At 40.7% G+C, this 288,358-nt stretch overlaps 1 protein-coding gene and 1 long non-coding RNA gene across 2 annotated transcripts; one reads left to right on the top strand and one right to left on the bottom strand.

The window, feature by feature from the left end:
* Positions 1-71,073: 71,073 nt before the first annotated feature.
* Positions 71,074-73,367, top strand: LOC138108112 (uncharacterized). Its single transcript, XR_011149864.1, has 2 exons — positions 71,074-71,187; positions 73,239-73,367. It is a non-coding gene; the product is annotated as an uncharacterized lncRNA (long non-coding RNA).
* Positions 73,368-93,910: 20,543 nt separating this feature from the next.
* DISC1 (DISC1 scaffold protein) lies at positions 93,911-285,642 on the bottom strand. Its single transcript, XM_069010268.1, is given in 15 exon segments — positions 93,911-96,479; positions 96,481-96,579; positions 104,618-104,734; positions 114,242-114,286; positions 120,609-120,852; positions 140,200-140,260; positions 193,290-193,478; positions 204,300-204,402; positions 208,857-208,911; positions 221,328-221,563; positions 225,842-225,971; positions 229,254-229,404; positions 262,518-262,587; positions 265,954-266,933; positions 285,560-285,642. Coding segments are annotated over 15 exon segments (2,598 nt in total). The 5' UTR covers positions 285,636-285,642; the 3' UTR covers positions 93,911-96,437.
* Between the last annotated feature and the right edge of the window lie 2,716 nt (positions 285,643-288,358).

Genomic DNA, 288,358 nt, shown 5'->3' with positions numbered 1-288,358 from the left:
AGCACTGCAAAAGCCGGCCAGCAAGGATGATATTCCTTGTCAATGCAAATGCAAAAACACCACGTCTGAAGTGAATGGTGCTATACTCCTGTGTGTTTCTATAATGAAGCCAGACTGCTGTTCAAAATACAAACTTGTCCTGGAGCTCTTTTAGCTGTTCATCCCTAGAATATGAATCTGGACATTTCCTGGACAGTGTAGCCCAGCAGAGCCTGGCAGCTGCACTTGATGAAGCAGTGAAATAGTTGAATCAAACACATTCAAATCTATGTAATAAAAAAATGTTCCATCTCATCTTTTTCCCATGCTGAAAGCTATGCACTTACCTTTTTTTAATAGTTTTTCATGCCTTTAATAAAAATAACCATTCAAAAAAATTAGCAAACCTGGAGAATTGCTTTGGAAAACACTGTAATTGATATTCAGAAGTCAATTTTCATAGTTTATTATCAAAACTGGTATGATGGAATTATCTTCTGTGGTCAGTCAGGGACTGGCAGGTTTTCATATTATTTTTTCCTTCTAAAAAGATAGAGCTTTGAGCTTGAATTCAGTGTAGTACTCCAGATAATTGTTGGATTAGATAGCCATTCCATCCAATAAACATGCAGAAATTGTAATTGGTATTTTATAATTAAAGTCCAAACTGAGAAGAAATAGTAATAATTAGTGGGGAAAGTACATAATAAGATCAGAAATTACATTATAGCTGAGAGATTTCCTTTAGGCAAAGGAAACATATTACCCTCAAGATTTCTTAAAGCAAAATCAGTATTTTGCTTTTTTGGGAAGTGGTTTTTGTGGTGTTTTTTCTTTTGAAACACACTTCAGATTCCAGTAACCACTAAAGGGATGATGCATTTGTCTGAGGAAGAGTTAATAGTCTCATTTGTACTGTCTTATTCCCAAATGTCCCAAATAGGAGCTAGTCATTCTCACTGCTAAGTGTTGTGCAAATACAAAGCAGGAGAGAACATCTGTCCCTCTGGGCTTCCCAGACAACCTGATATTTCAAAACACAGAGCAGGCTGTGAGTGCTAATAAGAATTTTTCATCTTCTACCTCTAAAGGTTTTATTTTCCTCCCTTTCCCTCATTAAAAAACCCTGGCAAACATCCAGACAGGTGACCAGAGAGGATCTGTAGCATGGACTGCAATGCCTGGCCTGGTGCAGGGCAGTACAGCATTCTCAAACCAGTGGATGCTTGGGCAGTCTGTTCTGGGCTTGGACATTTTGGTGTCCCCCCAGGTCATCTCACGCATCTGGAGTTCTTGCAAACATGTTTCTGCAAATGTCTCCATGAACCATGAGAAAACACATAATGTCAAACTGTTTTCACCACCGGCTCTTGACATCTTTCTGCTGTGGGAATGAGTTCCAGGCAGCAAATACTCCTCACTTCCATCCTCTGTCTGTCTGAGCCTTCCGTAGCACGTGACAAGTCCAAGGAGAGATACAAAAAGGCTTACACTGGCAGCTATGTATTGCCTTGGGAAAATGTCATTTCCACTTTGCAGGGCTCCTCAGACACTTGCTGGTGCCATTCATTCATGTTTACTCCCTGTTCTGTGATACAGCAAAAGGAAAATATGGCTTAAGAGCTCTCTCAAGAACACTTCTCAGCAATGGCCTCCCCTCATTCTTCTGTTCTCTTTTATTTAATTTAAGACATCCAGAGTAGTAACAAAGAAATTAAAAGTTGAGAAGAATGTAGTACTAGAAAACTATTATATTAAAGCTTTAAAAAATTGCTTCTTAGCTCTGATATTTTTGAAGGCTGTTTTGTCATTTCTCCTCTTCCTCACACCCTGCAATTATCCTTAAGAAGCCCTTCCAGACATGTTTCTTTCCATCACTGGATATTTAAGGTCCAAATAAATTTTGTTCTGTTGATTGAGGAAATTCTATGCTTTCCTGGCACTCATGACTTTGGGCTCACCACCAATCCAGTGCAAATACAATCCACTTCACCATTTACTTCCCCTAATTTATCAAAGTTTGCCATTTTGAAATAATAACAGCAACGTATTTAGAAAACTACTTGGAGGCTTTTTTTTTTAGCCTATCCACTTACAGAGACTGATTAAATGTAATCAAATTAGAGCAACATTACCAGCTAATGTAACAATAATTTTCATATTATCTAGGAACAACGTAGGATTATGAGTCACACACAGTCTAAGGCCAAACTGTAAAAAATGTGGTCATCCTGCTACACTACACTATACCACTGAAGTATCTGACAGTCTCCCTAATAGTACTGCAATCTCTGTACATTTCTAAATATAAGAAATTGTCAGACACATAGCAACAGTCTGCAAAAAACCTTTTCAGCTGTCCTTCTCTGAACTGAGTTTAACTCAAACAGATTCCTCTTCCCCCATATTTTCTCTTCATATTCCTTTCAGTCATATTTCTTGCGTTTTTGCAGTACTCCTCCATGACATTTTTCTTCATTTCTACTGCTCCTCATCAGTGCATACTTTTCAATATCTGTGTTAACAATTTGGATGACAAGTGGGACATATCTCTATTATCTTAACACTTTCTAGTTTCATATCCTACACTTTTGAGCCTTACTGTTAGTTTCTGGGTGTTGTGCCCACCAGTGCTGTTCTCTAGCTTAATTTAGGCTACAGATTTCCTATTTCTTTAGACAAAGGTTCCCCGGTCACATATACCCAGTTCTAGTTTCTGCATTTCACAGGTTCTCTCTCCTCTGCTCTCCCTTCCGACTTCTGCCTTCAGGTCATGCTGATCTCCAATTAGTTTTCAATTTAAATAGACATGTGAGTAGTCATAGTTTGCCCATTCAATATCCACATAGGCAGGTATAGACAATAAGGGTGGGATTTCCCAGCCATGTTCACAAGCAGGCACCTGCATTTGGTCTATTGTTATAGCCAGTGGTAATTAAGTCAAAACAACCATCAGAGCTTGGAGAATGATTCAGTTCATCCTAAAATAGCCATCTAAATATTTATTCAGTTGATTCAGTATAGACATAGGTCATCATTTTAGATGCTCTGTCACACCCAACATAGCACCCACTGGCTGTCCCAGAAGGCTGTGCATCCCCCAAGGTTCTTGCACCTCATGTGCCTCAATGTCTTGTGTGCAATTGGGCTGGATCCCAATTGAGCTGAATTGTGTCCTTAGTGGCTGGTTGGCTGAGTCACCTGCTGGCATCTCTGCCTGTGAGAACTAGGGCTCAGCTGCCCACGCTTCGCAACCTGTGCCATTTTGGGTGTTTCTGTTTGACTCACATTTACATGAAAGTCTGCAGATTGTGTCCCATACACGGAGGTCTGAGATACCTTTCAGTCACCCAGATGCTTATGTTCAGCTCTCTGAACCTCTGCCACAGCTCCCCTCTGACTCCAGCACAGTGACTCTGCCCACCAGAGAGATTTGTCCCATGGTCCCCATATCAGCTGAGGCATCCACTGCACTCCATCACTTCAGTCCCCTGAGTTAGTCACCCCAGGCCCCTCAGTAGCCACAGTCAGTCACCCCATCAGCTGTCAAAAGTGGATCAACCACACAAGGTAGATTAACCATGTACCAACATCTCTGTGCAAAGAATTTCAAACTTCAGATGCTTCAAATATTTTGCAGTGAAAACAGAAAGGTAATTTAATATGTAAGTGGTTAATAATGTTCTTGTGCCAGAGCTGAAATTTATCAAGAAAGTTCTACAGATATATGCTAATTATTTTGGGTCCCTATCTGCCTTCTCTTATTTTCTGATTCAAATAATGCAATAATCTAATTAGGGAGAAGAAATAATGCTAGGTGAGGTGACCATGGCGCACTGAAAATAATCAGTAATTTGTGGTCTAATAAAAGTATTCAAAAAATGGTCTTCACTGAAATAAACACATGAAAACTATCAAGAATATTCGGAAATAAGGAAATATTTTTATATGTAAATTCTGTACTGAAGTATTGAGGACAGAGCTGACTTTATCTGATCATTCATTCACAGCGAATAATCTCACTGCCTCTACTGACTGAACATCTCTGCATGGTCAACAAGGACAGACAAAAGGGAAAAGCAAAAGAAATGTATGTTCATTCAAATATCAGCTAAGAAAAAATGCTAAGATGTTGAGTTCTCCTTGAGAATATGAAACAAATATTCAAAGATGCCCAGTATCAGTAAGGGAGAAAATACAAGTACGTGCATTTATTGCAGCTTTGCAGTACAAGAAACTTAACCAAAAACGAAAGTATACTTCTGATGCCAGGCAAGAGCCAAACTCCATTCTGTTAACACTTCCATCAGCAGGCTAGAAATTTTATGATGCAAAACTGGGCTTTTCTCTTTGAAATACCCAGGCACTGAATGCTGCTGAGGTCACAGTAACGTGTAACTGACAGCAGGATAAATTCCTCTGTCAAATTTTAATCTGATTTAAATTGATATTTCAGAGACCAGGTACCGCAATCCTTATTTTTAAAAATGCCCTTAAAGCTTTAATCCTTCCCTCAATTACAGCATTTTAAACTGGCTTCATAGTGGTTATTTTGGATTTACATTAGCACAAGTGAGATTAGAATCGAACCCAGAGGCAGTTCACATTCCATGCAGTTCTCAACAGCTGAAAGACAAGGGTTGAAGCACACTGTCAAGTGAAATAACTTGGATTTTCATCTTACATACCTTAAATTATTAAATATTTTGAATGTATGTCCCTTTGTGTTTGTTCACCTAACTAAATAAAACATTAGTTTCCATCCAGAGCATATTATTTAATTTTCACTCTTCTTAGTTAAAAAATCCCAGAAAAAAACAAAAAATAAAATCCACTGAAAAAACCCTTTAATTTCTTGATAGCTTGATCTAAGGTGTTTCTTTATGTTATTTACAGATATTACTGCCTAGTACTTTAAAAGGATAAGAAACCCGTTGAAAATAGGAAAGAAAAGTGAACATAATGGTTTGTGTAGAGGTCATAGGACAAAGAAATTGTAAGGTTATGAAGAATGTCATGGTATATTGAGGGTTCTCATGGGAATTAATCAAGTAACAGAAAGCCTGTAAAATGCCATTGAATCTTTCTTCCCATTTCATTGTGGGATCAATTATTTCTCTGTGCTCTCTGTGTTTCTTTCTTCTGTTCTTCAAAACCTCTTCCATGTCAAGTATTCTAGAGGTGCTTTTCTTTCACAGTATGTTTTTGTTTGCCTGTGGCATTTGGCCTTTGAGATTATCTAATCCCACCACAGCATTCACTTAAATGTTTAGTTAGCATTACACTTGCCACTTTATATACTGGCTGAACTATTTTTCTCCAGAGAACTGCAAAATAGAAATAAACCCCATTATCTGTTTTCCATCTCAATTAATCTGAATTAAGTGTCTTAATTCAGGATTGGAAAACTGCCTAGGTTACCAAGACTGTCTTTATTAGGTTGCCCACCACAAAAATCCAAGGTTTCTTCGAGGTGTTCCATACAGTTTCCCACAAGCTCCTCCCAGAGAAACTGATGCATTAGGGTGGAGACAAGGGGTCTGTGCAGTGGGTGGGCACTGGCTGCCTGGCCACACCCAGAGGGGGTGGTGAATCCTTTTCAAACTGGAAACTGTCATAAGTGGGGTCCCCAGGGATGGATGTTGGGCCCGGGGCTGTTCAATACCTTCCTGAGTGATCTGGGTGATGGGACCAATCTCCCCTGATGGAGTTTGCCAGCGATACCAAACTGAGTGGTGAAGTGGACACTTGGGAAGGGAGAGCCAGCCTGCAGGAAGACTTGCATAGGCTGGAAGAGTGGGCTAACAAGAACCTTATCAAGTTCAACAAGGACAAGTGTCATGTCTTGCACATGGGAAAATAGAATCCAGGAGTGCAGCACAGGCTGGGATCTGCCTGGCAGCTCTGTGGAAAGGGACCTGGGGTCCCAGTGGACAGCAAGCTCAGTATGAACCTGTGCTGCTGTGGCAAAGAAAGGCAGTGGGATGTTGGGCTGCATCAACAAGGACATAAACAGCAGAGAGAAGGAAACCTTTATTCCACTTTATTCAGCGCTTGTCAGGCCACACCTGGAATACCGTGTTCAGTTTTGGTCACTGCTATGCATAAAAGGTGTGGACAGACTGGAGAAGGTCCAATGATGCTCAAAGGACTGGGAAGCTATCCATGGAAGGAAGTGACGAGAAAACTGTGTTTCTTCATCCTTGGGGCTTAAGGGAGACCTTATCAGTGTATTAAATACTGTTCCTGCATTTAAAGGGTGGCTATGAAGAAGTTGGATGCTCTCTTTTTGCAAGGAGTCACATGGAAGACACAAAGGGTAATGGGTACAAGTTATTCCTGGGGAGATTCTGACTGGACATGAGGAAAATATTTCACAATAAGAATAATCAACTGTTGGAATAACCTCCTCAGGGAAGTGGCAGATTCCCCAACATTGGACACTGTTAAGATTTCTCCAGATGAGGTGCTGGCCTGTGTTGTCTAGGCTGTGCATCTGCAAAGAAAGGTTCTACCAGATGATCCTTGAGGTCCTTTCCAACATGGTATTCTATAATTCCACGGTTCTATGAAAATCATCAAGTAAGTCAATCCAGCTGTTTCACGAGTGAGGCTCACTCTTGCAATACAAAGGATCGGAGTCTCATATATTCCAGCTATCAGAATTATGGCTCTAAACTAGTCCATACTCAACTGAAAGTGATAGGAAGCTCCTGACGTGACTTAGCCTCCCTGAAACCTGAGGCAGCAGGATGACTGCCATCCATGCACTATATGGGAGGATTGTTTCCCCATCATACTTCAGACAGAGTGTACCCGTCAAACATGTGTACAAACATGTGCAGTGACATGCAGAACACCTGAGGCACCCTGCCAGGCCTCCAACGCTGCCACAGTGTGCAGCTCTCCCACAGGCTCCCTTCTGTGTCGTGCCTGTCTGGCCAAGAAGGGTGTCACAGGTATCCCAGGACATTTGAAGGAGTCCAGAAATCTGTGTTTCAATGCTGGAATCACTCCTTCAATATTTAGATGCCTAAGCATTGTTCAGTATCTGGAATCCCTGTTGAATCAAGTCTCCAGTTAGTCCTTGATGGCTTGGGGCTGCCAGAGCGTGGTGGGGAAAGCTGGACTCTCCGAGGAAGTCAAGAGCAGTGTCAACAGACACCAGTCCACCATTGTCAGAAAAATGCAGTGAGTCTTGCACTATATCATTTTTTCCAGATGCTAAGTTTGCTGCTTTTATTTCTTTCTAATACTGTGGCTCTCCCTTTCCTTTGATGCTGGCCATACTTTTGAACGGCCACTGTCTTAGATTGAAACAGCCTGACACCTTCCTGTGTTGACTGGCAGCATTTCTCTGCCAAGCCTTTGTATGGTGCACGGCAGAGGAGGCAGAGCTGAGACTCTACATGCAAATGTGGTCATGGTGTTTTTAAAGTATCAGCCTCCAAACTCAGCAGAAGAATTGAGTCTCTCTGTTGTTTGGGTCAGGCACTGATATTGCACCTCCTGCTTAGTCTTCATGCCCATTACCAGGCAGGGTGACCTATCTGCTGTGCATCTATTTTATACATGCTTCCTGCATTTATTGTATGGCTCCTTGCCTTCCTTTTATTGTAAGGAGTATTTGTGGAAGCAACACATGTTCCGGGAAGAATCAGGTCTTAAATTACTATTTCCTTGAGGCAGAAAAAAAATCTGGAAAGACATTAAATGACTAAGAAAAAAACACTAACAAAAAATTATTGATTGTATGAGTCTCAGTCTCTTGACTCACCAACATGTTTCTCTGGGGTTTATGCTTGTAGAAATATGTTGAGTTTGACAGATGTATTCTGTAAAAGAAGAGTAATGCAGTGATGGATCATGCCCTTGACTTACCAGCTATTCAGTCTAAATCCTGCTGTTCAGGATTTACCATTTTATGTATGTCTTGCTAAATGGAAAATTTGCTACCATGATGATGTTCAAAGAGTAGTCTTTGCTTTCCCTATTAATTGGCTATGCTAGTGTATTGGCAGTTGTCCCAGAGACACCGATAAAATAGAATACATATAACATGTATCATAAAGCTTGCCTGGTATAAATAAAAAGGTCATGACTATTTTCCCCGTTGCTCATCTCTATGTTTTGTATTTCCTTTCTCAATATTGTGCTGTTCCTTGTTTCCTGTAGTGATATTTTTGCTAGACGTAGTAAAGGGTAATTTAGGAAGCTATTTAAAAGATTTCAGAATATATAGCTGAAGCAGAAAAGTGTCCTGAAAAGACCCATGGAACCAGACAAAATGTCATTCATTCACACATTTTGTGTAACATAAGCTAAGTGTCAATGAAATATAGTGGACATTTTGATTTGAAAATCCAGGAATATTTATGCTTCAGAAAAGAGAAAATGCCTTACTTTCAGAGTGACAAAAGGAACTGTTTCAGATCTAATCTTCCTGTCTTATCAGTGACCTTCAGCTTCCTCTTTACTGTACTGCCTAAGGTAATGAAAATGCCAAAGAAACATGAGGGTAATTCCTATGTTCCCAGAACTTCGTTTGTTCATTAATTGAGATGTGTTTCCTTAAGTTCATTGGGTTATTTCTAGGAAAGTCATCTCAGCTACTTGTGCAGAACAGTTACTCAGCTAAGCCTGAAACTCAGTGGTTCATAAAGGCAGCCCCTCTCCAGCCTACTGGATACTGAGAATCCTCTTCTGGGTCACATAGCAGTCCCTACACATGGTACAGGGCTGATACCTGCTGGCAGTTTCCTATCAAGTAGCTATTGCCTTTGAAACTGATCTGCATACAGCATAAAGGAAATTACCTTTTCTGCACAAATGGAAAAGTTTTTGCTTGATTTCTGTTGGAAACAGAGTGTTTCTTCCTTTAACCAAGAAAAAAGTTGCACACTATGAACATTACATAGATACACTAAGCCTTCTTACATATGTACAGCTTACACATCATTTCATCCTGCTGTGTAATTATCTGGTTACAGTCTTAAAGGTCTTTTCCAACTTTAATGATTCTGTGATTCTATGAGCCTGAAGTGAACCTGAATAAACTACTGCCTTACCAAAGCCCACAATCAGGGTGCTGGATATTCACTCAGAAGAGGAGCAGCCTTACGATCTCAGCTTGTGTAATTGACACTGCCTGCCTTTTTTAGCCTCTTCCTGCTTGCACTGACAGGCTTTCACCTACTGTTTCTGAATACCTTGTGAGAATAGTTTCCATTCCTGGCTATTACTGAGCTACCTTCCTTCTCATTCTGCTGGGCCTTGGACAAAGATTTCCCAGGAGCAGGCTGGAAGATGTGACTTCATCAGGACACAGAAAACCCGGCTTGAAATTGCTTCCTCATTTACTCCAGATGGTCATTCTGAAACACAGGGTGTGGTGTGTTGCCTTCTCCATCTTTTCTCCTTTCTCTGGTGGTAAAGGGAAACACGATCCTATTTCCTTCCTTCATCTTCCAAATCCTACTTTCCTACTGCAGTACCCCAGGCTGGCAGTGTCCTTCACCATCCCAGAGCTGGTGCTGTGACACACCACTCTGGGGAGCAGGGTAAAGGCATGTGTGAAGGAAGGAGGTGAATCTTCAAACCAAATAAATTCATAACCACCTACCTACAACCTTACAACCAGCTGGGCACCTCCCAGGCTAAAGATCGTCAGTCAGCTGAGAAGGGAGCAGTTTGGGTCTTTATTAAACAGGGCTTTTTAAAGTCCAGGGAGAGTGAGCAATGCCAAGCCTTCCACCTAAACTTTGCCCTGAAGTTTTTTCTGCTCCCATCACAAAAACTTATGTTCCATGCACAATAAGTAAAACAAATTTTGAATCAAATTTGGACATATTTTTCTACACATTTCATTAATTAGTACCAGGAAAAAGGAAGTCTGAGTATTTCACACTATGCTGACCTGATGTACTTTCTTTCTCTATGTATGTTATTTGAACCCATCCTCTGTTGTCTTGTGAGCTGTTGATGATTATATCTAAAACTTTATCTTTTAAACACAGCATGAAACTAATTACTGTCACCCATGTCTCTAGGCACCTTGGCTGCAGCCCTGATTATTCTTAGCTCTAGATCAAGAAAACCCACTGACCCCTTATTTTATAAATTCTTCTTTTACAGATTTTCTCTGCACTGTCTGTACTTCAGACACATCTTTTAGACAAGGAAATACAGTCAATGACAGTTCTTTGACCTAAGCACTAGCCTCCATTTCCAACTTTCCCAAAATTCTTTGTAACCAAACCTGCATAGAAACTCTGTCCTTGAAGCAGCTATATCAGAAGCAATGCCAGTGACCTCAAAAAATTACCTGAGAATGAACCTGATGTCAGTAAAGAAAGGGTCTTCTGTCTCTTTTTTGGAGATTCATTTTTGCTGCCAGACTAAACCTTCAACCTTCCTTTTTGGGTACTTTAACTTATTATTTATTTGGTGTCCTAAGCCCTTTAAATCCTGTCTAGTTAAATCTGAGTTATTAAGATCTTGTGAAGAACGTGAGAAGTACCAGAAGGTGGTTCAAAAGGTAAACAGTGCAACTTGTTTGGAAGGAGTAGAGTGAAGATGATCCCAGGGACGACACAGCTGGCAGTTCAGCTACAGCAACAACAAGTCAGCTACTAGTCTGTACGCCCTTGTAAGAAAGAAAAGAAGAGAAGAGAAGAGAAGAGAAGAGAAGAGAAGAGAAGAGAAGAGAAGAGAAGAGAAGAGAAGAGAAGAGAAGAGAAGAGAAGAGAAGAGAAGAGAAGAGAAGAGAAGAGAAGAACACAACAACAAAACAAAAAAAATTCCCATGACAACGAAAAACAAACAAAAAACCCCCAAAAAATGGAAAAAAACCCCAAACCACCAAATAAACAAACAAACAAACAAAAGGAAAATAGGGGAAAACACATGTGTAACTGGTGTACATTTGTCCAGGGGAAATTGTGTTAAACTCACTTAATTTCCTTCTGAAACAGAATTTCAGGCTTTGCAGAAAAAAGCAAAGCATTGTTACTTACATCTCAGCTTAGAAAAGCTTTTGCAATACCCTACTCAGATTCTCATAAGGAAATTGGAGGAAAATGGTACAGGAGGGATAAAAAATAAGATTGCAAATTTCCACTGAGCCAGAAATGAGTGAATAAACCAAAGAAGGTAGGGAAAGTTTACCAACAAGCAAACTTTATGGGGCTCCCTCCTCCTCCTTTCATTTTCTCTTTTTATTTTATTTTTCTTTCTGTTTCCTCCATCCCATCTTGCAGAAGTTGATGGCAGCTTCAGTCCTCTTCCAGCTCAGTGACAGTATACCAGCCCAGAGGTGCTGAAGATAACTATTACTTTCAAGAGCTGAAGGACGTGAGAGAGATTTGAGTGCAAGTTATGGCTACATCTGACAGGTATTGTCACCCTGAGGGGATTACCAAAAGACATTTAATTTTCACTTACCAACATCAGCCTTACCCTACAGGGAAACATGTGAGCCCACCTCAAAACCCACTGTTTAATTGCTTTGAGTTATCCATCCTGTGTTGCCTTTCAGCTCCAGTCTCTGAGGGTGCTCCTACCTCACACATGCATTCAGAGGCCCAAATGTTATGTACAGCAGCAAAGCACAATGCCAGAGTGACTTGTCTTCTGGTCAGAAGGGGCCATGGGACTCTGGCTTCCTTTTTCCCAGCTGCAGTGATCTCCACTGCTTTCGGCTGTGGGAAAAAACACCGAGGCAGAGACACCTACCCAGGACATGGACAAGTGTCTGTTTGGAGGAGCACAGCACTGCCACCCCTCTGTACATCATGGGTCACCCAAGAACCCCTTGCCACTTCCCCTCCACCACAGCCTGGGAGTACGGGACTGGAGGGCATGCACTGCTCTACTGCACATCAGGAAGGAGGGGAGGATTGGCCCCTCTGAAAGCATTCTCTTTTTTCACAAATGTTCTGCTTTGGAAATGGATTTTTTCTCCTTTGGGACAGTCATCAGAACCAGAGCAGGAACAGCTGGCAGAAAAGACAAACAGAGCCACCACACTTCACATGTTTCCAACAAAGCCCTGCTGTGACTTGATCCACAAGACTCTAGGAAGCTGTGGTAGCACCCTGACACAAGCTGACATACATGTTACTCCATAGAAAACTGTTTGCATCTTTTCTGACAAAATATTTAGTACTCCCATTCTCCCGAGTTTCAGCACAGGAAACTTGGCATAAATTTACTTCTTCTCTGGAGAAGGCATGAACCACCTAACTAAACTGCACTTCACACCACACTATAAAAAATAACAAAAAAACCCAAGCCAAACCAAAAAAACCCACATAAAACTTGCCAAAGCATATTTAAATCTGCCTTTATTTTCCATCTCTGCTATTTCCTAGGGATGAAATAATGCTTTTAATACCCTGGGTGCAGACAGTTCTGGACTGTGTGAGTCCCAGAGATGCTCAGGGAACAGTTGCATGAACATGTTGAGTCCAAGGACCCTCTAGAATAAGTGAGACCAAGGACCCCCTAGAGTAAGCAGCCAGGCCACAGGTTTGATTCATTGATTTGTTATATAGATCAAAGAGAAGCTAATTGTGTGACACTGTGCAGGATGTATCATCATTACCATTATTCATGTTTGGTGTGCCAGTGTCTAAAGACCAGCCATGGATGAATCCTTGTACAAGATTAGCTGACACCCCCTGGATCATGGAAGATACAGTTCAATAGCCAGAGAAAGGGTTGGGAAAAACATCTAACACACAACATTCATGCATAGTGATCTCAGAGTGCTTTGTTTTATTTCTGTCTTTCTGTGTGTAGGTTAAATAAGCATGGGTGTGATAAATGGAAAAGTGAATGCAGAATAGATGAGAAAGAGCAGATAAGACAAGAACAAAAGGGATAAAATACACATTTAAAGAACTTAATTTCTCTTTTACCTCGAGACCCTGAGTTTTCACCAAGCCTGGAATCCAGTCCACATGTTTCCACACACATTCTCTAGTCACAGCCCAATCCACCTGGGCAGGGCTTGAGGAAGTTGCTGCATGAGAAATGCAGGTTATATGTCGGTTTGCAGGTTTATAAATTGTTCTGCCTGTTTAGCTCTTTCATCCAGGCATGGGAACACAGCTCCCAGTTTGATTTCTATTACTGGCAGGTATCCATCCTCCAGTCCCATCTGTTATCCTTAGCCTGCCTGACACACACAGCAGACTCTGTCCTGAGGGCAGGCTGACAAGGGACTGGTGCACACTTGTGTTTCCTACCAGTGAACTGAAATGTATATACCAGCATTTTCTGCAGATGAGAAATGCCAGAGTACCCAAATGTCAGGAAGAGATTTGACGTCAGTATTTCTAAAAGTCAATACTCCGCAGACAAGATAGCAACACCATTTGGACCTTTTTTTGTAATCCTACTCTTAATCCTGACTCCAAAACAGGTCTCCTATCATCATGGTTAGGAACTGTTGGGGAATTTCCAAATTCTCTTTTCTGCCATCCGGGAGTGTTCAGTGAGTTTCCTCCTTTCTACTTTTTGGGTGCAAATGACATGAGAGAAATACACAGGGGTATTTATCAACTTTGAGTTTCACCAGTTTTCAGCTTCCATCTTCTTGGACAATTCAGTTTCTCATGGCCCTTCCTTTCACATCAAATACCAGTACCATTTACATGGTGATTTGTTTGTGTTGAAGATTTATTTCTGATCCTCAGATTGTTTGTGAAGAGGTCTCATGCTGTCTTTACCATTGCACAGGCAACTGTGTCTTGAAGTGCTGAAAGTGATCTGGAGAAGTCACCCCAGCTGGTGAAAGCACTTCTACTGAGATCTGAGAAATGAGACATTTGACTCTTGCAATAGTATAAGGGCAGTATTAGAAAGTCTGAAAAAACAACTGAAAATAGACGAACAAGACCAAAATTACGTCTTTCTTCAACTGAGTTCTGAACAAGACACTGAAAGTGTAGTGTGGAGGAAACTGAATGGATGAGGCAATATCCAAATATAATATCCAGTGATATGACACTAACTGAATAAAGGTATTGTAATATTTTCATGTACTAAATATATGGACATTTATCCAATTAAACAATGTAAAGTAGATGTGTGATAGAAGATTGTGACGGAGGAGAACACAATATGAAATGTAAAGATGAAACATATATATATGTATATATGTATGTACGTGTATATATATACACACACACATAAAGGAAGGCTTCTTTGAACATATGTTGCTGGACAGCCAGACCCCACCCTGTGCTGCTTGATCACTGGCACAAAGTACACTGTAGCTTTTCCCCATTTTGTGCTGGTATGGAAACCCATACCCAATGAACCTGGTGTGCAGCTGAACTGTCCAGTGTTTGGTGACCAAATCCTAGGTTAAGATTAGTGTCTCTGAAACAGCTGACTGTGACAAGGAGGGAACATTTCCAGCACAGAGCTCTGACCAAGGGGAACCCTGTAGTGCCAGCACGTTCCCGACTCTCACGCTCTGGAAAAGGCTGCCCAGAGCCCAAAAGCTGTCAGACCTGTGAGCCAAAGCCTTTCAAGAACCCCCAGATTTCATTTCCACCCTCCTAACTGTGTGTATGGTCAGCTCCATAGATGCTGTGTTGCTTGCCCTCACAAGCAGACTCCGACTTTCTCTATTTAAACCAGCTGAACTGTTTTCCAAACTGCATGAACACAGCAGAGCAGCAGACCTGCATGCAGCTTTCAGTAAGGCTACAGCTAAATGACACTGTATAGCCAGGTTTTTTTGCCATTCTCAGTACAACAGTGACAGGTTTTCACTCCCATACTCACTGTGTGGCAGTTTCTTTTAAAGTACTGATCTACCATAAAGATACCAGTCTAGTTAAAGTAACATGTATGAAAATCAAGCAGTTTTCCTAGTGAGATCTGGTGTCTGATAGCAGCTCTGAACAGCACAGTTCCCCTCTGTGGCTGACTAGCAGGGCAGTATCCCTGGGTGCCACAAAAAATTTGCACCGTTCATTGTATTAATCATTTTTCTGCAGGCCGTGGCTCCTTCCACACCTTTTCACTTGTCATACAGGAAGATATATGGCTCTTGCTCGTTATTGCTTTGTGTCTTCCAAATTCATGCATGGATCCTGTTGCACACCACTTGCAAGCTGTTGTCTATTAAAGCAGTGGAACACAGGTGTTTCTTCTGTCTCTGTGCCAGCATAGGCAAGGGAACCTTGCAGCGATGGAGCCCATCTCATGCTCCACTGCATTTTTGCTCATAAGCTCTTTGGGTTTTGTATGGCCTCCATGGACATGTGCAAACAAGCTTGCTGATTAGAGGAAAAAATCCCCCATCCTCTGAATGAGTTCTCTAAGGTAATCAGAGCAGGTCAGAGAAGCATTAAAAACATCCTGTGATTATGCATTTCTGTAGAGTGGCTGGTGAACAATCACAGAGGAAGGAGTCAATGACTCCATGTCTTCTGAAGGTGCCTCCAGAAAGGTCTGCCAAATGAGTAATAACTGAAGAAGAACAAGATATCCACAGAAACACGAGGCAGAAACACCCATGTGACTCTGTCGCCCCCACCCTTTGCAGGTCATTGGATTCAGTAAGTTTTCAAGGTTAGAGCTCTTCTTTTCTTTGCCAGGGGGAAATCCTCTCCTTTCTGAGGGAAATATGTGGCAGAGGTTCAGGATGACATCTGTGGGATTTAATGTGCTTTGTCTTTCTCATGGGATCCCTAAAGCCCAGACCAGTGATTGTCTTGAGAAAACCATCAGAATCTGCAGTGCTGCATCAAAAAGGCCAATTAAACAGGGTAGTGGGAAGGAAGAGAGAACATGATGGGGAAAAAGAATGTTGAGAAGGATGCAAGATGAAATGGATTACCTTACTGACAGATTTTAGGAGTTCCAGCCCAAATGTCACATTTTATGCACTCTCAACAAGATATGCTACAGGGGAGGAAATCCAGCTCTAATGGCTGATAGATATTTTCTATGGTTTCACAAGGTATTTTGCCTCTGTTGGTCTGGTTTTTATACAACAGCCTGTCTAATGAAGTAGTTCTGCAGCTCTTTTCAACAGTTTTGAAGTACAGCATGTGTTGATTATCTCAGTTGAACAGATCTGAGTTCATTTATAAGTTGCTTTGTTTTGCCATTTCTTTTCACTTCTTTGTTCCTCCCTTCTCTGTCTAAAGCACACAAATTGTTTGTAGAGGGAAAAACATATAAACAGTGTGATTCAGTACAATAAAGAACAGCTTGTTAAAAATGTGCTTTTGGTGTATGTGGAACACAAGCTTTTCCTCTTTCTATCACGCCGTGGTACAGAATGCATTAGCTGAGGTTGCTGTGGGAGTTTCATTTTAAAACCCTGTTTTCTTCTTCCCATACAAGCCTGAAAATATCTTTTTGGTTGAAATCATGTGTGTTTTTCTTTAAGCCAAAGACAATGTTTAACAAAAGTTTGAATCAAACTCATGCACCTTTTAGTTTTATGGAACTTATGAAACATCAGAAACAGATCTTTCTGAAATGATTAGCTGTGTCACGGAAAATCTCTTTATTCTTTTTATTCCCTTTCTTCTTTTTATCCAGCTCAAAGGAAGACAATGAGAGCTTTTCTATCTTTCCACTAAAACAGAATCAAACCCCATACCTTCAGCTGAAAAATTGCGTGTGACTCATTCGTATGAGCCAGGCCAACCTGTTGTTGCCATTAAAGTTGGCTTTAACTCACAAAGAGTTGAAGCGACTGAACATCTGTTTAGTACACACACAGTCACAAGCATTCACTGAGCATCAACCTATATATCTGGAGCTGCACATTGACATAAATACATCCCATGAATGTTAATTATGAGGCAGTGTTTCATTCTGAAGATCTATCAGTGCATAAGCTTCCTTAAAAGAGTACAACTCTCTAAGCATCGAGACTGATGTGTTTGAGCCTGCTCCTATGGCTTCACTTGCCCGGGCAAGCTGGAGAGGCAAGAATACTTTGAATAAAAAATTCAAAGCTGACATGCTTTGAATAACAAATAAATAATGTCATGCAGGTAGGGATGCAGTTCTGACTAGGAGTCACCCAGCCACTGGGAATGGTTTGCATGAAGGGGAGAGGCACAGCACTGAGGCCGAGGGCGGATCGTGGAGCTAGGGAGGGACGTGGGCCCTGGAGCATACACCAGCCCTTACATCTCCCATCGCCCTGACACTGACCATGCCGTAATTATGCCTCCCCTGCTGGGAGAGAATTTTAGAGTCTTTGCCAGGAGTCTGAGAGATGAACGGGGCTATCAGCCTTCTCTGCTTTCAGATAGTTGTTTATTAAGTCTTATCAGAGAAATAGAGCCACTTAACATGACCCAGACATAGCACAGAGCAGAGAATGCAGGAGAATGCCCAATTATCAAGATTACACAGCCTTTTTAAAGGTAAATTAACCAATGGTCACTAAAAGCATACATTACTTTTACTTTTCCACCAATGTATAATAAATCATCTAGTCACGTAGACAGGAATTGCAGAATTCTTTATCCAATCATCCCAAACTACTTCTACTGCAGAATATGGAGTAGTAGAAGAACAAGAAGAAGGTCTGGAGAACAACAACAATTCTCCATTTTGAAGTTTTTTGCTTTTATCTATTTACTACATTAACAAACCCAGATCTTCTAAATTTTTCACCCTGTGACAATCTTACATAATATTCTATCACCTAGTTCACACCAGTGTAGATTCTAATTCTTTCCAGAGGGTAGGCAGTTTTCTCCAAGGACAAAGGTCAAAACCAGTGTTGTCCAGGGGGATAGAACCCTTCAAAACAGGCAGAGAAATATTCTCTGCACTCTGGGTTCCTACATCTCCCTGTGCCCCAGGTGTTCTTGCTTCCCAGGCAGCAGGATGAAGAGCAAGGTGTTTGCCTTGAGTCACAGGGATGGGGTGTGGAGAGTGAGGGTGGATGGACGGAGGTGGATGGGGCAGCGGATGGAGTGGCCTCAGAGGCTGTGCTGCGGTCATGGCACTACCTGTGCATGTGGGTGCGGTGCTGCCTCCTCGCCGTGCCTGTCCCCTCTTCCCTGCAGGGGCTGCATCTGGCCCACAGGCAGGGCTGGTGACACAGGCTCTGGGGAGCTGCCCTTCAGTGAAGAGAAACATTTCGTCTGGACCCCTGACGGCAGGAGCCAGCAGGGCTGGTGGCTGCAGCTGGAGAGAGTGGGGCTGCAGTCAGGATCTTGCCAGGCAGATTGGCTGGGTTGGGGAGAAGGGAGAGGCGAGCAAGGCTCCCTTTGCTGGAGAGTGGGGATCACAGGTTTTCTTCGCAGGGAAGAAGACAGATTACATGTCAGATCTGGAGAAGGTGGCTAGAGGCTGGGATATAGAGCATCAGGGTAGGCCAGAGCAGGCAGCAGATGCCAGGAGCTGAACGCATACAGAGAAAGGGGAACGTGAACTAAAAATATTACAAACCACTGGTACAGAGAAAGTATTTTAGGGTCTTCTGTTCTTTCTTTTTATAGTAAAAAGGAAAAAGAGGACAGACTCTGGAAATAACAGCCCACATATTCTCTGACAAAAGAACCCATTTCTGGCCACAGGCTAATGAAACGTGGAGATACTGGTGCAGGAGCTCCTGAAAGTCAGGGATACCACAGGATTTGAACACAGACTATATTTTTGCACAGCAGTCAAGGTGGGGTTCATGGGAAAGTTCTGGCCCGTTAAGGAGCAGACTTTTCAGAGATTTCAGAGAAAAGCTTGCTGTCATGAGATTTTCATCTAAATTTGCAGATGTAAGAGGCTGAGGTGTTTTATAGATACTTTTTGAAAGAATATCTGATGTTTGGATGCCTATGTATATGTAGCATCGTTCAGCTGGCTCTTCACTCTTCTCTGGCAGAATCACTGGGATGAGGAACAGCTTTTGCTGCTGTGTGGACTTGAGGAAAGCAAATGCGATCAGATTCATCAAGCTGCTCCCTTAGCACGGCATGAACTTTAGCTCTAGAGTTTCTGAGAACAGAATTGATCAGCCAAGTCTCTTGAGGATAGAAACCCTTAAGTAATTAGGAAGATGGCATTATTCAGAAGCCTTTGCTTTTAGTACCCTTTGCTGAACAGTTGGGTCTGGGTAATTATAGTCCCTGGGGGATAGGTTTCAGTGACTGACAGTCTCCAGTGATGCTTTGGCCCTCATCCTTCCAGCTGCACAGAGAAGTGAAACTGCACACAGAAGCAGTTTTTGTTTGAATTTGCAGCAGCAGGCATTTGTGTGTGTGTGTGTGCACATGTGTATGCCTGTGGGTTTATTCAGGTTTATCAGTTCCAAATATAAGACATAGGTTGTGTGCACATTTCCCTTATGTCAGCACCAATACCATTTTTGGAGTCTACGAGTAATTAATGTACCATGATTTTTTAACTCCTTTTTTACTGATAAGCTGCTCTGAAGTCTCACCAAGTCAAGTGAAAAATCCACTAATCTATATGTACCATATATGCACTAACCTATATGTATGGAATACAGACCAAAGAGTAGACTTTTATTTACCTGTTTAATGGAAAGAAAAATGTTTGCCTAAATTAATGGACATATGAAATTATGCAAGACTCCTGCATATGAGAAAATCTTCAATTTTTTAGCAATTATGTCATTCTCAGCACATCATGTATAGCTAGAAATAAGTATGAAGGGTTCTTCTGCTCTGCAGTTTACTACAAAGAATTTTCATTTAGGGCAGAAGCAGCTAGGCTTCCTGTTTTGACTAGTCCAAAGTATCTCTGTATGTCTGGAAATTTCCCCATTCTTTTTCTGTGAAAAACCTTTGAGTTTCCACATATCTTCTGTTGAGTTATTTGGTGTTCTTTTTCTTTTTAATTCACAGTGAATTTTTAATTTCTTGGGTTACAAATATCTTTCTGATGTAAGATATTACCCATCAGGTTACTGATGTGAATATCTAACCAGAACAGCAAATTAAGTGAGAGGATTGTTTGGATTAGAAGCTGTTCATTAGACTTTCTTTTCTCATGTTAAACTAGCATCTGTGGATTTTTTATTTAAGATTTTATAATATCCTTAACAGAGCAGGGTAATTTCTTACCATGAAGATGGACAGATTGCAATTAAATGTGAGCTGCGTCAGGAGCCATTTTGAGACTCTTTATTTTAGGCTAAACTATCTGATTAAACAGTCATCAAAGTGAGAAACAAGGACTTGGACTCATAAAGCAAAAGCCAAAAATGCCTCAGAAATTAAGTCTGTGGAGAGGTGGATATTTGCTTCTGTAGGTGCCTCACAGACTTTTGTTATGTGTGGACTTGGCACAGGGATGCATCAGGCAGAGGTAGCTCTGATCAAACAAGCCCTGGGAAAAATCCAGCCACATGAGTAAGTTATATTAGCTTAGCAAAGCAACTGGCTGTGAGGGCAGTGTGGCATTGGATGAATGCACCCCAAAGATGCACCCCACAACAGCATGGAGATAGGGAAAGTGAGGCTTGGCATTTTAAGGGAATGGAAAATTTGATCTGAAGAAGAGTAGGTAAAGTGAAATACTCCTTCCTCAGTTAGAGTAAAGGGCAGCAGCCACACATCCAGCCTTTCACAGGTACCAGCATTTCAGTCCATACACAGGGATTTTTTACATTTCTCTCTCTCCATGATCTCTATACCTCACGTGGCCAGCCTTCCCTTCACTGCTCTGTGGAACACAAACTCTTCACACCCAAGACCATTTTGTGAGATTAACAGCCATCAGTACTGCCCAGTCAAACACCTCCTGGCTCCCTGCAGCACCTTCTGATCATGTAGCATAGGAAAGATGTATTATCCCAGGGAATTGCATATGCTGACTGCTCAGCTTCCCACAATACCATTTTCTCTGCATCCATTTATCCCTTAATTGGTGTGATGCCACATGAAAGCCCATGCTCTCCCACATTTTCTCTCCTCATTGAAGATGTTCCCAGTGTATTTACGTCCTTCTTACAAACACAGCACAGAAATGCTTTTTTGCATTTGCTCTGCTGGAATGGTATAATCATGAACAAGGGGTGCTGGTTTGAAGCCAGGGCAACAGAGCAGCAGGAATGGATGCTGTAGACTTTGGGCTCACAAACATGTGCTCAGTAGCCTTTAGGCTCACAAACATGACAGTTATTTGAACCTGATGGTTTCTGACTTTCTGAGACCATCAAACTCTAAGTTCATATTATGATGCAGGTCTAGCTAAAGACATTTTGTATGCATATGAAAAGTCTTCATGACGTTGTGTGTGGTGATGCACATTGTGGTGCTCGGGGACATGACTGTGGTCATTAGAACCACCAGGAAAGAAAAAGGACATCAGGAAAGGGGAAACAAAAGTTAACAGAAGGCACTGTGTGGGCAGAGGATAGAAACATATAATCACTGACGTTGGAAAAGACCTTTAAGATCAAGTCCAACTGTTATTTGAGCACTGCCAAGACCACTACTAAATCATGTCCCTAAGCACCACATCTACACATCTTTTAAATACCTCCAGGGATGGTGACTCCACCACTTCCCTGGGCAGTCTGTTCCAATGTTTGACTATCCTTTCAGTGAAGAAAATGTTCCTAACATCCAACTTAAACATCCCCTGGTACAGCTTGAGCCATTTCCTCTTGTCTTGTCACTTGTTACCTGGGAGACGACATTGACCTCTACCTTGCTTTGATGCCTTGAAGTGGCTACCTAAAAACAAAGACCAGACAAAAAAAAAGAGAATAAAAGTACGTATTTATTTGAAGGCCTTCAAAGGTACACCCCGAGCAGTCAAAAAGATTGCACCCAAGATGGACACTGGGTCACGGGTTCTTCACACTAAGATTGGTCATTTGCATATCAGGGTTAATTCTCCAATTATAACTTCAGTTAATGATGTAATTACCCCAAGTTTACCCCTCCTCTTCAGAGGCTTTAAGTTTACACATTTTGGGGCCTGGGACAACAAGGTGTCTTTGAAGAGCAAACCTAGAGAGGCTCTGTTATGTCTAACCAGCATCAGAGAACAGCAGCTAACAGGCCACAAGAAACTTCAGAGTTACACACTAGGCAGTACAGGATTTGAAAAATATAAAAGTTAAAACCTGCAGTACAGGATTTGAAAAATATAAAAGTTAAAACCTAAGGCATCAGCTTCCCTGGACTTGCTCCAGCACCTCGGTGTCTGTCTTGTAGTGAGGGACCCAAAACTGTACACAGGATTTCAGACGTGATCTCGCCAGTGCCAGGAGAATGCTCCCTTTCCTGGTCCTGCTGGCCACACAATTGCTTACACAAGTCAGGATGCCATAAGCAGAAAAGATCAGATCTATCTCCATGCCAGCACTTTTCTGTAGGTCAGGAGAAAAGAGAAAATATTTCTTCAGCTGCCAGGCCCTGCCTGAGTTTGTTAGCTGCTCGGATTGGTGTGAGGCACAGAGGCAAGTGCTCAAGCCTGCTCCTGTTCCAAGAAATCTTCCACTGCTGAGAAGACCCATGCCTACACAATGCATAAGCTTTGAGGAAGCCCAGTAGATCTCCCTGATGAGTAATATTGTTGATTTGCCTGTACAGATGCTAGCAAACACCTTAAAACCTCACTGGGGGACCTCTTGTTGCCTCACTGTCTGGTTTAAGAGGTTTCCCACTTGCACATAAATTTGGTTGTTTGCTTTTAGTTTTCTGTAACCATCCTTTCAGCTCATTACATGTCTACAACTAACAGCCAACACTAGACCAGTGAAAGTTAACCTCTTAATTATTTTGTACATCTTGTTGGGAATGTAATTCCCTGAAGGAATTCGACTTTCCCTTTTAGAATACTGAGGTTGAAATGCAGAAATTCTCCTCTGAAATATTCCAAGTCTCACATGACTCCTATTGATAGTACCTTTGACCTAACCCACCAAAAAAAAGTTATTTATCCCACCGAATAGACAGTTTCTCTTGCCTATGTGAAAAGACTTAGCAGTGCTGGTCAAAATTGAAGCAGCTGCCTTAGCTTTTTCTCATGGCTCAGTCACCAGAGGTGGAACAAGACCATTTAGGTGCACTCTCAGAAGAAACAGCCACACTGCACAAAAAGCAGAGGTCTTTAGTTTATAGAGGCATGCAGTAGAAAAAGCAGGACCAGACACTCTCCAGCCAAAGTGGGCAATCTTTTTTTACTTACCACAAGATGGACCAAAAATTTATCCCATGACACTAATTCTACTATTGAATTGTGGTGTCTACATCTTCTAGTAAGAAGTGGATTAAAATGTAGAAGATCAATAAATATAGTGATTTCAAGTGACCTGAAAACCTAGGTAGAGTGCAAAGCATTTTGAATGACAAAAACCTATATATTGAAACAAATATATGGGAAAAAAAATCCTAGGAGTTTAGTGTTACTAAATGGACTTTAAGTATTGCTGCTGTCTTTGCAGTAAATGACAGAAACTATGAAATTAATTTAAAAGACAGTATTTTCCCTGTCTGGATTAAAGCTGTACTATCTCTGTCAACTTGCCTCATCATCTTTTTGAGAAGCAAAGACATCCTTGCTAATCGAACCCTCAAGGAGTAAGTTTCCAAGAACTACATACACAATTATCTCAAGCATGTTGTACTGCACATCCTAACCCCCAGCCAACTCATCTGCATATCTAAATGCCATTTTCTGTCCCTCCTGTATAAAATCAGTCCTGGCCAGACAGACACAGGAGCGGAAGGGTGCTGTTAAAGTGACTTCTCTGAGCCCAGCCATACGAGAACAGCTGCTGGCATGGGTGCTGGTGGAGGAGAGGAAGTAGCGACGCTGGCCTTCAAGCCACAGAAGGAACTTGATTTTGCGGATGGTGATCTGGGCCATTATGCCACTCTTTGGTCATGGTCCTGGAGCTCTTTGAGGACCCGTGTGGAGCAGATGCAAGACCACAGGTTTGCTGAGATATATGCAGGCACTGGTGCAAGCTGGAGGCATGGGGAAGGAACAGAGCTGTGGTCCAGCACTAGGGCAGTGGTTCTGCTTTGAGCCATCAGGGTGTGGGGGATCCCGATGCTAGGGCAATTGCATTGCCACACACTGGAGGCAATTGCAACAGCTGTGAGCAGCACCACACAGCTAAAGTTTAGCTGTTCTAACCCCTCTTTTCTAGAAGCTCAGTGCTATAGGTGCTCTCCCATCACTGTCCCTCTCACGCCTCGCCTGGGCATTGTTTACACAGTACCTGGCATTTTACTGGAGAATCCTGTCAGCTCATGCTCCCTCCCGTGTGTGCTGCTGGTGCTCTGCAGCCAGCCATGCTTTCACCTCCTCAAAACACAAGCCCATCTCCTGCCATCACCAGTCCCCAGGTGAGTCTATTAGAGCCAAAGTCTGTATCTTTGGAGGGTCCTCCTGTCCCATAATGACTATGGGAGCAGTGGCTCTCTTGTCTGCATCATGCCTCACAAATGCTGTTCTTTTTCTCTTCAGAAAAAAAGAATATGTTTTTCTCTTCCTCCATTGTTTCTGCTACTCTTTATTCACTTACTCTGTGTTTGGAGGAGAAGACAGCAGAGGAATACAACTGCATTTGAAAGGCTATGCAGTGTTATGAACTAGGTCCAAAACATGCAAGAAAAGCCCTCTTCATGTCCCATCATTTCATGAAACCTCCACCAATTCTCATTCAGATATTTTATTAGGTTTTTAAGTACTTCTCATTTTAGTCTTTTAGCCTGGTACAAAGACCTTTAGCACCACTTAACTAGAAAAAAAGTGAATCAGTCTCTGGGGGAATCATCTTTCTCTGTCTTGTTCCTCCTATCTCTTGGAGTTTGTATACGACAAAATAGTCTCCCTTGCTATGCTTAAGATTCCACACACTAAAACCCCTCCATCATGTTCCAGATAGAAGAAAGGACTCTGAGTGGTAAGTTTTAAACTTAAATACTCTATGAAGCACAGGTAAAGCTGCCAGTGTTTGCTGCTATATGGAATTGCAATTAACTGTGTTTGTGCATATGTATTTTCAGTGTTGTACTTATGTAAAGCTTCAGCTGAAAAGTTTTGCTCTTCTTTTTGTCAATTTTCAAGTCTATTCTAGCATCTAAACTGATGAAAACCCTAATTTGAGTCAAATAAGATGGACTCGATCTGGGATGAAAATTATTAACACCATATATACTTTCATCTCTTCAGGGACAAACAGAGTTTTCATTTACGTTAGCATCAGTCCAGCCAAATGAAGAAAGACTTTTTAAAAGTTTATATTTCTGCTTCTCTCTGTTCTGAGTCTTGTTATCATTCTTGTGGTCCAGACCTCAGGGAAGCACAAAGTCCCTTCACCTTTTCCAGTGCTGTCAGTCACTCGTCATTACTACTTTTCTGCACAAACTGTTACAGATTCTGGACTTTGCTATAAAGGTACCTTATTGGATGTTGTGCACAAAAGGCACTGTACACATCACCAGTGAGTCCATTAGCAGGCACATTTGACCATTAACTTCATAAAACCCTCTAAAAGAGAAGTGCATAGTATTTAAATTGTGTAACAATAGAGTAGTTCCAGCAAGAGATGGCTGTCATTTGGCCTTGTATCTGTACAAGCCTGTATACACCACCAGCTCTGGCTGCTGAAGTGAGTAGTGATAAAAGATTTATTTTGAGACAGTACATTACCTTGAATAGCATCACAGTCCTGGGTACCAGTCACAAATGAATAATGGAAGTGCTTTCTTCTGCCAACAGCCTGTATATTTGTCTATTGCATCTCCTGCCAACAAGTTTCTGAACTACTGTTTGTGAATCTAGGGCGTGAATTTACATAGAGTATGAATAGGTATTATTTACTATGGCTTGTTTTGCAGATGCAATATATTTTTACACTTTTATTTCTTAAACCATATTTCTCAGAAACCAAAAAGCAAGCAAGCAGTCTTTCATTTGATTTTTAAGCTGATGAATGCAAAGCGACAAAACTGATCAGTCTTCAACTCCACAGTAAATCCTCTTTTGACTTTAGAATTTAATACCCTTACACAAGTGGTTTGTCCCTTTTGTATGCAAGCTTGCACACAAGAATTACTGCTTCACAAAGATGACATTTACAGGTTTGTGGCAGAAAACTTTTGTTTCAATCTTTTATCACCCAATCTATGCACTGAATGAAGATCAAAAGGTAGGTGATGGTTTAAGTGAAGACCAGACCTAGTTACTCTGAGGTGCTGTAGGAGTTGAACCCCCACCACCACTATTGACCAGTGTTTGTACAGTGTCTGCATCATCTGCCACATAACCAGGATGTAGCTGCATGATGGAGACTGGGGCTGCATCCCTTCATGAGACCTGAATCCTGAGCAGAGGGGAAGAGATTAAGACCAACCAAACCTTGGCCTGTTTCCCATCTCTTTCTGAAGAGACTTATGCCTTGAAGAAAGAAGGGAAAAGTGAATCTTACTTGAGGGGATGGACTTTGGCAAGGCCGAAGAACAGGTTTGGGAACCCACTGTGTGCCCATGCCCCATCCTGTGCAGTCTGCACAAGAGCTGCCTGTCCTTGATAATTGAGACAGACAGAGACAGGATTTTTAGAAATGAGTCTGACATATCACATTCCCTTGGCGATGGCCAGTGCCAAGTCACATTGACTTCTGATGTTTCCCTCCCAGTCTGGACCTTATCCCAAGGTCAACTCAAGAGGAAGGGACCATGCTCCTCACTTCTCCTACCCTGAGGAGCTGATCTCTATTTATGCTTTTTTGTGAAATTACTTCCTCCCTAATTATTGCTGTCCTCTTGGAAGGATGGCATCTTTATGTCAATTGAAAGTTACTGTTATTGGAATCCCCATATTGTTTGAGTTCCTGCACATATTGCTGGCTATCAATTTGCTGACTTCAACTCTGACTTCCAAACCTTCAACACTGCCTTTCTGCTTCCTTTCCCTTGCCCATCAGCATCTAGTTTTTGGTCCACCCAAAAGTGAGGTTTTTTTCACTCACCCTCTGTCCCTTTCCTAAAGTCCACTCTGAGACCGCACCATTTTCACTCCTCCAACCTAATCCGCAGACAGGCCAGAGGCAGATCTAGAGGAAAGACCACAGGGATGGAGTGAGGAAGTGGCTGTCACTGAGTAAAAATCTTACCCTGCATGATCAGGCAGTGCTGTTGTCTGGTGAGGAGAAGATGCATGAATTTTTTTTAAATCTCATCCTAACCAAGGCTGCCTGCAGCACACAAGTCTTGTCTCCCCTCCAAAGCTTTTCTCACAAATGGAGAGCTGGTAGCTCAGGGATCATGAGACGTCTGCTTTATTTGCCTAAATCTGCATAGCTTTCCAGGCTTCTGTGCAGCTGTATTGTGTCACTCATGTCCCTTGGGGTTTTTTTTCTGTATGAATTTTGATTACACATAAATCAGCACAGTATTTGAAGGAAAAATTGTAATGAAAAACCCAACAAAACAGAGCATCAGTGAAGTTGACTGCACTGCCATAAATTTCAGAATCAAATTTTACAGGACAGCAGATTTGCGCAAGTCTCTTACTCCAGTTAGATTTCCAGTTTCAGTGAGTACTGTCAGCTGAAAAGAAATGTGTTAACAGTTCAGCAAATGCTGAATCACAGTGGACACCGTATAACTAGCCTATGTCGTTTCAACGTACAGAAATTGGCTGCTGTCATTTTCCTTGTAGTGACAGGTGACAGAGTAACATCAAGACACAAGTATAACAAAGTCTAACTGAGAAGAACACAGGCTTAGGAAGTGTTAGATTTGAGGAGGGATTTATAAAAGTGCTGCAGCAAATGCTTGCACAATCTTCATTCAGTCACTGTGCAGAGAGAAGAGCATGTCGCTGAGTATAGCAATGGCTCAGACTGCACAGCCGTGCCTGATGGCACAGAACAACCCAGCCTGCAGGCCAGTGCTGTGGATTTGTCTCCAGGTGCCTTTATATTTGAACTGCATATCTATGCTCCATATTGAAGAGCAAATGAGATGAACAGTTTCTGTTCAGACCGTCTTCCTTAGGTCTCTGATCTAAACTCAAACCCCACTCACTGGCAACAGAAGAAAGTTAATGTTTGATGTCTCTATTTGCCCTGTGTAAAAAATGAGACAAAGTGCTTTTCCTTCTGTGAAGACACTGCTTGTGTCAGAGGAGCCCTGTTATGCTGTGGCAGCATGATCTGGCCTATCCCTGTTCCTGGAGGAGAATGAGATGCCTGCACCATCTGCGCTAGAGAGGCTGACTCACTCAGGCACAGGGGGGCCAAGGACTGCTGCAGCACATCTCACAGGTCATGACACCATGTAAGGCCAGTCGCATCCTAAACTACACTTTAAACCAGCTCATCCTTTGGTCTTCCTATTTAGGAAAGCCTACCACAGAATTTAACTGCTCTGATTCCATAAAAACTTTCTTGACTCCCAACTAAATATATTCCTGACTGAGAAATACTTGATGTGATCTGTAGGTGATGGTCAGGCTCATGTGGTTCCCCTGCCCTCTTCTTGCCCTTACCCTGCCAGATGCAGAGTTCTGGGCTAGGGGCACCTTGTGCAAAATGCCAGGGATTTCTGGGAGAGAGCTGATAGCCAAGCTGTGATGCCCTGCAACAGGACTTCCCACAGATGTCTGGAGAAAGGTTTTTTTTGCTACGACTCAGCTGGTGAGAGGGGGCTGCTGGATCCCTGCCTCTCCCTGCCCAGCCCAGCCCAGCCATGAGGTCCTGCAGGGCAGCAGGGAGGTAGCAGGAACACCCTGTGGGTTGGGAGAGCCTGTGACACATTCTGGAGAGGACAAGGGAAAACGCTTCGCACCCTTATCATCTTTGCACATTTGTCCGGGGATCTGGCTATAAAGACACAGATCTGTGTATCTGTTAACACATCTGGAGAGAAGAAAAAGATACATTAAATTCCCGTTAAACTGACAAAACAGCAGACAGTCTGCATCTGCTGAGAGTCTGAAACAAAACCTGAAGCTACTCTATCCTCTATGCAAACCGTAAAACCTTGGGCAGGATCCTGATCCCCCCTCCCAGTTTTACCTGGGGCTGCCATTGGGAAGCTCAGTTGTGCTGCTGCCACTGGTTTACTTAAACGCAGTGGAGATCTGCATGAGATCCAGAGTATTTTTAAAGGCTTAAAATAGGCCACAGCTTGGCCAGAAATCTAAATAAAAATCTGTTTCCAAGGTTTTGGCCAGCAGCTCCAGCCGTCACAGTGGCGGGCTGGAAAGATGGGCACACAGCTGTGCACGGCTTCCCACGCCCAGGGCTGGACCATTTTAATTGGGGAAGTGTGCAGGAAAATGCAGGGCCAAGAACCCGTAAAGAAAGAGGAAGGCCTGAAAATTCTGGGAGAGTGTGTGGGTTTGCATTTACAAAAGCGAAGCAGTGGGCTGCTGAACCATCCTGGCCCTGTTGTTAATCAAGGGAAGCATCCCAAGAAAACAACCCCACAGTGACAGACACTGTAGAATTATTTTATTTGCCACAGGGACATCCCATTTAAAACATATAAATAGAGTGAATGATGTGCAATTCCTGCCTAAGTTACACACTTTGGCTTTTGCGTCTCCTTCCCAATGTTGTACTCATAACTGAGCTCACTGTTGGCAGCAATTAAGTTTTGCCCACTTCCCAGAGTGGTGAATTTGGTCTGTTTATTGCTCTTGTCCTCTCCCAGATGCCTCCCTTAAGCCGTCTCCTTCAGGCAAATGGTCCAAGCTTCAGTATCATACTGGCTGACTTCAGCTAGAGGGAATGACTGAAAGCAATGTCATGATATGGGAGGGACCAAATTCTGAGCAACTTGTTTTGGTTTGCTGTTAGCTCTGGTTAGCTGCTACATTTCAGACCTAGCAGAGGTGCTACATGCTAGAAACCCTTTATAATCTTTCCCAGCCATGCTATTTAGTCTAATAAAAGACAGTCAGTGGGGCAAAGTCGCAGAATTACAGATAGTGCCGAGCTACCCAACTCTCACCACTCCTAAATGTGTCCTTGCTGTGCAAGGAGGAGGCACGAGTGCACAAAACAGAGGTGCTTATTTGTGAAGGCAGCTCTAAACAAAAGCCCTGTCTCACCCATGTCCTTGCACTACCATGGTTATAGAAAGCTCTTACTGATGTATTTCAGTCATGTCATCCATTTGCCATTATTTGGGCGTAGAAGGAGAGGACTCATGTTTCCACTGCATGCCTGCACCATTAGAAATAGGTGCATGCATATTTGTGGAAATTTCCAAGGGCAATACACAAGGTGTTTCCTCTTCTCTTTCATAACAAACGTATCTCTGGCAGCTCCCAGCCACAAAGATCAGTGTGAGAATCAAAACAGATAATTTTTAACTACTATATCCTTTTCTTTTAATATTCTCAATAAAAGCAAAAAATAATCATAAAAAAATCTTCAATAGGATGTAAGCAATCCTTATAGCATATAAGAAGACACATTTAAAAGTGCAGAACTGCTACAATTTATCTGCTTGTACAGGAAGAATCCTTGAAAAGCAGTAAAAGTCTGTAAAATGAGCTCTAGTGTTGAAAAGTAGATCAGTTCAAAACCTATGATTTATTTCCTGGAGAATTTCATCCACATTGGTCCAAATATTCAGAGGCATGCACATGCATGTATCTAAATGCTTTTGTTAATATAATGTTTTTATGACTGAGTGTTTTTCTACAGAAGGATTCTGGACTGCTCCACCAAAAAGCTCTTTGCTAATCAAAGGAAATTGCGAAGATCCCCAACTGTATGAAATGTGTTTGCAACAATCCTTTATTATTAACTCCTGATGGTGCATCTGTTTCATTCTATTCAATAAAGTCTTTTATAGATTTTGATTCTTCTCTCTTGCAACAGGCTAACAACGCTTCTTGCTGTCGGCTTTGGATGTGCACCCTTTTGTTCCCATGTCCTTCTATGTGCTGTTGCTGCTTCTATCTAGTGATTGCTCTTCTTCCTAGCACTTTGGTGAGGATCAAACAACCTATTTAGTTTTTCTTAACTTAGTTCTTGACTTTGTTTGTGCCCTTAGAAATATCTCTAGTAGCTCCCTTTACACAAGGGCCCATTTTCATAAGACCTGTGAAGACCAGTGGGGTTTACAGCAGTCACACCTCACACCTCAGACATATATCTGATTGCCTTCCATCTTTTCTTTAACATGACACTTCTTCTCAGCCTTCCATCACTTTGCACCATCTATTCCCTTTTCTGTTTTCACATTATTACCTTTTCATTAGCTTTTAGAACTTCTCAGGAACCAACAAAATAATTTTTACCAGCTGTGTAGCACCTTTGAAGGCCTCTGTGTTAACCTGTTTGAAAAGAACTTCATCTCCATCCCTGAAAACTCTGAAACATCTAAGGGCTGTGCACTTACCAATGGGTCTTCCTCCAGGAGGGCAAACTCCCTGCAGAAAATCCCATGCTTTCTGCTTTGCTGCTAAAGTTATGAACCTGTTACTTGGGGAGAAAAATGTGGCCGCACTGAATGCATAAGGGCAGATCTTGCTGATATGGAACAGTTCCCACTCAATCCATCCCTCTTTAATATTGTGAGACAGTCTTTTCAACAGGGCAGAAGTGTCTAAGCCTCACATATATCTAAATAAGGGTATTTGTCCTGAATTCTCTTATTGTGCCGTCTGGTTTGTCACTAATTCTGGGTACTTGACTGGGTCTCTTAGCCAGACCAACCATAGTGTTCCTTTCCTCATCTGGGCTTTGCCCAGGCATTCTATGCAGGCTTTTGGCATAGACACAGGCCTGCTGAGCTATCAGCTTTCAACATAATCATGAATCGTAACTGTAATTGAAGGGGCCATTCGTACCCCGAATGGAAGGAAAGGCTGTTGGCACGAGAAAGATTAGCTCATATTTACCCCGTCCACAGACAGCTACATCACTTCAATGATGCTCAGTATCTCCACTGAAGAAGGTTATGTGCAAATCAAAGAAACCATTTACAAAGCATTTATAAAACTGTTCCAAGAGATTGTTATAAATCTTGTCTTTTGCCTAGACAGAGCTGTGCTGGAGATGATTCAGGCCAATTTTACAGAAATGTCTGTCAAGATCACAGCCAAAGTGGCTGTTAAAAACCACTTTTGGCAAACTCCATTCCCTGCTTCTGAACTCCAGTCTCCCAGAGGCAGTGCTGCTACCCTTTGCCAGCACAACTGCTTCTTCCTAGGTCACCACTACAACTCTGCTCTGGAAGTCTCTGGGTCAACTGCATCAAAGAAGTGGGAGATCGTTTTGTCAGGTTACTGTGCTGCGGCCCCTCTCCTGCTCCCACCCTAGTTCTTCCAGGTGCCCTTGGCCCCAGAAAGGGTTGTTCATGTTCTAGCACTGCATTTTGCATCCAGGAGAGCAGTGAAATCACTCCTTCCAGCAACCTGGAAGAAGTAGTCATGCCTGCACGTTATAAAAAAAACCCAAATATATATTTTCCAGTATTAACAACACTGACATCAAGTTTTGTGCCATCTTATAAGCTCTTCTCCTTGGTCTTTGTTTTTTCTTTACCTTTGTTTGATGATGTGTTTTATTCCCTGAACCCCAGATTGCCTCAAGAAACTTCTTCTCAGTAATTCTTCTGAGAGTCCTCAATGTCATTCACAAGTGACCTTCCAGAAGTCAGAAACAGGCTCAAATACAGTCATTGACTCATGTTTTGTAATGAGTCCAGTAATTCATGCTCTTAATTCTTCCTCAATTCTCTTCACTCTTTCTTCAGTGCTCCAGAGCAATGTTAAAATCCAATTGCCTTGCAGGTGCTGTGCATAGACATGCTGCCAACAACTTGTGATTGGACCTTGGGGAAGATGGAGATCACAGGCCCACAGGATTCACCATCACTAGGGAGGCTCACTAGAGGGCCAAGCAGTTCTGACAATGTGAGAAATGGCTGAGATTGCCAAACAATGTAATTGTGCTGGGGAACTGTGTAGACATGGATGAAAAATGAACCGCACAATTTGTCTTCTGCATATCTCTAGGAGCACTCCTGTCTTTCTGCAGCATTAGAAGCCATCCCTCCAAGTTCAGACAGAGGAGACCAAGGGCAGGATGTTTCTGGGGGTGTAATCTCAGACCCTCATGTAACCTGCATTTTATATTTGTTGTGACTGCTCTCAAAACATGTTTGTTTTTCAAGTACATTCCATTCAAGCAGCTTTCTGAAAATTAAAATGTATACACAGAGTTTTCAGCTTACCGTAGCAAACTCCTCTTGCACAGAGAGGTTGCAGCTCTGTGTCTGTGCATGCCCATCTGTGCCTCTCCCATGTAAAATCATCCCTCCAGCCCTGACCCCATCAGCAGCACCATGCAATCTTTTCTGTGTATTTTCACAAAGAAGCAGTGCCTCAGTATATCTGTGAGCAGCTGGTGAATCTGGGTAAAAATGCATGGTAAAAATGTTTGTGTTTTATGAGACCACAAAGAAGCCTTAAGGAATAAGCTTGCAGGAATTTTTGCTGATGTCGCTTGTTTTATTGCTTCCTAATTGGAAGGAGGCCTTGTTATCAGCATTTATGTCCAATTGCACAGATTTCTCACCTGCTGTGAGGGAGCTACAGCTCTTTATATTTTAAGTCAAACCTGCTAATACTATTATTTTTTGAGGACAGTCGACAAAAATATCAGAGCTGCCTGAGGTTAATATGATGGTAGCTCCCCTCAGCTTCAGCCTCCAGCTATAAGAAGCTTTGTAGTTACTCAGGGAAAATCTCCCAGTTCTTGGGAGTTTAAACTCTAGTTTAAGTGGATGTGAAAGAGAACAGACTTATGCCACTAAGGGTTATTTCAACAACAGTGATGGTTTCAAGAATAAAGTCCTGTTTTCACTTCCCAAACCCTTCTGAGAATCTCTTCTGAAACCCCACGTTACTATCTGAGATGCAGTTGTGAAGGACTTTGGAGGCACTAGCCAGCACACACCAATATCAATAACTGAGACTGACAAAAACGTGATTTTCTTTCCAGACATTCCCTGACATTTTCAGCAGGATACAGTGAGACCAGGATCCCTTCAAAGTGAGGCTGGGTGGAGCACAGTCAAAAAAATGAGTCCCTGCCCTGGAGGACGGGTGGATTTCTGAGCACAAGGCAAAAAGGAATGAGAATCAGTGATTCATCGCATTTCTTTGGAACTACTCAACTTTATTAGGAATGGCCCATCATAAGGAATGAAAGAAGAAGCTGTTTTTTGATATGGAAAGGATAAAAACAAGGAAAATTATATTCTCAGCAACTGAAACAAAGAGAAAGTGGAAACTATTGTTTAAATGGTATCTTCTCAAAAACCTTTGTTTAATTTAACATTAATGCATTAATCAGCCTCTTTCTTTAGTGGATTGTCCTCAGTAAATTTATCATCTTTTCCCTGAAGCATCCAGGAGCATGCTGTATTTACATATTCAATGCTTATACATAAAATGGGAAATATGTGTTTACTAACCCATTACATTCCACTTGCAGAGTGAGGGTAATTCTTTTCTCAGTTATCAGGTTGATTGCAGATTTTTTGGCTTAATTGAGTGCATGCGTGCTGTCTACATGTGTGATGGCAGAGCCTCCAAATAGAATGTGAAATAGGGAAGTGGCTGGAATTCACTGAAGATCTCCTATTCACATGCTTCCGTCTGAGACAGGTGTATCTGGAGGCAGTTATTTTGAGCTTAAGTTAATGCTGACCTCAGCTGAAATAGTTTGCCCTCTTGCTCTTCCTCTGATACAGAGTCAAGAGGGAGTTGTCTGACTGCTGAGTGTGATTGTACACATCTGTCAACAGAATTGGAGATATGAATGCAAAATGTAGCACTTGGGAGCGTTGTGTGGGTTTCCAACACTCCCTGAAGGACACAAGGACCATAAACCAGTGAATGGATTACAATAAAGCATAAATAGAGCATTTTTATCTGTGACAGATGTAATCCTGCTCCAGCAATGCTTATGTTACTTAAAGGAACAAGGTCACTATCTAGGACCAGCTCTCTGAATTTCGAATGAGGAAAGAAGTCACAAGCTTTCTTTCCATGCAAATATTTGTGAGGCTCCTTTGGAAGTGGTTTGGCAGCTTTGTTTGGAAGGGACCTGGCCATTACCTCTTGCAGGGCATGCCCTCCCCATGAGCACAATGTCACAGAAGGGACCGCAGGCTTTCATGCATGTTGCCACCCCAAGCAGGGGAAGCCCTGCTTCGCTGCCCTGCTTCTCCACTTGAAACCTGCAGCACCACAAGGCAGCCAGGTAGCAAGAGAGTTATGAGAAATAATATCCCAAAGCCAAGAAGCAGGTGTGAGACACGCTTCTCACTTGCACAGACGTATGCTACAAATGTTGCAACCTTTTCTGCATAATATCTTAATGTATAGACATTAGGCAGGACAGAGTGGAGAGTGCACATATGGAAAACGTCTCTTATTTGGAGACAGGAGCAAGTACTTTCCCTTTAATGCTGGCATGTGCAAGAAAATACTGATATGCCAATTCCAAACTGCCAATCACAACCTGATGAAGAGGCAATCTTGAAGACGGCAGAAATTTTAGCAGGCTTTAGGTTAGAAACAATTTTCAGATTAATTATTCCCAAAAAGTGGCACAGCTGGATTCTGAATGACTGCATCTGGATTTCAGTGCACTGGTAAGTCTTACTGGTAAGTCTTTCAGGGGAAATAAACTGAAAATGGAAGACTGGAAGTTTGGGCTGTGCAACACGTAACAAAAACATATGGCAGTGGGGTAGCTCACTCGTTTGGACAGCCTCCAATGTACTCACAGCTTTTGAGTCAGGAGGAAAATGTTCATGTTGAGTAGCTGGGCAAAAGTAGCTGAGTGGAATATTCATATCAATAAATGGCCATATTCTAACATCTTTGTGGCGCTGGATTATTTTAATTTTCTCTAAAAGTAGACCCTGATGAACTCCAGTGAACTCTAAGATCTTCTAGACTCTTTAGCCAGCCAAGAGGCAATCAGGCACTGACTTGCCATGGCATACAAAATCACAGAGCAACTGATGGATGGTGTTTAAGGAACCTTACATTGTATTACCAGGAAAAACTGGTAGAATTCAGGCAGGACAAAATAATTCCATTGCAGAAAAGACAAATTGAAAGAACCATATTGATAAAAGTCTGGTTATCTGTAGATTTTTGAGAGATTCAGGCATTGAGATTCGGAATGACGCATCTATTAGTATTGAAGTGAGATTAGTAAGTTTAAAATTTTGACGGAAATTTTTTAAAAAGAAACAAATACCATGAGCACTTTCAATGTAATCTGTGAAGTAACTTTTCATGGGAAGTTTCATTTCTCGAAACATTGAAAAACTAGGCAAAAACTGTTGCAGAAAATGGGCATACATTGTCATAGAGAGAAATTAGATGAACTGCATGGCACAACAGTCATTTTTCCAGCTCTGTCTCCATTTATCTTTAGCTACAGAGACGTATCATACTGGTGTAACAATCCAGTAATTTTGTAGACTTGATCTTTTGACACAGACACTTAAATATACCTCCACAGATTCCTCTCTTTCTTTCAGCCATTGCAGCTTAGATTTTTATACGGGTCACAGCATGTGCTGCTATTCTCTTCCCAGCGGGGGAGATGATCGGTGACTTCCAGGTCAAATAAATTCAGCAGGGTCCAGCAGCAAAAATAACGTACTGACGCAAATCCCTGCACGTTTATTCAGCTGCCATTGAGCCCATGCTCAGGCTCTGTCCCATTGCTTTACTGCCCTTTCCAGATATGTGCCTGCCAGGACAAGAAATGGGCACTGGAGCAACACAGCCTCCAGATGTCACATTTCTCCCCCTTTACTTAGCCTTTCACTTCCACTGGTCAGATCCCAGATGTGAAGTCTTGCGCTTTCCCTCAGTGGTACCCAGAGAAGCAGAGAAGATATTACCAAGGAACCACATAGCTTTGTCACTCTCCAAGGGAGCCAATGGAGCCAGAGGTATATGGTTCCTTCCCTTTGCATATTGCAGAGTAAGGACAACTTCCAAAATAGGAGGTTTCTTCCCTCATGTCTATTTATTAAAGATTAGGTTTGTGCGGCATGAGCTATGATTTATGCATTTTCATGGAGGTATTACTTTTACTGACTGTGAAGTTTTGATGCAATGAAAGAGGTAAACCGTGCCATACTCGTCAACTGCACATGCTGCTTCCCAGTGTATCTTTAGCAAGTGACATCTTAGTGGCTTGTAGGACAAGGAATTTGTGAAGGATTGTTCCTTCAAGGGCAGCTCCCAGGTAGGCAGTAAAGGAAGGTGTGACACATATTGGTTGTGAGGAACAGTCTCCCTGTCCCCTTCCACCCATCCAGAGCAAAGTACACTCATGCATCTGCTCATACAAGCCAGCCTATACCTTGTTTCTCTCTGCTGTGAGTGTCAATGCACTGAAGTCATCCCATAACTTGCTGTCATTTATAACCCTGGTGCCTCTTTCCAGCTCCTGCCAGGGAGGGAAGGCTCACTGGACTTGCCACAGTTTGTTAATGGCACAAAGCGTTTGATTTGCTCCAAGCACGAGGGCATATTCAGTACAGCCAAGACAAGCTGCAAAATTCTTCTGGTTTTTTCCATGACCTGTCATCACCTGCCTTCTAGCCAAGATGTGGTTTGGAAGAATCAGTGGGTAAACAGCATGTGGAACAAATTATATTGGGAAAGAGCAGAAATCCAAAGCAGTGCTGCACGCCATGCTGGCTCTTGTGCAGGGATCTTCTTGCTGGTCTCTGCGGGCAGTTGGGGAACAAGCAATGTTTCTTTTATTAACATTACCCTGTGCTCTTCTGTTTTATCTCTTAACTGTACCTGCTAGTAAGAAGTGATGATTTTAATACACACGGCATGAAATCGGGTTTTGCAGTGGGAATAAAAATTCACCTCTCAGAAGGAAAACTCCAAGCCCATGCCAGATCTCCTTTAGTTTGTTTTCTTTTTGTTGCCATGTGGTTATGTAGGTAACACAGTTGCATGTAACACAGTAGTGATCAAACTGTCACAGACAGCTTTAAAATAAAATATTTTTTCTTCTGAATGATTAAATTTCTGTATTTTATTTTATGAGCAATGAAAGTGGTTTTTTTAGTTTGGATAGTTAAGAGAGAGCTGGTTTCTTTCTAGTTCCTGTATGCCAGAGAAAAGAGCTGAGTTTGATTTCAAACAATGTGGAACATTTTGGTTCAGAATTATAGCATTAGAATTTAAACTAACAGTTTTGTTAAACGCTATACATTAAGATCATAATCTAATCTGTAAAATCCACTTTAAAACTCACTTAAGCTAGTTAAACTGCTCATCAGTGGCAGTATGACAGGAAAGAGGAAAATAATAAAATCATCTGTGCCTGATTTCCCTTGCCCCTGTGCAAGGAATCAAAGCCATGAAGTTTCCCATCACCACCTCACTATCAGGTAGCACTTCCTTCTCCCTGCCAGACACATCACAGCAGGGAAAGGGTCCCAACCTTCCCTCTGTGCCTCACTCCATAGCAGGGAGGGAACTCTGCTGAGATAGATTGTCAGGGATCAAGTTGATGCCAGGGTGGGTGGGAGAGATGGGATGGAGAACCTCTGTAGGCCAGGATAGGGGTCTTGGAGAGAGGCACCCAGCTCCATGCTGCATATGTCACTCTGGAGAACAGGGCTGGTGGGCAGGAGGTGTAGTCCTAGCCATGCATCCAAAGGGTGCATGTGGGGGATCAAGGGAAGAACATCTGGTGCAAAAGGAAGGAAGGGGAATGGAAAGAGAGCTCTTTCCCACCATTGCTCAGGTGCTGTGCTTCCTGATTCTTATTTTTTGCAAGACTGCTGGGGCCAAATCCTGAATGTTTTTCTGCAGAGAAGAGATGGGAGCTGTCTGTGCTTGACTATCTGTTCCCCCCACCCTGAGCTTGCAGTGTCCTCAACATGTGCTCATTTACACAGGAAGTCAATTAAGTTGCTTAGGAAAGGTGAAAATGCTCAGCTAAGATGAAGTGCTGGTCTTTCTCGAGATTCAGCTTCTTCCTCGCCTGGTTAGAATCACAGTGGGAGAGTGACTTCCTCAGCCATGCTCAGTGGTATGTCTGCAATTGTTTCTTAACCTCTCTCTACCTCCAGGACCCTGAGACCAACTAATATTGGATCCCTGGGGAGGACTTGCTCTGTGCAGCTGTCCTTTTAACCTTTTAATGCTCTTCCAGTTTAAGCAGTTTGTGGCAAGACCCAGACTTAAATTGCAGAAAGCAGATGTCACAAATGGCTTTTCAATATGCTCTAGTGATGCCTGGAGCTGCTGACAAGACCTGTAAGGGTGAGTTTAAAAAGAAGATTTTAGTTTGGACAAGCTTTAAACTGCTTTCCCCTAGTTCAGCATCTGGTCTCACATGAGTGATGAACTGACGAGTACAAAGAAAAAAGGAAAGTTCTTTCCTAAAGAATAGGTTCATGGCCAGTGAAACTCTTTGCTAAAAGATAAAAGTAAATGTTATAAAGATACAGACAAGTCTGAAGAAGAGATGAAGCCTCCTTCTATGGCAATTTTCAAAGAGAAGTTAAGAGAAAATGTGAAGCAGGGCAGCTGGCAGATACAGATTATTGCTGTATCCCTCCTAAGCAGTCCATGGAGGCGACTGCCAGATATGGGTATCTGGGTAAGACGAATGCTCCCTCCAGTTGGTTGTGACAATTCCTGTCTCCTGAGGGATCTTTGATGGCTCAGCCAGGAGAGAAGGAGCCTTCAGAATGCCATCTGGAAAAGGCACTGCCCCTGCAGCACTACCATCACCAAAACCAACAAACAAGACACACTTAGGAAAAAATGTGCCTCTTTGGTGCTCGACAGCAGAGTGGCAGAGAATGCAATGGAAAAATCCTCCCTCCTGTACTGTGCCACATGCCTTGCAAGCATTGCCACAAAAATTCTCCATCAAATCCTCCGGGCTTTAATGCAAGGAAGAAATGTGACAAAAATGCTTGGAGGCAATTACATATGTTTTGTTTATTACTTTCTTTATAAGTGTGTCCATCTCAGTGTTAATGTCTGTGATTGATTATTCAGGTTGTATTCCTCTTTTAATTATGGGAATGTCTGAATTTTATTTTACAAGGAAGGTTTTTCTTTCTTCCTCTCCCTATTCTCCTCTTTCCACCCAAATTTTTGGAGATGCATGCAGCTAGTGACCAGATGTTTCTATTGTGCTTATTAAATTTCATATTTTATTTTTATATTTTTAGATTGACATTTATATAAATATTGATATTTGATATAAATTTGGTAGGCATGATCCTAGGGCAGAAGTCTTGTTATTTGCCTTTTTTTTTCCTGAATAGCACAAATCTTGTTGCAGACCAGTCCAGACTAGGAATATCTTGCTGACAGATCTGTATGCGAAGACATAAGTTTTTCCCTGCCAGCTGCTGCTGATTCACTGAAGCTGTGTTTGTGTCACCAGATCCCAGCTTGTACTAAACACAATGGAGAAGTGAGGATGGGGGACAAAATTACCAGTCTGCCACTTCCTGGTGTTGGCATGGTCTCTGCCACCTTGGGAGAAACAGCATCACAACACGTGTGACTCAAGAATTTGGGGCCTGCTGAAGGGATTATACTTAACAATTTTGGGTAATGCAGATCTAGGACTCAGAGAAGGACACAAAGTTATACATCTGTCCATTACCAGCAGAAAGAGGCAAACCCTCTCCACAGACATACATTCCCCCAGTCTCCAGAGGGAAGACTCGGTTGCCTATCTTCTTGGTTTTGTAGGGGGACCCAGCTCACACTGCACTTTCCCACATGAGCCCCTGGGGCAGGGGAGGACACCCTGACACCTGCACCCTGCTCAGCAGCTCACAACTGCACCCAGGCACCGCCACCTCAGGGGCCAGAAAGCATGGCAAATTTGAAAGCATACAGCTCACACGTGGGGTTCAGAGCAGAGGGAAAGCTGGGGATAAAAGGAGATGAAGTGAGAATACCTCCACATTTGGGCAGGCTACCAAGCAGGGGAAAGGAGCTGCAGGCTAGCAAAGGGATCTGGGCGACAAAGTGCATAAATGCGTTGGCACAAGCAAAATAGGTCTCCTTTTCCCTGACAAAACCAGACGTCTATCCCAACAGGATATAGTTCTGTACCTTCTTCCTGACTGATGCTCTAAGGCTGCTTGTTTATTTATCTTTTAAATTCAAAATCTCTAGGATAAACACAAGGTAGCCCACAACACTGTGTTTATCATCGCCTCTCCTGTGAGCAGATTTCTTAATTGTCTCGAGTGATGGCTGTATATTGCACTAACACTCCTAGTCCCCATGAGACCTCACGCTTGCCTGGCTTTCCTGCAGGGGTTTGCTCAGAGCAGATGGTTTTGGTCTCAAAGGCTGCATTTTTTTCTAGCAGGAGGAACAGTTATGGCCCAGCAGCTGAGCAGTCCCCAAGGCAGGTGTGGGACTGTCTCTGGAAAGAGCCTTCTGGCAGGAGTGGGAATGGATCATAGCTGGGGCTTCTGCCTAGCAAGAGAGCAGAGGTCCACAAGACAGAACAAAGCACAGCAGGCTGAGCACAGCTCATTCCCGCAGTAACACATCTGAACCTTCAGTTTATTTTAAACAATATTTTGCAATAACAAAAAAACCTTGATGAGTTCTCACTCCATCTGAGCACTTCACCTTCCTATCTTTCACAGCAGCACTAGCTAATCAGGCAATTTTTATGTGTAACAATGAACAACCCTTTCCCGGAATGATTTTCTGTGCTCCTGGTGCACTTTGCTTTGTTATATTGGACAGCACTCAGAGACACAATTATACCCACTCTGCAAATGAGGAAGATGAGATACAAAAAAGTTATGTGACCAGGTCAAGACACAATCACATTCACAGAAATAGGTAAGAAAATCCTGACAGCTGTATAAGGTCGCTTGTTCTTTTTTCGTGACACCAAGAGTAGCTCATTCCCTAGCACACTGAATGGGGTAGGGACATTTATTACTGGTATAGTTTGTTTTCTGTACTTATTTCTTATAAAATGAGCACTAACAGAGGTCCACTAGTCTTGAGAAGGCACTGTGTAAATAATTATTTAGCCTATTATCAATGGTTATGGTCATGTGGGCACATACATATTTGTACATCTGACATGAACTCTGCATATGGAAACGACTTTGTGAACACACAAAGCAACTGCTTTTGAAGTGTCATATTTTAAGCCCTTTTTTAAAAAAGCAAATGTCAAAGGAATGCCTCCTCAAGCCCCTAAAAAATTAAAGTGTACGTATTTGGACTAATCTCTTGCCAAAATTTGTTTTTAATTGGCTTTTTTTATATTTAATTACCATATATAAATGCAGAAATACAAGTCAAACCACAAAAATCCCCCTATTTTACTTCACACTCAAAATAAGTTACAGTAAAATCATCAAATGCATGTATTTTTTAACAAATTTGGAAGCCCTCTGTCTTGAGCAGGGATAGTTACATTTTTGCCTTGAGACCACTCTGCAACAAAGCTATTTCCCCAAAAACCTCCTATTCTTAGACTAGGGGAAAAGCTCAGTGAGACTTTCTGTCTTAAAAATAGTAACAATATGTGCTCAGTAAAGCAGCAGGAATGACCACAATGGTTTCCAACAAAATGGTCTGACTTGTATGTGGCAAAGTATTTCCACCAACATTTTGGAGACAAAGTTCTGGGAATGAGTTTGACCTCCAAATACACAAACTCCAGACTTGAAATGCCTTTGGATGCTTACCGTTTCAATGTTCCTGAGACCCATTTCAGGAATTCTAAAAACACCTCATCCTCTTTGGCACACTGGGAATTAGAGGTGCTTTCTGAAGGTTGAGCTGGCAACATCTCAGAAATCAGCTGCCTGCTGATGGGTTGCCACATCTGATCAATTGATTCTGAATTTTTTAAGTCCTTTTAATGATGAAGCTCTTACCCACTTGATCCTGTCACTGTCTACAACATACCCTACCACTAACTTTAATGGCCTTTGAAGTGACCCAAAGGAGGGGGTTCTGGACCTTAGTACAAGCCTGCCCTCAAGGATGGAAAGACACAGCCTGCCTGTGAGCACATTAGAGGTTTAACACTTTGGTGGCCTGAAGGCAAATCTTGCTATGGAAGGTGCCATCCCATGGCTCTGTTGTAAAGGATATATGGAGTGGAGGGCAGTGGGATGCCTATGATGATTAAACCAGTGTCCTGAGAATCAAGAAAGTACAAAATTGTGAGACAGGGGCTTTAAAGAGGAGTGATACAAGGCAACCTAGATCTACACAAGTCAGCAGCCACCAAAGATGCTGTTAAGTGGCTCATCTCTGACTCCTCTTCAGACCTATTCCTTTCTGTTCAGCGGTCACAGTGAAAGCCTTATACAAACATGGGCTTTAAACTTGTTGTGATAAACAGTGGTCACACGCAGCTGTCCTGTCAGGAAGAGAAAAACTCCACAGTTAGAGGCAGCAGTCGGCACCAAGGCTGGTGGAGCGTGCCACATACAGATGGAAGGGAGTGGCCTTGGTAGCATTCTTGCCTTGGAGTGGTGGTTTAGCCTCCTGCCTGACACATGGATATAAAAATAGGCAGCCTTTCCTCAGGGCCTCACTAGCAGTGGACTAAAACCTGCTCCAAGCCCCAGTGTATTTGGTTTTTTTTCCCGAGGCTTTAAAGGTTTGTTAGTTGTCACATTATGCTGTGTAAGAAGCGTAGTCCTCCAGCAACAGGACAAAAACATCCTGGGTGACAGATAAGCAAGCTTGCCTGCTCCATCCTCCCCATCCTTTCTGGACAGATGAGTGTGTCTCTAAACCTGTCTCACTCTTACCATGCATGCAGTAGTCTGCAGGAAGAGAAAGCTTATCTTCTTGCTCTGTAGTGTCTCCACTGAAATTAGTGGAAATGAGTTTGAGCCATGGGGTCTGACAAAGGTTGCAGCAGGTCCTTTCCATTACTTCCAAGGTGCAGATTCCCAGAGTGTAACACAGCACTGTGAATGGTGAGCAGAATCTCCTCAGGGTGGGGGTCCTTGGAGGAATTACTTGCAGCCACGCTGTCCAGCTGTTCTCTGCCATCTGTGAATTAATGTGACATCTCACCATTTCCAGCTCTTATTTTTCATCCACAGTCTTGCAATAGCTGATAATTTAATGAGAGTAAAGCTGTGGAAACAAAATGTTACCTGGAGAGTTGAGAACTTCTTTTTAGTTGCTTCTTTTTTTTTCCAACAAACACATTTCTGATTTTCACAAGAAAATAAACAAAAAACAAACCGCAATCAAAAATGGCATTTGAAAAGAATGCAACCTTTTGTCTGGATTTGTGGATTGTGAAGCCTGTCTGATTGTATGGGGGAGAGAATGGCAGTTGTAGAATCAGGAAGAATGCAGTTAGACACAAAAAACAGCTCAGACTTCCTGGGAGGACTGCAGGGATTTTGAGAAATAAGTCCATTTCACATTGATTGCCCTCGCACAGTGGTTTTATTTAATGCTACAGCTACGTCTGTTGATCCAGTGGCTATCTTGTCTGGCTAACTGCCTAATCTCAACCTAGCAAATGTTGATTTGTGGAGTCATACCAGCAGATGGATACCTTTGTTTCAGTAAATATTTCTTACAGTGTTTGTAGTGTGAATGAAGGGATGCTGAAGGAATCCAGAAAGCCAGAGATTTCAAAGACTTTGCAGGTTACTTGTGGAATAGATGTACCACAAATCTGACGGAAGCTGGTGTGTTACCCACTGTAGCCGCTGCAGGGGCCTATCTGCCGAGGTGCCCCACGGGCAGATTGTGCTGCTGAGCTGCTGGACATCTGTGTTGCATCAAGAGGGACAAAGAAAAAGTGGTACAGAGCAGACAGGTTGCCCAAATTATCTGCTCCGTTTGACCTTTGACATTCGATCAAAACCAGTTTGCTTAGACATGATTTTTTTTATGGGAGTCTGGCTGGACATATTTATTCATTGCCCTGCACCCACCATGCATTTCTTCAAGAGCTATGCAAAAAAGGCATCAGTGAATAGATAAAGATATATATACAGGCAAATGAGAACTGATTATAATTGCTTTGGTATATTTTTTCACTCTTCAGACTTGTAAAAAAAAGGATTTTGAAAAAAACAAGAGAAATAAATCAAGATGTGAAGGGGAATTGAAATCTCATAGTGGAAGCTATCAGCATCAGCCTTAGCTCAAGCAAAATGCACCATAACAACAGCCAGAGAGACAGAGAAGACAAGAGCTGGAATGCTCCCCTCTTTGCACCCAAGAGCATTCCAGATCCAAGACTCTAGTTCCTCAGTAACGGGTGCACCACACCCCTAGGACCATCAGTACAGGAGATGGCATCATTTCGTACAACAATAAAAGTCTTGTGGCTCGGAAACCCCATTTCCAGAAAGATAAAGACAATTTCTGGGTGTGGTGTGTATGATCTTAATTCCAGTTAAGGTATATATGGGGTGTGAACGTTGCTCTTTCAATAGAAAAGCAGAAGTAATCATAGCTAAGGCTAAAGCACTGATATTCTCACTACACAGCAGTCATGGTCCATAGACACACTGGGTATCGCCAGCTAAATCCATGTAGATCGGCACATCCATGAAGCAGACAGCTACAAGGCTGGATCCCAAAAGCAGGATAAGCTGTTGGGAGCTCCCCTGGTCAATAGAGGCATGAGCACCTTTGTGGCATGTGGCTCCCACGCTGAGTGTGCCTCAGTTCAGCGTATCCCAGCCACTCACAGGGAAGAGCAGGCTCCCTGTGGCTGCACAGGCCATACCTGTCATGTGTGACAGACTGGTGGAAGGTGATTTCTAAACAGCAGAAATTGTTCATAGACCAGACACTGTTTCTAAATCACTTTTCTGCTTATAAGCAGGTCACATGGGTTCCACCTCAGCATGCCCTCCCTCTAAGAGCCTGGGAGGCTTATTTCAGAGAGACTGATGATGGTTCTTGCAAGTGGCTGAACTTGCCATACTACACCCACGAGCTGGCCATGACCCTTTATTTTGTTGGAACTGAGGCAGGTTCCTTCCTCCACCTGTCCTTGCTGAGAACAACCTCGAGGTGTCGAGGTACCACAGTCAGGCTGTGTTCGTCATTCCCTAATGCAGCTGACACCGTGATACATTTTCTGTCACACAAAATTTAGAGGCACATTAACCTGCTTGACAGGAACAGTGAGTCACAAACAGCTCCTGAGTAGAAATGTCCTCGCTGTGGAAAATGTTTCAGGATTTTTTAGGCTGCAGTTCGATATACTTACTGATTATATTCATAGTCTCACCGATATTCCCTGCCCCCCCCCCCAAAAAAAAAAAAAAACATAAAATACATAACCTTCCTAGGAACACAACTGATTTTGTTGCCAGAATTTTCTAGACATTTCTGTCTTCTTTAAGCAACCAAAAGCAAAATCAGCCTTGAGACACTCTCTTCATGCCCACTATTTAGCTAGTAATTTCAGAATTGTTTGGTCTACATCATGAGGCCTGGTAGTGGCCAGTACATCTGCTCCAGAGTCAAATCAAGAGTTAAGAAAAAATTACCTTTATCTGGCTGTACTTGCATATGCCTGTGTGTCCTGCAGTTTCCAGTGCTGCTGGCACTGGACTTGGATATGTTGCCACCCGTAGCTGTGGAGGGGCCTGGCTTGGCAGCTTTGCTCTTTGCAGCTTGGCAGAGCAAGGGGGCAGAGGACGTGGTGCCCTGGGGTCCTGACTGTGGCACAGTGCAGGGACTCCTGCCAAGGACTGGCTCTTTGCCAGCTGGTGCACTAGTGAGACATCACCACTCAGCTGATTTCTGACAGGCTTCCCTAGAGACAGGTCACTTCCTTCAAGCCCTGAGAGGAGCCTTGGAGTGATTTGAGCATACCAGGCAGCTTGGGAAGAGCAATTGGTACTGGTTATCTTTAGTCATTTGCTTTAGAGGAGTCATTCCTAGCTGGTGGTGATGGCTATTGTCAGAGATGTTTGAAATCAGAGTCAATAGAGTCACTGGTATCTTTAAATTGAAACTGACCATAGTTGGAAAGAAATCTTTCTCCAAAATCTCATGTTTCCTGGTTCAGTTTCATCTTCTAGCCAGTAGTGTAGCCAATCCACATTAATCACTTCTTCCTTTCTCTTGCTCTCTCTCATTCTATGTACTTGTATGGCTCTTGTCACACTCATATCTAAATGCCTCTCCCTCAAAGGAATTTAAGAGTAAAAATAACTATCTCCTTTCCCAGGCTGGAAAATGCCTCCAGTTTACAGTTTCCTAAAAGAGCACTGCACATACTTTATCCCAAAGAACTCTTTTCTTTGACATGTGTATGTGACAGGAAAGTTACATCAAACAACAGTTGCAGGTAAAGAGAATAGGGAGAAATCCTAGGACCTGGGTCTGGTCTGAGACATAGAATAGGAATGTGATCTCTGTTATGTTTGTGTAATCTTTAATTACACCACAAATTATGCTAATGAAATAAATATTTACCTGCAGTAGTGCACCTGCTTAATTCAAGTGCAGGATGTTTTGGAATGCATTAGCTAATGCTGTAGGCCACTATGACGGTGTAAAATGCTATGTCTGTGCTAAGTAGTGGTAGTAGTAGTAGTAGTAGTGGCAGCATTAAAGATGAGTTGAATAATGTAGTAAGGATGCTGCAGAGCAAATAAAAAGAAATAGTTTCTTCTAGTTTTTTGGGGGAACAAGCACAGAATGATTAGTGCCTCCTATAAAGAACTAGCAAACCACTAACTGATGTAGGGAGATAAGTATTTATTTCTTGGCAAAAAACCTTTTTATAGATAGCCCCATCCATTAGATACTTCCAATTAAATTGAACAACACATTTGTTTTTACAGATTTTTTACTACTTGTTACTGATGCTAACAATTTCTATGGAAAGAATTGTCAATCCTAAGTACTTGAAAGTAGTGCCGCTGTAAAGGAAGGTATTTCTCTATAAAGCCTGGTAAGGTCTTGAACAGAAAGATCTGGAGACATTTGCAACTACACCTCCAATGCAAGTAAGTGCACTTTGATCAATTTATACCACCACTTTTCTATCTTTACAGTCATTTCTACCTTGTCCCCCCAGATTCTTGGGGAATAATGCAGGACTCGATGATGTACCCATGTGTGATCCCATGTATCCCAAATGAAAACCTTCCATTGGCATCAGAAGCATATACAGGGTGGGGATGGGGGGGGGGGGGGGAGGGATGAACACAGGACACAATGAGAAGTTAGTCTGTGTAGCCAGTATTTTGTACTAGCAATGACACATTCTTCAGAGGAAGGTGCAAAGGACTGTACATCGAGTGTTTAAAACAGTGTATTCAGAGTGGCTGAAGACAGAGGCCTCTAGCTTGGATTTTTACTGACTGCAGCAAGTGATGAGAAGTTAACAGCCCAATTAACAAATGCTTTTCATCACCCATGTATAAAAAGAGCCAAAAATCCTTAGAGTACTTGTTTAGAGTAAAACATGGGTGGACTATGACACACTATTTTATCTATAATGGAAATCCTATTTGGAAGAACATGCTTTGTGTATATGACCATTTGCTAAGAGAAAGCATACAGCATATGGAAGAAGAATTTTCCTTAGGTTTCTCTGATATGTAGATGCCTGCTTATTGGAAACATACGCTGTTTCTAAGGCGGCCAAATCCCCAGGTGATTCAAATTTGAAGGATGCAACTGGAGCTGACTGATGTGCGTAAGAGTGCATCTGAAATGAAAGAGCTCATCCTGGAGAGCTTTGCCAGGTATTCCTTTCAGGGAAGGCAGGGAAGAACACGCATTATTCTCCGGGAGTGCACAGCAAGCTCACCAAAATTGAATTAAACCTCTGAAAGCAATCTTTAGCCTGTTATATCTAAGTGGCTGAACCCTGTGTGAGGTTACATACAAAAAGAAGTTATTTTGCATCAGCAAAGCAGATCAGATTTTCATATTTTACTCTTTGTTGTGACCTCGGCTATGCATAAAATGACAGCAGGTGAGAACTCATTGGGGCTTGCTCCTTAGGGAGAAATGAAAGGAAGTGTGTGATAAAACTCTTGATTCCGCCATAATGTGGGAGAAGACCCTCACAACCTGCACTCCCCCATTCCTGCGCATTGTGCCTGTGGGCCAAAGCTCTCCTAACCCCTTCCCCTCCTTAGATCACTTTTAAAATTAACACAGTGCAAGGCATTTTCAGACTGGGCTTGAGCCTTAGTTAATGTTGGTTCAGGGTCCTTGATAAAGTGAGGTTTTGCTATTTGTTACTGAGCTGGCTTGATGCAATAAATAACAGGACTTTATCAAAGAGTGAGGTATAGTCTGGAAACTCTCCTCTGGACTTGTCTACCTGAGACCATTAGCATTTCAGTCCCAGGAGATGGATCCGCAGTCCTTCATGGAGCTGTTGACCTGAAGAAATCAGGATAAAGCGAAGCAGGCCCAAAGTACAAGGACAGCTAGGGTGGCATGGAATTATTAGTATACTTATTCCTCAGCATCTGCATTTACTAAGGCTCTTACTACCATGCATCTCTCAGACAATTTTGCCCCTCTCCCAGCTCCAGTCACTCGCTGTATAACCCAGGCTTGCTAAGAGGACCCTGGCAGCCAGTTCAGGCACCAGCTCTTGTGGTGGGACTTCACTCCACATTGAACCCCTGGGAATTGCTTCTTTTATATATTTTCGTGTCACAAGTATCCTGTGCATCTGATCCTGTACCAGCAATTAAACCAAACTCATCAATGAGATCAGAAATCATTTTGCTTCAGCATGAATACATGTTTGTTAGTATTTCTATGTATAAGTATTCATTAAATGCATTCTGACTTGGCTTCATACAATCAAACTTGCTAGTTAATAAAAACTGACTCCCCCCAAACCTTATACTTCCTTAATTTAGGAATGCTCTGGTTTTCTTTAGGGGGTGGGGTGCTTGCTGACACCCACGGTCTCTCATTTTGGGTGAACTTCTAAAAAACACACTATATAAACTGAAGTTGACAGAAGTGCGGAAGAAAAAAAAAAAGGGGAAAAAAAGGTACCACAAACAAAACACTTTCTTCTCGACAAAGAAATAAATTCACACTAGGAATTAACTCCAGCAAAACTAAATCAGTTTGAATTCATGCCTTTGGTTATGCCACTGTAAGTTTTCCATGTAGACAACCCCATATAGGGAAGTTACATTTTACATTATAATGAGGTTGCAATGTGCTAATCCCCTTGGACTGAAGCAATTATCACCTGACTGCTAGGTGTTAAATGCTGCATTACAAGGGGATTATTTTCTCTTTTGTTCTGACTGAGGCCTGGTCTACCCACAAATTCACACTGGTTAAACTGATTCAGGAGGGAGTTCCCGTTTTGCCGCCTCTGAATCAGTTATGTATTACATTAATAAAACTGGACTCAATGACAATTCCCTTGATATGCAGTAATTCAATGTGGTAGAATGATTATTTCTCTGCTACCTGGCCATTTACCATTATTCTCTAGGGTCCGTTATTTGATTTTATTCATAGCACCTTTTATTTCATAGTTGGACATTTACTCTTCCACAGCCTAGTTTTGAACCATGCATTGTAACACAGCTAAGTAATATAAATGAGGCAAGTTTGGGAATTTTCAGTCCCTGAAATGACACACAAGTGTTGGTGCCACAAAAAGTAGGTCAGCAATTGGCCTTTTTTTTCCCTTTTTTACTCAGAGCAATAAAATAGTGCCAGGGGACAGCTGGCTGTCAAAGGTGCAGTCTTTTGAACAAGCTATAAACATCTAGGTCCCACGTCAATCTTCACAGCAGTAATGAAAGGTTGTTGCCTTGAGTTCCAGTTATATTACAGTTTACATGTCTCAGTTTCCTCATAAGTTACTTGTGTGAAGCACTGATCACAAACTTTCTGTGCAGACATGCATCCAGCTTAGAGGCATCCCTCCACCACTTCAGAGCAGATTGTGGTTTAGCGATGGTGAGCGAGCTGTACCCGTGCACACACCGCACACCAACACACATTGCTCCTCACCTGCAGTCTCACTGAGCACAGAAGAGGAGAGAAACACCCACTCCAGTGCGTGCTTCAGATCTTGTATCCTGAGCTGGCCCTTTGCTGTTCACTTCAAAGCTGAAAGATGTGTCTTGGCATGAGCCACTGCTCCCCATCCTGCTGGGTGTGTTCATAATGCTGCTGGGCACAGCCCAGACCCACCACGGCTCTTGAATGCATCTCCTCCTACCTTTCTCTCCACACTTCCTCGAGGTTGCATGACAGACACTTTTTCTGTAGTCAGGCAATCCATGACTGTATACGGTTGTATTGGACTTGCCCAACTTTTTGAGAACATAGTCTTATTTGGATGAAAGACACCATATACCACCAATGTTCCCATCATTTGTTAGTTGTAATGTATCCAAAGACTCCTTGAAGGCCAATTATACTCTGCCTATTGTTTCAAGGACTTGGAAAAATTTATGTGAAGTATCTCAAATAAAAATAGAATTTTTGTGGCTGTGCAAATGCTCTGCATGAGTCTAAGTCCTGCAAACATTGTCAAGAAGAAAGTTAATGCCAGAAATTGTAAAGATGGTAAAACCATCTTGAAACCCACTTCTTTTCTTATTGGTAAGCCTAGACCCACACTTAGTGCAATCATTCTAAGACCAGCACTTTTAAAAATAATGTCTGACTTCAAATAAGTCTGTAATAATAAGTAATAAGTAATAAGTAATAAGTAATAAGTAATAAGTAATAAGTAATAAGTAATAAGTCAGTGTTTACCTCACAGATTCACACTGGTTTCACGGTGCTTACAACCCAGGGATGCTACAAGTGCTGTTTTTGCTCACTGGATAAACAAAATAGCAAGGTTCACCAAGACTTCCTGATCTGCTCTTTTATGTGGTGATGCAAATCAAAGGCCAGCCCAATTTAGGCAGCAGATTAAGATGCATTTGCAGTTGTTTTGTACCACAGGAGTATGGCAAGCTTCTGGCACTGGCTTGTCTATCATCCTGAGCCATGGCACTATAAAATCAGGCACATGGGATCCCCAAACAAGCCCCAATACATCACAGTAAGTGTTTATCTGTGGTAGGTATCTGTGAGCATGCAGCAGCAAGACAGCCTTGGCCCCTGGCAGAGTCTCCGGCTGCTGCTTCTGTGGAGAAGGAGTTGACAGCACTGAAAAGAGAAGGGTTACTCAGTTACCTTTGTAAGCCCACCCCCTTCCCTCCCCCCCCCCAACTCCTGTGATGGAAGTCCTTCAGTCTCCCTCTCTTTGGAGGACACAAGTAGTCCATACTCTGCCCCTAGGGAGAAAGCTGAGCCACCTCTGGCACAAGGAGAAGAGCAAAGGGAAACAGCCTATCTAAAGTAGCTGAAGTTAGTGAAGGCATGTGGCAGCATAAAACCAAAAACCAGCAATCCATCTTGATATTTCTTTCACCTGCACACTTCACTACCACTGTTATTTAATTAGGAGCTGACCCTCTGCAGGTTTCTCACTTACAAAATAAGAAGGAACTACAACTATTTTTTCCACAGATGTCTTGCTACTTGAGTCTCATCTGGTCTAAATCTAGTAGGAAACCAAAACTGGAAGTGTCAGCACTGCTGAAGGACTTTTTTCTTCTGCTGATTAATGAGGGGAAATGAAACCCTGATGAGGTCCCTGCCTTTCATCTCCCAATAAAGCCCAGAGTTCTATATATCATGTGTGGATTCCCTGAATTGCTGCCCACTGGTGCCACTTTAATGAGGAATGTGTTAGTGATGGTCATCTTTGGCAACCAAGCACTTACCAACATTCTTAACTACAACAGATGGGAAAGAAGGAGGAGGATGGAGTGGGAAAGTCATAGAATAAGCTGTGATGGAGGCAGGAGGGAACAGCATCTCTAAGTGATTCACACCCCACTAGTTCAGGTCTTTCCTGGTTTCCCTTCTGCCTGCCCTACCTGTGCCACCACCCAGAGAAACAAGGCTGCTGCTGGTGCTCCTGCCAGGTAGAGAAGGTAAGAGTATATGAGGCAGTGACTGTTGTTGGGGCAGTCATTGCCCTCATCCTGCCTATTTCTTCAGTGGCAGAAAGAGTAATAAGACTTTTTGTAGATCCCCACTCACCTGGGAAACCTTTGGCCAGTGTTGACTCTGCTCCCTCCCTAAGTTCCCTGCTTCCCTCATGCCTTAAAGCTGCTCCTTAGCTGACTGGTGAACATTTCCAGAGCCATTTCTTCTGTCTGTGGGCTATAACTAAGTGCTTTTTCCTCTGGTTAAGAGCAGGGCAGATCTTTAGCATACTCCTTTGCTAACAGTCCCTTCAGGTGACTGGAATTCCTGGTCAAATATTGATAAAGTCATGGCAGTCTGTACATGACACGATCTCCCCAAAGTCATCCTTTTCAAAATGTTCTTTTTCTGTCTGGAATGCGGCACTCATCCTCTGATTTGCAGGGACAGTCTTTTAACTTCAGTTCTCGTAAACTTCATGCAGACTCGTGAGCCTCTGACACAGAGACAGGCCATCATGCCTGAAATTGGGACTGAACAGCTGACAGCACCCCAAAGGAAGGGAGTAGGTGTCCATGGAAATGTGACTGTAAGTGTGCAATGAGCCTTACTCCAGGCATGTGAGAGCACTGCTGCAGAAATCCTTGAATCCACGAGTTCTGTCTCTGCAATGGAGCCTCAGACACTGAGGAGTAGGAGCTGATCATCAGCTCATACTAAAAGGTATTTGAACCTCCTGAGTTTATTTATTGCTCAGGGAAACCTTGTCCTTGCCCTTTTTCCTTCAAAACTTGTAACGATTAAGTGTTCTGTGACTGTGAACTTTCATCTTTTCAGGGTCATAAACTCCCTGTGCTGTTGCAACATTATTGAAAGAAGCAGTTTTCCTTGCTCATGTCACCTCTTTTGCACTTAGGTCTGGGTGGGGTGGCTCTTACTTGGACAGCCAGGTAAATGATACAGCACTAAAACAAGGAGATCACATTTATCCGTTGAGGTAGAAAATGATCTGTTTTCAGACTGACGATGCTTTTTTTTTTTTCAGTATTGACTGTTACAAAACAAGGCATGCTGTGGGAGATACCATAAGTGCAGCTCATATAAATATCTCATTATAGTAATGAAATTTCCTTCAGCCAGACAGCAAAGAAGGATTAAATCCTTGGCTGCAGGTGCCCCAAATATAAGTTGAATGAACAACTGGTTTGCACTTAATTTCAAAAGCCTATCACACATTGCAGTAGGCCTGAATTCAGATCTCTTTCCTCATTATTATTCCTCCTGAAGTATCACCCAGATGCCTACATCTAGAGCCATTTTGCATAAGACAGCTGCCAGTCAGAAGGACATAGGTATTCTCTAAGGATCCCATTTCTCAGGGGTATCCACTCTTTTGCAGTTCTTACAGGAGCCATGGACTTCCCAATTTTTGCCAGAGGACCTGGGAGCTCTGTTGTGGCCACCAGTCCTTATCTTCTCAGGCTCTGATTCAATAGTGCCTGTTCTGCACCACTGGGCCACAGGTGGATCTGCTCTAAGATTAAAATCAGAGCAGCCCAGAGAACGATTGTGAAAATGACAGGTGTTAATGGCACTGTTATCACCTTCTCTGGAACTTGCAAGGTTCAGGTGTGCTCTCCTTCAGACATGCCTGTAGGTTTTCTTTTGTGCCTGTCTCCCATGAGGTCTTTCTTTCCTGGTAAACCCCAAGAAAGCAACTCCTGGAGGAGGTCAGCACAGCTTCTGTGATCCTGATCTGCCTTGTCTTCCAGAAAAGACTGTGCTGGGAAGCAGAATACCCATACCAGGCCCCTTGCTCTTTAGGTGACAAAACTTTGGCTGAGGAACATATGACATATGTCACTTGATTCTGGGTAAATTCAACTATTAGATGAAATTTAAGGGAAAAGTATTTGCAACGATCCAATAGACACAGACAGATAAAGTAATAAAAATCTTGCTGTTTAAATAGTATTTATTGCTAAAAATCCTTTGTGGATCTCATATTTATGTGGATTTTTCATATTTATTTTTTCTTATGTTAGGCACCAGAATCTCCTTTTACTGACATAAAGCGGAGTTTCTTTGTCAGAGAGAGCTGTCACCACCTCTGTCTCTCCTGTCACTCTCCGTTTACCCAAGGGAGGGAAGGGTAGAGAGCAAAAGCTAAAACTGTTTTCTATCCCATCCTAAGCTTGGATACCCCAGTTTTCACACAGCTTACTTAAGAAAACTGTCTTCTAAACATCTGTGATTACTTTCTGGACTCCACATGGCATCATATGAGTTACCTTACCTCATCTTCCCTCTTTTTCTCAAGATCTTTCAGTTAAGAGTTTTGATCTACACTTTAATCCTAGCTCTGGAATGCTTGTCTTTGTCACCATCTTATGCAGACAAACAAACCACTGTGCCTGTGTAATTCTTCTCACTAACTTACAAACATTGGTTTTTTGGTGACTATCTTATTAAAAAAATGCAGATCATGTTGAGCAATACCAAACACTACTCTCTACATTTTTTCACAGACGTTTTTGATAGATGTTATCACAGATACTACGTGAAAAACCATCTCAGCTCATGCCACATGCAGGAAACAAGCAGCCATCTCACTGTCTGCAAATGGATTTTTGAACAAGATGTTGCATCTGACATTGCATTAATGCAAGAACTGATTAGTATGTGAATAAGAGTTACTAACAAGACGGCAGAAATTAAAATCTATTCATACTTTTGAAAGAGTGAGATGTGTAGGCACTGCACTCCTCCATTCTGTGCTCTGACACCTTCTCTCTTTCTCTTGAATAATCTAATAATAACTGAAATTTCCACTCCAAAAAGCCCTCTGCATTAATCATTTGGTCTGTCAAGATCTCAGCTCAATTATTGTCAGTCTGTATCTCTGCAACTAGGAAATTACATTAAAAGTTACTTCAAAGTGATGTCAGAGTGCAAGAGCTGAATGGAGAGGGGGTAGCTGGGCTTCACTCTGTATCAGCAAAGCGTCCTCTCTAGGACAGTGCTGAGCTGGTATGCAGCACTATTTCCAAGGGAAAAAAAAATAATGCAATCAATTTGCTTCACGTTTTGCCTTGTCTCAAAAATTATTGAGTCATTAATCTTAGCAATGTCATGGTGTTGTCATTCACTGAATTCAATTAAGCCAGAGCACACTATTAGAAATCTGTGTATTCTTCACATCCAGTAAAATGGCCCTCTTGACCGTAATGAGTGGAGCTCCCCATGTTGAATTAGGGGGAATTTAAAGGAAAGGAGCTAATGAAGATGAATAGGGTAAACTCCTTCAGAATACTGCATCTTGTACACACCTAACCCTGACACTACTGGGGCAAATTCTTATATAGGCAGAGGCCTTAAATGGAAATGCAAGCTCCCAAGCTTCTTTTCAGGGCCCCTAGCTCTTGTGCTCTTCCATTCTCTAATTCCCTTTTTCACTGAGGTAGTGCACAGTTTCTGGACCAAGAGTTCAGGGGCTTTCATGCTCCAGGGTATGCTGCTGCCTTCCTCAGAAAGCTGGGCTGTGACATGACTTTGTGCCCTTGGGTCACAACAACCACTGCTGAAACAGCGCAGTATTGGAACGCAGAGAAGTGCTCACCAAAGGAGCTGAGCAGGGAAGCTCTGAAGGAAAACTAGCAAGTCTGGAGAGAAATTGGAAAAAACAACATATGTCAAGAGGTTAATTGAGCTGAAGCTAATTTACACTGCATGAGCAAGCAGAAGTTTCTGCGATGCCAGACAAGAGTCGGATTAACGTGGGAATATCAATGAAACTGCAGTACATTAGATCAATAGATTATTGGGGGGGGGTGGAATATAAATCTGATCATGGCTAAGGGAACTGCCGGAACAAAAAGGAGGAATAGCAAACTTGGTTTTGTCCAGCAGGTTGATATTACATCACTGGGAATACTACAAAAGGTGGCATGCAGGCTCTGCTGAAGGGAAAGAATTGCTGCTGACCATTAGGGAATGGTCAGGGGGATCGTGGTGTTACCTCTATTTCACACAAGAGCATGGTGCTAGGAATCCCAGACTGCCATTGATGGATCTTGGGCCACCTTATGACACAGGCTGCAGGTTATTAGTGATAACAAATGTTAGTTTGACTCCCTAAGGATATACAGGTGGAAGATAACAGGGTAATTACATGAGGTAATTAGTCTTGCCTGTCAGCAGAACTAGTCAGCTACAGCAATGGTGATAGCATAATGACAATAGGGCTTCTGGCTTTGGAGCTGGTGTAGATGGGTGTCTGTGATCCGCCTGCCATTCTGCAGCACTCGTGCTATCTCATGCACCAAACTCAGCCTTAAATCCAGCCCTTAGGCTTGGGTGTGCTATATGCAAAATGTGTGCTGGATACTACATGAGGCACTTTCGGAGCTGTTTCCTAAAATCACCGATACGAAGCAGTATCACCACATGTACTGGCTGTACTGTAGTGTCATGGGGCTGTGTAGAGTCACTGGTAGGCAGTGGAGATGCACATGCTGAAAGAGGGTTCTGACGCTGACCCTGAAGACTTTCCTTCAAAAGAAACAGAAGTGGAGGAAGGGACAGAGCACACAGATACGAACACAGGGCATATCACGAACATGCATACATGGGATACAGTCAATTACTACAAAGCGATTCAACTCAAGCTGTGGTGTTAATGCACCTAAACTACGGGGTGTAGAGTGTGTTAAATCCTCAGGTGAGTAGACTCTTCCAGATACGTGTTATGTTTTCAGAGCACATTCTATTTAGAGAATGACTTTATTCCCAGAGGAGGGCATCTGCATAGGAGCTGAGTGCACCTGAACTTCTGTTTATTAACTTTGTACCATTAACTGACTTGTTTTCACTATCCTGAATGCACTTGTGAAGCACCAAAGGTTGTATCCCTGCAGCTCTAATCTTTGCCAATAAGACCCACCTGTCTTTGATGTTACAGTCCAAAGAGATGAGGGGAAGTTATTGCTCACACTTGTGCTGCTGTGAGCAAGAGGTATGACTTCAGAGTTGCAAAGGCAGTAGTGGTGTTGTCACAAACTGGCCGGGTTCTGTGTTGAAAAAGGACTACCAAGATTTGTGGAGCTTTGCTCTATCCTTGATCAGGTGTAATCATTGGAGGGGTACTCAAGAATCAAAGTATGCATCTTCATCTCAGGCCATTCCCTGGGTTCCCAGGCCAGACACAGCTTCTTTCGGAGAGCAGATTAGGTTCCGGTCTAGCCTGGTGCAGTAACTCAGTGCATGATTTATGTATTCAAAGTGTTTCAAGAGGCCTTTTTAAGATTTTGGGTACTGATTATTGTTCTTACAGTAAACAGTTGAAGTGGGTTAACACCTTACAATTCCCCATCATTTGATTAATGATCCTTTTTTAGAGATAATTCCTTCATCAGAAGAGAATAATTCACAACACAAAATGTAGGGATATTAAAAGAATAGGTGATGATAGTCTGGGGACAATAAAAATGGTCTTTATTCTTGTAACTGTGTCATAATTTTGAGTAGGTTTTTTAAGTATTTGAGATACTAAGTCCTGTGTATTGATGGTTTTATCACCTTACACAGTTTTTCTGCATTCTGCTCTTGTTCTGTCATTGTTAAAATATCTCTGACTAGGAAAACAACTAAAAGAAAAAAGCAATACACTGGCATATCTTAAAAATGAACATTTTTATTTTACATATTTGCACCTTCCCTTGTGCTTCTGATAGGTTCTCAGTTTGCAGCACATTATTACTATTTTTGTAAAATTTCTGACACTGTTTACTATTATTGAAGTAGCCTTTGAGTTCTCACAGTGTAGAGCAGGAAACAGCTTTTATCTGTGGGTGTGTATAACCATTTTAGTCCGTTAGCTAATTTAATTTGACTATTAAGGTGTTAATAGGGGGGGGTTAAGGGGGTTCCACAGCTGGAACAGGCCCATGGCTCCAGGCTGGCTGTGGCCCGGCCTGGCCTGGCCCAAGCAGGGCCTGGCTGGGCCCGCTGGCCCCCGCACGGGGCCTGCAGCCACCTGTGCCAGCGCCGGAAACGAGAGAGAGCTTGGGGGGGGAGTTTGTCTATTCTTAAGTGTGGATCACAGAGGCGGTCACAACTTTAAGTGGCTTAAAGAATTGTCCATATTCAAACTGGCCAGCTGATAGGTTCTGTCAGGTCCCAGAGGAAGCTGTAAGCACCCCTTAGCAAGGATATCCCTTCCGGGACTATGCTTGCTAACCTATGACAATGGGATGGGATGGGAGGGAAGGGAAAGTGGATATGGTAGAGGTGGGAAGACTGGGGAAGAGAAAGAAGCCTCATGTGCTGCAGAAATCAGCAGTTGCAGAATGAACTAGGTGTTGAACAGGAAATTGAAAGCTTATAACAAGGTTAAAGCAAGTGATCATTTTTCTAAAAAATCCAAATCTGTCATTACAACCATCGAAGAGATCCTGTGTCATGTTTGACGTGCTACTTAAACCAAACCTAGTATTAGTGATCACTGATCCTGTATTTCTTTTCCTATTTTTGCTGCCTGACATGGGATGCTGTAGCTCTCCCAGCTGCAGAGGCTGACAATGGACAATGTTAGCGTGTGTTTCATGCTCTAAATTGTCAGATATGCCCACATCATCCCACCCTCTTCACTTCTACAAGGTGCTGCAATCAGTGCTACCTTTTGACCTTATCCTTTCTATGCCTCAGCTGTGAAACAGGATCAGACAGCTTCCACCCCTCATAGCGCTGCTGTGGTGCAGAGTCACGCACAAATACAGGTGTGAATGAGCCTACAGGGAGCCCAGTGGCCCGTGGGACATACCACAGGGCCAGCTGGAAGCAGTGTCAGAGGATGCTGCATTGTCTCAGCCACAGAGCGAAGGAAGAGGGGTGTTATGGGGCTCACCAGGAAGGCTGTAATGGGAAAAGCAGCTTGGGAATGTTGGACCAACATTCAAGAAGGGTTCAAAGACTGTAGTGCTTATCTGGCAGCCAGTCAGACCAGAAACCCACAGCTCTCTGAGAAAGTTTTGTATCATGAGCAGAAAAGTAGATTTCATTTGCAGAAGGCTGCACTGGAAACAGAGACTATTGAATATCTGCCCATCAAGGGAGCATAGTCCACCATGCACAGCCACTGCAATAGGCTCTAAGATAAGAAAAGAGATGTGGGCAAGGTGATCTCAGACATGATGCATTCCCAATTACCTAAGTTTTGAGCATATCATTTGATAACCTTAATAACACTTTTCATTGCTGCTTTTCCCTGTAATGACTGGCATCTGGGAAATTTTTAGCACCTGACTAGGACAAAAGCAGAATATATTCAGCCTCACTCTGCAGGGCTCTTGAAAATACAAAGAGTTCAGACAAACAATGCCTGAATTGAACTCAATTAGTCACTTATCACCTTTAGGATGGAACGAGATTAAAAGTACCAGTATTGCTGAATTCCATGTTAAATGATTTAATCTCCTAAAGAAATTCTTCTTATTAATGACACTGCAACAGGCTTTAAGGTGAAAAGAGTGCTGATGGAAAATGGAGTTTAAAGCTGACATCTCTGGGGACAAAGCAAAAACCAGTCCGAAGCGTTGTCTGACGGAAAAGCAGACATTTCTCTCCAGATCCTTTTCTCCTGTGACCTTTGGCATCTGGTATTAGAAATGAAATTTCTTCAGAAAGTTGCAACTGTCTCACAGTAGAAAGAAAGGGACTGGTAGGTGGGAAACCTCTGCTGTGCAGCTAAGGTAACACTGTAAATCAGGATAATTTCAGAAAAAAAGATAGTGGTTAGGTCAAAGAATTTGGGATCTTCTTCAGACATTTTGTCTCTGCACAGCATAGGATGGCCAGCTAACTAGTCTTTGTGGTATCTGTATGTATGGCTCCTACTAAGTGCAGAAAAAGGAAACAAGAAGACCAGTCAATGTAGCAGCACTATGACTATCTTTCAACATATTTATTATAGGCAACAAAAACTGAAAACCCACCATAAAAAAAAAAAAAGTCAGGTTGAAGAAAAATTGCCCTGTGTGCTATCACAAAGCAAACAAAACAAAGCCCGGCAGTGAGGTAAAGAAGGCACTCATCTTAACCTGGTATGTGGACAGGGAGAGAAAAACAGTCTGCCACTGTACATCCTGCAACAGGGGCGCCAGCCCTCTATCAAGTAGCTTCCCAGGAGCCAAGAAGGACCATGGCAAGGCATGTATAAGAAGCCCCCAGATTTGTAGGTGAGTGGAGTTATTTCTAATTGCCTCTCTGGAACATGTAGCTGTTGCAGTTGGGCAGTTGTGGGTTCCTTTCCTCCCATTCTAAGGGCTTCAGTTCCAGCCAGTCATAAAATGAGAACAATCCAGCATCACTTTTTTATTGGTTTGGACCATTGTGCTGGGTTCAGCTGAGATAATTTTCTTCCCAGTAGCTGGTACAGTGCTGTATTTTGTATTCAGTATGAGAATAGTGTTAATAACACACGGATGATTTAGTTGTAGCTCAGTACTGCTTACCCCTGAAAGTAAGTAGTGCTTACTGAAAAGTCAAGGACTTTTCAGTTTCCAATGCTCTGCCAGCCAGCGGGTGCACAAGAAGCTGGCAGGAAGCACAGCCAGGACAGCTGACCTAAACTGGCCAAAGGGATACTCCACACCACAGAAAATCGTGCTCAGTAAATAAACTCTGCAGGAGTTGGCCAGGAGGGGCCCATCACTGCTTTGACCCATCAGTCTGTGGGTAGTGAGCAATTGTATTGTGCATCACTTGCCTGTCTTGGGTTTTATTCCTCTCTTTTTGTTGTCTACCTTTAAATTGCTATTATTATTTTTATTAATCTAATTTAATTTCATTTGATTTCAATTACTAAGCTGTTCTTATCTCATTTTTCATTTTCTTTCTGACTCTACTACCCATCCCACCAGTCTGGGGGTAGGGGAGTGAGCAGACAGCTGCATGGTACTTGGTTGCCAGCTGGGGTGAAACCACACAACCCTTTATACCTAGAATTTGTGAATAACAGGGAAAACCAGGGATGCTACCATGTAAAACAAAGTAGTCAAAACACTCTGCTCATCCATCCAACCCTGGGAAAAAAAAATTAATATAATGGCATTTAGTGAAGAGGCAGCACAGTCGTAAATGAAGGGACTTTTTTAAGGCAGTGATTGAAAATAACCAGTTCACAAGGGAAATAGGCGGGACCAAACACATCAGGCACACAAACCTAGTAACACTAATTGAGGTTATGTTCCTAGGAGGAAGAGTGTGACTAATAGAGATGGCGTGCAATTTTTTTCAAACAACAGCAAATTGTTAAAAGGCCTTTAAATGGAGTGATGCAGCACAAGTGATCCCATCTCTTACTTGTTTCCTGGCAAACTGAATTAAGTTTAATAGATACGAAAGGCTGCAAGCAGATACATGATCTTCCTCTATGGTTATGTAAACAGATTTTGATTTTGCAGTAACCTATGCACTTCAGCAGAGAGTAAGCAAAACTCAGCTCTGATTCCAGTTGCAAAGAAAGGGAAAAAAATGCAAATTTGATGAGGAATAATAGAATGGTCTGGGTTGGAAAGGACTTAAAGGTATCTAGTTCCAACCCCACTGCCATAGGCAACGACACCTTCCACTAGACCAGGTTGCTCAGAGACCTGTCCAACCTGGCCTTGGACATTTCCAGGGATGGGGCATCCACAGCTTTTTCTGGGCAGCCTGTTCCTGGGCCTCATCAACCTCACAGAAAAGGATTTCTTCCTCATATACAATCCAAACCTACTCTCTTCCCATTTAAAGCCATTCCTCTTGTCCTGTCACTACATGCCTTTGTATAAAGTCCCTCTCCATTTTTCTTGTAAGCCCATTTGAGGTACTATGAGGCCACAATAAGGTCACCCCAGATGTTTCTCTTCTTCGGGTTGAACAACCCCAAACCCCCAATTGGAGAGGTGCTCCAGCCCTCCAATCCTCTTCCTGGCTCTCCTTTGGAGTCACTCCAACAGGTCAATGTCCTTCTTTTTGGGGGTATCAGAGCTGGACACAAGTACTCCCAAGTGGTGTCCCACAAGAGCAGAGAAGAGAGGGAGAATCACCTCCCTTGATCTGCTGGTCACGCTGCTTTTGATGCAGCCTTCCAGGCCACAAGTGTGATTTTGTTGGGTTATGTTGAGCTTCTCATCCATCAACACCCCCAAGTTCTTCTTGTCAGGGCTGCTCTCAATGCATTCTCCACCCAGCCTGTATTTGTGCTTGGGATTGCCCCGGTCCAGGTGCAGAACCTTGTACTTGGCATTGTTGAACTTTCATGAGGTTTTCATGAGCCCACATCTCAAGCCTGTTGTGGTCTGTCTGGATGGATCCCCTCCCTCCACCATGCTGACCCTAACACACAGCCTGGTGTCATCAGCAAACTGCTGAGGGAGCACTCTATCCTATCTGCTCCATGATCTTGCCACACACGGAGGTGAGGCTGACCTACAGGTAGCTCCCTGGGTCTTCCTTATTTTCTTTTTTAAAAGGGTTGTATTTCTCATTTTCCAGGGGAAATGTTTTCCTTATTAGCCCCCTTTGAAACACAGAAGTTTGAGCTGTTACCAAAGAAGATGATTCCACTGTCTCCAGCTGACCTCTCAGCTTTCTAAAGGTTGCAGATCTGGCTGGGAGGTTTGCAGCCCATGAATTCCTTTCAAACTGTCCTTGAAGCTCCAAATAAAAGCAAAAGCAGCAGCCATACAGCGCTTCCCCTGCCTTTGTATGTGCTCCTCTATTAGTATGGGCAAAGTACAAATAGTGGAAATCAAAGAAATTAATTTAGTTTTTCAAGTCAGTGGAAATCTGCTGGTAGCCTGTGTGAGGTCTCATGTCAGGAAGTTTTACCATCTCCAAAGCTGGGGCACAGGAGATTTTTTTCTTTCTGAGGGGAGTATTTTTAGTGAGGCTGAGTCAGAATGTGACGTGTCTTAAAAAAAATTAGATGGAAAAGTGGAAAGAAGTTCTTGTATTAGTTACTAACACATTTGTTTCCCCTGTTAAAGATGTATGACTGCCCAGACTGGCACTTGCATATTAGCAATACTTGCAAGGTACATCCAGGAGCAGAAGTTAGCCTTCTGGAGATCAGGCCATATCAGTGTCCCAGTCTCCGACCGCCTTTCAATAAACTGCCAGCAAAGCTCTGTGTGTCCTGAGGGTAAATTTTCCCTCTGCAGATTCTTCAGGAAAACTTCTCCTGTTTATGCTGTCATTCAAAGACATCAAGCCAGAAAGACCTAGGCTTCCTCCATAAATTATCAGCACAATTTAAATTTCTTTCTTAGAAAAACAAAGCCAAGAGTCTGTTTCAATCTTAAATGCTGCTCACTCTCATATCTCTATTCAGTGCACTGGCTCCGAACTTGTAAATAGCTATTCCACAGAGTCATATCAGAGAGAGATTTGAATGTTTCCATTTTTTTCTCAGCTAACTTCTAACAAAATGTCCTAAAGTCACAGGCCATAGAACTTATGATTAATGTGTACAAATAGGCTGCCTCAATGCCATAAAGAAACTAAAATCAATTACTGAGCAACTAAATTAACACTTCAGCTCATAGATAAATATGTAAATGCAATTCTTGATTAACACAGGAACTTCAACATCTTTCCCCAATGTCCATAACAACCACCAACACCGGCAATGCTGCTGTGCCTTGCTTCTGCAGTGACCATTTGTGACCTGGCTGGGGCAAGATTCACAGCAGAAAAGAACTCACAACGGACAAATAAACAAAGGCTTTCTCTCTCCTTAACAGCCTTGGAGAGGAGAAGGGAAGCTGGTGACAGGCTTGCTGCTGTCATGAGTGAGCATAATGTAAATACCTTGACAGGCAGAATCTGAGATTTTGACAGATGTAATACAGCTGCAAAGCCAGTAATAACTGAGTGTTAAACCCCCGTAGAGAGGGCACAGCCCATCTCTGCTGGCATTCTCCTTATCCTCTCTCCCCCACCCTGCCTTTGTAAGATCTTCTTTGTGGTTTTTAGCTTTTTCTTCCACCTCCTTTCCCCTTTCTTCCTTTTGTGCTTTCCCCCCATCCCCCTCTCCCTCTTGGGAGCCGGCAGTTTGGGCCCTGTGATTCTTCACGGTTCATTGGGTTTGCTTTGCAAGGCTTCATTCCTCCACATCAAACAAAGATTGCGAGGAGGAGAGCAGAGGCTATAGAAAGGAGGTTACATCAGGCATGTTGTAGACAGCACTGAAATGTGTTTGTAACCTTGCCAGATGGATGGACAGCCCCTGCACAGCAGGGACTCTTGAAAGCAGATTCGAAGTCATACATACCAGAGGGTGGGGAGGGGGACAGAGAGGCGGGATGTCAAATTTCCATATATTTCCATGAGCTTGCTGTCATTTCTGCCTAGCATGTCACTAGCAGCATATTACAAGGCTTTTCTGCAATAGTCCTGCCTATTAAAAGAGTATCCTGACCTAGTTGCTTCATTTCCCCCCCAAAAATCAAACACATGCTGCAGAAAGATCACAGACGCTGCCTGGAGCTGGTGGGAAGCATTTCCTGTCATGGTTTGCTTGTTTGTGCTTGTTGCAGTTGCTGTTCTAAGCCATGCAAAACATTTAAGCGACTATAAACAGGGATATCCCCGTCACTCTTTGAGCTTATTGAGTTGATTCAACACCATGCAGATACAAAAGAATATATTGTAAACAGGCAGCTGCTTGTCGTGCTGGTAAGTCATAGAGGTGCTACAGCCCATATTGCTCCAGTGCCTGTGGCCCCAGCCCTGGCCGGATACCCACAGGGCCAGACGCCATCGAGAGGTCCATGGGGAAGAGCATGGACCAGGGAGCTCCCATTGTAAGCACATCTGAACAAGTGGCATCGTTACAAATAGCAAATAAGAGCATTCAGCATGGTTTATAAAAGGGGCTTTCAGCACTGGCCAGTCCTTGGTACTTCTGTCAGAGCCCCAGGGAAGAAGCAGCCTCACAGATACCTCCTTCCAAATGTGGTCTATCTTGAACATGGTGGGCAACACAAGCCCAGCCTTGCATCCCACCACACCACCACCGTCAGCTTTGCTCTGTTGAAAACCAAAGGGATACCACTGCCCAGGGAGCCCGGAGGGTGGGGGCTTCAAAGCAGGTTTACTCTAAGCATGCATTCTTCAATGTTTCAAAATGTGCAGTTGTGACTGAATCCCACGTGGACAGATGGACTACTTTGCAGGCTGCACTGAAGGCTGAGCAATGCCCTGCCTGCCCCAGTAGCTGGGGCTTGTAAGGGACGATCAGAAATCTCCTCTCCCTTCTGCCAGTTCCATGATACCAACCCCCACAGAGAAGACTGCTCTCTTCTGTCCTGAGAAGCCAATGCCAGCAACACTTCCTCACACCACAGCAACTCACAGGTCCTTCTCTGGCCTTTGAGGATGGTGGTTAGGGAACAAGTTTTTCTAATTTGCATCCCCCAGAACAATATATGTGTCCTGAATCACATCTGCCAACCTTGGACTCTACAAGTTCTTATGTCAACTGAGCCCTCCTGAGCTGTGATGCCAAGAGGGAGATGGTTTAGCTGGTTAGTTGAAGTGCTCCCAGTACTCAGAAAGGCTAGGACAGATTCTCAGCCACCAAATGCTGCCCTTAACTGCAGAGATGCATTGGGAGAATTCATTTTCTCAGTGTTTGTGCCCAAGAAGGGCAAGACATTTTTTGAGGAATTCCTGTCTTAGAAGGTTTGACTGGTTTTTCATTATCCAGAAGTGTAATATTATGTCTATCTAGTATTCACTTTAAAATCAAGTCTAATTCAGTGCACTTAATTTATCTACTTACACAAATGTGCTGGTTTTGGCTGGGGTGGAGTCAATTTTCTTCACAGTGGCTGGTATGGGGCTGTGTTTAGGATTTGTGCTGAACACAGGGTTGATAATATAGAGCTGTTTTTGTTATTGCAGAACAGGGCTTACACAGGACCAAGGCCTTTTCTGCTTTTCATACTGCCATGCTGGGGAGGAAGTCAGGGATGCATGGGAGTCTGGGAGGACGCACAGCTGGGACAGGTGACCCCAGTTGACAAAAGGGATGGTCCAGACCATATGTCATCACGCTCAGTATATAAAGTGGGGAAAGAATAAGAAGGGGGGGGACATTTGGATTAATGGTGTTTCCTCAAATAACCATTACATGTGATGGGGCCCAGCTCTCCTGGAGATGGCTGAACTGCCTGCTTATGGGAAGCAGTGACTTAATTCCTTGTTTTGCTTTTCTTGTGTGCCTGGCTTTTTCTTTTCCAATTAAGCAGTTTTTATTTCAACCCATGAGTTTTTTAGCTTTTACCCTTTCTGTTCTCTCCCTTATCTCACTGGTGGAGGAGTGAGAGAGCAGCTGCATGGGGCTTGGTGGCTGGCTGGAGTTAAACCACAACAAAAAGCTAACCTACTTTTGAGAGAACTTTTCCTGTATTTGTCTTCTGCCAGTGACAACTATGAGTGCATGTGTGTGTCTGAGTTTAGCCAAAGTCAGCCAATTCTTTAGTGGGAAAAAAAATAATCTTGTTCCTTCTTATTCCACTGTCTACCTTCCTGCTCCCACTGCCATTCCCCACTCCAGTGCCTGAAGGCCATAAAATTTTCACCAAATTCATGGAATCCTCAAAAGTTTACAAGACGGGCCTGCAGACAACAGGTCTTGTGGCTTGAGAGGGGTCAGCTAGGCCTCCACCCATTTTTCCATGCCACAGACTCCGGCGTGCTCTGGCACATAGCAAGCTGCTTAGCTGCCACACCACTTCAAGGGGCTTAAAATAGGACCTTCCCTCAGAAGCAAAGGCAGCGGCTGAGAATGAGCAAGAGCATCAGAATGAGCCTGGTTTTGCTTTTACACACAGTGGCTTTCCACTGCTTTTCTAAAGGCTCTTGTCTCCGTGGCATTCTGTAAAACAAGGAGTATTGGGCCCCTCAAATGACTTCAGATGCTGCTGAAACATTTGTCACCGAATGTTAAAGCTGTTGTTTAATCACTTTACGCACAGCCAGATTCCTCCTTTTGCTTATAGAACTTCTGCAGTCTGGTATGTGTTTTCAGGCAAGATCAAGCTGTTTTCCAGCAAAAAGGTCTTTTCAAATCTGCAGTCATGTCTTATTTGAACTCCAGCTGGGCTCCTTTCTGAGTGCAACTTGTCATGGCCTACAACACGTCTCTTTCTGTAGCTCTTGTTTTACCGTTGGCATTTGAAGCTGACTCTGAACTCCTGCCATTCTGTGCCCACACCACCTCCTGGTAGGAAGTGCTGGGAAATGGGGGCCACGACCACGCCATGCTTGGTTTGTTGCAATGCAAAAAATACATCGGGATGCTACGTTCCATTGTGTTATGTTATGCTGTGCTATGCTGTGTTATGTTACATTATGTTATAAAGCAGAACACTGCAGCCATCTGTGCACAGCTACAGCCAGAAACTGTACGATGCCATGCATGATAGACAACTGGCTTGCCCAAATATCTGGTGAATACTTGACAGTCTGCTAGGACTAGTTACTGTCTAACCACTGTTTCCTACCCCCGCTCACTGGTTAAATGCCAGTAATAAGTTAACATTTCTGGGAATTACAATTTTTGAGATTTTTAATTCACAGCTCTACATTGTCTGACTTTGCAAGCTAAATGACCAGTCCAGGATCTCTCTTAATCTACTGTCATGAGTGTGACAGGCCTAATCTTTTTTTCTGGGTTTTATGTAGGTTTAATTTTTGTTGTTTTTTTTTTTCCTTTGTCACTTAAAACAAGAAAATTCAATGAAAAAATCTGCCTAGTAAAGGTTAATAATCTTTCAGTGATAGCTTAAATGATCTTTTTTCTTCCTCCTAAGTTCTAAATAATTTTAAAAACCCCTTCCCCTTACCCCAGTGGGTATCAAGCATAGAAGTAAATTTTCATTGATGCTTACAATAAATGCTGTCTAGGAAATGTCAGTTCTTTCTGCCTAGGAAATGACAGTTCTTCCCAGGATGGCTTTAGAGTGTTCAGATCAAGCGAAAGTAGACAGGAAAGCCCAGGTACATCCCAAAATTTAATGTAGCATTGCCAACAGACAATCTATTTTTGGGGGCTGTGCACAGCCCATTTTCACTGCATGCAGACATAGTTTGCAAAAAGCTATTCAGTCATTGATCTACTATTGCCCTGTTTGGCTGTATTCACAAAGCAGAATAAAACTGAAAAAAAAATCGGCATACAAACAACTTAGACACTGATGCAGTAACAGGATGTGTAGGATGACTGCTAACTGTAGGTAATTTCAGAGCTCACAGATAGTACAGTCTCTTAATTTACATATGGCTACTACCCAGCAATAGTGCTAAGTGTGGATGGACAGAAACGGATGTAAAAGAAAAAGAAATTTGAAAAGTTTACATGACGTTTGGCAGTGTCAGCTGACCAAAGGGACCCAGCAGAGCAGGTCACAGTCAGGTCAGGCAGCAGAAGGGGCTGCCCAGCACACAGCCACTCACCTCAGCCAGGGGTGACCATGCAGGGAGCAACATCTCCTTCCATCCACTGGCAAATCCATGCCTCATAGGAGAGGACTTTTTTCCCCCAAATTTCAGTTAATCCTGCTTGAAAAAAAAATCATGGAGTCTACCAATGTGTTCTGATTTGTTACACATACAGACAAACCGGTCACTGGAGAGGGAAACTAAACAGATTCCAAAGCCCTAGATCTGGAAGATCTCAGCTCCTACTGAAATCACTGGGATTTAGGCACCTGTTTCTTCTTGGAGGTGATGAACCAAAGTACATCCTACATCTCCCACAGTTCAAAGAATTCCAAAACAGGAACAGGGCTGTAAAGCTTAATTTCTAAAAGCAGCAGTGTACCCTGTCAAAAAACTCGTGTTATATTTCATTTGGTTGCTGCTCCAGAAATACTCTCAGCAGCTGTTGCAGCATCTTGGTTGGGATTCCTCTCACCTAACTTTAGTCTTCCCAAGTGAGGCCTCCCATCTGAATTTGATCCCTTGGCCTCCCCCGCAGCCAGGCAGCTCCTCCAGATGGTGATTCAGAACTCAAAAAATTTAGTAAGGGGAATTTCTGTGGCTTCGTAGTTGAATCTGTTTCAAACAATCAACTGGTTTATAAAATCCTGCCCTGAGAAAACACCCTTTACCCCATTAAAAATCACTCCATTTTGTTACATGGAGCATGAGACCATGTAAAATAAGTGTGAAATAAAACAACTTTGTTTACTATTTGAGATTTCAACTGCTCAAAGGCTGTGAACCAGCAGGAAGCTGGCTGGCAATGGCCCACAAGAGCAGGGTGCTGAGCTCCTAGGGATTCCCAGGGACCCAAGAACAGAAAATAACTAATGTTGTGTCTTCATTTTTGTCTCCAAGAATTAGGAGGAGCAGGGCAGGATGCTTTTATTTCAACAGCATCACTATTTTTGAATTGAGGGTGACAAAACCTGTAGTATCACACTAGCTAGAGCTGGAGTCTTTGGCATTACAGTAAAAAGGCCTTTCCTGGGCACAGGGAAGAAAAGGAGGAGAGGGGGAAGTGCTCTCTGGAGCCCATGGCACCCTCCCAGCACTGCAGAAGCAGTTCTGGGGCAGCCCATCAGAGCCAAGACAGCTCCCAGGGAGGCTAAAGAAATACAGCCACTTCTCCGAGGAGCACTGGTGAAGCCCTCTGTGCTACAGCTTTGCCACATTAGCAAGCTTTGCTTAACAGCAGCTTATCCCTCCAGGTAAAATACACACCTCCCAAAACACTGAGCTCCTTCAACTCTGGGTAAAAAGCAGTGTCTAGAACATGCAAAATTGAATTCTTTGTCATGCAGAGACATTGAAAAAAAGTGATTAGGACAAGAACCAAGACTTTTAGTAGTGTGGTAGACTAAGCTATTAACCTGGGCTGCTACTGTTGTCACTGTTTGTAGGGATGGGATATTTCTGCTCATTCAGGCCACCTGAAGGAGGTAATTTAATTTACCAGTGTGGTAGTCAAAGCTGCAATTAATCCTCTGACTTGCAAATGTGGTGAATGTTCATCAGCTGTCTCTAGTGATAAGGTGCTTCTGCATGGCACTAGGGGATAAGGTCAGTCTTGCTGGGAAGTGTGGTGGGTTCTGATTGACTTTGGGTGCCTGCTGTAGATGCTGAGAGGTATAAGTGCAGTTTTCTGGATTGAGCTTCACGGATCTCTGCACAAAATTACTGGTGAGTGTTTATTTCTACCTGCTAAACCCTTGTGCAGCAGCTTGGCTACAATTAGCAGAACAGAGCATGGTAAAAGCTAGCTGCTGAAAGTGTTTGTGTCCTTTCTAATTGTATCTGAGAATTCCTTTAGCTGTCTGATTGGTAAAGTCCTTTGAAAAGTGTTATTTTCAGATGAGGCAGTTGTATTTTTGCATGTTGAAGCTCTGGTGCTCTGATATTTAAGTTTGCAGCAGAGTTAAATGTGAGAGTAGTCTTTTTCTGGTCAGACTTTTCTTGATTATTGAGGTCTGGGCACCCATCCTTTTTTCCTTGGAGGGACTGGTGCCAGCTATGCTGAAATAAGTCTGTTGGAAGAGATGTTCTTGCTTTGGCCTGAGGTGACTTCTCATTTCCCCTCTGAAAAGAGAATTGCTCCTTTTGAGCAGTTTTTTAATTTCAGCTTTTAGATCTCTTTCATGTGAAGAGGCTGTGTCCTCTTGGGACATGGCATTTCCCTTTCCTCAAACCCTAGCTCCTACAGCCCCTCTAGCTGATGCTGCTTCCAGAAACCAGCTTTGTCTCTGTGGTTGAAGAGGGGTCTCAATCTGTTTCTAAGAAAGTGAAATGCCCCCTCATTCTTGGGAGTCTGCCTGTGTAAATCGTGTGAGCCCCTGTGTATTGGCCCAGGGCCATGAGGCAGAGGGGTATTTCCAAAAAGACTGTAAACTAGGGAAGGGGAGGCATAGAGCTGCTGGGGTGTGACCACTATCACAGCTGTGCTGTGCATATCTCAGCTTTGTGCTGTGGCCTCTACTCTGTTGGCAATTGAATTGAAATCAAAACATAACTCTATTGCTCTGATGCTCTGGCTGCTGAATAGCAGCATTGTGAATAAATCAGTGTTACTTCACAGAATTGCTTTAATGTGGCAGAATTGCAGCAATCAGGGTATAAAGTTAGATTTAAGAGTATCTGGTAAAGAACCTGATTGGCATTCAAAGGAAAACTGCTTTTGTTCACTCTTTCTGTGAGTGGGGGGTAAGCACCATCCAGAAGAATTAGCAGAGCCTGATGGCCAGGCTAACTCCTCGTTCCTGCTCTGCCCCTGATTTTCACCCTGTAGTCTTTATTGAGACAGTTGTGCTTCATGCCACTTTTTTTCTAGCTTTAAGAACACTTATTACTTTGGTTCTTAGGTCTGTGTGAGACTGCTCATTTCACTGTAAAAAGAGCTACATGGGCAGTAAAGTACCTTGCCCTACTCAATGCCAAACTAGCTGTGTTAAAGGACAGGAAATGGAGTTGCTCCACGGCCAGAACTCTGGGTGATAATTGGAAGGATGCAGTGGGATTTTTAACAGTCCCTCAAGATAACCATGTCTTGTCTTCTACAATGATAAATTAAGCCCAAATCAGTATTGCTGCTATTGATATCTCCTCTGTGTTGATCTTGGGTGCATCCCACTATCTTTGCTGTTGTTCCCATAACACTTCTGCTGCAGCCTTTAACCAGACCATGCTCTACAATCCTTGAACAAAAGAATTAGCCTACCTCTCTCTACCAGAGAGGGGCTAAGGAGAAAAAAAGATTGGTCTATTTTAAAAATAAAAACCCCTCAGGAGGTTGTTGTTACTGGCTGGCTTGTGAGGGAAATGTGTACTCTAGGTGTGTCAGGTTGGGGTGGGCGGGGGGGGGGATGCTGGCTCTCCTGGCTTCTAGAAGTGATAATGGGCAACAGGTGAACATTTGCTGATCCTGATCCTCAAGGGGCTGCATAGCAAAATTTCTGTCTTCAAACTACCCTAGCCATGCAAATGGTGACCAGGAAGGTTGATTAGAGGGGTACCTGAATTTGGTTTTAAATACCAGGTTATCTTCTAGGTATTCTGTTTAAAACACTAGTTTTTCAGGCAAGTTGAGTGTCTGTGATATTAATGTAATTGAATTGGTCAGATTTTGGAACCTCTGGAAACTTTCACTATAATGCCATGGATCTGTGACTTTTTTTCCCCCCCTCCCTTTGCTAAACCCTTAATTTTTTTTTTCTCTCTTCTTGCTCTCTTTCTTTTAGGCACAGAGACTTTCCATGTAGCATGAACTGGCAGAGTGAAAGAAGTCAAGGCTCAGTCATGGTATTGCGGGCACTCATATTTTAGTGAACTCTAGTAAATAGCCCTGTGAATAAATAACAAAAATACAATTTGTTTTTTTCAACTTCTTTAAAGACGGCAGAAAAAACAAACCTCAGCTTGCCCATTTGAAAATGGTTTTTTTTCTGCTAGGCGTATGCTAATTAGGATTTTGCAGACTCTGTCAAGAGTTATTCTAGTTTTATGCAGAACTGCCTTTAACTTCTCTAAAGTCACATTAGCATTGTCGGTCAAAAATAATGTCTCTGGCTAGATATGTCCCCTCAAAAATCATACAATGTCACTTCTTTATTGTTTTAAGGTAGAGATAATAGATATCTGAGAGAACTTGATTTATACATTCATTAACAGACATGGATGAACTAACACTTATTTTAATTTTTAGTGGTTTCTTAGTTGAATCTATGGAAGTCGTATTGATGCCTTTTCCTGGTCTTAAAATCAAGAGTCAAACACGGTTAGAGGGGAAAAAGGGATTTTACCTTGGCATTTATTTTAAGGATCCTTAGGTGCACCACATCCAGGTGGAATGTGCCAAAATGTACCCTGCCGAATATGCCCCAAAAGATTTGGTATAACATTATAGGTTTTACTAATTAGCATATCTATCAAAGATTCCCCAGTGAGAGGCTCAAGTGAGCCCCCCTCCCCAAGGAACCTTCCCCTGGATGGTTCTATCTTAGTTTACAGAATGTGTTCTGGAGAGGACCTTGGGGTCTGGTGCACACTGATCCCCTAACTACGAAGCTTCTAAAATGTTTAGTCTCTTAGCTTGACAAACAAGTCCAAGAATGTAGGGAAAAAGCATTAGGAATACAGAAGTTGTAAAAAGGTATAACAGGGGTATAAAAGAAAAGGCAAAAAATCTTCATGGCATCAGTACAAAAGAAACTTTCTGTGTCAGCATGTGGAAATTTATTTCAGTTTTGTGATGGAAAGTATAGCCTGTGGTTTGAGATCTTGCTGTGGTATGTTGGCACTAATCTGATTCAATCTAGATCAGACAAAATGAATCTATTGTTTCTGATCCTTAGGACAAATCTGTTGCCACTTATAACTGCCTATATGACAATTTCAGTGTAAAAGGCCTTTATGCTTCACAGCCTGGTTAAAGACACTGAAAATAGATTTTTTTTTTTCCCCCATTCATGAGCTAAGGAATTAAATCTGTTCTTAGGATCTGGCTATCCATAACACTAAGGTATTTCTTTCTCTGCCCAAAGTTAACCTGTTTGTACTGGAACATTGTATGCTTTGAAATATGCACTGTTGTCTTCAGTGCTATTCCCAAGAAAAAAGACAAAGGTCTAAGACAAAAGTGGCAATTACTGGAGTAACTGTATAGGACCATGTACAGAATTGCTTGCACCAGGATATTCCTGACATTCCCCTCAGGTGAGTAAAGAAGGGGGATGGAGAGAGCCCACAGGGAAGTAAAGTTCTGCCTTATCAGACTTCCTGTACAACTACAAAGCAGTATGACAAATAGTTTCCAGAGATCTTCTAGGTCAGCAATTTTGGAAGTCTTTCCAAAGCACCTTGGCTGTAATAGTAGCTGTACAACTTGGGTGTCTGCCTTTGCTGTTTCAAAAGCTCTTGCCTATCAGTACAACCATTTCCCTATGCAAAGCTGCCAAACTGGTTTGGTCCTGCCTGCAGAGTTCACCTATCCCAGCTTAGGAGGCCAGGAATGAGCTGGAAGAATCCCTGAATTTGTATGGTGTGAAATTCCCTCTCAAGTTTCATAAGCAAGATGAATGCATTTGGACTGAAATACAGTGGGAATAACAGGCCAGGGCACTTTCTTACCCGGCTTTGATAAGTTATTTCCACAGAAGCTGCAAGGTATTTTGCATATGTCTGGTGATCTCTCACCCTTTGCTTGTAAATGGTGTCCTGGATAACAATCTGGAGTTGTCTGCCAACACCATGGAAAGCTCTTTGGTTTTTGTTTTGGCAGTTTCCGTGGCTCTGATTTACTTACACGAAGTACTCTGTGCACTTCCCTATCCCAACTCCATAGCAGAGATCAGGCTCCAGGCAAGTTTGCCATCCTGCAAAGAATTTCATGTCTTCCAAAACTCCTGAAAATATCATTAGTGAGGTATCAGCAGCCTGAAGGCCCATGAGATTATTAGGGACATAAAGCAAGACTAAATGATCTGGGGAGATCAAGAATTAGAACCTGATCTCCAAGGAAGGTGTGACACTTGGGATGGTCCTGTGCAGGGCCAGGAGTTGAACTCAGATCTTTGTGGACCCCTTCCAACTCTGCATATTCTGTGTAATTGCTTGTCTACTAGCTATGGTGAAAAACACAGGTGGTTTCTTAATTGATGGGGCTTTTGTTACTTTGTTTTGCTTTCCTTTCCTTGCGTAAGAAGACTAACAAAGCATGATTTCCTCACTAGGGGTGCCAAAGGAAAGTTTCTTTTAATAGGATAAGAAAAATATTTCCTGCACAGCTCTAATGGTAATATTCTGTAAGTACTGACAGTATTTCAGGTAAGGAGTGTCTCTGGGAAGATGGGAAACTTCCAGGAAGAAAAATATCCCCCTAAAAACATCTGCTTCCAGTGTTTTCTGGCTCCTGTTCAAGCACAGAATTAGCCAAAGATGGTCCCACATTTACATCCACCCTCTGCTCTTGCACGATCCAAGGGGAGGCAGAAGGTGCACAGGAAGGGAGGGCTTTGTTGTTCATATTGTGGTTAGTCAGGCTTGAAAGGCGGCTCAGCCTCAATCTGAGCTGAACTTTGTTTTGGCTGATAGCTCTTATTCTGTCAGCACCAATTCCCCCATCCAAGTTCACCAAAGCAGTTTGTAGGAGCTCACACCTGGGTGCCCTTGTCAGTGGGGAAGGGAAAGCCATCAGCTCCCTCAAACATAAGAATTTTGCTCTCTCTGCTGGGTGAGAGCAGCAAGTACCAGCAGGGCAGAAAGCTTTATGGAAGGGCAGTGAGTAACAGGCAGCAGCAGGGATGACTTGGCACTTGGAACATGTCCCTGCCACTGTCCCACCCTCCTCTGTAGCTTCTCAACAAGCTGTTCTGCTGCTTGCTTCTCCTGCACTTCCTGGGGGCAGCCAGCTGCAGCACAGGCCGGGGCAGGGTGTGCTCTGGCTCCTGCTGAATTCCTCCAGTCAGGAAGGGAACAGTCCTGGAGAAGTCTGCGCATACAGATTGGTTCCAGCAGGCACTGGCATTCAGTAAACCTGCAAACAAATCCTGTGCCTCAGTGCTTAGCTGCTGGGGTTCCTACTTCATAGAAAGCCCTGTTGCTTACAGTATTACTCCAAGGAAATGGTGGGTTTGTTGCTGGGTTTGGTTTTTCCCCTCACTTGGAGTTTAGCCTTGCTAGCTTCCCCCCAACATAGCAATTCCTAGTGCATAGCAAAGATGGGTACAGAACACAGCATTTGTCAGTAAAAAGAGCAATTGTAGCCTTTACTGAACCAAGCTGAAGCATTAGATGACAGATTAAAGTCTTTAAAGCTAGGCCAATTCACATCTGTATTAACAGTGAAATTTGAAATGCTGTCTGCTGCCTCTCTGTACAAATTGTCAGATGCACACACATTGCAAATGGCAGTACTACTGGTGATGTACATTTTAGTCTTGATTTTTGGTTGTGTATTTATTCTTGCTCACGATGAGCTGCTCTGCAGTCATAAGAGCACAGGCATATGCACAGGGTCACCTCTTGGCCTGCTAGTTCTGTCAAAGGATGATGAAGCCTCTCTCCTCCATACCTTTCAGAGTTTTCTACCTTTTTCTACTGTGAAGTACTGGGTGAGAACGAAACCCCAAGTTGTGCAAGGTTGTGCTGGGGAAACAGCCAGGAAAAGCAAGTGTGTGGAGGAAGCATTTAGAGAGCAGAGGTTTTTAACTGTGGGATCTGAGATTCTTCACGTGCTAAAGGGGCAGTATAATTCTCTCTATATAATAGAGGAATTCTCTGTATATAATAGAGGAAAACCCATGAGAGCTATCCTAGACCCTTTGCTTAATGTTTGGGATTTCCTGCCCAGAATTGTTCATTTATTTCAGGCTTAAGTAAATGAAAAAAACATCAGCTCTATTGGGGTCCTGTAACCACAGCCTTGAGCAAATTGTGGTGCTCCAGAGCAGCAATTCCTATTGGTGAAAACAGAACCTTGGACAAAAGCAGAGGGAAGGGCATGTCCTGCCTCAGCAGCCAGGCATGCTGAGCTCTGGGCCCAAACCCAGCTGAGAATGGGATTACAGCAAAGGGATCCTAGCAGGTGGGTTATTAAGGTGAGCTAGTGTAACTCCCCAGAGCACCAGCTTGTTTGCTGTGAGGTCAGGTTTTGGAGGCAGCTTTTCCTGCCCATGGGTTTGGCCTCATAGCCCCAGTCTCCAGAGGACTGCTGCATGCCACCACAGCCCTTTGGCAAGTGAGCACTCCAGTCTGAGTTTTTTGCTCCTTTTCCCCTGCCCTTCACTAGTTACTTTCCTGCCTTCAAGGCTCCACAGACACCTCCCAGTGATGATGGCACATTGATGCACAAAACAGTGTCCCCATCGTGGAAAGGGAAATCTCATCTCTCTGGCACACAATGCTGGATGAATTATTTCCCAGCTGAAGTATGTTTGCAGGGTGTGCTTGGGTGCTCCTTTGAGCTAGTGGCAAAGGAAACCAAACAGGAGGTGCTAACAAAGGAGGAAGGGCCTGTCTGCAGCAGGAAGCTTTGAGAAGTAAGAATTTAAGGTATGAAAAGTTGTTGACTTGCTGTAGCTCACGTCAATCTCTGGCAATCCTGTGTTTATAGATCTTGCATCCTCTTCCTGTTTACATCACATTCTTCTGAGCTTTGCACCATGTATGTGAAAGAATCTTCAAAAGTGGACACCCTTTCTGAAATAGATGCTTTAAGCTATGAACTCTTTTAAGAGAAAAAAATCTTCACACAACTCTATTCTTGAGGGGTTTCTGGTGAGCAATTTCAAAACCATTGTTCCTTCATGACTTACAAGTGCTGCTCTGTGGCAGTAAAAATGTGTAGTACAATAAAATTGTTCATATGCTACCTTAGGTTTGAAATGGTAGAGAAAAGTATAAAAGTTCAAAATAACAGCATGCCAAAGTAGGGACTTAACCACCCAATCTCCTTAGGAAGATGTAAAGCCATGGCTTTTGAATGGACATGGGTCCTTTGAAGTTCTGTACCTAGCTTTCCTTGTAGGAAGAGCCAAGTTCAATTTCTCATCTGGACAGTGTATGGAATTTAACATAGAGGTCTTGTGTCAGCTTTGGGATTGAAGATCCATCTTGTACCCAGTTGTGAAAGACTTTGAAAGCCTGCAGCCTTAGGTGCTGTGACAACTGGCTGAAAGTACACCGTGAACTTGTGAGGCGAGGCAGCAGATGCTGAGCACACGATCTGCGTGCAGCAAGGGGGCTGCAACACACCAAGGGAAATTAATTTGTTGCAGATGCTCTGTGAGTGAGCCAATGAAGGATGGCCAAGAGGGCCATATTGCCTCTGACCTGTGTGCTACAGATGCTCATTTTTTTCCCCCCTCACCAGCTGTATTTTCAGTGTATGTGACGGATGAGAGCTCTCACTTGAAACCTTTTACTGTTATGTATGGTAAAGAATTGGGTATCCCCTGCATCCTTTCTGCTCTCCCTTCTCTATCTGCCCCGATGTCAGTAAGAGTAAAACAGACTGTGCCATGTTTGAGAGCTGAATATAGCAGCTAAATAAGGGAGAAGCTTGTTGGAGTCCTTAAAGCTGTATAGCAAGCATGTACTTTGCTAATCTTAGATGGGCTTTTATGCCAGCATTTCAAAAAGAGCTCTGAAAGATCCCTTTTCACCATAACTACAATAAGAGAAAATATAGGGGATGATTCTTGAGCCAACTTTTGAGATGGAACGAAAGCCTGTAATTGAAGTTCTTCTCCAGGTGCCTCAAGGAGGTGCAACAATACCTGGGAAATCAAACTGAAAGAACTCAGTCAGATTAAAAGGTTGAAGGCAGTTGCAGGATTTTACCTTCTCTAATTCACTGAGTATCTTCTATGAAATAGTTCTTTCAAATGAAGATGTTTCCAGTGTAACACTGGAAGGTCAAAAGCAGGACCTTGCACTCTTCTTGACTTTGCTTGTTCCCAAGCCTTCCAGGGGATGGCTCTTCGTAGGCCTGCCAAGACATTTTCTGCTTTGCAGTCATTTTGTTCAACCCTTCACAGCCGACCTCCTGAGTCTCAATCCAAGCTGTTGCTGAATGGAACAAACTTGACTCAAAGGATCCCCACCTTCACCAGTCATTGCACCTGCAGCTTCCTTAGAAACCAGTGGGAAGCCTGAGCACTCCTCTCCTTGGAAAGACAGTAGAGCCTCTTTGGCTCCTGTAAGACAAACAGAAGGAGAAAATACAGGAGAAACACAGCTATTATATCCCTATTGGGATAGAATCTCAAATGCTAGTGAGATGCAGCTCTTCAGGGAAGTCTAATCACAGGTTTTTACTGCTGTTTGGGAGGGGCACAGTGCTTTTTCTATTCTATCTGTGGAGTCCCACAAATAAGAGATAAGCAAAGTCTTTACTCCAGTGCCCTGGTTATGCTGTTAAGTTTGGCAGCCAGGGGTGCAGACAGTAAGGAACTGCCATGGAGGACAGGGACAGTCCCACTTTTTCACTTGAAATACTATTTCAGATCTGTGGGTTTCTGTTGTTGTCCTTGCACAATGTGGGAGGTGATAGCAGCCCAGAGTATCAGTGTACACTCTGGTCTTACGGGTCTGTAAATGCTGCCTGCTTCACTGGGCTGTCAGACAGAAATGTTAAGTTCATTACCATGGGAAACTACAGTCTTTTGGCTTAAACTGAGCTATATGGGAGTCCTAACCTAGCTACATTGGAGAAAGCAAATATTTTTCAGGTGCTGGAAGACACCAAATGGAGGTGAGCCTTGAACTTGGAAAGGAGCAACTCATCAGAGACCATGAGCATTTTCTGTTTGGTTTGCTCTGAATGGCCAGAGGACAGATAACTGATGAGCCAGTACTCAGATGTGGTCCTTGCTGATAATGCAGCATCAGCTGTCTGGAACCCCATTGCTCAGTGAAGTTGGGCAGGCTGTTTGGTTTCTGTCCCAAATACATGTGTTCTCAACAGGAAGAAAAATCGGAGCTGATACTAATTGCCACGGCAGAGGCCACCTGCATGCCTCTGGGGAGGGGAGGGTGAGCAGGCCCTGAGCACATGGGCTGGGAGAGGACTGGCCCTGAGCAGGGAATGCTGTCTGTGCTGCTAACTGGGCTGAATGCGGAGGACAAGTCAGTCTGGTACTGATTTTGCTTTAATGGCCATTGAGGCTTGCTGGGAGAGATGATTCATCATGTGAGAGGTGAAGCTCTGGCTCCAGACTGGGGATGCTAGTAGAGACTGAGAAGGGATAAACTCTCACCAGCTGGGAGCATATCATAGAATCATGAAATATCCTGAATTGGAAGGGACCCACTTATCCAACTCTTGGCCCTGCACAGGACAACCATGACATGGTTGTTGAAGTTAAAACCTTTCTGCCTGCAGAAAGTGTCATCTGTTCAGAAAAAGTTTTGTTCTTGTCCAGCATGTCTTGAGCCCTGTTCTGAGCTAAGATTTTAGGGCTACTGGCATCTGAGCAACAGGGCTGCTGCTCTGGTTCAGGTGCTAGCACAGCTCCCCCACATCTGAGCTGTGAATCTGTGCTGTAGGAACACATTGAATCTGATACTCTGATAGATAATAAAGCCAGTTGTTCCTGGCTCCCTACTTATTTTTTCAGGTGAAGTGCACTGGAAGTGAGGCCTCCATTACATGGAGAGGAAGGTGGGAATGATACCTGCATTTACATCTGTTGGAGTATGGGAAGAGCTTTGCAGCTGAGGAGTTTACCTATTACCAGTGAATGCATGGCATTTCTTCTGCATGGGCAACAGTGCCTCTCCTCCTAAAAGACACCTGGGAAAATAAGTGACTCATTTCTCATCAGGCTACAAGAATTTTGAAACCCCTCTCTGGGGTTCCTTCTACACTCTTCTGGGTGCCTCTTAATTTCCTGTAACAGTCCTAATCTACTTCCCATAGGTACCCATGGGAGCTTTGCTATTGACCTCAACTGGAAAAAGGATTGTTTCTCTCCCTCATTACGACTGCTATTAACTGTCATAGTTCTTGTCTGTCTCCATCCCAGGGGCCATTAATGTAATAGGTCAGAGAAAGTGAGCTCTGCCTCTGCCCCTCAAAAGTGTCCCCAGAGTGGGGATGGAGAGTGCTGTCTGTGTGAGAGGGAGCTGCTCTAGCTCCCCATCCACTGTGGAGTGCTGAGACCTGGGGCTGTCAGAAAGGGCGTTTGCCAGCATTTGCACCCCCACACGACATCTGGGAGAGTGGTACGGGTGACAAGCTGCCCTGACAGCTGCTTTTTAATTGCCTGTTCCTGAAGCAGCCTCTGGGCTGAACCAGCACTCAACAGCTTGTTACCTGTGTGTCCTCCATAGGTTTCCTGCAGAGCTGCTGGGTAAGAGAGGTGCTGAATTGACCTTGGAGCTTGCTGTCATCCTCTGCATTCCCAGAGTAACTAGGCACCAGAGCTAGGGTGAGCTGCCAATTTAATCAGTGCTCTTCCTCCCACAGTAGCGTCACAGAGCACTGTGATCTTTCTCTCCAGCACTGGGAATATCCACATATAAGGCCAGGCCTCAAGTGGAGGAACTGGAAGCAGATTTTGTGGAAAAAAATACAGGGATAGTGGAGTCCCATGAGTGTTCTTGGGGCAGGTCACAAGTCCAACAAGAAGGATGCTGGGTTAGCTACGGCACCCAAAAACCCTACCTAAAACCCTGCCTAAGTTTTAGCTACCTAAAGTAGATGCATGTAAGGCCAGAGGCAGGTGTAGAGCAGGCTTGTCCAGGTCTTGGACTGGCCACTGGAATGTGTCTCAGGTCATGGTGCCTTCCAGAGAGATCCCTTCCTTCTTGAAAAGCAGCCCCTTTGCTCAGTGACTGTAGAAGACAAGGGTGATGCTCATTCATCTGTGCTTGCTCTCATGTTTGCAGTGCCTTGGGCCAGCCCTTGCACAAGGCATTTGAGATGGGAGGGCATGGCAAAGAGCTGGTCCTTCTGGCATGGGCCAGCTACAAACACCTGTGTTGCAGCAACAGTCTCAATGTCTGGGTCTTGCCAGGTATATCCACACATGGCACTCAGCCTGAGACCAGCACAGTATCTGTGCTAAGTCTGGGACAGACCTGCAGTTAAAATCTGACTGATGTCACAGATCTCATTTCCTGATGTCTGTCCTGAATGTTTTCTTGTCCCCATACAGACTAAAAGGGATGTGGAAGAAGAGATAAGAAAAATAAGCTGCTGTGGTAGGCAACACAGTCTTCAATCCTGAGAGATCAAAAGCATCAAACTTCAGTCTGGAAAAAGATGTGGTGATGTGGTTTTGGGGAGAAAAGAAAATCAGAAAATGAGATTAGAGGAGTACTCATAGTTCTGCACACGGCCAGTATGCAGAGCCTGCTAAGAGCCATAGAGATCTGTAATTACATTTGTATGGATTATACTAATCCATGAATTTGTAGCCCATGGGACCTGGGCTAGAGAAATACAGAATTATCAGGTAGTGCTTTGTGATGTGCTAGTACATGTCTTGTGGCTTTTTTTCTTAACCCCAGGAGGACCTTTCTAGTAAGGTGTTGCTGCCCTCCCACAGTCTGGGTTCTGGTTGACAGTGATAATTTGTCTTTTCGGGAGTGTAGCTTCAATTGTACATTTAGGAGGCAGGAAAACTTTACCACCCTTTGAACTTGCTTTAAGGCACAGCATAATCAGGGATTTATTTATATGTAGTTCAGGAATTTGCTTATGTGTTCTTATTTTCTTACTATGGTGTTGGTCACGCAGATGCAAGCAATCTTAAAATCACTGATCACACTTTACATTGCTCACCTTTGGGATTAAACTCACCCCAGCTTCATCTGTTTGACTTCTAACATTCCTCATTCTCTGTCTTAACACTGAGATTTCAGGGTCCCAGCCGCCACAGGTGATGGCTCAGCTCAGGCTGCTCACTGGCATTTCACTGTTTGAATCCCAGCTCTCCCTCTTGGCTTTGGTAATTGCACAGATATCTCTGACAGTAACAATTTATTTAGAATTTTTTTAACTTGCTAATGTCTCTGCTGGGACAGAGGGAACAGTTTCATAAGCTCACTGAAGAGTAATATTCTCTAAAGAGGTTGGTGAGGAGTGTGGCTACTTACATATCCACCTGCAGCAAGGAGGTTGTGACTCACTTGTAACACCTTACACATTATTACATGAACTGAAAGAGAAATTTTAAAATCATCAGCATCATGGGATCGGGGCACGGGTTAAAGTAACTGACCCTTTCACTAAGCTGTTAAGCATCCTTCATGCCTCCTGAAACTGAGGATGCTGGAGGGTGTTGTGAGGTGAACATCTAACATATCTGGTACTGAACGCTTCAGGTTTAATGGAGAGCAGCAATGGGACAACCTCAGCTGGTAACACCAGCTCAGTGTTTGACTGGACTATGTTTTGTGTTAGAGTTCGTGTTGCTACTGTCTGCAGCCCACTAGTGAAGGTCACTTTTCTGTGGGTTCTGCAACCGTTATTTGTTGGACCTTGGATCTAGTCAAAGTGTTTTCTTTAAAGATGTACAAAAACAGGCAAGGCTGATGAGTTGTGCCAGGGAGTAACTCTGAAGAGTCTTTCTGAGCAATCACATGTTTCTAGGAATTCACACTGGGGGAAAAACCACATAAAGTGCATCTTCCATTTACTGGGGGCAGGGAAATAGCAATATAGTAATGGAGGGGCAGCAGGGCTCACAAGTGCCATTTGGGAAGTGTTAAAGCAGCAGTAAATGAATTTCTGAACTTCAGTGTGCTTGTGAACTGCTAACCTGATGTGACTGCTTCCTGGCACATAAAGCACTTTAAAACATGCTTCAGCATGCGATGCTGCCATCTGCTATGAGATGGTGGCATCTTCATGGTGGCTTATAACAAGAGGGTTTCTCTCAGCACACTTCATGTGTTCCTCTGTAAAACATGGATGGTTTCAGTACCCTGCCCAGACTCTTATTTCAGACCAAAGTGTCCAGGAGCTGATCCAGAGCATGGCCAGCCTTAGTCCCAGACACTAGTGGCTGTAAATTGCCATTAAGTTGGGGGGCACTGGGATTCAGTACTTCTGGCAAGAGATATGGGAGGATGGAAGAGACAGATGTACCTAGACTGGTTCACATGTCAGACACCCAGCACAGGTGTGCAGTGACAGCCCTGACCTCCTGGATTTAAAACACCCATGGCTGGACCTAGTTCAAAGTGTGTGGACTGATGGGTGTTAGAGAGGAATAGCAGCCTTTGGCTTCCTCCAAGATAGTCAGTATTCCTTATCCTGACAAAATTTAGAAAAAAGAATAAAACATATTTAAAAAAATAGAACTTGTTCTCTGTCTTAGTCACATAGTGCATCTGCTCTGGGCAGAAGGTACTGTTTGTTCCTCAATATTATTTGCCTGCTGCTCATCAGAGAGTCAAGAGAGGTTCTAAAACTTCTAATGAAGTCTCCAAGCTGGAAATAGAGAAGAAAGCAATATGGCCCTGAGGGTGGGGAGTGGGGGAAGGTGAGGAGAAATATCATGTTGTGTTTGAGATTTAAAACTCAGTCACATTTGCAGAGTAAGCTGATATCTGTGATTCCAAATGGCACGTGAGATGCTGCTTTGCCAGCACTCCTGGGGATGTGCAACCTGTTCCCTGGTTCAGTGGGGCTCAATAAAGCTGTTATTCCTTGTCTGCAGACTATTTGGCACCACCAGCTGTGGCATGGCTATGGTCGAAATGGGCTCCTAGAATCACAGAGCTATTTCAAAACTGGCTAAGCATTATCTGGCACAGATATGGATGTGCCAGAGCTTTCATACAAAACACGTCTGGTGTGTTAAAGTATGACTTGGCTCCGCAGAATATTAGAGATTCACTGGTGGAGTGAATTCTGAGGCTGATGTGGACTTCTCCCTGGTCCTACTGTAACCCTTTGCATCTGCTGCTGCAGAGCATCCTGTCACTTTGTGCACAGCCACTCTTTGGCATCGTGGGGAAGTGCAGTGCAGTGAGGCTGCCCAGCCACACTCAGAAGCTTCCCTGGCACAAAAACTACAGCATTTATGTTAAGTAAGAAAATGTAGACCTACTTTTACCAGCTAATTACTGTGTCAGAATCAGTTAATTAGCCCATGTCATGATGAAAACAGGGTCTTTTTATGTGCAGATAGGGATTAGTAGTATCAAAGGGCTGTGAGGTAGGGAAGGAGGAAGTGGCCCTGTGGATTGGATATTGTGCCCTCCAAAGAGGGAACTGCAGTCTGCCAACCAGTCCTGATTATCTTGCCCTTATCTAGACAATGTCTTCCCTGACTGCTGCATGAAATGTGGTACATCTGTCTATGAACCGAGGTTTACTAATCACTTCAGTCACTTCTCTTGGTTTTGGTGGGTCATGGGTGAGACAGTCCCTCCCTCCCTCCCCCTCTCAGTGTGAAGCTGATGAGACACAGTGGTGGGAGTGGCAAACTCCTTATTCCTGCCCCTGAGTGGGTGGCATGGAGGGTGTCTCTGCTGCCTTGGACTGGGCCGCTTCTTGGCAAGAGTATGCTACTCATTTTATCAACTAGGAGAGAGAATAAGAAGGAACTGAAAAAGGTGCCTCCAATGTGGGGTGCAGGATAGAAACGAGCAGTAGGTGGAGGAAACCCTTTGAGCAGGAGGTCCCTGTGCAGAGCAGGTAAATGGTGGGGAACCACTGTTTTTTGGATTCTCTCCACCCTTGGACACAGGTTTTTATATTGGTTAATGAACCTGGGAGAAGGTTTCAGCTGGGGGCAAAACGTTCATGACACTGTTTTGGATGAAAGATTAAATAAATAAAAAAAAACTAAGGTAGAATTTTTCTTAGTGAGTCCAGTTATATCATTGCTGCTACCTTGAAATGCTGAAGTCCCTGAGCTGAAGGATCCAGGTTTTTACTTTACTGCTGCAATGCCTACCTTCTGGTGCAGTTTCTGTGTCAAATGTCATCACTCCTGTTACTTTATGGGTACAAAAGAGATGAACTAAGAGAGGACCATTTTATACCAGTTTCAAAGGGTAAAGGCACATGAGGATCCTAAGCAGAGTTCAGATGCTGTGGTTGCAAACACTGAAACTCTATCTTCTTGTCACCTGAGGCCAAGCTTCCCTTAAGCAGCTCAGGTGATACTCCAAAAGTAATTTGTAAACTGCTTCTTGGGCTTAAACCTTATTGTTTGGGCCAGAGCTGCTCGTAAAGGTGCAATTCAGAAGTGAAATGCACTTACTGGTTGCTATTACAAGAATCCAGTGTCAGTGTCTGTCTAACCTTGGGTTTCTCTAGCATTTTAATAGCAGAATGCTGGAGCCATGTCAGTGGTGTGCCTCTTGCCTGCATTTTTTTCCTGGTATCGCTTTGTGACTCTCCTTGGGGAACTCCACATGATCCTGCACAGTTTAATGCTCCCTCCAGCAAAACCTCTTAAAGGATTACTTTGACTTGTGATTAGAAGTGGCAGGGAACACTTGGCAGATCTGAAACTCGACAAAGTAGTGCAGTTGGCTGTCTGGGATTATTTTTTTGTCCCCTCTTATCACAGAATGAGTGGGGTTGGAAGGGACCTCTGGAGATCTTCTAGTCATCCCCCTCCTCACCCTTCCTCAGATTCAACTATCACTTATGTTTTAAAGTTGTCAGATTGCAAATGATGCCAGGAAGGGCAGGTGGGGTTTGGTTCAAGACCCAGTATTTAGCCTAGGAGATGGTGGGAATGCTTATATTAAAGTGCAGGAGAAGCTCTCCTGTTGACAACTGTCCATATAAATTCTTGTACTGTGTCCTTTGCTAGAGAAGGTCTCTATCTGCAAGGGGAAACCTGAAGAAGGAGGCAAGGTCTTCAGAGGGCATCAGGAGGTGGAAAGAGCAGCTGAAAATCAGTATCAGACCCTTGGGGGAGTAGTTGAGGCTGGAGAAAGGGGAGCTGCTCGCTGGACTCATCCATGTGAGGGGCTCCTGCTGAAACTCATTCCTTTCCAGATGCAGAACAACACTGTTCTTCTATGTGGGGGTAGTTAAAGTTGTGAAGTCTTACTTCTGTCCCCCAAATTGCACGAGAGAAGTTGTTCCACCTCTTTGTGACTCTTTATGTAACTTCTTGGCCACTGGCTGGGAGTTGCTGGGGCAGTTTATTCAATCTGTGTGAGAATTAAGCAGCATTTAGTGGCCCACTGATATTTACAAGAGCGTACGGTTGAAATCCTGTCACCAAGTCATAAGGAAAGGCTTGATCTCTAGTGGGTGCTGACTGTTGCAGGCTGTGTAGTCACCCACATTCTGCCTTTTCCTATGCCAAACGCTTCATGGAGGATGTCTCACAAGCTTTATTTCCTCTGCATCAATCCAGGGTTATGCAAAGCCCTGACTAACTGCAGAGGACCATGTTGCCTTTTCAATTACCCCAAGCCTCCCTGAAGCACTGTAGGCATTTTCAAGATCAACCTGGTTTCCAAAGGCAGAGACATACATGAAAAAAGGGTCTGAACATTCTGTTCCAGATGCACAGTGCATCCTTGCCTAGGGGGTTCCCACAGACAGGCCAGGAGATCTGACTGTTTGCTGGTGAGTGGTGGGTTCACCAAAACCAGAGAGGCACGTGGGTTTCATCCTAGCATTAGCAAAGCAAGAATCACCAGAAAGCTCATCTGGACAGACTTGGCAGCATGCAGTGTTTTAAGTATAAGGGCATTGGTAAAATTTACTGGAGACTCAGGTTTACATTCTCAAATCACTGATGTGCTTAAAAGCCCTGAAGGACCAGGACCTGTGCTCTTTCATCTACCTTCAGCACTGGGCAGCACTGCTAATTGCTAATTTGGGGATAGTTTGGAGTCACCTATCAGGTATGAGAGGTTCAGCTCTCCTGTTTCTCTAAAGCCTTTAACAATCACTAACTGAGCTGCACAGTAATCACCCAGGACTGATGTGTTAACTCCAGCTGAGGCTGGTACAGTGCTGAAAGCCCGTGCTCACACAGCCCAGCTTTGGTAGGGTCAGATGGAGATCCAGGCTATCCTTGACTTTTGAATCAGCTTTTGTTTTATGTCCAGGCGGATGAGTTTGCTTTGCCCCTGCAAAGATGGGAAGGAAGGTGTGTGAATGTACCACCGTAGCTGATGATCCCCTGTGGGATCCTGAGCTTCCTAGTTCAGGCTGTGTGGTGCTGACAGGGTCCTGTAGCTCTTCCTGTGATTCTGTGACGAGATTAACTCCTCTGGGAGAGCTGCTGGGGCAAGCCCCTGCCTGCCCAAAACATACTTTTTGCCTCCTACTTCAACCAGTTTAACTAAACTTTCTTGCCTCTCTGGTGGTGTTCTACCAGTGCTTTTTGCAGTGGTGGGGAGAAGATTAGTAGATACTTTGGGTGTGGGGTTAGAGACAAACAGCTCTGCTCTCTGCCTGGCTGGCCTCAACCTCTCAAGAAGCAGATGTGTACAAGGCTAGGTTTAAAACAGCTTTCTTTGACCTGAGCCCTGGGGATCCTCAATCCCTGACAAGCATGCCTGCCTCCCCTGAGCATCGGGCTTCGGGCAGGCTGTGACCCAAAGCAGTGAGGGTAAAGCATCTGGGCTCCGTTTATTCCCTTGGATGGAGGATGTGTGCGAGGAGGGGGGGGTGTGTGCCTGTGCACATGTGCAGAGTGCAGGGGTGAGCACTGCCACCACCACTCGTGTCCCAGAGCTGATGTGCCAGCCCATGGCAGAGGCAGGATGCTGTGCAGGGAGATCAAAGAGGAAAGCTGAAATGAAAAGATGAGTACCAGCAGTGGGGAAAAAGCCTTGAACTCCAGCATGAATTTTGTTCCTTTCTTTCAAATCAGTGCACCACTCAGGACATGCACAAACCATATGTTAAAGGTGTTAGAGGGATGAATGTGGAGCACACGTGTTTGCCTGAGCCTTTACCTCAGAGTGGACTGACTGGAGAAAAAGATAAGTACCCTGGGAGCTCCTGACCATGAGACATCAGACACTGCTTAGGTGTCTATAGAGGACTGTCTGTGCACAGGAATTGGCAATATTTTCTTCTACTGATTCAACATCTAGAGCTAAATAACACTGGGTTCCCACAACCCAGTGACCATTAACAGTTTGAGGTGAAACTGAAAGTTTACTAATATCTCTTGCAAAAGAGAAGCAGGTTCTGTTACCAATTTATGGGGAAAGTGAATAAAGAAATCCCTAGAAGATTTTTCTGCTGACCTCAGTATATCTTCTGGGAAGAACTTCGTAAAGCCCAAGAACTAAGGCTGCAGAACAGGAGACATTAACCACGTGATTTATTTCTCTTTCAGAACACAGTGTTGCTCATTTGTTTTTTTGTTTGGTTGGGGTTGTTTTTTTTTTTTCTTTTTATTCCCCCACAAGTGTAGACCAAATCAGTACTACATTTCTAATTCAGGATATTAAAAACCCCCACCTACAGAAGGAAATAAAGCTGGTCATGCCTTTTGTTCCCATGTCATAACCAGGGAGTATTACCGTGCTGGAAGAGCTGCTCTGTGTTGCTGCCTTCAGTTCACAAGACTCGAGAAGAGTTCCATGGACAACTGGGTGTTTGGTACAGCTGTAGCATGTATTCATTCAAGGAATTTGGGGTACTTCATGAGAAGACAGAGAAGAATCATTTTGCATCAGGAATAATGGAGAGAGACTGGCTTCACTTGCTACAGTTCATTATAGAAAATCAGCAATGACAAATCACGCATGCCTGTGAGAGGCAGGGTGTTCTTTTCACCTCTTCTCTCTCATTTAACAAAATCAAGCAGCACTACATGGATCAGCACTCTGAGCCAAGACAAGCAGTGCCTGATGGCTTGGTGCCGGTTGGGTTTCTTTGGGTTTTCCTCTCTTGCAGAGGATGATGAGCAGTGCTGCAAGCGTCTGTGCCATCTCTCAAGCTGGAGTGCTGTCCAAGTGCTGTGGCAGTGCCTCTGCTTCCCGGCCACCAAGTCTGGTGGCCTGTCCTCCTTGCTACTGCACCATGACATGTGTCCCTAACTCCCTAGCCCATTTAATCTGTGGGCACCTGGGAGGGAAGAAATTTGGCTCATAACCCTAGGCTTCTCCCTGGTCAGGCTGTGAAGCATTTTGTAATAGCTTCACTCTTTGCTTCCTGGCAAAGATTTACAAGAAGGCCTTCCCTAGCATTTGCTTTCACTTGCCCTTTTGAGCTAAGGTCAAGATCAGAGAGTAGGTAAAATAGGCTTTCCCAATTTGCTGACACCCAGCTGTTCTGTCCTCCAACTCTGCCTCTGAGCTGAACAACAGCTCATGAAAGCATTTCTTCTTTCTGTGCCTCTGTTTTTTTTTTTCTTAAGCTAGTAAGGAAAATGCATATATTTAAGGTAAAGCACTGTGGCTGTTCCTCAGTTCTACAGGTATCATGCAGGCTGTATAAAATTGAATTGTGTCAATTCAATGGCACAGTGGTGCCAATGTCAATGAGTCAAGTGCATTACATCTGGGATGCAGAAGGGCTTTAGTCACAATTTCTGGGGGAAAAAATCTCAATGGATAATTACGCTCCCTGCTAAAAATTTTCTTTTTTCCTTTTTTTTCTCTTTTCTGTTTGGTTTTTTTTTGGTTGTGTTTTTTTTTTTTTTTTTTTGGTTGTTTGTTTTTTTTTGTGATTTCTGCTACATGAAACAACCAGTAGGCATTGCAAATCTTTCTCCATGTAAATATTAAAGGACATGAGTGGGTCACACTTTGGGCTTTAGTTGGCAGGCTATCTGTGCTGAACTTTGCTGGTCTTCCTTACAACTTAATTTAGTTTGTCCTAATCTCCAAAGGGCTTCTTGTTCCTCTTTTCCTGAAATCTTGCTTGTTTTTAATTTGTGGGGGCACAGCCAAGTTGTTAGTGCTCATAAAGTCTTGTCAGTGCTGTGTACAGATGCAATGCCATGTTCTTGCTCTTCAGAGTTTCTCATCTCAGGGAGGAAAATAGCCTGGTCAACCATTCAGCTGCTGCTCCAGGAGCTCATGTTAGTGAAACTAAAGGAGTAAACTGTGATGCAGTCCTGAAGAAGTTCTATCTGTAGAGCTGTGCCTGGCTCTCTGCTGCTGCTCCTGAGCCTTGCCCTGGAGCTGCTGCTACAGGGAATCCTGAGAACTCTAGGTTTGTGATTGAGCTGATAGACAAAATCTTAAGCCTACTTGACAAGAAAACAGAGAGGTCTTTCCTTTGGTGTTTCAAAGTCATTGTCAGAGAAGTAATAAATTCAAGGTCATTTTCTTCTGGTAAATTGGGTCATCAGTGTGGAATGGTTTCTTAATTTTCCATTTCTCCAGTGAGATCTATCATGTGTCTACTACCTGTGCTTTAATATTCTCTCTCTCTCTTGCTACTTAATAAGCACCCATACAGGAATACTATTATAAACTATTTGTTCAACTTTGCAGGTGATTACAAGAACAAATAGTCTAGTGTTGTATTGACATTGTGTGTCCTTGACAATGCTCCAACAACCCCTTCCCAAAGATACTGTTCTTCCAGATAAGGCAACAGGGAAAGTGTGACTGAATATTGAATATGCAGAACTCAAACATTTCCTTACTCACTCAATCCCAGATGTTCTTCTCCCAGCTCTCATATCCAAGTCTTCATTAGAAATTTGAGAGAAATGCTTTGCTGTGGCTGCTGGCTTGGCTGCTTTTCAGGTTCAGGCAGAATCTCCTTTATTCACAGGCCCTTTTTTCTTCTTTTTTTTTAATACTTCTCCAGAAACTTGTATTATCATCTTTAGCAGTGCAGAAAAATATCCAATATTTTAGAGCTTCTTTGTAGCATGTTAATCTCTGAGACTAAAAACCAAAATCTCTTGGTCCCAGTCTCATTTTCAATAGGATAGTAAACTAAGAGGATACATGAGGATTATTCTAATCTCACCCTGGAGCTCTCTCCAGCACTACTGCCTATCTGGGACCCATTATTGAACTGCCTTCTCCAGTGCTCTAGAAAACAGGCACTTATCTTGATTTAACAACTAATGATAGCAAAAGCCTGAGCTGTCATGCTTTAGAAATAATGGATTAGCTAATTGATTGTGAAAAGAAATATTAGGCCGGAGCTGAACACCCTTTGGAGTGCTCTCCTTTCCTTGCTTCCACCTTTAGTCCCTTGAGAGTATGTTTGTACACTAGTGGGGGGGGAGAGGGGGAGGTGTTCAACACAATCAACTACTCCCCCTACAAACCACATGCAGGAGACTGCTGGAAGTGAGCTGCTTTTCCTCATCTTGCAGCTCTCCTGGAGCAGTCCATTGTGTGTGCTCTGGAAGAGCAAGGGAGCTGGTGAAGGGTGTGAAGCACAAAATTTGATGAGGAGTGACTGAGGGAGCTGGGGATGTTTAACCTGGAGAAAAGGAAGCTCGGGGTACCTTATCACTCCTTAAAACTGCCTCAAAGGAGGGCGCAGCCAGGTGGGAGTTGGTCTCTTCTCCCAGGTAACGAGTGACAGGACAAGAGGAAATGCCCTCAAATGCACTCTAAGTGCCAGGGGAGGTTAATGTTGGATATTAGGAAAAAATTCTTCACTGAAAGGACTGTCAAGCATTGGATCAGGCTACCCAGGGAGGTGGTTGCATCACCAGTGCTGGAGATATTTAAAAGATGTGTAGATGTGGCACTTAGGGATGTGGTTTAGTGGTGGACTTGCTTGGCAGCGTTGGGTTACTGGCTGGGCTCAGTCTCAAGGTCTTAATCTAAATTATTTTATTATTCCATTGCTGTGGCAGAAGACAAACACACAAAGCCTTATTTGTCTATGTAGTCTTCAAACCTTTTGGGTCTGGGCTCTTGGCTAGGGACAGCACATGACCTGGGCAGAAAAGGAACTTCTTTCTGGAGATCTTCATTGTTTGCAGGTGGTGGGAGACCAGTCCACCCAGAAGTGAGAATTCTAGCAAGGATGTATGAAACTGGTGGTTGGGACACCATACACACTCTCCTACCTCTCATCATGGCAATGAACATGTGTAAGAATATAACTTTGACCTCATATACTGCTGTAGTCAATGCACAGTCACACTAATCTCCCTTCAGCCCTGATCCATGGGTGAGGAATCGAGGGAGGGCAGGCAGGATTCAGTTGCACAGCAAGACTGAGTCAAGCTGGGACCCAAGTGCAGGTTTTACCTGTCTGTACAGCTCACTGTGTGATACTTATTTCTCCCTCTCATACCGAAAACAGCTACATGTCAGACTCCAGTCTTGAGTATGTCTTTAGACTGCTTCCAAAAGGCACAACAGACTCCCCCAAGCAGACGAATTACTGCTGTCAACAGCACAATAATAGTCACACACATGGTTTCTTTCTCCTTTTCTCTCCTCTACTCTCCATGATGAAATTTCTAAAATGTTGTACACTGCACAGAATGCAAACAGACATTGGGTTAGTTAAAAACATATTTCTCTTTATTTGAAAGTTTTCTATTCACAGATAAAAGGTAGTCAATACATTGCATAGTATACCTTTTGTTTAAAGTATGTTTATTATCAATTGTGTCTGAGAAAAGGGATGGTTACTGGCTCTAACTCCCCACAACAAACAGTGAAGTTAATGGAGTAATAAATTAAAGGAGTAGTAGTAGCCCACGTTACATATAAAATAGATGTTAACAGATACAAATGGAACATGAATGATTCAGTTTCCTTCTCCTTAGAAATTCAGTGTCTTATTAGAGTGGTTGCCTAAGTTGAGTTTTTATTAAAATGCCGTGGTGCTCTGAAGCTTTGAAACACAAAAGCCACATAATTTTTTTAATTGAATGGGAATGTCTTCAAGAAACCTCACTAGTGGGAATGAGGGTGCTGTTCTCCTGCCCATGTGATGGTTGGGTCCTATTCCTATTGTTGAGCCCTTGCTGCTGCAAGGAGGCAGACTTGATGCTTCAGCTGTAGCTGATGCTGGCTCTAAGGCACTTCTAGGGCCTAACAACTGTTCACATTGCAGGCACTAAGTATTCAAAGGACAAAACTCCACAGGGTGGGAGAGTGGGGTGTCATGCAACCTTAGTTTAGTGTACTGGCCATCATCTCTGGGCCTGTCCTCATGGTCCTATATAAATGCTCATTGCTGGCAATGCAGTACTGGGCTCTCTGGGGTATTGAACCAAAAGAAACAGTTTTAAGAGAAGTATCTTGTCAGTGTGCTCTCCTTCCTGTTTACCTGAACTCATGTGGGTTTCCATGAGTTCTTTCTAGCAGGCAGGTTTTCCCATGGAGTTGGTCCTGTGTGTGGGCCGAATGTCAGGGTGCCACCTGCACTTGTCTCCTGCCTTGAGCTGGAGGCAAACACCTTGTTCATCTGTTATGGGGCACTTCAGAAAGTGCCAGAGCTATGGTGGGGAGGTAGGTATTGAACAGGGACACGGAGAGAGAAACTTGTCAAGCAGAACAGCGAGAGTTCTCCATCAGGGAACCAAGTACCAGAGTCTATGCAAGCTGGAGCTCCAGGAGTCTTTACCACAATGTGAATGCTGGCCCATATATTACTCAATGAGAAAAGTCAACCATGTTCTGAATTACAGGGTTGTAATTCAACCCTGAGGATCTGATGACTACAGAAACCACCTGAGCTCTGCTGCCCTGGTTTGACAACCATATGCCCCTGGAGGCAATTTTAATCCTGTTGTATGTCTCAGTTGCCTGGCACTTTTTCCCTCCCTCCTTCTGTACTTAACACTGAGGTAGAAGTTTCAACTAGCATCAAAACACACAAAAAATGAACAGAATCTGAGTGGGAAAGTAGTCCAATGACCTTCAAAATTTGCAAAAACACAAGGTGGCTATAAATGAGTAACTTAAGTAGAAGAGTAATTCTAAAAATGTCAGAAAAACAGTATCAAAAAAGTACAGTACTGAGTTGCAAGACATTTTCTATTGTATTTTTTAAAATTCAGAGGTTTGGTTTTTTTTAAAATTCACCCTCTGCAAAAAATGGCAGGAACAGAATTTTTAATGGTATCAGAGATATACTGGTATCAAAGTACACATGGATTTTTGAAGACATTAACTCCTTTGAACAATTATCCAGTTGGCTTCAGTTGAGTATTGCTTTTATTTCCTATAAAAATACAGGTTTAAGTAGGTGTGTGTGTATATATCGACATATGTGTCTTGCAAAAAAACCTGCATTCCTTCTGAAGCTTGCAAGGAAGATCAAAGTAATGGTAGTAATCTTTACAAGGAGACTTAAATGAGTTATTGTTCATACTATATTTCAATATATGCAACACAAGTCACCAGCAAAGGATTTTTTTTTTTTTTGCCTTACAACCCCTGTAATACTAAAGAAAGTTTATATTAATACCTAAATAAATTGAGTTAAACTACTGCTATAGGGGCTGCTGTTAGTTACCTCCACTGTACTTAATACCACAGAGCAAATGAGGTCCAAATTTCAGTAGAAAGAACATGGTTAGCTTGAATTTCACCCGATTGATTTAATTATTGGCAGCAATGTGAAAATACATTCAGTGTAAGAAAGCTGTTAAAGCCAAAGGAAAAAAAAATCTTATTATTCTTAGAGCTATTTTCCAAGAAATACTAGATGTTTCAGCTTTAATGCTGCATTTTAAAATCAAGAAAAAAAAAATCCACAAGTAGAGGAAGACAGTGTTTATGAGCCTTCAAGGAGAACACTTCACTGACATTAAAGGCAACTTTGCAGACTCACTTGAAATGTATCAATTTGTAATCTACACATTTACAGGAGCTGCTCTGCTCTGAAAGCTGTTTCCCAATCTGTGCCAAAACGTGAGGCTGCGTAGCATACTTCTGATGATAGACCTCCAGGCTCTGTTTCTCCATAATTGATTTAGTTATTAGTTATGCAGGGGAGAGAAGAGATCCCTGAGGCTTAGTAAAACAGTATTCAGTTACTAAAAGCAGCCCTTTGTGAATTAATGTCATCCTACCAGCTCTTTCTGCTCATTATTCCTTCAAGTCTTGTTTTCCTGGACACCAGCTGTCACAGAGGAAGTCTCCAGCCTTTTCTTCTCCTGCCTCCTTGGCTGACTGAAGTTGCACCAGCACGGTCTGGAGTGTCTCCTTCACCACCTGGATCTCCCTCTGCAGAGACTGTGCAAGCTTTATTAAGGAATAATCTATAGGTGATTGGCAGTCCCTTTTCTCTTTCCAAGTTATTAAGTACATTCTTGTTCTGCTGTTCACAACAGATGGCCATGGCTATCTAATTGTAGCTTAAACTTCTTCCAAATTGTTTGGATTAAATATTAATACATTTCTCACACTTGCTAGCAAAAGAAAAATGCAGGCAAACTCAAGTTCTCAAGTAGCATTATTTAGCAGTTTAAAAAAGGGAGGGGATGGGGGATACTGCTTGGATACTGTTCTCATGGGAAGGAAGGAAATAAAAAATACTGTACCATTGAGCAGCAGCAATGTTCCCTGTGAGTTCCCTGATGGATGGAGGGTGGACTTTTGCACCAGAGACACAGACCTGGGTGGATCAGATCCCAGGTGAAGGCAAGAGGGCAGCAGGAGGAGTCTGCCACACAACACCAAGTGACCACAGCTTGTGCGGCGTTAGTGAGCTCAACAACGTGTGTTATGCAAGGTGGGGTGGGACCCAAGGTAAGGAGCAAAATTAGCTTATAGCAGAGAAAGTGTTTCTGCTACACTTACCTCCAGAAGGCTTTCATGTTAGCTGAATTATCATTATAATTACAGTGCAGAACACACAAATATTAAGCTATATGAGATTCCACAGGGAATGCTTTGAACAAGTTGAAAAGCAAAGAGGGCAGTAACAAGGTTGTACTTTTGTGCATTAAAAGGAAGAAGGCCACCTGAAAAGTATCCAATAATTAGAATAGAATGCCTCATTTGGTTAAGAAAGAGTTTTCCACATTTTATTTTCCTCTGTCTAGTTCAGGGTTTCTGCAATGAATTCAGGAAGAAACTGATGGCTAATGATTCAGCCTCTGAAAGAGACCTTCCATTTCCCTCTTTCTGCAGCTGCCCAATAACAAGAGGGAGGGTGTCAGGTGGTGACAAGGGGTGCAGCAGGGAGCAGACTGGCAGATGAAGGTAGGGCATTCACAGAGATAGTAGCAGCTGCTGACGTGCACAAGCCTGTTAAGTGGCTGGGCTTCCTTGGCAGTACAGCTTTTTGTGCTATGACTGGCCCCTCATGGGAACAAGTTTGTACTATCAATATATTGGCCTTTCTGCTGATAATCTTAAATCAACACTATCCATTCTTGGAAGAAGTGCAAGGATGGGGTGTAGCTCAGTGAGACAACCAATTTTATCCTCTCTTCTATAGCTTACACTATGTGAAGAAGAAAGCAAGCAGAGGCAAGTCAGAGCCTCTGAAATGCTAAACCAATGACCAAGTCTGTGCACAAGCCCTAGGGCCCATCCCATCCCCACTGAGGCCTCCTGGACAGGTATGGTAAAGGACAAAGACCCCAAAAGACAGGAGTTGGTTCATTTCTAAAAGTATGTCATCAAATTATGCCAGAACCTCACTTCAAGGAAAGTGAAACAGGATGACATTGAAACAACTCAGTTTCAAAAGTACAACACACAGAAAGGATAACACACAAGGACAGGCTTTGTCCTTTGCAGAACTCATACACTAGGAAATGTTGTTTTACTTAACCCCAATGTCAACACAATGTCAAGAAAAAAAGCCTCAGGTTATGTGACTGTAAAAAATAAACTGCTACTTTTGAAAAATTGTGACTGGACCATGGTAAAGCTATACAAACCACAGCTCTTTCAGGCAGCCATTATTATGCCTTTGAAAAGTCTTGGCTGCTTTTGATTCTGTTATCAATTCCTCAAAACATCATCTTTGTGTATTTAGATGCATTTACTACGATGTTCTGCCCTTAATATCTTCATGCTTACTTCTAATTTCTGGACAGCTCTGTTAATCTAAAGGGCTTCTGTCTCTAATTACGAGTAGTAGCAGCACACACAAAGCTTCTCCTATCCCAGGATCACAATGTAATGTACAAGGACAAATTAATTATGCTTTGCATCTTCTCTGAAGTAAGAAATATTATTATCCTCTTCTAAGTCCTGGATTCTCCACCCCTCTGCAACTTAATCATGAGGCTCTGCTGAAAACCTAAGTAGTAAACATAAATTCTGCAGTCCATGAACACCATGAAACTTCTGAAGTTTTATTCATCCTGATGCATAGTCTCTGACTACATACTGTTACTTGTAATATTCCAAGCAATTACAAAATTCTTTTCAGGTAGAGAGAAAAAGCAAAACTGAAATGTTTCAGTGACAGTGGATGAGAAATCTTATAGGATGGAAGAAAATGAGGAAGACAGGAAACAAACTGTTAACCAACAGAAAGACGGAGCAACAAAAAAGATGACTGCATAGTCTAACATCAGCAAGTTCCAATAACCTCATAATTAACACCACAAGCATATGTAGACAAGTAACTGTCAAACGAGCCTTTATGGCTAAGAAAAATATATGGTATATGGCTGAGCATGGCATCTCTATCCATGCACAGAGGTTATATCTGGATAAACAGCTTCACCCATTTTAAAAATGCAAATAAACAGTTCTGCATGGGTCCACATGAAAATGTGTCCTTCATGCTTAAACTCTCTATCTAGTGCTGCCAATATGGAGCCAGTATCCAAGGCAGTAGTGAAAACAAGCTCCAACTGGGAATATTTTCTGGTCCTGCTGTCTTCCTCTGAAAACTGAGAAAATCTCCCCAATGTCAAATAAGCTGTAAATTAGGGTACTTGGGAACAGCTTCACACAAATGCAACCCATATTCAACAATGCTGCAGCTCTAACATTGTCTTGCTTGAAGCTTTTCACCTGACTTTTTCTCTTTGAAAAACATGAGCATCAGGACAGAAGCCATGATTTGCAAGCAGATAAAAAGCAGGTCTAGTTACTGTAGAGACTTAATTTTTGGAAAAAATGGGGTCATTTTGCTCAAATACAGCTTCTGATCTCTCAGCATGGATGTTTAGGGAAAAGACAAAAAAAGTAGATATTATCAATCAGTTGCCTACCTATAAGAAAGGTTAGAAAACAGGAGTACATATTGTAAGATAAAAGGACATTGGAAGGGCAATGAAGGACTACTATTACTCTGAGATAAGAGCCAATGGGATATTGGAAAGTAACTGCATTTTTTGGACATCTGAAGAAGAAATTAGTTCTTGATAACAGAAATAATCAGAAAGAAGTGTCTGGTTTTGGTTGTTTGGTGTGGTTTTTTGTTTTGTTTTGTTTTTAACCTGGTTAACTAACTATTCTGCTTGTTTCCAAAAGCTAAACTCCACAGAGCTCGCAGACAAGCTCAGCTCGATGTCCCACCACCAAACTGCAAGTGTCACTCCTAATCCCAGGCACCAGCACCCATGGAGGGGCTAAGCCAGCTGGAAAGCAGCTCTGCAGAAAAGGACCTTGAGGTCATGGTGGGCAATAAACTGAATATACACGAGCACTGCATCTTGAGGCTAAGGTGCCCAACAGCCTCCCAGGCTGGATTAACAAAAACACTGCCAGCAGGTGGATGGAGACGATCCTTCCACCCTAATCAGCACTGGTGAGGTACCATCTGGATGTTGTGGGCTCCACAGTAAAAGAGAAGGACTTACTGGAATGACTCCAGCACAGGACCGGTTTAATGGACTTCAGTATCCATCACACAAGGAGATGCTGAGAGACCTGGCACTCTTCAACCTGAAGAAAAGAAGGCTCACAGGATACTACCACTGTGTATAAATAGCTGAAAGGCAGGAATGCAGAAGAGGGAGCCAGACTCTTCTGACTTTTTTTGTCCACTGACAGAACAAGGAGTAACAGGGAGAAATTCCAAAATAGGAAATTGAATCTGAATACATGAAAACATTTTTTATAGTTTGAGGGTGGTCAAACACTGGACTATGTTGCACAAAAAGGTTGTGGAGACTCCATCCTTGGGGATATTCAAAACTTGACTGGACAACATCCTGGACAACCTCCTCTAGGTGACCCTGCTTGAGCAGGGAGTCGGACCAGATGATCTCGAAAAGGTCACTTCCAACTAAACCATTCTGTGATTGTGTGTGCTACATGCCAAAGGACCAGTGAAGAGCCAAGACAATTCAGTAGGTATTTTGAATGACCTGGGTTTTGGCCTTTTTGAAGAGCACTCTTTGGAGCAAGGGAAAGACACTAAGCAAGTCCCTGCTATTTCTGTATGAAGCCTGTGTGGTGCCACAGCAAGAGAGCAAAATGGCCTTTGGAAATCCATCACTCCTTACAAAATACAGAGGTATTTGCAGTAGTGCAACCAATTAGAATTTTCCCATTTACCCCCTTGATTACTGTCTCCCTCCTTCACATCCGTGAATATTTCTATAAACTAACATAATACCCCTCCCATACAAAACCCAAAATACTCCCCCAAAAACTACTAAAAAAAACCTGCAACAGAATGACTGCTACATATTGAAAAATTGAATACTTCAGTGGTCTGAATATCACTTGTTCCAGCAGAAAATGGAAGGCAAAGAAGCTGCAGCACCTGGATGGAAATACACTGACCTATCTCCATCACAGCATAAAACTATACAAAGTGGAACCATGTTCTCTGTGTGACATGCAGTAGGAAGGGCTCACCCTCCTGTCATCTAAAATAAAATCAAAGAGGGTGCCATTGCCACCTCTGAACTTGGAGGATCCCAAAATCTTCTAAAGGTTCACCCAGAGTGAGATTCCTCCCTGAGCTACAGCCAGGGCTAAATTTTACGTGATTCTGTTGAAAACCTACTCTGGTGTAAAGCAAGACTTGTATGGGAGCCTGCAGCAGGATAAAGGTGAAGGGTTAGCAACATGATCTGCAATGTTTAATAATTGTTTAGGCATAAAATTCTGCTTTTGAAATAACTGATTAAAATGCCCATTTTAGGGCAAGAAAAGAAGATTGTTTTTATCATAATACTCCAGCCAGGTTTTCTTCCAACAAAGCATTTCCACCAAGAGGAACTATTACATGCATTCAAATTGTCTTTCAAAATGTAACTACTAATTAAGAACAAAAATGACTGTGAAATTGCAATATAGGCTCCATTTAATTTTAGTGGGAATTCCAGGCCTTTACTATCAGGAAAGTAACACCTCTCATCAGCTCTGCAGACACCAGAACGAGTCACTTCTCATCCTTTGGTTTTTCCAATTAATGATGTGGACTGTTTTCATACACTCATTAATGATCAACCATAATTGAGTATCTTGTAGGTTTATTTGTTTATACTCCATAGAATTTAGCAAATATCTCATAGTGCTACAGAGAACTCTTAACATCCAGTCTCATGCCCCTATTGTTTGATGCTTTTTATATAGAAGTGCAGTTTAATGGTTTTTGTGAAAGATTTCTACAATAAATTAGAATTGCAAGTGGGTCTGTGCCTATATTCAGGGCCAAGAAGTATCACTGGATTTCTCCTTTGTTCAGGTCGTGCTGGCACTTACGACGAGCAGCATGGTTGATTTAAGTGTGCTATGCCATCAAAACATAGAATGAAAAACAATGACATCTGGGTTTTTTCTTCTAATACAAACTTAATTATTAATCAAAGCTATGACACACACTAAACATTGGCAAATGGCTCGAGAGCATCAGGAATTTATTTTTCTCAGTGGTGTCTTTAGAAGTCTTTTAATAATCAGACCACAGGACTAATTTACATCTGTGCAGCCCCCAGTTAGATTTTTGACCTAATACATTTTGTAACATTTATGAATAAGGCAGTTTTTTGGGGAAGAAGATGAGAAGGATGAAAGTAAGCAGTGAATGGACTGGGAAAAATTTATCCTGTTTTCATTACTATTTCAGGTTTTTGAGCTCCTGCTCTCAGAGTTCTACAGATTTTTAACAAAGACTGCATGATTGTCCAGTACCTGTGATAGGAAATTGTTTTATCTAAAATCAAATAAATTATCATGCAAACAACAGATCCATCTATTAAATAAATTCTTCAACTGAGGCTAATTGTTGTCTCCTATCTTAGTGCTAGTTCCTGCAATACAGGCAAGTTACCAATGAGTGAAAGCTAATTTTATAGGCACTGAGCAGTCTTTATTTAAAAAAAAAAAAACAATCTACAGGTCTGTAGCACTGTGGTAGCTATTTTTCTCATTCCTTTTTGAAGTACAGCACAGTGATTACACGTACCAGATGGTAACATTTTATGCACATTGATCTGGACTACCTCTGAAATAGCAACTGAATGTTAATGAGGGGTAGCTGAATTGCTGAACTGCTTCTTTGTATGTCCCTATGTTTTAAACATGGTTTCTTATTTTGTGACTGATGGTCTTGCTAGGACCAGGATATCACACAGTGTGCATTTCTGTATTTAGGTAACATGAGCTGAAGTTCACTGATAGAGGAAGTCTGATCTCTATCAGAAAACTGTGGCTTTAAATGAGACTAATCTACAACTCTTCTGAAATTTCCAAGTATTAGTTTTATTTTTTTAACTAACTCTTGCAGTTTCAACAGCTATGAAGAAATAGGCATGCTCCACAGAACATACAAACACTACTATTTCACATACTTGTAGTGTATTATCTTCTGGAACCAAAAATGCAGTTTTCTGGCTTATTTTACCTTACCTAATAAACTATAACTATGATCAGACCTGACTGATCTGTTTGAATATTAACTTAAGTCCCCTGCAAAGAACCTGTAACTCCAACCCTCAGTGTTCTTCTATAAGGGCCACTGAGAAAAGCTCATTTGAGAGTAAATATACGCGAGGGAGAAAGGAGTTGGATGCTCTGCGCACACACACCCCCAAGACACATCCATACAGCTCTGAAAAGAATGCACTGGGGAAACAACTGCAACCAAGCATGAACACTGCAAATATAATGAAAAGAATGTTGAATAATCTTTCTGTATATTGTGTGTATATTGAAATGCTTAGAAAAGAAAGATTTGAAGTAGTGACCAATTACTGACTGGATTTCTCTCCTCTGATGCAAATCCCCTTCCCTCAGCACCATTCTCCCCTCCCTCTGTCCCTCACCTTTCATTCTTCTGTTACCTTTAAATAAACCAAGTTTCTAGAATAGGAAACTTGCAATGATTTGCAATAGATGCCAAATTACTTAGAACACAGTGGTATTTCCATACACTATTTATCCTTCTTTCTCTAAACTATCCCCTGCAGGGCTGTCCACCTTGGCTTAACAGGAACTGAATCCTTTCTAGCACCATCATTACCTCAACTCACCTTCAGATATCTCCAAGGGCTCCTCTGCTGATCTCTGTCCCTTGAACATACTTGCCTTTCTTCATGATCCTCTCGACTGCCACCTCTTCTCTACTAAAACCTAAGCAGCTCAGTACTCTCATCTTCATCAGCTTCACTGGTTCTTACTTTCTTTACCCTTTCTTACAAGAACAAAATCTATTTTATGAAAAGTTCTTCCTATGAAAGTTACAAATGAAACAAAACTTTGTGCTCTTAAATTTTGAAAAATGGCCAAGGAATGCCTCATAAAGGTTAAGCAATCTTCAGAAAAACTGACAGATTAAGAACAGAAAGAGATAAGGGTGCATAAGACAGTATCTCGTCTGGTTACTTGCATTGGAGTGTTAGAGGCAGATTAAAATGTGTAGGATGCCACATGATGCATCTGTTGCCCATTTTCTTTAAAAAGAAAAGACCCCAAACTACAGGTGACAATATGCACAGTCTGAATCAATAATGTAGCACTTAATTCAGCTAAATCATGTTGGGAAATGCAGGTGCATGGACACCTGTATCCATGCAGCTATTGGTGTGCTATGTATTTAATTATATGAGCATTACAAACAAAAGGATTTTAACAGTAAAATAAGGGCTTTTCAGTGCCCAGTCTTAATTTACAAAGAACTAACTTCTGTTTAAAGCAATTAAAGCTGGATCAGACCACAGTGAAAATGCACTATAGGAAAACTTACTACACAAAAATGCCCATTTCAGCAAGACAATCAATACTCCCATTCTTAATGTATCTAATCTACACTAAGAACTAGCATTCCATGTGAATCTGAAAGGCAAGTATTTCATGTGCATACTTACACAGATTGATATGTATCTATAGTTATAGCGAAAAGGATATGAATAACTCCTTCATCAACTCTGCAGGCGGAACTTTGCAATTGATCTTCCAGATGCACCAATTTCTCACTTATTGCTTCACATTTTTCTCCCAACTCTGCAGAAAATATGAAGAACTCCTACAGAAAGTTGAAAAAGAAAAGAAAGCACGTTTGCTGCTGACTGCACTTTTCTACATCAAATTTGCATCAAATTAAAGGGAAAATAAAATATTAGTAAGGGGATATGATACTTTGCAGTGCAAAGACATTGCCTAAAAGCAAATTCCCATTAGAGAGACAAAAAGCTGTTTCTGTATAATAAATTGGTGATTAATATGAAATGGAATGAGTTTGTGGTCTCAGTCTTCTTCCCAGCAGAAAAAAGTCATGATCTCACTTTCAGCAGATGATTAAAGGGGTGTGAAGACTGAACTGCTCTCCTTCTTCCCTGTTGTCTCAACACAGCAGGGGAGGGAAATCTCAAGCTAACCAACCCATTAAGGTACCCAAATTTCAAGTTGGTCATATAAATATGATTTACACTTTTAGGTCATGTAAATATTTCAAGCAGCATCATTTTGGTAACTCTTATACACATAAAATATATTTTTGAAGAAAAATATGTCTAGAGTACTTGGGGACTTTGCTCAAGCAATCAAAGAAAATGCATCATTTTGACATTACAAGATGAAATTATACTTTTTTTACTAAGTTATCATTAAACAAGACTAAATTTTCAAAAATAATGCTTCTCTATTTAGAACTTACACAGGCAAATACTTTTCTATTTTAAACTGAGTATTTTAAACCAGCTTCAAAGTCCTTCTCATAAGTTTTTTCAGATACACTCCACAAGGGTAATTGCTATATTTTATATTTTGCATTGAGTAGTACTTTGAGAATTGACCCAAATAAGCAGCAAATATGAGAAGAGGAAAAGAAAAAAATCAATTTGTGCAGCTCTGGGACAAGCCTTTCCTCTCCCTCCCACGGCACCATACTGATGTCTACAGTAATGACAGGAGTTATTTGTAAGAAATTATTATGGTGCCAAGATGAACTTCTGCTGGAACCATGTTAAAAAAAAGAAATAGTAATTCATCAGCTGGAATCCAGAAAACTGGATCGTCTCTAGACCTAGTCTGTGCACTCATCAATAAAGCCAGCTTCTAATGTGGCCATATACTACGTGCAGAAAGTTTTTCTCCTCAAAGGAGAAAAATACTTGGGGGTGTTTGCACTTATCTGTTGCTGTAACACCAGACATCAGTGGTTGTTCAAGAGAAATCAAACCTTCAATCAAAGGCCTTTCAGAGAAATCATGTTAACACTTGTTGGAATGCTGCCCATTGTGAAACAATCTGAGTTTTGGTGAACACATTTACCAGATCTGCATTGTGTGCTATCCTTTCACTTTGCATCACACAGTGCATACGTGGAGTTGAATGCCAGAAGAGCTCTGTGTGCTGGCACATCCTCTGTTATGGAACAGAGCTTTACCTTTCTGCTTTCCTTGGGCCCTTCCCAGACATGGCTATCCATCAGATCCCACTAGGACCAGCTGCAGCTCAGCCCCTGGATGGGTGGGTTGGTTAAGAGGTTATGTTGCAAACCCCTGCAGCTTAGACACAGAGGAGCACAACGTCCAAGTCCCGGGCTCTGCGCACAGAACCAGAGCTGCCACTTCCAGGCATTACCAAACCTGAGAATCGACAGCAGCACTCCACAGAATGCATGGCTGTGAAAAAGACCCACTGTTTTTAAAGCGAGAACATGGGAGGAGAAAGCAAACATTCTCCTTGCAGAAACTAGGAATGTCTTTTTCTCAAGATCAGGGACAGAAGATGAAGAAAAGTCTTCCATCCAGCTACTAAATTATTATTCAGCATACCAGCAGGACTCCATATGCTGTTATGGGTGGGATAACCCAGGCTATTTGTATCAATAGAAAGCTCTTAGGGAATCATTCTGTGACACACATGCAATAACAGATGACAGTCATCCAAAAGAACTTAGGCTAAACAAGTCAGTAAACTGAAAAAAAACCCCAAGTACTCTGAAAGCACATCTAAAATTATGACCATGTAGAGGAAGCTCCACCTTTGAACACTGATTTTTCTCTAACAGTTAATTACACATAAGAAAATCAGTCTTCCCATAACCCTCATTTCAAACAGAAGAACAACAAGCAAAGAACGCTCAGCGCTGCACAATCAGTGGACAGTTAATTTAGGAAGAATAGCTTTTAATTCCTGCACAAACTCTTAAGTAGCACTCTGACAAACAAAAGCTGCAAGTGAAGTATTCAAACCAGATGCTTTCTACAGACTGTGTACTTCAACAAAATGAATTAGTCCTGTACAGATCTTACAGACACATAAAAAGCACATTCTTGCTCTTATAACATCAAGATACTGAATATTTTTAGTCTGATCCAGGTACTGCCTTTATCAAAAATTATTACTTCATGAGATTTTGGATCACATTCATGCTTGCCAAGCAGGATGACACTTCTAACTCTGATTTGAAATCACCAGTTACTACAGACAGACAAATTTTTAGAAGTATGTGTTACAGTACACTCCTGAATACCTGTGCCATTAAGTATATTTAAATATAAACAAATGTTCAAAGGTATGCATTACAGTAAGGTACCCCTTTCTCTTTTACGGTACCATTATGGCAGGAACATTTATGCAGGTAATTGGTCACACAATTAGCTCTATCATTAGTTGCTGTATGAGAAGATCCATTTTCTCCACTTTAAAACTGCCCCCACATTTCCTACCTCATACATGCAAATTCAATGAATTCACTGAGCAGCTATAAAAAGTACACTGGCTGGATTTGCCTAGCTCTGCTGTGAAAATCCACAGTGGAAGACTTTTCCCTATTCACAGTGTCAGTGAATGTACAGGACAAAATGGGCCTTTTAGACTTAACCCCTCACTGAACTTCAGGTGAGTCAAAAGATGCTGGAGGCAGCATTTAGATACCTGGGTGATAAAACAAGCTCCGTGTTGCGAGCATGGCCTCACTCTAACGTGCACAGATCCTTAAAACCCAGAATAAAATTTCACTACAGCCTGAAATCCATAGTGAATGAAGCTGGATGATTACACTTACTGGTGCACTGCTACATAATCTGATGTCATGTTTGACATTTTATTTTCCCTTTTAAAATAAAATTTTACAGCCAAGTAAAGAAAGGTTCCAGGAAAGACAGAAGGAAGGAACCCAGCAAACAAGCCCCCAAGACTGTAGGGTTTCAGGTGAATGCTTGTTCTGCAGCAAAGGCATCTCACTGTGGGAGTACAGTGCTTTGCATCAGTACTAATCTGTATTTTGGAGTACTAAGCCTTGGGGAGTAGCTTCCACCCCACTGCAGTTCCAGTAAAGGCCTTTATTGATGTATTGGTCTTGCACTAAACATGCTCAGAAATAAGAGACTAAAATTTTTAACCCACTGGCTTTAATTCCCTTGTCAACTGTATACTTAGATTCTCAGTTAAAGTAATATGTCCGTTCTACCGCATATGAAAAAGTGCAGAGTATTCTTCCTGAATGATCACTTTTTGGTACATAATGAATCATCAAAAAATGATTTTACTTTGGAAATTAAGACAAAGGAACAATAAATACTACAAAAATGTAACCAGTTGTAACAACAACATAGGAAGACAGGGAAATCTAAAAGAGTAAAAGTCAGATCAAACTTGCTTAGGTATTGAAACCAATTTAATCATAACTAAATGGCTACGGTTGCACTGCAGAGTAACGAAAATAACTCTGTAAGATCAGGGTTATATTTAATTAGTTTTTAACTCCTAGTAATGCAGCTTATTTTCTCTTTATTGCAGCCATAATAGTGTATGGATAAACTATTTCTTGCACCTACATAACCCAGCTGCCTTTGTAGTTGAAATGAGAAGCTCCTCCAATACCTTAGACAAGCATCAACTCTCAGGAACTTACTTGTAGGTGTCATGTGAAAAACGCAGGAGAACCATCATATAAATTATGATTATCCAGAACTTATATGATTAAATAAATAAATATGAAAATGGAAATGGAAGAAACATACAGTGCTCTCAAAAATACATAAGAATAATTCCAAATATTCAATCAATTCCACAGCTTCTGCCTCCAAACTCTTCTTTAAAAAATGTTTGATAGCCCAGAGAAGTAGATAGAAAAGATTTCTATTAGGGCCTTTCATGCCTGGTAACATCACTGGTAGCATTTTTATTTCACATTTGTCTATGTAGGCAGGAAAACCCCTGTCAGTGATACACAAACTATTCAGAACAGCTCCTGGTTGGAAACTGGCACTTTACACTGATCAACAATATCTCTGAGAGGAAAGTGGACTCTGCCTCAAGCTCAACTTATTAATAAAATACAACTCATCCAAGCTTGTAGGTTATGTCAATGCTACAAGATGCTGTAGGTCTTAAGACTTTGCTTATTTTTGCTCTAATGGCATTTTTAGGAAGCAGCTGGGAGAGATTGCAGGAGTCAGGAGAGAGCTGAAATGCAATATTGCTTTATGGATTTTTCTGTGAACAGGGAATGTAGCTGGCTGATATTTTTTTTCCCCTCTAAACCCTTAAGGAGGTGAAAACAGCACAAATATGGGTATGATTTACTCTTAAGGTGCAATTCTTCTGCCTTCTCAGAAAAAGTAGAAATTCTCATTCTTTCCCAAAGATGTAAAAGTCCAATGCAAGAAATGGTAAGAACAGACAAGGTTCCAGATGATCCACTGCTGTAACATCAGCATATTGCATCAAGAGCAAAGGGAATGGTTTTCACTTTAGTCTTATGCATTTTGTTTTACCTTTTTACCAGTAATTATAGTCACTTATGAGCAACAGCTCCTTGACAGCATTACTTGACGAAAATGTTTGATCAGCTTTGCCAGTGCAAACACCTTCTGTGCTCTTCAATCTAGTTCAACAATTTTATACAGAAGAATTGGTATTGTAGTAGCTAGATTATTTTAATTCTGTTAGGGATTAGAGTCTATATTAGAGTCTTTGGTGGTTGTGCTGAGAAGGAGGATTCCCAGCTATATCCTTAAAATTCATTCTTCCTACAGAGGAACTTTTGTAAAAGGGCATTGCCTTACTTCCAAGCAGCAATATCATAATCCCAATAAAATAGAAGCTTTAGGAGACCTTCTGCAGAGTCAAAGCCAGATTTCTTTCACTGCACTAAACATTCTCTCCCCCATAATAGTTAAAATAACTCAAAATAACATAAATAACAACTACAAAAAGTTGCCCGTACAGGCAGATACTTCATGTTATGGTACAAGCTTTAGAACAGTGATCTACATTTGGCAGAAGTGCTGCATGTTTACCCTCGATCTTTGCAGAAGTTAATGGCAATTGTCAGCACTAGAAACTCCAGAATGTTAGGCCAGGACATATCTTAAATAATTACTAGAAACAAAATGCAACCATCCGTGTTTGTCCTGCTTGAGCAGATGCTTCACTCACAGGCAGGCTAAGCACACATGCCCTCAGATAAATGAGCTGCATGGCCATGAGGTGCCCAAGGTGCAGGGCAGGAACAAACAACAATTTATTCCTGCTCTGCATCCCAGATTTCCTGCCCCATATGCATTGTCCCAGGCAGCTGTTGTAGATGAGGAAGGCCACTGAGAACAATGCATGTTACTCAACACCATTATGGCAAGGCTGCCCAGGAAGCAGCCAGGGACCACCAGAGCCTGCTCTGTAACTTGCAGTGTGACCAAGCCTGCTGGGACTGTCCTCAGCTGGTGTCTGCACACAGGGCTCCTAGCAGCTGACACAAGATCTGGTGGTTCTGGTTGCAGGGCACAGGCTGCTCCAGGGCTAAACCACCCTTGCACTGAGCAGGTTTTCCTCCTGCTCCAAATCAAGATGGTTGCATTTCATTTTACCCTTACATAGCACACAACAATAACTAACAGTTCTCCTATTTATTTATTCATTCTCCTTCAACTACATGTTTTATGTGGTTGAAGACTTTGACTTTCAACCAGACTAGGATTTCTAAACATTTTATTTCTATTCCTTTCCTTCTTTTCCTCACTGTGTTCCTGTCTTCTACAGAGGGAGGTGTCCAGACCAGAGCCATAGTCCTCTGGAGGCTCTGGCTTTCTCAGCTAAGCACAGTAATTATTTCTGTCTTACAACTGACATTCCCAGTAATGAGCTGCAAATGGCATTTGCCCTTTCTTCCAACACAATGAAGGTAATGAATCCCACTATATTTGTAGTCCACTATAAACCTAGATTCTTCTTCTGCAGTATTGTCAACTTAGCTGCTATTTACCATCTGTATACATAAATCCGACTCTTTTTCTGCCTCAAATGTAATTTGCACCTGTCTTTCAACATATCCCTTCTTATTGATTTCAGACTATTCTTTCAATCTATCAAGACCATTTGGAACTCTAATCCTAATTGAAATTATGTTGACTGGCACATAAACTCCTGGCCTACCTCCTTTTTAAAGGCAAACACAAAGTCTGCCTTTTACTGATCCCTTGGGACTTCCAGCTTCCTCTAGGAGTTTTCAAAGGAGCTTGTTAATGGTTTGGAGATTGTTTTTCTTGGCTCCTATGTGCTCAGAAGAAATTTCATCAGTCTAGCCTGACTTGAGTACATCTCATTTGCCTTTGGATCTTTTACTGCATTTGTCTCTTGTTACCTTGTAGTGAATACTAGGAGCATTACATAACTGGACATAGCTTATAATCTTTAGAAAGACCAAAAGCACAGAGAGTAAGGAGGAAAAACATTTATTTTCTCATTCACCTTTGGTATTAGAAAACACACATGGTTTCTTTCACCTTTCCCTTACATCCATCTTATCCCTGAACTCCCTTGCCATTTCACATGTCTTTTGCTTAATGCAGCTTAGTGTGCTCGGGGGTCTTGCTGCTTCACACTTATGCTGTGCAGTACCATTTTAAGCTCATTCTTAGAAACACTTTTGTCCTGTCCTTTTCAAAACTTCTGAGCCACTGAAAAACTGCTGACATAGGTATGTAGTCTGTGACTGTGTTTGCACTTCTCTGCACCAAAAGAAGATGGTGCTGTACTATAAACCTGATGTTATCTGGATAGTACCAAAGAACATCTGCTGATTCCTTCTCCTAGAGAGTTTGTCCCACAGAAACCCCCCTATTGTCTCCCTGGTTTTGTTTAGATGAGCTTTTCTTTTGTGCAGGTAGCTATCTAACTTTCATCAGAAGAGGGATCAAGGTTGTTTCCCAATTACTTTTCCTCTTATCACCTTCCACTTACAGACTGCTTGTTCCATCAGTGTGGTTATATATATTTAGGAGACTTAAGCACTACAACACACTCCCCCACTTTCTCATATGCAACAATTTAGGCATAAAGCCTTCCAGCCAGCTGTGACCTACCTCTTTCCCACCATCACAGCTTTTCCCACACTCCCTTTGCTAGCACTGATCCCCTTCCCTTCTCCACATGGGAGTGTTAAATGACTCATCAGAATTACAGTCCAATGTTGGCAATTCTTCCCTTCATGTATCTTCCATTACAGCTACAGAGGAGTGTCCCTGGAAAAGCATCTATGCAGGAATAGAGCTTTTCACTGCCTTCCAGCACCCTGCTGTGGCCTGACAGCAGTCTTCCTATTCTCATCCATAGTAGATTGAAGACCTTCCCTAATTGCAGACTTCCTAAAATGAGAGCACACTACTGCACTGGCTCATTTAATTACACTGGGACAATTCCAGCTCCTGCTGTGGGAGGATGAGGCTATTTACTAACTTACCAATAAAAATGCACAGTGGGTCAGGACTTGGAAAAAGAAACCGAAGTACCAAACTGTTTTCCCGTGTCCACACCCTGCTGTGCAAGGAGTCAGCATAGCTGGGTTGCATTTATAGGTGGTTCCTAGCATTGTTCATTCCCATCTCTGCTCCCAAGTCACTAAGATGTAACAGTCTGGAATGACTAACTGGGTGCTCTCCTGCAGGCAGCAGGGAGACTGACCAGTGTGAATTAGGGGACCAGAGCATCAAAGGTACATTTAGGCAAAACCTTGACATTGTACAAGCTGCTGACATTTTCACATAACTTCAAGGAGAGCTCTCTACAAGTCACCATCAATCCAGCCATGGCAGTGTGGTAGAGCCTGGCTTTCTCGCATATTTCCAGTTCTTTTATTTCTATCGTTGCTTTATATTCTCTTTATGCACTTTTGTCCCCCGCCCCCCCTTAAAAATTCAAAAGTCTCTCTGCTTCTGAGGACTGTAAGATATTAAGCTTTTGGTGCACACTTCTATAGTGGCAGCCCTGTATATTGTGAACTCTGGCGCCCTCAGTATTTTGCCCTGATGGCAGTAGGGCTTTTTGCTGCCCTTTATCCCATGGGATTACCTGCCCCTATTTCATGTCATCTATGGACACAAGCAGCTGCACAATTTAACTATAATTCACAGCAAAGTTCACTGATCAGAAAGGCCATTTGCATTTCCTGCAAAGTTCACCTTCATTCTCAAGGCTTCCTGTTTTTATTTATGCTGAACTCACACAAAGCCAAGCAGTCTATCCTAGGTGTGCCCTCATTTCACAGTCTCCTTGAGCACAATCTAAGCTTGGTGTTGCAGCTAGATTATCTTTCCTGGAGCATTCCAGCTGCTTCACAGTCTTTGGATTCATTGGTGGGAATCTAAAGAAATGCCTCATCTGAATAGTTATCCTAAACCTTAATATTTATTTATTTAATATTTGTTTGGCTTGGAACACTTGTCACTTGTACTTGACAGGAGGCATGGATGCTGTTAGGGAAGGTGAACTGTGGGTTACTTGTCCATGTAATTTATTTGCTGGCTGGACACAATGCTTGGATACTAAATTTCCTTAATATGTAAGTTGCAACCCAAGGCATACTGATATAAAAATGGACCAGACTGAACCAGTACTCTTAGAACCAGGGTAACTCTCCTTACACATATATTATCTTAACTCTTAGTGTGTAGGTAGACAGATTTTTGTATTTTTTTGTGAGTGGATTTTTCTCACAGGCCACGCATCTCATGTTACACAATTATCCTAGCTTTCTTAAATGCATGAACTAGGTTCTGGCACATTTTTATTTATGAAAATGGTGTAAAATTACAAACATCCAGTATTTTCATTCAGACGAAATCCCTGTTGGGTATTCTGCTGCAGTATGTTGTCTGCTTTTATACTTCAAAAATAAATTCAAAGGTATTTTTAGTGGCACACAAGAAAACAACCTAAGGATAAAGATTTTGTTCCACTCTTAAGCATCATGACAGTGCTACTGTGGGCCTGACTAAATATTACTGGTTCTCCTTCACCCCAGTGTGTTCATCCTGTAGTTGGTATGTGTTAAAAAAATTAGCACAGGATTTAACTATAAACTCCCTGAAATACTCAGCAATTATGCCATTATTTTCAATGGGAAAAAAAGGAAAAAAGGAATGGGCCCACTCTAGTTGTGATTGTGTTGCTTTCCCAAGTGCTCACACATTCTAGCAATTTTTAAGCAAAGGTAACACTATAAAAACAAGAGTCATTTGTTCTAATTGAGACAAAGAATAGTCTGTACAATATCACCACTTTATACTGCCTAGGAAACACTTACCTCAGATAAATGACCCTCTGCTCCAAATGAAATGTCTTCCATAACCTGTTAGAGATAAATTATTAAGTATATAGTAGATACATGCTATACAAACAGTATGATTTTAATGGAACTTATAAAAACCATATAGCACAATAAAAAGTTATGTAAGCTGAACAATTGCATCAATTTTCTTCACATGCATGAAAGATTTAAACTGCATCTGTAATGGAGCAGTGGCAGCCACCCAATATTTAAAACTATATTTGAATACATTTTATTAAAGCCTGCTTTGGCTTCCCACTTAAAACCCACAAGGAATACTGCCTCTAAAACTGAAGGACTAACTATAGATTGAAACAAACTTTTCTATCAAGCTCTTGCAGATCTGTACACCATTCAAGAGTCTACAGACTTTTTTTTTGTACGAACCCTGTAAATTGTTTAGGGCAGGAGAAATGAGAGACCCCATCAATATTTCCTATTGGTAACAAATACTAACTATGGTCAGTTCCTCCTTCAAAACTTCCTTCATTTGTTAAGTCTATAAGAAATTAGCCAATGTTTCATTGACTGGCTGAGGAGCAAAGAAATTTGATGTTCCCAATGTTTGATGTCATTGTGAAATCATTAATACTTATCACACGTAAGAGTGTTATTGACAATAAACTGAGATAGGGATATTGCTTTGGTATGCACACACACACACACATAATAAAAGTCCAAAATCATTAATTTGCCATAAAATCACAATTGTTATTGGATACTATTTTCAGCAATCAATCTGAAAAGTGGTTTAAATTTCTCTTGCCTGTAATATTAATTTTCTGATGGTATTTTGACTGCTAAATTACATGTAAGCATTAAGCTTACTGAGATGCAACCCCTACCTAACGAGTTGGCATTTTTACCAGCAGACACTCCACCCCAGTCTCAGATGCAGCAGAGGGGCACCGTGCTGCAGAGCTCCCCATGTGGCTGCCCAGTGAGGATCTGGCCATTGTGTACAAGCCAGCTGCCTCTTGCCACTGCCATCCTTTCCAGCTTGGATCAATGCAAGAAACACACAAACGCTGACTTTCACTAATGCTTAATGCTGACATTTAAAACTAAGATTAAATTTTAAATTTCCAAATTATTTTCTAAGCTCCACAAATACACCATTTAATTAAAGCTCAGATGAATGCACAGTTTATTTAGCTTTCAAAAGGCTTTGTCCTTTACACATTACACATTTGCCTCCTGGACCACAGGCCATCCCAATGCACAGTAATGAGTTACAGTCTGCTCACAAAGGTTTTCTTGGTGCTTGCCACCACTGAATTCTGAAAAATGTTGTATCATGTTCTGTGATAGCTTCTTTTTAATGGCAGACACCACATTAAATATTTTTTCATGATGGTCCATTTGGTATTACTTAGACCTTGGTACCTTTTTAAAACTTAAACACATGAAGGCTTTCAATTATAGAACATTTTTCCAACACCAGAGTGATCTTCAGCTGACCCCAAAACATCATCCCAGATGGCCAGACTGAAGTACGTAGAGGAGAGGAAAAGACAGCAGGCCTTACCCTCATCCCTGTTCTCTATCTCTTTCATGATGAAAAAGTGAGAAATTATCTACAAACAATTCTGATGGAACAACTACCAAAAATGCTAACTTACAGAAGGTAAAACTACTGAATTTTGGATTTTACCTTGTAACTTTAATCACCTCAATTTTCTTGAAATCTAGTAGGTGTTTCTTTCCTTCATAGTGATTAAGAGGGAGCACTGCACAGCACGCCAGAGAGCAGAAGAAGAAAAAAGGATAGGTCAGGAACTCAAGCCTGCAGGTGCACACACACCCATGTTATGTTCATGAGGTTACTTGCTGTTAGGGAGGTCCCAGCACACACAAATCTCTCCGTTTATTAGTTATCACTGGTGGTTTTGCTGTTTTTAAAAGCTTTTTATAAAAGCTTTTGCTTACACATACATTATCAAGAAGGAAAAAAAATAAAGCAAGATATTATAAGGAGTGGAACAAGCAGGCATTAATGTCTGAAGAGAAATGAAATAGTACTGCATATTTTAGAAATCACCCAGATATGCACCTAACCATGTAGTAATTATCATTGCAATTTCCACCTCACTCAGTTTAAAAGTGTGGCACATTTGTGGGATGAAAAGTGAAACCCCCCTTTAATTCTTCAGAGACTTTGAAGAAAATCAAGCCCAAATAAGCACAAAAAGTCTGAAATGACGGGACACCCTAATTTCATCAACACAGCTACAAGCTGGAACGTACACACTTATGTGAGAATTCAAGAATCTGTATCAAATACATTAGACAAGCTATCACATGACTGAGGGTAGCAATATTGTCTGCAACTTTGCTCCAGTGTTTTTAAAAAAAAAAAAACATTTATAGTCTAATGAATTATCTGCAACTGAGAGAAGCACATCTTATTTAAGCAACTCAGAGTGGTTCACAGGTTGATTTTTGCTGGGCCCACTTTATTTAGTTTTCACCAAAACATCATTAATGATGTTTCAACAAGCTGAGCTGCCAATGCATCTGATTTTCATCCCTAGTTAATAGTCAGTGTTATAACGGAAACTTGATTTACTGAATTATTTTGGGATGCCAGTCTACCACATAAAAACTGGGGGGAAAAAAAACAATCAGCAGTGTCTTAGAAAGCACAGTTATGAAAACTATAAAATAACTGTTGACAGTTAATAAACCTGTGCTCACATGACAGTAAAAGAACAAACTTTCAAAGAATTTATACCTTACACATTTTTATACCAGAACATATCATATTTTATGATTTAGTGAGGATATTTAATTAAAAAGGATAAATGGCCCCTCTGCAAAGCAGTATCTGAGGATCTAAGAGAACGGCTCTTTCATCTATTTTGCTTTTCTTATTATTGCTATGTTTCTTGTTGCTTGTTTTTTTTGCTTTCTAAGGAAACCTATAGAGTAAGATACAGTTATATGCAAGAAAACTATAGCACACATCAACAAAACCAATATTCACCTGGCACTAGTCTTAGCTCTATATGACACAATAAATAACTGGAGAGCTTCATTTATAGAATTCCACTGTAAAGTAAATCAATCACCTGGGAATGAAATGTACTTTTCATGGCATATATGCACATATGCTATTATCAGCCTTTTGTATATTGTCTTAAAGTAATTCAATAATCTCTAAGTACAAAGGACATGAGTCTTTCCTTCTGCTTCAGTGGCCAGTGGTGCTCGCTTGAAATTCCCTAATGGGGAACAGAGGTTGTAACACAGTTGAAGAGGACAGCCATCCCAGAAACATGGCAACCACAGCAAGCTACTCCTCTCACAGGGGCACCACAGCCTTGTTAAATAATATGAAACCACATATTTTGACAAATACATGCTTTTCTATTAGGCATCCTCACTTGCTGACAAATGGCTATGAAAAGTTCCCTGCTAATGTACAAGAATAAGTTCTTCTATGGAGGTCATATAAATGGCTAAATTGAGAGAGTAAGCACAAGATCACTTTTTTTTTTTTGGCCACAAATATTGAATTATTTTTAAATAAAAAATACACTGCCATATAACAGAGCACTTAAATGGCTTCAGAAGTGGTTTGTTTTTCAAGTCCATTTACAAATCAAGATGGATTTTTTCTTGCACTTCGGCACGTTCAAAACCAGAAGTTAGCATGATTTGTGTCAGGTTTTTTTGTTTGTTTTTATATTCTGCCTTGTGATGAACTACTAAGAGATGTTAGGGAATAATCTGTTATGGCTCTTCTCTAGAAGTTTAGATACTCTCTATCACTTCTAATGAGATCCTATCAGTTTTACAACCTAAGGCTTTTTTTGGGAGGCAAAACTTCCATGCTCCACAACAAAGAAAAAAATCTCATCTCCTGAAAGTATAAAAGCAGGCAGGCCAACCCTAACTCCAGAGCCAGAATACAGTCGATATGCCAGGGCAGTTTCACTGTTGCAATGGGTTGCAGTCATCAGTGGCACATAACTTTGCCTCAATGGTGAAGGCTGCAGGCAGCACTGAAGCAGAGGAAAGCTGTTTGAGTAAGCCATGATGAAACACAGCTGTGTTGCTCAACTCCCTCAAAAAACTGGACAATACATGAACAGTCTCATACTGGCAAAACTGCTTCCTTTTTTTCTTTCAAGTGTATCAGTCCTAGGAGTGCTTTAGGAACAGATGGAGGAGTACTGTTGGAACCCTGGGTTCAGAGAATTTCAGTCTTTCAGTGCTGACAGGCAGTGATCCTCAAAACCACATTGCATTTGACCTGAGGCCTTGGGAAAGGCTTCCCTTTTTATGTGATAGCACTGAGATTGTTGCTGTGTAATTAAAAAAGAAGTTTGTTATAACACTGGGTGAAATATGTAGAGATGTAGAAAATTTAGGTTTCTGGGATATAGTAATATACATGTAACAAGATGGAGGATTTTGGGTGTAGGTTAGTTCTTCTTTCTTCACAAGCCTGGGTGATCTGGTATTGGCTCAAAAAACCCACAGTGCAGAACATGAATGGTTAGTTATTGGATTATAAGTAAAAATAAATTAGTTGGCATTCCATAATTGGGTAGTTTGGGCTTTAAAAGACCTTGGGAGGTAGAACTCGGGGGCCATTTCCACCTTGCTAATTTAGAGGCACATTCTGTGCAGCTGTACCACTGATAAGAAATAATAAACACCTGAGTCCAAAGAACAACTCTGCATCTCCTGCGTTTCAATCCGAACTCTGAGTAAAAGAACCAAAAGACAGAGGCAGAGAAAGAAAAGAACAACAGAAAATTTAATAGAGTACCTCCACAGGTCCTTCCCTGATGGACATTTTCATGTTTATACATCAGCTTCTGAATGGATTTTAGTGCATTCTCAAAATGGTGTTTATTCAGGATACCAGGATAGGTCAGATCCCAGGCAAAGGCATTTACACCACAAAGTTAAAGCACCTAGGTGAAGTGGGTAGTGGGTGAAGTGCATAGTCTTAAAATTCCCTCTATGGTTGATAGAGACAGAGAGGAGATTATCGAAAAGCAAGCTCAAAGGAGCTGAATTGGAAGCACTGCAAATACACTTTCCTGTTCCATTTGAGATATGGGGAACCATCCCTCAAGTCCTGTATATCTCTCCAGAACCAGAAGTCACCTCACTTTAGCTGCCCAGTTGTCATTCTTGGATAGCAAGGTTGATTTCAGGGAAACAATCTGGACTTGCAGGGGTGAAAGAGGTGATAATTATAGCACAAATATCAGGAGTGCTACAGAAACAGTCACAAAATCCCAAACACTCCAGAGCCTCTAAGCACTTTTGAAAGAGGAGCACAGATTTCCATAACCAACAGAACTCCTCATGTTAGTTCAGCAGACTCATAAAACATATGAAAAGGGAGCGTTGGGGGTGGAATCAAAGCCAAGCTGACCATTTTTAATAAAAATGTTCTCTATGTGAAGTCAGTCTGTAAAGCATTTGCCCTGGGAAAAAACTGCAAGAACTACTGAAGCCCAATATAAAACCGGAATTTTACTAACAAGGGGAGATTGTACAGTAAGATTAGGGCCTGCTTTCCACTAAGTCTCAGCCAGTGCAAATGCAAAATTACGTATCAGATTTCAGAGCAATCCACAGTTCAGTGGCTCTTAACATCAGATGCAATTAAGCATAATTTAAATTTTTTTCAAATTAATTCCATGGTAATAAAACCAACAACTGCTGTTGGAGGGTCTTTTTGTCACAGTGGTGCTGTTGGGTGATGAAGCTTTTTTAACAGCTTCTTTACCTAGGCAGTACAGTTAAAAGACTATTAGATAGTGGTTGATTTTTCAAGCAGGGATGGCATTCCAGATCAGAACATGAAAACTTAAAAAGAAATTTGTCAAGCCTTCTAAGCTTCATGATTTTTTCCTCCTTTTAATATCTGTTGGATGCTGTAAGCCTATTAGCATCTATTAGCTCAGAAGTCTTTGACCATTTCACTAAGGGAGGAAACCTAACTCTCTCCTCATGTCAGCTAACAATGATCCAGGCTAACAAGTCAGCAGAACCAACTCAGAAAGAAACTTGTCAGTGAGATGAGGAACAACTGATAATTTTGGTTAAATACTTAGTAATTTTTCCTTTAAATCCTGATGTACATTCTGTATTTATTGCCTGCATAATTTCTGCATTTTAAGAAGATTGATGGTAAAAGGAAAAAGGGTTGAAGGGCTTCTGAGAAGCTAATAAGCTGTTTTATTCCAGATTGGAAGCCAGATGTTAAGTTCATACTTAACCTGCCCTGCTGACTCGTCACCAAGATTCAACTCCTCCTCTCAAAAGGAAAACCAGCAGTATCCCTTGAAATGCAGCTGCAGACTACTTCAGATACCTCTTTCAGCTCCCTGTGTTTGCAGCAGGAAACAGCACCACGCTCTGTGCCCTTTCGTAAGTGACCTTCTTTTCTTTTTTCAGAATCAGGTGGGGCATCAGCAGTCATCTCCATCTCATCCATTTGGTTCTCTTCTTTCTCAAAAACACAGCAACTGGTTTCTTTCAGCTGAAACCCTTGGATCAACAGCTGACAGGCCTCCAAGTCAGCTTCCCACACTCTTTGGAGCAGCTGGCTCCCGCAGCTGAAATAAAAGCCAAAAGAAAATAAAACTGCAGTTCAGGGAGAATAGTTGCTATTTCAAGTAACAGTTGGGGTAAATGCTTATTATAGACAGAAAAATAAAAACATCCAAAAAACCTAAGTACCTCAAATACTCCCACAGAGATAACATTACTATATCAAACTGAAAAGCAATAAAGTTATTGCCCTATTACGAAGTCGATGACAGAAAAACTTCCTTGGGTTAAGATGTTGCTTCCAACTGTACAGCAAACATGAGACTTTCTTCTGTTCAGACACAGGTTCAGGGGTCTTGCCATTATAATCAGAGCTTCCTTCACACTGTCAGATACACAGGCCTGTCCTCCTGCAGCCACGTGCCTTGGCTGAATTCGCTGTAGAAGATTATATGCGAAAAACCACACAATTTACTGCATTACATCAGCTCTAATTTTTGGAAAATAGGTATACTAAATTTCTTATTAGACTAAAATGTGCTTGCTTCAGCACTGGTGAATCAGATTAGATTAAACCACAATAGTCTCCCTTTTCTTCAGTCTTATACTTTTGAGTGTTGTCCTTATCTCTTACTAACATGCTTTGGTCTCCTTCTACTTTGTTATGCCACCAAAACAAAACCAAAAGTGTTAGTAAATTCAAAATACCAAACTTCTATAAACTCTTCATCCATTAATCATCTCTCAGACATGTACATTACAAATAACACTCCTGAGATCCATCCAAGAGTTGTTTCCACCTGAAATAAATGGGAATTCTAAGTGTAGATAGCTTTTCAGAACTGAACACTAACATCACACTGTTTGTAAGGGATGTGGTCACATCTCCACTTAAAACATGTTGTCTCTAAGGAACCAAATGAGTAGATTGCCTGCTACAGTATAGCAGAGCCTGGGATGGGACTCAGAAGCAGCTCTTCCCATGGCAATACACACTTCCAGACAGATTTCAATGTTAATAATGGTAATTTTTTTTTCACTGTTCTTTTTCAAATTATATCATTTACTATATAATTGTGAGAAATTATAAGTGGCTTAAAAGAAGAAAAATAACTATTTGATTTTAACTTTTCTGACTAAATTAAATACCAGCTTATCTTTTATCCCAGACAAAGGATAAAGGAGCTGCACTTCTCACAATGAGTTCATTAATCTAACACAAGTATGTTTTTAACTCCACAAATTCTACAAAATGCCAAGCCGTAAAAATCACTCAGCAATATATTGAGACTGAGAGCAAAATCAGGCTTCAGAAGCTGAGCTATTTGATCTGTGCTTAAGAGTCAGTATATATGTTTATTGAAAGCATAATGCAGCATGGGGTCCACAAATTGGTCTCCCCCAAGGAGTTCAAAGTATCACTAATTAGAAAGGGAAGAATGCTTCACTGGATTACATGTCTGTGTTCCATCCAGGTAGCATTTCACTTACCAAGCCAGAAAAATAAAATAACCCCCACTGTTTCTCTACTTGTCAATCACATTATCATAGTTACACAGTCAAAACATTTTCCTGCAGACATACATAAGCTCATTTACTTGCTTTTTGAAAATGTTTTTTTGCATCTATAGACAGCTTATTATTAAAGGCTAAAAAAACACTCGAGAGACCTAAATCAGAATTTGCAATGGATAACTTGTTTTGGCTACTTAATTTAATGAAGAGCTTTATTGACAAAATTAGGGCAGAGAAGGTGATGTATGCAGTATTTCGCAGTGGGGAAGATGAACAGCATGTATAATAGTACAGCATAGTGGTGCCTGGGCTGCTGTTATTTGGCCATGACTCAGCACACTGGTCAATGTGGTTTTGTCTAAGTTTTAAACACATTTTAGTAATCAGCAATTACTGAACCTACTGCTAACAGATGGCTTTTGTTTGAAGGCCATCATGGTCTTATCATGGTATCTTTGTAAAACTGATACATCTTGAGCTAAGATGCTAAGATGTTATGCTGAACTTTCCAACTAAAACCAGTGAATGCACATACACTTAGATACTCTGAACATATCTAAGCCCAACATAAGAAGGCTCCACCTTTTAGTCTGTATTATGGAATTCAGTGCCTTGAAGCATTTTTCAAACACACTTTTGGAATGAAAATTACTTTAAAGCTGCAAATAGCTAACACAGAGACACATTCCAAATGATTATTAAAAATTATGTTGTCCCCAGCATGCAAAAAAACTTTAGCTTTTACATCAGATGTTAAAATTAAACTCAATTGAATTTCAGAGATTGGTTTATTCATTTTCAGTCCACTCTAAAAGTGCATTTGCAGTCTCCATGAAGCCTCCATGGGTGGCTGTACTGAACACAGTGAGATTTTTCAGGTATGAAATGTTTCAAAATGATGGATTGAGTCTGGATGAGATTTTACATTATTCCTATACTTATAAATATTTCATGATGTATCAACACCTCTAGGTGTTATACGCCTGCCTGTATATAAGTACCAAAGTGGCATATGTGGCAAGTTCAATGAAGGTGTCTGGAACAATCTGCTGGAATCCACAACAAATCACAATCCATCGACCATTTACATAGACACAAAGCATGCCTTAATCACCTACTGATTCTGAACTGCCAAGAGTCAGAGTGCCAGGCTTTGTACAAACACCAAACACATTACAATAATGGCCTTTTTCTCAAGGCAACTTTTAAGTTCCAAACAATAAACAAGAGCTAGGATACAGATGAGGATGTTCAAAGAAACACAGTGGACTGGACATGGCACGTTAGTTACAGTACAACAGTTTAATTAGTTACACAAGTAACTGATTAATCTAAGTGGTGTCAAGAACACTGAGGCTTCACAGTGAATGAGTATTTTAAGGATTTGTGGGAGGTCAATGAAACATGTCATTACATATCCAAGATCTCCATCCCTTCCCAAAAGAATCATGTAAGAAACATAAGAGATGCTAGTATAAGAATACAGTGGGCAAGTGATTGACACCAATGTGGTTTAACATCTACAGAGGAAAGTCAGTATTTTCATATTAAAAAAAAAAAAAAAAAAAAAAACAAACAAAAAAAAACTGAGTAGGGAGTGTAAGATTGTGAACAGCCCTGACAATGGAAGCTAGTATTTAGTCTTAATGAGACAGAACAGAGGGAGTCAATGGAGAAAAACAAAGTGAAATGGGAAAAAAGACAGAAGTGTTCATTTTAAATGAATGAGAGTAGGGCAAGACTACTTTTGTCAAGTCATGGCCAGGGAAACTGATAGTGAAGTAAGTGAGATGCAAGACTCTACGTGAGTAATTTTTTAGCTGCATGGATAGCTGGGACAGGTTTTACCTCAAGGATACCATGCAGAAAAGAATCTACAAGAGCAGGCCTAAGCTGACTTGAAGAATGGCTGAGACATCCACATCAACACAAAAGGACGCAGCGGACAGAATTCTGCATTAGCTCAAGTTGATGATGATGAAGGAGCTGTCAGAGAAACAGAGCTGTTTATGGACAGGAGGAAATGGATGTGGAACCGAAAGGCTTATCCTTGAGTTCTCTTCATAAAGTGGCAATTGACACTGTAATTGCATTTGCCTTTACTAAATCTCAAGTAGTTTTACTGGAAACACAACCAGGGTAAAAGGGTAAAAGAAGTAAAAAAGAATATCTTCCCTCTACTTGTGATGTTGGGTGAAATTCATGTCAAGAGACAAATCCAGCAAGGGTTCTCTCTCTTGAGCTCCAAAGAACATTGCTCCTCTGCCTTTTGACAAGATTCTGGGAGGTATTAACGGGGGCTCTCTATGGCTCTCAGCACAACATTATTCTAAAGCTATTTATAGTGCTAACTGGAACTATGAGAACATGACTTTTCTTTATTGAGGGCCCTGCATACATACAAAAGGCACATTCAGTTCCTGAACATTGTGGTCTAAATGAAAACATGCCTGTGTAAAAATAGTAATAAGATTTTATATTAAACTCTATTTAAAAAAAAAAAAAAACCAAACCAAAACAAAGTTCTGCAAAACCTCCTCAAAAGCATATTGGAATCAACACAGGAAGATATCACTACTTGTAAATCTCATCATCTATAGTTTTCAGGAATGCCCCTTGGTGAGTGAATTGTTACAAGTGGTTTATAACACCCTGAGTTATCAACTGTGTGTTGATAAGATGAGGTTGCTTATTTCAAGGGAAATCCCTGTAAGAACCCTCGGATTGAAAGCCAAGAGAGTGAGACTGAAGCTAAAGGGTTACACAGTAAGACAACTATTCAGAAACTGCACAATCAAAAGGTAACTCAGGAGGGGAGATCAACCATCATTAAGAAGAGATATTCCAGATTACTTCCTTTTAATAGGTGAACCACATTAAGGTGCAGATTCAGGAAACCATGTACTTATCTTCCCCCAACACCTGGGACATATTTTAACTCTGCATTCACTGACCCTAAAAGCAGTTTTCTCTGACAAAAAAAGCAAACAAAATGCAATAAAAATAGTCTGGCAGAAACAACAGGGATTTTAATTTTGACAATTAAAATGATTGGAAACTTTTGAGGCTTGCATAAAATGCCAATGGGAATCAAAAGACTTTGTTCAATATCCCCATTCTTTATTGAACTATTGTACAAACTAGGGAAAGTTTCTCTATATTTTGGTCACTGGCTTCTATTTATATTTTGCACCACAGGGAAGGAATGAGCTCTTCTCACTCAACATTTAGCAATGCCTTTGTTTCCTTTTCTTAAGGCAAAGCTGTGCAGTGAACAAAGAGACAAGCAAAAGAAAGTATCCTCTAATGATACTTAGAGGAAAAAAGGCAACGGTATTGCTTCTCTCTTAGCAGAGCCTCCCCTTTTTATTTGATTCATCATATTAATTTGCAGTCATGCATTAATTAACTCTTCTTATATTTAACAAGTATTTGCCACTTCAGAAATATGCTTTACTTCTCTTCTTCATTTTAAAAAAATAGAGGTTTCCAGCCTGATCAGTTCTTGTTCTTTAACCTTTATATTTATATAAAGGTTATATAATGATATATATCAAGGCTGTTATATTTTAAGATGCCAACAGCCAACCTGTGGAACATACCAAGGACTACAATGTGCCAATCAGTGACTCACATGAGGCTCCTGGGGGAAGGAGGCACGTAATCCAGTTTTCCCCACCTGACTGGTGTGCAATGACAGACTGATAAGGGAGAAAGTACAAGGAAAATGTGGACTCTGCCCAAGCAGCAAAACTTTTGTTTCCCCTTGAGGCACCTGCACACTAGAAAGTCACCTTCCCTAAACATCTGAAATCAAAACCTTTTTTTTTTTACCCCCTTCTTGCAAGTATCCCTAATCCTATAAACACCTTCAATATAATCTCAATTTCAGAATTCAATTCCTTGCATTGTGTCCCTCCTCTCCATTCTCCACAGGAGCCAAAAATCTAATGAATTGACTTCATATGATTCCAATTGCGTGGTTGTCTCCCAGTGTGGGAGACATTCTTCCTACTCCCATATTTCAAAGCTCACTGATAACAGTTGTTTGCTGCTCAGCACTATTGTCACATTTCTCCATGTGAAAACAAGACTCACTCCCAGAAAGAGACTCCACATATTCCCTCGTCAGATTAACAACCTACTCTACCCTGGAGAATAGCTAAAACTCCCAGGCAAAGTCTGAAGCTTGCAGTCCTTTTTTTTTCCCTGGCACAAGCAATAGCAACTTGCTTCTCCAACCTTGCCTTCTCCTCTATAAAACATACAATACTAACTACAAAACAACAAGTAGCTCTCACTCTTTAAATGTGATGTTTCACCCACTAGAGAGTATTCTGGACCAGAACCACAGAAGCCCACGAAAGCAGTCCTCACAATCCCCATCTAATTTCTGGACTTTTGTATCTTCAACACCTGAAAAATTTGCTCTGGGCTGACTTTTCTAGTATCTACACTTCATAGCCACAGTCAAGTTCTCTGCATATCAGGCAGATTCAAAAGACATCCAGTGCAGACATGACAGTGCAGCAGAGAGGGGAAGACACCACTTTCATGCAGTTGGAAGAATGGGTGATGGCAGTGGCTCTGCTTTCTACAGCATCCCAGGAGCAGCAGCAAATGTGCAGAAAGGGGCAGATTTGAGTAAAAGGAGAGCAGAGCCTCCAAACCAGCCCTCAGTGTGGTGGCTATGGCATCCATATCTCAGGACAGAGTAAATCTGGAGGTGCAGTAGGCAGAGCACCTGGAGCCAGATGTCCTGTGTCCTTGTTGAGTGATCTAACGTCCACAGTTCTGCTATGGAACACTCACCACAGTCTTTTGTGTTGGGATTAGGAGCTGAAGTGAACACGTACCATATTCACTTCAAGCAGCATCAATTTCTAAACCTGTTCCAAACTTTCAGTACTTCTTGGCTTGGTGAGCAAAAAGAAGAGCAACAGTTCAATTCCCTCCTTGCTCACATCTGCCAAATTTCAGAGCAGTCCTAGTGGAGAACCCCAAACACATTCAGACACCTGCTCATCTGAGATATTTAACACTGTAGACACCCTATGCCCAGCATAAAAAACACTTAGAGAATGGAACTGAAGTGTAACACTATGTTGAAAGGAACAGTGCCATGCTGGAAGGCGAGCACTTAAACACTGCACAGTCTTCCTCGGACAGCTGCTGCTGTTGCATGGTCCTTGCTTCTTTCACATCTCTGCTTGCCCATATCTGAAATTTCACTCCAGGAAAAGTGTATTTCTGCAAGTCTGGGAGCAGGGACAACTCTTTCAGTTAAAAACTTAAGCCTGTTCTTCACTGCCTCTGTTTTCTCCCCCTCTCTGTTCTGTTACCCAGAAGGTAACCCTGCCATTCTATTACTTGTGGTAGCTCCAGGTAGTGTCTTTAGATGAAGACATTTTGTATATATGCATAATGAGGCTACACCACCAATTCTATAAATTGTGCAATTAAGGAAAAAGCATAAACATTCTATTATGATGGGTTCTAAGATTTCTAAGGAATTTTCTCACATCTCACAAAAGCTATTAACTTGAACCACCTTCATATTTCTTAAAAAAAATTCCTTTCTGTGCAGAATTTTTCATAGAGATACACTAATAACAACAAATATGTAAATTCATGTAAAAATACATGGCCCCTCACAGAAATCTCAGTAAACAAAAAGACAGAATAAATATATATCTGCCAATGTTTTCTGCCAATATATTTTTAAAAATTAACCTTATCAATTATACTCATTATCCACAATTTTTTCCACTCAGTGAAACATTACCTACTGCATCCAGGATACTGAAGTTTAGCACTGAAATCTAAAACCAATCTGCTAAGAATTGACATATTTTCTAAAAAACCCCCACCCTGATACGGCAACTTAAGGACAGAACTATCACCTTGAATTTTATGTGGAATGTACATATTTTATGTCTGTTTTTTCTTTCCTGAAAGGCCTGTTAAAAACAATATTTCTAGTGCTTAAAACCAACAATAAACATTTGACTACCGTTATTAAAAAACAACATACCACACAATATCAAACAATACTTTCGTCGTTTTCTCTTCAATCCTCCAGCCATTTATTTTACCTGGCGCAGAACTTTAATCATGGGCTGTCATCTTTTTACCAATATTCAGTGTCATTGCATTATACTTAAATTATCTCCACTGGAAACACAAAATTACAGACTTCTGCAGCTGACGGTTTTCGCTTCAATTCTTAACACAGGGTGGATGCAGGAACGGGACCAACATGCCAGGTGCAGGAAATTCAGTAATTTACAAGGGAAGAAGGAAGGCATCTTGTTGAGAGCATTTATAATTCAATTCTGTCCCTATATTTACTTTACAGTTTATTTTTACTGTATTACCTAATCTATCATGTAAAAATTTACTACCTGCTTTCAGGGCTATTTATTTCTCTTTGAAAAAAGGAATGGTCCTCTGCCCTTACCTCCACTGAAACATCTATTACAAATAATCTATTCTAAGACTAAAAAACTTAACCTTGATAGATGAGGAGAAAGCTACCAGGGAATTCTTCTTATTAAGCAGTTCACACAAAGCCAGCTTCTCGACCCTAGTTTATCATTCACCTTATTCATAATCTGATAAAACACCTTCAAGCTTGGTACTAACTCTGATAATTCAGTCTGTATCCTGCTTGCCTTTGGCTCCTGCAATAACAGCAAAGCCCCACAATGTCATTAATTTTGGTTGGATAGGAACTGCTGGAATAAATTTTTTTTTCTGCACTATTTAATATTTGATCCCAAATTAGATTTAAAGGAGAGGCACGAATTAGGCCCTGATTTTGAAAAACGTGTATCTCAGTATCTATGTATTCCTCTAAGCCCCATTCAGCTGAGCTGCTACACAAGCTTCAATACTTTCTTGAGCTTGAACTCCACAAAGCATCCAACTCCTAGTGACCTCCACTGAAATGGAAGTCATTTAGTGGCTTTCAAAGTCACGACCAGTTCTAATCCAAGAGAATACACTTGTTTCTAAAAGTATGCCACAGGAAGAAAGCACAGCATTTGCATTGAGGCCACATTCTCAGCTGCCACAAATCCACACTGCTGCAAGAGCAGCAATGGCTATTTATACCAAGAGAAGAATGTGTTCTTATTGCAAAGCAATTAGAATAATGAGCCTGATCTCTTATTGCTTATTACATTCTCCGACCACAGTGCTAGGAAGCACATAGAAGGAATTCACAATTCTCCTATTTTTATTCACCTCTCTTCCCTGACATCAAACAGTTTAAAATATACTTCTCGGTCTGAAAGGATGAGAGATTTAGACTTTCAGCATCAAGGGAATTTGGGAATGTGAATCATCTTGTGCGCCACTGACCAAACAGGAATTAAGCATACATAATGATTAAAAAACAGGGCAAAGAAATAACCTTTTAGAAGAGGTACAATTGGGAGAGGTGATATATTGTTATCATGTAGGAATGTACCTTGAAATTCAACTTTTGTAACCAGGACACACCTGGAAAAACGAGAGCGTTGGCCAAATACTGATGTCAATAGCCACATGCTTACAGAGTTCCTCTGAAACATCCAAGGGCACCATATGACCTGCTATAGTTGCAGAGTCATGTAAGTTCAGGAGCCAAATCCTGTTCTGGATCAAAAAGAGCAAGAGAAAGGGCAAGGTCTACAGGTCCTCCCTGGCTGGACCCTGCTAGCTCCAAAAACCCTGCACTGCTGCTGACAGCACACTTGAAGTTGCTGGGCCACGCGTGTCTCCCCAGACTAGCACAGTACACTCCCAGGAGTAAGTACATTAATTAATGAAAACTTCCAAATGCTAGCAGGAAAGACTGTCCCAGTTGTATGCAAAATAGAGCTATCCTACATCTTCACACTCATGCTATGCAGATGGCAATACTTTATTTTCTACTTGTTTAATCACCATCAAGTTCCTATCTAATTGGCCAGCCAGGGCTTTGTGCGACGTATCACCCAAAGACAGAACAGGAGGATTTAGCAGCACCGGTGGGGAGCAGGCAGATGGCGTCAGGCATCCATCCTCATCTTCCTTGACTGCTCTACAGCCATTACTACTGTTGATGGCAATCCCACTCAAGAGAGATGACTAAGCCTCTGTAATTGCACAAACTGGCTTCAAATCTTGTCTTCAGGGATGCATTGGAAAAGAGTAGCAGTAAGAAAATACACATCCACCTCTGAACACTTTTCTTGCCAAGTTCAGAAGGGAGAAGCTCTTTTTCACATGTATTCAGTTACATGCAGCCACCAAGAGCATCTGGTAGGAGAGCAAAAGCTAAATGCCATGGACCCAGAGGCGACAAAGAGCTTTGCGATCCCTCCCTCCCCTCACAGAGTCATATCTTCACAGCTAAAATGGGTTGAGGTTTGCATGAAATCAGCTCACAGAGAAGTCAACAGCAGGGCAGAGCTGGGCAAGGCACAGGTGATGCTGAAGGGCAAAGAGAAGCACTTTGAAGAGTTTACAGTTATTTTTCTCAGTAAGACTGGGAAAAGTCACATAAAATTATTGGAAACAATCCTCTGTGTCAAGGGATATTCTTTAATCAATTTCTCAAACTCAGTCCCTAGTTTTCAGACTGCCTCTCACCTAACACTACTACACCCTGCTGCATGTTTTCCTTGTTACTTGAAGGGAATGATGAAACCACTGTCCTTTAGGTTGACAGTATCCAAATTTAACTCCTCAGCAGCTACAGCACACTGCAAATACATCCTTATATTGTTGATCTTGGATCTTATTTTCAAATTCCCTCTGAAAATCCTAGGATGAGGTCAGTGGCTGAACACTCTTTGTGAAGCATAGTGGAGCTGTTATAAAAAATATTTTGTCATAGCCAAAGCATTTTTGTGTAGGAAATAGGAAACTATTAAAAGCAAACCACCAAAGTTCATTGTATCAATCTTCCCTTCATTAATGCAAGCATACGTTAGGACCAATATCTTCAAGAGAAATTGTATAGGCTTCCAGGTCCAAAAGCCAAGAACCTACTCCTGGGAAAGAGGAAGGATGTATGACTGCTGTCAGTCATGGTAGACATTCACCATTCATAAAATGGATCCTCTCCACACTGAAAAGTATCACCAATTAACAAATAAACAAAATTATTAATATGAATTTTAAACTCTTAATCAAATTTACATAATTCAAGCAAGAAGATCACAAGAGATTAGGAAAAAGATAAGAAAAATGTTACTTTTGCTCCAAAACAGGAAATCTCAGCACACCAAAGCAGCAAAGTGATATAGAATTACTTACTCTTGACAAGGCAAGAGTTTGCAGCAGAGGACTACTGTGTGTGCTGGTTTTAGCTGAGGTAATTTTCTTCCCAGTGGTGAGTATGGAGCTGTGTTTTGGATTTGTGCTGAACACAGGGTTGATAATACAGAGATGCTTTTGATATTGCTGAGCAGGGCTTGCACAGAGCCAAGGCCTTTTCTGCTTTTTCTACTGCCGTGCTGGGGAGGAAGTTAGGGGTGCATGGAAGTTGGGAGAAGACACAGCTGGGACATATGTATATAGACCATATGACATCATGCTCTACATATAAGTGGGGGAAGAAAGAAGAAGTGGGGCATGTTAGGATGGATGGCATTTCTCTTCCCAAATAACTGCTGTGTATGAGGGGGCCCTGCTCTCCTGGGGATGGCTGAACACCTGCCTGCCCATGGGAAGTGCTGAATTAATTCCTTGTTTTGCTTTGCTTGTGTGCATGGCTTTTACTTTCCCCATTAAACTGCCTTTATCTCAACCCATGACTTTTCTCACTTTTACCCTTCCTGTTCTCTCCCTGATCCTGCTGGTGGGGGAGTGAGCAAGGGGCTGCTGTGTGGGGCTTGGCTGCTGGCTGGGGTTAAACCACAGAATGTGACACTAATGAATTTCAGCACAGTGTTGCACTCTAGCTTTGCAGGCATGACTGACCAGCGCCAGAGCAATGCAGCATAAGAATAGGGAATACAGAATAAAACAAAATCCTAACAAAATATACAATTACTAACCAGCTAGAGAGGCTGTGAACTTTCACCACATTTCCTTTTCAAGCAAGGGCAATACTTTACGTTTTTAGAAGGGGAGACCCAGCCTTGCCCTCTGACAATTTTTGCTATGCTAAGAATAAAATGAATGGAAGACAAAGAGCCTAGAGGGAAGAAGGGCAAGATTTTCCATGAATAAGCAGCAAAATCTCCTGTCACCTTGTCTTTGACAATGCTCCACACTAACTACTGAAGTTAATTCAGTAACTTGGAAAAAGCCCTGGATGAAACCTGAATTAATATGGACAGGGAGTTAGTAAAGGCTGTTCAACCATGTGCTTTGCTTTTTCCAAAGCTCTGAGGCACTGGAAACTGGCCTCAAATCTGACCTTTTTTTTTTCCCCTAAAAAGATTTAGTTTCAATGCTGAGAATAGCTAAAAAGAACAGAGCTTTCTGCTACTTCTTATCAAACAGTACGGTCACGTGCCACAGTTCCCCTACCTCCCAATTAAAAATCAGTATTTGTGACCCAGCATCTCCAAACAGGCAAAATACCAAAAAAATAAATACATATATATAAAAGGGGGGAAAAAAAGACAACAATTTCTGAGTTTTTAATTCTTATGCCCTTCTTCACTTCTTATCATTTTATATAGAAGCCAAACAGCCTTTAAAAAATGTTATATGTAACACATATACATTGGTGCAGTTTGAATTGTCTACTACAACTTAAAGTGAAAAATAAAATTTTTCTGCTACCTTCCCTTCCCCCAGAGTACTGTGGGGCCCAAAAGCCTACCCATCTCCCTCTACACCTCAAACCAGCAGATGGTTCCCTAGGATATAAAACAAAGTTCTCCTCCCCTTGAAGCAAAAAATTCATTTTATCACTGCAAATTCAGAAGATTCCTGCTACTGCCACACAGTAGATTGCTGCTAGAAAAGATGTGGTGGGTTCCATCAGTGGAATTATCTCCTATCTTGTGGATGCCACAGACAGAAGTAGTAATGGGGGTGTTTTTTGGTTTGGTTTTTGCTTTGTTTGGGTTTTTTTTTTTAAATACATTTTCTCACTTGGTGAAGGAAGCAGATTGCATTCTTTGCCCTCTATTTTTATTGCTTGTGCAATGTGCATTTCATCTATAGATAGGTATTAGTCCTGCCAGGGCTGAAACACAAGTTCAAGGCTGGGAATCAAGAGTTCTATCCTGGCACAGACATGAGTTTATCAAAGGATCTCCACTAGCACATGCCACCAGATAACACTGACGATAAAATGCACATTATGCTGCAGAAACATGATTAGAAACTAATCTGCTGCACTTCTATAGAGATGATTTCCTTTTCCACACCCTGTGGGCAATAGCTACATTTTCCACAACCAGAAATGAAAGGCATAGTGAAGATTCTCCCCTTTCCTCCAGACCCAGTTAATCTAGGCTAATCCACTTCTGTGAAGCAATACCATCAAATTTCTTCTGACATTATTTAAATTTACTAAGAGCTTCCAAGATACTACACTTTGTCAGGAAACTGCAAACATTTTCAAATACATTGCAAGTGATAGTGAAGACAATAAGGATATTTAGTGAGAACCTGGAGTGTGGTCATGCAGCCTAAGACAGCTTGAAAAGTAATCTAATGTGGTTTAAAGGTGAGAATAGGTTTTCTGTGAAGAAAGTGCTTTATTATATTCGTACTATCCAACTTCCCTCCGCTCCACGATACACAAAGGAGATAGGCAAAAAAAGGTGTCCCAAGGGATAGAGTTAGAAACAAAGGTAAGAAAAAAATACACAAGTGGAAATGAGACAAGACCAAGGAAGGAAGACAGAGGAGCCACAATAAAGGAAAGAGCAGGAGGAGAATCAGAAAGTCCCCTTTCTAAGATTGCTAACTTCAAGACAGGGCAATTAAAGAACAGCAAATAAGAAAGCACACAACATTTAAAGCAGAGGGGAGAAAACAGAGCAAGAAAGATGTTTACATTTTTCTTCTTTGTTAATTGGATTCACCACCGTGGAACTTGACAAAAGCATTAAAAAAGAAGATGTATTTCCCAAATAAGACTGGGCCAATATAGCAACCAAAAAATCACCTGTAATTTATTAACTAACACACTTAGCAGTTTGCTTTCCATTATTCACAGCTCCTTTGATTTGTGAGTATTTTGGGCAAGTAAACTTCCCTCACTAAAAAAGTACCAAAAGATCCGTTGGATCTTGCCAAATTTCCCCTCCCCTATAGAAATCCATTTAAAATGCTACTTTCATTCACAAGTTCCTATGTTCTTGTTACCAGTTACATGGCTGAAAGTGATAATCCTTCAATTCATGGTATCATAACCTTTCCACAGCAAAGTAAGTAGTATGAGAAGAGTTGCTGTTTTCAGGCTGGAAAAGAATATCAGGAAAACATGAGCCTTTAAGAAACAATAGTCCTGTTTTCATGACAGCCTCTTTCATGTAGACAGAAAAATAAGGTAACTGAAACAAAGCAGATGTATTGTTCACAACAAGGAGAACGGATTGTCCAAAGTAAAGTGTTTGATTGTTCCCATGAGGGTTTTGTGACACTGCAATGTGTTTTTCACATTACTGAAACATGAGAAATTATTTGGTGGTGGTTGAAGGCTTTTTGGGTACCCATAAGTATGATAAAACTACACAGTGTGGTTGAGAGAGACTGTTTTACTCTAAAGAACAGCAAACCATGATTTAGGCAGAATGCCTTCAAATGTCACTGAAGAGTGCAAAGATTTCTTCCAAATTTATGAATCTGGCAAGTTATGTAACATATTCACTTCAAGCAGCATCAATCTCTAAACATGTTCCAAACTTTCAGTACATAAGTTAATCACACTGAGCCTAGTCCCACAGTGCTTTGTTGTAACAGCAGGCAACACAAGTGATTCCACTGCCATCCAAGGGCATTTTTTCACAGAGATAAGGACCACTCAAAAACAACAGCCTGAAGTCATGAGCAAACAACACAGCTGGGGAAGCTACACCTATATAATCAATGTTAAACTAAACCACAAAATATTCCATACAGACAGGAACAACAGAGAAAGAGAGCTACAAATCTGCCAGGATACACAGTCCTTTTGATGTGTCCTGAGACCATCTTTAAGACCATCAGCAGTATGAAACACTGTCCTTCAGTATGCTGTGCTATTCAGAGCATTCAAACCCAGCTCTGCTCCCAAAACCATTTCTGAAACTTAGTATGTTATAAAGGAGACTCGAGACATGTGGTATGTAAGCTAACAATGAATAATAAGGGAAGGCAATAACTTTTAAGACTGTTCATTTTCATGTAAACTGGAATGTGTGATGTGGTGGCATTTAATCCTGACCTGTCCTCCTATGGCATGGGACTCTCAGAACATTGGATGTCTTGCCTGAAGGGACAGGATCTCAGTGAAGATGACATACTCAAATGCATTAAAAACACTGCCTGCATGAGAAACCCTTGTTTCTGACACAGAATACATGCATGCCCTAGCAGCCTGAGCAACCACGCTGCAGCCACATTTGTTCTGAACCAGTCAAGTGACATTTGGTTGAAATGCTTTAAAAAAAAAAAAATCACAGATGAGATCAAGTAAAACAGACCTTGATTTCTGCTGCTTCAATAAATGCAAGTTGCCTGTATCACACCAACCATCTTAACACCTCGGTGAACAAGGAGCCACCCGGATGAGCACAATTTACGTGCTGTAAGGTAAGACTCCATGACATTTTCCATACCATGTATCCATGAGTGCAACTAAAGGCACCATTAATATGAAAAGAAACATTGTTGAACATAAAATTAACCCAAGACAAAAGCAAGAGAGTCCATTAAAGAAGAAAAGTTTTGCACACATTTGCAAAGTTACCTGGTGCTTTATCACTCAACAATGGCAAAGTAAAGTCACTGCAGTATTGCATCTTGTTATATTTGTGCATTTCCCCTTTCTTGCAGAATAGCACAGAAAATAGCTCAATAAAATACCTTTGTGTAATTGTCACCAGTTATTCTTGAACAGTATTATTCCCCAAAAATAATTTCATGATTCCTATCTGGGAATTAGGAAAAGCCACTTAAAAGCCCTGTTTTTGTGATGAATGGAAGTCACAGAATAATCTTTCAAGGCCTGGAGAACAGTACAATCACATTAAATTCCCTCAGCTCAAGAAATGTCATCTTTACATCAGCTAGTACAAAAAAATTGTTTCCAGCCTGAGGCAGCTATGATAAGGGATTTAGAAGTCATCACCATGTGGGCCAAGAGATATAAAGGAATGCATCACCGCATATAAAGTATCTGCTGCTCAGAATTTTGGAGCTAGTGTTCTCACAGCTGTGTATGACTTAGACCAGCTGGGAAGAAGAAAGGGACTAAATGAGTCACTAGAAGGATCTAGTATTTTGTCTAACCTGCATTTTAATACTCCAGCAGCAGAACTGTTGGTAAGCAAAATAAGATCAGATCATTATCCAGCAAGGGATGGGGCTGTAAGGTCTCTTGGAAGCACAGTAGAAAACACACAGTCTTGGGGGCAGGCAGGCAAAGATGACATTTCAGTCCTATCTGTGCACTGCTAAGATACTACCAGCAGCTGGAACAGCCCTCAGCACAACTGAGGAGGGTCATGGGTTACGCAAAACTACCGCAGACCATCTGGCACTTCCAAGCATGTCTGTGCTGCTCCATAGACAAGAGGGAAAAGCTTTTGGAAAGCCTTACTCAGCAGCCTTAACACAACAGTTCTCCTATAGCAGACATCACAGTTTCTACAACATGACATACAGCCACTAACAGCTCAAGATGAAATCTTTTATGGCTTTACAGCACTCTCTCCTAGGATCAGCTCGTGACCCTCACTCATTTACATGACTTAAGCTCACTTATGGCAGAACTTGGTGGTTCTTGAAAGAGTTGGATGGTTGAAGTACATTTTATTTATGTTAGTGATATAAAGTGCTAGCAGAGCCTTCACTTGGTGTGAAAACAAGAGAAATAAAAAACTTTCTGTGGAAGAACAAGGGTCCAACAAGAAGATGCTCATCTGAATTTCAATGATCTAGATCAGGCAATTACTGTAAACTTCTCCTGTACAATCCCTCCTAAACGGCTCAAGTGATGAGCTGAAGTTATCCACACAAAACTTCTTGTACTTCAGATATTCACACATCCAGATGTCTCTGCTGACCTCACTTTGGTTACCCTAACTCTGACCACTTTTGCACATCTGTTTGCTAACAAAAGGTAAGCCATTTGCAAGGTCTACCATGGAAGAGATGGCAGTGGTATTTACAATCTCAAGAGAGCAGCCAATAATTTAATGTATAAACTTGAGGAATGGTTTGATGTATGCTGGTGACTGGGAAAGAGAGAGCCAGCAACATTATTAAACGTGCTATTTGTTCATTTTTTTCTTGGAGGATATTGTCCTTAACAACTGTCAGTCCACTCTCAGATTTAAATAAGGAAAAAAAAATGCCAAGCAATCTGTATACTTAATGGGTGGTTTGCCTCCCTTGGGGTGAAACTAACAGATACTGAACATATTTCTGGGTTTTGTCAATGCATATTTTCCCATTTTTTCTTTAGGTACAAGGCTATCAAAAGAGTAGCATTCCTCATGAAATGTGTTTTATTAAGCTACCCGACGATGGATGCATTTTTTAGGTCACAGTGAAAAGCATTGCACTTGTTTTAAAAACCAACAAACAAAAAACCCTAAAACTCCCGCCTTACCAAAAGGTGCTCCAGCAAATAAGCTATGTTCCCCTCCCTGCCCTCCAACCATTAAAAAAAAAAAAAAAAAAAAAAAAAAGGACAAGAGGAATATATTCCAAAGTAAATAAAAAAGGTGGGTGGGAGAGAAATTAACTGACAAAACTGGTATTTTTTTAAACCTGAATCTTCATTAAAGCTGTTTTGTTATGTTTTCCTTCTGTTACAAAGTGGTAAAAAACAACATTTCTGAGAGTTCTGCTTTACTTTGAAGCTGTATCTTAAATTGAAGGGTTCTGAATCTAGGCTGTTTCTATTTGAAACATTACCTGGCAAAATTATATATTTCATCTGGAGAAAAACTTTAGAGGCTTATTTGAATTCATGCTACCCAGACTTGATCCTCTTTTGGTTTCAAGAGCATCCCCAAAGGTGCATCCATGAGCCAGATGCAAATTCTACCTCTGTCTAAAATGTAATCTTGAAACTCACTCTTTAAATTTTCCTTAGAGACTCTTTCTTTAGCTTATGATATATATAAATGAGTAATCTGAGCATCTGTATGAAGACCAAAAATGAGAAGCTCTCTCATGTTACTGTTCTAAGCAGGGGCAGGGTTCAGGGAGGCCTATTGGGCTCTTGCTTGCTTTTTCTTTTTATTGCTCAAGCTGTAAAGCTGGTGCAGCTAACTACTTAAAGACCAAAGAACATATTAAAAACAAACATCTACAACCACCTTATTAGCATAAAAATCAACTATTTTTCAAGACATAGTATCTTGGAAACTTCTTTCTGATAAAAACATTAAAGATTTTCTCTTGCCATCAATATTCAAACAAATTCTTAGCCCTTAATTACTTGAACTATTTTTAGACTTATACCATTTGCAGATCTTGGAAAACAAGTTCAGGACTGAACTGTCACCATCTGGGACCTGCAAATTTTATCTGATAAACCTCTGGAAGGAGAAACAAACATATGGATTCTCCAAGTATTTAACACTTAAAGAGAAATTTACTTCCTTCTGAGAGCCTGATATGTCAATTAAATCCATACAGTCTAGAAGCATCAAAACATGTTGCTATACTTTATTTTCTATTAAAGAGTATGGTTTTCAAAAAGGCAGCACACAAAGTCCTTAAGACGTGTCTTAAACTAATGGACTGAAGTATATGGAGTAAAAATGTTATTAAGAGAGGGCTAGGCAGCACACAAAGCTTGATCTTCAAGTCTGTTTCCATCATTTTTCATTCAGATCTGAATATCTTTTAAATTTAAGAGTTGAGTAAAATAAATATTTCTACATTCAAAAGTATGAGTGAACAAAACTAAACATATAGATCCCTCTCTTTATCAATACAACAAAAAAAAAAATAGCAAGAGCAACAATTTATTAATTATACCTGCTCAGTAATGGAAATGGAAGTGGTGTTAATTTGGTGGATTACATTTCATTAAGACACAAACTCCAGTTACAACCCATGAAAGCCTTTTTCAATACAAATACACTCATTCAGGGCAAAGTTCACTCACTAGAAGATTCCATTACAACAGCAGTGTATTATTTGCTAACCATATTTCAAGGAGAAGCTGAAAGTCAGAAGGGGTCACCTAGAACCCCCTTCACGCAGCAAGAGAAGGAAATATAAATGTTAGCATTTGTTTAAAAAAAAAAAAAGGCATAAAAATCTGTAAATTCTGCATTAGGATTCAGTTCTTAAGATATCTCTATTGTTGTCTTGGTTTGTATTTGCTCTCCACAATACCCCAAATAGGCATTTTTTCAAAACTGTTATACAGACTGTCATTACTTGCTAAAGATGCACAGAATTCTGGTAAGGGATTCCTTGGCCCTGATCAGCGCTGGGTTTTGCATAGGAGCAGAAGGGTGATTTTTCACCCGCCTGTCATATCCCCAATACTTCGGGGTTTCTGGCTGGACCACCACTGCTCCAGAGAATGCAGTGATTCTTTCACCTGCACCCACTGCCAGGCTGCTGAATGCAGCCATGAACAGAGCTCTTAACACAATCAGTATTTCCTACTTTGAACTATTTTTGGTATTATTCTCATGCAAGTTTCTTAACACTTCTATGCATATCAATGCTGCATGTACAAGCATCTTTAAGATTTCAAAGGGTCTCCACAATATGATCCTTACCTATGTAGTTTATCCTCCAGAATCTCCATGTACTTCTCAGCATTTTCTTTTACACTGGTCACTGCAAAATAAAGGTCAAAGTTAGGTAACAGTATAACTGTACAGTTTCATGGGGGTTTTCTTTTTTAAACCAACTCATCTCTTACCCACATATTTTACACATATCAGTTAGGAATAAGATTTTCATTAATCTTTTTCACATTCAAATAAGAGTGTGGGTGTCTTCTCCCTTTTTTCTTGAAAGTCTATTGTCTCTATACTATAATAATAGATCGATAATGAATGCATTAACCTCTTTGTTGGGCCAGAAAAATTGTGAGACTAACAAAGGCACAGTTTGTAGAAGTTTCTTCTTGACAAAATAAAAAGCAAACAAAGACAACAAGAACAGCCAAAAAACAATCATCCCCACAAAAAAAAGAAACATTACACATGCAGCTAGGTCCTCCTCTTTATCTTTAGGAGAAGTAAGCCAGCCTAAAAAATGCATCAGTGCATGCACAACAGTCCTTTAAATTGTTATCAATTTTGCATCAAACTTTTTCTGATAAAACCAAAACGCTATAGAATGAAAAGAAATACCACTCAGGATTGTTATGAAATTCAGGTTGGGGTTTTTTGTGGTTTGGTGTTTGGGGGGATAGTTGTGTGTGTTTGTTTTTAAAGTTCAGACCTAGATATTGTCTGAGTCCCTACAACTTCTTCACCCAGAAGACACTCCAAAAGACTACTTACCATAACACACAACAAAAAAGCTATTCTTTTGAATGACCACCAGTACTCCATCAATGGTAGAAGGTAAACCTCTTTCAGGAAAGTGAAGCCTTTTAGACAATAACCATTTTTACAATATGACAACATTTTCCCCTCTCCCTAACAGCTGTTTGCCAAGTCCAAGGCTAGTAGGACTGTAAATCAGTTGGACTCTTTTAAAGTCTTAATTCATTGTACATCAGATGTGTATTTTATATGAAGAGGCATCCTACAGAGCATCACTGTTTTTACACGCAAAACTTGGATCAGGTACCCTGTGAATTTACCAACTCATCTCCCCCACCTTCCTTACAATACGATGGCTCCAAGCACACACACATATCAAGTGCTTTCCCCTTCTGCGTTTGATGGGTTTTTTTCCTTCACAAAGTGGAATGTCACCCACCAAAACCTAACCTGAAAACTCAGCATTAACCAAATCAGCTGTGCTGTAGTTTACACACAGAGGAGTTCACTGAGGTAATACCATTAGCAGCAAGCATCAGGGTCAGTGTAACATCGACTGTCTGCAGAAGGTGGTGTTCACCAGGTCACACAGCAGTCACACATCACTGAAGCTGTCTGCAATGCAATGGCAAGTATAGAAGACATTTTTGCAAGGTTGATTTACTTTTTGGTTGGGTTTTTTTTGTATTTTGTTTGTTATATGGGTTTATTGGATTAGCAAACAAACAAACAAACCAAACAATAAAAAAACCTGAAACAAACAAAAACCCAAACCCACCACAGCCCCAGTAGTCTGGAAGCAGGACTCCACACAATTATACTGTACATAGACAACTGCATTAGTTTATACATCCACATACCCAACTAATCATTAGAAGAGTACTGGTGGATGTTATGCAAAAGGGTTCATAAGGATTTCTGCAATGGCACTGGAGACTAAATAACTTTCCCTAGCTTGCAGCAGTTCTGTAACAACTACAGGGCTTAGTAAAAGCTCAGTTTCCTTACCATGCTTTTATTACTACACATCCTGCAGAACTGCGGAGAGCCTGCAAGACGGCAAGTCTTTCTTTAATGACACACTACAGCTTTATACAAATGGCAACCACTTCTTCCCTACTCCCTACCCATCAACCCCCAAATGCGCTGACCTGAGGCCCAGCGCATGCTTTGATAGCAAAAAGCTTCAAGGTGTACGGGTGCTGTACTTCCCCTTCTCTTGCCATTGTCACAGTGTCCTTCAACATGAGCTGTTACAACTCAGGGGCTTATTCTTTTGGATAATAAAGTCAGCAGATATTATTAATTTTCGGAGAGGGACGAGAAGAGGTGGAGAATCTGTTTCACACTCACTTTGTTTCTAACCGATATAGCAACTTCTTACGTTACATGAAAGATAAACCTTGCTTTCAGTTTCTCCTGCTGTGCTTGTCACTTTTTAATTGGGTTTGATCTGATAGAGTAATTCGCACTTTCACAGTTCAGTCCTGCCCCTACATGCAATTTTACAATGCCCTTGAAGCACACAGCTTAGTATATCAGCATTATTCAATGACAAAAAGTAATGGACAAGAATACACCACTAGTCAAAAGTAGGTCAGCAAAAAGCTAACACTCATTTGGAAATCACCTCACATCACTAAACCCTACTCTCTCCTGTCAAACGTTTTAACTACATTAAAAGAAATGCAAACTTTGCTGCTAAAAGAGAAAGCTCCCCAGACTAGCTTTGTCTCCTTGCCTTCTTCTCTGTGTAATTGGAAAAGCTGTGACCTGAAGATTTTGCTGGAAGGAAAACACATCTTAAAAATCTGATTAAGGTTACTTCGCTTGTAACAAACTGTAGACAGCACTGCAACAAATACAGAAATACTGCCAGCCTTTTAGTTCATCCATTGAAATAGAAGACAAGCAACAGATTAGCAGATTTTTTGTTCTAATTTAATGAATCTATTCACCATCACTTCAAAGCAAAAAAATGCACACAGGAAACTGTGTGTGCCTTCAATCTGGCCAAGAAAGTACTGGATGACAGAGAAAGAAAAGAAATAATAATTTATGAGAGTCTTCTCTGCAAGCCAAATAGTTTATTTTTACATTTAAGTGAATGGGGTTGCCTTTTTCCGTAAGTTCTCTGGGGATTTACATGCTTAGCTTATATTGGCCTTGAGGGGAGTTATTAAAATAAAGAAGTATAAATTCTCCATTAAAATAAAGAAGTATAAATACTCACAGAAGATCAGAATACCACGTTATTTGCTAAGACTAAAAATAAACTTTTCTTGTGAAGTCTTAACTGAAGAAAAGTGAGTCAGCATTTCTTTCCCTTATTTTATTTAAAATTTTCTTCCCCTTATTTTATCTTAAAATTTTCTTCCTCCTTACAGCAGCAAGGTCCAGTCTTGGAATCAGTCCTGGTCAGACAGAACTGAGAAGCAGCAGTGAGCTCCTGTGGTGGCCTTGTAACTGCTACAGAATGTAAATCTGCCATTTTAGAAGCTGCATAAATATCATTCAATAATTAACCTACATAGTGTTCTTTTAAAATAACATCACATGTCATTTCTCATCTGAAAGCAGCCCCAGTGGGGTAATGCTATTTCTATTACTTACTAAGATTATTTGAGCCCGCACATGAAAGTGTATCATCACTTTTGTTCTTTGGTCTCTTATTCTTTGGTCCTCAAAAACTGAGCTTAAAAGGACCTATGGACTATGATATATGCTTTGGATTCTATGATCAATATTTCCTAAAACTTTATAAAACCTGAGTATCTGACTGGAGATACCTTGAGCCCAGTGTTCATATGGATGTTCCAGATGTGCATACTTGGCAACTCAGAAGAATAAATCTCTAAAATTTTATTAGGGGCTTAAAAACTGGTAGTCAATATCAAAGTAGTTTTCACAGGCCAGTAGTTCTCTACCAGACAAGTCATCCACTGAGTCCCAGAGATACAAAGTCCAAAGTAAATTCTTTGCCTTCTATCCTAGAAGGTTTTCTTTTTCTTCTTTTTTTTTAATGGATAGAGAGCATGGATGAATAATGACAGAGTTTTCCACAAAATTAAAGCTTGGAAGAGCTGTGATAGCTCCTACATCAACACCCAGCATAAAAAGAACTGCCAGACATTACCGGCCTGCATGACAAGACTGAAGCCTACAAAATTAGCCTTTCTGATCCACAAGCATTATGTTCCCTCTCAAATACTTTATTAGTCAGGTAGATCAAAACTCCCACTGGCTTTAATGAGATTTTTTCCTGACTTAAGCATCTAGGAATAAAAATCACTGCATGGACATGCATTCATCTACTCTGAGGATAGAATTAGATGTGAACAAGGCTGACATGTTGCTTGTCCTGTCACTATTCTTTTTTTAAATGTAGAAGTTGTTATTAATACTAAGAGAAAATGAAAGCAGAAAATGACTCTATGAAAATGATTCCAATCTTTTCTGTCATGGAAGATGTACTACATTAATGCACAAAGTTGGGGTCTGAAAAACTGAAGAATGGCTTTGATATATTTAAAGGTTCACTTGAAAAGACAGTCAGACTTCAGAGATGACATCTCAGCTGCCCAACTACATGTCAAGATGATTTATCAAGCCCCAGTAACAAGATTTTGGATTACAGAATGGTAAGGAATTTTGCATCCTGCAGACAGACAGGGGGAAACCCCGAAGAACAAGCTCCGTGTGAAGAACAATGGCCTCTCTCCAATGCATTGTTCCCAAGGAACTCAAGTAGAAAGAGCAGAAAAGGTCAAGATTAAAGGGACAAAAATAAGTGCCTTAGTAAAAAAGTGTAAATACTCAAAAAAAGGCAAAGGAAATTCTATGCTGGTTCCCTATCATCCAGTAATGAAGTAAATACCGAGATAGGTAGTTACTACCTGTCTCTTCCAGGAACTGTGGTTTGTTCTAAGGAATGTGCTAATCCTCTAAATATTGCAGAACAGCACAAAATCAGCCTGAGGAAATTACTGCCACCAGAGATGAGGTGGCCAAAATTTAGGGAGTCCAAATGGACTGGCTATTCTGCAATTAGAAGCACTACGGAAAGGTGAACTGGAAACACCAACATCTGTACTGAACACCTGAGAAATTAAAGCCAGACATTTAAAGACACAACCCAATCTTACTTGGTGGAGTTGAGAATATTCTCTGCCTAATTGGAGATGATTCCATAACTCAATCATGAGGTTTTTGCCTCCTTCTGTAAACAGCTGGCCTGGAGAACAGCATACCGTCCTGTCACACAAATGGAAAGCTGTGCTTTGTGGTGGCATATCACTGGAAGGCAGTTCAGGAGCAGCAGTTCTGCTGGGACTGAGATCTGTGAATGCAGCAGGGCTGTACACTATGCAGGGCTGCTAGGCAGTCTCAGTCCCTGCAACAACAGCTGAGTGATTCAGTAATGTTGATCTTACCATAATCCCATCCCACAGGAGAAGAGGGGGCTTTCAGGGATCCATTGTCAAATGACACTCCACTGCTTTCAGAGCCTTCAGAGGGATGGAGTAGGTTGTATCTTGTCCATGTGAAGATTTCCATCAGCATCGCTTGCCTCTCCAGCACGAGGCACTCAACTGCTCTGACACCACAGGGCAACTCTTCTGATACATAGAAGCAAACAACTAAAGGTTCCATCGGGAACATCACTGTCTTAAAACACTTTGCTCACTCTTACATTTAAAAACCTACAGCATATTTCTACTTTATACCCTCTAACTCTGGAAAAATATGGGAAGTAATAAAAATCTATGAAGAGTAATAGAGAAATACAAAATTGGCAGAACACATGACAGCATAGCATTTTGCCCTGAACACTGCTCTGAAACAGGAAAACACTGAAAGTACAGTGTGAACAACTTGCCTTCCTCAGGAAGTTCCCTTTGGAGCTGTGGATACAGAATGTCTACTGTTCAATTTCTCCCAAACACATTGGTACATCCTGAACAGGAGGAAGCATCATCTAACCTCCAGACATGCTGGGAATGGGTGGGCACTGCAAGCCCAGGAGAAGCAGCTTCCTCTCTCTAGGAGATCACATAAAGGCCAAGTTTGGCCAAGTTTTTCCAGCTTATTTGGAAAGATGGCAGTATTTTACACATAGCAGAAGCAGGCAAAGAAAATGCTCCTTCTGCTTGTGTCAAAGTTCTCAACATATTTACAGATGGCTTAATTTGAAGACCTTGGTGCAACAACGATTTGGAGCCTGCAATAAGACAAGTGGCACCTTGCCTTTGACGTAAAAAATTACAGCTAAACATAGATAGCGTACAGAAAATACTGATTTTAACAGAGAAGCCACATTCTGCTCTCAAGTTAGATGTCAGGGCAGATATAAGTTATGGAAAATCTCAGAATGAACAGAAGTTTGACAAAGAAATAAAAAACAGAAAATAGATCTTACAGAGAGAAATGACAGGAGGTGCCAGCAGCTCTGCCTATAACAACAACTGACAATTCTGTCTCTGAGCAAGGCATAAAAGGTTTGCAGAGGTGACAGGGAGCAGGGGAAAACCACCCTGCATAAAAAGGCACATTTGAGAAACAGACATTCCCAGAATCTGCTTCCTGAACCTTCTTTGTTGTATGCAGTACTTTTCATCCAAAGAGACAGGTGACCCTTCAAGTTCTGTGATGATTAAATTGCCTAAATTCAAGAGAATTACCATACTTTCACATGGTTTCTGAGTTTCTTTCACATTTCTGCAAAATCTGTCAAACCTGACACAGGGATTCCTTCTATGCTACATGAGGGAGACAGCAGGCAGAAGGAGGCAAATTACTTTCAGTAAATAATTTACCTTAAAAAAAACCAGCTGAAATTTTACTCATTGTTTTATTTCACAGAATCAAAGCAAGCATACTGATTTTAAATTAAAGGACTGTAGGCCCAGCAGTCACCAGAGCACATGACAAGAGACCTGCCCTGATACTTCAAGAGACTAAAGTGTAGGGAGGCTCACAAAGCAAACAGCAGCAGACCACCCACCTGTCCAGCCCCAGATATTGAAGCAGCCTCCTGGCCTTCTAACTTCTCCCCTGCATGTACCACCTCTGCAGTAACCACAGGCTACGTGCAGATCCCCTATCACAGGTTTGGTTACTTTTCCACAAATGATTCAAAAGCTACAAATGACAAGAATGCACTAAATGGAATTTTAAATTGGCTGCAGAAAACCAGGAAGAAAACCATTCCTACTTCATGCATTTGGTACTGGATGACAACATTCTCACTTCAGGGGAATCTGAGCTCAAACCAAACTCTCTCTCTGCTTTACACTGCTGACCTAAATAAACCAACTTGCCCCAGAAAGGTCTTCTTCATTGCAGACAGGTTTAACTTTATTAAAAATTAGATAGGATATGGATCCATATCCAGAGTGACTGGAGTACCACTTCTGGAAGAATGCTGGAGATCTTCACCAATAACATCCTCAGGGGATGGAGGCTCCTGAATTCTCTTATGGGAAAGTGAGGGTTGAGTTTTCCTCTCCCATTCCTCTCCCATCACATGGATAGGACCATCCTGTTTTGCTTGCTTCTCTGCAGCCACCAGAATCATTGTTTACATTTTGTTACACAGTAACTTACTAATGACTTTACCATTGAAAGTACAATCTCTTTTCCAAAACCCATGAGAAGTTTCCTTTCCCTTCCTATCCCTATTTCTCTTGCATTCTTTACTGAGCAACTGGAGAGGAACGAAAGGGAAGGCAGGGGTATCAGAGAGCAAGCTGCTTACATTTTCTCCTACCTGGTTCTCCTCTCTGCCTGTTTGCCACCTATTATTTCAATCCTCTGCTGACCATCTGTTCAGCCGCCCCGCTCAAAAAAAAAAAAAAAATTTCCTTTTTTCATTTCTCCTTATAAAGCAAAGCCTCAACATCAAGGAGAGCCATGTGTCCAGCTTGCCCTCTGCAGATTGTCAGCAGTCACAAGACATCATCTGGAAACCATTACACACCCGAAAACAAGGCAACCAGACTCAACATGTGCAAAGGCACCAGAAGAGTTCAAACTTGTTACTTGAATTGCCACAAGTTTTTCCTGGAAGTAAGATTTATTTTAAAACTGCTAGATAAGATAAAAAGACCCAGAATGAGTCCTTTATACAGCTATCCAAGACAAACAACAGAGAACAATTAAGGCTTTATGCATGGGCTAAGCTCCACGACAATTACTGACAACACCTAATGCCTATGTTATGAAAAGCAGGAACAGGTCAAACATTTTTGTCTGATGAGACAAACTATAAAACAAGTGAAAGCAGAATTCAATTTTTGGCTTAAGAGGATACTTTACAGCTAATATGGATGATCCATAGACCACTGGACACATGTCACAGCAATTCAAAAATATCAAGGCTTCTAAAAGACACAGTATCTGGTTTCAGGTGGCTCTTCCGCTGAACTTTCAAGTACACAGTATTACACCGAATGCTTTAGTAACTAAAAAATTATATTAAATTATTAACCCATTTTGTCTTTTTAATTTAAGATTGTAAAGGAGAAATGACCAAAAATTTCTCTGAATCACTCTAACCCCTCCAGAATTTTTTTTCTAAAACATCTTTGCAAAATTTCATGCTAGTCTTAATACTGCTGATTATTTTTCCCTATCTCAACATGCTTGCTGGTCAGGCCATACAAATTAGCAAGAACCCAGGCAGCTGCAGAGAGACAACCATAAGTCAGAGGATAAAATATATTTTTATTTCAACAAAAACAATTATTTAATGAAGAAGATGTTTTTGTTCAAAATTTTATAGAACAAAACCACATCACTGCAGCACAGCAAAAAAAAAAAAAATTTAGAAAAATGGAATATGTCCCCAAATGCTGCTGTAGAATCTGGTTACTAAAAGAGACTAAAGGGAGAGCAACATACAAGCATGAGAGCTTTGAAAAGCCACAAAAAAAGGGGAAAAAAGTGTTTAAAAATCCAATGCTATCACTGACAAAGGAAAATCTCAAACACCTTCATAGTAGAACAAATTGCTACTAAGACATCAGTCCTTCAGGTAATTTTAAGGAAAGCAAAGTGGACCTCAAAGGTATATACTGAAGGTTAGAAGCAATATAAATTACAATAGTGATGAGAAAGAATATTCAGCATTGCAAGCTATTTTTTAACAACCTTGAAATGACATCAAATAAAGCAGGGACTTCCTGTACCAAGGCTTACAAATGAGACCTGCAAATAGCACTAGCTTACATTTTTGTACTGCTGTTCTCTCCAAGGATCTAGAACAGGTCTTCAAACTTCAGAGAAGCAGCAATTTCTTTTTTTGAAAAATAGCTGACAATGAGACCATGATACAGAGAAACAGTGTCCCACATACACTGAAGTTTTCAGAAACCCCTTGTAAACTACTTTACCACTGTTGGCTATACCGGGCATCCTTTCTACAATGCAATTACAAGAAAAAATGTGAAGCTGCCCAGCAGAGAGGCTGAGCAGAGCCTGTTCTGTTCAGCCATTTCAGGGACAAGGGAGCCTTAATATATCACTTTCCTTAATCCCTAATAATCTTTGCCCTAGCTGCTTCCTCCTGGCATTATGCAACCTGCACATAACTGCATACGAGTTTCATTAAACCCACAAGTAATATTTGGCTATGCCTGACACATCAATGTAAACATGATGCTTTTGACCATGAACATGCAGTGATGCTTTAAAAGCCTCTCTGCTCCTTACACACAAAGCTGGGGCAGAGATTTACACAATGTATGTGGGAGAATTACTGCAGCTGAGAAGAACAGATGTACCTACAAGACCGTATGTGCACTGAGTGCTTCTACTAATCCTGAGCACCCAAAAGGGCAGAGTCACAGACACAAGGGTGCACTCTTAAGTGGACAGATGTTTTTTGAACTGCTCTCAAGACAGGATCATTAATTTAATTGGATGACTTAAAAATGTTGTTTATACTATAAATTCTTTGTTAGATTCCTTACTAACTTCCTAGTGTGAAACTCTACTACAGTAGAGCTCTTGAGAGCAACGGCTTTAATATCTCTAAGCTAAGGTGGTCACAACGAAGGCATAAGATTTCACATAGGGTGATAAAGTGCACTTTATAAATTAGTTGTACACACCACTTTACATTGCATAATAAAAATGGGTTTCCAATGACATTCCAATGGAAGACAGACTCCAGTACATTGCAAATTACCACATAATCTTCCCTGATGCTACCCTCTCTTTCTTATCTTTTTTTCCTTGATACTGTCTTCTGTCACTAGAATTAGGCATAAATCTGCATCTTCCCCTTATCTGGATAACCATAAAATATTTGAGCTCCCTGTAACCTTTTGGTTTTGTGGTTTTTTTAAAGAGACAATTCATATTTAGCTTAGAAAGATGATGAAAAGAGCAACCTTATTACTAGTTCAAAATCTCTTTCTAGATTGAAGCAGTTTCAGCATCAATAGAAAATCTTTTATTTGAATTAAACCCTAAGACCTCTGCTTATGTAATGTCCATAAAGAAAAGAAATTAAAGACCTTGCCCTTCATATCGAGTCTCTGCACTGCTATATTGTAAGTAGGATGAGTGAACTCATTCTTCAGAGCAGCAAAATGCTTTAATGCAGGGGCCATTAGAAAAAAAAAACAAAAAAACAACTAAAATAGCAACTTCTGTTGAAATTGACACTCTTTCTTGACTTTTGACTATGACTTTCTTTTTCATGCATTTTGTTTGCCATATGACCCAAGCTGTCTCCCTCCCTGACTCCTAAGTCTATGCTGTTTGTGTCATTTTCTCCTCCGTTGTTCTTTTCAGTTCCCACTCTGCCTTTCAAATTCTTCTTCTTCAGATTTTGTCAGCTTTTCTCTTTCACTTAAGCTGTAAATCATTCAATACCACAGGGAATTTTACTCCTTGTTTTGCTCTTCATACCAAACTTGCAGTGTTTAAGCCGCTTCTAGAAAAGAAAATTTGTAAGTACAAGCTAGTAAGGATTCCTGAGACAGCAGTTTGTGGATAATTTACTGGTTGTTCTGGTGATGTTGAAACAACTTCCCAATGGCTGATGCAGACTCTTCTACAATAGCTTAATTGAACATTTTCTAATACCAAATGTTCTTTAGGTATGATTTCACATGCTTAGTTGATGTAATCTTTACAACCTAAATTATTTTTCAAGTGTCACCTTGAAAAGGAAAATTTTAGTTTCTTAAGTTTTGAAGACATGAGGCAGAAATCCAATTCTGGCAAAAATCAAGGTCCAAATCTTCAGAACATCCCAACACCTACAGCAAGAACAGCATTATGAGGCTATTCCAAAATGTACAACATTAGGATTAGAATTATGGCTCCTCTCTTAACCTCCTCACTAAGGTGCAAGAGCAGCAATAACTTCTTCTGCACACTCCCAGGACAAACTAATCAGCTCTACAGACAACATCCATCCATTTGTCATTACTCCTTCATGGAAAAGGTGGACAGGCAGATAGAATGTTGGTCCACCAGCTGGACCACAACAAATCTGGGCTGTGACACCTAAGGAATGAAATCTTCCTTGAGTCTCACAGCCTGAACATAGAGATGACTCAGGTTTCCTGCTCAGGTATCCAGTCTAATCATTGGGCAGTTAACAGCTTAAGAGAGACAGCCTGCCCAAGAAACACACTAGAGTAGTGCCAAAAAGAGAAGTGGAGGGAGTCAAATAGGAAAAAGAAGTCATGACGAAGAGCAGGTTGAAAGGTGCTGCTGAAGAATTGAGCACAAGGGAAACCCTGTTGGTCTGAACTGGTCTGCAGCAGACAAGCAGGTTGCAGCTGACCTTCCAGGGCATTCTGTTCACGTGTGAGTAGAGCCAAGTGCTACAGTTCACCACACTGGAGAATAATTTTTCAATTGAGCTGCTGCCTCTTTGCCTGGCTGACTAACTAATATGTCAGTTGAACAATTCGAGTGGCTTTTCTGTCATCTTCCCTAGCAACTGAATTTTAAACATTGGGACAAATTGCCCACCATCTAATAGAAATGGACTTGCACCAGCCTGCATGTTTATGCAAAGTTGAGGAACGTTCAACAGTTTTCTCAGCTTTAAGGTTTTCACAGATTTTGCTGCTAACTCCAGGTCAAGTTGTAGAAATGAGAAATGCTCACACAGCAAATGCTTCCACAGTGTTGGATTGCAAGAGGCTTTTTCAAAGCGCTGTTTGTGCATTTTAGCCGTGAAACTTCCAGGGATATCAGTAGGAGTCACACAGCTAAATCCCCAAGCAACACTTTTGGAAGATGACTTATATTTAAAGGAGGATTAGAAGAAAATACTTCTTAAGCCATTTTCCGTGTAACATTATCAGTCTAAAATGTGGAGAAATATGGAGTCATTTGCGGGAAATATATGATTCACTGGGTATCAATTTTTCCATCCAATTAGGCTGGGCAGCTACACTGAGTATTTAATACACACCCTTGCTTCCCCCACCCTTTCCACAGAGTGTATATGTTAAACACAAGTTAAGACTTCTGGGTTTTCAACTTTGTTGATTTTACATTCCTTCTGGGATTTAAAGTACTACTTTGTTTAATTATTTTTCCTCTACTCATCCACAGTATTGAATGACAGTAATAATGAACTCAGAATCATTGTACAAATCCCAGTAGGAACCATTCATAGTTTGCTAATAGGACATTATATTTGCATTACCAAGTTCAGTTCAAAGCACATTGTGTAAATTAGCTCTGAGGGTTACTACCAGGAATCTAAAACCAGAACATCAGGTCAATTAGCACAGCTCCAAAGCACATTATTTTGGGTCAAAACAAAATGGGGTATGATTAAAATTCTAGGAAGTCCTCTTCTTGGGCTAAGAGCCTTTTAGAAGATGTCTGGTTTCACTTCTGGGAGAAACCGGAATGCCTCAACTCACAGCAGTGACCCCGATGCCTGATAAGCACTACTGACCTGTTCTAAAGAGGGGGCAAAATTAACTCCCAGGAGGTGTGGAAATCCTCAGAACCCCATAGAGACACTTTCTTTCCCATCCAAATTAAAAGAACAGATGAGTATGAGGAAGACATAAAGGATGTGTGAATTTTGCACAGAATCTATTGCTTACATAAAAAAGCAACTAACGCACAAAAGATACTCAGTTTCCTCTACAGAGACAAACCCAGCATGCACCAACCCACAGCCAGAGACTAAAAAGTTTAATAATGCTGAAAGGAAGCCCACAACAAATTAAGGCAAGGAGTTCCCTGTAACAAATACTGTAGGACTATTTACTTTTAGGGCAGACAGCAAACATGTACACACACACAAGGAGTGTGTATGGAAGGAGTTGATGAACTTAATGAACTTTGGAGCCCACATAGCATCTTCAGACAAACTGCTGGAATGGAAGCATGCAGACATGACAGCAAAAGAGGTATCCTAATGAAGTTCTACCTCAGAACTACAACTCCAATGAAGCCAGAAGATGCTACTTAAAAAATAAAAGAAAGGGCCAATGGATATTGTTCTGGTCAAGGCTGTTTACTGGTCTAGACACTACAGTCAATTCATATCAGTCTTACCAAGCCATCAAGTCAGCCCAGTACACGGGTTATACCTGGGTTATTTATGGTCTGCCTGGCCAGAGATGATCTTAAGATTCATTCCTTAGATCATTTTGTGATTAAGCTTCTGAAATGTTTGTCTAACTGCCTTGAAAGGCTGCTTATTCTGTAAATGCTAACACATAATGCATCACTATTCTCTGCAGAAAGATACTTGAAATAACAGTCAGGCAACTTCAAAATTATTTTACCTTAAATTATGTGATTTCAGATTACACAATAGAAATCATTCAATAGACAGGTTTTATAGTCAACTGTATAAAAATGGTCATTCCTCACACATGAAGATGGCTATAGCTGGGACACAGAGGGGTATTTCATCATTAATATTCATAATCCTTTAATTCATTAGGCAGCAGCCTAATGGATCTATAGGGGCTGAACTAAGCAAAATTCCTCACAAGTCCTGAAAGAAATTACTGTGATATATACAGGACCAGGTAGAAAGGTATAAAAAAAGAGATACTGGGAAACAAATTCAGATGTTCGAGTCAAGTACCTCCACAAAATACTTTCAGGTCCATGTGCATGACCAGTTAAATAGCTGAAACCTCCTGGTAGAAGTGGTGAGAATGAAAGGATTTGCCTGTGTGAGAAAACAGCACACAAATACATAACAGATTCCACCCTAGCTGCAATGAAAACTGATGTGTGAAACAGAAAACGGGCTTTTACTGAATTATAAATAGCTGGCAAGGACTGAATACTCAGCTGGGCGAAAAAGGCTTTATATGGAAGACAGCAACACATGAAAGATCAGAAAGCATACATAAATTGAAATAAAATTAATATATTGTCAGAGTACAAACAAACAAAAGGCATATTTTGGAAAGTAAGCAATATAAGATGCTTACTATTGCATGACGACTCAGCAACAAAGAGAGATGAGCTAGAGTGCTCAGAAAAGTATAAGCTATTTGGTATAATAAGTGCTTCTGAAACTAGGTAGAGTAACACAAATCAATTGACTGCTTATTGTATACCTATTCAGTAGCACAGGAAGGCTGAGATTAGCCTTAGGAGTCTTAGATTACAAGCACAAATGAATTTGCAGAGGCACTGAGGCAATATGTTACTTCAGGATTCAACAGGATCTACTGTGAAGAAAATTCTCTCTTTAAAAGACTATTCAGCCGAATTTGAATTCTCCAATTTTTTTCAAATCAGCTCATGAGTTGTTTTCTTTCCTTATTTCAATTACAACTGTTCTTTTCAATTTGCTGCTCTTTTCCATTGGGTTCTTCACAGCTAATGTTTCTTCCATCACTTTTTATAACCAATAAAGAAGCAGAGAAACTGTCAAATATTTTGTTCTGAAGAAGAAACAAACAAACAAAAAAAACCCAGCAAGATTTTGTGTCGTTCTGCCTTTCTATGTCCACACAGAAATATGAGTTAGAAGTTCCCCTTTAACAGATACACAAATGTACCTGAGTTTGTGACAGACTTCTAGGTGTATCCATGCAGGGTCAGGGCAAACAAGGCGGGGGGAATAAAGCTTAAACACAGGTTCCTCTGTGTTTAACGTGATGCTGTCAGTCTGCTATCATCTCCCCAATGAGTGGTGCAACTCTTATTCTTAATTGTGCATTATTCCCATTTTCAACATTTTTAAAACCAAATTACCTAAAGAGAAAAGATGTCCAAAGCGGAATCATACCCTAAGAAAATGCATTTGAGTAGCAGCAATTAAATACTCACTTTCTAAAAAGTTGTGAGGCAGAATTGCTTAATAATGATTCATTTCAAATGAACCCAGAGAAACTCAGATTTTTAATAACTTCATTCTCCTTGGTCTTCCCCAGAAGATATTTAAACAGGGCACAAGACTGCAATCAGCAGCAGTGAAGCGATTATTGCTTCACTAAAGCAAAATGGAGCATGTCAGCACAGGAAAATACAGCTGCCTACTTTGATTTCTGGCATTGCATCTTTGCTCAAAATACACTTTTTGTGGGAAGTTCCATGACATTTGGATAGCTACAATTCTTTGAAAAGCACTCACATATTGATGTTTTCATAGCTATTTTTTAAGAGAGTTTTGAATGCTTGTTCTCCCACCAAAGCAGATGATCTGTAAGAGGTATTGGCCAGCTGAACTGGTCAAATTGACAGCTGGGGGCCAGGTATGGTCATTTCACAAAACTCTTGACACGCAACTCCTACCACATGAGGTTGCCACCTCTTCCTGCTGGGCTTCTTCAAAATTTACTAAAATCCATTCTCTCTGGTTTAAGGAGCTCACTCTCCTCAACTTTTTCTGTCATGTCTTCCTTGAAAAACAGGAATCTCTGCTTCATGGAGGTTCTGGACCAGAAGCACACTTGAGGCCAGCAGAGAGTGAACAGTGCCACCTCCTGCCCCACTGCCCTGAGCTCATGGGCCATGCCAGCCCTCTACTGCAGCCAGCCAGGCATGTAATGACTTACGAGGTTCAGATGGCACGACAGACCTGCCGAGCTTGCACAGCGCAAGGAGGAGTGGAGAGGCAGACAAAATGAAGGGGAATGAAAAGAAACCCTGGAGTAACAGCTTCTGTCACCCTGCCACAAAAATCACTGTATAGTCTAGTAAGAATCCCCTTTGATTAACCTTTTATTTTCCACCCTCCTTAGTTAATGAACTAGCAACGAAGGCATTAAATGCCATTGGATTCCTTCTGTTTGATTTGCACTGTCTTAAGACTTCATCAGTTCTGAAAGGTGTTAATGTAATCTGCTTTCTATATGGGCAATGCCACACAGATATAACACATCCCACTTACGACAAAAGTAAAAGTAATTATCCTGCTCTGCTAATTATTTGAAGATTATTTGTTCTTTTGCGCTAAACTGCCCAAGAAACAGGTTCTGCAGCTTCACTATTTACCTATAGTGCCTTTTGTATTTACAGTGATTTCTAGGAACACAATGCTACTCTCAAGTACATTTTTATGATGGATTTTAATTTTCCCTGAGGGTGATTTCATTCTTAGAAATGACACAATAATGTAAAGGTTCTTTAGACGGAGAAAAAATATACAGGCACCTCAATAAGCTATCAATCCTTTCCACAAGCTTCTGCTGTCTTTTTAAGACTCTTAAATTATCTTTGTTGCTGTGGATTGGGTAATCATAGCATTCCAGATGTGGATGAAGGAACCAGATGGACAACAGAGAAAATAAAATCCTTCACTGTCCAAAAAAGTCTATTTCAGGAAAAAACTTCTTGCAAAAAGCACAGAGGCAACAATGTACTTGGGGTACCCTGATGGGAAATCAAGCTGATGGGAACCACAGCTATTTCAGATCAAGCAGCTTCAGACCAAAGTGACAGCTTGTATGGCTGGACTGTATTTAAGGTCAAATTCAGCCTCTTGTAAGTGTACTTTGTTCACTGCAACTGCTGAAATAAAATGAGGATTCTCATTTTTTCCTAAAACAGTGAGCAGATTAAATGCCCTCTGGACTTGCCAGGATAGTTAACAGAAAACCCCTTTGGGAATTATCTTTTGGCAAAAAAGAGAGCAGCTCCCAGGCTACTTGGGCTTCTGCCCAGGATTAGGACATTCTGTACCCAGCAGCCTCCAGATGACAGCTGCATGCAACCTCCTCCACGAGAAAGCAGTGTGGTGTCCCTCAGGGGTCAGTACTGGGGCTGACGCTGTTCAGCACTTTTGTCAGCCATGCTGAAGGCGGGATCGAGTGCTCCCTCACCAAGTTCGCTAAAGACACCAAGCCTTGTGGTGCAGTCAACACACTGGAGGGAAGGGATGACATCCAGAGGGACCTGGACAGGCTGGATAGGTGGGCCCATGCGAACTTATGAAGTTCAACAAAGCATAGTGCAAGGTGCTACACCTGGGTTGGGGCAACCCCAGGCACACCTACAGGCTGGACAGAGAAGGGATTGAGGGCAGCCCTGTGGACAAAGACTTTGGGGTGATGGGTGATGAGCAATTCAACATGAGGTGGCAGTGTGTACTCACGCCCCAGAAAACCAAGGAAATCCTGCGCTGCATCCAAAGGAATGTGGCCAGCAGGTCAAGGGAGGTGATTCTACCCCTCTACTCTGCACTTGTGAGACCCCACCTGGAGTCCTGCATCCAGCACTGGTGCTCCTAACATAAGAAGGACATGGAATTGTTGGAGCAGGTCCAGAGGAGGCCACAATATTGATAAAGAGGACTGGAGCACCTCCCCTATGAACACAGGCTGATCAAGTTGTGTCTGTTCAACCTGGAGAACAGAAGGTTGTACAGAGATCTCATTGCAACCTTCCAGCATCCAAAGGGGGATACAGTGAAGCCGGAGAGGGTCTCTTTGTCAGGAATGCAGTGATAGAAGAATGGGGAATGGGTACCAACTGAAAGAGGTTTGGTTAGATATAGGAAGAAATTCTTTACTGTGAGGGCGGTGAGACACTGGAACAGGTTGCCCAGAGAGATTGTAGGTGCCCCAAATCTGAGTGTTCAAGGCCAGGCTGGGTAAGGCCTTGAGCAGCCTGGTGCAGTGGGAGGTGTCCCTGCCCATGGCAGGGGAGGTTGGGACTGCAGGGTCTTTAAAGTCCCTTCCAACCCTTAACATTCCACAGTTCTATAAACCACTCATCATCCTACCTTTAAATGAGTACCATCTGCTGATGAACCCCAAAAACTAAGTGATGCTCTTCACAGGGAGAGGAAGTGTTTCACCATTTCACAGTTACATGAACAGAGACCCAGAAAGACATGGGTACCGTGTCAACATCAGCTGAGAGTCCAGGATCAGAGACAGGAGCTGAATCCAAGTGTCCAACTGCTCAGTTTGTTGCTCCAAACTGCACACTGCTTCAACAGACTCACAGCCACAAAGTTAAGGCTATTTCTGGTGCTTCATTTCTAAAAGCATTACCGAGGTGAAAGCAAGTCCCATCCTCAGCTGTGCAAAAGGATACACTGCATACTGCCAATGCATGTTTCACCCCAGATGATGGGCTGGATCACTGTGTCACCTGAAGGACCAGAATGATTCAGAAGTTCACTGGGGATATCCTCGATACCAGAAACAGCCACTGTTCAGAGAGATTGCTTTCCAGCCTCCAGCACAGGGATGCACCACCTCTCACACCAAAGGACAGCTGGGACATGCCAACAGTTCGTGGAGGGCAAGGTACCCTAGGTGACAGATTTTATGACTTATTGTGACTGACAGTGCCTATCAAGGGGCCCTCAAATTCTCCTCAAAGGAGACTGTAACTTGCAAAAGTCAAAGCAAAAAGCTAATCAGCTGGTACGTACCACAGAAACAAACTCTAACCCCTTTAATCCTCTCAGCGAGGTTCTGATTTTGACCTCCTTTTTTCCTCTTTTTTTTTTTCTACTTCCATTCACCCTTCTTCAAAAAGACTATCAATGAAGGTATTTCATCCATCTGCAGTCACAGCTTTAGTATCTGCACCAACTGTCTCTGTTGCCATAGAGTTAGTGTCAGCATGCAGCTTAACCCTGAAACCACATGCAGGACATTTGCAGCTCAGGTGGGCTGGGGGGAAAGGCAGCCTTTGGGAACACGGACATGTCGAGGTGTATCATAAGCACAGGAACTGCTGCAGAGAGGGGTTAAAGGGTAACACAGCACTTCATTCTGAATCCAATAGATTGAAAGGATGGGAAGAGAGGGGGGAAGACAGTAAAACAGAAATGGGAAGATCCCATGTCACAAAACAGGACCACTCTGCATGGACATTTAGGTCTCTGCATCTTTGAAAGACTGGCTGATAAAAATGATGTCAGCAAAATCCCATTTTAGCTGCATTACTTAATATGCTCCCAGCTCAGCACTACTATCCCCTCACAGACTGAAATGGCCAACACACACAAAGACTGCCCCCAGTGTGAACAGCTGTCTCCAGTGCTGCATCAGCACAACCTGTCACAGACAAATTACTTGCCACAGGGCATAACAGGGAACACCCAACCCAAGCACAAGTCGGATGGTATTTCCATTCAACGCTTTTGATTAGCTTCCTTCCTATTGCTATCATTTATTCACATTTCCCTTTACAATTTTGATAAAAATTCTTCTGCCTAAAAGCACAATGCTTTCAGACTTTCTAGCAAAAACACAAAAAAATATTAAGAGATCCCTCAAAAAGCCCGTTGAAAAACTTATTTCTGTTCTGAGTGGCTCCAACTAAGTTGAAACATTTATAAGTGAAAGAAAAGGATGAAAATAAAACCAGAACATCCTCATGAATCAATGCAACACAAAACACATGGAGCAGGAAGGACCCATGTTAGCAGAAACATATTCACAACCGTCATCTCAAAACTACCAAAATCTTTCAAAAGATTCACAAGCCAAGCTTGACATACAAGCTTCAAGCATTTTTATGTTACCTAGGTGCAGTATTCCTCGTAAGAGACAGAAAGTGCCAGAGAAAACATGTGAACACTTGGAGAAATTTAAAAAAAAAAAAAATCACTTATCCCATTACTCGCTCTGATGTTCATTTTTAGTAAATTCAGTTACTAATTTTCTCATTGACAGTTTTGTATCCTTTTTCTTGGTCATCTCCTGAGATCAGCACCTCTCTGTAGTTACAGCTCTTGGGGAGCAAAACCCAACTCCGAGACCTTCCTTTATCTGCTCTTCCTGAGCAATTAAACCCTTTATCTAATAATAATAATGGATTTTGAGTTCAACTTCCCATAGCATTCAGTGATGTAACTAAAGCTCTGCTTCAAAACAACCCCAAATCAACAGCACGCTGCATAAAAAATAATGATAATTGAGGACAGCATCATTTTAAATTGTGGTCAGGAATAAGGAGCAAAACTCTGAACTTATAAACAAAAAATTTTCATTCCAGGATTTAGAAGGATTCTCGTATCTTTTCCATGAAGACTGTATCAGATTTGACAGAGAACGACAGAACAAATTACTGATGGGGTGAGGCACTGCAGATTGAATCAAAGAGTTCAAATAGACAGTGCTCACAGTACTGCCACTGGAAAAAAAAGAAGTGAAAATCTCTTTGCCTCAATCACAGCTCCTTTGTCCACCTGCATAAAACTCCCAGACAGAGTCTGGAAGCCTACTGCTTCAAGTCCTGATGAGCATTCATGGTTCACAGTGGGTAACTGGCACAAGAAGATGTAACAAGGATAGAGCAAGGGGTCATAGGGCTGAACTCCTCTAATGACAGCCTGTATGGAAGGGGAAGTCAAACACAAAATGTGGTTGTTCTGGGGCTCAACTGGGATACACAGAATTGGCTCAAATGATATAGCAAAGCTATGTCAAGAAGTTTTTTGTGTAATATCCTTCATGCTACTCTAATACAAGTAGTCACAGATGGATTTATGTTTATAATAACTTTAGAAAGTAGGAAGTCGTCATTTTCTTCACAAAAATCATTTCTGATGATACTTAAAAATGTATGAGTCTCAGTAGCATTAAAATTTTTTTGAAACAACAGTATTATTTTATTAATATTCCCTTTACTTCTTACGGATTTGTTTTAAACTAAATGAAACACAAAACATGAAGATAAAATTGTACTAGTGCAGTTCAGATATAGATTATTTTTTCATTTAAATGTTTTAGAAGTATCCAGGAAAAGCACAAAACAAAGAAAAAATTTCAGGTCAAGTGAGGATAGCTTTATCCTTCTTGCTGATAAACAAGCGTTTGCACATATTGCCTCAGAATGCATTTTATCTTGTTAGCACAAACAGCTTTGATATGAGAATTAAGGACAAAAATCATTGCTTGCTAATCTCTTGATTGTTTTCAACTGAGATAAACTAAAAACTGTGACGGGCATTTTCAAAACACTACCATTTCCTTGTAGAAAACATATCAATTTCAAATCTCAAAGTGTTCCTAAAGTTGCTCTGAAGCAAGGATTATTTGATAAAGCTTGTTAGAGACCACATTTTGAAAAAAAAAATTGTTCTGGAGCACAGTCGCGTGCACAAATAATGTTACGGTAATGATTCAAAAGCAAGGCTACTTCAAAGAAGCCAAATTATTCTTCAAGAAAGTAAGAAGTTTATCAATCAGATTTTCTCTTCCTAATCAAGTCATTCACTGTTCTCAATGCCATCAACAGATCAATTTAGTTCAGCAGCAGTGCTACATAAATCTGAATTAAATATTTTTGTGAGTTCAAATCACCTTGAACGCTTTTTCTACTCCAGACTTGGAACACGGCACAGAGCTTAAAAAAAAAACTTCATCGATGCCGAGAAAGCACATCAAGGACTTCAGGTTTTAAGGAAATCACAGCTCCCTTGGTTATAGTCCAAGGGCCGTAAGACTGGTACAAGTGTGGTGCTAACCACCTACTTTCTGACACCACATCCAGTGTTGACCTCCTACAACCTCAAGGCTTCTGGCTGGAGATGGGGGTCAGGAAATGGGGATTGCATCTTTGTAACAGACTTCCCATGATAACGAAACAGTGAGATGAACCAGTTCATCAGTCTGCAGCTGGAGACTGAGGTGAGCTGGTTGCCTTTGCTGACCTCAGAGATACAAACTGCTCAATCCTTCATCAGTGGGGTCACCATGGCACATTCATATCTAGGGCATAGGAAAAAAAAAAAGGAGAGGCCTGACTTGTGCACTTCTGGAAGGCAAAGAATGTGAATGAAATGTGATGATGCCTGCAACACCTGGTAAGGAACCGCTTGACTTCACGCAAGCTTTCATAACATGTTTTGCCCTTGCACTCTTGGACCATGTCCACCATGCAAAGAGATGGATCTCTCTGGATTTTTTTACCCCACTGTCTTTTTCCAGAAGTTGACTGTACCGTCAGAGCACCTCACATCCAACAACATCAGACAGGGTCAGGCCATAAAAATGCAGACAAGTGGTGCAACATCAGGAGGCAGAGAACAGCTGAAATTGCTCTAGGGAGCACTTTCTGGAGAAATATAATCTGATCCATGAAACCATAGAAAACAAAAGCAGAAAGTATCCTGGCAGAAAGAGAACCAGCCTGGCTCTGAGAGGAGGCCAAGCAGCACAAACTGGCCACCTGATGGAGCAGAAAGAAACCCAAAGAGAGGAATAACAAAAGCTCTATTTTTGCAGTCACGGTGGTAACTGTGGCCAGCACAGTGCCTGAAATCACAAGCACAGCATTGGGTACCATTCTTCTGCAATCACACCATGTGGACATGAGATGGGGTTCGGTTTAATGCTGCCCTTTGATACTGGTAAGAAAATGCAACACTTTTACAAAGTGAAAAATGGATCCTGACAGAATAAACGATTGAATAAACCAAGACAGGCAGCATATAGATGAAGTAATTTTATTGTAGAACATTGTCTGCCTGGAAAACTGTGCAACAGCAATTTTTAATTATAAATTCAAGGTCAATATAGAAAATAATAAAAATGAGAATTTCCAGTTCACTGTTTTAGAGGCCTCAGAATCCTCTAGTCCTAGCCAACATAGAAAGTGGTAGCTCTTTCTTCTTGTGTTACAGGAAATCAATGAATGCAGTTTTGAACCCTTTACTGTATACTGTAAGAACCTAAGTAGAAAGTAAAACTAAACCAAAAAAAAAAAGCCAAATAAGTAACCACACCAATGGTAGCCTGCAACAACTCTGGGCTAAACAAAGATCTTCCTTCCTGCAACTGAAATAAATAATCTCTTTATTATTAGTCCTCCTATTAAAAAAGAATTGCCTCAGTTCATCAGTGAGTAAGGATGCTGGGGAAGCTTTTACCTATTTTACCTACCCTCTATACTTCTCAGTTATTCACTTCTGAATCATAATATTGGCTGAAGAAGACTCAATTAGTATAAAATTCAAATTTATTTCCTTGTAATTATACAGACTATAAAATCCATTGCTCTCAGGCACACTTTTTACACATGCACAAGCTAAGTTGCATCACTGCATCTTCCTTACAGTTTTTTTCCCTTGGTTATGGTTGTGGTATTGCTGGATAAGCTACAAAAGCTGAATTTTTCACTGTATTGTGCAACAATTCTCATTTCTTCTGGAAAAAAGCTCTATAGTTTTAGTCCAGTTATAACAATTACTATGCAAATCCCTCAACTCTGCATGGCTACCCAGCCCTAGAACTCATTACAGATTCATTAGAAGCACAGTTGCTCCATCTTCTCTTTAGATGCTTTGAAATGTAATCATTACCATGAACTGGGGGATAATACTGCAATATGAACAATTGTGAATTCATCACAAACCTTTTGTGCTGGTGCACAGGATTCTTTCATGCTTAATTTGTTATTAATCATAGTTTAGATTATAGTCACTGTTGTGGGCAGTTTTTAAAAATACAAAAAAACAGCCTGCATGATCTTCCAACTAATTCCCACTCTGCTCACAGATTTTACCAAAAATATTGAGAAAGACAAGCAGAAGTTAACTATTCTTCCTGGAGACTGGAGTGTCAGACTATTTTTTAGTGGGATATGGAAAAGTTCAGAAGAGAGTAAGGCAACTGAGGGTTAGGATGAGAGGGCAGGCAACTTGAAAGAGCAGCAGCTGTAGCAGTTGCTTCTCTCAGAGGCACAGATGTTGAAGAGAAAGAAGTAACCATGATGCAGGACTGACAGGAAGAAATGCAATACTAGAATATCATGCCTCTCTTGATTTAAAGAGTCAATAAATATGTACTAGTCTGAACAAAAAAGAAGTACTTCCAAGATATTTAAGCACAAAAGTAAACTGCAAAGACATCTAAAAGGTATAAAAGGTTATAATTTGGGTGCTTTGATGCTGTTTACCCCTGGAGAAGTTCCAGGTTTTGTTATTTTTTAGGTTATTACTATTAGGTTGTTGCACACAGCAATAGTTAAATCTCAAAGGTAAATAAGGAGTGAGCAATACAAACAAATTTTCACAGTAAAATTGGTGACTTGAGAGAGTCTTTAAAAATGGAGGGGACTTTAACCAGGCAGAATTGGCAGTGGTGAACAAAAAATATGAACAACAGATTACTGCTGTGGACATTAATTCTGCTGAACTAATCGATGCAATCAAATGCTTCACATTGGAGCTGCACACAGCCACTTCCCAGGTTCCCAGGACAGGAGCAGGAAATTTTCCCCTTAAAAGTAAGAGAAACATGGAAAATATTTAAAGGGAAAAAAAACCCAAAAAGCATCGTGTTACTATTCTTCTATTCACTGTTACCCAGACAGGTAAACACAGTGATGGACTTCATCTACTACACAGTTGAAATCCCCACAACATCTTCATCTGTTATTGCCCCTTTTGTTGCTCCAGATAAATGAAGATGATATCACAAAAGGTACCAAAAACCATTATCACAAGAAACTGAAGAACAATAAAGCAACCAATGTTGCTTTATTCACAGCAGAACACTCACAGCAACCCAAGCTTGGGGTTTATATAATGAACTTCTGCAAAACTTCACAGCAAGATTGTTTTTCAGGCAACACAAATATGCTGAAGTCTGGGGGAAAAGGAAGAGGGAGGAAAGAAGGATAATTCATTCAGTGCTTTTTGGGAGAATGAAGTGGTCTGTACTTGCTCACTGGAGGATAACACAGAACGTGTCCACACTAAGCTGCGCAATGAGGGGGGTGAATGCGAAAAAAAAACTCTATCACTGCTCAGAGTGCCAGAACTAAGGCTGAAAACAAAGTATTCAAGAAGAAAGCCAAGACATACATACACACAAATAAACAGTACTGTTTTTTTCTTTAGCAGAAAAAATATGCGTGGTCTGCAAAAAATTGCTTGATACGCGATCAATACATTCATACCCATACATGCTGCAGCAAGAGGCATCTCAAAAGTAGTTCCCTCAGTAATTCAGTGAAGCATGTTTTTGTATTAACAATTCCATTCTAATCTTCTCCTCCTCTAATTTCACCTAAGAGATTCAACAAAGTGACTTCATCGGAAACATGCCATCCAGAACCACGACTAAAAAGGGTACAGTAAAAACAAACTAAAACTGCAGTGCAGAGGCTGATCCGACCATTAAATGCACAGCACGAGAAGATAATTGGCACATCCATTTTGAAGTGATAGCAAAGCAGTCACCAGCATATTAGAAGCCACTTGATTGCCTGCCTACTATAAGAGCTAAAGACCTATCAGATGTGAAACAAACATTTCATTGAGCTCTCCTTGACATTCTCTTCAGAAGTGATTGATCTGAACAGAGTTCCCTAAGCCATATACTGAGTAGTTAAAACTAGTGGCACAAGCCTTCAAGTTATAGTTAGGGGGCAAAAACATGGCAGGAAAAAAAAAAATCAAGCGTGAATTCCCCTTCCATAAGCACTGAAGTCTAATGTTAGATGTTAACAGGATGCTTGATCTGTTTAGAAACAGACTCCTGCAGATCATGACAGCCACTTTATAAGATATTATTTTGCACGTCCTGACTTTTAATTTCTTACAGAATTAACTGACTGCAATTGGCCATTTGCTTTCTAAAGCTGCCATTCTTCACCGATAGTGGTATTGATATTTCCACCACACCGCTCTTCACTATCACAGACTGGAATTCACCAAGGGAATAAGCAGAAGAGATCAGCAAACTTCAATAGAATCCTAAGATCCAGTTTGCCACAAATCATATTTAAGTTCTCAAAAATAAAAGAATTCTACACTTTGCCTCTTCTGGAACACTACAAAATCATTATGTGACAATTAGAATGGTACAATAATAAAGAGAAAGGGAAAAAAACAATTAGATGCTGATTTCTAATACAATGCTAACGACCTTTCAGACTTGGAAATTTTCTGAAAAATCACTTCTCATTATCCCAAAAAGTGATGCTGCAATTATTCTGGCAATTTGTTGGTTGTCTCAACCACTCAATATGCCTCTGAGTTCACTAACCTTCAAGTACCACCACCAGCAAAAGCCTCACGAGTTTAGTATCCCTGTTTTCGCAAGAACACAATGCTCAACATCTTTGTCGGGTATCAGTGTAGTTAAAATATTCCATTGCTCATTAGGGAGGAAGATGAGATCACCAGGAAATACTTTTATATATCCTCTTGGTTAGAGGCAAAGAGGAGTGGCAGTAAACCTAAAAAACTTCTCTCTCTTTCCCTGGCAGTCTGGATATTCTCCAACAAAGTAAACTTGTCTGTCTCTTTCCCTCCAGGTGATAAAAGAAATAAAATACTGCCTATACTTTGTCCTGTCTTCAGGAGAGGGCAACAGTCTATGAACTCAAATAGAAAGAAGCATTTCCCTGAAGGTCTGAGCAAAATACATAAGCTCTGTAGAAAGTCAGGGCTGAGGACTCCTGTCTCTCTTTAGCCTTTCTGATGGCTAGCTCTAAGCAGTGGCTGCAGATCCCACTCAAGGCACTAATTCTCACGAAGCACTGTACAGGACACCCATACACATGACAGTGTGTCGCACCACGCACGGCAAGGTTTAGCACCTGGAAGCCAGGTATCTGCCTTGCAGCACCCAGTTCTTTCAGTTCAAGACCTCAGTAACTTACTAAAGACCTGTAGGAAAAGTCACATTAGGCTGTTTGTGAGAGACATTAAGACAGCATTTGCTGGGCACACACAAAGGGCAAAGACAGACTAAATAATGTAACAGTCTCTCCTGGCCTCAATCCTGTGTAAAAGGAGCTTTATCTCAGAGGGGCTTGGAGACTAATTAATTTGTGCTTTAAAAACCCCTTCAGAAACTTGGAAGAATAATGCTACTCTGCTTGCAAAGTATTCATTCCTCTTCAGTTAATTTAATTCCAATTCCTTTTCCCTCAGCATGTATCAGTTCATCCCCCAGTAAGATACACTGAATAAAGCACGGAAGGTGCTTTGCAGTTCAAGGCTGATGTCTGCATCTGTTGCTTCAACACATTGCTTTCATATTCTGTATGTGTAAGGCTGACTGAAAAATTAAGGAATAAATTAAAAAATTAGACTGTAATGAGGCAAGTGAGTTTGCCCTTTGTTCCTATCTGTTGTCCTCAGCATGCCAGAAGGTTGGGAACAATACATGTCTACTCATCTGTGATCACCTACAAGAAAAAGGAGAACTAGGTACATCTGGGAGGCTTAATCTCCTTTCATATTATCCAGATATCAGCCTTGCTCTGAATTATGGTGAAATAAAACAATGGGAGCATCACACCATACCTCCTGCACAAAACCAAGTCTGCCTCCAACTAGATACTTGAGGGAGAAGACTGAACACTGAAGAAAACCGTCCCAGACACCAGGATACTAATCCAGACACTGGGAACAAACTATCCCAAAGACGTGCTAACAAGAACCATAGCTTGCCAGTTCAGGGACCACTCAGACAATCTTCACCAACACTTATTTGCTGAAGTGAATAATACAAGAAAAATTTATCCTGAAAGAACCACAAGCCTTGCATAGGAATGCAGGAGCCAAAGATACAAAAGTGGGGAGCAAGCAAAGCTGCCATTTTGTTCCCTGGAAGAGTACTTGAATTCAAACACAGCCTGACCTTAAATCAGTCTTAATCCACGCTTCTACTTTCTAGCTAACCTTTAAAAGACGTGGCTCTCTTTGCACAGCAATCATCAAAGCAGGTTCATCCACAATCAAATCATGCCATATGTCAGAATATATACTATATATTCTGAGAGTACAAGACAGAAACTCTATTTAAACAGTTATAATCTACCAGAGTTATATCTTTTTATTTCCCTCATGTTTGTTTTATGAAAAAATAGTAAGCTGTGTTTCTATTGTGATGTTAATATGTTTACACAAAGCTCAGCTTGAATGACAGTGGGTTCTTCTTAAAAGGCGCACAAAGAACACTAAAAAATCGTATCAGATTCACTAAATAAACTATTTTTTCATGACTTGTGTACATATGAAGAAAGTTAAGTTTATCCAAATTTGTATTTTAAATTGATCAAAAGGAAACGTTGCCTCAGACAAGGGAGTGAACACAATCAGTTCTGGGTCCCAAATTACTCCAAGATTATAACCATGAAAGATGTATTTGTTGAAAAATGGCTTTTATTTGCAGATTGGAAGAGGAGAAATAGGTTTCTCAGTACTTTAACTCAGTTCCCCAGTGCTCAATAAACCAGTCATTAAACTGAATCAGACAAATAAACTGAAATAGAAAATGACCTCACAGCTCCAGCAGCAGAGACAAGAATGACACTGAGATGTCAAAACCTCAGTTTCAAACAAACTGGGATCCCAGTTGCTTGGAGTCCAAACTTCCCTTCAGAATAGTTACTGTAATTTCCTGTTAAAATTTTAAATGCACATAACTCCACTTTGTACACAAGCAGCTGAAGACAAAAAATGTATTTAAAACATTATAGCAAGCTTAGTTCTTTGCTGTTTCATGATCGTATCAAACCCAGTTTCAGACCATTTGTTTTCACCTTTGGTTCTAAACCCACACCAGCGTATTTGCTGGGGGTCTGTATCTGGATGCTGAGACCTGCAGATGGATGTGGTGCTGTGCTGCATGGGGTACTGGCCCTGAGTACACTACCAGGACAGGCTGCACTTTCCTGGCCTCTTCTCCCTACCCCCATTGCTCTGCTCTTAGGTCTTGTATCTTCTGCTACACAGAGGATAGGAATCACAGCTGAAATTCCCTTAATGCACCTTGAAATAATGAGGGTTTACTGCAGGAGCACTCTTCCTTCATCATTCACATCCTGATACAAACCCCCTACCCTTCCCAGTGTGAGGATTTATTTATTTGAATCACAGGCAAATAAAGCACATCTACGGAGCGCCGGTTCTGCTAGCTGCTCTCCAGGGACACCTACACTGCCAATATATTCAACTGGGTGTTAATAAACCATAATGAGTCAGCAGAAATCACTCCTATCCCAACCATATTCCCCTGAGGGTGCCAGCAGATGTTCAAAGGAGAGATCAGCAGCAGGGCACTGCCAATTGCCTCCATATTATTTTAACCTCACTTGTCTGTTCTGCTTTTAATTGCCTATGTCATAAAGAGGGGATAAAAGAAACAAATCTTTTTGATGAATATAGTTCACTCCTGCAGAGATAAAAATCTAGAAAATCCCATTCACACTTGCATGGAAAGACACACATAATATTACATTATCACCTGGAATGGTACAAAGCCATTGTCATCTGAATCAATTGGTCTCCTGTTTGCCACACCATATAGCACAATAACGCTCAAGGGGTTTTGTCCACATTTCCAGATGCACATGATTTAGTGGTGGACTTAGCAGTGCTAAGTTAGCAGCTGAATCCTAAAGTCTTTTCTAACCTAAACAGTTCTGTGACTTCCTGCAGTAGAGAGCTGAAAGTTCCCCACGGCAGAACTCTTGCAAAAGCACGTACAGAATATTACATTCAGCTCCGGACACCTCATTACCAGAAAGATAACACATTAGACAGAGTTATTAGAGAAGCAACAAAAATGATAAGTGAAGATTGAAGAGAGTTATTACATCAAGACATCAAAAGTTAACTGCATAAAGGTTGACTAGGGAAAAACTACTGGGGGACACAGTTACAACCTGTAAATATTTGAAGGAAGTATATGAAGGATATGTACACAAATAAGGAAAACAAATTACTTAGGATGGAAAAAACAGATACAATTACGAATAAAGAGATGAAATTAAGAAATGTCTGACTGTCAAGAAAAAAAAAAGAAGGGTAATAGAAGGCAGGCTTTGAGAAGCCTATTGCTTGGATGACTTAATAGGTCTTTTATATTTCTACCTCCTGTAACTCCATGATAATAATGATGGAGAAAAAGAAAGGACTCAAAGTATGAAATCCAATTAATTCTTTGCCAGTAGGCAAACCATCTTTATCAGATATGTTGGCTTAGCAATAAGCTTAAGCTTGGCATTATAGATCCTACCTGTCAGTTAGTCAGATGTAGCTTTTTGTAAAGTCTTCAGGGAAGACAAGAGTGTTTTTATACTTTCATTAAAACACAGACTACATCCATCAAAGGAGGAAGTTATATTAAAAAGATCTGTGGCATTTTCAGACTAATCTGTGCATCTGACCGGTGCCATATTTAGCATTATCTAATCTGTTTTGTGCATCTAACAGACTGCAAACCCTTTGGGGCAGAAATCCCATCCTCTCCTCCTTTTTATCACACAGCGTCGAGTGTGTTGACAGCGCTCAACAAATAATAGCCAGATCCAAGGAAGGGAAGAAGTCAGAGCTGGCACACAGGGTGTAGTATTATTTTCAAGGGATGAACCCTTATATTAGTAACAGGAGTCTTCATGTACATTCCAGTAGAAGAATAACTCCTACTTCTCTCAGGAAAAAGAACTTTACAAACACAGAAAATGTCTCAGAACACTCAAAAAAAAAAAAAAAAAGTTCATTTGGACAAGTACAGAAAACAGCAGAAAGAAGCGACAAAGAGGACAAAAATTATTGAGAAATGGAAGAAAATACTGAAACTAAAATTTAGTCTAAAGTTTAGACTAAAATGAGGAGCATTTTAAAGACATATACAATTTGTATGAGTGATACCGTCTTTAAAAGCATAGTCAAACATCACTTCTCATATAACAATTCATCACTGGGGTATATTTAAAAGAACCCATATCAGTGTACTTCTCTGTTTCCATGCAAATGTTTCATCCACAGCTTATACTATTTATTGACACTATTTTGGCTCATACAAAACTCTTGTAGAGGCCCATGTGAGGAGCCAACAAGTCTGCTCACCATTTTAGTATCTGCCGAAGTTAATTTTTGAAAGAGCATATAGGGACATACATGGTTATATAACGACATGCTGCCCTCTAAGGTGTTCTGAATTAAAACATAACAAGCCACAGACTATTTATAAGATCAGGGGGAGCAAGTTATTGCTGGCAGCCTGCATGGTACACCTGGACACTCCTGTGACAAACTCCTCCTTTTAATATCTGATATTTCGCATACATACTAAGATATTACAGACTCATGGTTATAAACTCCAGCTTGGAATCACATACCCCTAACAACTTTAACTCCACCATCTTGAATGTTTGTTTTTATGCAGAGATGCAGCCTTTGTTGCTCTTAGATGAACTTTCTTCTAAGAAGTAATGCCAGCACCAAATGAAATACTGATATCCAAGGATGAGACAGGTTTTACAGAGACGCTTTGTTTTTCAAATGCTCTCAGTTAAGCATATGAAGCATCTGCTGTGTACTGCTCCCTGAACACAAAACGGATATTCAGGAAAGTAATTTACATTAAATAGTACAGTGAGGGAGATGAACACTCCTACCTCATTTGCCACAGCCTTCAAATGCTCTGTGCATTTACAGAGTTGCTAGTTTCAGAAACGGTTGCAATGTAGCTTCTCTTTCCAAGGATAAATTAGCTAGAAGAATTTAAAATACATATTCAGAAAACTAATTTCTCTGGCTCAGTTTTCCAATCTTTAATAATCAAATCAAATGAATCCCAGGTTTTGATAAATAACCTGTTCATAACAATTTCTGTTCAGAATAATTTCTATTCATGGAAATTTATTTTTCCTGACAAATTTTCATGTAGTATGAGAAGTACACTTTTTAAAAAAATTATTGCAAGACTTTACTGAGATAAGAAAATACTATTTTACTCGCTTTTCATTAAACAATTAATGATCTGTTTGGTTTTTTTTTAAGAAAGATATAGTCATTATGTCATTAAAAAGCCTAAATTCCTGTCAAAGTCAATAGGACTCGAACACTTAGGATAACTTACTCTGCTGGAAAAGCCAGGTGAAGGGAGAGTCTCAAGACACACAGCTGTACCTCAAGTTAGGTTGCTTCCAGCTTCACCCCCTCAGCTTTCAAGTAGCACTTGCAGGCAGATACGTTTTTTGCAACTCCTAAAACTTAGGGGCAAAACCAAACACAATGACAGATTTTGTAAGAGTGGTGAGAAACAAGCTCTAAATAAAGAAGGAGACTTTTTATCAACTCAAATGATTTTGTATTTGCCCACACCACTTTTAGCATACTGCTACTACAGCAACAAGTAAGGGCATAGCTCAACAAATCTCAAACAAATCCAAAATTGGGATTATGTTGGAAAGCCTATCCTTGTAGAGACCCATAATTTTTTTTTGTTTCTTTCTTTAGAAATCAGTTAAATATCCAAAGAGGATCATCAGTGTCTGAATAAGTTCATTATCAAGGGAAAGAAGGGACAAAAAACCTGCAGAGGGAAGATGGGTGAAGGAAAAGAGAAGTCACAGCAACTGTACAAGGTCTTATATACCAGAGTCAATATACAATTGAAGAGCGATTCTTAAGAAGGGCAATATTATTCTGCTGCTTTCAATTCCTGACTTTTTAGAATTAAACAAGGAAATTGGACCATTCCTTGGGGCTCTCTGGTTTGGAGCTCAAAGGACAGCCCTGTTGCCACACCAGAACTGTCTGAAAACCAACATGCAACAGCTGCACTCAACGTGAACTCGTGGCAGATGGATGCAGTGACCAGCAGCATGGAAAAGAGATGCTATCTCTTCTTCCACCAGCATGTACATGTTCTCACAAAAGCCAGATGACAATTCATAGACAAAGGGAAACCCCATCAAGCCTCACAGAGTGCCTACCAAGCCCCCACTAACACTTCTGCTTTGACAGCCCTAGAGATCCTCTGCTCAATTTAGCCCTTCCAAGCTCTGAGCTATCACATCTTCGTTATGAAAGCTTACTTAAAATTTCAATGGGAATGACCTTCATAAAACTTTACACAAAACTATCCCCTTGGACAGACTTTATGAAAGAGTGCTGTCTTCACATCAGCTTCCATGTGAACTTTGCTTTGCACCATAGTCCTGAGGAATCACCCCAGCTGAAAATGAGGACTGTAACACAGCAGCCTCCTTACCTAGGGTTTTCATAAGACTACCACCCTCTTTTTGTACCACCCCCTAACAATTCCATCCCATTCTTACCCCTCATTTCACCCTGACTCTAGAAGCTTCCATAACCTGCATACAAATCTACAGCTAAGTGTTTTGGGGAGTCATACTGCAACAGAGGGCTCATTTTTTTCCTGAACTGATCTTCACAAATTGTTTTCAGTTGTGCTCACAGCATAACCCTCAAAACTGAGATACAGAAGTAGAAATCCTGGTTTCTATGAACCTGGTAGAAAACTTGTATATCAGAGGTCCATAGGCAGATCTACAGAAACCCTTGCTGAAGCACCTGTTTCCCTTGGGAAAGGTAAAGTGGAAACTTAATTTAACTTTTTTTTAACAGTCAAAACTGTAAAATTAAGTTCTGGAAAAAAACTTGACCCAAAACAGTTTTGCATGGTATTGCTGCATCAATAATCTCACTCTGAACAGATAAAACTACTTACATGTACACAGGCGGGCATGTGGATGTATTCTTTGATGATTTCATGATGATGTAAGCTTCCCAGCAGTCACACATGATAACACAAATTTGGTTTCACACTCCTACTCTTGTCCAGTCCCAGCATAAGCTGGAGACACTGAGGCAAAGCAGGGTAGGCACTTTGGACACGCTAGATTAACTGTGTGCCTGCATGCACAAATGAGCACGCTTAGAGCGGCTTTTTAAGGAAAATCACTTAAATTAATTTCTTCCCACCTAAGGAACTTTTCTAGATGGAAGACTAAGATGCGTCCCAGCATACACAAGCAAGACAAACTGTACTGGATGGTACTCAAAACTCAACAGGAAAAATGCTTTATGAGAAGTTCTTTCATTAAGGACTTAACTCATGACATGTCACACAAACCCATAGGAAGAGAAACTGCTGACTGCAGGGCTTTGGGATCTAGAGAGGTCTAGATCCTGTCTGCCATTTTAAAATTCTCTTACACAGTAACTTTAAGTTGGGTGATGATGACCTAACTTTTGTGAATTATTTTCATTCTTTCCTTAGTTGTCACTTTAATTGTGCATAAAAGGGTTTCAGAAACCTGTGTTTATTAAAATTGCCCACATTTAATCTTATACCAGGTGTTCTTCAAAGAAAAACAAGAGAGAAGTCCAGAGAGCAATGTAATCGAACTGCAAGTCCAACAGCAGATTTTCCCCTCTTCCATGCAACAGAACTAGTAAAGTGAACACATAAAAATATAAAATAAAAGGAAAAAGAACATTTCAGTATGGTTAATTATGAAATGCACATTTTCTTCCTATTGCTAAAAAAAGGCTCAATACTAGCATTGAAAGGAAAATGGCTGCATACCTCAATAAAACAAATCATATTCTGAAACAATAATTCACCTGTAACATTTATATTGATTTTTACAGATAATAATATCTCCCCCTAAAACATATTTCACATTGTCTTCATTCCATTGATCAGAGGTGTTATATAAACGTTTCGATCAATCTGATAAAGCTTTTATCTACACAATGCATATCCTGCAACTTTGCTGAGCTCCAAAACATGCAGGGAGTGCACGCTAGGTAAAAAGAATCTGGATTTTTGTTATGGTCTGTTTCCTTCTTTACATGCACTACCTTGCTAAGATCACACTACCCTGGATTTACCAGCAACCATCAGCTGTTTGTGTTTTCTACAAGAAAGTAACTGCATCAAAAAGGAAGGTTTTACCCAATACATTCTATGTGTTTGGAAAATTACTGATATTCTTAGGTTCCCTGTTGATACAGATACAATTTTTTTTCATCCTAGCACACTGCCACTGAGTTCTAGTTCAAACTGATGAATAATACATTTACTTTACTAACACAGGAAGTCTGACACAACATGTCAGCATGGTATGTTGCATGGGCATAACAAGATACAGGGGAGCAATAACATTCATGAAAACGGAAATTGCATTTTTAATACAGATGCTAAAATCAAGAATTTGTATTAAGGTAAGTAGTCAAGAGAGGGACGCTTGAGGGGCTATTAAAACCATTAGCAACAAACATCATCTTAAGGGATTATAAAAATGTTATATCTGACTCTCTAAAGTCAGTGTACATACACTTTACAGCACCTGCCCAATTCCATTTCACTATTCCAATGAATAAATCCTGACTTTCATGGAACAGGCCTAAGAGACAATTCAACCACCATGCTTACAATGCAGTGCTAATTCTCATGTGCAATTCCCATCAATGCATAAAATACCTCTGCAGGCTGAGTTGCAGCTGTAGGAAATGAGAGTAACCAATATTCATTTTATCTAGACTACCAATAACTCAGAAATCTGACATAAGCAAATCCATCCTGAATATGGAAGTCAAGACATAGAAGGGCCTGCCTTTCATTAGTGATTACTTGAAGCATTTGACTCTCATTCTGAAATTAAGCACGGTCTTTATGAACCAAATAAAGGCTCTTAGCTCAAATCCCACAAGCAACAAAGGAAAACAGTACTTCCACCTCTGTCAGTAAAAATTATCACAACAGAAGACTAATTCTATGCACACAGTGGCTACACAGAAACAAATCTACAGCAGTGTCAATGCACCCGCTTTTGTTCCCACTGTACTGACATTTGAGGAAATGTGTTCTCTATTAAAAAGCATTTTATGCAGCTCAATCACTCATTACTCTGCAGGCATTTCAATATTTGGCTTCATTACACAATGCAGCACCACCAGCAGTGATCAAGGATAATAATTCAGTGTCAAAGCAGCATTCTGATATTTTGAAGTTAAGTCAGACAATGACCAGACTTGTCTGGTCACTGTCTCAAGAAACCTTCATCCTCTCAAAGTGTCTGTTTACAAGTGAGAAGGTGGATTCATCCATCCCAGGAAATCTGGTGCTACTGCAAGGAGCCCTAGAGGCTCAGAGTTACCTCTCTACTTCTCCACCACTTTATTCTGAAAAAAACAGTATCCAAGCTCACTCTGAATCAAGCCATGCATGGGCTTGCACATGGATACGCAGTTTCCCAGATCACTGTATTTACTATCTGCTTTGCTTGAGGAAGTTTTAGTCAGAAGTTTCAGCAAAACATTCTGTGATGCTCCAACAAATTTAAAGACTTAGCAAAATGTCTTATAAAAGTCTTCTCACCAGTTCTACTTACTGAACTATGTTGCCTGTTTGCAAAACTTCCTCACCCCATTATATAAGTTGGTCTTCTTTCAGAATGAACTCTTAGCCTGTAAATGCAACTCAAATAAAATTTTGAGTTTGTGAGGCCTCCTCCTCCTCCATGTGAAACAGCTCCAGCTCTTCCACACTGCACTACTGCTTGAAAAAATTACCATCAGCAAAGGTGTCAACATAATATCCTAATTTAAATGGTTATTTTTCCCCTTGTTAAATCCTCAAGTGTTTTGAATACAGCACCAGGGTATAATAGGATGTGAATAAGTAATGAAAGATAAAGATGTGGATTTAAATAAAATATCCCCTATTACCATCCTTAATTCTTATCTATTGTTAAGACGGCAGCCATCTGGAACATTACAGCAAGGTGCGCATTCAAAAAGAACCCAGACAGAACAAAGTGCCATTCAAACCCCTCAATAACAGCCTTAAATCAAGTTTTAAGAGGACACCTGGCTACCAAGAAACACTGCGGCCGTGCCGGTTTATCTTATTCCAAGGCTGCCTTTTGCCGCGAGACGCGAGGCCGGCGCTGCGCAGGCGGCCGCGGGCCGGGCGGCAGCTGGGGGCTGTCCGCGAAGCGGGGCTGCCCGGGAAGCGGGGCTGTCCGCGAAGCGGGGCTGTCCGCGAAGCGGGGCTGTCCGGGAAGCGGGGCTGCCCGCGAAGCGGGGCTGTCCGGGAAGCGGGGCTGCCCGGGAAGCGGGGCTGCCCGGGAAGCGGGGCTGCCCGGGAAGCGGGGCTCCCTCCCGCAGCCCCGCGGCCGCCGCGCCTCTCCCGCGGCAATGCCGCCCCCTCGCGCTGCCGGGCCGGCACAAGCGGCCCCCGGCCGCCCAAAGGCCGACACCGCCTTAATTGCTGATTAATTACAGCCTTTCACCAAGGTCAAGAGGAACATTCTGAGGCAGTATAAATGGTATCGTGGAAAATACATCATATTAAAAAAGCTTTTTTTTTTTTTTTTAATAAAATCTGATATTTGCTGCCTTAGTGTGTACAGAGCTTGCCTCTCACAGTGCAAACCCTGCAGTAGGGCACCTCTCTTGTGTGTGAAAATAGTGGCGCAACCCACACACCAAACAAAATTCAGCAAACACGAGGCTTTTCTCCAAATTAAATCATTCTAGAATATACTTTCTGTTGAAATTAATTCTTTTCCAAACAAGACTGGCCAATAATGTTACAATACCTGTAATTATATTGATGTGATATTTGTAAGAACATCAAACTTTTAAATTGATCCAATTCAGAAAGAATGGAAACAGCAGTGCAGAGTGAATGTTGAGTGCAAGCAATAAATCATACAAATTGCATAATTATAACTTCCATGACTCCAGAGACAGTTTGCACTAGGAAAGGCAATGCATGATAAAACGGGATGAGTTTTATAACCCCTAAAAGGAGAATGCTCTGGTATAGTAGTCAGGACATGGAGGCAACAGCACAGTGTCTCCTCAAGAGCACGTTTGACTACTGGGGACCCCTCACCCCCCTGCAGCAGGTCAGAGGTCCTGGAGAAGTGGATTCAAATCCTAGACACAGAAGAAAGTGAATTCTGATATTGCACACTGACATAGTGCTGGGCCACTGATCTCCCATTTTTTCTTTAAGGGGAGAGGCAGAGGGAAGAAGAAATTTAATTCATCTGATTCCAGAGGTTTCCATGTGGAGGATACTTAAGATTTGCTTTTGGCTGAAGGAAATATTTCATACCTTACCAAATTAACAGCTTCTTCCAATATTCAACACCTTTTCTTCAAATACATCCTTGGGTTTTGCGCATCCTCCCTGCCACCACTTAAATTGAAGGGGTTTTTTTCCCCACCCTCTCTCCCAATTCTCCACTTCATTAGATAAAATAAAAATAAATTATTTGCAGTATCCAAATCACAGCTGCTTCCTCAGGACAAGGGAGGAGCAGCCCCTTTCCCTTTTTCTTCATTGCAACTGATTTACTAGACCAGTCACAAGTGGGCTGAGCCAGTGCTGCACCCTGCCAGGCAGGGTGTTCTCCAATAATGCCAGCACAAAGTAAGTGGCAAAAGATGACCTGGCATAAGTCTTCCCATGGTACTTAGTGAACCTGGTGGTACAAGACTTCAGTCAATGCTACAGCAGTTTAACTTAATCTTACTTTCTCACTCCTAGCAAACTGCTCCCATTTTCCAACCAATTTACAGCCCACATTCCTACTCTGCTGTTGTAACTGTTTACAGTAAATCAAATTTGCCTGTCATTGTTGAAGCAACAACTCTCAACAAAGAGGGCAGCAAGAAAATATTTCAATCTAATAAAATTAATGATGGCAGATTAAGTTCTCTTTTAAAGAATGTCTTATCAAAACCTATAGAGAGACTGGCATTTCAGAGGGAAGGGGATGGTTGCCAAAGCTGGGAAGAGTTAAAGATCCTGCTGTCACTCACACATAGTGTGCCAAAATAACAAAAATAATGTGTGAAGAAAGCAATCACCTACAGGTAGGAATGGGGAACAAAAGCTAAATGAGTTTTTCCTGTGCTAGCGACCTTTGACTGCAAGACAGACAAGTAACTTTTTCTACCTAATCTCTTATTACAGAGTTATTCTTGAACAGCAACTCTTCTATTACTATCCCTTTTAGCTATTTTGTAACTTTAAAGGCTCACAGTACTCAGTCTCAAACTATTCACTGAAGAATACCCTTTGTACTGAAGGAGAATTCTTCATTAAAGAATCATTTCAGGTAGGCATTTTCCAGAAACCTTTTAAACGTTATAGCTCGTGGAATTTCCAGACACATCTTAGGTATACAAGTTTATCACCAGTCCTACTGTTCAGCAGCAAAACACCATGGAAGAAATAAAGACAGACAGACAAGGATAATAATTCTAATGCCAAGTCATCTTGGACGCTCTGCTGCTTAATACAGGAAAAATACTCCTCTGTGGGATCATCATCCTCTGCCTTGAGAGCTTAGTACTTCATCACAGCTCAACATGGACCTTTTTCCTAACAGGGAACTGAAAGAACAGATGGGAACCTGGAAAACACTGCAGAAGGAAACACACATCTGCGATGTGTGATGATGGCACAACGAAGCCAGGATTACCCCACCACAAACCCTTTAAGCACCACATTGAACATAATAGGCAGGGTAAGAAAAGTATTGGGTTTGTGGTTAGGAAACTGTGCCACAGTGAAGGTCCACCTGAGAGTGCACAGAGTGTTGTCTCTGGCCTGGTTACCATTACCAAGAGCAGACCACCTTATAGCAAGTGGGAGCAGGATTTTGATTGAAGGCACTTCATCACAGCACCTGCATGTTCTGGGACAGGAAAAGGACCTGGTGCTGTAGAGCACTACACAGAGATGGGCCTCCTGCTTGAGAATTTCAGATACATTGCCTCTGGGACTGTGAAGTGAAACACCCTCTGTTTACACTGCCCAAATACAAAATACAGCCTAAAGAAATGTCTTGGGACACTGAGAAGGTATATACACAGAAGAAAGAAGCATAAATGTCTGCCCATTTGGGTTATTCTCTTGCACAAAACATGTAGGCTGGGGAAAAAGCATACGTGTCAGTAAATATTGGCAATTTTTAGAGCAACCACCTAACTACCAAGCCACAAATCATGCAAGTAGAATGAAAAAGCCATAACTCAGGTTTGCTATATGTGGATTGAAACAAGGAAGAGGGTCCATATTTTTTTGAAAATTAAGTAACATTAAGCATCAAATGTGGAAAGCTCAGTCAAACTGGGAAAAAACAAACGTAGTAAAAATAACTTAGAGAACAGAAAATTAAATTAACAGTGAAGTGGGCCCATGCAAGTTACTTCAGCAACCTTTTGCATTAGAAAGACTATCAGAAATGAGAGAACAGCATAACAAACTAAATTAAATCATTTCACACATACACAGATACAAATAAAAAAATACAGAAAATTCAAAAGGTTTGAACAGAGATGAGGAAAGATAGAAGAAAAATAAAGGAAAACTACATGTCAACTGGACTTAAAAAGTTGAAGGCTTACAATGAAAGTAAATATATGAGTAAAAAGATTAAGGGGAAAGAAAATGAAAAGTTGTGAACAAATTAATGCTCAGATTTTAGAGGTTAAAACTTTTTTTTTTTACTGCAGAGATATCTGGCATCAGAGATGGAGAAGTATTAAAACACATGTTTTTCAGAATGCTTAATGGTAGAAAGAAGGTATAAAATAAACACAGAGATAAACATAGAGAATGGCAAAGATGACAGAATCCGGGGGTTCAAAACTTTTAAAACAACTCCCAAAACCCCAGAGAATTTTAAAATATAGAGGTTTTCTTACGTCTTTATATTCCTTTGAAAGGCGTAAGAGGATGCCTGGTACACTACAGGGGGATGCTACAGAAGCAGAACTAAACTAATAAATGCATACCCAGGTGGTTCTCAGCCACAGTTCAGCATTTTAGCACAGTGACAAAGTATTCTAACACAGGAAAAGATCCTGCTGCCCTTGTACTTTATCCTGCAAAATTGTGAATACATCTTCCACTTACACCAGTGAATACTGCTTTTCAAGGTCAGACAGACAGCTTGTAAAATGCTCTGTGCTTTTAGAGTTCTGTGTTTTCCTGCGGTCTCCATTTCCCCAACCAATCCACTCCTACACCACATAAGTAACCTCAGCAGGGGTCACCACAAGAGGCAAAATGAAAGCAGCATAAGAATGAGGAAATACCTACATACTGGGCCTTTGAGGAATTGAGTCAGAGAAGGCTTGTGTACAGCATCTTCTTTTAAGAATAAATAAATCAAGTAGAGAGTGTGGTCTTGGTGAACTGTGCACTGTCCTGGAAAAGGTGTGAAATTGTGCTCCATATGATTAGGAGCTCAGACAAGTGGGACTTCAATGAATTATTGAATTGTAAGAAAACAATTTCATATAGCGTAAGATGGAGACGAAAATAAACCATGCAGAGATTGAAAAGTATTGGGAGCTAGTAAATTAAAAATTATAGAAAAAAAGTGGGAAAGAAGAGAACCAGGCATTATTGCACAATCCAATGAATTTTAACACTAATAGAAAATGTCATCATTCTGCATTGGGCTTTATTCATCTAAAAAAAATACCAAAACAGGAATATCTTCTCTAGTTATCATTTTATTTATAAAACAACAGTTCCAGAATATAAGTCTAACAGAAGTTATTGCTTTTGATGATCCTGTTCATCTGCAAAACACAGTAAGGTCTCTCTGAACTGATTCCAGCTGCAGCGACATATAAAAAACCCCAAACAGTTACTGGGCATTGACAATAAAATCTTTGCTGAACTCTGTAGAAGGACAATTGTCCTGTCAGTTAAAAGGCTCATTTTTTTTTTAATCTGAAGTTGTCAGCTTCGATTACTAGCCATTAAAAATTATCACTTCTGCTCTGTCTATCATCATAAATATGTTTCTGCTGTCAAGTTCTGGTCTCTGAGCAGGTAGCTGCAGCCTACCACCGAAGGATCTCAGACTTCTGTTCTTTAAGCTGAACAAAGAACAGCTCATATCTACAACTGGTTTTAACCAGCCTCATTGGCAAAAACTGTTAGGACACATGGGCTTTATTTTTCATTTTCCTCTGGTCTATAATCCATAACGCAGACAGGTTGCAGGCAAAATGTTTCTGAGTATTGGCCAATTTGCTCTTGAAGCATCCTTGGACTACGATACCGACACACCATCCATGCTTTTTTGGGCTGGCAAAAGACTAAGCCAAGTACTTGCCAGAAACTGTCAAAAGCTCCATTCAGCACTACAAAGCTGCCGGAATTGTCGTGTGCCTGTCTAGAATTTTGTTATTTTCAAGTTTTCCCCAGATTGTCATTACTTACCACATAAGCAGAAAGGATATGGAGAAAAAAAGAGCTAATCTGATAAATATCCAGATCTGTGCTTTTGCATTGCAATCTAAGGTGCTGGAAAGGACACCACCATATTTGATGCTTCAGCCAGTGTCTACAGAGGGCATCTCTCCCGATGGAATAATATCCTTCCACCTAGGGATGTGGCTGTCCACTTCATGAGCTAATGAACAATGATATGTTACACCAGTACTCACACAGTTTTTTCACAGGTACTGAATAGAAGTGAATAAACTTCACACTTCTAGCATTTTTCTGCTGGCACAGGAAAATTTTTATTTTGATCACTAGATCAAGGAACATTTAAATAGATTAAGAACTAGATCAAGAACATATATATATACCCAGAAGACTGTACACTGGAAACCTGAAAATACAAGAGCAATACATTCCATTCAGGTCATTTTTTTTACCGCAGCAACAAGAACAAATGCTACAGGTGATTCTGCTGGAAATGCCACACTGCATATGCTCTGACTTGTAAAAAATTTTTTTCTCCTAACTACAGAGAAACAATATCCTAAAGTAATAAATTAACTGTAAAAGTCAAAGGGCTCTAAGTTCACTGAACTAAAATCAACAGCAACTAGCTTTTAGCTTAAACACTCAAAACACCTGATTCTTCTTTAGTAGACAGGGATGACCAACTTCAAAATTTATTATTTTGTGATAAAGCTGAAGGATTTCCTAGTTACAAGAATTTCTGAGCAAGTCCTGCTCTATCTTATGTGGACTGTACTTTCCTCAAATTAAGATGACTTGCATCCAAGCAGCTCAGCTCAGAAACAGATGCTGCAGCTTCAATGTGGAGAATGCCAGAGGTGAAACCCTGAACTCTGCTGAAACTGGAGGCAAAACTCTTACTGGTATCAATGGATCAGAATTTCTGCCTCCATTTTCAAAATTCTCTCTCCAACAAAACACTCAAAATCAAGAATATAAAAGATCTAAAATAACTGCTGTTTTCTGCAGGATTAAATATCTTCCAAATGTTCTTTAAGTAAAGCCTACAAGGAGGAGACATGGTTGGTGTCTATTTGCTTTTCTCTGGCACAGAGCAGATTATTTTTCTCTGTACAATGTTTTAGAACACAGGAACTGGGAAAAAATTCGTAGATAAAACGTTACTATGACTTCTGATCCAGATATAGGATTGTTTATCTGCACAAAAATACACATAGTTTCAGCCTGTCATTTCCAGCTCACATTGTTAATTATATTTCAATGCACCTCACTAGATAAGAGGTATAATCCAGCCAAAAGCATATAAAGGTTGTAGTCCAAATTATGCAAGGTGTCTTGCAGCTGATAATTCCAACAGGTAATGAACTGTTTAATCTTACGCAGCTTGGCAAACACACCTGTTTATCTTTACCCAAGCCTTCAATATGCACACCAAACCACAGATATCATCCACAAATATGATGACTGAATCTTATTTTCAGTTAGCATCAAAGTTCTAATTATATTCTACCACAATATTTTTGTGTAGAGAAACCAGGTTCAAACACAACAACAAAAAAAGTAATGTTTCAAATATCCGCTTCTGTGAATTTCTTATATTTCTTACATGATCTCAGCCTATCAGTTGAAATCTGGCAGGCCATCAGAAATACTAATCACAAGCACCTGTTGCATACAGGCCACAGATTCTTTGCAATTAAAGATGACAAAATCCCTGGGCTTTATACTATCACCTGCTACTACCCTCTCCCGTGCCTAAGTACCGAGTCTGTGGAACACAGACCGCCCAGCAGGATCGTAACAGAAGCAGTGGTTACCTCCACGCCTCGTACAACGAAACTGGGGCCCAAATCAATTGAAGCATCGGCAAACTGCCTCTGTTCCTGCTCAAGTAAGAAGAGAAATCAAACTGAAGGACATGGAGTTCCAGATCCTAACTCCAGGCATTAGCAATTCCTTGGTTTTCTGCCTTTCGCTCCAATTTATGTCTCCAAGCACAGAGAAAGAAAACTCTTGGGCACAAATTTTCAGTTTGTGAACCGGAGATGGAAGGTTCTTAACTCTGCTTCAAATAATAAGATTTCCATTGCCTCCAAATAATCAGTTAGGACTTAATGGAAGTACAGAAAAAGACTAAAAGCTTAGAGAAGATGTAAATACATTTTCTTTCGGGAATCAAAGAACAAATAATCTCTCTTTCCTCCAGTAAAATTCTCTGTATTTCTACTTGTCTGTCTTGGTAAGAGGTGTCCCTTGGAAGAGGGCTTCTATTGTAAAGCCTTCTTTACCATAATATATGTTGCATTAAAATAATTTTAGGGACAAAACCCAGCTCTTCTAGAAAGGATTAGAATTTCAGTAGGTTTCTTCTGGATTTATCATCAGGTATTATACCTCCCTCACATTTCAATAAATATTATCCATTACTCCAGATTTGGTTATACTTCTGCATATCTGTGAGTATAAAGCCTGCAGCATGCTTGGAACCCTGTGGTGATTGAAGGAATGAACTATACAGCAGACAGTAATTTCATTCACTTTAAAAATTTAATTACAAAGTGAAAACTCAGTCAAGGCTGAAAATATCCCAATTTTAAAATATCTTTTACGGAAACCTTCATTTAGCTTATATCTTTACTACTGTATTTGCAAATAACACAAAGAAAACCTTAAACAAAAAAAAGCAAGAAAGAATGAGGCAGAAATTACGTCTGACAATCAGCAGGAACAAAAACTGGAGAAAAAAACCCTGTATTTCATGAGGGACATCTTGTATGCCAAATGGAATGGTATGCCAGGGGTTTCTTTTGCTTAGAAGTACATACTTTTAGATACTGTATCTGAATATTGCCAGTCAATATCAAAGCAAAGATGAAAGGTAATGTCCAAGAAAAATAAATATCTGACTTCAGTCAGTGAGGTGAATTTACCATCGCTGTAAGGAGGTATAATTCTTTGCAAATTTCATGTATTTATGCAAGCATAGAATTAGATTTGTACACTGTAACTCAACAACACTGTCAAAACTCTTGAATGAAAACTTTCGGGTAGAAATATACTAAAGTGCTAAGATTTTGAATTAAAATACACAAATCTGAAAAATCTGCAATTAAAAGGTTAAACAATATCTTTACTCTCTGCTTCTGCTGCAGTATATTTCTCTTCTAGCACATCAATTTTACATCAGTGATCCCAGATGACCCAAACCAACATTTTCTTGCTTACAGCTAAAAAAATTTTTAAAAAATCCAAACCACTAACTGAATATAAAATGCTGTACTATTTTTATGTTTAATTTGCAGAAAGTCTGAATATTTGAAAGGATAACTGCTTGAGACTGGTTTCACTGAAGTACTACTTGAAAACAAATTGACACTATTTCTTAAATATTCTATCCATTTCTATACTCACCCTCAAGAGAAACTAAATGAGGCAAAGTATCCTAAAGAGCCCTTTGCACATTTCTGAGACCTGAAAATATCATGCCACGTTAATATAACTTGAACACTGTCAAAAAAAAAGAAACCAAAGCAAAACCATGCTGTATGATACTGAGAATAAAAACCAAAAGGAACATAACTTAAAGAAACCTGTGAACGGTAAACCAACTGTTCATTGACTTTTTCAATAAAACTTCATGTTTTAAGAGACCAAACACTGTTTTCATACTTCCAACCTATAAATGTTTTGGGATGAAGTTGTCAAATACGTGCTGTAATCCCATTCAAAAGGTCCTGGCCGGATACATACAGGCAGTACCTATATGAAATGGCAAAATGAACAGAAACATAAAACCAATTCCCTGAGTGCCTCCATTACCTCACCTGTGAGCCAAGAAAAGCAATATTTACCTTTCTTTGAAAATTAATCTGATCCTGTCTGCTGTCACTACATATCACCACTTTTCTTGGTCCTCTTCTGAGCACCCCACCACTAGACACAGACTTTTCTGCCTGCCTCTGAGCAGCTCCAGTCAGACATAGCATCTTTCCAACAAAACCGGAATTCTCTTAATGTAACATGTAGAAACAGCAGCTCTATACTATCAGGAAGAGAGTTACAAATTTCCTAGCATGATATATTCAAACTCCTGAAGTGGCAAACTAAAGAATGTTTGTTGGTTGTCACCAGGGCTAGTGTCATGCTAAAGGAGTTTGAATTGCATATGGGAACCTGTTCTATCTGGGCCATGAACAGAAGACACTATTTTTTCTCTCTTTTTAAATCCTATCTTTCTGGCATCTTAGCATCTCATTCTTTTTGAAACCAGCTATAGGCATTAAGAAAAAAAAAATTGTGAAATCTCAGTCTGAGCCCAGTACCTAAGCAGATGCAGCTGCAGAACCAGAATCGAATGAAGAATGATTAAAATTGGTGGTATGCATTTCCACATTTATTCCAAATTTAACTCATCTGTGTTGCTACTTCCTACTTATTCTCTTGCATCTCTGTCAGCTGAAGAAGTTGAACTAAAAAGCAGAGCAATGCAGAAACCTAGAGCAGAGATGGCAAACCAGAATAATTTGATATGACGCCCACTCCAAAAGTTTAATGCACCGTGTATATAGCTGGCAACAGCATTTCAGATGTAAAGAAATAAGTTGCCTGGAATACTATCAGAACTTTCTGCTTGCTTGTTTGCATGCACACCAGCACAAGAAACCGCTCACACTGCATTTTGGGGGGAGGTTGCCCATCTCCCATTGCAGTAGGAACCTGTTCAGCGATGCTTCTCACCTCTCAATTGCACTGCCATGATTCCAGCAGAACCACTCTATGTTCCTCTGGCCTGAAACGTACAAAGCCTTGATGTCTCTATGCTTATCCTAGTTAAAGATGACATCATATTCCCTGAAGAGACTCAGCATAAAACTTCAGACCAAGCTCTATTCCTTGCACCTGGTAGATAACCACCTCCATGACTGCAGCATCAGTATCGGGTCATTTCAGGAGTTATTACTCTGTGTGTAATTACCTCACGCTGCTGCCTAAAAAGTATTACACAGGTATATAAAACATTTCAATAAAATTATTGCCATCAGATCTTGGAAGAAAGAGATAGAAGAGAAGCTCACCTTTGAGCATCAACAGAGAAATGCCCTGATCAAAAGATCTCTACAGATATCAGCAGGCTTTGAACCAAGCCGCTTTGTCAGTTCAAGCTGCCTGAATATTTCTTATTTTCTGAATTACACATATTTGCATCTAATTATACAGAAAGGCCAGATTAAATTTAATACCTCCATTGCATTTATACAGACTAAACCTCTATGCTGCAAGTGAAAACCAAAGTATTTTACATATTTAAATGAACAACATCAGACAAGATGACCTTTATAATCACCATTATAAGAAACACAATTACAGGTGACTCAAGACATATGGCAAACTTAATTACACTTAAACATACTGGTTTCCAATCTTTTCAATCATGACAAAAATTGATGTCCAAAATAAAAACGTGTTTGAGATTTTAGTTATGGGAAATGCCTAGCAGAATTTACTCCTTTCATGTTACTAAATTCTACTGATAGTATCTATCAAAAAAGGCAATTCCATAACACAAAAACCCCCCCTTCAACTACTTATAGTTAAATATTATTTAGCAAAGATGATGTGGATGCTTTTGTGGAAGCATGACATGGAATGAAAATCATTAGTCTGAATTTGATCCTCAAAGCTTGGTAACAATTTGATATGCAGTTACTACCACTACAGAATTATAAGACCAAAAGATCCATATGCATATACTTAACTTGTAAGATCCCAAGTGCTCTAAAAATAAGCCAAGAAAATGAGACCCATGCTCACAAACAGTGATACACAAACAAGCACAGAATACGCATAACACTGCAAGTCCATGCAAATGCAGGAACACCAATTTTTCAAATGAAACAGCAGAGAGAATACTAACGAGCAGAGGGTAATTACTCATGCTGTATTTGCCCAAGACAACACAAAAGGAGCTCTGCAAGACTGGGCTTCTTGGGGGTTTTGTTGTTGCTGTTTTATCCTTTTGTTTTCCTGTGTGGACATGACTTTTCCATGCTGCCCAACAGAAGGCTGCCAAGCGCTACTTTGGAGCATCAAGTCAGAGTAAAGGATGCTACCAGCTGCACTGCATCACCACCAAGGGTTTTACACCTTCTGTGAAAGCTAGAGTGATCACTGGCTAAGTCCTGGAGGATCACTGTTTAAGCAGAGATGGCCATAGACATAAGCAATAAGCCATTCAATTTCACCACTCACTTTAATAACAACAAGCATTTCATAAAGGTGTGACGTGCAGAATGTAATGACCTCGCACAAATTAGAAGTGGAGACACGACGAGACTCAGAGCAGCTTCTTCCTCATGGAAGCCCCTCTGTTACCCACTACGTGGGTTCTCCTTTAATGATTTATTCAAACAAAAGCAATCAAAAGGTTCAGCTTTTCAATTTAGAATCAGATAGTCACTCAAACACAGGATGAACTATAGAAACAATGTGGAAAACCTATTTGGTGCAGAAAAACTAGCACCGAGGAAGAACATTAAAACCACCACCTCAAAAATCAGTAACGCAAAACATGGAATCATTCTGGTTGTGTCACAGGCACATGGGTTTATGTCATACTTAGTTGGTATTTTCTGCAACAATTGAAAATGGTGTAAAATTGTTAATAATCTATAGACATCTTCAAATAGCATTCCAAAGACCAGTTGTGAAGAGAAATAGCTGTAATACAAAAGCTCTGCTATTATTAAAAACAAATATTTAAACAAACAAAAATGGTAGGTTTCCCAGTGCAAAGCACACTGCACATGTCTCTATTGTAGGACTTTCTGTGTTGTACCTATCAGAAAAAAAATGTCTTTGAAAGAGAATAAAAATGCTTTGTAGCAAATGATCATTAACAGTTTGATAAATCACATCCCATACAATTGCATATGAAGCACAGAACCTTTTCATAAATATTTCAGTATGTAATAGCAAGTATTACATTAAGCAGCACCACTAGTGCTTTCTGCTGTCCACACAATGTTAAGTTTTAGACTAATTAATTTCATCCTCTGTAACAGTCAAATATGCGGCTTTTGGAACAATGACTACAAAAGGAATAGCAGAATTTTTGTTATTCTTCAAAGTACATTCTGAAAACATTTCATTCCTAAGTAGTATTCCACAGCTAAAACATTGGGTTTTTTAATAAAAAAAAAGCAGATTAAAAAATGGACTCTGATAGGTTTTTCTTCTGTTAAAAGGCCAAAACACTGTGAAATATTCTGTGCAAGCATGCAGAGTGTGTGTATTGAACAAAAGTAAAACTGAGTGTGAAACAGATTTCCAGCTTCCCAAGCAGCCCCTCTGCTACATCTAGTTCCTTGTTTATTAAATGTATCTGTTCAATTCCAGAAACCTTGACTTTACAACCAGGCTGGTAAGAGCTTTAGGACTTACACAAGCAATTTCTAAGACAATAAAACTCAAGGATGGCAACAAGAGTTGAGGAGAGAGACTGAAATATCAGCCTTCAAATAGTAGTTGGGGTTTTGGGTTTTTTTTTTAAAGGGTTAAAAATCTGTTTTCATGTGCATGAAAGCCTTTATTTTATATTTCCTCCAGAAATTAATTCAGTATAGAAATTCTTCTTAACATGATTTGGCAAGCACAACCTAGCAATTAGATCAGGAAGCACAGTCCCCCCTAGTTGTGTGTGTACATGCACTACTTACAGGAGATGCTTTCCCAAAACTGTAACAGGGGCAGAAAAAGGCTGAGAGCAGCCAAGAAAAGAATTCAGCAGACGAGGCAGGAAAACTTGCCCATCAGTACTGGTGGTGAGAAAACCACAAGAGGGTAAGTTTCACTTCCAGCCCTGGGTTACAAATGCCAATCAACCCAAGCCAGGATCTATAAGCAGAATCCAACAGTTTGGCAGACAGGCAATTAATTAAGCCTCACTTGTCTGGAACGCAAGTCTAGTTGTTTTGGGCTGTAAAGCAGTTCTCTTCTTTGCCACAACAGAACCTTCTGACTTTATAAGACAGGTCTGCTCAATGATGAAGCACAAGACCTTCAGTGATTTTCCCAGAACCACCATGTCATGCGGTCCAGAAGAATATAAAGCTCACACAGAATCACAGCACCACTTGGTTTCACGTGTTTATTTCAAGTGATTGAATCAATCAGGATTGATGCTAGACCATCAACTGGGAAACTGTTTCACCCCCATTCCAGGTAAATTACATGACCTCTAAGTCTCTGGCTTTCCTATCTGCAAAATGACAATAAAAGTTAATCACTTTTATAGCTCCGTTTTGACGGCCTCAGAAGAAAGTCAATGTCTAAAGGGCAAATTAGTGCTATTCATCCTAAAATGCTAATACATAGTGTTACTTGTCAATGCTTCTATTATCCAACATGAAAAACATATTTTTGAGCATCTCTAAAAATATGAGAGTATTTTTTATCAAATTTCCTTTATAGGGAGCACTGACAGCTCTCAGTGCAGTAAGCCAAGCCTGATTTTTGCACTACATCTGCAATATCTTTTATACTTGGGCAGCTGGCACAGAGTGAGAAAATTCATTAACATGCTAATGATGTGTCCTATTTAAAATTCCAGCTCTGATTATTGTGTGATTAAGTCTCTTCCCTTGATGTCTGCTTCCTTATATCTGCATTACTGTGAGAAATCAACAATTATTAATGAAGTAAAAAATAGGTGACCAATTTATACACGAGAAAGACAAACATACACACATTTTAACATATAATTTTTTTGTCTAATATTTTCCATACAAAATAGTATTATGTTCAGTAAAAAAAAATCAAAGTAAGTTTTCAAGAAGCTCACAGGCACAAAACAACAATTCAAGTGCCAGATGACAGAGAAATAGACATGTATAGGACCTAACCCTAACCCTGACCTAGTATATGGGTTGGGGCAGGTACACAGAAAAAAAAAAGGCAGAACTGCCTTTCTCTGCAGCAACACAGATTTTATTGGCATAAATGAAACACCAGGCCTAAGGCTGTGAAGTAAGTCAGGTCAGCTACCCCAACTCAAATTACACCTTTCACAGTGCAGACAAAGCCAACACAATTATCTCTAGTTCTTTCAAACAACAGCAAAAACAAATGGCAACAAAATTGTATTCCGGTTCTTTATGCTTTATTCCATAAACATAAAAGTGCTGTGCAAAATAGCACTGTTTCATAAAGGTGGTCTCTCTTCCTCAAGACATCTGCATACTGTTTTCCAGAGTATATCTGAAGGCTTACATTCAGTTAAATGCGTTGGTATCAAACCCATGCTAGTGTTCTCAAATATTTCCATTTTTAAAAGGAGAAAATAGGGTAGATCACATGTAAAGGGTCAGGGACAACGAAAAGGGAAGATGTCAGGTTTCAATTTATGTATCTGACTAGTATCTGCTTGACAGCATTTTATTTTAACACAAGGATAGATTTCTCCTTATGCCTGCAGAATCACAATAAATTAAAAGAAAATCTACATAATAAACACTCAGTATTTTGAAATTTATTGTCACAAATTGTGGACAGTAGAGGCCATGTGAAGAAGGTATCTCCTTACAGCTATATAAATGCAAAAGGAGAAAAAGAGTCTATAAACTGATACCATTTCTGTTGTTTCAGCAAGAGTCTTGCAAAGGTTTTATTTAAAACCCTGCTGAATTAAAACACAAATGAGAAGGTACATGTGCATTACAGGAAGTTTAATCGTCCTAGAAACAAGAGAGAAACAAAATGGACTGATTAGAAGGTCAGAACCCTTTTCAACTCACTTGAAAATCCAAGGAAAGAAGCAGCGTTGCCTCATCTGCATTTCTGGGTTTGTATCGCAATGCACCAAATTTGAGGATTTTTTTTTTATTTATTTTATCTAGATTCTAAAAAAGCAAGTTCTTATCTAGAAGTGTGTGTGTATATACATTATTTTATCAATTTTTAAAACATTTTCTTAGATGTATCCAGCTGCCTACAAATCATTTTGTTTCTAAGGTAGCTCTACTTATCTACTTGCCTATGAAGAAACTTCATATGCTTCTAAAACAGAGGCACCTTCCTCTCTTCACCCAACCTACTGCTCATAAGATCCTGAAAAAGGAAAGACATTTCAAAATCCTAGAGATTTAAAACAGCTCTCAGAATTATATTTAATTGTTTAGAGGTAATTATAGTAACTGTACATTTGTAGTCAATCAAATATTACTGAGCCTTTTCATTCAAGCAAGCAGAAAGGCCATTTTAACTGCTTCAACTCCAGGAGTAGAGCAGACAAGAGAGTAAGTCAAGTCTAGGAATGACTTTGCTATTTGATAATCTGTCAGTAGCTTTCCCAGTAATGGCAGACAACCTCCCCAGTTCCACCACAACACTACAACCCAAGCACACTGCTCATAGTTGTGTGAGAGCAGCACTTGGCAAGCTGTTTAAACTCCCCCTCAGACACAAATTTACTACCAGAACTCTTGTTTTCATAATCAAGAATCTCTTGCACCTCATACATTCAGACCCACCACCAAATGTGTTGTATATGTACACACTAAACACTTAGTTACATATACTAAACATGTTCCTGTAGTCACAGCCAGACACATCTACTGCTTCTGCATAAAGACCACATGTTCCTCTGTATGTGAATACAAGCACAGTGCCAACATCACTAGGATAAAAATGGGCGTAGAAAAGAAAGGTTTTGAGAACTGGGCTAAGATAGAATTCAAAAAGTGGTATATTGCTGGGGTATCCCTTGTTCCCCATGGCCTCCCCCAACTCCAGGGGAAACAGCTGAGAGGGTATTGAACATACTGGTTATCTAGGTCATTGCCAGACTTTCCTCAGAACAATCACTATGTTTTGTGAAATGCAGAATGATGCATCAAACCCAGCACACCTCCAGGAGATCAGGACTGAGCAAAAAGCTGTAACAATCTGTAAACTACTTACCAAAGGCAGTCTCTCTTTGTTCAAGTTCTTGTTTCAGTCTGGTGTAATCATCTTTAATTCTCTCTAATTTTCGTGTATTTCTGGCACTCAGAACCAACAGTTCACTGAGAAGTCCTTCCAGTCCCTCCTTCTCAGATGTTAATGATCTTATTTCTTCGGCAAGATCCTTCGCAGTGCCAAAATTACTTCCTGCATATTTTGTGGGGGCAGGGGGAAGAAAGAGGAAAAACACAATGAAGCAGACACTTGCAACATCAGTAGCTTACATAGCAATCCTGGGAAATTAGGCAATTATACTTCCCAACAGCAACTGAAAGACCAACTGGAGGAAAAAAAGAAAAACTGCTTTGCAAGCATCCACTTCATTAATATTACAAGAGTAACAACTGTAGCTGATTTAACCTTACACACAAAGAAATGGTATTTTCTTTAATTATTGATACAATTTACATTTTTTCAGGAAACCTTTTCCTACGGGTTCACACTTCAAATAACGTCATACTGTAATTCATTGATCATTGCAGTGTTATCTATCAGACCATTTTCTTCTTTTGGAGGACCCCTCAATGCACAGTACATTTGAAATAGAGGCTGTCAACCTGCTGGACCATGAAGTATTTCATCCCTGAACATAGCAGCCCTGTGCTGGTTTTTGTAACAAGCACCAGAAGGTTGTGTATGAATGACACATTGCATTTCTTAAATGGCCTCCACCTCAAGCAAAGACCATCGGGAAATGCTCTTCTCAGAGAATATATCCAGAAGTCACAGCTCTCCACTTCTGGCTCTCCCTGAAGCATGAAATGTCACAGACAGGCAGAATGCCTCAGCAGCACCAGCTCATGCTGTTCTGGAGTTTTTAAAAATGTTTGGTTACTTTGGACAGGGATCCAAGTAAAAAGTTGAACTCCCAAGTGGTTTAGAGTGTAGCCTACTAACATTCATCCACTTAACCGTTCTGAAAACCATTTTTATAAGCAGCTGGAGAGGAATGTTTCCTTACGTCACAAAGAAGTCCTCCATAATAAATAGAAAATGACAGTGAGATATTCAACCATTAAATTACTTTTAAATAGCAGTAGAGTAACTATTACAATGCTACATTTACATAGCTGTACCAAAATCCTTTCAATGACTGAGATACTTGGCTGGGGGGGGAAAAAAAACCAAACCAACAAATACACAAAAAAACCCCAAACCCCACCCCACACTTCTATCTAAAGAACTCTTGACAAAAATAATTTCCATATAGAATTGCCCCATAAAAGAAGGAAGATCTCTAGCATAAGACTTAAACTCTGATAACATCCTAAATTAGCAAAAATTTGGTGATGTGATCTAATAAGCAAAGGTATCTAGTAAGTAAAGGCACTTAGAAAATTAAGCCTTGAACCAAATATTAACATAAAACACATCCAGTCACACAAATGTCTCATCAGCTTCTGAAGTATGTGTAATGACTTTAGACATCTGAAATCACTTTATAATACCACCAGCATTATTCAGATGTAAGGGTTTCTTTCTGGTTTTGTTTCAGCAATATAACAAACAGTTGCTTAGACACAAGAGATCAATTTAAAAGTTTATTTTCATAATCCAAACAAATCCACATCAGAATTATGGCAAATTAAATTATGGCAAATTAAAAAATTATGGCAAATAAAAAAACCAGCAAAGACGCTGTTGCAAACTCAAGCGGCTGTACAAGGGCAGATGTGACAAAGGGAGGCTGCACTTACCAAAATACTTTAGCAAATAAGTCAGGTTTAAAGACTGAACATTGCTAAGTGTGGTAGTCTTCCTTTGCATTTGGTTTTTTGGTGGTTTTTTTCAGTCCCAAGGCTATAGTAGTTTCATTCAACTTCTTCCTCTTTTAAAGCTGACATTTTCTTGTTTCTTTTTAACAGGTCAAAAGTGCTTCATTTCTAATTCCCTGTTAAAATCCTATTTGCCACTTCTGTCTTACAAAGAATTATACAGTTAAATAATTACAAACATGCTTTAAAAATCATAAGCTCTTATGGCTTATCAGTGCTTTACTGGGAAACAACGGCACAAATTTTATTACCTTAATTTATCATGTTTCCAAATGGGCAAAACAAAGCAGCAAGATAAGCAATACAAAATCACTGGAAAAATGGCAAATATTCAGATGCTTCTAAGGCAACAAGACTTGAGTCCACCTTTATTCACCTAAACTCATCCCAAGCATCAAAGCACAGGAGCCTTAATAAAACATGAAGGTGAGAAAATCTTCATTAGAATTTGGAGCCTGCTGTTACATTTCAGGGGACAGCAAGGAGAAAGGTATGATATTGCATATGAAAGTTTTATATATACTGAATGGATCTGAATTCCCAGAGGAGAAGTTTATATCGAAACTGAGGCTATAAGGAAATGGCATCAGATACACACCCAAAAGCCAAAAAGACACCCTACCTGATGCAGCTTCCCATGACAGCAAAAATGTCTGAAAGTCTGCAGTGAAAATTCAGAAGAGCATATAAAAACTCGGGCATCACAAGTACCATTATCAGTGAGCTCTGACCTCAATCACAGCAAGCAAAGTAACTGCTTTCTAAATGCCATAAGAAAGTTGATTTTAAAATTAATACATAATCCATAGCTGCCAGCATTGAAAAACATCCCCTCCTAGGTTGTTTTTTTATTGCTGTTGTTTTGTTGCGGGATTTTTTTTTTGTTGAGACAACATCACATTGGATGCCATAGAAATATTCTGAAGATGCATGTCAAGATATTTTATTCTGCTAAAACCCTCAAAATTTAAAATTCTTCCTTTTGATGATCAAATAATTAATTTGCCTAAGTGAATACAACAACGGTTACTTTGTCAACTACTTGGAGCTATGTTTTACAGTGTTCTAGTTGGCTGATATTAGTTAAGTCAGCCTAACTCTTCCCACAAAACTCAAAAAACATGCAGCCAATAGGACTGCTCACTCAGAAAATCTGTATAGAGAAAACAAAGCTAAGGAGTTAATAGTCTAAGACCAAACCTGAGATTCTGGTCTAAACCACGGCATGAGACAGAGATTCTATGAAGGGGATTGAAGAGCAAGATGCCACTTTTCCCATCTTTCCTCCTGTCTTGCAGTGATGTTCGCTAGAGATGTGCGATTTTAACCCCTGCATACATGTTTACATAAACATACTGGTGCAAACTGGGGCAGCAAGCTTGCAGTATCCAGTGCTCTGAACAGGTAACGTGCTTGCAGTGCACTGTCATAAGGAACTGAGTATGTACACTTCACTTTGAGGGACTGAACATTACCATTATCTCAAAAGACAGCAACAAAAGAAGTTAAATCTTCCTCCTTAATCTCGCCCTCTGGGGCTCTCTCCTCCCATGCATCCTTCATCCTCTACAGAAATCGACATCAGGTAAGCTCCAGTGGCTTGATGTGAATGCCAAAAATACCAGCCAAATCAAGCACAACCACCCACACTGGAAAAACAGTAAAAATAAAAAAAATCCCCAGGCAGAAAACAGCCCTATAATTGCTTTTACTTAGTGCAAACATGAGTATATTTCCCTTATTTCCTCTCTTCCTAAAATTTTACTTGTATGGCTACAGCTAAATAGTACACTGCACATCAAATACATATAGAGAGATAGATAGAGATCCATAGATATATATATATAGAGAGAGAGAGATACATGCCACAAACTCATGCTCATTATAACAGCTTACTGTCAGATTTTACTATATTGGGCAGATTGCTGCCCATTTAATAGCCTTGAAGTAAAATATCATTATTTTGATACCATTTGCCAGCAACAAATTGACTAAAAATATGGTTTGAAATGCATCCGATTTTGCAAAAAACAAGAAATATCTTATTAATTAAACTTTATTAAATATTTCCCCCTTCACAATATAAGACAAAGTTAAGGGTCCACAAATTTTTTACTCACACTTTTTCCTCATATTTATGGCAGAATTTACATACAACCATAGTTACCATTATTTATACTTGAAGCAGAGAGAGGTCTCACCCCACTGAAAACATGTTCATTGTAGTACAGACAAAGGAGTAATTTTTTCATTAATAATAAAGCATATCTATTGGATACTAGCTTAAATGTAACAAAGAGTAGGCTGGTCATTCTTCATCATTATCTATAAATTAATTCTTCATATACTAACAGCACTACCTTTAATAATTCATAAGAAAGTGAAAATTTACATTTTAGCTTAGGGCATTTTCCACCATAGTATTTATCAATGGCACTGGAATTCAAGGCTGAAAATCTTCCACCTTATGATTAATGAGGATACAAAGTAATTTCAACACCACAAAAGAAATTGAAGAAAATAAATATCATTCACCTACTCACAAAGGAAAGAGAAAAAGCTAAAGACATGACAGAAATGTAAGATTCTGGAAGCACTGCCAGTGTGTTTGCACCTCTGAAAAAATAAACTGCAAATGAGGGACAGTCTACCATCTCCTGAAACATTTTACAAAAATCCAGCATATTTGAATTGCAATTATTGTTTTTAAGCAATAACACATGTCAATGCTTTTATGAAGCATAACACAACTGAGTGATTGATGTGATCCTGGAAGGTAATTGCCATCTAGAAGAAGGTGAGAGACCCCACAGACATACATTTGGAGGAGCAATTCTCAAGTCACAGAGAGCCTCTTGTACCCAGACTGAATCAGTCACCACAGAACAACACAGGAATTAAAAAAAAAAAAAAAAGAAAAGAAAGGGGTGGGGGAGAGGGGGAAAGTGCAAATAAATAAACCCCAAAGTAATAACATTTCAAACCAGTAGTAACAATGGAAAGAGGGACATCACTGTCCCCTTCCACAAGTGTTTTCTCTCATCCCCTCCAGAACAGAGCACAGCATTTCTACAGGGTGATAGAACCTTCCCTTCACAGCTCTCACATCTAATATGTCTCCTTTGAGCACAAAATCACAGAAAAGGAACTGCCAAAGAGATAACTTGACCTTCTCTCCTGCTCCAGGGATAGCCGATTGGGTAAGAGAAGCATAAGAGAGTAAGTTGTTCCATGACTGACTTCTCCAACAGAAGAAAAGATTTTCTGCTGTCTGGTCACATATTATGCTGGAACTTCAGCTACAATGAATTACCCTTGAAGTTCACTGAAAGCCAGTAACATCCAGCAGTCTGACTTGAAAATGAGATTAAAAAGACAAACAGCATAATGTCCTGGTTTCAGCTGGGATAGAGTTAATTTTCTTTTTAGTGGCTGGTACAGTGCTTTGTTTTGGATTTAGGCAGAGAATAATGTTGATAACACACTGATGTTTTTAGCTGTTGCTGAGCAGTTCTTAGCCTAGAATCAAAGACTCCTCAGTTTCCCATGCTTTGCAAGCAAGTACACCAGAAGCTGGGAGGGAGCACGGCCAGGACAGCTGATCCAAACTGGACAAAGGGATATTCCACACCATAGAACATCATACTCAGAAAATAAACTGGGGGGAGTTGGCTGGGAGGGACTAATCACTGCCTGGAAACAGGCTGGACACTGGTCTGTGGATGATAAGCACCACTTCATTGGTATTATGCATCACTTGCCTGCCTTGGGCTTTATGCCTCTCTCACTCTTGTCTTCATTACCATCATTATTGCTGTTATTTTTAACATTAGTATTACTGTATTTTATTTTGTTTCAGTTATTAAACTGTTCTTATCTCAACCCACAAGTTTTACTTTTTTTTCCCCAAGTCTCCTCCCCACTGTAAGCAGAGAGATTGTCCACATAGTACTTAACTGCTGGCTGGGGACCAACAGTAACACAGAGCTGTCTGAAGTCTGAGGGACCATTTGAGATTTGGTTTGGGGGACACACTAGCATTATTTTTTAAATGAGTTAACAGGCATGCCAAAAAGTACACTGCTTGCACCAATACATGGGGGCAAATTTTATTCCGTGGAGTATAAAGTGAGGGTTGTGGGAAGACATGACCATACACGGCTCTGAATGCTGGAACCAGACACTGCAGTCATGAAGCTGAATTAATCTCAATATGCCTCTGATCCATCAACCCAGACTGCTGCTGGAATCAGGAAGAGGAAAGTGTGGAACCAGCTATGTCATCTGACAAGATGCAGACCTGTGCTGGACTCCAATTCATCAAAAAACTGAGCCTTCATGAGAAGGCACAGAGGCATTGTTATTTTTTCCTCTAAGACTAGGCAAGTTCTGCAACCACTACAAAACAACAGTTCTCAGAAACAGAAAATATTAAAAAAACCAGGAAGACCATTACCTTCCAGTGAAAGACAAATTAAGAGCTGTATGTGGCATGTCTGGGGAAGGACTCGATATCATACCAAGAACTATGCATCCATTCACATTTCTGCATGAAATGACAGACCACAGCACGAAAACAAGGCATCCACATTAACATAAACCACAGATGGATAGCTGAAAATGTCCTTCCGCCTGCACTGGCATCTTCCAGCCTGATGGCGCTGTCCCCTCTCTAACATACGCATTCCCAACAGGAATACTTAGTACCAGAGCTGGAAAGCTCGGGGCTCTTCTTGTTACAGTTGGATCCATGCTGAACTTCTCCTAAATAAGCATCAAAGTGCAGCCAAAGAGGCAACAGCCCCAACATTAAGCTTTGTGAAATATGCTATCTAGTATTTATGTCATGTTATTTCTAAAACTATGCTTTTACATTGTCATAAGGAAAAAAATCTTATTGTACTGCTGAAAAATCATCCCACAATATCATTTCCAAGCAGCTCCCACTTGCCAGTACTTAATGAAATAGAGGTAATGATATTTATAGGATCACGACATATGATCTCTTACTGGTATAGACAGTTTTAAGATCAATTTTTTTTTTAAGCTAAAAGTCACCTCACTCTAACTCCTGTGTTGGGATCTAATTTGTGTTTGCAAAGACAGAAGGAAAGTTAATGACATGCATCTCATGGATAACTACACGATAAACACAGTATTTCATTCATGCCTGCTTAGCTTCCCATTAAGCCACTTTCTGGCTATCCAGTCCCATGCTAATATGCATTCTCAAGAGGAAAAAAAGTTCTCAAAGAGCCTATGAAAACACTGTAAAATGAACCTCAATAAACCTCTTTTATTCAAATATAGGAAACAGACAAAACAGGACTAAAAATTCATTTTAGTTTGCATCCTCCCTCCTATTCCAAAATTATTTTCTCACTAAGGAAAAACCAGAAACACACGATTTCTTATTATTTCCTCTTGTGTAAAACAGCTCAAAATACAACAATAAGTTTCAATAATATTTCTACAGTTGTGTTCACACTTGCTTAAACACCATCCTACTTGAATTTTCTTACCAGCTTCCAATTATTTCATCTGAAATTTATTCCCTAGAAAAATTTCATGCTAAATTGTCACACAATGCTGAAAAAAAGAACAGAGTATCACCTACTGTCATGTTCTTCCTATAACTGACTGCAAAATTTTATAAGCATGTTAAAAGCCACTGTAAGAAGCAGCTGTTAGAAAAATCGCATGCAGGTTTCTAAGCACTGACATTAAGGTGTTTTTTGTAATTAAAAAAAGACCTACTAGATGCTAAACTATAATAGTTCATTGATGAGAATTTACAAATGTGCATATCAACAGTAACACCTCATGGCATCAGGAGTACCTGTTACCTATAATTACCTAAAGCTACTGACTTAAAAACTGGAAAAATACAGGATCCTACTAATTATCTTCAGAGGAAAATTCTGGACTAGCATCTCCAGAGTATTAATTATTAGTTTATTTGTCCCAACAGGCCAATCAGAAGTAAGTGAGGTGCTGATATAAACGTTCTGAATTGTAACTGTTGATAGAAATACCTCTTGAACATGTAAGCATGGGCTTATTTTCTTTTTCCTATACAAAAGCTCACTGGAATTTAATTTTATTATTTTATGGCCTTCAATAATCCAAATATTCACAAACTTTCTTTTTTCTCTTCCAAATTTAATTTTATACTTCTTCCCAGAATGAAATAATAGGAAGGAGAGGCATTTATATACATAGTATTGTCTCTTGCATCTTTACAGTATCATTTATCATACAGCCTTAAAATCCAAGGTATTGTATCGACAGCACTAACAGAACTGTTATGCTTACACTGCATTTATTGTGGTATTTTCCTCTAAAAATAATATCAACTATATTCTTACATTTTTTGGTGCAAATACATCAGTATTTTAAATCAATGTATTTGTATTAGAAAGTACAGTCCATACAGCAAATGAATGTTGTCTGAAGCTGTCAAGATAGCCATTAAAGGCTGAGGTATATATCACGCCTTCCAAGTCATCACATCATTAAGTCACCACATATGAGCTCTGAAAGCTAATTTTCACTTAATAACTCTATTCTTTAGCTCATCTAATCAACTTTTGGGATACAGTCACCTTTTTGTTTTGACACTGTTCCAAAGTCACTTAACTCTTTCTGCTTCCTCAAGAATGCTACTTTAATCAAAAATGATGTTACATCTGTATAGAGAAAAACAGTTGTTCTCAGTATCCATTAGTAATGTTTTTAAAGACACTGTCTGAATGAATTATGTAACTGCTACATAAAAAGAAGTAACAGACATTTAACCTGCCTGATGTTTCGAGATTAAATGAAAACCTCTGACTATGACCAGTAAAATTTATTATTACTGCATATTTACATATGGACACTATAATTCCTTCTGAATGCCACACTGTTCCAAGAGTATCCTTAAATAATTGCATATTACCCAACTGAACATTCTTCCAACTTCTAACAATTGAATATATCCAGGCTGTTCAATAACATTGTTCAATAACATTGCTGAGAGATCAGGGAATATGCACATAAAGTGCCTTGCTTAAATCTTAGCCAGTACTTAGAAGGTTAAAACATGCTTCTTAACTATGCCTTCCTTAAGAGGTGTCATTCATTTACTCCTAACACAGGAACACAGAGAAACTAGAGTAATTCAGCCTCCTCCATTATCCACTGTTAATTGGTTTTGCCTTATTAAGTTAAAAAAAAACCAAAAAAAAAAAAAAAAAAAAAAAAACCAAACCAAACAAACCCCACACAAAAAACCCCACCACTATTTTTATCTCTTCCTTCCTCTTTCTTCTTCTGCATTTATCAAATTTTTTCTTCCTGACTTGCTTCTCTGCTAGCTAGCCGCAATTCGCTCCGCATCCTGGCTTTTCTGATTTTATTCACTGCATGCTCTAAGACTATTCCTGGTGTTTTCAGATTTTTTTTTTTCTTTTTTACTTACAGGTCTTCAGAGAAACAATTTTCTTTTTATTCTTATATCTCCCCTGTGTCCTCTATATATAACTCTGCATTTTACATAAATAAGCTCCATCACATTGACTAAGTGTATCTGTATCTTACAATGAGGTAAAGAAATTACAGCATCCACTGTAACCAAATTACCTTTCGTCCTTGATTTTCAACCATGCTATGTAGAATTCTGCCTTAGTAACAAATTAGGATTGTACCATTCACAGTCATTAAAATTCCCTGAAGCAAGAGTGAAAAAAGAAACAGTGGTTCTTATCAGTACAAAGAAATTGCACTGATACTTCTTAAAAAGCATAGAAAGGCAGTCAAAGAATTGTAAAAATAGTTTATAGAAAGAGCAGCATTAAATTGCCTTTGGAATTCATTCCTGAAACAAGCAACCTCTTTTAAGAGCTAACAAGTATAAAATACTGTTATGAATGTTTTGGAAACGATCCTCAAGTTGTCATTCACTCTCTCCAAGTGTCAGACTGCAATACAGCTTTTCTGGCCAACTGCTTCCTACATGCAGTTGCAGGTCCAGTTTATGGGCTGCTTTGTTCTCAAGCCATAAAACCCCATTTCTGAAAGTGAGAAAATTACCTACATTTACACAGCCTATGGGTAGAGGAGGATAATTGCCTGGTTTACCTCTTAGAGGTGGAGAGAGAAATAAAGAGGATTTCCATTTAAAAAACGTATTGTGAGAAGTAAGGAAACTGAGCATGCCCAGCACCAATACAAGATTTGGGCTTTAATTTCCTTTAGGACTTTGCTCAAGCCTGACATTATCCTCTTCTGGCAAACAAAACATGACACTGCAGAAGGTGTCATTTTAAAATAATTTGTATGTGCAATATAGATTCTTGTATATAATTGAAAATATAAATCACATATGGAGAGCTACATCTCATCTTGACATGTATTCAAAAACCCTTTAGCCTTTCTTTACTTGGTGTAACACTGGAAAACTCCTTGTACTCTAGCCCTCATTCCCTTCTACTCAGCTTCCTCTCTGAGGGCAGGTGTCTAGCAGAGAGACACCTAGTGAAATACTTGCAAACCATTTGCTGAATTAGAAAACCCACCTCTTCCAATTTAAGAGAAAGAACTGAGATCTGCCTTTTCTCCTCGGTGAACAGTGCAGCAATCCCAAGCAAGTGCCACGTAAGGCTGTTATGTATCAGACTCTGTAATCACATTTCAGTGTTTTACTGGTTGTAAATAACATGCATGAGTGCTCCAAGGATGAAATTGCTCTTTCGCTGCCAGCGTTAGTTGTTTAATGATCTGAACAGCAGAAGCTGCCAATTATTGTATTCCGTTTTAAAGTGTCATTTAAAGCCACACTTGTAATTATGATACCTTAGCTATAAATTTCTAACTTAGCTAGAGAGCTCTAAGAATGTAACTCGTAGAGTCCTGGAACAGCTATTGATGATTATATATCAATTTCACCTATGGAAAAATACCATGTGTTTTGCATGTTTACTGCCTACCACACAGCTTCAGATTTTTGCCAGGAGTTCCAAACTGTAGAGAGGGACCTGAGGTACCTTACACAAGGCATAGCATAGCCCTGTTCTGCCGGGCTGGCCATGACTTCAAGGGATCTACATAAGCACATGAACAACTTTTCCTAGCAAGTCTGTTATGAAGAGGTCAACAACTGCTCTAATACACTCCTTAACAATGTTAGTCCTTCTCATCACTAAAAACTTACCTGAAACAGCCAGCATTTTGGCTTCGAGTAGAGCTGGTAGTTGAGTCTCAATATCACTCACTTTTCTCCTCAAAGTACTGCAGAGTTTCTGACTCATGCAAACCTAAAGTGAGGCAGACAGCCATGATAGAGAATTTATTAATGTAAAAGTATAAGGCAGTTCAAATGGGGCTTCAAATGTTCTTGGTTTACAGACATGACATAACATCCTGAAGCAAGGTAAAAAAGCTTAATAAAAAGTGATGTCTTCACAGAAACACCCAACACGAATCAAAATTTCCAGGCTGTGCTGCACATTCTATTATTAAAACAAGGAATGGTATTAGCATTAGCTACCTGCATGAGAGAGGACATGTTTCACACCTAGATACTGAGGCTGCACACAGAAGAAAGGCCATCTCACAAATTCTGTACAATTTCAGTATTAATAATCATGCTTGAAGTGGAGCATAAGTAAGCCAGTATTTGGAGATTAAAATGCCATAAGATACCATGCGCACTGACTTATACAAAATACACCGTGCTCTGCATTTTAACTGAAAAAAAAAGGCAAAGCAGCCTTATTTTTTGCACAGGCAACAACAAAGGCTATACCATCTTGATATTGTACTTTGTTTCACAGTCAGGACACACAGAGGACTAAGGTTCAGGTTTCTGATTTTCCCTTGCTCTCTTTTTTATCTTTTTAACTGGAGGTCCTTCAGCAATCAATCAGCTTTGGTATTGAAAACACGGAGAGAGAAGAGAGAGAACAAAATATAAAGGAAATTCAGCTGTTTCTGTACCTTACACTTCAGTGTACAGTGCCACTTCAGAAGGAGCTTATGCAGCATGCAAAATTTATACAAGCCCCACATAATCAAAAATGTTGGCGTTTACTCCATATTGCATCATTTGGGAAGGAAAGCAAAACGAACAAACAAAAACCCTTCACTGAACTAAGGCAAATCCCTTGTTCTGGAGGCAGATGTCAAACACTTAAAATTGTAGCTGACACTTAAGAAAACATTGCATTCATTGGAACCAAAGGTAAGGCAATAATCAAGATAGGCACAGGCCAGTTCTGAAATGATGTGATGTGAAAGGAAATCTCCAGAGAGAAGTTCCCCTGCCTTCCTTCCATTTTTCCCTCCTCAAAAACAAATGTCATGCTTATTAACAGGAGCACAGTTATCACTTCACTTTTTAAGAGCAAAATTTTATAGTTCTAATGGTTTATCTGTTTGTACAATTAAATTATAATAATTCATATATTACACTAGCTTTAATAACACCCTCTTCCTTTACTGAGACTATCTGTTAACTACAAATGGGTCATATTTTTTTCTTGAGTCAACAGAACTATCCTCCAAGCAGTAACTGTTACTTCTAAAGACTTCAGAGTCATCCTATTAATTTAAAAACACATATCTCTTCTGCAACTCCTCTAATTTTTAAATACCCAGATATCTCACTTGGTTTCAGTACACCCTTATAAGTGACTCACCAGCTAATTCAGTTAAAATGTTTTTAAAACCCCAAACCTGTCAGAGGTGAATAAATGTCCAAAAAAACCCAAAGGCCATGTCTGTCTCCCATCTCCAAAATAAATCTGAAAGTTTTTAATGACTTCTTTCCAAGCAGTACTCTCTCTTTAGGGGCACTAAATGGCTCAGTGAATTGCAATTAGATGGGGAATCTTTCAGCTCCAGGAAAACTACATGAATATATCCCATGCTGGTAGTAACTTAAAGTCATTATCACTAGACAGCTGTTTGGCAATTATGCAAAATAAGCAGGGATGTTTAATCAGTTTCTAGTGAGCACTGTCCACTTTGTAAGCCCTAGTGTCAGAACAAAGCTTGCTGGCACTCTTTATTGATGGACCAAATGCAGGTACCAGAGGCAGAAAGGCAGTCCCTCCAACTCAGAGATGATTCTTCTGGAACATGAGATAAGTAGGTTGCCGGGCCTCTGCTTGTATCTATGTCACATGTATTCTGTAGATAAATGAACAACATTAATCTTCAGACCTATCATATGGCATAGTACAACAAAACTAAATGAGCAAGTGGGAAGGACAAAGTAATATCCCCTAAACTAATGGCACTGCTTCTACATTACATCAGGTCCACTCTACAAGCTCCAATTCCTTTCATTTTTTCTAATTATTTTATCTTCATAACAGATACCATTACTCACAACAGTAGCTTATTCAGCCACAAAGGAAAGGTTATATCATAGCTAACAAGGATGGTGAACACTCACAGAGCCAGTGTCCTTGGCTTCCAGCAAACACCATCCTCCTCTAACCAGCCTGACTGCAGGGGCCTGTGGCCTCAGCAACGCTCTTTCCCAGCTCTCAGTGACCAGCTCTGCTGTGACCCACAGACCAACAAGCTCAAAGTCTAAAAAAACTCTCTTTCAGTTTCAGGAAAGTGTTTTTGCAGCCAAGTATTACTGTATCTATCTAAAAATCCTCTTCAGTGGTTTCTGAGGTTTTTTTAAAGCAGACTTTAAAAAAAAAAAAAAAGCCTCTTGTTTAGGAATATACCTTACAAACCTGTGTTCAGATGCAAACATTACTCGAAAAAGCAGTCTACCTGAAACCAGTAGGAAGCTGGTTAGCAAAGATATGTGGAATCAAGATGAAAACCAGCAAAATATCAAAGGCAAGTTTGCCCATTGTCATCCTCTTCCATCTTTCCAGCGTATGATGTTAATCCAAAGTGGCAAAAACAGGGGCAAGGACAGCAACTAAAGCACTGGAATTGACCCTCTCTCTCCAATCATCTCAAAAGAAGTTTTGAGTAACCTTCATATTTCTTTATAACAGCACCTTGAAAAAGATAAAGAAATTCTACTAACAATGCCTAAAGGAAGGAACTGTCTACCTGGTCTCCCACACAGCACAATCTTGCCATTAAGGAAAGCAGATATTAATTTCTGAAGGAAGGTGTTGAATAGGGGACAGTGTTCCCTTCATTAGCAGGCAAAAGTTAGCTTTTGCAGCCACAGCTGAAAACAAGAGAGATGAGGCAGAAAAGGCCATAGAAATGCCAGAGGCACAGGGGAAAAGGAAAGACCTTTGACAAAGGAATGCTTTCGCCATACAATAAAAAGGTTTCAAAGACCAGCTCTATTTATTTTGAGATGAAAATAATAGGATGAGATGATCTGAATCAACAAAATAGGAAATTATTTGGAGTCTCACCACATGCTTCCTATTTATCTTCCATAACAAATAAAAGTAATCACATAGGAATGGAATAAAATTAAAATAATATTTTATCTATTGAAAATTTAAAGAAAAAAAGCAATCTGTGAAATTCTACCTCACAGACTTCTCTACTGTTATCCAGTGTTTCAGCTGTTATTGAAAAGGTCTCTAGATACTATGCTGATAAAGTAAAACCTCATGAGACATTTTCTGGGGAAAAGGCAAATTCCATACCTTATGTTTTAGCTTGCAAATAGCTTGAAACAACACTTGAAACATCACATTGAGCTACTGAATGTCTCATTCATTTTAGTAGATGAGCTGTAGGTCAGTTACAAAAATTTCCTTGATACTTCATTCATAGTCATTTAAAAAATACAGGGGGAATCATTGTAATAGTCTATATGAATTTTCCCAAGATGGGGGTATAAGCAAGGAATAAAGAAAAGGAGCTCAAAATAAAGTGGAAGAGAAGGAAGGAGTGATAATGAGATGCAAAGCTTCAAATTATCTTTTTAACAGTGCACAGTGAAAATGTTCGTCAAGATGATTAGGAAGAACAGATTATAGATAAATTTTTTACTGATTTAGGTGAGTGCTATTAGAGAAAGAACATGAAAAGTAAGTCTATTTCGGAGTATAAATTCATTATTAATCAAAACCCAGAAATATTTTTCGCTCCCTGTTTCATACAGATCTATGTGAATAAGCTAGAGCAAATGGAACTTTTTTTTTTTTAGAGCATTCATGGAGCAACTGAGCCATTCTGAAATTAAATTGCAGTGTTATACTTCTTGAGAGGAGCCCATGAAATAAGAAAAATTAGGAAAAAGTATTAACATTTCTGGTTAGAAACAAAAATTATGCTGAATATACTATTTCACTTTGCTTTGTATTTTTAAAGGGCTATGAAAATGAGATTGCTAGCTAGATTATTAGTGAAATGGTTGTGAAAAGAGGTACTTAATTTATGCTCTTCCCTTCACATCAACAAAACCAGTTAGAGAGAAAAGTAAGAGACTCTGTATTAAGAGCTAAACATTCAGCTATGACCATGATTTCATGAAGCTGAGGAGTCTGCTCCTGAATAGAGACCTGAGCAAGAGGGCTGATCACTAGTAAAAAAGCCAAGAAAGAAGAGATTACTCCATCTGCCTCCTGAAGTATCATAATCTCTGTGGCCTGTTCAAACAAAAAGTTGGGGAGGGCTTTTCAGTGTATGCTTAAAAATATTTATGTGCGAAATCTTCTTAGAAGGAACACCACAAAACCAACTTCTAAAACAAAGACAATTTATTAAGATGCAAGCTGTGATCTGCTTCCGAAAACATTCTGAAGAACTGAAAACGTGTACTTACTTTGGCAGTAGTTTCTTTAATGGACATGCTGAACATTTGTTCTTTCTCCTGAAGGCTAGAAGGAATTAAAATAAAATAAATAAAATAAATAAGTAGAATAAAATAAAGTTAACCTCTGCTCAACACAGTCTGCTACAGAAGACACATTTTCATACAGAGGTGTTAAGCTGACTTGTACAAACACAACAGAGCCAACATAAAACCAAGATAAAAACTTCACCTAGTTTCAGGGTTGCTAGTGAGTAACTAACAGCACCTTTACAGTTGTTTATTAATGAGTATACAGCTTTTACTTACCATTTGAAACACAATTACAATTATTTGTGTAATCATAATGTCTTAGAAGTTCCTGGCAATGTCCAGGACTGGTGCTTTGCTAGACTATCATCCAAACACCTAACACAAAGGCGTTTCTGACACAAAGAATTAGCAGTTTACTATCCTCTTACAACCCAGTTTTCAACTCTACCAGAAAAAGTTCAACTACAGTCACTTGTTCTCACAGTAATTTTACGTGAAATACCAGTACTCAGTTTGTTCAGATCCAAAAAACCTACCAAATATATGTATCAAATTGATGGAACAGTGGGCTGAAATTGAGGCATCACCCATGCTTGTATCAACAAATTCAAGGTTTTCTTCCACATATTATAAGCGAGTAGGTTTCCTACTTTTATATTACCAAATCTAAAGTAAACCTTTGCCTTCGGTTCTTGTAAATAAGTTCACCATTTACATTTTTAACGTGAAGTTCAAAAATCCAAGTCAAATCAAACATCAGGAGTTAGGACAGAGATTATTTTTGCAACTTTAATACTCTCTTTCCGGCTTAGGAGGCATACACTTTTTATACAGTGTTCAATTACTTTATCACATGCTACTTTCTCTTCTGTCAAACACCTCAGTTCTGTGTACATGACAGCACTCTCAATTAGCAGCATCTCAATTTTTCCTCACACCTGTGTTACAAAACCTCTACTTCTTTCATGATCTACCATTACTGCTTTTCCCAAATAAGAACTATTAATTTATTTCTGAGCTTTTCTCTAGTGTTTGGCACTGAAATATCCAAACACTTCAGAGACATCACTGGATTTATTTCAACGATACTCTTGCATGGTAAGGCAGTGTTGCATTCATTTTACAAGTGGAAGAAACACAAGCCACTGTTATTCAGAAAGCACACTATGACTGAGTGCCTGTTTTGACATGCACACAGCTTCTGCTGCCTGTGCATTTCTCTTTTCTATGCATTTCAGTTTTCTTTTGAGAACCTGCTCTTATTTTCTAAGCACAGCACTTACTGAGCCCTATTTCAAGAGTCAGCATTTTCATGAGCCTGAATCCCAAAGCATGTGACGTTGGACTTGCAATCAGCCACTGATCACCTACAGAAAGGCTGGTTGGACCATCTTGCCCAACTGCAGGCAGGAGTGAAATAGCCTCAGAGGCAGAATTCAGCACATCACTTAATCACGTTAACGAGGCATCCATTTGCATCGCTATCCTAATACCCTGCTTCATGGAGCACACACCTTTTCTATCTACAGCCCAGCAAGGCCTGTCACCTCATTACCACCCCAGCGCCTGTGCAATGCAACAAACAGAAATGCAGCTGCCTTCCTGTGTAAAAGTTTAGTGACATTTCCCACACAGCAGTCTCAATTTTCTCCCTTTTCTACAGCAATATATGTGCAAAACACAGAGTATTGCATGTGTAATGATGCCATTATCAGCTCCCTGCTTGCCTCTGGGCATGCCAGAGGGAATGAACTATTTAGCCATTTCTTTTCTTATGCTTTGGCGCTCCCAGTGACTTTCAGCATCTCCCACAATTGGCATCTGAGCTGGTCAGGTTATGTAAAAAAAAGATGGGCTTTGTGTACAGAAGTCAAAGGGCAGCAGCAAGGCTGCAGTGTGTAATTGAATGAATAATGGGTGACTGACCCAATTGTACTGAAACTGCCTTATAAAACTCAACTCAAAAGACCCAGCCCATAATAAAATGTAAAGTGCAGTTATAGCCAGAAGAACAACAGTATATAGCTGGCAACTCTATCCAACAAATACCTTCTGTGTGCTCTTCCTCTTATCTTTTTACTTTACTCACAGAAAGCCGCCCCAGGTTCATACATTTCACTGCTCTGCAGAACTCACACAGCTAACTGGAACAGAGATCAATTTTTAGCTTCTTTTGAAACAATGCATCCAGAACAGCACTGCAAGCTAGGACCCAGTTGTCAAATCTGTGTTGCTAACAAGGTACACAAGCCCATGCAGACTCTCAGGACCAGGTGCTGAGTGGGAAAAAACACTCTATACCCAGATTTCTTTTCTATGAGTCTCTAACAAGTCACTGAAAAATAAGGAATCAAATACTGCCATTTCAATGACACCAGAACTACAGTTTTAAGAGAATTTTGCAGAACTATAGTTTCAATAGAATTTTATATTAATCTGACCTATATCAATAAAGGATATCATTAGTAAGCAATTAATGTGACACAAGCTATTGATAGCTGGATTAACCAGGGACTCAGAACTAAAGATCCTTTTGTTACAGATACAGCATTCACACAGACTCTTACAAGTGTATTTGTATTATTTATTGTATGAATTTCACAGTAGTACTCTCTTTCGAATCCTTGTTAGCCTTCAGAATGATATCATAGGAATGCCTTACCCCTTGTAGAGATTAGCCCATCATACAATGCACACACAGCAATCAAGACCACGTACAAACCAGCCATAGTTACCAACTACAAGCTGCTTTTAACTACATTTATTCCCAGGTTGTTTTCTTCTACCACAAAATACTGTCGCAGAGAAGCCCCTCACAAGCTTTCCAATTAGCTGACAAGCTAATGACCTACAAGAGTAACCAGGCAGTCGATACTGATTCATTCTACCAACAAAGAGCTTTAACAGCCATGATCTGTTACATGTGACTTGAACCAGAAACAGTATTTTCTTTTACAACCACCCTGGAGCATCGTATTTCATTTTAAGAGGGGTATTCTGTCATCTTAAAAGCTGCTTTAGGTATTACTACAAGGGTAAATGGCTTTAGAAAGAGCTCCTTGGAATAACACTAAATTCTTGCCTGGGAAGGCATCCACTCGTTGCTGTTCTTCTCTGACAGAACAGCTAATCAAGAATTTGGCAGCTTCTCCTCACAGTCCTAGCAATCCATAATAAGGACCATTTAGAGCTTACTTCTCAAATTGAATATAAGCTAACTCCATCACAGAGAAAGCAAAGTTCTTGACCCAGCTGATGAAAGGACTAGAGTAAGACAGGAATTCAATTAATACAAATTTAACTGACGAAATACGAAGGAAAAGAAAGGTTTTTAACACTTGCAGAACCCACAGCAATCTATACATCATGTGCAATATCTTCATCCATGCAGCTAGCCACACGGGCCTTTCATTTAAATGACACAGACTTACAGACAGTGGGATCCATTACAGGGAAAGAAGACAAGGAACATACACCTGCTGTATCCCAGAGTAACACTGTATACATGCTAGACTAGAACAGGGAAGCAGGAGCTGAGGAATGATTGCATTTCTGGATGATACATGAAGCAGTACTTTGGCAAAACACAGACTTCGGCTGGAGAGCTGCAGGAGGGTATGGGAATGATGCATGTTCAGGAACTGAGGTTGATCTAGCACGTAACAACAGACTATAGGAAAAATTTTAAGATCCAAACACTCTAGGCAGTACCCTTCAAGTATCTCATTTTACTGATATTAAAGAATAGCTACTAAGTACATTTAATTGTAATAACACAGTTGGAACCTGCTGAGATGATGTTCGTAATTGGGAATGGTGTGCAGGCAAAATAAAGGAAGACATTTCAATGCAATAGGGGACAGAGGGAAGACTAAGAATTGAATGGTCTGGTTCACACATCCTTCACTCTTTCACAGGCTTCCCACATGACCACAGAGGACATTAAGTATCATGATATAAAAGATAATGTTCAAAATGTCTTTTAAAGAATCTTTTGAGAAGTTATGGTTTGCATGCAGGAATTACAGATACTGTGGAAGTGGCTTTGTTCAAAGGAAGGCTAACTAGCACAATACTGGGAAGAATGGCTTTCTCCTAAAGGAAGGCATGTTTCTGAATGTCCTTCCTTCCACTATGCTAGTATACTTCCCTTTGCATACCAAGCTATTATGTATTTACGTTTTGCTTCCTAAGAAAAAATTCAAAGAATGCAAATGGGCAAAAGGCAATTCATGCTGTTCTCCACATTCAAGATACATAAATATACACACTGCTTAAACAGAAACAGTTCCTGTATTAATAACAAAATACATACACAGCAACAAAAAATATAGTCAGAATTTAGTTTCTCTATCTGCACAACAGAACACACCACACATACGGTACCAGTATAAAACAAATAAATCCTGTACTAAAAATTCTTATTTTTCATAGAGAAACTAAGCTGCCGTCTCTGATCCCTGCCTGAAGACATTGAAAGACAGGTAAAAAGTCATTTTACAGCAAGTATTCTCCTTTACATTACTGTCACCTAAAAAATTATTATAGACCTTGTAATTTCACTCCCAATCTCCACACCACAATACAGTGCTGAAACAAAAAGCACTTTAATTTCTTTAAAACTAAGCACAAGTCAGAACAATTTAAAATTACTCATATTTGAATTTCTAATTCAAGAACAACAGCCTAGAAGCCCATGCTCAGATTGTATGCAGAAAGCATGATGGGCTGAACCCTCAATTCATATGAATATGTATTCCCTCCTGGATAAAATCAGCAAATTTAAACAGTTTACAGTTTGAATTTGGCCCAGAGTAATGAGACTGCCTGCAAAGGATAACCTCATTCTCACGATCACAGCCTGCAGAGAGCACGGCTTTTACAACTTTATGCCTTCTAACATGATCCTTCCTCCGATTCTGAAGTCACAAGAAGCTGTACTGTCTTAGAAGATGAAAATATATAAACCAAGCCCTACACTTGTAACCTTGCTTTTAACAGCAAACAGAAGCTGACCTTCAAAAAAAGCTTTTGTCCAGTCCCTTGCAAAAAAAATCAGAAGTGCTACTTGGGGAACATTTGGTGTAAATGTCTGCTACAGTCTACATCAAGGCAAAAATCCACCAAAAATCTTCAGTGTATAGACTTCACTGTGCCTTTAGGGAAGAAATCCACAATATAAAATCAAATCAATCAATAACTTCCTTGTATTTTTATAGTTCCCTCAATGGGTATATCTCAGAAAGCTTTGAAAACAAATCAGAAAAAAAAGCTTTGAACAAAACTACACTTAACAAGAAGCATCTTTAAGTTAGACATGTACAACTAGGAATAAAGAAAAAAAAAAGAGAGAAAACGTACTTGTTACCAAAGTTTTCTTGAGGAAAACCAACAGATTATTATTTACAGATACCATGGGCAGCTTTTTACCAGGACAAGACCTACAGGATTGTTGCTGGTCCTACACTTCTGCTCAATCAAGGACATTCAGGGCTAGAATGCATTAAATGCACTAAGGTAAACCAACATTTTTTGTTTACTTTTGAAACTCTCTACTACAAAGTTTGATTCTATTTAACCAAGAAAGATATGGGATAACAAGATTTTCACTCTATGTGATCCTTTCATAAGCCTGTCTGGGCTATCCATCTGACTATCACCATACCGAGAAAGCAATTTTTTGGCCAAGCACGTAAGTTCCTTTTCATCTTTGTGCAATGATGCACAGGACTTAAAACAACGATATTTTCACAGCAGCATAACTTTGTAATGGGAAGTAAAATCACCCCTTAAACCTAAGTCAGGGTTTTCCAAATAAACTCTGATTTTTTCCTTGGATAATGCAGCCCACAGAAAACTTCTATATGATGAGAGAGCTAGTTAAAAAATTACAAAAATACAAATTTTTGCTCAGCTGTTGTGGTGAAAATCCAATTTCTCTATCTAACCCTGACAGTGCTCTTGAGGCAAGGACTTCAACATTAAATAGAAGGAGAGAAAAGTTGTGTTTAACTCATAATGAAAATGAAATTTCTGGCAGCTGCAAGGACTAGTCACTTGAATTAGAAGTAAAATGCAAAGTCCCACCTTGGAAAACTTCCAACCTCAAAAATTAATCTGATCTGAGACAACAACTATCAAGAGATGCACTTTAAGTTACAGGCGCATTGCACCTTCTGCACATTTCAATCTACAAAGTTCTCGAAGGAATATGAATGAGAACCCAAAATTATGCACCTACCTCTGAGCAATCCGAGAGCTGGTTTTGCTCCAGCAATTTGCTCTTCTCCAAGCTATCATTTGCAGAGCAGTATTTCTTCACTGCTGTTGTATGTCAAGGATTGCTTCAATACATGTGCTTCTCCACTCAGAATTTATCAGGAGTCAGAACTGGAAATACACCTTCCCAATGTCTGTATAACCTCAGCTTACCAATAGGGTTTCCCACTGACTCACAGGTTGCTCAGTGACTGTACTTGTCTTTGTTGATTCTCAAAGAGTTACACTTACATGAAGTGTACTTTAAAAACTCATCATCCTGCCCAGCTCAGCATACACAAAAACTCTAAACTGAGTCAACTCTTATATGCTGCAGTGCTGCCAGACACTAGCCCCAGTCAGCAGACTTGAAGAAAAATCATAGCATTGGATGACACTTCACAATTTTTTATAAGAATGATCAATAAACTGTTATTTTAATGCCAGCAATACAAGGACATAGGCAGAATCTCAGTATGGTTTTGGGGTTTACATAAAATCACTCTAACAGAAACAATCAGTTCACAGACACCTGAAGATGTTACTGGCATCTTTAGTCATCACAACAAGCTCAATGTTCATTGCCATGTATTGAGAAACCTTCTGGTCCTATAAATCACCATTCAGACAGCCAAACCAGCTGGCTGTTTCAACCAACCAAACCATTCACATGGTGCTGGATTTCCCAACACTCTTCTGCCAGCTGATGCTGCAGGGCAGTTGAAGCAGTTGTTGCTTCAGCTGCTATGGGGAACAGGAGCATCAGACTGAGAACAAAGGGACAATCAAACAGCTATCTGCAGGAGCAGTCCATCACATCCTAACTAATATATTCCCCAGATTTTCTGATATATCAATAGATCCCCATTCTTCGGCTACATTTGTCTGGAGTGCACAAAAACTAGAGCTTGCCCACAGCAGCTGCAATTATTCTCCTAAGAACAACGTCCATTTTACTTCACTGATGGAAAGGGTCTGTCCCTGGGTATTGTTGCTAGCTGTTTCTCTTCATTATACACAAACGAATTCAGTAGCACACATTGATTGAGACAGCTGGTCATTTTTCCCTAAAGAGAAGTAAATCTCATTGTGCACATACCCAGAGGAATCAGCACATATGTGGCCTGGGCTTTATAGGCTCGTACGCCCCACTGGATGCTGTTCAAGCAAGGAGGGGAAACCAGATGCACAGCAGGGAAAACCAGATTCCTCATTACACCATACACGTGGGTACTCAAGCAAGTGCTACTTATCCTTCTGCTGTGACTTTTTCCTTCTATACTGCTGCTTGAGAGGACAAAAAGCTGCCTTTAAGATTGCTCAAAAATAATTCAGGTTGACAGCAACGGCTCTGTCCTCCAACTTGGAGGACTGTCTCTTTACCTTCTCTGCTCTGTTTTTAACCCTGCCCCATTCTTCCCAAGAAACGCCAGTACCTACAGTGTGGGAATAGACTTTGCAGAAGCCCTTTTTACTCCCTCCAGAGGGATCAGAGACATTATGAACTTCTGAGTCACGTTTGCAGCTTCACAGGAAACAAATTCATGTGCCAAAGCACATTTTATGGAATGCCAGGCTTTCAATACATAGTTACTCCTAGAGTTGCTGCCACAAGTGAGAAGAAAGGAAACAAAGCCACTTGCCCATTAACTCTACCCTTCAATCCTAGGCAGAGGACAAAGGAATGAAATTAATCCTAGGCAGACAAAATGGAGAGGAAAACACCTATCTACAAGAAAGATGAGCCTCCTAATCAGTCAGCTCACAAAAGATGAGGCACATCTCTTCTTTCACCTATGAATTGTCATAGCCTCTCACAAAAGACTGCAGCCAAGTGCTTTGAGAAAGCTGAGATGATGGCCTCAAACACAAACTGAGGTGTGGGACTAGCTGAAAATGACACAGACCTATTATCAAGGCTCAGGCTGGATTAAGACATTTGAAAAGACATTAGGAATTTCCCTTCAAAATCCCAAATGAACTCCGGGCATCACAAAAGCAGAGTGAACTGGATGAATAAATCATCAAGTCCAGTTCCTTGCATCACTGGCTGCCCCCTAATAACTAATACACATAACAGAGAATTTACTTATCTTAAGACGAGCCCACAAACCCACTATAGAATAAACTCCAACTAGTTAAAAATTGTTCCATGTGAAGAAGAGGTGGAGCATTCACATACTTTGAAATGTGTGTATTTGAATTTCTCTCAACCAGCAATCGGTGCCCAGACAATAGTCCAGATGGAACTGTGCAATTTCTTTTAAGAATGACACGCTGTAAGGACACATGCATCTGCAGATATGGATAAAACAAAGAAACTGCTAAATGGAACTAAATATGAACTGACATATAACAGATTTCCCCAGTTTTTATTGCGAAATGGAAAGAAACAAATAAAGGAAACAACAGATATTGAAGTAAATAGGTCAAATAATTAAAATGGTCTTATTTTATAGTTAGAAAACTCAAGTTAATTAGAAAGCTCAACATGTATTTCTGAAATGGTGTCCACTTCAGTAGCGAATAAGAAAATTAAATATTTTGATACCTTTTGCAATCTCCAGAAGAAAGTACTTCATGCTGAAACACCCAGACTCACTTTCCTCTGATTTCAGTGTGTTCTCTTCAGTTAAAACACTAGTATGTGTCACAGTGCACACAACTCCAGCTGCTCCCACCTTTTAAACACATCTCCACGCAACCTCGTGCAAGGGAGCTGAGCTTTTGCCCTGCAACTTCCCCGTTTTAAAGTAACGATTACACCCTTTAGCTTACCAAAACCAATTAAGCCTGTCTGGATGAGCAAAACAACCACATTCTGCAGTCTCAACTTCAGTGAGAATTCCCTGTCAAAACATATTTCTTCACCCATTAACCAGCAGGTTTTAACCGTGTCTTCCAACAGCCATCGAGTAAGGTCCATGGGTAATGTGCCTAACATTTCTCTTCTTCAAACTCAAACCATGCTTTAGTTATTGACAAAGGCTTTTTGTATTTAAAATATTCACCACATACCAAAAGCAAACAGGACAAAACAAAGAACAACAAAGAAAAAATAACACCTGACAAGAAAAATAAACTTAGAACCAATGCTCATTGCAGTGTTACATTTTACTTGCTCTCTTCCTCCTTCACACTTCTATTTGAGCAAGTATTCTTTGTTTAATATGTTCTCTCATGTTCCTGGAAGTTTGCTTCAATATATTGAATGATTTTTATTTTATAGTGAGCTGCAAGCCACCAAACACAATTCATTACAGCACAGATTGTCTTAAGAGATGCTTCACACTAGGCTTGCCTGTGTTACTCCAGTGCTGAATGCAATTCATGTAGTCAACAAATAATTATGCAAAAGCACATTATAGCAGTAGTTTACTGACAAGCACAATGTTGTTAGAATAAATACAGAGTATCTTGCAGCCCAGCAGGGAGGAGATTGCAATTTACTGCCCATCGATCCTGAATTTGCTACAGAAGCACTGATCTCTAGCATATGTGCATGAGTAATCGCTTTATTTCTCACACAGATACCTCTAAATTTGGAAAAGTCCCCCCCCCGCCCCCTTACAATTATTCATAAAATAAAATACACATTTCCAGGAAAATCTCCTTCAGATTAACTATGCCAAGACTTTGGAATTTAAAACTAATATGCTGAACTAGCATCAACCAAGTATTTAAACCTGTTACCTAATAAACAATACTTCTTCCACAAGAAGTACCGATTTAGAATAAGCCAGTGCAAGTTGCAACCATGGAAATTCTGGTGAAATGAAGGAAAAGGAGTTCACAGAAAGGGTGGTGAAATGCAGGATGCCTAGCAAGGCTGCAAAATCTCCATAGAGATTTTGAAGATATACAAAACTCAGAGAGATGGGGCCCCGAGCAACCTGATCTCATTTGGAAATTGTAGCCTCGCTTTAAGCAGAAGTTTAAACAAGATCATTGTTTAATTGCATAACAATCTAAGGGATGCCCACAGGCACACAGGAATTATACCCACACCAAGTGTCTTATGTGCATGCTGCTTTTTCATCTTACAGAAGGAGAACAGAACACACCTGGATTCAGACATAAAATCTCTGTACCTGAGGTACGATAGACTGCACGGCTTGAAAAGGAAGCCACCCATCACTCAAGCTCACAGTTAATCTGAAAGAACTCTCACTGTTAAATAACAGCATTTATGTGTCCTGCATTAGCTGAGATGGAGTTAACTTTCCCCACAGCAGCCCCACAGTGCTGTGCTTTGTATTAGTGGCTGGAAAGGTGTTGATAACACACCAGTGTGCACTGGCACAGCATCAGCACCCTCTCTCCAACATTCCGCCTTCCCACACCAGCAGTAGGATCGGGATAGGCAAAATCTTGGGAAGGGACATACCCAGGACATCTGACTCACACTGACCAAAGAGATATTCCACACTATAAAATGTCAGGGATGTCTGCTGAGATAAAAGTTAACAAAAGGAGGAGGAAGAGAGGCATTCGTTATTTAAAGTGTTTGCCATCCAGAGCAACACCTACATGTTCTGAAGCCCTGCTTCCTGGGAAGTGTCTGGACATCACCTGATGATGGACAGTAGAGAATAAAACCTTTGTTTGCATGCATGCATGCAACATTTTGCTTTCACTTTAGTAAACTGCCTTTTCTCGACCTATGGATTGTTTTCCATCTTATTTTCTCTCCCCAGGCCAGCTGACAAGAGGGAATGATAGAGTGGCTTGGTGGCCACCTGGTGTGCAGCCAAGGTCAACCCACCAGAGTCCCAATAGCAGAGCTCCAGCCATGGTAATGAGAGCAGAAGCACCTGACCACCGGTGACAACAAAGTCAATCAACAAAAAATCCCACAAAAGTTTCATTCATTGCATCTTTTAAAAACAAACAGAAATAAAAGAAGTTATTTTAAAATTTTCATTCCAGTTATGAACCCACTCTGAATAATGAATGCCTGTTTTCTCTCAAGTGATTGTGCTATTCATGGTGCTAGTAAGCAAGCAACTCAGAGAAAATTCCTCCTGAACCCATACTATTTAACTCACTTTTAAATAATTTCCCAATGAGGTAAATGCAACCCAAATATTACAGCAGCAATGAGAGAAAAAAATAATCTGAATATTCTTTCATAAGCAAATCCAAAACTAAGAAAACTAAAATCACTTTCTCAGACAGACTGCTTGAGGTCTTCTATTCCTCAATCTCAGAAACATAGCTATAAAATACTATTAAAACAAGCTAAACTTAATGCAAGAAACTATTTCCCATAACCTTATTTAAAATTTTACACAAATGTCAAAAGAGAGTAAGTGCTCTACAAAATGTTCTGCTGACTTTAAAAAAAGAATCTGTAAAATTAGCACACATGAGCAGCAATTTCTCATGAATGTTAATACAGCCAAACTAAATCCAATAAACATGATGGAAGAAAAAAAAATTGCAAGCAACATAGTTATTGCTTATCTGGAAGAAAAGTAAGTTAGGATAAACAGGAATTTTATTTTCTTTTGGTGACACTGCAGCAGTACCACTCTCAAAGTCCCATCACCAATATCCAGTACAGTTTCAGTACTTCAATTGCTTTTTTAAATAAAGATAAGGTTATTTCCAAAAAACTGCCAAGAGTAGCTACTTTTCCATTTAAAGGATCCATAATGCTGTACATTTAACTGTGAGTGTCCCGAAATTATTTCTGCTGCACCCTCTTCCTCACTGCCTTGCATCCACTGTCGGAGTCTAGCACTCCTCACCACACCGGACTTTATTCTAATTACAAGTTCATGGAAGCAAAAAGCATCTCTAATATTTATTTGAAGGGTGCCTAGTACACACTTTCAGGCTGTGAGAAATTTGTTTTAATTACTCCATTACCAAACTGGGGAAAAAATTCCACCAGTTAACAAGAAACAGTGTAAGGTGATGATAGGAATTACCAGTTGATGGATACATATGCTATCTGTAGGTGGGTCTTCACCAAAAGAGAACATTAAGTGCAAGACACTCAAATAACTACAAACTATTCTGAGGACGTACATCAATATTAGAACTCCAACATCATTTCTTAGAAAGTTTTAAAGTATCTGAATCCAGATAATTAGCTGGCACAACGATGAAGAGAACAACTGACAGCCAATTCAGCAGTTCATACAGAAGATACAAGACTCTACATCTAAATTGAAATTTAAATACCTCTTTATTGTTCCTGGAAGATCCAAACTGAATGGAATTCGATAGGAGGATGCTAAAGTGTCATCCACAGCCTTGCTTATTTCCTGCAGCTCTATTAAAGAAACGCAGCCAAGTAAAGCAGCCAGTTCACAGTCCTGTGACTGAATAAGCCTATCTTGTTCTTCAATTTCTCTTCTTAGTTGTTGATCTTTTCCTTCTAATATGGCCAGTCTTGTTCGGAGATCTTCAATTTCTTTCTGCATAGAACAAAAACCAAAGTTTACTATGAACCCTATAAAAGAAATCCATTTGACCATAAGACAAAAAAATACAAGTGTCAAAATTAGCATGTATTAAATTTGTCCAATTTAGCAAACATTAGATGAGACATCCTCTTGCTGAGACACAAGAATTCTCATGTGGGTTGTACTCAGAAACTCTAGTGCTTCCAACAGTCTGAAACTCACCACCTCCATTTCAATACTTCAGGTTCCTCTTCCAACACCTACTGTCAGCCATCTTTTAAAATATATAGGTATTTACCAAGTTCACATGTTAAAAACTTCCACCAAAAAACCAAATGTCAGATCACCCATGGCAACAGAATCTTTTCTACAGGCAGGCAGCTGAAGTGATCAAACATCTATCCTGCAGAATACCCCTGCAATGGTTTGTCTAATGGTTCCAATCTGACATGAAGCACAGGATGCAAGCAGACAATCACTGACTATCTAACCAGCCCTTCTGATAATTAACAGTTCATTTTAATTAAAAGCTCAAAATCCTTCTCTTTACTTAAAATGGGCAGAACTTCAACCTCAGTTGCACTCATTTTTCTAGAAGTTCAAACTGAGTGCATTATGATATTGATGTTTCTTGCAAGAGCAAAATATAATTTTCAGAATCACAGAATTGTGGAACCATTAATGCTGGAAAAGAGCTCCAAGATCATTGTGTCCAACCCTTGACCAAACAGCACCTTGTCAAATAAACCACAGCACTAAATGCCATGTCAAGTCATTTCTTGACCATTTCTGGGGACGCTACCACCTCTCTGGGCAGCCTGCTCCAAAGCCTGACCACCCTTACAGTGAAGAAATTCTTCCTCCTGTCCAATCTTAGTCTCTCCTGGTACAGCTTGAGGCCATTTCCTCTTGTCCTGTCACTTGTTACCTGGGAGAACAGACCAACCTGGCTACATCCTCCTTTCAGGTAGAGAGTGATAAGGTCCCCTCTGAGCCTCCTTTTTTCCAGCCTAAACACTCCCAGCTCTCTCAGCTGCTCCTCATCAGACTTGTGCTCCAGACCCTTCACAAGCTTCACTGCCCTTTTCTGGATATGCTCCAGCACTTCAATGTCTTTCTTGCAGTGAGAAGCCCAAAAATAAAAAAAAGCTTCACAAATTTGTACATCATCCTTGCACAGGTTTTTCCTTGAAAACCCAACATATAGCTTGCAAGGAAGGAGCACTTCTTGAAGGAATCTGGGTAGCTGAGTTAAAGTTGTCATTGAATTGAATGCCATACTGGAGAATTTGATTCTATTCCTACATTTCTTGCTGTCTCTGTGAAACTTTGCAAGCCACTTAAACTATTATCTTCCCACATGGCCAAAGACTATGTTCATCTTTTCCATACAACCTGCAAGAGGTCTCTGACATGCTATCTATAGGCTCTCAATAGAAATCAAAGCTCAATTCCATGCTCTGACCACATTCAGTCCAACTAAAAATAAAAAACAAAAAGCCAGAAAGACAAAACTAAATCTTTAAGAAGTAAATAACTAGGCATTACAAAACTGATGTTAGAAACAACCATATGGCTTTTTATGGCAATTCACTTCTCCATTCTCCATCTGAGCAAATGGCAATAACACCCAAAATGGTGTTACAGAGATAAAATTAAGTGGGTTTGAATCACTAACATGCGATGTTGATTAATACTGCAAAAAGAGCCCACTCGCTAATTAATAAATTTGTATTCAAAAGAAGGTTTGAGTGGTACACAGTAAAAGGGGTCAAATACTGAGTAAGGAAGAAAAAAACCAGTATTCTGAATATCTGAAGTGACACTTCATCTATGTATGAGGTAGCAATCTAGGAGGAAAAAAAACCACGTACTTCAATATTACAGGCTCCTCTAAAACATACGTACTATGCACAGATAACAGACTTTGGCATTTCTTTGCTTTTTTAGAGCTTCGCTTTATAGCCTTAGCATTAAAATAAGGTTTTCAATGCAATTTCCATGAAGTTTAGTTCACTAATGCTCATTTTGTTAACAAATGTACTTTCAGGTTTGCTGCACTGTAACCAGCTTCCCAAGTATCACTTAAAACAAGAAGAAATGGTCCTGGCATGTTCAAAGGTTGACTAGCTCCAAAATTTCAACTTATAATAGTCCTGCACACCACTAGGTTCACCAATTATTTTCCTCCTCCTTTGGTCTTAGATACGGGAACAAGAGAATGGTGTGGCCCACGTTTCAACCCACAGAGGCATTTGTCCAGGACAAAGTTCAGCAGACCAAAAACATGAGTTTTGCTCCTTCCAGTCTCAAATTAGGCTTTTAGTGTGCACAAAGGACAATTCTGTCTCTGTGCTACTGGCTTGGGAATACTGCCAAAATCTTAATAGGCCCTACTTAATACAGAGACCTCCATATTCTGTGAAAACATAGTAATTACAATCATTGCAATAAGCAACATACATGGGAACAGAAAGGAAGATGAAGGGAATCTGGTTTTACAATCACACTTTTAGTACTGAAATGTACAACATAAATAGATACCAGAAGTACACAATCTGCATTCACAGAAAGAAAGCTGCTCTGCTCAGGAATAGTTCACAGGCATTCTTGGGAGCATGAAAATTTGAATCAGTAAATTGGAATTCTCCTGCATTCTTTTCCAGAAATGCAAAGAGGCCTTTAGCGTGCTCTTGGTCAGCCTCCAGGGACAGATAAAAAGGGCTTAAAATCTCAGCATGGAGCAGCAGATGATATTCATCTCACTAAACATAAACTGGAGTTTTACTTTGCAGATTTAAGTTTAAACTGAGATTTCCAACACGACAGCTAATCAGTACTGACTGTAAACCTCCAGCTTCACTTATGGACTGATGGTCTCAATGAAGCAGAGATTGTGGTAGAAACGGTAATACGGAAATTATAGATACAGCCACAGGTTTTCAAATCCCTGAAGACAAGTGCAGAACCAACAGAAGAGAAGACAAAAGAAAAAGTAAAGAAAAGTGGGGCTGAGGAAAATTTAAAAAAAAAAAAAAAGATTACTTCTGATCATGCAAGATTTTGGACAGGAGCAATCTTTAGTGGATGCTGGGTGCAACCACAGATCAGCCTTCCCCAGAACCTTGAATTCCTAGTAATTTTGATAAAATGCTAATAAATAGCATGCCTGCACAATGGTGTGGTTATTTTTTCCCTAGTATAACTACAGAAGAACAAAGATTCAGCTTGAGCAAGTGTAAAAATTAGCTGTTGAGGAGTCTTAAGTACAGCAGTTTTCAGTTCAAAATCTTGAGGTGGCTCTTGGATGTCTAGATTAAAATAGTTTTCTGCACACTGAATGCTGAACTACACTTTGTCTCCTCTTACATGTTGAAATAAACCTGAAGAATACAAAGGTGATGAATAGGATAAAAAAGACATTTCTTCACCTAAGTACAATTTTGCAATGACCACATAAGATGTTTTTTTCTATTTCTTTGTAAGTTTTTAATATATACAAATTTATGTGTGTACACATGCAGAGATTACTACACTAATGGATGCACCAAAGGGAAAAAAATATCACAAAAAATTATTTCAAGACCACAGAAAAAAAAAAGGAAAACTAAGTCTACTAGGTCTCTAAGGCACCACATTGCTGAGTGTGATAACCAAAGTTTAAAAGACACATAACGAGACAAGACATTGAGATTTTTGAAGGATGGTGAAAAGAAAGCTAAATTTTGCTTAAAAGGCTTGCAGACTTAAAATTGGACAAATGCCATCTTGAAACATTCCACTTGCCAAACTATCACATTGTGACATCACGTGTCAGTGTAAAGCTATTGTTAGCAAATGCTGGCTGCTCCGTGATGATTCCTTCATCCTTATGAAAAGCATCAACCATTTTTCAGGAATAAAAGCTGTTAATCATGTATTTATAATAAATTCTAACCAGAAACAGATGAAAACTTTTGTCTTAAAATAAAAACTTCTGAAGATCAGTGCAGTATTAAAACATCAAATTATAACAAAGAGCATGCTTAAAAAGATGATGAGGAAAGTTAAAACATGCACACAAGCCACCAAACCTTCCAGCTCTGCATCTCTGTAATGAGATTAACACAACTCCTGTGGCTGCCATCTCCAATCATCACTTAGATTATCGACTGGACTCCAGCCAAGGCTCTAATTACTACACAGAAGCAAAGTTGCTATTACAATAAATTTATTTAATTCTGTGTGACAGCTTACAAGGTTTTCCCCACACAGCACTGGTTCTTATACACCACTTTCCAGTTCTCTTACCTGTAACCGTTTCTTTTCTTGAAAAAGCTGGTTTCGTTTCGTGGCCGAAACCTGCATCCTCTCCTGGTAAGTTGATCTCAAAAGTCTATGCTCTTTTTCATGACAGAGACCGTTTTCTTCATGTCTAACCCTTTCAAAAAAACATCACAAAAGCTAAAAATTAGAGGTTTTCATGAGTTTCAGTGTCTCAAGGATTAAACAGATCAGAATGCTACATGTTACCTTCAGAGTCATAACACTCCACCACCAGAATGATTACATTTCAAACAGATACAGTTAGAGAACAAGAGATTTTTTTTCCTTGGCATATCTTCCTTTATTATCTCAAACATTTACACTGTTTTTACAACACGAAGAAGAAAGAAAATGGAAAGCTTGTATAGCTTCAGGCTTCCCCCAGCTTTATCATATTTCAGAAATTTATCCATCACTGCCTTGAAAGAGACAAAACTAAGGCATGCAGTTTCTATCAATACAGAGAAAAATCTCTTAGACAGAAGTTTAGAAACTTGCCAAAGCCATTTTTGCAGCTTCTGTCAGCTTTTGGAGACTACATTAGAGATCATCTGGAGTGTTTGCTCCACAATGCCAAATTCTACTTCTCTCTTGCACAGCGAGTTCTTTCAAAATCACAGTCAGTGGGCTTCCTCCCAGTCATCTGTACAACCCTCAGTTGTAAATCTTTCCATGACTGGACTCCAAGGTAATCAGCACATTATGTTAAGTATCAATTCCATAATCAGACTCTCAAAATGCACCTGCAAACAATGCAAATCCATTTTGCCTTCCATGTTCCCCCCTAAGGGCATGTGCGCTTGCAAGGGCAATTGCATTTCTGCGTTCATCTCTAGAGACAAGTGCATGCATCTCCACAAAAGGAGTACAGATTCATTCCAGTATCTTGTTTAAAAAACTCTGTGTCTCAAACAGAGTGGTTTTGAGGCATGATTTCCCACTGCAGTCTTGCAAAGCAAATACATCCATGCCACATACAAAACATGCATTGTGAGTCTGGTTTAAGCATGATTAATCACACAATTATGATCTCCATACACAGGTGTTTAACAAGTGTGTCGAACCAGAGGTTTTCATCTATTCTGCAGGACCATCAAAAGACAAACACTTTACTCCCTTCTCTGTGAGCTGCAGAATTTACTGAAAAAGCAAAATAAAGCCTTGGTACTAACATAGGTATCATTAAGCAAGATAGACATAATCACAAGTGTAACTGCATTTCTGTATTAACAGCATGCATCAAAGAGACATCCCTATTATGATGTGCTAGGCCATCACTGTGCCTTACAATCGTTACAGGTGCCTGTGGATCCAACCAACCACACTTCCCAGCAGCTCTGATGATACCTTCTTCAAGCTGGAGCTGCATCATTCCTAGAGAGGTATGTAATAAATTTCCAAGTGGCTGATCGAAATTTAGAAAAAATTTGATTATAAACATAACTTATTTTCAGAACCTTCTTGGAAATTCAATGTGTACTGTCTAATTGGGGCTGGTGGAAGAGAAACAAGATCTCTCTAATCTCACCAAACCTGACTGATTACACAACCACAGCATTTGTTGCTCCTAAGCTAAACATATCCAAACTGGGTTCCCACCACATGTCCCCAATATCCTGTGTCAACATCAAATGCAGTCACTTAGAAACTCATCTCATAATTTAATCAAGTAAAATAAAACTGTGGCATGAATTTCAGCTTCATCTCCTAAATAAGCTGCCATACACACTTTTCATTTTAGAATATTGCAAAAAGATGAGATTGACTAAACTACAGGAAAATTGCAATGATCTGGTCTTTTGAAGCTAGTCTGATCATCTTTTTAATCTTCCAGGTGAAAAAAGAAGTCTTCTTGGGTATATTTTTTTTTGGTTCCAATTCAAAATGAAAACAAAAACTGAAGCCTACAAGTTTTCCTTGAAGAAGCAGTTATGTTTTCCACCATACTATCTAAAAATACTGTTGTAACAGAAAGGACTTAAACCCCTGTACAGAAGACAAAAGGTACTCTTGCTGTATCAACAAGTCAGACCACAGACAAAGCAGTGTAAAAGGCTACAATAATCAAGCAAGCAAAATAAAAGGATGTCACAACAACAGTATTCAAACTTAAGCTCAAAGAAAGGAGTGTGCACAAGACAAAAAAGGGAAGAGGCTATCCATCTGACCCTGAAGAATGGCACTGCTCCAACCTGTGCAAAGAGAAGAGTTACAGATCTAATCATCCAAAGAACAGGAACACTTTCATAAATATGTTATAACATCTATATTATATATACATTATATAAGATAAAAATAAGCAAACTGTACCTGAGAGATGCTTTAGTGACTCAGTTTCTATGACAAAGAAGACAACACTACCTCTAATGCCAAAATCATTATTACAAATTAATGCATAGAGCAAACACATCTTAATGAATGGTGTATTCTTATCTTTAAGGAATGGTTAAATAGCCTCTTAGAGCTTCAGAATGTAGAAGAAAACAGCTCTGAAGGAGTGCAGTTTGTTTTAAGCCTCACTTATTACTAGATGCTATAAATAGAGGCTAAAAATACCTTCAAATTCTTCAATTTCACCAAAAAATCATTATCTGTACTTATTTTATCTAATTTTCATGTCTATCAAAAATTACACCCAAATGTATTGGCTAGCACACTGCAGCCTTTATATGAACAAGCTGCCAGAAAACAAAAGGCTTCTCTTCTTTCATTTGTGCTATTGCATTTGAGAATAGCTTTCAATACCTATAAAGTATTCTCTTCTAACAGTAACTAGGAGCATGGAGGAAGACAGACCAAGAAACAGAGACTATTTCTTTTTCCTAAGATAACTACCCCTCTTGGGCCATCCAATGCATCTTGCATTCCCCCCATCTTTGAAGTCATCCCTTCAAGACAAGGTTTAGAATTTATTTTTGTGGCTTTGTACAGTGCTGAGCTCAATATTGCTGCTATCTAAGAAGCAGCACACAAAAGGAAGCTCCCAAAGATCTATTCATATCAAAAAATAATCTGGTTTTTACTTTATATTTAAATATCCTTTCATTGCCTGAAAGGGAGCATCAGAATTAACTCCACAGGGAAGCGTTGCTCAAGCTGCGTTGCTGTTGTGTGCTCAAGCTGCTGTGTCAAGGATTCAATCCCATTCCCACTCAACATCAATGAGAAACATTCTATTTAATTCACCAGTTCATCATGATCAATGTTTTTCAGGGGAATTCTAAAAGAACTGTAGAAATAAAAAAAGGGGGGCAGGGTGGGATTTTCACAGACAAGCTCCATATTGATACGTTAGGCAGTCATTAAAACCCTTTATCAAAATTATTCATAAGTTGCATTCCTCATTTTGAGAAAAAGAGAAGCATCATTTTACACAATCACAAATCAACAAACTTACCGATGATCAGCAGCCCAGCGCAATGTTGCCTGAACTTGGGTCATGAATCTATCCAAAAAACTGCTGACTGAAGGCTGCCTTGAAGGAAGCTGAAATTTTAAAGAATTTTTCTCCTTCTCCAGTTCTTCCAGTTTCCGTCTAAATTTATCAGCTAGAAATTAAATTTAGAAAAAAAAAAAAAGTTAAACAGTGACAAAAGCGTCCTGTTTTACCTGGGAGAAAAAAAAAAGTCTCTCAACAAAAAGTAAAATCCACCTCTCTGAGGGTTTTTCTTCCTCTTTTCATAAAATATATCAATCTGTTCTGCTCAAGGACAAATTAACAAGACTAGAATGTAAAACATCAAATAACCAAGATGCCAAGCTACTTTTTTCTACAAGGACAAAACTGCAGGCTTCCCAGCACTTTTTGCATTTCATAGGGCTCCAAAGAATTAGCTCAAAGTTATCACCCATGCTCTTCCTAAGTAATGGCTGAGAATTAAATTCTAGGAAAAGTGCTACTCTTGGCTGCTTCAGCTTGTCTTAAAACTTAGATAGCAGTTACACATTTAAATTTTGACTTTATAAAAAATTTGTACTGTTAATAGAACTGAAGAATCACACATGACATAGCAGTATACTTCAGCAGAAAATGCACGTGCAATTATAGCAGTTAAACAATTATCACATTCCAGGCTCTCCTGAATCACGCTCAGTTTATTATCCAAAACAAAAAAGATTTACCTTCAACTTTAAATAAAAATAACACTAGTCCCCAAGAGATTGCTTTGATTCTACCATAACCCTACACGTTTCTTTGACTAACCACTTCTCTATGTAAGTTACTTATTTGTTTTCTGTCCCTGTGTAGAAAACAAAGGAATATCATTCCAACTACTAATTATTAAGTCCAGTACGTGTATCTTCTATTGTGCCACTATACCAACAAAATCACATACATGACAGATAACAAGCCTGCCAGTCCAAGGCAGAACACCTTTGATGATACATTAGTCAAATTAGAGAGTTTTGAGTTAACCCACAAGTGGAAAACCTTTACAGTTCAGTACTTTGCTCGTGACCTCACTGCCTACAATTGTGTGCGATTAGCAATCCTTTCCACATTTTCAATATGCTACTATCAGAATAGCATCCATCTGTGCATGCTTTTTATTGCTGATTTTCTTTCTTTATCCTCTGAGGGGATTTAAGATGATAAATTGCTTACATTTGCTGGTTTAGCGAAATGATGCATTTTTACAATAATCTATCATTAGTATTGATCTCCATTCTGCTTCTGTGCCAATGGTGTAGAATAAAGACAGAGACCTTACTAATAAGACTAGATCTTTTTCCTGTCCCAGCACACTGTTCCAGGGTAAACTCACTATGGTGTTATCATTTGGCTGCAAAATGTCAGAAAGCCCTTGCTGAAATGAGCACCCTACCCCACACGTACCCATGTGCATACCAATGTCCTGCAAAGCAGCGGAGGTGAACCGCATCTGTGACGCATTTCTCAGGGGCCACAGCTAAGTCGATTCACCCTATCCCTATCACCCCACTGAAACTGAAATTTGAGCTGAGATTCCCAACCAGAAAAACACATCAGCACTTGCATGCTAATATGCCACTTGGCATTTCAAACTCAGCCATCAAAAATACCACTGTTACAAACAGAATAGTAAGGGTTGGAAGGGTTGGATTGTGACCAGTGACCACTGAACGCCAAACCACATGGAAACACTTCCTTTTACTCACAATCCTTCACCACTGGGCTTGCTGGGAGTTGTGGCAACCCTCTACAGCCATGTAACAATGTCATCATTGTTCTTCGACATAATTATGCTTAACTGTGTTTGTGCGTCCAGTTGTTTAATCGTTCTACTCCTCCTGGCCCTAGAAACAGGCTATTTTGGGAAGGAAAACAGATGAGGGGATCCACATGCCAATTCCTTCTCTCTCTCTCTCATTAGGTCTTGGCTGCATCCTGCTTTATATATTCCAATCTATGCCGTATTCAATTAGTTTTTACTAACAGACGTTTCTAAATAATTTGTTCCACTGGCATCTAATACTGTCCCTGCTCAGCTCTGTGGGGTCCCGTGTGCACCCACAGGCGCACGAGTGGGTTCAGTAATACAGTCGGTAGCAAGGAGTCCAGAAGGACACCTGCGTGCATTCCGGCAGGAGCACTCATTGCTCCCACACCGCCTAAGGGCGCAGAGGGGCAAATACAAACACGATTCCAAAGCTCACAGTTTCATCCAGGGGCAGGGAAAAGGCGGGACTAGGGAACGGGGGCCAATGGGGAAGCTCTGGGGGAGTGACAAGGGGGGGTCAAGGCTGACAGCCAACTGGAGAAGCCAAACTGGGATAGATTAACACAACAGAACAAGCATCCTGGGAGAAGCCTTTCTGGTCACCCTGACCTAAACCTTCTTGTCGTACTAGGGACTTGTCCTACTGAAAACTCTCTGTCCCTTATAATGTATGTTCACCAGCCACCATAGGCATCTTAAAAGTAATATGGCTGGTCATATCCACTTATCTCTCTGCACTAAATTATTTTCTATCCATTTATCTTTTCAGCATCACAGTTACAGGTTATGTCTTAAGAGACTCCAGCACCACTGAGCTGAACACTGCAGCACTCAGCTTCTAGAATCCTCTCCTGGAAAGGGGACCTCTGCCATTTGGCCTGGCTGATATCTTCAGTGCATGGAGAGACCCAAGAACCTCAGTGCTAGCTGAGCAGGGAACCATGCAAATAAGGCTCATCTCAATCCAGTTTTCAGTGCTGCAGCTCAAGAGAAATCTGGATCACGCACAAGTAATGGAAATGATCAGAAGTCTAGCCAACAGGATGTGAAAGAAGGCAATAAGCAGGGTTCCTCATACTAGCAGAGATAAAGACTGACGTAACTTCTAGTACTACTACAAGCCAGCAGGCTGCAAAGAAAGCAGTAATAAAATGCTCCCTTAGAACTTGAGTCCTCAGTAACAAACCTGAGTTGCAGCAAACAATATGAGAAAAAAAAAACATTAGATATAGTGAAGCACTAAATCTAACTGCCAGGGTTAGACAGGAAATCTCCACCCGTGTTGGTTTTCAGGTCAGACAGACATCTCTCAGGAATAGCTCTAGCAGAGTTTTAAGGTTGAGGCCAGAAAAACCAAATGCATTCTCTTGTTTTAACAATGAACAGTGCCAGATTCTGCACCTGGGATGGGGCAACCCTGGATGTATGGACAGACTGGGGAATGAGACACTGGAAAGCAGCACCATGGAAAGGGACTTGGGGGTCCTGGTCGATGGCAAGTTGAACATGAGCCAGCAGTGCCCTGGCAGCCAGGAGGGCCAACCCTGTCCTGGGGGGCATCAGGCTCAGCATTGCCAGCTGGGCAAGGGAGGGGACTGTCCTGCTCTGCTCTGCACTGGGGCAGCCTCACCTCGAGTGCTGGGGCAGTTTTGGGCAAAACAATATAAGAATGATATGAAACTGTTAGAGAATGTCCAAAGGAGGGCACTGAAGACGGTGAAGGCCCTTGAGGGGAAGCCGTATGAGGAGCAGCTGAGGGCACTTGTTCTGTTCAGCCTGGAGGAGACTGAGGGGAGACCTCATTGCAGTTACAGCTTCCTCATGAGAGGAAGAGGAGGGGCAGACACTGATCTCTTCTCTGGGGTGACCAGGGACAGGATCTGAGGGAATGGCCTGAAGTTGTGTCAGGGAAGGTTTAGGTCGGATATTAGGAAAAGGTTCTTCACAGAGAGGGTGGCTGGGCACTGAAATGGGCTCCCCAAGGAAGCTATCATGGCACTAATTCTGACAGAGTTCAAGAAGTGTTTGGACAATGCTCTCAGGCACCTCATGTGATTCTTTGGGCTGTCCTGTGCAGGGCCAGGAGATGGACTTTGGTGATCCTTTATTCCAACTCAGAATATTCTGTGTGATTCTGCGTGATCTCTTCCACCATATTTTCTAGGATTTTTCAGCCAAGAAGCAGACACAGAAGGCCTTTGCTATTGCTAAGTCATCAGACTCACACCACTTTCTTTTACTTTCATTTTAGTCTTTTAAGCATGTTATTCCAACACAGAAAAGACATTCACAGAATCCAAGAACTCACTGATAGACTGGGACACCAAGAGAAACCACGTGCACTCAGATATCTCCATCACAAAGAAAGGCTTAATACTTTCTCTCTCCCATACTTCATTTCAAAATAAGTTACTTCATGCACAGCTTACATGCCAAAAGCAACCCCCCCCCCCATTTAATGAAGTTCTTAAATGACCAAACTTTCATGTAATCAATACATACTGTTTTACAGAAGCATTTAAAATTAGGCCTAATTTTCTTTATCAGCCTTTTATTCCACTGTATTCTGGTGCCAGTTTGCTGCCTTGCAGAGTCCTACGGATACCCTAGACAAAGCTCCTACTTCAGACCAAACAGTAAAAGTTAACTCTTAAATTACCCTTCATTGCAATCCATTACTGTGCAATCCACTACTGCCCGCGTACTTCAGACATCCCACTCACTTCAAAGCCAACCCAGAGTACAGTCCTGGAAGATGCTGACTAACTGCTGTTCTCAATTAAACAAGCAGCAGTCAGAAAACAGTAGTGTCTCCAAAGATCATGCTTTGTGATAGCTTTGTGAAAAGGAAGCAATTTCCATAATTTCTAATTGACCATGTGAGAACATCTGGCTACCTCTCTCCTTTTTACGTACTCTAAACATTGGTTTTATTCCTCCGAAGAAAAGGTTCACTTTATCAGAACTACTTATCACTATTTAAAAAACATTTATGAAAATCATTTCACTAAGGAGAGAACCTCATTTGCTATGTACTGCATATATTTATGTTTATTTATATCTGTGATAATAAGTGGGAAGATAATCATGCTATTCTACAAATTGCTGGACATTAAAAAAATGTTTCTTCAACTAGTTCAACTAGGGAAGGTCATTTGATCTTGCTCCACAGTTCAGTAAACAACATCTTCCCTTTCGCCCTTGCATCCCCCCAAAATCTGAAGGCCCTAAAAGAGGATTTGTGTAGGATTTATAAGCATAAATCACACACTGCAGCTCTAAAATAATTTTTCTTGCCTACTAGATACTTCCAGAGACACGTAATCTCCCCGCCATTTGCCTTCTTAAAAACTTTAAGGGTCCAAGATCACTGAAGTGTCTTATATGCTCAGCACCAAAGACAGTTATGAAGATCTGAACCAGGTTTAGATCCAAAGACCACTCTAGCAGCCTGTATCCAAAACCACACACAGTAACAGGACTTTAGAGAGGAGATTAAGAACCAGGGTGCAAAGTGCCCCCTCTTTCTGTTCCTGAATCTCTAATGTCTGTCAGCTAAAAGACTTCCTGTGCAAGATACTACTCTTAGATCTCTTCGCTTCTTTAAGTGAGGGAAGAAATAAAATCACCAACTGGTGGACATCTATCCACCAGAAATTTCTCTCTTCTAAGGCTATCTATGCTTTTGGTCTCTAAAACACACTGTAACAGAAAATATAAAAATTGAATCATGAATTATTTAAACACATACCCCATTTGGTAACTTGAGGAGTCTAATGTGGAGCTTGAATATGTGACTGAAACACATCCAGAGAGCAGACTAGTAAGCAAGGTGTCTACAGCCCAGTTAGTAGCATTGGCCTCCTGCAAAGTAACTTGCAGGAGAAAATGTAGATCAATATGCAAATATGACACAAAGACATATACTGTGATAGGACCTGAAGGCATTACAAACACCTGGAATACCTATCTGCTCTTAATTTAAGGATAAAATAATTAACCATTTAACATATACACAGTCAAAAATAAACACACTTGATATGTATAAAATGGAACTTCAGATTACTCTTGGATAGTTGAACAGCTAGCCCTCACCATGTTCTGTCTGGTCATCGGTATAGAGCAAAACCTCTTCTACCTTCCATTCAGCCCTGCATGTAGAAAACCAAAATAAAGCCACTGCAGAGTCAAACTGCACACCTGGGCAAGGCTGACTCCAAGACATCATGGTGCCGGGGACAGACACCACAAAAGCAGCAGGAGTAGCAGAGTTATGCCTACCCTACTGACTGCGTGGACTAAAAGGAGAACATCTGCAGAGCAAAACAGTTCAGTATTGAGGCCCCAGCTTCTGCATTTCAGAAGGTCCTACTTCAAACTAGGTTTAGTGTAATGCTATGGATCAAAGAACAGATAGTTGAACCTCTTGGGTACCTCTACAGCACATCTTCAGACTTTGTGTCACCTGAAAGAAAACCAACCCATTGTTCTACAAGATTGCTCTACAGTGCAAAGCAAAGCATAGTACATGGGACAGGTGGGACAAGTGGGAGATTCCTTTCAAAGGCTCACGCACCTAACTTGAGCTAAAATTTTATTTGGGCCAGGGTCCATTAAATCCAGCAGTCAGTGGAAAAAGCAGCTCCTGGGAAGGCCAGTAAGCAGAGGCTAAAGCTTTCCAGACAAGGCTGTAACACTCTGTGTACCACAGCCAAACATTCATGTTCAGCTCATAAAAAGGCAGAGCAAAACACAAATGTAATTATCCCGCTTACCCACCACTTAACTTTGCCAGTATAAAAGGCAACTTTGTGAAATTTCACACTCCAGCTCTGCTCCTGAACTATCAAGACTATCTTGAGGAACAGTGGAACAAACCAAACTCCTGGATGCTGAACACCCTTTGGAGTCAGAAGCTACTGCCACAAAATTCACCCTAAAGCAGGAGGGCCAAAATCTACAAGAGCTATAACTCCATAATTCCTTGTTTTGTGTGTATTCCTCAGTTATTTGTCACTCTTAGTACAGATGACAAACCCTTCTAATTCCTGCTGAGATGCTCGACTGATGGTTGTTGCCAGTTCTGGTGCTATTTAAAGTTAAAAGACTAGCAACCAGAAGAGTACAAGAGAATAAGTCTCCTACATTCCCTGACAGACTCAAGGCACCAGAGTAACCAAAACACCCAGCAATGACCTGATGTGGCATTTGATGCCACAAGCTCCCCCTGCTCCATTCAGCATCAGCTGCTCATCCTCTAATTCCTTCTCCTTTCCTAGCAATGAGCACCACTATACAAAAATCAGGGTGGGGGAGGATAGGGAAGGAAACCTGGTACTCAAAATAGTCCCTTCAAGAGAAGCAATGGAGAACACTGTCTACAAGATTTTTTAAGAGGGAAGACAGCTCAAGCCTGGTCTCTGCCTCCCAGAAAGCTCTGCATTTTCCAAGCATCAGTTCATACCAATTACAACTCAGGAAATTGCTGCCTCCTTAACATATATAACATTTCAGAATTTAGTGTACTAAACATCTGTGTTGCAGCAGAGTTGGGAAGTCTGAAAGCTTTAAAATATACAAGAACAGACACTTTTTAGCTATTATTACAAAGGGAAGCTTGGCACATTGGCACATATTTAATTTCTCTCCTCTAATTTATATTGAATTTAAGAGCATTCATTTAGCTTTGAACAAAAAGCTACATTCTTAGAAGTTTTACAGATACTTCCTCCAAAGCACAGCACTAAGATTTCCACCTACAACTTATATCTTAACATTGGAAAGTCTGTGCTGTATATGAAACTTCTCCCCAGAAAGGCACTAGCACAAAGCCTGGGGCAAACTTTTATCATAAATTTTGACCAGTGCCCCTACTTCATAGAACATTCACAGCAGCAACGTGACTGACAGACTGTCACTCAGATCTGTAATTGGTTCTCTGGCTCTCAATAACAATAGTTGAAAGGATTTATGGGCACAAGCCATAGAACTCCATGGGTTTTGTGAGAGTGTACATACAGTACTTTAATCATCAGCAGGAACATTAGCAAGAAGCCACAAAGCCAGAAGGGCTTTGTCCAGCACACCTCTGGGAAATATGGGGGTTGAGAGCCTAGCAGGAAAATATCCGAGTCCTGACTTGGACAATTAATCTCTTTAGTTACTTGGCCAACGTTAGAAAAATTTTGCTTTCTCATGTTACTTTCTCCTCACCTGGCAATGATGTAGGGTGAACTATCCTCACAGCTGTTATTTCTGGGCTGAGCTTAGGGACATCAGGACTATTTGGATAAACTTACACTATAATTTCCTGTAACGTGACTATCCTAAAAGCAAAGTAGTTATTATTTGCCACTATCATCTCACAGAGGAGCCTCCAATGGAGGTTCCAATTGTACTAGGCTCAGACAACAGTACTGGGGGGGGAAGCCCTACTCCAACAAATTTACAATCCACAAAATAAATGACAGCTGAAGGGGAAAATGGAGAGAGCAGTGCATCAGACCTACACTCTGGGTGAAAGTAAGGGGCAATAATTTCAGCATACTAGAAACACCTTAATCTCCATTTCCCTTAATCTGACACTTCTGAAAAGTGTTAAGTTTTTGTAATATCTTTAATAGCAACATTTTATATATTAAGACCTTCATAAGTATTTCACATTAGAGCATAAACTAACTACTTCTATAATTTTCTAAATGCTGGAGTAGTTACATTTTTTAATGTGCCTGACATGCATAACAGTCAGTGAAATAGTGGGTAGTTTTCTGTATGTGACAACCTTTGTAATTCATCTTTGTAACTGCATGAGAAGTACAATTGCATAGTTTCTATCCCCTATAGTCTTTCTCTTCAGATTTGCTGCATTTGTAATTTCCTTCAAACACCACAAGAGTTCACAGATAGGCATGTGAACATTGGAGACATCATTTCTCCTTTAGCCAGTTCACAATAGAAATTAAACAATGCCCCACTGTTTGCTTTCCACAGTCTTTGATAAAGTTTCCAATGAAACCACCAAGATCCTTACATTTCCAATATGACTTTACAATAAAAATAATTTACAGTAACATCGAAAGATATATTAAAAGGGAAAAAATAAGCTGATTGCTTGTGCACTTTATTTGATACCAACATTATTCTGCAAGCAGTGCTGACAGTACTGTCACTACATATGAGATTTTAGAGAAATAAAGAAGAACACATACTGCTGACTCCAGGTCAAATCTGTATCTTTAAAGATGTCAGGCTATGCAGCACAATGGCACAGACAACTATGGTGTATAAATTCTACTCTAAAAGAGATCTCTCCAGACAAGGAAGCTGGCAGAAATCAGTGCAAAGCTCCTTGGCTTCCAGTACAGCTCCTTCTTTTATTGGAGATGGTAAAAGAAAAGGTTTGGTGGATGTTTCCAATCAGTGCAGTTCATACACAAGAACTGTCAGCTGTATATTAATGTCAGCTGCAGACAATTCAATGCCACTTCACCATGTCCCTTCCCTTGCTCCAAGAATCTCTAAGCCAACATCTTTCTTCACTGCCTCTGAATAAATGCCATGGGTTGATTAGAAAACAGGTGAGTCAATTAACAGTAAACTGTGCAATGTTCTACAACTAATTGCATTATATTGTAAGATACCTGTAATTTTGATAAAGTTCTAAATACTTCAGAAAGAAATTTTGAAATTGGATGGTCTATATCTGGGCTTTTATAGCAAGGATTTTATAACTAGAGACAATCTGATTATGTTGGGACTTTTTCATACCAGGCTCTATTTAAGCACATATTGTGAATCTAAAGTGCTTTGTTCCAGCTGTCAAACAAAGAAAAGGATCCTTTATTATTGCCTAACCTGAATATATTGAGAACACCATCCTAAAGCATACTGTTTGAAAGATTTTATTTTTTGTGTGAGAGAAGTCACAAAGTAGTGTAGATAATATAAGCAGTGCTTCACAAAGGTTTATCTTCATAGTTTTAAAAGCCATGTTGCAAAAATGCAGAACAAAGCAGCACAAAGTCTAGGCTAAGAAGCACCAATGAGTAGATGTAGAATTGCTTGAAGTTTGAAAGAAAACAGCACAAATTTTGAAGTGTGGTGTATGTTAAATTGTGCTATGTTTCCTAAGGACTACAATAAGGGAAAAAAACAGCTTGCAGTTCTGCTTAAGCCACCAGCTACAGATCAACACCATCAAAACAAAACGCAATTAGGCAACCTTATCTTCCTTCTGTGGCAAGGCACACTGATGAAAAGGTATAAAATACTATTTCTTATTGATTGACTATTACACACAGAGAACTATAAAGAGAATACAAATGTGTGCATGCAGCCCCAAAGCAACTGCTCTGAAAACTGCTGTGGACTCTACAAGGAAACTTGAAGCTTCTAGAAACAAAAGATGTGAGAGAAGATAAAGTAAGTCTTTGTGGTAGCAGAGCTGAAAACAGTACATCCATTCATTATGGATGAGCACCTGGATGCCAGAATTTTACTTTAGGTTAAAGGAATCCTTTTTTCTGCCTCTCTTTGTTCCATGCATTCCCCTTCTTGAGCTCCCACAGTACTCCTCAATGTTTGCTTGAATTCCAGGTCTCCACTCCCACGTTTAATAGTCTACATAATCTCAAATATATAGATCTAATTTTATTGTTCCTTCCTTATTCCCAGTGCTCTTCAAGAACTAAAACTTCACCATCCAATTGAGCTGATAGCCTTCCCCAAGCACTCTGCATCAGTAGATGCAAAACCAAAAACTGTTTTAAAACTATTTAAAAAAAATAAAGGCAAATAAAAAAATAGCAAATATAAGATGTTAACTTAGTTCAGCCTAGCCACTTTTCCAAAATCTACCATCCATCACTGTTCTAGCACCCAGAAGTTACACTCTTCTACTTCATACACAAAGGGCCATATCCTAAGAAATCAAGCAATAAGAGAGAATGGTTTGTCATTTGTTCTCAGACTATTCTGACTGTCAAAACAAAAAATGGATTCACAAAAGTTAGAATTTCATAGAATCATACAATGGTTTGAGTTGGAAGGGACTTTTAAGGTCATCTAGTCCAACCCCACTGCAACAATCAGGGATATCTTCAACTAGATCAGGTTACTCAGAGCCCCATCCAGCCTGACCTTCAATGTTGCCGGAGATGGGGCATCCATCCACCACCTCTCTGCACAATCTGTTCCAGTGTTTCAACCACACTCATTATAAAAAATTTCTTCCTTGTATCTAGTCAGATCCAATAATTTCCACCAGCTCCAGGAATCAAAATTCAATGGCAAAGCAAATCATTGAAACACAGAATGGCTGCTGACTGTTAATATTTGGTGACTTACTTCCCACCCTTCCATTTGAACTTGGCCTTATTAATCAATTCCCTCTCAGCAATTCACAAGCACCCTTACACCCTAGTTTCTCCTCTCATTGTTTCTGCCCCTTGATCCTCTCACCCCTTCCCACATCTTCCAGCTAGCATCTGCTTCTCTAGTCTTCTTTTCCAAAAACAGAAAAAATACAGTTTTTAGCTATGTGACTTACAGTTTATTTAGCTTACATATACAAATACTAAGCTCTTGTCTATTTCTTAACTACCATCTTCAACATTGCTTTCCCAAGTCTGTTTTTGGTACCAAAGCATATACACAACTTAAATAATTTTGGGCAGTGACAACTGAAGCTGGATCCTGCAACTTCCTTTGGAAGGCCAAAAAAATATAAAATATCAAATGTAAAGCTGCATACTCTTTTCTATATTTTCCCCTCTGGAAATTAATCTCAAGCACACTTTGTCCCATTGATCCTGAATGTCAAAACATCCTACATTCCTGACATTCCCAAAATGTCACCAAATCCTGTAAAAAAACCAGAAAGTTTGGGGGGGCTCAGAGCACTGCACAAAGGGAACTTCTCTGAAGAAACAGAGTCTGAGGCTGAACTGAATCAAAGCCACATCTCACTGACATAATCTCAGAGGAGACATTTCCTCTGCCATCAAGCTGTACGTCCTGTTGGCAGCTTTGCAGGTTCTTATTGTAAAAATTACTTGTGTTTTGTTGAACTGACAACTCAGAGGCATCACTTCCCTGAAACAGATCCCTACCAACATATCATGGCACTGGGAGAGTCAATGCCACCACCACATTCAACCTGTTACAGAGGCTTCCAGACACAACAAAGGTAGCAATTTTGTCAAGCTTCATCTTGGAGCTCCCCAAATTCCACCACCAGGGACAAAAAATGGAGCAACTAAATAGAAGGCAGGCAACCCCCCCCCAACACTGTGTGGGGTATGGTCAGGAGATGATGAAAGGCTTAGATGATTTGCTCAAAAAAGTCCAACATTCTACAAACAAAGTAGAGTAAGAATATCTCAAAATTCTGTTTCCCCATCCTCATCCATCCACCAGTACTTTTACAGAATTCTTTTGTGGAATTATCAACAGCTCAGGAGTACTACAGAAAGCAAAACAACAATTAAGCATTGTTTGATTTCCCTATGGGAAGCTGACAAAACAATCTGTCTGCTCTGCAGTGAAAAGATTTACATGAACACATGAAAGAAATTAGTATAGGAAAACTCAACAACATAAGTATATTTTCCTTCTTGCTGGTTCCCATAAACCTCACAAAACACTGGATGCTAACCAAAATATCACAGGAACCTGCAAATCACAAGCAGAACATATGAAAAAAAAAAGGATAACCCAGGAGTAGTTATAGGCATAATCAAGACGGCCCATCTAGAAATAGTAACTTTTCTTAGTCCACGGTTTCTTTTTATGCATCTACACATACCTGCATTTTCAGGCAAAGAGAAAAAATTGGGGATATACAGCATGGTTTCATGATGGGTTGGTTCTGCCATGACTGTGCCAGGTAGCTTCAAGTCACAATGGGTATTCTCCCATAAGCACCAATTCTACAGTGCTGCATTACAAGGTCTCAAACCAATAATCTTATTTCTTTCAGCTTCTAGGTCCTCTGTCTATAAAAACACAGATAGCAACAATTGCTCCACAGGGGCCTCATTAGGCTTAATTAACACCTGTGTGAGATGTTCAGATAAAAGGACAGGTGTAATTACACAATCTGAACTGCTCTTTGCATAAGAAACCTTGTATTAACCCTTTCATAATTTGAGCTTTTCAGATTCTGTTCTATATTAAAGACTCTCACCTACTGGAGTCACCTCTTAATCTTCTCACTTCAAAAGCAGATGAAGCTCATCATTTTCCCTGTTTTAACAAATGCGATCCTGACGTCTTTTTCTTTTAAATCATTATTCCCCACTTTCCTTCCTTTCTCATATGCACTTTAGCTTTTTACATTTACAGTATTCCTTTCATCCTGGCTCTGAGCTCTTGGAAGCGTTTTGGGTGCAAGAATTATTACTCCTCAAGCACACAGGACAGCGAGTAGAGCTGCACAGGAGGAGGTCAGCAGAGGTCAGCAGGTGGAAGAACAAAGGCTCTCTAAGGAAGTTCCACAGCTCTTTAACTCTACTTTTGTGCTCACTTCAGCAAAGCAGTTAGGAATGAGACAACGCCCCATCAAGCACTAAATGCAGTCAGAGGCCTGGCTGGATTGTGTTCACAGGGGAGCAGCAGCAACCACCCAAAGACAGCCACTGCAGGAAGTCCAACCTCCTCCAGCATGTAGATCCACAGAAGAGCCTCTCCAATGCCCAGCCTGAGCGGAATGCAGCAGTGCCAAGGCACCTTCACTGGTCCTCACACTTCAAGCTACAAGACTTGAAAATTTTACACACAGGCTCACTGCCTTACCCAGCCTGAGCCCATGAAGGGTCACCGCCTCCAGCAGCACCTCTCCCTGCAGAGCCTCCAGAGGCTGGAAAAGAAAGAGGAAATGCCAGCCCAGGGTCTGTGTTGACAGAGCTAGGTGGGAAGGGGAAAGAGGAGAAGAGTGGGACTCCGATGGAGGCACCACTAGAAACTGAGCTTGGGGAGAAGGATTTGGATATTGCCACGCTCTCCAGAAGGGGTTCAGAAAAGCACATGCTCCAGAAAGGATGAAAGATCTGCTATTTTTATATGAACCCACATACAAAATGCAGAACATATTTCAAGTGTGATCCTGTTGTAGACCCCAGAATTGCAGCTCACTAGATGCAGGTTCTCCTTCCAGCCCCTGCAGCACATCTCCTGCAAGCATGTAAAATAAATGCATCAAAGCCTGCTATCTTTTGTGGCATGCATTACCTACAAATGAAAACTTTGCAAGATAATTGTTTTATTAGCACACAGCTTCACAATAACTAATCTGTGATTTGTGACTTACAATCAAATAGCATTGCTACAGTAGTGAATCTTCCTATGAAATGCATTCTATGCCAGTACACCCACACAACCTGTTTTACCATAGCAAAATAAACATTTCTACCCAGGCTCCCACCTTGACTCTGTCCAGCAGCATCCCCTGCTACTGAAATTGTTTGAGCAGATTGTCTTTGAAGTAACAAGGAATATGTTAATGTGTCTGTTGTTAACAGCAACCTCTATAAACACCTAATTTTTTTCCCCTTTCCAAATATCTCCTGCAAATGCAACAGAAGAGAGCTGAGCTGCTTTCCCCTCCCACACCCATTCAGCTCTTTTTTACTTTACCTCAACGGACAGCTTAAGAAGAACTGTGGTAAAATACATAGATCAGACAGATGGCATTTGCTGCTCTTTTCTCACTCCTGCTGCTCAACAGCCTTAAAAAGCCACGATAATTCATTACTTAAATAGTCTCAGGTAGATCCTGAGTTCCACTACAAATTTTTCTTATCCATTTTGGAGATGGAATTATCTTATTTACAGGAAGTATCCAGAGCCTTCCACCAGAGCAGAAAGAGATACTGGATTAGAACAAGACACCTGAAATAACTGACTTTTGCTCTCTGCTTTTAAATTTCTCCTCAACAAGCTCAATCCTCTCCCTACTTTAACAGATCTGAAGAGCAGCTGACATCTGCACTTCCTGGCTGGAGGAAGAAGTGGGGCAGGATGGTTTGGTTCTCCTTTATAGTTCTCTTTACATTATCCACCACTCTCACTAGAGTGTGCTTATAGCTTCTCGCTCCTCCCCACAACCAAAACTTCTCTCTTCCCAAATTATATCTGGCCATTATTTCTCTAATATATTCATAAATAATCAAGAAAGCTATTTATACACATACACACACACACACACCTATGGGTGACGTGCACATACATATATACACATACGCACACGTGTGGCCATCCTCTTGAAAGTCATGGCTTCCTTGTCATACACTGAAAACTGTTTATCTGACATTTATTCCTCTTTTCTTTTTATAAAACAAGTAGCAAGGTTAAAATATAGAAAACCATTGTTATTTAGTTACAAAGCAATGCAGAAATAAAAAGTTAAGCCAATAGGTTTTACTCTGAAATGTCACTGTTTGATAAGGTTTACTGGAACCTCAGTCAACCAGCATTTAAATTGCAATTTAGGCAGCAGTCATTTCTAAGCAAGTTTTTCCTTAGTGATGGAAGACATGCAAATAACTTTTATCACATTACTTACTAGAGGCTCCACATTTCCACACATAACTGCTTCCAAACAATAAGCTCCCATCAAGTTAGTGCTCCATCAAATCTGTCAATTGCAACTCATTTGGCACTACAGGGCTAGCCGACACATTGCATAAAGGTCAAGTGGAAAAATGTCCCTTCCACTACATCAATGTCTAGATTGGTAAAGGTCACTCCATCCAATAATTGCTACTACAGAAAATAACTTTGTTGTAATCTACATCATAGAGGAAAAAAAAAAATGGAGTTCAAGTATTTCATTTTTTCCCAAGACATGACAAACTAACATTACTGTCATTTCATGACTGGAGTTCATTGGGCTTAGAGTATCTAATTAGAACTCGAAGGACTGTGGTATGGCAAGTGATGATACATCCATTTTATGGACAGCTCACCTGAAGCAGACTGAAATAGCTTGCCTAAAGTTAAAATAGCAAAAAGCAAATACGATTATGTAGACTACAACAAAACAAACAACAAAAAAAAAAGGAAATCTGTTCTGGGTTTGGGTTTTTTCTTTCTTTTAGCTCCCTTTTCCTGTCTTATCAAAACTTTTTCTTCTTCTTCAAAAAGTATCACTTAATAATTTGTAATATCACAGTGTGTTGTAAAATATAAAATTAGCATATACAGAAGTTAGCATCAGGCCACTTTAATGCTGGAGCTGAAATCCTAAGGCTAAGCAATCAACAACCCAGCCTGTACAGACGCATGACCCTTGTCACCCAAGGAAGCCTGGAGCTGTATTGTGCAATGATGGAAGAGAAGGGAAAGGAAGATATTCAGGTTCTCCCCATCTCATCCCTCCACCACTCGATTCATACACAACTCAGTTTATTCTCAGCTTCCATTGCTAACAAAAGATTAAAAATTCAACACTGTTGCTTAAGATTCAGATCCTGTATCATCAAGACAAGTTTGGAAGAAATTTGGCAGTTACTGGGAAGAGCGATAGAAATATTTTAGTCGACTCTAAAACAAGCAAAAATAAAATAATCATGCAATCAATGCCCTGATTGTAAGCACTGGGCTTCCATATTTACTGCAAAGCATCTTAGGTCTTACTAGACTTTCCAGATATTAGCTGAATAGAACTAAAAACTGCCTGCATCCTAAGCAAGCTTTAGATTAAGACAAAAAGAAACAACATTCTGTTAAAGAAACAAGAAGTTAACCAGAGACAGCTGCAACAGCTGTCCCTAAGATACAGAATAAACATTAACTACCTGAACATTTCCAGAATGAGACTAACGGAATTAAATCATCATTAAGAACAGAATCAGGCCATCCTGTAACTAAGTACACTAAGAGATACAGTAACAGGTATCTGAAGCCACATACCCCTTGTTCAAAGCATTATCTCGCCACTAAAAAGAAAAAATCTGGTATAGCACAGTAACATGTATCTCCTTTCATAGGTTTTCACTTCTATGGGGAAGAGAAGGCTGGAAGCTGGCAAAGGGACAGGGTGGCATTCTTCAGACCTCTTCACTGCCACTTCAGCTACCACATGCAAGAACAGGAATGATGTTTGTTTTACCCTCTGGCAGGTTTCCTAACTGTGTCAAATTCAAGTAGTTATTCAAACATACTCAATAACAACACTATCAAGACCTTAGAAAGCCGCAATGGTTTCTTCAGTGACAAGCACTATGAATGATGGCAGCATCAGAATGTGAGGCTGCAAGCAGCTGCAGTAAAGAAAACCCAAAAGAAAACAGCTTCTCAGTAAGAGACAGAGAATATAATTTTTAAGTGTTTTAGGCTAACAAAGCACTGTGTTTGATGAATGTCCCTCAATGTGTAGATGCATTAGCTGTAACTGCATTGACACAATACAATATTCTGGAGAATATCACCCCCCCACCACATTCTGGAAGAAGTTATTTGTTTACTTGGAAAATTCATCAAATAGATGCATACTGTGTAAATAAAATTTGCCCTTGGCCAGCTGTCTCCTGTCTGAAGAAGGGAAAGCTTATGGATCCAGAACCTAAATACAAAGAATCTGATATCCACTGAAACCAGTGGGGTTCTCAGATACACAGTCTACTGGCAGGCTGGAGTGGTTACGTGAGCCTAAGTTGCAGGAAAAAAAATTATTTTGCATTATAAAGGGCTAAAAAGAAAAGTTTACAGATGCTACCTTATACCTTTGTCAGCACCATAGGTACATACAACAAAACATAAGCATATCACACCAACAGAAGAAACCAAAACAGTCTCGAAGCGACAAGAACTGCCAGACTAGATCAGACCCGGGTCCATCCAGCACTGGATCCTGCCTGCAGCACTGACAACTGGATGTTTCATCTATTCAAAGGATGGAGAGAAAAGCCTACAGGGCAGCCTGCCAGCCTCTGCAATACTGCACCCACCTCTGGTGCTGGGAAATTCTACAGACCTCTTTCAGCAAGCTCCAGGAATTACCAGGCTGCTATGTCTTATATTTAATGCAATTATGCTATGATGAACAATTAGAAATAAACCCTCAGACAAAAACCCCTCATACTAACTTCCAAAAAAACTTTCCAGAAATAACTTTTTTAAACACAGTTAGGCAGAAGGTAAAATCAGGTACAGTAGGCAACGTGTCAAATACATGAAAGAGTAGAATAAAAAATGCAACAAAGTATTTGCAAAAAGTTTCAAGGAAAGTAAAATTCTAATGTTATTCTTTAAAAAAAAAACCTCCTATTGAATACTTCCCTCTGTACAACTGCCTTATCTCCTACATTATATCCCAGTTACTGAGCTTCACCAATGATCAAAAGCCTTTGTTTTTAAAAAAAAATTCTACAGAAGTTCTCCCCGATGCCACATCATTTGCACTGTCATCACATTCGCCTTCTTCCTCCACTGTTATTAAACAAGATAATTAGCATAAAAGTCAAAAAAAGTGAGAAGTAAATTCTGTTATAAGTAGCAAAAATACCTCTTGTTCAATTCAGGCATTCCTGGTCACTCCACCCAGTTTCACAAATTTTCCTTTGGAAGCCAAACAAACCATCATTTGTTCTTGTATTTAACCTGACTCTTTAGATTGCTTTCTGTTTTAAAAAAAGGATTAAGATACTCAGATATTAAGATATCCTCTAGCACTGTGGCTTCTTCTCCTTTCCTAGTTTGGCTTTATTTCTAAACCAGCATCTGCTGGGGCTGAATTTGCACAGTAGGAGCCCTGGCAACTTCTCATGGCCAAGGTTAAGACAGTAAGCAAATAGCTGTTTGACAGCCCTTTTGCAGAAAGGGACCCCAAGCATAGTATTTCTGAATGAGTAAGTGCAAAACACCAGAGGACAAAATCCACCCAGAGATAGCAGTTCTGACAGATTTGTATTTCCCACTGGTGTAACCCTGGTAATTAGCACTTCCTTGTCCACTATGGTCATCCCCACAGTTTTCAGTAAGCTTGGAAGCAGCTGAGCAATAAAGGAAGAAGTCATTTAAACAGTGATCAAAACCCAAGCATGGCAAGAGCACCACCTGCACAAAGACTATGCACAGGCAGTTCAGCTCTGAATACATCATAATACTGCTAAACATATCCCAAATCCACAGGATGTTTCTCTCAAACGTATTTGAGGCCAAATTAGGCTCCTCACCAATAGAAGGAAGCAGAATCAATGAGAGAACACCAGGTTGGAAGGTACCTCAAGGATCACCTGATCCAACCTCTCTTAGAGATGTACAGTCTAGACAAGACAGCCCAGGACCTTGCCCAGCTGAACCTTAAAGGCATCCAACATTGGGAAATGCACCACTTCCCTAAGGAAATTATTCCAATGACTGACTGTCATTGTGAAAAATTTTCCTTGCATCCAATTGCCACTCTTACTCTCTAGGAGTAATTAGTGCCCAGTACTCCTTGTCTTTTCATTGACTCCTTGCGAAAGGGGGCTCTCCATCTTCTTTGTAGCCATCTTTTAAATATGGGGACATGGTGACAAGGTCTGCCCCTAAGCCTTTTTTTCTAAAGGCTGAACAAACCCAGTTCTCTCAGCCTTTCCTCACATTGAAGGCTTCCAGTCCCTCTGGTCATCTTTATGGTCCTACTCTGGAACCTCTCCAGCCTCTCCACATCTTTTTTTTGTCTAGCAGGGACCAAAACTGAACTCAGTATTCCAGGTGTGGCATGACAAGTCCTGAGTGAAGTGGGAAAAAGTTGTAAAGCAGGACAGTCATGAATTTCATGAGAGCTGGCAGCAATGAAATACTCATTCAACTTTTTGACCTTACCCTGAGCTCCCAAGAACATTCTTTGAATGGAAATAAGCATAGCACCAGCTTCATCCTAACCTTCAGAAGAAGTCTGCAGCAGGTAGTTAATCTTGGCCAAGCAGAATATTAACATCAAGGAAGTCTCTCTATTTCTCTGTTGCAAGTTGGTTTGGGTTGTTACTTTAAATCCCTTTGCATAGAAGGGATGATTGGTATTTTTTGCGACTTTCAACTAACCTCAGTATCCTTTGCCTACTTGCTTGGAAGCCAAGATGATAGGTTTGCATGCTACACATCACTTCAAAAAAGACCTCCAACTGTCAAGAGTCAATTGGCCTGCAGATGAGAACTGAGAAAAAAATCTGGTATTTCACAGTGTTTTCTTGATTTTTCCAAAGGTTATCCAGTCTACTTTGGTAAAAGGAGCCTTTCTAGTCGCCTAAATGCTTTCTTTGCTTTCCCAAGGGTACTTACAAAGTTCTGCACCCCAGGTAATACTCAGCAATATTTCTTCTAGGCAGGCATTGGAGATATTAGGAACAACATGTGCCGTTGCATTACAAGAGATAAATCTTGGATATTAAAAATGGACTTGGGTAATTCTGGGCAGATATGAAGTGTAATTTTTTAATGGATAGGGGAAAAGAAATTAAGATTGTGTAAAAGAAGCATGAGAAACAAGACACTCCTTAGATTTAATAGGCATCAACTATACATACCTGAACAACCAACCATCCAAACAACTCTTTAGATCTTCCTACAGACAAAGAAATGTGAACCCTAAAGGCATCTGCCTTATGTGAAAGAAATTCAAAAACCCCTCATCACTCTTGGCTAAGAACACCATAGCTTCTAGGATCCTGCTCCAGCAGTGGGGAAGAGACACAAGCCACTGACCTGGCCCCTTCTGTTATAGAAAGAACAGACTTGGGGAAGCATAGAGAAGGCCAGGCAGCACACTGGACTCTAGAGCCGGGAATTGGGAGCACAGAGGTTCACTTTTCTAATGGAAATAGAGGAAAGGTTGCCTCTTAGGAAAGGAAGAGCCAGGAATGTTTAGAATCAAGGAGGGTACACTTCCCTGAAGAACTGATTTTCCATCCCTCCTAACTTCCGAAATCAAAATTGATTTTGTAAGCCAACATTCTGTTTGCTATTAGTTGCTCTTATCAGCATTCACTCTGAACAATTAGAGACATTCATAATGAGGTTTCTATTAAGGAATCATACGTTATAAAATTAAAGCAGGGAAAGAAAGGGCTTCTAGACAAATTAAAAGCAGGCACAGCATGCAAGGCAAACTTGGCCCCTGACATCAGAGGGACAGGAGAAACTATGCTGTTGCTCGCACTCAAGGGAGGCCAGGAAATGGGGTGAACATCACTAATAGCACAGTCCCTACAGGAGCATACATGGGGGGGGGGGGTACAAGAAACCTCTCAGCACAGGCCTGTTAAAGTCAAAGTTCAAGTTTGCTTCCTTCAAGCTACAGCCCACAAGATGCTTGTCCAGCAGAACAAGACCAGCTACATTATCCCCTTGAAGAATTCCAGCCCTCACATGACCTACACTTTTTGCAGTCAGCATAGAACTGAGCTCTGGCTTGAATAGGAACTGAATTCATTGTTTTTTCCTCATCTGAGCAAAAGCAGCACTTTTCAGGACACTTTAACAAGCCAAAAAAGCTTCATTTCACATTTTTTGACATAATATTTTTTTTCCTACATTCAACAAACAAGTGTGTCACAAGTAAAGAAAGTAAGTCAAATACAGCTCAGCTGCTTTGCTGCCCACACTGTTCCCAAGTAACTCCCATCTGTTTGCACTGGTGAGGCATCAGCCATTCACACACAGGCAGCCTTGCCTTCTCCTTGCTTGATTGAAAAGGAAAGGATTTCTTGTCTTTTTTTTTTCCCCGAGAGAAGCAATAACAATGGAATAATTTTAGCATGTAAGGTTGCTCCTATATATTCAGCCTGAGTGGGTCAGTCAATACAACAGCTGTAAGTAGGACGAGCTTAAATATTTTGAAAGCAGGATCAGGGCAGAGAGAAACACCTCTTGTATACAGTCAGGCATGTTCACTCAACAAGCAAAGTGGCAACAGTGCATGACATGGGGAGTAAAGATTATTTGTTTCTCTGCCAGATTTCTCTCCTCCTTCTTACTTGGAACTTCATAATTGTTTTCAAAAACATTCCAAAAAAAAAAAGAAAAAAGTAAGAGCCATTTAAATGAAATAACAGCATCCCGTGTATTCCTCAGAATAAGTCCTGGGAGTTACAGGTCTAGAAACAAGCACCTGAGACAGGAAATACAAAACGGCACAAAACTCAGACTTCTCTACAGGCAGACATTAACAGATTTGTGACGGCAGAATAATTATATCAGAAAACCATTCCAGTAGCAGTGCTTCTGCAGGCACAGAGCTCTGAAACAGAATTAAATAGAATTAAATTTTAATTCTGAAGTAATTCTACTTTGGACTGCCTCCCTTCCCCCCCCCCCATACTTCTTATTTTTATCCTCCTCAGCATCTTCAGCATTTCCTTCTCTGGATGATCTTGTAATGTTATACAATATTATGATTTTTTTTTTTTTTTTTAAACATACATGTTGAGTCTTCTTACCCTAGGTTCTGCAAGGCAAGTGACATAACCTGACCAGAACCTCTTTGTTCAGAACTCCTCACTATTTGAAAATATTATTATTAGACAGCACCAGAATAACCAGTTGTTGAAGCCTGCCTGTGAATGGGGCTATTTTAGCTCTTGCTCAAAAGTGTTTTCTCCACCACATAAAGGTCATAAGAAAAATATTTCAAACCAACGCCCCTGCACTTCAATATGAATTTGAGTTTCATTTTAATTACTGCTGTGCACTTAGAAGAGCTGAGCTTTTTGTTTTATTCCTTTTGTTTGTTCTTAGAAAGGCCAGGACAGCATATTCTCTATGAACATGGGCAACAAAGCATGGCATTTGGCCTGTGAATACCAAGCAGCAGCTACTGCTTGTACACATTTGAAGGAGGTCAGAATCAGTGTAGCTTCCTTAAGATACCAGGGCTACTTTGTCAAATCTGTAAACTCAAGACCTCAGCAGAACTACTAATGGGCTATTGAGCTTTCTGTTTACAGTTCACCAGTTTGACTCTTGCTCAGATTAAGGATTGAGAAATCAGTTCCCCTTGAGTGGTATTTGATGATCAAGACTTTTCAGCTATAACCCTACTAGTAGGCTTTGCACTGTGTTATGGGGTACAGCAGTAATCTTTTCTCTCTGCATTCCTATGTGCTCGTAATTAAGAGAGCCATTTAATTTTAAATGACTCCCATTGAGAAAGTTCTTGCTGTCACTCAGGATTCAGACTGAAAAGAGCCCAGCTTCAGCCCAGTGCAGAGCTGCAGCCAAAAGTCATGCCATTACATCATATGCCTTATTTACCAAAAATGAAAAATACATGCGAGCACTAAACACGCATTTGATAACACAAGAAAAATTAACTTACAGGTTGTATTGCTTGGCGGGGGTTTTAAACATACATTTCACTTTTAAACTATAAAACTCTTAGGACTAAAAATAATTTGCTTCAGAAGCAAATAAAGTAGAATTAAGTTCCAGAATCGAGCTGATATTCACAACCCTACTCATATGCCTTTTTTTATGTCATTATTTATTTCAAATTACGCACAACTCTAGAAGTGACAGATCACTGGTGTGACTGCATGGTTGATCTTCACCTCTATAAGGAAAACTAAAGAAAAAAAATAAAAAATAGGAAAAATCACACCATTTAGTGACCACCAGCTTTTCCACCTGTGCTTTCAGAAGACCTTTGCTAATAAAAGTTCTTCCAGAAGTCTCTAAAAATATTTTCTATTCCAGCAACATTTGTTTTACTGCTATTGGTATGCACAATGGGAAATTCCACACTACTTTTGAATTTTCAATTTTCTAATATGTGATCAGTATTTCTTTTTCATGAAAAGAAACCCTTCCTAGATAATGATTTTAGTTATCTATATGTTCCCTTGGTTATTCAGATTTAATGAAGCAGGTAAAACTGGTAATTTACTTGACATTATCAATTACCAACTACTACAAAGTACCGAACTGACAGTTTTAGAGAAGCAAATGTCATATCCTCACTGTGAAGTTTCAAAGGCAAGCATGGAGTCTACTATTTTGTAAAGCAAAACTAGAACTGTCTTTTTCCCTCACACACATCACAGCATCACAGTATTGCCTATAGTATATTTATCACAGCACCACAAAACAGGTAGCACAAGGCTTGTCCTGCTGACTAGCAAGCCAGGGCAACTAGTTGAGTTAGAACAGTAAGACAAACTTTCAGACATGCAAACTCTTCCACACCAGTGTGTCTAAAAGCTTATCTGATTATGGTCAGACTCCTAAAGGCATTGCCCTGTGACAAACCTTGTCTGGAAGTCATGGCCATGCCAAAATCCCACACTAAGAAGGAGTGTATTTAAGTCCAGAACCTGTACCTACAGTTAAAGATTAATCTCATTTGCCTCACAACACAAAAGGAAGAAAACAATGAAAAATTTCCCACATATTTTGCACAACTGAAATCCTAGAGTTAGACAAAAATCTTCTAAAACACATTTGTTCAAGAGTGCTTCTTAAATATTGAAGTTATATTGCTACTCCTGTCAAATTCAAGATGTCTCCTGTGTGTTCTCACTCAGTGCAGCTCAAGTACACCAGCTTCTCAGAACACATCAGTTAGTACCTCTTTGCACCATGCCCCTTGAAAGTTTCTTCAGGCAAGAGGTAGAAACTGAAATGTCTGAAATTTAGATATTGCAATTCCTGATCTTAGAACAGCCTATTCCAAGCTTAGGGTTGGATATTAGCACAGCATAGAAACACTTTAGGTACAGCACATCATGAAAAAAATTAATCAGGTAAAAACCCCCTCATTTTTTTATCAGCTCTTATTCTTGATACCATTATCCTGAATGCTTCAATATATAACACACTCCCTGATGCTGGTGCAAGGCAACAGATTCTCTGTATGGTGCCACAGCACATATAAACCCAAATGGGTTTTGTTCTTTATTTCCCCTGACTAAGTTTCTCAAGAAGCTGAATGACCTCTGAAGAGCTTCTAGCAACCCCAGTGTTAAAGCCTTTTCTCCAAGATGTTATTTCTCCAGGGAATTATTAGCAGGGAGGCATACAGGGGCACTTGGCAGTGCCAGAGGCACACACAAATGAACACCCACAAATAAATCAGATCAATAGTACATTCTGCCATGATCTAAACAAAAAAGGCTGTACATCTTTACCTGTATGTGGTTCCAACATAGTGTGGGAATTATGCCTCCACATCACCCACCTTGCTTTTTTTCCAACTTTGCCATACACCAAACCAATTCGACTTACTAATTTCATTTACTTTTTCACATTCCAAAAACCCTCACTGAGCACAAAGATGTTCCAATTACTTTCCACACTTCAAATCAAAACCCACCAGCAATCTTGACTGGTATTAAACTGGTAGGCAAGTTTAAAGCTCACGTTACCTGACATCAGTTTGGATGCTCCTACAGTCAGCATTTCCTATAGACTCACTGAGTCTTTGTCCAATACATGCTATTGTTTAAGAATGGTAGGAATTTGAAATTTCCCCACTTGGCCATTTTTATTACAGCTTACTGCCACAACCCTATCACTGTCCTAAGAGCACTAAAGATCTCCATGAAACACCATATTTGCTACTTTTACCTTCCACAAGTTAACGATAAGAAAGAAACACACAGAAGTTTGCATATGCCAAAGGCAGGGCAGTGAAGCATCAGAGAGCACAGACACACCTGCAGAACTATGAACACAGCGTGGGCAGTTCAGCATGGACACATGGACATGAAGGACAGGAGGGAAATCTGAAGAGAAAGCAGAAGTTAATTGATTGAGGCAATCCCACTTTGCAGAGGAGTTTGGAAAGCAATGGAAGGGCTGCAGAGATCTCCAACAAAACATCCTGTTAAGGAATTTGACCAGACACCATCCAACAATCAGCAAAGAGCATTATCATTTCCCCACAGAGGACTCACACTGGAAGATTTTCATGTTTGCTTTGTGCTACCATTTGGTAGTCACATTCATTCAGCATCTTTTAAATCCAAATTCACACAGAAATTGCATTATCATGACATCTAGAAGTTTCTGCCCATGTCCAGTCATTTATTAAGCAGATGATAATTGAAAAGAGGAGGTGTCCCCCTTCCCTTAAAATTGTTATATCTTAAGTGTAAGACAAGGGCAGCAAAATCAGTTTCTAGTTGTTGGTTGAATTAATAACCATGCTGTCTCCAGTGGTCATATTGCAAATGAAACACAATTTTCTTAGCCAGTGCTAATATTTCTAAAGAGCTGGGGAAAGATAAGTCTGTCCTGAATATAAAATTTGTTTTCAAGTGCAAAGTAAGCAGATGGGCTGGCTGGGTATCAGGAGAGCCATGTCACTCACTCAGTGGGTACTGTCCAGATAGCACATCAACACTTCTCCCAAGTTACACCCATCAGAACCCAATGCTTCAAACAGCAATTCAGAAAGTAAGATCTTAAATTACCTATAGTTGCTTATTTTGTTCATATTTTTGTCATTGCTTGTTCATTTGTAAAAGACTAGCCAGGCTGTCTGGGAACAGCTTGGCTGCATCATGGACTGAGAAACAGAGCCTGACTACCCTAGGAGAGTGCCCGGCAGTGTCAGTTTTAGACAGCAGATGGCCAGGAGCAGAGAGAGCTTCCAAGGACTCTGCATGCCAAAACTTCAGCAATTTTCCTTTTGTTAAGCAGCTTCCAGAAACACAAGGAGCTGAACCTCTTCACTCTGGCCAAGATTAAAATACAAGAGCATAGCAGAATCCCATAAAATACTACCACTTCCTAAAAATATTTAGGCTGCACAGTTTAAGCAGATACTGCATGACTGCAGTTTCTGCTCCAACATTGGCTAAAGAATTAGAGACACAGAAAACACAACTGCATTCTCAATGTGGAGGTATAACCAGACCAACAGCAAGATCTGGTTCTACCTCAAAGACACTCACTGATGTGAAACAGAACAACTGGTCTAAAATAAGGATTCACATCAAAAGCGTTTCAAGAACCTGTTGAAGATGCATGTGTTTCATATGTAATGACTAAAAAACAAGAAGTCAAAGTACCCTGAAATGCATACCAGACCTCCCTCTCATAAGCATTGGTCACTGCTATTTTAGTATCAAAAGAAGTTTTTCCAGTTGTCTACCTGACAGTGAGATAAGGAAATTCATACCTTTAAATTGTGACTCCTGCTCAGTTTTGTGATTAAAAAAACCAAACCCAACACAATAGCAACTGGATAGGACTAACACAGATTGCATAAAAATAAACAGTGATGTTGTTACTGCTGCTTTTGGACAGAAGCCAAGATGAAGGATTTGAACAACAGCATTTTGGTCCACAGTTTCAACTAGCACCACACAAAAAATGGATATGTGCAAAAAGACTTTCATCTTTTCATTTCAGTCTGCTATCTTAGAGAAACACAGACAAGACGGTAGAGGTGCAAGGCTTGTTCTGCCTCTGTTTTGTTGCAAGGTAAATTAGGTCTAAAATATACTTCACATAAGCATTTACTATCCTTAACTAGCCAGACTCTTTTGGGGAGGTTATTCGAATTCATCAGAGTAAGACAAGATAAACAAGATCCATGCCACAAGGATTTGGGTTTGAAAATCTGTACAGGCCCTTTTTTCCCCCATCCTCTTAACAGTTTTACAGGAAAGTTATAAAAATGAAAAATGAAACCCAGAAGACTTACCCACAGATTTCAAGAAGCTTCTACAAGCTTGTGGTGAAACAAGGTTCTGACAGTGTGGCATAACAGAAAGCTTTATTTACTCCATCTACCCCAAACCCATTGACAGGTCAGTGGCCTGCAACTGCAAGTTACAAGCTTGCAGTAAGCTGCTGTGTCACAGCAGCTCTGCTCCTCCAGCATTCACCACTTTTTATTTAGCCAGCAGCCTCAGCTAGAGAGCTTCACTAAGTATACAGCTGGGTTTGAAGATTCAACTTCCAAAGGTACATGCCGCACTGAAACAAGTCCAATCCAAACTGACATGTTCTTCGAGAGTTATTTCCAGATACAGCTTCTCTCAAATTTGCTGTCCTTCCTCAGAAAGAAGCCAAGTTGCCTTCATTTCTGTGTCCTGTTATAGCAGCCATCTGTCAAGCAAGCATTTTAGTTCAAAATAATAGAAGCACAGTAAAGCAGGGATTCTCTCCAACCCTCATCTACAAACAGCTCTTCCAAAAAAAAAATTAAAAAACAAACAAACAAAAAAGACAACAAAAAGAACAACATACCACCCACCTGCTTGAATATCAAATTGGTTCAAATGTTTAAGAGCTATGACTAGAAACAGTACTTCAAAGTGGGAAAAATACTGCTCCAGTTTAAACTGCAAAAAGAAACTTGTAAAGGCCAAACAGGTACACATTTGGCCAGGTGTTCAGAGTTTTTGCAAAATTCAGCATTTCCAAGTACCACTGTAAGAAGTGGCAAAGGACTTCCTCTGAATGTCACTTAACATTTTCAACCCAAGCATTACTTAACAGGATTCTCCCTCATTTAGTCTCTCTGCAGTTGTCTTAAAACAAATAGCTGGTTCAAGTGAGCAACAGCACCTCTTCTGGTGTGAACCTACCGGAGACTAACAGCTACAAAGTCTTTCCCTTCCTATTCTTGCGATTAAGTGAAAATGTGCAAAATGAGACTCAAACTCCTACACACAATAGGCTTCTGTCCTTGATGCCCTGCAGATCCTGAGACATGGAAAGGATGATTGGTATTAAGAGGTCTTAAAGAGCACAAGCAAAGAGCAAAAAATAAAGAAAAAACATGCAAACATGATTTGTCTGCAGAGCACACAGCGCCCAAGTCCATGGCAGCTCACCAATTCACATAGCTCATCCTTTGAGAACTCACCTAAAATAACTGAAGGCTTACATGATGTTAAATGTATCTACAGCACGAATCCTTATTGCTGAGAGGATATATTTTGCCACCACAGGCATAAATGTTTCTGTGTTCCTCCTGTCATGTTGGACTGATGAGGAGTTGCTCTGATCTGCTCAATGACCTTCACGGAAGAACCCTAACGCTGAATTGCATGGGGGAATTAGCATTTAGTTGCAAGCAGTGCATCTGCAAAGGAAAAATTTCTTTAAAAAATAATTATGATAATTTAAAATAATCAGTAGTTCTGAGGAAACTTTTTTCTGAGTAACAAGATGGCGTGTGAGCCAGTAGTGGAGTTCAGCAGCAAGACTTGGTCCTGACAGTTACCAATCCACCTGCCTTGCACCAGGCAAGGTTGAGGAGCTCAAGCAGCAAAGAACAGGAAAAAGGTTTTCAAATGTTTGGCCAATAGATTTGTACTGAGCAAAATACACTTGCTCCCACTGCAAGCACAACTCCCACAGACATAAAATACACAGTCTCATTTTTTTCCTCCTGTATTCAGCAGTGTGTTTAACCTTGGAGCTGTCAAGCTCCATCATGAATAATGAGCCATGACAACATTCCAAGTGATCCTTGGAGAACAGACCAATTTTTCCTATATGCTATGCAAGGCAAAATGCTTATATTCCCATGGTACAGTACCTGCTTTGAAAATATACAGTAATGTGGCCATCAAGAGGAGACCACAAGTAAATACAGAAGAAAAAAAAAAAAAATCACTTATTTCCTGATATTTCAGCACCTAAAAACAGCAAGAGCAATAAAACACATAACATCCTAATGGTTCCTCTTTAAAATTACACTGGGACTGAGCATATTTGTCTCACTGAATATGCATTTCACACAAGCATTTCACAGGCAAGGAACATCTGCATTTGAAACAACCCACGACAGTTACAGCACGCAGAGAGAACACCCTGCAGGTTTCACAGCACCGTGACCTCTAGCACATAAGCCCCAATGTGGGACACGGGGGTGGCCTCCACACCAAGCAGCCTCCAAGGCTCTCGGAACAAACACAGCCCCCACCCCACACACATGGCACTGCCAGAAAGTGTAGGGAAAAACGTAGTTATCCGAATGACTGAAGCTCCTCTACACCAACACCCTAACCATGCCAAGGTGGGTCTTTCAGAAAGCACAGCACAGGTAATCAAGCAATGCCAAGAGTCATGTCTGCTGTGCACTTCTCAAGCCCAAGGGGAGGAGGAAGACAAAGAAAATAGATTCACCTAAAGAAAGGAAAAACTAGGAAGAACAAGCTGAAGACTTAAACAGGCATTCCCTTGTCTCTTAAACAACAATGGAGGGTTGTGGCTACCCTTAAAAAAAAAAAATCATCCCTCATTCAGGAAATAAATGCTAATTCATTAACTTTAACCTGGCACTCACCATGTTCTCTAACAGCTCGAGCAGCATGCATTTGTTCTGTATTTCTTCAAGGGGGAAAAACAAAGATATCCTTATTCCATAACTGTTTGCAACAAGATATTTGTCCATAGCTTTGCAGGGGAAAAAGCTTGCCTTTATTTCTGTGACATGTCCTAGACTTGTTGCCACAACTGAAAACACAGTGCATCCTTTTTCCCCTCTCTGTAGGGACACCACTTTACTTGTAATTCAGTTTCAATTATTACCTTGAACTACAGGAGCTTTCAAAAAGCTCTGTAGAGCAGGAAAGCGACAATGTCAAACCTGTGATGCTTACCTTTCCTTAAGGTATGAAGTTTGCAGCATCAGACAGCAGAAACCAGTTCTGAGCACTTAGAGGAGTTTCAAGTGCTAACACATCTCCCTCCCACCAAGAGGCCTTCCCTGCAAGACTAGATGACTCTTAAAGAGCTGGAGTCAGAAAATCACTTCAGTTTCTTGACTATAGTTGAAGCTGGAGAGGAGACTCTACCACCAAAGCAGTAGTTACACATGATAATGTATTTATTGCCAATTTAATTTTCCCTTTGGGAGTCTAGCCACACATACCCCTCCTCCACTTGCTCTCCCTCCCCTCTACTCGCCTCTTCCATGTCCAGGGCATTTTACAGCTATTCTCATCAAACTAGAACTATCCTTCCCCTGCAGCACTTCCAAATGAGCAAGACCTGTGTTGTCACCACGCACAGCACTACCATCATCTCTGGTTCAAAACAGTTCTGCCCTTAACAGAGGGCTCACTCTATACTCAAAGTAATTTCCCAAATTACAGGATCAGTAATTTTCTTTCGAGAATTATAGTTAAAATGTCCTCAGCCCTCCCCATGCACCACATCCACTTCTCCCACCTCCTGATAATACACTGGGCATAAATGGCCCCACATCATGGCTCTGCACATGCAGCAATTCCATTCCCTGCTAGCAATATTTGGCAATAAGATTTCTTCAGAGAAGGCTAATTACAGATTTCACTTGAACAGAAATTGGTACTGGGCCTATTTGTAAGCTCTTTAACAAGCTTACAAACTTCATGCCAGGGAAGACTTTGTTCTCCACCAGGAGCAGCAACATAGCTCTAAAAGCAAAGGTGGAAAGCTTTGCCACTGCAAGATGAGGAAGGAAGGTCACAGCTCTGATTCTTCTTGCAGCACTGCACCTTCTCCAGGCAAGTCTTACCTTGAAGATACACTGCCTGGGTTTCACAGAAGGAAAACTAAGGAAGCCAGTTCAGCTACCATGAAAACAATGAAAAGCAGTCACAAAAGAAACCCCAGTTGATAGTTCTATCAGAAGTGGAACAAAGACCAGTATGACAGAAAGCAGGTCAAGAACTCAAAAGCTAGGAATTGATAAAATTAAAGATGCCTGGTCACATGCACGCATGAAGCGTGTCATTTTCTGAGAACAGTGTCAAGATGGACTTCTAGTTTTCAAAGGGATGGGAGAACCCAAGTCAAAGTCTCTCAGGCACCTCAGCATCTAGTTCCATACCAGGACAAATGTTTTCTGTGTATGTCAGACTTCATACACAAAACAGAAATCCTACACCTGTGGATTCTCCTTACCACTTTTCCTCTCTGTGCCCACAACACCTAGTGAAATAACATTTCAGCCAGACTACTTTTCTGAGGGGAATTAATGCAAGATTCTGCAAACCACCCTCTGTGCTAACCCTGCTTGATAACTAGGGTGGAATTGAAAAGGGTAAAAGGATAAAGTGATGGTCAACAGGAGGCTGGGCCTTATTTAAGGGTAGAAGACTAGTGCCCAGGAATTCTACATAAGAGCTTTCTGGGCAAGATTCAACACAAGTCATTATTTTTCCCTGTGGTCAACGACTATATGGCATCACATGGAGATGTCACACCTGATACACTGAAATACTGCTGTCAGACTGGCTGACTGCCTAGACAGCCCAGCTGGAATCTGTGGTAACTATGCACACCGAGTACACAGCTGTTGGGAAGTCTCCAACTGTGAGCTCAGCCCACAGGCATTTAAAAAAGAAGAGTTATGAGTGTTACACATGTAAAGCACATGCATCAATAATGTCTATTTGACAGAGATTAAACCCATAAGTATCTACTACATCCTCAGATTTTAACATACCTAAAGGTTTTCCCCTTTAGGAGATGCCTCACTAAAAGAATGACTTGTGACAGTAGCAGACTCTTCTCCTATATACAGGCAGGCCTTTAAGAGGCCAACACTCTTGCAAAAGCACTACACACTAACACCCTAGACATTATTAAAACACATTTTCATCATCTTGGAGACATCTTTGGGGGCAAGAAAACAGAGTCATGGTACAACTGCAGAGCATCACACATTTATATGGAGAGGCAAACCACAAGTCTGACCACTGCCCAATTCCTAAAAGCAGAGAATAGAAAAGTGGCAGGAAAGGAGTTATCTTTTTCCACCCTTATTCTCTGAAGTAACCATGCAGATTTTAATGAAACATTTGCAGGCTCTTCCCACTGAAGATAGATCTAGCAGGAAGAATTTAACTTAGAACCTCAAGATTATCAAAATATGAGTACCTGAACATAAGAAACCCAATGTGTGTTAAAAGATGCTCTAATTATTAATGTGCACACACACAAAGCTTATCAGAAGTGCCAAGGCATTTGAAAGAAAAAGCAGTATTCAAAGATAGGTATTTGCCAGCAGCTGTATCACCACCATATTCTCTAGCTGATTTTGATTGAACTCAGTGGACTTCAACTTAATCCTACAGGACAGTATCATTCACTTCTGTAATAGCTACTGACCTTATTTCTATGAGCCCTGTTGTAGGGTCATGACTAAATGTGACAAGCAGCAAATCTCACTCTGTCAGCAGCCAGTGCCTGTCCTTTCTCCTTTTGAAGCTTCCACTCATTTCTGCAGGTTTTTTTTTTTTTTTCCAGTCATGCTGCTTCAAAACAGCTGATCCAGATGGTAGGTACTTGGATTTCAACCTCCCCACATGGTGATGTGGCTCAAGAAAATAAAAACTGTTGCTACCTGCTGCTGACCTACTTTAATTTCTTTCCTGCCATACAACAGAGTAAACAATACAGTTCATTGAACTAGTTTTCCACACCTACTCACTGCTATGTAGGAAATGTAAAATAAAACTAATAGAGGACGAAGGAAAGAAAAAAAAAGCAGCATGATCCAGTGGAAAGTAGGGAGGAGCAATTCTCACCTCTATCATAGTCATCTTCCTCTATTGCTTTTTCCTGAAGCCTCTGAAGCCGTAAGATCAAGGATTTTAACTATGCAAAGAAAAAAAAGTTAGTTATGATGAAGCTGCATTTAAAAATATGTAGGCTATTAACCTCCACATAATAGAAATTTAATTGATTACTACATCACTACAATGGCCAAATTTTGATAGTAAATCCCAGTATTTAAACAGACAGACCTATTTGGAAGTCAGCTGAACTGCAGCTACGTGAGCCAAGCATGGCTTTAGTCCAAACACATACAGAGAATAACAAATGGGGTATCTCTTGAAAAGCAAAGGAGATCGTGCAATCGCAGGATATTTTTCACCCTTTGAATAAATGAAAGTATGATTATTAAAGGATTCTATCAGCATGACATCTACTTCTGATCACATTGTACTCAACAGTGTGTTCCCAAGCTCATTCTGACAATTTTTTACCTGAGTTTTGCAGAGAACAAATATAAAATTTCCATATGCAAATCACATTTTATTCTGTAAATAGAAACGCAGTATGAATACTTTGGAACAGGTATACTCATGTTATGGGTCAGAAAAGAGTGTTCAAATGCAGCCAAAATGTTTCATTAAAATACAATTTAGGGTCATCTACATAATGTTGATATTTGCATTTTTGCAATGCAAATGCTAGATGAGGGGAAAAAGCAGAACACCAAGAATACACGAACCAAATAGAGTGCTCTCTCACATTCCAAAAGAAACTTACCATAATAAAGTCTTATTTCAAAAGTGAATGCTTCTCTTCGTTAATATCAAGAGTCTGGACCAAAGTTCTAAATTTACTAAAAATTTGTAAGGCCTTTACAAGTTTTTGCTGTTAAAAGAAATGGGCTAGAAGGTAGGTTTACTCCTCTCCTCATTGCCATGACAGCCACAGCCTAACTCAGCTGCAGTTACAAGACTGGAATGTGTTTCTTATTAAAATTATGCATGACCTGTACCAAACAAGCCACTATCAGCCCTGAAAAAGGTGAGCCTGGAGAAAGAAGCAGCGTACATTCTCAAAGTCCAAAGCCTGAAAGTGCTTGTGAGAGCATTAAAAATCCATACTTCATCCTGCACTTACAAAAGATTGCTCTTTTCTCTGAAGCTCTTTCATATTCAGTCCCCATATTTAAACTCTAAATTGCATAGAGAAAAATAGGTACAGCCAGTCAACAACTTAATAGAAGCACTCAGTTATCAAAACTGTACATCAACACACAAATCAGACAATCAACAAACAAACCTTTAAATTCAGGATATCCCTCTAAACATGGTATGTGAAAGTGGACTAGTAAGAAAAGAACTAAAAAACAAAGCTGGAAAAGTATCCAAAAATGTTTGATTAATAATAGGCTATAGGATGCATACATTCCCATTCCCTCTGCACTTTACTTTATTTTGGTTTTCACTTCCTGAAACTCCAATCTTTTTTCTCTGAGGCTGGTGAGGAATGCAAATGATACTGAAGGGAGGAGCTCTGAATCCCCACCGTAAATTATTGTCTGTGTTTTATGCCTGACTTTTTATAGAGTTTTAAAGCAGTCTGCAGTAGGAATGATTCAAGTGACACTTTTTTCATATACATGATGTATAACAACCATCTATAGCGAGAGTACAGCTTTGCTGCTGCTGGCAGTGTTTATTCCATCATGCACCACAGTGGCAGGTCATTTAAAGTCTGCTTGGGTGCCACAGCCCAGGCACGCCCACGGCAAACTGACTGATGCTGCCACTGTAAAGTGCTTTCCATTTGCAGGCTGGGGAGACATTTGGAGCTCAACTAATCAAAGACCTGCTTCTGCTTCAGTGTGGCATGTCCTATACATGTACCAGATGAAGATCACTTTTTAAGTACAGACAAAGCATAATTTTAACAACTTTGGTATTGTCTCCTTTTCTCGACTACTGTTGCCTTTGTTCCTTTCTGAAAACTTTGAGACTTCCTCATTATCATTACAATAGGAAGGTGCTTCAAATTAAACATATACAACTGGCTAACCAAGGGCAAAGACATCTGAGGGCCCAAATCCCCAATTCTCCATTCAATGAATTAATGAATACAGAAATTAAAGATAGAAATGTTTCTTTTGTGCCTATCAAATAAGCAATACTGAAAAGAAAGAAAAATCATTTCCTATTTTGATTGTATTATATTATATATTCCCAAATTTGCAGTGAATTAATTTCCCAAAACATCCCAGACTATGTGCACATTGCAATTCCAGGCATGAAACCAAAGAAACTGCTCCTTGTCAATGGGTGTGAAGTCTGTAAATACGAGAACCTAGTTTGAGTTCTACACACATCATCTATGAAAAGAAAGTATTAGAGAGCATCATAAGACCAGGTCAAATGTCATGGTAAGCAAAGAAAGAATAAATGGTTCTCAGCCTTCTGTCTTACCCAGACAGCAGGTTTGTGCAAAGTCTCCCCAAAGATCTGAGTTTCTGAAAGGCAACCAAGAAACTCAGGCACTAGTGAGACAATTAAAATAAAATATTTTAAAAAAAAATCCAACAAAAAAACTCCAACAAAACCCCCACTACCCACACAGTGCACCTTGAACCAATGAGTGAAATCCATTGTGTCCATATTAGTCTCCAGATTACTGTTTCCTGTGTGCACAATAAAGCCAACACTTGGCTCCTTTGATCAGGTAAGCTCAGAATGGTTTCCTCCAATGCCCACCCTACTATCATAAAAATATAACACAGCTATCCTTCTTAAAGTTTCCCCACACCTCTCCTATAAAGAACACAGTGAATGACACTGCCTGTAGATGTTGTAGGTATAAATATGGGTATATACATATATGCAAAAAGACTTCTGACTCACCAGCCCACTACTGCTCTGGAGTGGAAGGGGAAAAGCAAAAAGGTTCAGTTCCCACATGGAGACAGGGACTTGACCCCCATTTTTCTTCATATGGGGAGAGCACCTATTAGATTACACACTACTTTCACAAAGTTGACTAATTCCTAAAAATCTTTGGCTCAACTTAAATATTTCCATTTTAAAAGTTTAGTGTTGTTAAATCATGATACTTCAAGAAAAGAGTTCTTACCACACCCCAATTTTATACTACGCATACCCCAAACTGCAGACAAAACAGCCACCTGTGAAAAGAAATGGTGCTTACTGAAGTCAGAAACTGCTGTGTGATGTTAGAAATGAGAGGATCAAAGTTCCAGTAGAACATAGAATAGGGTACTGCAACAATATCACCTATTTTTAAAGGACCAAACAAAACCTGTTCTCTCATTTTTATCATGCAGAACACTACTGTAAAACTCTGAACAAAGGCCACAAAAGCCAGTAATATCTGGACTCCTACATAACCTTTGATTTTAGCACTACAAATAAAAATATTTTGAGGAAGAGGAATCAAAAACAAAGTGAGATTACTGACCTTTAACGTACTGCGGTTGCCAAGCAAGCAATCCTGTAGCACTGGTTCATATTTTTTCATCAAAGTATCCCAGTTATGGTCACTAAAGCTACTCTCATATCCTGAGGTGACAGAAGAGCCAGCAGATGCTGCATCTGAGGAATCTGTAGAATATGAAAATGTTGCATCTATATCCGAGAGAAAGACAGTCTCACAGTCCTGTAATTTATCATTGACTGGGCTCTCATGTTCATGCCGCAAATCCTCACTGGACCTGGAGAAGCAACACAAATCTCCCAAGTGCTCACGAGTTTGTGCCATCTCTTCTGGCTTCTGCAGATTTCCTGTGGTTTTGGGATGCAGAACGATTTCAGCTTCCTCAATAGATTTGCCTTCAACATCATTTATTTCGGAGGCCGACTTCAGGGAGAGCTGTATGAAGCTGAAACTTGAACTAAAGCTATCATGTGCACCAGCAGAATGAGAAATACCATCTCTGTTTTGATATTCACAGTTGTTATTCACTTTTGTCTGATCCAAAGCATACATGTTTGAGGGCTTGCTCACTTTAGTGCTGTGGCTTTTCTGCCATGTACAGCACACGGCAGAAGCATCTCCTTTGCCTGTTGTGGCAGCAGGGCAAACCCCTATCCCTGTGCTATCCGACCGTGGACTATTGCAACATGAAAGATTTTCGGGGCATCCTGGCGTATTTCCAGTAGTGGCCAGTGGTGTTACCCCATTAGCAGGAGCTACGGCACTACTCACTGCACTACAGCGCAGGAATTCCACGCTATTTTGGCACTGCCAGTGCCGAGAGCAGTTCTCGGAGCCTCCACAGTGCTGCCTGCCGTGCTGGAGCTCTGCTGGGCTCAACCCTGTGCAGGCACCCAGGGACTGAAACTCGATCTGTCGCTGAGCTTCTGGCCTCATGTATCCAGGTCTTTTTGCCAGCTTCTTTTTACGAAGAGAGCCCACCGGCATTAATTGCTGGCGATCATCTGTAGGAGGGAGAAAAAGTCAGTGTTTCTGCAGTTTTCCAGGCTTAACATACTGTAGCATCTGAAAATAGTTGTTTCTGAAATTTCAAGCAGCACATCGTTTTCAATTTCAACAAAACACAGACACTGCCCATACTGCAGATAGAGAACACTGTGTGTATCCATTCACTTTCTGAAGACTTTGCACCTGTTTTTAAGTGAACTCACTAACAAGCTCCTCCATCAGGACACAAACCTGGGTACAATGAATCACATCATCTTCCTTATTCACAGTATCACTCTGCTTTTCCATTCTCAACTTGCTTAGCAGCACACCGAAGCAAAAACTTGCTTTAAGTTTCTCTGATCCAAAATTATTTCACTTACAAGCACATCTAAGATAGGACTGAATCTGCATCCAAAAAGGTGAGAACCACGATCACAAAGAAATTTTGTTCATAACCTTGTTGCTGCCGTGTGTTCAATTGCTTGTGTTCATGTTTAAACACTCTGAGTAGCAAGTGGTTCAGGTTCTGCTGCCATAACAGAAGCAACTGTAACACCCTGTGGTTGCAGATGTTGGTCTAATGAGATATTGTACAAGTTGTCATTTAGATTTATGGTTCTACCTATTGTCCAAAATGTAAAGTTAAAGCTTTGCCGAAGTTAAAGTTAAACCACCAATCCTAGAAAACTAGTAATTCGCAACATTATTGAAGTATTAATATCATTATCAAGCAGCCTCTGCTCAGTAACTTATAATTTCCTTATACATACCTTGCTTACATAGATGAAAAGATAAATTTGCTGTTTGCAGAGAACGGGAAAATAAACAAACCAACCCAAACCCGAACAAGATAAAAGATCACAGTAAACATTAAAAGTGGGAGATCAGAATGTAATGACTGTATTTTCTGTATATTTTAATATAAGTATTATTGGTAAAAGATTATGTGGTGACTACTTCGATTTTCTCATGGATTTACTGCTAGTTAAAAGGTATTCCATTTGTTTGTCCTGCACAATGGGAATCAATGGGAATACAAGCCCTGCACTATCATCCATTCCATAACACAAAAAGATATTGACTGGACCTATTTGCCAGAACCACCCTTCAAGAGAATCTGATGCCTCGCTGAATTATGCCCTCTGTTAGCTGCCCTCTACTCACTGAAACAGAATCAATTGGGTGTTAGAAATATTCATATCACCCACACAGAGCTCTTCCAAAAACACAAGTTTCCGATCTTTTTCTTTACATTTAACACTCCTCTCTAACCACAACCCTTTGTCAGTTTTTACATTGATAGATATGCACATAGATATGCACATCCTCAGCAGCTCCTAACACAGGCCTCACACGCACCTCAGCACCTCACTACGATGACATCCTGTACAAGAATTTAAGCACTGAAACTTCCCAGGAGAATTTTCCTAACATTCATTACATTCTCTCCAAATAACCTTCAACAAAAGCAAATTATACATTTTCCATATACTAGAATAGTGGCACATCTCACCATGGGACTGCAGTTAAGCTTCTGTATTCTGCTTCCTATCACCATAAATTAGAATATCCCAGCAGTCTCTTACATTCTCTTTTGTCTGAGGAAAAAAAGCATCACAGAAATCAGAAGTAAAAAAGGTCATGGAGTCCATCAGCCTGTCTACTATAAAAAGACAGTGAAATGCTGTACTGGGAATAATTTAATAGAAGAACAACAAACAGGAATCAGTCTCAGAGCAAGGGAACAAAAACTGAACAAAACATTCTTTAAAATTTAATTCTTTTATTTTATATACAAAACAATGGCCTAAATTTGACTTCAGCAGAAGAAATCAGTCATGCATAAAAAAGTCATTCTAAGGCTGCATATAGTCCATGGCCATTTAAAAAGGCCTGTCACAGGCCTCGTCTGTAAAAACACAAAAGGTTCTCTGGTTTAATTAACATCAGTTTAAAATTGATCTCACTAAATCACTATGAATTTCTGAAGTAGACAGATAATTACAGCTCTTTAAACACCAAATTTAAACTAAGCTAATGTAAATAAGGTTTAAATTGGTCAAAGTATTAGATAGTCACACCAAGGGAACTGGATGCAATTCTAAAAATTATTGGAGCCAAAGGGGTACAGTTCCAGTATCCTGAATGAGATCACACACAGCCCACACATCTCTGTGCTCCTCACAAGGTTCACAGGTAACCTTCTAGACAGGTTTGGTATTCAGTTCCTTCATGGACTCCAGGTCTGTCTCCCGGTGAGTCCAGCAGCACAGATCGCTCCCCTGGACACCAGAACAGAGCACTGCCTCAGTTACACTCAGGATGATAGTTAGGCCAAGCCATGAGCCATCCAGAGGATGCTGCAAGGACAGAGCTGCAGGTCCTTCACCCCAGTGTGGCTGCCCCTGAGAGCAAGGCAGAGTGGACAGAGACAGAGCTGGGACCAACATTAACACACACTCACACCTTCCCCAAAGGATAAGAGAGGCCCCAGCCTGATCCCCAGCTCCAGCTAGACAGCACTCATATTGCCCTCAGCCATCACAAAATCCAGCCAGGAAGTTACTACTGCCTTGGGTATACTGTTTGGGTACTGTTTACCCTTGTGCCATGTCTCTGTTCTCAAGATTAGAATAATTTAGTTGTTTATTATCACATATCTGAAATACAGTTATGTAAATTTTCTCTGCATAGTCTTTCAACCACAGCCTGCTTTGTCTGAATGTCAGAGAAATTAAACTGAACCAATTCAGCTGGCTCTTTAAAAAAAAAAAAAAAAAAAAAAAAAAAAAAAAAAAAAAAAAAGACAGGTCTTAAATTCTTCTCATCACTACCTCAGTTTGAAGAACATCAAATAACTGTTGGCAATTAACTACAAGATTATCAGAATGGAAACAACTGAAGGCAATTTTAAAACCCTACACTACAGTGTCATGCATTGTATGAGACACACATTTAGAAAGAGAGAAAAGCCACAAATGGAAGAGCCTTTCAATTGTAATATTAAAAATCAACTTTTTAAAATATATATTTTACAATCTTAGAAGATGATGTAACATATATTTAATGGCAATACGTGCAAATTACTTCAAATTCAATTACAAAAGCTCAGAAATATTTTTAACAGCTCTTTCACCACAGCAATCCTTCCTGATGACCAACATTTCATAAAAAATAACAGTTCAGATCCAGAGCAGAGAGAAAAAGAAAATAGTCTATTGCTGTAAAGCAGTGTTATTCACATCTTAGTTGCACTAGTGAGATCAAAGAGGGAGAGGTGAAGCCTAAGAGCATTTCCCACTGATGGAAAGAGTACATTCTCTTGTACACAGTCTGACACTGAAGGACAGCAAAACAGTAATCTAATTTATTTTAGATCATCAGTCTTTGTTTTCAGCCACAAAAGTGGCAGTTCAGGTTTTTTGACCAAATGTTCTAATAGCATCTGTGGATGAAAAGGTGTAAATACCTTCCATTTTTGTTAAGTCCAATAGAATTTTAGAGATCAGTATAGAAATTCTGAAGTGATCACCTCCTCACTCCTGCTTTAAGCATGTAATGCAGAATGCTTGCAAGTTCATTTAAGTTCTCCCAGTTTTAAAGATAGCTCAACTATCTGAATACACCTATATTATACACAGTTCATTTTTATTAGAATAACAAATTCATCTTCAGAGCATTTGCAGGTGGTAACTGTGATGTGGAAGAAAAACTATTTGGTCATATTCAAAGCCAACTATCAAAGCACTGCTCCAAGCAAATTCTGTAGTTGCTTCTATTAAGGAAGCCTTAAACACCTCCATCAAGCTCTACACAAACAAAGTAAGTGAGTTTCAAGTATTTGTTATTTACAAACCTACACACATAAATGTTTAACCTATCAGAAACAAAAATGAACCATTCTTGGAGATTAATCTGACATGACAATAACCATGACTGTTCAGTTCCTCTGTCATAGAAATATGTAAAACCTTGCAGGTTCATAACCAGTTATAGTTTGACTCATTACTGAATTTCAAAGACACCGCTAAATATGCAAAGTAAGATGGCACTGATCTCAACACAGCCTATGCAGAAACAAACAAGCACCATCTCTTTGCACAATTAAGCTTTCAAAGAAAGTCACTTTCAAATAAAGATTTTCGTAACTCTTGAAATGAAAAGGTCTCACTTCGCGTTTTCATCTCGCGGTTAACTCTGTGGTTTATCTAGCGTTCTATAAAGTGTATCTATAGAAGGCAAGCATGGCTGAGCTACATTGTATTGGATATAATGATACAAATTGTTTCCTCAACAAGGCACGCTGTGATTTCTAAGGTCACAGACTGGGTTCAGTTATTCAACTGTTAAATTTCCAAAACATCTCAAATAACATATTTTCTGAGGGCATTAAATGCACGTCACTTTCCATTCTTCATTAAAAAACACTCAAAGAGTTGTGCATTGTGAAAGCCAGAGTGCTCTTCTTTAGCCAGGGCTTAAATAATTGTGTTTTTATTGACACACTCCCATAATGCATGTCATTGAGTTGTTACAATCAAGCCACTTAGCTCCTTAATGCAACAACTCATTTTAAGCCATTTGATTAAACTGCAGCACCTCTCTAGAATTAGAATCACATCAGCTGATATTAATACCCCCATCAAATTTTTCACACCTCAAGAAATAAAGAAGCAGTTTAAACCTGGTCTAGCCTCAACACTAAGAAAGAAAAAAGAGTCTACCAAAAAGTAAGTTGGTAAATAACATTTCCCATGTCAGTAACAATTTAGCCAGGGGAATAAGAGAAATAACCTTTTCCTTTATTACACACCTGTTACTACACCTCACTTTCCAAATTCATCTTTGGTTGATCAGCCTCAACCTAATCACTCTCCAAAGCTCCTTACACAACTCACTGATGGATTTCATCCAACCCACTGATACCTGCCTTGGCCAGCTAGAACTGCCAAACTCACATCACCAGCTGCTTAACAGAACAGTTCTCAGACTCCCCAGTCATCACTAACCCTACACCCAGCCCAGCGATCCATCCTGTCAACCACCTGATGGACAACAAAACATGCCAGGGGAGAACACAAGCAGGTCTGGAAAAACAAGCCAATACCGGCACTGGGTGCCTTCAGCACAGTGAATAACTTAAGACACTTCCCCGAAAATATCCAGCCCAATTCTTTCCAAACCTATGGGCAAATTTCTTTTTAACTTATAGTTAAGTTATTGAGAATAATTTATCCAGTTTCCAAAGAGGCAGATGGACACACAAATTGCAAGCCTACAGAGAATACTCACAACACAGAACCAATGCTTATTTCAGGAGGTGGGGTGTGGGTGTGTGTAAGGTTTGTTGTTCTTCTTCCTGGGGAAGAACTCTTTTGTTCCCAGATTCAATGCAAAAGTCTGTAGAGGCAGCCCATGCAAATGTCTTAAGTGGAGAGAACACTCTGGTTCTTTCAGTCAAGATGTGACAACAGCTTTAAATGTTACACAGAAATAGGGGAGCAAGGATGTTGCATAGAAACTGTGAAGTTTTCTTAAGTAATAAATTAATTTGCAAACAACACTTAATGGGTTTGCAGTCATATCTCATAAAATCATTTCACCAAACACACATGAAACTATGAAATCAGTACACAGCAGTCCTTTTCAAAAATGGTCTATTTAACACACCACACTTCTCTTTCATCACTCCGTCTACAAACTGACAGTGTGGATTCCCACTACTTCTGCTCAGTCAGAACATCTACAGCAAGACTCTAATATAAAACTCATCAGGGGGGAGGGGAGGGAGGAATTAAAAAAAAAAAGTGAAGTGTGAGAGCACATTGACAGCAGTCAATTTCTAATTCAAGCACAGTTTGAATGCTCCAGCTTGGAGATTTGAATTTTTAATTTCACCAAGAGAGTGGGTTCCAAATTAAGCATCTGATGCACAGTCAGTCTGAAACGAGAATTGAGTTTACTGAAATAGAAAGTAATTTTCTCTTAACAGCTCAGTAGTGATCACATATAATGAAAATAAAACAACGTGGCAGCTCCTGTATTGCCAAGGGTGAGGAGTCAGAAGGCTTTTAGCTTTACAATTTAATATCAAAGTCCCAGGACAAATGTTCCTCCTTTCCCTGCTGAAGGAAGTTCACCTTGTAGCCCCAGTCAGGCTGTCAGATGCAATGTCCATGCTGTCTAGGCAACAACAGAGATGGAATGGAGCTCCAGACATCAGGAAAGCTGAGCACCAAATTCCCACAGAAAGCACAGCACCTCAGGATGCAGATTAATACACAATCCTGCAAAAGCCAGGCATGGACACAAACTGCAGTTACAGCAATGCATAGCACATGAGGCCAACCTGTAGCTAGGAGAAAGGCAAAGAAGTGGTGCTGGTCCCTCACCCTGCTCCCCTAAAAACAAAGTCCCAGGGCTTTACATGAAGCCTTGCAACTCCTTATGGTCCAACAGAATTTCTGTACTCTGGTATTGTTTGCTCTTTGCAGCAGCAATTGTGTGAGCTGTACTTTTGCCAGCTGACAATAAACTGCCGCTCTGAGATAAAGATTCTCCAGTGAACCCATGAGGCACAGCCTGCAGCACCACTCTCCTGTCCTCAATGCCTGCACAAGCAGCTTCAGTTAATGCAAGTCCTTGCCAAATGTCAGCAGATTGCTCAGCATCATCAGCCTGCAGGTGTTACAACCTGCGAGGGGTGAAACTGTGCTCCAGCAAGCAGAGTGCAGTTCCCTTGGAGACCTTCACTGGCAAGCGGGAAAGACACACATGATATCCCTTTTGAGACCTTCACTGAGAATATGGCTTGGCCTTTACAACCCTTACCCAAGGCTGTAGACAGACAAAACAGAAGCTGGAAGTTTGTTTTACTGAGCCCCAGAACACGAAAGTGAAGACGCCAGCTATATCCTTTTTCTCTAGCATGGAGGAGAAAAGTAGGTTGTTCAGATGAAATTCTGAGATTATCTATGAACAGGCTATGGAAGAAATACTATAGCAGAGATTGCTGAAACTGCAGCAGAATACTAACCACAGGCAAGAACAATTCTAGCAGAAATCACAGCTCCTTCTAAATGCCGTAGGTCAGAAGTCACTCTGCCTAGAGCAAGTCAGGTATCTTTAAAAAAAAGTTTTAAAAAATTAACATTCCAGGAGAGAATAGAGTTTCTCTCTAGAAGGTAATGGCACTGAATTACAGAATTTAGCAGATGTGGCAGCACAGAGGGACAACAGCTGTCAATACAGAGGTCAAGAATAAACAGCTAGAGAGCACTTAAAGGAGGCACCCACCAGCACTAGACAGCTAGCTCTCCATAACCTCCCATGTAGGAGCCCTGGCATTAGAGGCCAAACTCACTATTTCCAACCCACATCACCTGGTACAGCAGGAACATGGAGATCCAAGCAACTGCCTGCTCAGCTTCAGCAGGAGCTGAGAGTAACCCCATGACCTCACACCATGACTGGAGACGCAACAGGACCAAAGCCCGTTCACACACCTTCAAAAGCCATGGCCACCAGAAGCAGACATGGATCAAGGAATACAGCCAAGCAGCTGCCAGTCAGACTCCAGTCTGAGGGAGGACAACACCAACAGATCCACTTTGACTGTAATTCACTCATTTTTGTATCCATCCTAACTCTGCTGATACCAACACCACACATGCTTTCAACCGCTCCCATCAACCCCGACTTCTTTTGCACCAACTTTCACTGCATTTCAATCATTGCTTCCCAGTCACCCCTCTCAAACCAAGGGCTCATTTCTCTTCAAGTGAAAGAGAGTTGATCCAGAAATCTTTTCAGTTGCTGCTCTGGAACTTTGACCAAACTTTGGATAGGTCACACTTCACAGTCTAAAACAATAACCATCCACAAAGCTCCCAAACAATGTTCCAAGCCAAAGACAGATACTCTCTTTTCCAGTACCAATTTCCTCAATACTACCTCTCTGGTCCTTTCCAATTTATCCTTTTTGTCACAACCCCAACATGCACAAACCTCCCTCCAGCCCCCCTAACAGCATTGCTCTCACAACAGCGAACAAGCATGTCTCAACTTACCCTCAAAAATCCTCCTCATATGAGCTTCCAGGCCCTCCAACTCCTCAGCCCACCCTGTTCCTTCCTAGGTGGAGAGATTTCCTACTTCACACTGCCCATCAGCAGAGCTCAGTTTCTAGGCTTCCCCAGGTGCATTTAAAAGAAGCCCAGCCCCACTTCAGCTGTGTTCATTGATTTCATTGCTTCCCTTCAGTTGCTCAGCTTTCCGGCTACCAGAACTTCAGACAGTTCTCAGGGTTTCATTTACATCTTTCACAGCACACAGAGTTTGTATGACAATCTAAACCAAACCTCACTCCAAAGGCACACTGACTCCATTCATCCCCTTAGAGATCATCTCAATGAAAACACTCTCGTGAGAGCTTCTTTCCTGTGATTGTAAATCACTGCTATTCATGTCTAGGAAATCAAGACAATTACCTGTCACAATTTACTCAGGCATTGTCCCTGGGCTAACATACATTAGCTAACAACACAGGCTACTCTGACTAACACACGTCTATGCTGCTCAACAAAAGCACAGACTCCTGCCAGAAGGTTGTTTTTTTTAATATATTTCTGACACATGCTGTTTGTGATTCACATAAAGTACTACTCCCTAAGTAAAAACCCATAGTACCTGCCACCTTTCATTGAACCTTACCCATCTGCTTTTGTTACCAAAATAAGTGAAAGCACAGTATTAATCTTCAAAGAAATTGTACCCCTATGTGAGATAGCTTGTTTCTTGGGTACCAAGGACTCTGTGGGATACTGCACTAAAACAAAGTCTTTAGTAAAATACTTCAAGTTAAAAACAAAAAAGAGAAATCAACACAAAAATCAGACCTTTCGAAAATATTCTCTGTATTAAAAGAATAAGCCAATCAGTTTTTCAGGTCAACATATTCCAGATCCATCTTAGCATTTTAAGTGGATAAAGAAAGTGCAGAATGTACCATATGGCATTAAACACACACACCTGAATAGATTTGCTTCACTAACAAAAAGCTTGTCAGAGGAAAACTTTGAGTGTCATTCAGATTGTTTTCCAGAATAAATATAGATTGTTAACTCATTACTTCCAATACTGGGGGTTTCTAATTTATTATTTGCTTTAGAAAACCTGAATTCAGAATCCAGGATCAGCAGGGTTGTGTGCAAGGTAGCTCATATTTGCATATCCCTTTCAGGTGTATGAGATAGGTCCCTGTGTAACTAGGGATTTCTTCTGCTTCTTTCAGGTTTACACTTAATACTCCTGACAAGTATTATTATTATTATTAAGAAGTAGCAGGCAGAACTGCTGTAGCTTCCTTTCAAGGAAAGCGATGCAATTTCAGAGATATTTGATCTCATGAGTTCTGAGGTGCAGCAGTAATCTGATGCATTTGCTTTGTGGTTGAAGCAGACCATGTGAGAAACTACTCAACTTACACCAGTCACAAAGCATGCCCAAGACAGAACAAAGGACTAACACAGGACTCCTGAAAGACAGCTCAGTATTTTCACTATCAGAATACACCGAAAGCTTTGTACTTTTAGAACTCCTGTCTTCATGAAAAAGGTTGGAGACTTAAAAGCAGCACTTGGATAGAATTTTATCTTTATATTATCTAAGCTATCAAACCTTAGGAGTTGCAGGTCCCCTTGAGGCAGATCCTGCAATAATGCTAGTCTGTCTGGTGAATTTTTACTGGAAACTTCAGGTTTAACTTACATTTTCACCAGATGTGTGAAGCAAATACAAACATCATATTTAGAGGACTCTTTGTCTATAATGACTTGCACCTGTCGACATTTCTGTACTCCAAATCTAAACAAGTCTGAGACCTGAGACTGGAAAATAGATTTATAAAATATCTGTGTCAAGTAAATCCACTAAGATAGTCTCCAGACATAAGTAGTTAATTGACAGGCTCCTTTAATTACTGAGTGACCCGGTCATACCTTTTTGCTGGAAACCTTTTAAATTTTCTCCTGACTAGGCAGGAAGGAAAACTCACAGTAATTTGAATGTACTTGCAAAAGTTCCACAACCTAGAAAGCATCCTCTCTCTCCCCAGCCCTCTGTGAGCAGGAATACATTGCATGACTAGCCTTACAAAAACAAAGAGGTGACAACAAAACCATGAGAGATACTCAAAACACACGGGGATTTTCATTTTTGAACAATAAAAGTGTCATAGTGCTTCACTGAACAAAAACATATGAAATGTCTTAAATTACCTGAAAAACTGAGTCATAAGCAAGGACTCTGCACCAGAGAAAGCCAGGAAGGCAGAACTAAGAACATCTTTAAGGTTAGAATGCCCTCTTTGGGTATAAAGACATATTTGCAGCAACAGTAAATTTCATTAAGTACAGTGCTATTTTATGCTATAGGAAGGAAAGCAAATCAAAGAATGCAAGTGTGCTACTCCAAGACTTCTAAAGATGTCAGAAACGACCCTCTAATTACCCTCTACTAGTAACAATGTTCTGAAGATGCTGCATAATAGTGAGGATGACAGCAATCCATACACAGCAGGGCAGAGGGACAGACAAGAAAGAGATGGACATAACTAAAAACAGGAAAGCTTCCAACTGGATACAAAGAAAAACTTTTTCACCCTGAGGGCAGGCAAGAAGTGAAGCAGGCTATGCAGAGAGTCTGTAATGTCCTTGGAAGTTTTCAGGGCCCAAGAAGGTAAAGCTCTGAGCAACCTGACACAACCCCAGAGTCAGTCCTGCTTTGAGCAGGGAATTGGACCAGAGATCATCTGAGGTTCCCTCAAGCCCAAACTATCCTAACCTACCCCTAAGATTTAAATACATGCCTCAGGATTTGCAGTATTCCACTAGTTAATGATACCCACAACAAAAGTTCAAGAGTTTCATCTGTGGAGATGCACCCAACCTTGCAAGAAAGCAACTTCTCTGATTTATAACTCCACAAAGGAGTCACAAGAAGTTAGCAAACAATAGCTCAATCACATCCTGGAAGCTAAAAACAGCTGACTTTCTATAAAAAAAATTCAGAATATAGTTCAATACTAGAAATAAATAAGGTCTCAAACAGCATTTAAGCATCCATCATCCACACACACAGAGAAATTACAAGCTTTGGTGATGGTCAGGGCCTTATGCAAGACAGATACAGTAGAGCATAACACAGTAATGCCAATTGTTCCACAGCAGCAAGCCGTTAGTAGTTAGCTGGTGATTAAATGATGCTCATGAGCATCACTTAAATGTCACTTTGATCTATTGCAGTTATTTCACAAAATCTTTATTACTGAGGCTTTTTTACTGTCTGTACAAACACTGGCAAGCATTTCTCTTTGCTATATTAAAAATTATTTTGATACCTATTCCTAGGCTGCTTGCCAACTGGAAGACAAGATGGAGCCATCTGTGAGACTACAACTCTCTGAAGACACTTGCCTTTCAAAAACATAATCCCTTAAATGGTGCCAAGGGCATTACACACACAAAAAATCTAACATCACGTCTGAACAGCTGCAGCAAAACCTGCCTCTCACACGAATTTCCCAGCAAAGGAAAACCACCTCTGCCCAGGGAATACTGCCTCTACCCTATCCAGTCCATGAAGTCTGATTATGACATAAGCATGTAAAAAGTCACGCCTGAATACTTCGCCACACAAATGTATCAGGCAGCCACAACTCTGCCAGAGATCTAGATGTTATGTATAACTGAATTAAGTAGCAAACAATTCCAAACACTTCTCCATCTTCTCTCTCGGTTTGGTAGAAATTTGAGGGATTTTTGGGGCGGGTCTCTTTCTTCTTCCACTACTTAGCAATGTTGGTGCTCAAAATATGTACTCAAACTGCTACCCAGGATTCCTTATGTCCTCTGCATCATCTTTACCTGGTCTGTTTGATTTTGATTATTATTACTCCTGGTATTGTATTATATTATCCCTGCTTGCCCCCTGCCTTGTAATCCTCCTTTTAAAAACTCCTTTCATATTTTGTATCATTATTTCCAAGCCATTAGAGAGCACTTTTAGACAGCTAACACGTAGAACAATTACTCCCGAGAGACCTGCAAGAAAGACAGCAACTCCATGTACTTCTCATGGCTTGCACTGAACAGTCAATCTGGCCTCTCAGCATTAAAACCACAGCCAACCTAGACTTGCAAGGGTCACACTTAATGCCTAGGCTTCCAACTTCATGCCTAGGCAAAGCACACAGAGTTTCACTAGGGCATGGCAGCACACGAAGCAGTAACACAAAGTGTATGTGCATCCAGATCCAGGAGAAAAGTCTGGACTCTCATCAAGAAATTCAGTGCCACACCAAACTCACCAGAAACACAGCAGAACAATTGCTACACACCTGCTTGCTACTTGTAACAAAGTTAAATTATTTTAAAATAATATGAAATTAATTCAGAAAGTGAATGACATGAATATACACGGCCTACTTAACCCAAAGATGGAAAACCTTACTAACTGCACTGTAAAAGATAAACAGAAGGCCTTGAAGAACAACAGGGCAAGCCAGTAGGTTTCACACAGGGCAATCAAAAGTCTTATGGATTATTCTTCCCAAAACAGCAATGCTGGTTTTTACCTCCCAGTCTTACCTCACACAGGAAAAGACAGTAACAAATCTACTCCTGAAAAATCTACATCATAACTATACCCAAGGTGGGCAGAAAGCATCTCCTGGGTTAACATGAAATGGATCTTGACCCTTGAACAGATGATCCCATGGAAAATTCTGTCATTGGCAAAAGCTGGCACCATAGCAGGAAAATTCTCAATCAGCTAAAAGAACAAATATACTACTGCTAGTGCTCACTGCATACAAAAAAAGAAGTGCAAGCTGATCTTTTTTTATCTTACAGCAACTCGAGACCCCCTGGCAAACCTGGATTTTCCTTCGTCTTCATTCTCATAGGAAGCAGACATACAGTTCTGATGGACTGCTCAGAGAAAACCATTAACTGGAGCAGCTCTTCTCTCACAGCCAAGTCTGTACAAGTCCCCAGCAGACCACAAGCATGGGAACACTACAGCAGCTGTCTCACCATGATCATGTTCAGGCTCCCCAGGAAAAGGGAAACACAATACCTGTTGATTATTAACTATCTTGGGAGCAAAACCACACAGAGGATCAGCTGCTCTGGCGCTGCACCCCAGGCAACAGTAACCACTTCTTACACAATTTCAGTGAGGGTCTCCACAAGATTTTCACTGCTCTGAGCAAATGAAAGTGTACTGCTCTCCTAAACAAGGATTCTGGCAGGACAGGAGCAAAGTTTCAGCACAGTGCCCTGCTAAAACAGTGCTGTCCCACTGCAGTGGCAGCATAGCTTGGGACCATCCAAGGTGTCCAAGAGTACCTCATGCCCAAGAATCCACATCACTGCTGAAGCACAGATATTAGCACCCTATCCACATCACTCCCATCAGAGACACAGCAATCAAAAGGATGCTAACAGTAAGGAAATCTAACTAAAACAACTATCATCATTTGGTAAAATATAACCAAACTCAGCAGCTATGTGTCACATCCTGTGGAGACTGGTGTGCCTATGGCTCTTCAGGAGCAGAGCTGGGAATGCAACACAGCCAGAGCTCAGCTTGAACTATTAGTGCGAATACTGACAGGTTAATGCACTACTCATTAAATGGGAAAAGCCAAGCCCCAGCAAACAGCTGTGCTGCCCATTTCCCTCCATCACCTGGATCTCCACCGGCCATTAGCAACAGGAAGCACCTGAAACTTAGACAGCACAACGAAATTCAATCTCATTCCTGCCTCAGTAACCATCCTTGTCCAAAATCCTAACAGAGAACGGAAAGCTCTTGTCCCCAAAGCCATGCTCTATAACAATATGGGGAAATTAAGTTGATACAATCAGCCTAGCTCTCGCAAGAAAAAGTCAGATATTTTATGGAACTGAGGCTGCCTCAATTTACCACCCTGAACAGGCTCAGGGATGTTCCTTCCTTTGAACCTCATGGTGTTTCCCTGAAGTAAAACATTTACATGTGGAGGAAAGGGAACAACCAACCACAAGAATTAGATAGCCGTAACATAAAGGAAAAGCCTGTGGCTACAAGCATTTGGCCTTGTAAGTGGTATCCCTCAGCACCATTCCAAATGCCTGCATATCTGCAGGAATCATAACCCATGAGACTAAGCTGCTACATCAGTGGGAAGAATGCTTACCACCGTAACAGAAACAAAATACTTCAAGTATCCCACTAAAACAGCAAGAAAGCAGTTTACTATCATGAAAAAAAAACTATTCTTCCCCTTCCCATGCTCTCTGGAGACTTGATGGCTTCCCAAAAACAAAACAAAAAGATGTTAAAAACGGCTTCCTTTATTGCTTAAAGCATATTTTTCAGACCAAAACGCCTGACTGGTGATTTAAACTCAAATTGCTGTCAGATGAATGAGCTGAGCTAGGGACTATGGTGCTCACCCCATTAATCAATAAAGTTGTGAAGCCATTGACAAACTTCATTATCTACAGACACAGTCAAAACATCACTATAATCTGATTCTAATTTTCCATTAGTATTATTATTCACCATTAAGCAGAGTCTTGAAAAGCTACACCAATGCCACATGCCTCACTACACAGATCTGGAGACTTTGAAAACAATTCAGAAAATCTAGTGGTATCAACTCCCAGATCCTGCCTCTCCCACAGATACGAACCCTTTGATTTTATTTAGTTTTGGAAAATATTCACTATCAGTCTTCTTGACTTTTCACTCCACAGGTTGCCTCAAAATCTCCCTACTTAGAGATTTTCCTCTGTAATGGTTTCCTGCCCAGCTGACCTCTCGGCCCAGCAAAGCAAAACTTTCAACAAGAGCACATTAAACCCCTCCAAACAACCAACTCTTCAGCCATTGCAGAGAACAGGGAAAGTTCACATATACCACATCCATTCTGCTCTTAATTTCAAGGAGCCACTTTTCCCACACAGCTCTTTCCCAAAGAGATTTTATAATCTAAGGATACGTACAGTGTGTTTAACACATTTCTGTTCAGTTGTAGTTCTGACACGGTTGCTCTTTCATTCAATCCATAAGCACAGGTAGTGCATACAACCTTAAAACTAAAGAAGCTAGCTAAGTACTACTAAGAAAATGTATTTTCCACTTTCCATCCTTTATTCTGAGTACACAGCTGTTTACATAGTAAATATTTACTATTCAAGGTAAAATCTAATTTGGTTGGGGGTTTTTACACTTGTCACTGTTATGACCAAACAGAGTGACAGAGGGCAAAAAAGAGCAGAGTAACAAGACAGTTTACCCTGACACAGGGGTGACACAACTAACACACCTATTTGTAAAGCAGCAAGAGAGGAAGGGAGGAGGGGGTGAGAAAAATCAGAAAGTGCCATTGATCATACTCATTAAACAGCTGGGTCCCAATTAGAAATATATCACACAGAGATAATAAGAGGTGTTCTGGAAGGAAGCTTGGCTGTGAGATGAAGGAGGGTCTGAAACACAGCAAGCAGCATTTTGCAGTACATACAAAGGGGAGGCAGAATCCAAATTCTGCAAGTCCCAAAGGAATCATACCAAACAAAGAAACCCTACTTGAGGCAAGCACATGATCTCACTCCTCTGCCTGCAGACTTCAGATTACTCATTAAGCCACTTCACTTCTCAGCACCAATAAATAGGGAAGTAACTCTATGTCAATAGCTAATTCAATTTCCTCACAGAAAACTCATGTTTAGCAAACAAAGTACGCCTATAGTGGATCTCAGCTTCCACAGCAGCAGTAGCTAGCAGGCTTGATAAAAAAATATTTCTCCTTGAAAGCATTTTTCAGGTGAGCTGTTAATGGAATCCACGCCTATATGCTAAAGGAGAAGAAAAAAGAAAATTACATGGAGAGTTAAATAGTTAACACTACACAGAATTAAGGAAATGCCTTCAAATAAGGATACTACCACACTTAAAATAGGAACAGCAGCCTTTGTTCAGTGCCAGAGGGCCAAGTTTTTCCTCGTGTGACTGCTGGTTTACAAAGGGCGCATTCATTCCGAATACATAAGGGTTTTGCAGCAGTCTTCCTTCACGAATATTGAATAGTATTACAACATACCCTGGGTTCAATCCTAATCTAAGTGACACAGCATGAAAGGGCTGCTTTCTGGAAAGAGACAGAAGATGCTAAGGATGAACTTGGAAATCACTATGGCAACTCCACAGGTCCCTTCCCGTTCACCTTGGAGGCAACACTCCAAAGGAGACAGGAAAACCCCTTTCCACAGGAGTCGTTAATATGCATTATGGCCAAAACCAGAAAGGTCACAGGCTGCCTCTGCTCAATTAGAAAGAGGGCTTTGCTCAAAGAAACACAATGCTAAAATGGGAAAAGAATAAATCATAACTCCCGAGGAGCACTCATGAGGCGTCACACACTCGAGTAAATTGCACTTGAAAGGTCAGCTGGTTCAGTAGCTGTCAAGGGCTCAAGCTATGGCGGGCAAAAAAAAGCCTAACCGAGTGTGCCTAATTTGTGAACAAAGTCAGAATTAACCTTTAGGGTTTTCGCTTTTGTCAGTACAAAACACTGTTTGCAGTGCTTTCTGTCCTCCTGTTCATCACAATTAATTTCTCCTGCTGCTAATAAATCCTCTTTTCTTACACAGACCCACTACAATTCCACCGGCAGCAGCTTAGGCCCAAAGTTTTGACTTCACTTTACTGAAGAGAACAAAGGATGATTTATCTAAATTTAAAGAGGGAGGAAGCCAGTGGTTATACAATACTTGCCTCTGACTGTTTTTTAGAGTGCTGCTGCACTGTAATCATCAGTGTAATGTATGAGAATGTGCCACTTTCAGTGCCCAATCTCAAAGAGAGCTATATAGAAAATTAATAACTCTGATAGTATCATGCACTGGGAAGAAAAAAAGACATATTGGATATGGTCCTTATCTCAAGTGTACAAAACAATGCACATAAGCATTTGGTGGTTCTTGTACATTCCTTCAATTTGTCACGATCCAAATATTTTAAGTAACCACAAATCTCTAAACTCAGCCCTTTTTTCATTTAAATCGAATATTTGTTTTAAACATCCCTACTTTCCAGTTTCATAAGGGCCTAGAAGCCCTATGAGTAGTAAAAAATGTACCGTAGCTTCAACTGGAAAACCACGGTCAATGCCCTCCCAGAATGAACCACAACAATTTCAACTTCAGGAATGAGATGGGGGAATATCCATACATCACCATTAAAGGGACTTTAGTATTTTAACACCAAGAAAAGTTTTAATAAAGTAGAACTTCTCCATTTTCAAGAGTTACTGTAAGGCCAATAGCAAATTAGCAAGTAAATGAACCAACAGGAAGGGGCAAAACCAGAGATCATGCATCCCAGGGGACTTCACTTACTTCTTTGAAAACTGCCATTACTTCTAATTAGCAGCAGCACTTGCTGGTATACCTTCTGCAGCATATTTTATGGAAGCCTTTATTATAAAAGCACTTCACTGCAGAACTTCTAAATTGCTATTCAAAAGCAGAGCAAGAAGTTACTCAAGCACTTGTACACAAAGATTTGTGTGGATTACCAAAACAGGAATGAGCTGTTTTCTATTAAACTGTTGGCAAGGACAACTGAAGTGTTTGAATAAAGTCTTGGTGGACTCATGGGGCTGGGAGAACCACGTATCCCAAACAACCCAAAAGACAGCAGACATACCTAGTGAGAAATACACCTTTCTTTCCCAGTTGTCCTGGGAAAGGTGAAGTGTTTTTTTCCAGAATTTCCCCATGGCTCCAGCCTTTTGCCAGTACCAGTGTTGGTAAGGAGGACAGCCCTAGTTCAAACCAGCTGATTGCTGCTGCTCTGAGAGAAGAGGAGAGCAGTTCATCTACATCAGAGGTCATGGTCTTATAAAATTCAGTTATGTATAAAATATATTCAAACAGTGCCCGCTGAGAAGGCAGTTTTCTTTTTCTTCCTTAAGCCAGGACTAGAGACTGGGTGACTTTCCTAAGAGCACCATTACTTCCCTCTTTGCAGTTGGTTATTCAAAAAATAAACAAATAAACTATACGCCTTTGTATCAATATAACTGCGCTCACACTGGCTGAAGTGAAATCAAAGTATCTTATCTTTTGAGTTAAAAAAATGGTAGCTACTTTATTTCAAAGTGCAACACCGTTCCTTAGACTGCGTTAACTGCGAAACAAATGCCAACATCACCGGGGACTTAAAAAAAAAAAAAAAAAGGAAAAAAAAAGAAAGAAAAGACCAAAAAACTCCTAAAACTTTCGGACTGTGCAATGAAATATCTGTATTTTTTGACCGAAAAAAAAAACCCCACCCCTACGTTCTCCCCATACTCAACACGACTCTCAGGAGCTGCCGACGCTCCCAGCCCAGCCCGAGGGCAGCATCCAGCCGAGCCGCCCGGCCCCTCCAGCGGGGAGCAGCGCTGCCGGCCCCGGCGCCGGCCGGGGTGCCCCACGCCCCCCGCGCGTTCCGGGGCTCCTCCTGTGGAGCTCTCCGGGCGGGCATCCCCGCAGCCCCCGCTTCCTCCCCCGCAGCCCCCGCGGTGCCCCGGCCCCCCGCTCACCTGGGCCCGCCGCGTCCCCGCCGCCGCCGCGGCGCCGCCTGTCGGTACCGCCCGGCCGGGGCTGCGGCCGCCACATCCCGGTCCCCGGCCCGCACCGGGCGGAAAGCGGCCCTGGCCCCGGCCACTCCCCGCCGGGGGCGGGCCCGAGGCAGCTCCGCCGCCCTGGGGAAGGAGAGGGCGGCGGGCGGGACCGGCTGCCGAGGATGGTGGCGTGCGGGCGGCGGAGGGAGCGGTGCGGCCGGGGCTGGGCGCACGCACCGCCCCAGGGAACAAGGGTCCTCCAGGATCCCGCCCGCGCAGTGCTCCCAGGCTGTCTAGGCTCTGCTCCCGCAGGTCTGCAGCACTAAGTTAGGGGGGAGAGGAATCAGGGAATCACAGAATCGGTCAGATTGGAAGGGACCACAGTGGTCCAAGCTCCCTGCTCAAGCAGGGTCATCCTAGAGCACATGGCACAGGATTGTATTCCAGATGGTTCTGGAATATTTCCAGTGAGGGAGACTCCACAACCTCTTGGCACAATCTGTTCCAGTGTCCGCACAGTAAAGAAGTTCTTACTCATATCTAGATGGAATTTCCTGCGCATTGGTTTCTCCCCATTGTCTCTTGTCCCATTGCTCGGCACCACTGGGAAGAGCCTGGCTCCATCCTCTTCATACCTTCCCCTCAGGTACTCAAAAACATGGGTAAGGTCCCCGCTCAGTCACCTTTCCTGAGGCTGAACAGGCCCAGCTCCCTCAGCGTTTCCTCAGAGGGGAGGTGCTCCAGTCCCTTTAATCATCTCTGTATCCCTCCATTGAACCCGCTCCAGGAGCTCCATGTCTCTGTTGTACTGAGGAGCCCAGAACTGGATACAGCACTCCAGATGTGGACAGACTCACCAGGGCTGAATAGAGAGGCAGGATCGACCTGCTGGCAATGCTCTTCCTAATGCATCCTAGGATTTCATCGTTCTTCTTGTCCACGTGTGTGTGGGCATGGCTCACAGACAGCTTGTTTTCCTCTGGGACCTTCAGGTCCTTTTCCACAGAGCTGCTTTCCATCATGTCAAGCCCATGACTCATACCAGTGCCTGGGGTTATTCCACCCCAGGTGAAGGACACAACCTATGCTACACATACAGACATATGGCCTCCATCTCACACATCCCAGCATCGCATGGATATGGCTGCAACAAATACATATACCAAACATACTCTTGGAAAACAATTTATTTTCAGGTTTAGCCGTACTGGGCGTTGCTTGGTTTCAGAGCCATCATGTGACCGTTTGTGAGCCCTACTCCACCAGGACTTAAAGGGATACTAAGAAAGTTTGCAGGTGATACAAAACTGGGAGGAGCAGTTTACTCTCTTGAAAGCAGGGACGCCCTGCAGAGAGACCTGGACAAATCAGAGGGCTGGGCATGTGAAGCTCAACCAGGGAAAGTGCCAAATTCAGCACCTGGGATGGGGCAACCCTGGATGTATGGACAGACTGGGGAATGAGACACTGGAAAGCAGCACCATGGAAAGGGACTTGGGGGTCCTGGTCGATGGCAAGTTGAACATGAGCCAGCAGTGCCCTGGCAGCCAGGAGGGCCAACCCTGTCCTGGGGGGCATCAGCCACAGCATTGCCAGCTGGGCAAGGGAGGGGATTGTCCTGCTCTGCTCTGCACTGGGGTGGCCTCGCCTTGAGTGCTGTGTGAGTGCTGGGCACCACAAAGAAAGAATGATATAAAGCTCTTAGAGAGTGACCAGAGGAGGTCAATGAAGATGGTGAAGGGCCTTGAGGGGAAGCCGTCACTTGTTCTGTTCAGCCTAGAGAAAAGGAGACTGAGGGAAGACTTCATTGCAGTTACAACTCCTTCATGAGAGGAAGAGGAGGGGCAGGCCCTGATCTCTTCTCTATGGTGACCAGGGACAGGACCCAAGGCAATGGCCTGGAGGTGTGTCAGGGGAGGTTTAGGCTAGATATTAGGAAAAGGTTCTTCACCCAGGGGGTGGTTGGGCACTGGAACAGGCTCCCCAGGGAAGTGGTCACAGGACCAAGCCTGACAGGGTTCAAGAAGCCGGTGGACAACACTCTCAGGCACATGGTGTGACTCTCGGGACTGTCCCGTGCCAGGCCAAGAGCTGTTCTCCATGATCCCTGTGGGTCACTTGCAACTCAGAATATTCTGTGATACTGTGAATTCTGTGAATTTGTTTTCATTGCTTTTGTCTGACTCCACACATCTTTATGTCACAGAGCTTTTTCATTTTGTTGTAAGGTGCTCTCATTTATATATATGCATGGGTTTTGTTGGGATAGAGGCAATTTTGTTCGTAATAGCTTATTTAGAACTCTGTTTTGGGCTTGTGACCAGAGTCAGGGATGTTTTAGCTGGGCAGTGCTTACCCTGCTTCTTGAACTGCCCTGCCGGTGAGCAGGCTAGGGTATACAAGAAGGGGCACAGCTGGGACAGCCTGACCTAAACAACCCAAGGGATATTCCAAACCATATGTCCACATGATGTCATGCCAACAGTAAAGGCTGGGGGAAGGAGGAGCAAGAGAGGACGTTCAAATTTATGTCATTTTTCTTCCAAATTCAGTGTTATGCAGGATGGAGCCCTGCTTTCCTGGGGACGACTGAGCAGCTGCCTGCCCATGGGATGTGGTGCATGAGTTCTGTGTTTTGCTTTGCTTGCGCATGTGGCTTTTGCTCTACCTATTGACCTGTCTATGCCTCAGCCCACGAGTTTTCTCACTTTTGCCTTTCTGATTCTCTCTCCCATCCTGTTGGGGTGGGAGGTGAGTCAGCAAGTGGCTGCATGGGGA

The sequence above is a fragment of the Aphelocoma coerulescens genome, chromosome 3 (assembly GCF_041296385.1).
Source record: "Aphelocoma coerulescens isolate FSJ_1873_10779 chromosome 3, UR_Acoe_1.0, whole genome shotgun sequence".
NCBI classification, from domain to species: Eukaryota; Metazoa; Chordata; class Aves; order Passeriformes; family Corvidae; genus Aphelocoma; species Aphelocoma coerulescens.
The sequence above is the reverse complement of the archived record's forward strand: the minus strand, read 5'-3'. Positions and strand labels throughout refer to the sequence as shown.